The 259222-nt window shown below is 38.3% G+C and overlaps 2 protein-coding genes across 6 annotated transcripts; one reads left to right on the top strand and one right to left on the bottom strand.

Annotated features, from left to right (window-relative positions):
• Window positions 1-1954: 1954 nt before the first annotated feature.
• On the bottom strand, window positions 1955-20042 carry a1cf (apobec1 complementation factor). Of its 5 annotated transcripts, none has more exons than XM_066664463.1 (12): window positions 19948-20042; window positions 16689-16832; window positions 13724-13858; window positions 13194-13324; window positions 11084-11322; window positions 9749-9913; window positions 9281-9378; window positions 8137-8416; window positions 6290-6507; window positions 6033-6169; window positions 4553-4710; window positions 1955-3898 (listed from the first exon to the last, which is right to left on the bottom strand). In XM_066664463.1, the coding sequence occupies exons 2-12, from the start codon at window positions 16785-16787 to the stop codon at window positions 3747-3749; spliced, it is 1812 nt and encodes a 603-aa protein (XP_066520560.1). In that variant the 5' UTR covers window positions 16788-16832; window positions 19948-20042; the 3' UTR covers window positions 1955-3746. The 5 variants fall into 5 exon arrangements, with proteins under 5 accessions (XP_066520560.1, XP_066520562.1, XP_066520561.1 ...); XM_066664465.1 differs by having other exon boundaries at window positions 6290-6483; XM_066664464.1 differs by lacking the exon at window positions 19948-20042 and adding an exon at window positions 19867-19885.
• Window positions 20043-56241: 36199 nt separating this feature from the next.
• Window positions 56242-255097, top strand: prkg1b (protein kinase cGMP-dependent 1b). Its single transcript, XM_066664373.1, has 18 exons — window positions 56242-56760; window positions 85708-85874; window positions 115294-115407; window positions 175093-175198; window positions 179436-179499; window positions 198108-198185; window positions 203580-203674; window positions 219751-219816; window positions 226709-226783; window positions 247404-247500; window positions 248618-248757; window positions 249684-249773; window positions 249861-250002; window positions 250723-250886; window positions 251253-251375; window positions 251496-251558; window positions 251660-251726; window positions 252517-255097. Exons 1-18 carry the CDS (start codon window positions 56453-56455, stop codon window positions 252613-252615), a joined length of 2058 nt encoding a protein of 685 aa, XP_066520470.1. The 5' UTR covers window positions 56242-56452; the 3' UTR covers window positions 252616-255097.
• Window positions 255098-259222: the final 4125 nt, after the last annotated feature.

The following is a 259222-nucleotide window of genomic DNA, read 5'->3' as shown; positions in this document are numbered from 1 at the left end:
CCCACAACCTCCAGGCCCCTGGAGCTGTGTGACTGCGGCACTACCTGCTGCGCCACCGTGCCGCTCTATATTGGTTTAAATGTCCACTGGAATTCAAAACATTGTAATTCGTACAATCGAATTATTGTAAGTGACCTGTATTATACACTGAACATAGAATAAAATTTTCCATTTTATTAGCTCCACTCAGACCCGGATCATCAAATTATAGGCCCATGGACACAGATGTGTAATTGTCCCCCAAGTAGCTCTTTTTAGTGATGGTTTTATTTTTGTGGAAAATTGTTAATTGTGACTGCACTTTACTTTCTCTCAGACGTAACATTGTTTATTAAAGGTCATTCAGTACAGTTTAACTAGGAGGGACTTTGACTCCATTGGCTGCAGCACTAAATAATGCGCAGCTAACTCTGATTGGCTAAATAAGTGATGCCCAATGAGAAGTGCTCTCTTCTATGGCTGACAGAGAGCTACGGAGCTTCATCGTCTTAACATTTTCACCTCAGGGGTTAATGTAAAAAGACCCAGGGCTATAGCCCGGTATAGCCAGAACCTATAGTGCGTTATTTACTAGTTCCGACCCTGCAATGTGATTGGCTGAGAGATGTTCCACGAGTGCCAATATTACACGATAATGGCATTCTGACTGAAGATCGGGTATCACTCCGCAAAATACGTGTAACCTAGCAACAACGCCAGCGCTATGCCAGGAGTTTTTCACCCAACGGGGAACCAGTTTATTTTCCTCTCCCGCACCTTATTTTGAACATAGTAAAGAGTTATGGCGCAGTGCTTTCTGTTTTGCAAACAAAAGTAAATCGGAAAAAACAATAAATCGCTATTTCTATGTGGTTTCTGTGACTGTGTTTAACTCAAGTCAAGGTGCGTCTTTTTTTCTCCGCTGCTCTCGTTCACCAGTTCAAACAGAGAGAACTCGGCATCGTTGAGCTACTGTCTCAGACTTCACATCTACAAGGTGGACCAACGATGTAGGTGTATCTAACAGAGTGGACAGTGAGTGGATACAGTGTTTAAAACTCAAGCTACACTGCTGTGTGTCATCCACTTGTAACAGCACAACATTTGCTAACACATTAGTCACTGCAGCGCTGAGAAGGATCCACTACAGAAATCACCCCTGCTCTGTGATGGTCCTGTGGGGATAGGTGTTCTTAATCCAGAGATCCAGATATATGCAGTGGATATACAGTATTCTTACGTATCTTAGCTACTTAACTGCTTACGTATCTCAAAGACACACCGATTGTAAAGTGTATTGTGTTGTGCTGGTACAAGTGGATCAGACACAGCAGGGCCATTACCTTAAACACACATTTCCCTTCAGCACACAGTTGCCCCTAGCACTATGTTCTCTTCAACTTTCTGTTTCCTCTAACACTCAGTTCCCTCTGTTACTCTATGTTCCCTCTAACATTGTGTTCCATTAATAACTTCCACTTAACCCTCTGTTCCCCCGCTCTCTGTTTTTTCTAACTCTCAATTCCCTTTTACACCTATTGAATACGAAAAGCCGTAGCCATCATTTGACATGGTTATAAACAATATTTAAAATACCTGGTTAAGTAACAGTACTGATAACATAAACTATATAAATAAAAACAGAAACATTTTAGCTAAACAAAATTGTTCTACTAAGATTAAATAATTTATTTGTTGAATAAAGCTGAGATTAAGTTAAGAAGAGGAAGGCCAGAGAATTATAAGTAATATTAGAGATTAAATAAAAGGTCATTATTATAATACATGTACTGATTTCAATGTGGGATTTTAAAACATTTTCAATACCAAATATTTAGATAACTTTAGTCACTCAAATCATATCATCTAATGAATGCCACAATCAGAATGTAAATATTCTAAGTTTTACATGGTTTTATGGTTTGAGTTTTACATGGTTTTATGGTTTTATACAACTGTAATTTGTGATTGTGATATGTGATTTTTTTTCATAATATATACATTAAGAGAGAGAAAGCTTCAGATTTGAAATTAATTTATTGATTCCAGATGAAACATTAAAATTATCCCATTCTCCCTTTCATTTACCCAGCACACTGATGTTTGGAGCTGAAATATCTCCAAGTCACACCCTCTTAATTTATTAATGCCAATCACTGAGACAGACGATTTGCAACATCTTAAAACAACGTCATTCAATTAACGTTGGAGTTCTGGTACAAAAATAAGTTCTAAGTGCTATGCACACTTTAATACTGTCACTGCTTAGGCATCTCCATGTTTGACAAAACTGAGTTATGAGAGTCCTCTCATTCATCATTCATCAAAGTTTGAGGTGGGATGTTTAAAGATTGTTGTAGGTAGCAAGCCTGGAACTGTCATTTATAAACATAATAATAAAAGGAGAAAACTTAATAACTCAATGTCTAAAAAATGTCACACTTTAAAAAACAAAAAAAGCAAAAACAAAAATGGACAGACTAACTAAACAGCTTATGTCTACTTCTTCACCTTACCTTAAACATTCCTGATATTTTGTTTGTTAAAGTAAATACTGGAATAAAACTAGCACAAACTTTAAATATAGAAGAAATAAGAAAGCTATTTAGACTACTGTGTACTGATGATTTGGTTAAAGACCAGAGCTTTGGTTCATTTAAAGGCAGCCTTAATAAAAAACATAAAACTACGTATTCCACACACAAAAAAGAAGAGGACAAATATTTGGCAACATAAAACTTCACTAAGACAGTAATCTAAGGATCTCTAGAGAGGCCAGGGGAAAGATAGAAATCTATTTTGAGGGAACTTTTTGCCATTCTTGTGCATTTGTTGGGCAAATGAATTTTTATAATTGCATAATTGCATTTCAGTTAGGTATTTTAATAGTTTGTACTAAAACAATAATGCATTAAATAAAGATTGTATGCACACAAATGAAAGTAAAAAATATATATTTATAAAAAAAGAAACAATGGAAACAAATTAAGGAATTTTTCCAATAAAATAAAATAATGTGCATACTGGTAAATAAAATGAGAGAATTACTTCATGTTTATGGGAACACATTTATAATAAGTTCATAAAAATGGCATGTTTCCTCAAAATAGATTTTCAGAAATCCATAGTGATCAAGGTAACCTAAAATTCACAGGAAGTTTTTTTTAAACCCTCTGTACAGGACATGGAGGACTTGGCCGTAATGTAGATGGACTCATCAAGTGGTGGAATGGATGTTATGTGGTTAAATGTGGTTATTATATATTTAATCTGTGTTCTTAACATCCATCAGATTGTCCATTCCTGAGTGAAGTCAAAAACAAAACTCATTCCATGATGCTGGGAAATCAGCTAATAAAAGCTGAATGGTAATATAGACATCTGAACCATTAAATCAATGTTTCTTCAGGCCAAGTCAGACATATTTCAGAAATGAATGTTGCGGACATTAAAAAAAATGAATGAATACATCTTAAACCACAATATATCTAACATTTCTCTTTATCAGTGTTTTTGTAAGAATATTCTGAGATTCACCATTTTATAGATTTTTTTTACTTGTTTTAAGTAATTTTATCCAGAAAATGTGTCTTATTCCAGGGTCAAATCATTTTGCAATTTTGGAGCATGTTAGCTGCATTATATTAAGAAACAAGTCAAATGATCTGCCAGTGGAACATGACATATACAAGATAAAATCATGTAGCACATGCAAAAACATCTAAAAATAGGTTGAATAATCATATTTTGAAGTGTGGAGATGGATTTTAGAACACGCCATAGCCATCACCACGGGTTGCCACAGCGAATGCAGGATATCCCTCATAGGTGGTGTACGCTGTCAGATCCTGCCCCAGAGACACAGTCTGTTTGAGCTGTGAAGCAGCAACTGTAGCAGCTGTGTTGGCTATTGCGTAACCTGGAGCAGCATGGGAGAGATATGACATTGTTAAATACAGGTATCATACAGTTGTAAAACTGATAATTAAATTTTGAGTTTGTAGAATATATATGTATGAGGATATATTTATACATTTATACATCCTCAGTTAATCCTCAGCTAATTTTATTTTCTGCCAGGCAGTACAATACAGATCCAGACCCAAAACTGTCCCCTAGTCTTTTTCTCAATCTCATCATAGCAGCAAACATGTCCAACTATATCTGTCTAAACCTTAAGCTTCTGTATTATTACATATTTTGTCTTTGCTTTTACATTTTTACAACAATATGTATGAAAATGATAATTTATTGTTTCTGCAATAAAGAATCAACTAACATTGTAGACCCTGAAATATCTAGTTATGCTCCATAGAGTAGGTCCCCTATATGGGGCAGGCAGGTTTTTTTTTAATATTTATTTATTTATTTATTTTGTTTCTCCTCTCTGATACCTTCAGGACACTACACATTTCTTTAAAAGAAAAATAATTGCAGAAAATGATAAGATTTTCTTAAATCCTATTCTAATTGCCCATTACTATTATTGGTTCAAGCAGAAAGACCCTACTCTGGAAATGTTATGCATTTCTATTAATAAAATTGTAATAAGTGTCTTACAGACCTTACATACCTGGAAATGCTGCAGCGGCAGCAGCGGCGGCGGCTGCAGCGGCAGCCGAAGCATCAGTGCCCTCTGTCTGCAGACCCAGAATTTGCAGTGTATGCTCCGCGGCATGGACTTTAGCTTCATCCACAGCTGTACACAGCTTAGCTGGGGTAAACGGGTGTCTGTGGAGTGCAAAATGAGAAAGAAAAAAATTTATGTTAATGTTGAAGCTATATACAATGAACGATCACTGGATTAGGAACACCTACTCTGTATCTACACTCACTTTCCATTTTATTAGCTTCACTGACCATACAGGAGCACTCTAAGACTACACATCACTAAGGCTGGACGAAATGGTCAAAATGTATAATCACAATATAATTTTGGTCGATATAATTTCAATCTAAATAAGAACCATAAAAAAGCTACCGAAAAACTGACAAGAAAAAATGAGATCATAATCAAACATAAATCTCTGTATAAATCTCTGTAAATCAAATTTGATACAATCCTAAAAGAATGCTAGTTAATGCTAGTTCTTGATTCTTATCATTTGTTATGATTAACTGTACTATTACCTAACCATTTAGTAAGGCTAATTACTGTCTTAGGTTTCATGAATTATGTACTCTTATTGTATTAATATATTAAAACTAATATTAAAAGTGCAAAGAACCAAAGGCAGTGTCCTGTAATGAACGTCAATCACAGACGTGCTGTAAACAATGTATACTGAAATTCTAATTTTTTTTTAATTCATATCACTTTTTTCTATTGTGATAAAACATTTTATGTTGTGATATATATTGATTCTGAATAATTGTCCAACCCTAACATTCATTCATTCATTCATTCATTGTCTGAAACCGCTTATCCAGTTCAGGGTCGCGGTGGGTCTGGAACCTACCAGGAATCACACCACACTCCTCACAGACAGTCACCCGGAGGAAACCCACGGACACAGGGAGAACACACCACACTCCTCACAGACAGTCACCCGGAGGAAACCCACGGACAACACACCACACTCCTCACAGACAGTCACCCGGAGGAAACCCACACAGACACAGCGAGAACACACCACACTCCTCACAGACAGTCACCCGAAGGAAACCCACGCAGACACAAGGAGAACACACCACACTCCTCACACACAGTCACCTGGAGTAAACCCACGCAGACACAGGGAGAACACACCACACTCCTCACAGACAGTCACCCGGAGCGGGAATCGAACTGACAGGTCCCTGGAGCTGTGTGACTGCTACACTACATGCTGCACCACCATGCCACCCAGCCCTATCATTAACCCACCAAATTATACCTTCTATGCAGTGGTCCCATTTGGGTATTGACAATTGTTGAACGTAAAGCGGTACTATCAAATGATGCACAGAAATAAATGTAGTATCTGTAACTGCAGTATTTTATATAGAACTGCATAGTGCTTAATTACGTTTAGTGGGTTAATAAATATTTGATGTAGGTGCATTAACCGTACATGTTGGGATACTGGGTTGCCAGAGCAGGGATGGTGATTTTGTAAAGAAACAGTTGCCTTTGATCTGGTCCAATGGCAGAGTGAAGCTGGTAAACTGGCTGTCCCCAATTATTCTTCTGACAAATATCCTCCAAAATCTGCAAAACATAAAGAATTAGATTTCTAAACTGGGGTCTACCCAAAAGAAAAAAAACCCAAAAGGCTGTAGAAAAACACTGTTGGTGTGTGATTGTAGAATTATGTGTACAGAAGTGTACCTGTGGAGAGTGTTTAATGCCCTGGGGCTTTAAGGTCACAGGGTTCATAGGCGTGAGCTCCATGCCGGGCAGAAGATCGTAGAGTTTGTCCTCAGGGCATTTGTCTGTCTTTAACTGGTAGGTGGCACAGCCTCTGCCCACCCCCGCATAGGCGAGGTACCCTCTGCCACCTAGACCTCGCACCCCTGCCGCCCCTACAGGCACATTCATGTAAATTTCTAGGAATGCAAGAAGGCATTAAACCAAATCAAATCACCAGAAATCACCTGGGTTTCAATCAAGATTCAGAGAAAATCTTTCCAAGCCAGCACACTACAGGCTCTGTTCTGATTTTCAGATCAAGTGCCTCTGATTTTCCAGTTCATTGCATTTGGATTTGAAGAAAATGGTAGGAAAATGATAGCCCAATTTCCAGCTTTGATTGAGAATATATTACATGACTGTACTATGCAGGCATGGAGAACAGTTTCATAAAGTACTGCCAGAAATATTTAAAACAATTATCCTGTGCCTAATGTGTTCAAAAGCATTTATTACAATGTGTTTATTATGTTAAAAAAATAGTATTTAGCTTTCATTGGGCCTATGTGAGGATTTTGCTTCCTTGTTTTCAGTGTTTTACAAAGATAATGTCAGACTTTCTCCCTGATACAAATGTAGTTGATGAACCATAACAAGTTTGAGATTTAAGGTTTGATTCTTTAGTTTTGCACCGGAGAGGACTGATGAACAAATGAATTGCTCTAAATTTCTCGTTAAAAACTCATGAGACGTTAAAGTGATTTTCCTGAAGCTTTTCCATAGGAAAAATATCAGAAAAAAGGAGGCATCAGACACTTGTTGTGTCCAGAAGTGAAACATATCCTTGGTACTGATAGTAAATGCATTATATCTGTCTGTAGTTTAGCTGCAGATATACATGATTGTCATTATCACAGCAAATTTGAGCACATTGTGAGAATTTAATGAGATAACAAGGGGATACAAGACATTCCTGGATTCTTTTTCTCAAGAAAAATATTTTAGGAAGCAGAAGGCACAACCTTAGACTTAAGCTAAAGTCTTTGCTGTCCTCTCTGATTTCAGCTTTTTCCAGCAAATGTTAAAGAGAAACTACACAGATATTAAAGAGAAACTACACATATTAATGAGAAACTACACAGATATTAAGGAAACTACAGAGATAAGGTGAAAATAGAGTATAGAAATATTAAAAAGAAACTGTTGAGATATGAAGGAGAAACTACAGACATATTAATGAAAGGAAACTGAGATATACATTGAGAATTATTGAGATATTATGGAGAAAATAGAGATATTATTTAGAAACCACTAAGATATTGATGAAAAACTACACCAGTATTAAGGAGAAACCACTGTAATATTAAGAGACAACTACAAAAATAAGCAGAAAATAGAGTATAGAGATATTAAGGAGAACCTATTGAGGTATTAATGAGAAATATGTAGAAACCATTAAAATATTAATGAGAGAATAGAGATTTTTATGAGGAACTACAGAAATATTAAGGAGAAACTATTAAAATATTAAGGAGAAATGTCACAGATTTAAATTTAAAACCAATAAGACATTATCGAGAAACACGAGCTAAACACGAGGAGGGTCTATAGATATACTATGGACAAACTACTGAGATAATAAGAAGAATGTATAGGGAAGTTAAATATCTCTTTATTTTATTATTCTTTTACAACGTGTGTAGCTTCAGTGCAAAAGAAAAGAAGCAAAGTCACCTATTGATTTAGAAAATGACACAGAAAATGAACACAAATGACTGATTAATGAGAACCGATTTAGCATTATTAGAGGTGATGACGACACCCACCTCTGATGGAAGGTGAACGGATCACCCCCCTCGTCCCCATGTGAGCCTTGGCCTGGGGGAAGCGAAACTGGCTGGGGAGAGCTGTGTAAGCATGGGGGGCATAGAACACAGGGGCACCTAGGTATGCGGTCGAGGGGTCATACATCTGCCCCAGGGTGTAGGTGTAGTCCCCTTGCAGAATGGCAGCACCACGCCCACCAGTGCCCCGTGTGTAACGCACATAACTGTCCTTATCCACAGGCTTAGCTAGTGTCACTTCTATAGGAGATCCATCAACAACCTGTAGAGGCAAAGTCATTGTTTATTTTATGGTTAATATAGTGCAATACTGTTAAAACCTGGGATGATTTGTCATATTAATAATTGTTTTGCTGTCCTCAGTAGACACTAGAAAGTACTTTAAATATTTCATGTCCATTATATACAGGGTGTACTGTATATATACTGTGTATGTAGGCCTATGTGTATCTGCCGAGTGGGGCAAATGTTTGCCCATTTCACCAGCTGTTTATAAATGTAAGTACTTAGCCGCTCTGGATGAGAGTGCCTGCTAAATGCTATAAAAATAAAGGTAAATGTAAGTCAAACATACTATCATTAACATTGATTCAGGACGAATCTTTCAGCCATACATTAGTGCTGACTGCAAAAACTGCAAACATTATAACCCCCTAAATGGACGAAGTAAGGACAAAATGATGGTAAAGATAACATATATAATACTCTCCGTAAATACAAACCCCATTTCTTGAAATGCTGGGACACTGTTAAAATTAAAATGTATTTATGTGCAAATCATTTAAACCCGATATTTAATTTTAATTTCATTCATTTATTATGTGTAACCGCTTATCCACGACCTTTAGGTCCATGGAGCTGCGTGACTGCGATGCTGCCTGTTCCGCCACCGTGCCTACCTTAATTTTAAATTAATTTAAAATATAGAAACAAGGACAGTATTTTTTTTTAATAAAAAATGATAAATATTATTTTTGTGCTATATTCAATTAAGTATAGGATTTTAATGATTTGTTCATATTGAAATTTGTTTTTAATTTACATTATGCACAGGGCCCCAACTAGTTTTTTATTAATTGGAAATGGGGCTTGTTTGTGAAACAAAATTATATAAAATAATTTTCACCTTTCCATTCAGTGCCTTCATGGCTGCGATGGCATCCTCTCTTTGATTGAAGTGAACGAAGGCATAGTCCCTTATTTTCTTTACTCTTTCTACTGCACCTGTGAGGTTATTACATGCATTTTTAAATGCCTTACAATGCCTCGAATTTGATGAAACTCTTCATGCTACATAGAGTGGGGGTGGCCATGTTTATTATTATGATGATTATTAAGTTAGTTCAGAATCTCTGGCTACATCCAGGCCACTAGGTGTCAGTATGCGTAATAATGTATAGGTGTTAGTTTTATTACATAAAGAACAATCACTGGAGAAAATGACTGGATACTTCTGAGTCTGAGTTCACTCATGAAAACTGAATGAACCCTAAAAGTTGTACGTCACACACCATTCCAAATGTACGTTATATACTGCTGAACATACGTAAATGAGATGTGTATTTTATTGATCGCTAGCGGTTATATGGAGTACCGGGTTTGATGGCATTGAACTCCTTCTCTATGGTCTCTTCCGCTGTGGCAAGCATTAGGTTCCTCACATATAGGATCTTCACGGTGGCCATTGTGTCCTCATCCACTTCCACCTCTGGCTCTGCCCAATCCACAGCAATGGCGTGACCCCACAGCTGAATTCGACCTGCACAGACACAGAGGGTCTCTCTATGCCTCAAAAAGTACTACACTACTTTCAAATGGAATCACTGACAAGCTATTAATATACATACATATGTCATTATACACAGAATATTAACTTAGGAAATTCGAACATTTAAAAGTCAATTTACAATGAGGTTTAACAGGTTTAAATCCTGTAATAATTATTATTAGGTGTAAAAATTGTTTTTGTGTGTAATGTATAATTAGAGTAGTTTGAAAATGCAATAAAATGCATTTGATATGACTTCCATCACAGAAAAAGTGCTGCAAAAGCATTTGCATAAACTTTTCCTTTACCCGAAAGCATGTGTGACTCTTAGTTTAGATGATTTTAAAATGGAGATTTCAGTGTTAGCGATCGTGAACGTAACATATTAATACACAATTTGCCATTTGAATGCAATGAAGAGTTACCATAAAATTACAATTTTTTTAAATTATGAATTATAGGATGCAAAGCAAATGCTTTAAAAACTATTTGTACACTGAATTTGAACACCTGAACAACAATATTTCTCACTGCTGGACAAAACCTTCATTTCCATGTTTATTCCCCAGAATATTTTGATTCCTTTAAATTTGTCAGAATTTCACGACAATCAGATTTTTTAAAAAATAGTCCAAATTGATTTAAAATAAATATCTGTATTTGTTTAGATTGTATATCATCGCTGTCCAGTAAACACATTTCCCAATTTTTGTCCACTTTTGGTTTACTACATTTGAAAACAGCAGCTGTCCATTACATTGTGTTACTTTTTTCCTTCTTCTGTAAAGTTAATATTTTAGAGATATGTTTTTCTTTGGACAGTGAGTATATGATTTAAATTTATTGTAAAATTATCATTTTATTTCTAACAGCAATGATGGACCAAAAAATGAATCTATTGTAACTACCAGCTCATTATCAGTTATCTCCTCAAGGTTGATCAAATATGAAGCATACTGCATACTAATTTCACTGTAAATTCGTCATTGGTTCTATAACGTTTTCTCTGAATCTTTAACAAATTATGACAAATTAAGACAAGATATATTAGCTGAATAAAGAATGTTTACTTGTATTGGAATGTATTACACAATATTTAGTTACATTTATTTGTAATTCCACAACATAACTAAGTTTGTTTTCATATACATTCTTCTTTACCTGGCAGCAGCTTTCTCCTGGCCATGGCAGCAGCTCTGTGACTCTCGTACTCTACAAAAGCAAAGCCTCTGTTTTTGCTCTTGTCTGCAGCACTGGGGTAAACAATTACATCCACCACTCCATCAGTCACCTTTTTCATCTCAGCCAGGATCTCCTCCTTCTTCTTGGTTTTGGGGATGCCCCCCACAAAGAGGCGACAATTGTCCACACTGGCGCACACACCCAGGAGACGACCATTCCTAAAACAACATCACAGTTTAGTCAGTGCTACAGTTTAGTCTGAAGTTTCAAATCACTGCTAAAAACACTTATTTTTCTACATTTTACTCCCAGTAACTTATTCCTCAGGGTATTTATTTTTATTTTTATTTCCCTCTATGTAAAATGTCCTTGGGTTTGGGAAAGGCACTATATAAGTTGAAACTGTTTTAATATAACACTGAGGTATCATAACATAGTAACATTAATAATATTTTAATATTGAAACTTTGTGATCATTCAATAACCCTAACTAATTTAATAAGATTATTTTTTTATTATTACACATAGAATAAAATAACTTCATCAAAACTCTAACAGAAGTCTTTAAAATAATAATGTGGTGAAACTAACTCTTATAACATATTGCCAGTAATAGGATATTATTATCTAATCAATAAAAATATTACTTCAAGGGCTGTTGCACTGATTGACCAATTATTAATTAAGAATGTTAACTTTCCCCACCACCCACCACCCACAAAGGGCCCTGACTCCTAGTTTGAGACGACCTTCATGTAGTCCATCTGCTGATGCATGACTTTCCTGATTTGTCTTGGTTTTCTTCTAACTAGTTCTTCTTGGTTTAATCATTTTTAAGGTTTCAATTCACTAAATCTGTTTGGATATATCTAAAAATTACACATAGTAAAATTGTTTGAAATTGGTACACTTAAAAAAAAATCTGATTTTACATGACATGGCCTGTTAACATGTCTCTGTAATGTTATAGGGTATGTTATGGTCTTTGTTAACATAGTAAAAGAGGTGTGAGGGGGCAAATACTGTCTAACCAAGCGATTAAAAATAAAGTAAATTTGAGAACTATGGGCCTAGCCTATTAGTGGCCAGTTTCTAACCACAGAACAGTTCATGGCAGGATATTTCTGGGAGGTGGCCCCCTGTAAGTCACAGTAGTGACTTCAGTAGTGTCCTGTAGCAAGGCTGAGTTTGATAAACTCATTGTAGCAGCACACATGCATTAAAATATTTGATAAACAATATTGCTAGGCACTGATTTCTAATGTAATTTTATATTGTGATATTTTTTATCCTATTGATAGAACATGGTAAAACAACAATGTGCTTGAACACTGCTGTGCATATATATATATATATATATATATATATATATATATATATATATATATATATATGTATATGTATATATTTAACAGTGCAGGTGTTCATAAAATGGCCACTGAGTGGAAGAATAAGGTGTAGAATGCTAAATGAGAGAATTATGAGTGTATTAATGTCACGGTATGCATTCGGGGAGGCAGAGGTAAATGCAGGCAGGATACTTTATTATAATGAAAAGAACATAAAGGAAACAAAAGAATACAACTAGAAAACAGGTAATCAACAGACAGAAAAACTTAAAGACAAAACACTAAACATTAACCTGACCAGACCTACACAGAAAGACCCAGAAAATTATACCGAAAGCTAAAGCTAAAGCTAATCACAGAGCTAATGCTAAACCTTAACACAGATATAATGCTAAACTGACATACTTAGAGACATTGACAGAGATACTCAGAGAGAACTAGACACAGAGATACAAAGAAACAGGGGGACGTGGCGTGACAGTGATACCGAGACACATGGATATATGGAACGCAAATGGTTGACAAATATTGAGACTCAATACAGGGCTTATAATCTAGAGGACAATACAAAACACCTGGGAACAACAATCACAAGAGGGGACACTGATGAGGGGGTGGAGTTAAGGCAGCACTAGGGCGGAGACATGAACAATAATAAACAGAGCCATGTACTAAGTAAGCACATAGTGGAAAAAACAGACAGGACCGGACCAGTGCGTGACAATTTAATATTGTCTTACCTGATTTCATAATTATTGAGTTGCTTCATGGCAATTTTGGCTTCTTGTTTGTTGCTGAATGTAACAAAAGCATAACCTCGATTGTTACCATTGAAATCCATCATCATCCGCACTTCATATATTTTGCCAAACTGTGGAAAGACAAAGAAAAATATTAAGTTCAGGATATGCCAGATCTCCTTGCTTTTCTTATATAAAGGCTTTTGTTTATGTAGTGCTTACAACTCTCTAATGTATGAAAAGTAATGGCATAATAGTTTATTTAATTACATAGTTATGTAATAAATTACATTAACATTTAGATCATATTCTCTGATTAATTTCAACTTTTTCCTTTTGTTTCAATGACAAGAGTTTGACCAAAATATAAACTCATGTTTATCATGAATCAAATCACACTAATGTGCACTTCTCCTTACAAATGCTGTTGTGATATTGTTTCAAATCTTAGAATGTATACTTTCTTACAATGGAGGGGAAATTATATCAAATTACAACATGTTTGTGTTATTGCAGAATTGTGTTCTTACTTTTTCACAGAGAGGTACCAGCTCATCCTCAAAGAGGTCTCGAGGCAGCTTGCCCACAAAAATTTCACTGCCTCTCTCTGGGGGTGGGCCTTCCCAGCTAGGAGGTGGACCCCCGTATCTCCGCTGGCCATTCTCCTGTAGGACAGGACAAAAGGATATGGCAAATTCATAGGGGTCAAGTGATAAAATCTCTAATATACTCTCACTGGCCACTTCATTAACTCTCTTGGAATTAAAGGTTTAATGAAGAGGTGTACAGTTACATATTCAGTCACCTGTTGTCATGAACAATTTATCAGCCAAAGTTCATCCAGTTAATCTTTTGTCAATTTCTGACTACAGATCTCATATATTTCAGATATGCTTAGAGAGATGGAGCCATTCTCTTTTGTAAGTAAATTTTATAGTGCACTATTGTCACTGCTAGAATGGTTCTGTGGTCTTGTATATAAGCTCCCTGTGTTAGTGTTGTCTTTGGTGGACATATCCTCCATATGCTCTTGTGCTTCAGTTTGTTTCATGTGTTTCAAGTTCCTGGTGTTCTCGGTGTGTGTTCTGTTTAAATTTCTTCTCTTTGCTCTTGATGCTCATGTCTCAGTTCTTTTTATATGTTCTCTCTGTTAACCATTACCTCTGCGTGTTAGCCCTAGCTCTGCATGTTAACCTTAGCTCTGTATCTTAGTCCTAGCTCTGTGTGTTTAGTCTCAGTTTTCTGTTTATCTTTATAGCCCTGTGTTAGTTCCCATGTTTAACTGTCTTGTTAGATTTTAGTTTAATATGACCCAATTTTGTTCATTCCAGTGTTTGTTTGTTTGTTAGCATTTAGCCCTCTCCTAGTTTTGTCCTGTTTGGTCAGTCCGTTATTTGTCCGAGCTATTCTCTGTGAAATTCTACAGTTTCTTGTTGTTGACCTGTTTATTATTTCAGTTTAGTTATTTAGCCTAGTTCTCGTTCTCTAGCTGTGTTTATTTCTTAGTTCTTCCTAGTCTTGTTTGGTTTTCTTCTGTTTTAAATAAATTCTGTATTAGTTTGCATTTTCGCCTGACTCCATACCATCCACCCACTGTTAGCTACATTGGCACCATTTTCTTTATTAAGAAGCCTTGTAGAACTATCATTGTTAAGAGTCTAGGGCAGTGCTATAGCAAGGAAATAGTTTTAGAATGGGATAAAATAATGGAAAAAAAAAAAAAATAGTAGTCTGTAAAACTCTAAATATTTTATTATAAGCAAATGCCATAGCAGTATAGTAAGTAGTAAAAGTGGTGGTAGTACTCAAGATTTGTCAGAATGTCAGTGAATCTTCCCGCATCTTATCAGTTAAAAAAAATTGCAATTAAAGAAAACATTAATAGCCATCTGGAATTTTTCATAAGTGTCTACTTGATGGATAATCCTTTTTACATTTTTTTAAATTTGTATTTTTTTAAAACTCTTAATGGGCTACACTCTCTAAAAGATTGTATCTAAGAAAGTGGCCAGTAAGTGGAGATGATAACATACCCACTCTTTTTTTTATTCTAAGGATGGAATGATAGAAGATACTTTAGAAGAACACAGCACTTTTATAGATTGCTTTACACTTCCACTATCATCTATCAGCACAGGCTCAATTCTACTCAAAATCTTGAGTCTTTACTAATCTACTATCTGGATTTCATGCATATAAAGTATTTAAATCTCATGCATAAGAAGTCAATATATGACCACAATATATGACCACAAATTCCATCCCTACCCCTATTCATTTCCAAAAGTTCTTAAGCTGTAGCTTGTGCGCATCGCTTTGGATATACAGTGTTAGCAGTATGTGAAATGCAAGATAGCCATAGATGCAAAAACTGAATCATCTCACTGGTCAAGGACAGATGTTGAGAGCGATGTACATTTCTCACCACAGGGTGGTACTGTGGCATAACACTCTCAAATCTATTTTCTCAATATTAGGGTTCCAAAAAGAGTTCTCTGGAGCAGTGCCTTAAAAAAGACTTTTTTTTTTTTGCTTTCAGTTCTTCCTCAGTATTTTTTGTTTTTTGAAAAAGATGTGTAAGCATGAATTAACATTATTTAAAGATTCTCTACCTTAACTGAAACATTTGAACATCTACATGCAGTCTAATAATTACAGTGCCTCATAAGAAACATAACTGCTAGATCTATATCCTTAAATATTATCTATATATAATACATATCCCTTAAGGGAACACTAGGTATGATTTGGTTGTTTTGCTCCTAGGCGCCCCCTACAGTTGCACAGTGTAAGTCACATTTACAGCACTGTTCTGTAATCAAGACTGAGTGGGGAGGGACAAGGGTGGTTTCATACCCTCCCCCAAAAGTTACATAGTGCATTTTTTGTAGTGCTGAGCTTGAGGTAGCAACAACAGGGCTCTGTTTTCTTAATTACAATGTGTGAATGTTGTGATGTGAAGCATCACAACAATTTAAATAATAATCTTAAAGTAAAAATATTACCTAGTGTCCTGTTAATAAGCCTCATAGCTGACAGTAAACTACACTGGCCTCTAATGTAAATGTATATAAGCTGAATAACTGACATATTCCTTAATAAGGCTGATAACTGAAATCTTTATAAACCCTATAACTGATATAAAGGTAGAAAGACATTAATAAAGACTTGGTAAAACTGACTGATTGAACTGACTTGTTTCAAATGCATACACACGTCTCGCGTGACTGAAAGAGATTACATCAACACAGTTACTGTAGTTCGTTTTAATGACTTCCAGCCAGACCTGTGCATATATTTTATTCCTGGGGAGCCAATGCATGTATTTGAATAAAGTATATTCAAAGCAACATATTTTTCAGTGTAGAAAAGATCCTGAATTTAAAATCCAGAGCCTTAATATTTCTATAAAAATGCTTCTATATCTGTCTCCTGTCCAACTCCCTCTCTCAGGTTGTTATGCAGGGCATGCTGGGTATCACTGGCGGCTCCTACCTGGTGTAATTGATATCCTGTGCGCTGGATGAGAGAGCGCAGAGCAGCCTCTTTCTGTGTGCCAGTCAGTCCATCCCCGCATTTTTGATTGGTTTCCATTGTGAGTGATTATCAGCAATAAATCAGCAGAATTAGGGGTGCTCACTGAAATTAAATCAAAGTTCAAACACAACATGAACGACTTGGCTATTCGTTGCTGAACAGCAGTGGGTAGAATAGATTAAAGGAACACAAAGTAAGCTTTGTTATTTTTGCTCCTGGGCTCCCTCTACAGTTGCACAATGGAATTCATATTTACAGCACTGTCCTGAATTCAAGGGAAGGGGGAGGGATTGGAGTGATTGCCTATCCTAATCCAAAAGTTACATAGTGCCATTCTTCCTAGTATATGTCAGTGAAGCATCACAATGATTTTAAAGTTGTAATAAAAATGCCCCTTTAAATCCTTGCACAAATAAATATTAAATATATTCTTATTTGTGTAAAATGATGTAACAGTAAAAATATATCAGGTCAAGTGAAGATTATGTAATGTAAGAAATATAAATTGCATAAATGTTTACTCCAACTAATATGAATTAGTAAAAAATATTGTTTAATATACTCAGGAAAATAAGATCTATTCACATCTAACTTATTACTATCCACCTCTTGCTTGTCAGCACAAATCAATTCCCTTACACGCACATCCTATGTTGAATGATTGTGGAATTATTTATTATTTTATAGGAGAGTTTTACTTTTACCAGTCAACGTTCACTTTCAGTCATCATTCACTGCAATTCATGTTGGGAACCCTCTCCCTGTTTGAGATTCATGAAGAAAAAATGCTTCTCTCTCTCTCTCTCTCTCTCTCTCTCTCTCACTGACATTTCTCTCAGCTCCAGGTCAAGGACCACTGTGTAATTATTAACTGGGGTGATCCAGAGGAGTAGACGACTATACTAAAAAGGAAGTGTTCCCAATAGTTTAAATGTGCACTTAAAGATACAACAATGGTTTTGTTCCCTAAAATGTAAAGTTTTCACCACCTTTACTGTTACACTGAGAACAAGAGTATATCTGTAGCAGTTTGTAGAAGATATATATATATATGCTGTCCATTTAAAAACATGTATCCCCATTTTTGTCAATGTTATTACATAAATTGTAATTACATTTTATTATAAGTTCATTACATCATTAGTTCTTCACATAGTGTGACCAATAGACATGCTCCAAAGTCACTTGGAATAAAACCATTTTACATTAAATTCCATTGAACGTTAAGATGATTTTTTTTTCCTTCTCCTATAAAGTTGTTATTTTTAGAGATAACTGTTTTTAATTGGACAGCGATAGAGCTATATATAAGGTAATAAATCAATATAATTTAAAAAATATAATTGAAATTTAATATGGTGACATTTGGTTCTCTTACTAGAGTGTAACCACTGAGGGCCCCCCCAGGGTGTGGTGGTGAGGGGCACCACTGCAGTGGCAGATATGGACCTTTGATTATAATCTGAGAATGAATGAAGGAAATTCAAGCTAATGTCACCTCAAAATATCTTTGAAATAGCTGATAATAGTTCTCACTCAGCATCTCATCTGAGGATGATGAGGCTGTTTTGTAACAAGCTTGATTGAATCACACATAGCCTTTAAAAAAAAGCTCTACCAGAAGCCTCTAAACCCTTCAAAATAATCAATGGAGTGACTGTCTTTGTCTCTTTCAAGCTCTACTTGATCAAAGGGGGCACATGAAAACAAAGCCACTCTCCTGCAGAACAGGGGTCAAGGGCAACGATTCTGTGCTTCGTCTTCAAAGGCACTTAAGCACTGGTCTTCAATCACGACAGGGGTGATGATCTCACTCCTATTGTCTTCTGCTGTAAGTGTGTCTCAGTATGGACACACACTGGTCTAAAAGACTCTTCTGTGCCACCTTGCCAAGGCACATGCAAGCTCGTGCTTTGGTGGTCCAGTGACATGAGCTTTAACACTGTAGGAGCTGCTCAGCCCAATACAACGTGACAAGCGAAAGATAACCTTTCAGCTGGTTTAGAATCCTCTCAGGCATTTATTGGCAGGAGAAGTGGGTCCTTTCGATGCCCATAGCAGCCTGTCAAACAGCAAGGCGGTTGCCAGATTTTGGCTTGCACATATTTGAGTAGAAAACAGCTACACTCTCCAAGCCCCATGGTGAAAATGAAAGGATTTTATCATTGATGACTCAGGGTGAAGCAAACCATTAGCGTAAGCTTTCTCCCAGTCAGTAAATGCACTAGATGTTTTTCAGTGCCCCAGATGAAGGGAATCGAGAAAAAAAGCCTATAGCATTGATCACATTCTGTTGATGGAAAGAAACACAGGCAAACATCTGAGATAATAGAGAAAGCCATTTCTGCAGCTAGCCCTCACAGAGGCTGCAATAATACAGTAAGAGAAAGCTCCATTAGTTAGCTCTCCACACCAGCCTGGTTACTGTTTGCATAAACAAGATAACTAGACGGCGGCTTATCTTGCTCGGATCAGTACTTGCTTTTTGGGGCTTTGTTGACCAAAGCTTGAATACACACTGAACTGAAGGCCACTGCGTTGGCCTGCACTGCCAGACAAGGCTCTATTAGTGTGGGTAACAACTACATTCTGAAGAAAGTGAGTTACAGGTTAATTTGGTCCAATTTCAAGGAACTTAAATTCACTCCTAATGTTATGCATAACAACATTTTGATGTTTCCAGCCTGTGGTCAGGTAATGTATTTTACACTGCCATTAACCCTGCAGTTATATAGGTTACAGTAGTAAACTACAGCCACTGTCAATAATTATAACCTTAAATATGTATGTAATATATATTGTAACTTTGCAGTTATGTAGATGATGACTATACCTCCAAGTAGCAGTTCACTATGAAGCGCCATGGTGCTTTATCAGCTGAAACTAGGCAAATAGGCACCGTATAGTGTGTGCTCAGCAGCATCAGTGTCATAAAGAGTAGATAGGGAGGAACTGTATTTCTTCTGCAAAGTTTGTTTTCAAATCCTATTTATTGTTGTTAGCACAGTTGACTCCCTATGCTAACTATGCTAACTAGGAATCATACTGGGGTTGACCAATTCTAGCATATCCCAGATGGGGGACCAAAAAGAAAAGTAAACAACCCACACAAAAACCCAGCAGCTTAGACACAAACCTGAACCATCAGGATGAACAGCTTTCCAAACTACCTCAGCCAAATGCACCCAAACTGGGAGAGTAAAATAAGGGAGCTTACCTGAGCAATTTCAGAGATCACCTCCCGGAAGACTCAAACCTTCATTCTGGTGAACTGGGCAACGTGTCACTGGGGTGATTCTGTAATCACATCATATCAAACTCCAAAGGTTCACTGTCCTGGAGCTGCTTTACAAGCTGGGCGGGTTAAAGTTTAACCAGCCCTATCTCTCTGCCTCTCTCTCTCTCTCTCTCTCTCTCTCTGCCCAAGCAAAGCACTTTGACCAGGAACAGCAAGCAAGCTATCTTGGTGCCTCCAGGTAGCAGTCCTAGGGGCCTGTGGTCTTCTGAGAAACACATTTGGACCATTTGGAACATTGGCAGCACCTCTCTGGATGTGTTATGAAATGGTTTGGCTGACAACATGCAAAGAAAGTCCCCCAAAAATAGTCCCTATACAGCTATACACTGAATGTTCACTGGATTAGGAACACCTACCTACCTCAGTTCTACTTACTACACAGGTGCACTTTGTAGTTCTACAATTACAGACTGTAGTCCACCTGTTTCTCTGCATACTTTCTAATTCCCATTTTACCCTGCTCTTTAATGGTCAGCACCATCAATGCTCCTTTGTACAGTGGAGCTGGTCAAATGAAGGCTGAGTGTAGAAACAAGGTAGGTGTTTTCCTAATCCAGGTATCGTTCAGTATTTAATGAATAACACAGCCTTCCTCGCAATTAAGCTAAAGATTACATTTCACTTTTGTTTTGTTAACAACACATGTCATTAATATATTGCTGTACTCATAACTGTACACATACAATTATGAAAATGAAGAAATTATCCGGAAATGATCCCAATGTAGGGTATTTCTTGAGCTAATGTGATCTTCTTTATTTGCTGGCTGATATGAGTCTGAGGCTAGTCATTGACCAGGTAAACACACTACTGCTGATGTCGTGTTATGTTTGCCATCTCGCTGGCTTGTTTGTTTGAGGTAGATATGGGCCAAGGGTAGCCAGGTCCTCTTCTTTGGGGGCAAGGCACCCTATTGTGTGCCGTTAGACAATGGAAGAGTGTGTTCAACATTGCCCAAATTATTTGATTGTTTAAAATGAACATAAAATGTATTAGCTTTGTTAGTGCACTACATCATTAGAACAAGTAGGAATGATACCATTACAATGTTGGTGCACCAAACAAGCAGGACAAGACAAGCTGAGCAGCTCTGTCATGGTCTAGTTTTAAATGAGCGCTGGTGTATTTCAGCCAATGTTTTAACAAAAATGACACCAAAGACATTTAAAAAGACCAAACAGTTGAAACGATCATGTATTCTGCTTCAGTTTGTCCATACTCTTATTATACTATTTTACCTCATGAATGTGTTATATCATCCAGAACGGGCAGTTACAGTTTTGAAATGAGTGAAAACTAAATTAAATTAATTAAAATTTTGTTGCGCATTCTTGTGTGATTCATTACACTTCACTTAAAAACCCAAAGCAAAACTCATGGATTATTGAGGTTCGTTTGTTCGTTCATTCATTAATTTCTGAAACTCTTTAATTCTCTTGAGGGCTGCGGTGGGTCTATATGATTTTGACAAGACTCCAATTTGTACACCAATATATAATTTTTTGCCTTGGCTTTGCAGAATTAAACTGAAGTAAGTGTGTAATCTCACAATAAATAGTTCCCCATTCCTGCTTCTAGAATAATCTTTTGACTTGTATTTCTGGAACTGTACAGTGATAACTGCCAACATTCGAATTTACTGCGCAAACATTCTAGGCACCTGAGAAAATGAGACATAATATAAAAATAAGCAATTATCTGAGCAGTAAGTAACTATATATAGGTTTAACCCTTTCCAAACCTCTCTTTGTGGCAGTCCAGTATTATCTGAGGTTATAATACAAAATTTAGTTTTACCTGTTAATAAATACTTCATTATGTTAAATCAAGCATGCTGTTGATCATGGAGAATATATGTGAACAAATATTCCCGGAGGAAACCAACACGGACACAGGGAGAACACACCACACTCCTCACAGACAGTCACCCGGAGCAGGACTTGAACCCACAACCTCCAGGTCCCTGACTGTGATACTTCCTGCTGCGCCACCATGCCGCCCTTATTGAGAAGATAAACTATTTTATTAATTAAAATATTAATAATAAAAACTGCGACTCTGAAATTGTGTAAGCAGAAAAGAAGAAGAAGAAGAAGATGATGATAATAATGATAATAATAAAAATCTTGGGGCAGCACGGTGGCAAAACAGGTAGTGTCAAAGTCACTGACTGTCTGTTACAAGTTTGGTGTGTTCTCCACGTGTCTGCATGGGATTCCTCTGGGTGCTCCGGTTTCATCCCGTGGCCCAAAAAAATAACATGCTGGCAGGTGGATTGGTGACTCAAAATTGTCCATAGGTGTGAGTGAATGTGTGTGTGTGTGTGTGTGTGTGTATGTGTTGCCCAGTGAATGACTGGCGCCCTCTACAGGGTGTGGCCCCGCCATGCGCCCAGTAATTCCGGGTAGTCTCACCAACCCACAGCAACCCTGAATTAAGTAAGTGGTTACAGATAATGAATAAATGAATGAATGAATGAAAAATAATCTTAGGTGTGTAAGGCTTTTGCACAATACTGAATAGTAGGGAATGTTAGGTCAGTAGGCCATGGTTTTAGTGTTTTTTTTTGTTTTAATGCATCCTTCAAGTCAGGAGGAGCCATTACATTTGTTTGTTATTTGAATTGTGGAAAAACATCAAATAGATCAAAATATACAGTCCAATGTTTCCCCTGGGACCAGGTCTTAAAACCACTGATCTTAGCCTATTGATAGAAACTGTCATACCCAGTTTCACGAGTGGTCAGAAGTAAATCGCAGATGCAGTTTATTTGATACAATAAGCCTTTCCGAGCTCTGATCAAAGGAAAGAGTCTAAACAGAAGTCAAGAGACCCGGGCTGAGCTATAATGACTGTGTACAGTATCTAACGGAATGTCAGTGAAGATCTTTGCCTGCATTTCAGAGTAATGGACCATGACAACAGTTACTGCAGTGTAGATAAAAGAAGTGATCACTTAGTTTGGATTGCAGCACCCCTGTGTAGTGGAGTAGATCACTTAGAAAACTGGGGAAGAGATGATGTTACAAAGGGCATTGGTTTTATTGAGATTACACTCAGAGCTTTTTATATGCAAATGGGACAGAACAGAGACAGCTCGAAGCTTGGAATTATAACGTGACTCAAGAACAGCAGCACTGGTTGTTGCAGGTATGGCACACTGTATGTTCAATAGTATTCTATTAGTGATTGTGATTTATCTACTTTAAAGTGCCCAACAAGGTCTTCACCCCACCCAATGGCAAGTATAGTCTTTGGAGCAGCAGGAATGTGTTCTCTGGAGTGGTGGAGCTCCTTTCAATACCTGTGAGATGGGTTGATTGAGAGGTGATTGCCCTAATGGCGCCTTTCGATTGCATGAAACCTACTCTCGACTGTTGGCTCTACTTGCTTTTTGGGACCTTGTACCTGGTTTGTTTGTCACTTGCACAGGTCCTCCCTGAAATGTAACCAGTGACGCCATATTTAACAGGAACTGCAGGCTTTGGAAACCACAAAAAACTGTGGTGGTAACGTTAAGTGCTGTTTACTCATTGTGTATCTGCATATTGTTATAATTTTTTGAGACTGAACACAGCCCCACCAATCATTAGCTCACAAAGATATGTTTTTTAAAATGTTTTTTTTTTCATCTAACTCTTGCTGGAACACTTGCTATTGCTGGACCTCTCCAACAGACCAAAATATTTTTCAGATGCAATCGAGGTTAAAACAAATGTGGTCTCGAATGCAACATGGAGATTTTTACATACACTTTGCTGATTGTGCGTTTCTCTACCATAGAAGCTCATTTGTAACTCAGGTTGTTTACAAATTCAACTTGATTCCACTGAAATTCCACTTTAAGTGATCTGAAACAGCATAAATAAGTAAATATTACCCACCTATGGAATCAGAATAGAGCAATCCTCATCATCTTTTTCATACTTTTCAATGTTTAAGGGTCATTTCAGTCATTTCATGAGCAAAGAGAGAGTAAGCCGAGCATATCATATCCGAGCCCTTTTATTTATTTATTTTTTTTATTTTTTTTTATCTTTTTAAAACATCACCTCTCTGGCCAATCAATACTCTTCAAGGTCTACATGACATGTTTAGTCCCTGTTTGACTCGCTTAGAACCATGAATGAGCAGGAACTAAAAAGATGACCATGTCCTAAAATTAGGCACCAAATTTGCCAATTTGTAGAGTCAAGCCGAGTTGAGTAGGTACCATGCCGTGGAAAAGCTCCATTATACTCTTATAGCGGAATGGAATCACATCTTGCATAAAGGTTTCCTAGAAGAGCAGAAGCTGCTTGTGCAGCAAAGAGTGAACACATTCCTGATTATAACCCTAAATTTGAGAAGTAATATCTACAAACACATATTGTATGTCAATACTTGATTCTGAAAATTGATTTTGTTAAAATCAAAGAGATCATTCATGGAGTAGAATTTCTGAAGCATTTAACTGACTGACCACAGAGTCATGATAAACAAACATAGTCAATCTAGTACACACAGACACACACACACACACCAACAGGCTTTAAATAATCCCATCTGAATGAAGCCCCATGTGTTGTTATCTGTGCGTTGTGTTATGTAACGTTTTCTGAATTAATCAGGCATTCCTTATGGAGTTTAGATTATATCTGGCTGACAGAGTGTCCACTGTTTCCTGCTTCTGCTCTTCTAGATGAGCTCTTTTAGTACTGACAAACACATTAGGTAAGCTTTTACTAGACAGTGTTTTCTGACTGAAATGCAAGCTTACCCATTCATAAAAAAGCACTTCAGGAAATATTGCTTTGTGACCTCACAAAAGCAGTACATTCATATATGTATATATATAATATATTTTTTAATTCATTCATTTATTGTCTGTAAGCGCTTCTCCAGTTCAGGATCGCGGTGGGTCCGGAGACCTACCCAAAATCACTGGGTGCAAAGTGGGAACACACCCTGGAGGGGGCGCCAGTCCTTCATGTTATTATGAAACCCAATGTCACAATTTATATATTATGTAGTAAAAAAAATATTAAGTCATAAAAAATACATAATGTCTTTGCTGTGATGTCCCCATTCTGTTGGTAATAGCAATACCGTCTGGACACCAGCATAATTGAGCCGTTAACTAGTTTGAGAAGCTGACCAATCCTGTTTTAGAATGAGGTTAGTGAGGTTAGGACCCACCCCCCCCCCCCCCCAATTAGCATATTGTTGCAGTTGAAATAGAGAAAAAAATAAATAAATGCAGAAATGTGGAAATACAGAAATACATTCAAAACAGTTAATTATGCTCACACTAACAAATTACTGTAAATTTACAGTGGGTTTAGATAATATTTCAAATGTAAATAAACAGTAATGTGTTAGGTAACAATATAATAATAATAATAATAATAATAATATAATAAAATAATAATAATAATATATATATATATATATATATATATATATATATATATAACTGTAATTTACCAGCACAACATTCAGTCAGTCCATGGAATGCCAAGAAATGTTTATTGTTTTAATTAACAGAAGAAAAATTAATCTTCAGAAAAAATAATCTTCCATTGTTCATAAGATGGGCGGCACGGTGGCGCAGCAGGTAGTGTCACAGGCACACAGCTCCAGGGACCTGGAGGTTGTGGGTTCGATTCCCGCTCCGGGTGACTGTCTGTGAGGAGCTGTGTGTGTTCTCCCCGTGTCTGCGTGGGTTTCCTCCGGTTGCTCTGGTTTCCTCCCACGGTCCAAAATAATAGTACCTCTATGGTGTTTACTAAGTTGTAATAGAAGCCCACTAAATAGTATCTAGTGCTTAAGTATCTGGTGCACACCAGTTATTTTCATAGCAAAACACTACACTTCTACTTTCAAAACAGCTGTGAAGTAGTATAAACATTTCAGAACACAGAATTGCACTGAGATGCACCGAGGTGGTATCTGCACCTTTGAGTTCCTTACAAAGGATCCTCCACTGATAAACATAAAGCTTGAAGTTATATTGCTTGTAATTCAGTAATCACAAATGGCAATGGCCTTCACTATTTTACCACTTCATATCGTAAAGGAAATTCCGTGTTCTCTTGTATCTGATTCAGTCTACGCTTTATCTGAACTGTCCTAGGCCTCACTTGGGATCATAACCTGACTGTTAGGTGAAGTGTCAGTTGTTGAGATATGGAGACTGATTAGAGTCTTATTGTAAAATAAGTAGGTTGTAAATGCTTGTCACTGCAAAGTGTTTGATTGATTTCTGCATGACTTGAATGTGTCTTGCCTGACCTTTAAAGCTATACATTGTATTTGGATGTGTTCCAAGTCTAGATACTGTTAAGTCTGCTCAAGACTTCCAAATATGATAATATAAAATATGATTATATAAATATGATGGCCTACCGCAACCCTGAACTGGATAAGCGGTTACAGAATGAATGAATGAATGAATAATAAAATGAATTCAGTTACTTCAGGTAGACTCCTGACTCAGAATGAATGTTTAAAGAACTGAATAAATAAACTAAAGAATTAGAGAATTAATTAATTAATTCACATTGTTTCTATTCTGTTTCTGACCCATTGAGACAGTTACAGCTGAACTTAGAGTGGAACATAGAATTACAATTAGTTTAGCGTAATAACTCAGTTCTTCAGAACAATGAGAGTAATTAATGTTTGGGGTAAAAGCACAAATCTGCAATAATTTGTTGATTCCTCTTTCAGGTAAAACACAGATCTGTACTAGGGTTCAAGTCCCTGCACGAGTAAAACATAAGTCAGTAAGATGACTGATTACTTGCGTTTGATTCCTTTGTAAAACAAAGATCATTGAGAATTAATGTCATCATCTGATGGCAATGATTCTCTTTGTACACCCTACTGTACCTGGCCATTTAAAGGCAGCAGAGGTCAGAAACAACCCAGACAGGGAGCATATATCGGTCCACTGGCATAAAAAGGCGGTCACACCACTGACTGTAGAGCACTGCTGGTCCACCATCGGACCACTCAGATTACTGTCCTGTACAGGATATAACTCATTTATAATCTCCTCACACAGATTTTACATTCACAGAGACTTTTATTCTGGAAAACAAACTAATACAAATATGACCAACAACTATGAGAGATATAATAATGAGTATAAGCCTGATATAAAATGATTAAATGATAAAAATGTTGACACTGTGCTGATTAAAATTATTTACTAATCTTATTTATAAACAATAACAAAAAAACCTAATGAAGGAAAAAAATGTAAATTGAACTGTGAATGGAAAAGTGATAAAATGTGGCATTTTGTTTAAAATTCTGTTTTAATCACCAGAAAACGCTCTGAAAAAACCCTTGTACCCAAGTGTCCAACTTTGCCCTCAGTGGGACAACAGTGGTCCGCCGTCTCCTTGCTCTCAGGGAAAGTAGAATCAAATTAAATATTAATTTACTGTAATACCATGTAATTGCAGCTAGTGTTGCACGGTATGCCGATACTAGAAAAGTATCTCAAAACTTTGTCATTAAAAACGGTACAGAAACTCATATAATGAGTACCGGTACATTAAGAAGCAGTGTTTTAAAATAAGAGCAGTATTTCCAACGAGTGCCACAGGGGGGGCGGTGTGCGCCCGCAGTGCCCTGCTCAATGATTTTGCCGCTTGTTTTAACGACATTTCAGACCTTCTAGCAAGTTTTTTTAAAACAAAACAAATAAAAACCAGGGACTTTCTGTACAAGCCTTCGCTATTTTATATAGTAGAGAAACGCTGGTAGCACAACTCGTTAGAACACCGGGACTGACCGTGAGCAGCTCCGGGAGACACAGCTCCCTCCACGCGGCTCGTCTGCTCCAGAGATGGATATTATTAATTAATCCGAATTATTCCGAGATTTTTCTCAAAATTATTTAGAGAATATTCTCAGAATCCTATTTTTTTTTTCAATGCCTTGGCCCTAAAACCCTGTCATAGAAAGTACATTAGTTTTCCTGATGTTTTAGGATTTTGCCATGGTGTCATTTCAGTCGAGAGACATTTAGGCAGGTATCATATCAAAATCATAGTTTTCGTATCGTGACAACACTAACTGCAGCAGAACTGCCCCTCTGGTTATGGAACAATTGGCTAAAATAGTAGCAAACATGATACAGCTGTAATTACTGCATAGTTTTTAGTTACAGCTATAAAATCAGCACATAAAGGAAACGTCCTAGGATTGTGGGGAAATGCAGTACTCTCTGGTTGTTTTCATTCAGAAGGTCCACATCTTTTAAGGTGGAATTGTGTGTTTGAGGGAGACTGACTGCTGACTGGTGTTTGTAAATGTCTGAAGTTTATCTTGTCTGTAAGTTTTTATTCACGGTTTGAACTACAGAAACTCTTTTGTAACTCGTGTTGTTTTTAGTTTTGTAGCAATTTTGGTAACGCATTTAGCTGTCTCGGGCGGCACGGTGGCGCAGCAGGTAGTGTCGCAGTCACACAGGAACCTGGAGGTTGTGGGTTCGATTCCCGCTCCGGGTGACTGTCTGTGAGGAGTTGGTGTGTTCTCCCCGTGTCCGCGTGGGTTTCCTCCGGGTGCTCCGGTTTCCTCCCACAGTCCAAAAACACACGTTGCAGGTGGATTGGCGACTCGAAAGTGTCCGTAGGTGTGAGTGTGTGTCTGTGTTGCCCTGTGAAGGACTGGCGTCCCCTCCAGGGTGTATTCCCGCCTTGCGCCCGATGATTCCAGGTAGGCTCTGGACCCCCCGCGACCCTAAAATTGGATAAGCGGTTATAGATAATGGATGGATGGATTTAGCTGTCTCCTGAGTTTGGAGACATTTTCACTTTAAGTGATCAGAAACAGCAAAAATATGTCCACATTACCCATCTTTGTGTTTTCAACATTTGAGTTCTCTCCATTGTCTAAAAGGCTCCAAATGCCTCTGCCATGAACAGAGAGAGAGAGAGAAAGCCTAGTAGAGGCTGAGACAGATTTTTTTTTTACTCAGACACTGGGCATTCATAAATACATTAGACCAGTTTCGATCACGAAGCTAGCAAATGGTGAGTAATTTTATAAAAAAGTGTTACTTTTATATTTAACTGAAAACTTTACCATTCATTCATTCATTGCCTGTAACCGCTAATCCAGTTCAGGGCCACGGTGTGTCTGAAGCGTACTCAGAATCACTGGGAGCAAGGTGGGATCAAACCCGGGAGGGGTCACACATTCTCTCACACATTTACTTACACATATGGACACTTTTGAGTCGCCAATCCACCTACCACTGCGAGGTTTTGGACCGTGGGAGGAAACTGGAGCACCCGGAGGAAACCCATGCAGACGCAGGGAGAACACACCACACTCCTCACAGACAGTCACCCGGAGGAAACCCACACAGACACAGGGAGAACACACCACACTCCTCTCAGACAGTCAATCGGAGTGGGTCTCAAACCCACAACTTCTAGGTCCCTGGAGCTGTGTGACTGCGACACTACCTGCTGCGCCACCGTGCCGCCCGAAATCTTTACCAACCCGTCAAAATTAATCTTTTCTGATTAATTTTTACGATTGGTCCTGAAGAGTTTATCACATTACATTCTGATTGTCTCCTTTGTATTGTGCTTTATTAAAAAAAATTGGTCTTAAACATATATTCTCTTTAAATAAACAAACAAACAACAACAACCTATTAGCAAAGGACCTTGAACAGAAAAAAAACAAATAAACAAAAATACCTTTACACATTCAGCACAAAAACTGAAGTGTGTCCAAATCTATTTTTCATTTTTCATATTAATGGGGATGAGGATAATGTAAATTATTTTACTCTCTAATAGTAGGATTTATATTAATACCCTTTAAAAATATTGGGAAAAGAACAGTTTTGTCAGTATTTTTTCTCAAGTACATATTATAGTTGCAACAAACCATTAAGAAATTGCAATTCAATGCTAAATAAAAATATATTGATATATAGACAGACACCGTCTTTCATCCTGGACCATCTACGGATTCTTTCTCAATGATTAAAAAAAACATTCCAGTGGTCATCCTTTTTAGGCTTGTTTGCTGCAGTCTCAGTCAGCGAAGAATATTAATGTGTCAGAAAGGAGAATGCTAGGCTTTCATGCAGTGTATATTGATTGGATGAGGCTCAATGATAAGGCAGCTTTCCTCTCTCTCTTTCTCTTTCTCTCTCTCTGTCTCAGTCTGTCTCTGAATGTGTGCACTGCCCTATCCACTCCAACCACTGAATTTGAGGTAAACATGTTTTTCAGAGCCTACATTTATAACCTAGAGACAAGTGCAAAACTGCCAAATCTCAGTGTGCTAGCTTGATAAACAAAAATATTATGTTTCTGCTGAACTTTATGGAAACCTTACAGTTATTAAGAAAAGCAATGTTTGGATTTGACCACATATAAGATTCTGGCTTTTTTATGTGTGCATTTTAAAACAAAGTCTGAAGAGAATAAATTTTACTTTTCTTTGTAAAATTACAAATAATTTAAACAGTAAGTTTTCAACCTGTCTTTATTGGGATGCTGTCATGGATGATGCAGTCCATTACACATGACTGGTGATTCATATAAACACTAATGATCAATTGCTGAGTATGATTTTTATAATGGTCTGTGGTGGGACTGTTGGATTGTGATGGGGTGGAGGACCCAAGTACACAATGGATAATTGGGGAGCCAGCAAGTGGGGAAGTAGGGTGAAGTGAAAGTTTTTTTATATTATTTATATTACATTTATTATATTTATGTATAGTATAATGCACACTCAGCATCTATGTAACGTGCAGAATTTGGCCTGGCATTGTCTTGCTGAAAAAAACCATGGACTCCCCATAAAAAAATGTGGACTTGATGATAGCACGTTACTCCAAAATCCAAACATAAACCTCCACATTGATAGATTCAGGCCTATTGAAGTCACTCATGCAGTGAATACTGATGTTGCCCCAAAAACTATGACATATGTTGGATTTTAAACATTTTACTGATAGCATTCTGGATAGTTCCTTTAATCTCTGGCACAGAGAACTCGACATCTATTTTTCTGCTACATGGGCTTGTGATGAAAGCACTTTTTTCCTGACTGTGTTGTGACAACAGTTTTCCAAAGCACCCCTGAGCCCATGTGTGTATTTACCATAGTAACATACTGGTTTCTCATGCAATGCCATCTGAAGGCTTGAAGGACATACCAATTTAACAGTTGCAGTATTCCTGTATCTGGCCCTGCACTACACACACTCAGATTTCTGGTGATTTCTTGAATATTACATTGGGACATGTTCTTTATGAACTATTTGAAAATTATATTGTGAAGTATGTCACACAGTGGTGAACCATGACCCATCTTTGCCTTTGTTGGATGATCCTTTTGTATGGAGAGAGATTAGTCTCAAAATACTTTACAAATGCGTAAATGTTAATCCACAAATTAAACACAGGTCACAAATATGTTTCACTGTTCACAAATGAACTCATCCCAATCTGTGTCTCACAGTCTGCAATTTGTACAAATACAGTTACATTCATAAACACATGTTTTTGGTTTTCATAGATATATCACAATTTTATGCGACAATAAATGCATTTGTTTAAATTTACATTGAATATATTTGTAAAGTCGAAATCTCAAATTTAAAATTTATTTGTAAATGGTTGAATCTTCATTTGTGTATCGAGTCACTCACATGTTTTCCGTGACGTGCATTTGTTCATTTCCTCTCGCGCGATTTAGAATTTTGAGACTTTCTTTTCGCATTTCACCTGCTCCAAATACAAATGCAGCCTGATCCACGAATGTGACCAGCTGGCGAACAAGCCGCTAGGTGGCACTATTGTTTTATGACATGGGGCCAACTTAAATAGAGAAGCATTTGCGCAACATTTAATGTAGAAGTTCGAACAAAATGCCGCTGAAATCAGCTTCATATCACAGTTAGGAGCGGGGGATCACCGGGGAATACTTTTGAAGGTGCCCTAAATTTAACGACATAAAAATCCAGCGGAATTTCCCTAATTTCGCTGCAGACTAGGGTTGTCAAATAAAATACGTTAAAATCATCCCGAATTTGAACACTAAACGTCGTGTTGCGTATTGGACTGATACGATGTATTTTCTATTTTCAAGATTGGATTGTTAAAACGGGTGATTTGTTTCTAACAGATGCTCTTCCTCAGCCGGGGGGCAGGGCAGATACCCCACGCAGATACCTCCGCAACAGAATATGCGATTCTCATTGGGCATCACTTTTATTTAGCCAATCAGCAGCCAGAGTTGGCTGTCTATCATTTACTGCGGCAGCCAATGGAGTCATAGTCCCGCCTACAGAGGGTTGTTTAGCTGCAGCCCTGAGAGTAACAGGTTAGTCCTGAAACACAGGGGAAACAACAGCGCCACCTAGCGGTGGCTTTTTCTGCTGCTGGCCACATTTGTGGATCACGCTTCATTTGTATTTGGAGCGGGTGAAATGCGAAAGGAAAGTCTCAAAATCCAAAAACCCGCGAGAGGAAATGAACAAATGCATGTCACGTAAAACACGTGAGTGACTTGATCCACAAACAAAGATTCTACAATTTACAAATAAATTTTAAATTTGAGACTTCGACTTTACAAATATATTCAATGTAAATTTAAACAAATGCTTTTATCATCGCATAAAATTGTGATATATCTATGAAAACCAAAAACATGTATTTATGAATGTAACTGTATTTGTACAAACTACAGACTGTGCGACACAGATTGGGATGTATTCATTTGTAAATAGTGAAACATATTTGTGACTTGTGTTTAATTTGTGGATTAACATTTACGCATTTGTAAAGTATTTTGAGACTAATCTCTCTCCATACTTTTGCTTATGTCCCAACTTTGTTACAGACATCAATTCAAAATTTGTTTAATTTTTACAAAATACAATCAAGTTTCAGTCAAATTAAAAAAAAACTTTTCTTTGTAACTCCGTCTGCTGAATAAAGATGTTTTCACCAACTCCGGATTCTTGTTTTTTTTATTGAATATTACACATAATCCCAACATTTTCATTAATATATTTAGCAGTAAAAAAAAAGGAATAGAAAGATGTGTGCGTGCATATGAATGTTCATTGTGTAGATTATTCAACAGATAGCAGTATTTTCCCTCTAAAATCTACTCAGCGTTGTTATTTAACCCAGAATCGCTCAGGTCCATTATTAGAGTATAATAGTTTCTCAAATTCAAAAGTCCAAAAACATGGGCAAATCATCAAATGAAGATTAAAAAGCAACAAATAACAATCAACAGGCATCACTCAGCTGCACCTTTCTTTTTTGTGGTGTGATTCATTAAGCATTTGCACTTTGAGGGCATGTTATGCAAAATCCAAGACAGTTTTCAAATCTCTCCTTCCCCCCACATTTCTTTATCTCTTCCTCTGAGAAATTAGACAGTTATGCAAACTCTCCTGGCTGTCTGCCCTAGAGGACAGTTCCCTCTCTTTAGTCTCTCTTTTCTAACAGAGAATAAGATCCCTTCTGACAGTTTCTTACTGCTGTGTTGAAATAGTACAATACAAGTGTCTTGACCTTTTCATCTGCACACTCAGAGAAAGGAAAAAGTGAGAGAGAAACTTGGGTAGAGTGAGGAAGAGAGAATGAAAGAGGGGCAAGGGACATATACAGTGAGAGAGAGAATCTATACAATAATCATTCACACAAGAACTGTTTGGAGTGGTTGGTTTACATTGTGTTGCAGCAAGTGCTCGAGGAGTTTGGGCTACTGGGCCCATCTGGAGCGCTGCCCTTGTGATGTATGTCTACCCTGTCAGGCAGGAATCTGTGTTGAAAAGCTGTCCCAGTCAAGTAGCTGAAATGTCACATGGGTTCATTTGAAACCCATTCCAAATAAATATATGCTACCAGTCACATGTATTATAGCATTCCTCACCACAGATGTTTCCTGAGCAGTGATGTTCCAGTGCATTTTCTGTTGGTGCGGTTTAATTAATGTATTTATTGATTGGTGTTTTCATTGTAGACTTTAGATTTTAGTTCTCAATAAGTGTCCAAGTGTTTGTCAGTGTTGTGCCTTGTTTATAATTGAATATTGTACACTACTGCACTAATATTTACTAAATCACTACCAATATTTTATTTGAATTTTAAATATATTTATATGCTAAAATATAATACATTTCAAATATATTTATGTGCTTAGTGTAGTATAAGCCATATAATTTACAAGTGTTGTAATTTAAAATTTGTATATTGTTGTGTTACTTTATATGTCAGGGAGACGCGAAGGGCGGACTGATGGAGACGGACGCACATGCTACAACAAAGATACTTTATTAACGAAAGAACAAAACAAACACAAACGAACTTGAGGGTAAACACGAACCGAGGAACTGGAAACAAAACGACAAGGAAATGGAAAAACACGAAACAACACGACTTGAAACAGGAACACCACAAAACAACACGACTGGGAACATAGCAAAACAATACAAATGACCGATGACAGGAAGTGACAAAAGGGGACTTTACTAAACACAGACGAGACGCACCTGAGACAGATAATGAGAGGGCAGGGTAACAAATGAGACACAGACGAGGAGGCGGAACAAAGGCGGGACATGGGAGGAGACATGGACAACAACAAACAGACAGAGCCATGTGCTAAGCGAGCACATGGCGGGGAAAACAAACAAGATTGGGCCAGGATGTGACATTATGTTACTGTTTATTTTATTTTATTTTATTTTTGTTGATTTTTCTGTTTGCTCATTTGTATTAGTGACTTTTATTTGATTTTTAAAATAATTTCACCACAGTTGATTGTGTGTTTTTAGAGTGTAGTCAGGCAGAAGAGAAAAATATACTTCAACTGAATTAGTGTGGTGAAAATGACACAAGACTAGTATATTGTCGCTGTCCAATGAAAAACATATATTTCCATTTATCTATCAAATTTTAAGTTTACTACATCATTTGAATTTTTAATGCAGCTGCTGTCCTTCATGTTGTGTAAAATTTCATGATGAATGGACCAATAGAAAGGCTCCAAGATTACTTGGAGTAAAGTCCTGTTTACATTGACTTCCATGAAAATTACATTTTATTTGATTTAGTATAATTAGTGCTCCCAAAATAAAATAAGTGCAAAAATATTTCAGCACAAGTTAAAGGTGCACTATCCAAGAGTTTAAATATTTCTATATCATTAAAGGACTCATTTGAATGTAAAGGTGTGGTGGAGTTAATGCCCCATGTGCAGGGAAAGAAGCCACACACTGCTCTATTTTGTTGTCCTCATAGCCTTGTTTTCACCCCCAGGATTACAGATAGCCTCTCGAAAATACAGCCCTCCCCATGTTTGTTTTACCCTCAGCTATGAGACAGGCACCGCCTGCAAAGCTTTCTCTAAGAAAAGTAGGGGATTCCACTACTGACCATTCAGAACAACACAACAATTCACAGGTTCCTCTGCTGAAGAAAAAATGTGTTCTTTCACAACATATCCACTAACTCAGAACCAGCCAAGATAAGAATCAACATTAGACTGACTTCTCAGATACTGAGAACACAAGATTCTGCTGAAAGGCTCCTACAGGACTCTGAACTCCAGGACATTCTCCTGGAAGTGCTGTTCTGGTCCCTGCTGATGTGGGGTAATGGCACACTGGGAAATACTGCTTTCTCTTCTCCTTTGTCAGGAAAATTCCACCTTAAAAGCTACTGTAAATTAAACTTCTGAAGTTACTAAAGTCACTCTGTGCTGTTTCCACTTAGGATGTCTAGTTACATTCAGGGTGTTTTATTTTAGTTTTTTTACTTTTAGTTCACTGGCATCATTTAAGGTGGAGCGGAAAATTCGAATGAGAAACTGACTGCTGCAAAGAGAGAGTTTACTGCCGCTTGCCTCACCATGCTTTTTCTCATGCTCCACACCAGAAGGGTATCACAGAGTTGCTGTTTATGTTTGGCTCTGAGATGCTAGAGTGAAATCTGTTGGCAAAATCTCTGATAGTACCCCTTTAAGTATACTTTTATAAATTTTCACAAGAGGTAAGTGTGGTTCAGTCAAAAAAAGAGCTGATGCAATAGAAAACCAGGTTCCCTGGTTGAAAGATTATGAACTTCTACTACCCCAGTTTTTTCATATATACTAGTGTTTGCAAGTGCATACCACTTTGTTGTTTGTGGGTTTGTTGCTGTTGTATATCAGACAAATGGTGCATCCTGTAAATATGGGCTATTCTTGGCCATGTTATAAGACAAAACATGCTACTCTCTGAGAATAGGCACAAGTTTGACATGAAAAATGATTCTACCCATTACTAGCCTCATCTATCAAAATGCATCCCACGATCTTTGCAACATACTTTGCCATCAGCATCCTGACTAGTAAGCTGGGAGAATTCCTGGGAGAAGCAGTCAGGCATGTGGAATATCCTGCATGTGGAGCAAGCATATGAGAGAGGCGCTGAAAATGCATGCTTGATCCCCTGATAATTACAGCAAGTGCAGAAGTAATGTATGACACTGGGGAGAGAACAAAGTGAAGGAGAGGGAGAACGAGAGAGAGAGAGAGAGAGAATAGGTCTAAAAATAAACACCTTTTCATCACCTGAGTGTCTTTGAAAGTCTGCAAATAACAACACAATAGAGACATCACTGTTAAAATATCAGGGATGTGCTCAGGACGTTCTAGGCCAGTAACAGTAACCAATACTTAAATACAATCACACACAACACGCCATATTTAAAGGTCACTGAACTTAACGATGCTTTTAACACCAAATGCAGACTTAATAGCCTGTTGAAGAGTAGTCATACTCCAATAATCCATTTCAGCATAACAGATAATGTTGTAACGTCACAGAGAAATGGACAAAAACCAAAGACTGTCCTCAGCATTGTATGATTAATTTGTTCTGGGTGTGGGTGTGTAGTTTGTAGCAGTAAGTCAATAAAGCTAAATTTGGAAGGCTTTATTTATATTTTAAAATAAAATAATTTTACTACAGCTATATCATGGTAAATTAGGGCAATGCTATTTTTACATGTTACAGGTGTCATATTGTTATTATAGTAATTACAGTGGATTCCTATATGATCTATCTTTATGGCCAAGAGTATCTGTATGTCTCAGTAGGTCTCAATATTCAAAAGTAGGTCAATCAATAGGTCTCAGTAGGACAGTGTTGCCTGTTCTTTACCATGGGCCTACTAACCACTGTATTTTTATTATTTTCGTTTCTCTGGTTTTCTTTCTCCTGTCTCTCTCATGCTTTTAGATGTCCTGCTGCTCTCCAGGTGTTGCCCTGATCCAGCCCCTGACCCTGTGTGTCCTGTACAAGATCCTGGCCTTGTCTCATCTACACTATCATGCTTGGCCATGCTATTTTATCTCAAATTAATTTGCACCTACTTTTAACTCACACAGAATCACTGATCACCTTCTCCTTCCTCAGACACATGCATCACTAATATACTACATTCACATTCCTATAACCCATTCATCTGTCATCAGTTCACCATTACTTCTGTTCTGTTCTTTGTTGTGTCTCTGGTGTCGACCCGAGGAGGATGGGTTTCCCGTATGAGTCTTGGTTCCTTCCAAGGTTTCTTCCTCGTGTGCTGAGGGAGTTTTTCCTTGCCACTGTTGCCCCTGGCTCGCTCATAGGAGGCTTGGACCCGGATCTCTGTAAAGCTGCTTTGTGACAAATTTTTGTTGTGAAAAGCGCTATATAAATAAAATTTGATTGATTGATTGAATATGCAGTAGACATCAGAAATGTCACCCTTGTGAAAAACAGGGTGTAAAATACTCAAAAATGTTTTTCAGACACTGCTTCTAATTTATGAAATCAGCCAGTGGCACAGTTAGACATGTTTTAGGGGACTATAGCCATCCCATAATATATGGAATCGGCCAGTATTTGGACACTAAAAGACATGTTCCATATTGAAATATAATACATTCGCTGTACATACCTGGCTAAAATGAAATCAAAGTCAGGCTTTCAGATCAGACATGAGAGAGAGAGAGAGAGAGAGAGAGAGAGAGAGAGAGAGAGAGAGAGAAGGCAACCTCAGACCCATTTCACTCAGAAAAGCTTTGAGCTTGAAATGGCCCAAACAGTAAATATATTGTATTAATGAACGTTAGCTAGCTAACATGCTATATTTGTGGTCATGCATATAAAGGTGAAAGCACATTCAGTAAAGCAGTATTGTTTAGTATAACATGATGAAATTAACCTTGGCCCAGCAACTAACTTGTAACATGCAGAATATTAGTTCCAGAAGCAGCCACAGACCTTGAGGAAGGAAGAGCAGACACCTCTTACTTTTCTGATGCAGCAGAACATACAAGACAAGGTGAGTGTGATTAAGAGGTGTTTTAGGTCGCAAGAAACCATTTGTTGATGAGTTCAGTAAAATTACATTAAATATATTTAAATAAATTCAATGTTACAGTGTAATACCAAGATAAATAACTTATATGACTTTGTCTATTTATGCCCTGCACCTGTTGCCGTGGCTGCAAGCTTAGCGCTTATTTCTAAATCTCTAGCGAAATATCTGAATTCAGCTGCTGTATATGGATTAAAAGGAGAATTAAAAGCAGAATTAATTAATTACATTTTGAAATTAAATATTTTTAGGTGATTTATTTTATTGCTGTTTAAATGTGCATTTAATATTAATATTCTAATCTTCTGAGATAATGACTTTTGGATTTTCATTGGCTGTAAGCCATAATCATCAACATTAAAAGAAATAACCGCTTGAAACAGATCACTAAAAGAATCTAAATAGTATGAGTTTCAATTCTTGAATTGAATTACTGAAACAAATTACCCCCGTGGGTTTCCTCCGCTTTCCTCCCACGTTGGTAGGTAGATTGGTGACTCAAAAGTGTCCGTAGGTGTGAGTGTGTGAGAGAATGTGTGAGTGTGTGTTGCCCTGTGGAGGAATGGCACTGGGCTGTGGAGTAGTGAAATAGTGTTCTCTGGAATAATGGAGACCCATTCATTATTTTTCTGGAAAAGTATGTTTGTTTTATAGCTGTAGCTGGAATTAAATAGAATTAAATCTTCACTGCAATGTTCCTCTGCTCAGCCTTCCAAGAAGACCAGAGCATGTTTATCAGGAATCACTGATAAATACTAAATGAATCCCCAAAACAGATTTATTGTTATTTATTTTTAATTAGAGCTGTATGACATGGCGTCACTGTCTCCTGCCCAGCTTTCCTTGTCTGTACTGAGTGCCCATGACCATTTAAGCTAATGACTCACTTATACATTTGTCCAATAACTCAAGATTTCTTCAAAAACATCTCCCTTCCCCCATATGCATACACACACATGCACACACTCAGAAACAGCTTGTCCTTTCAACAGCATTCAACACAAGCTAATGACCCTCTCCCTCCTCCCTGTTCATCTAGATGGCTTTAGCTGTGCAGGCGCATGAGATAAACATTTATCGATCTTGCAACATCCTGTCTTCGCATTAGAGACACTCTACGCTTTCGACAGGAGAAATTGTATGCATTACAGGAAGGCTGGTGACTAATGTCTGCCAGAGATCCAGTGAAATCTGAGCCCCCCCGGAGAGAGCCGGATGGTGCACGCACACACACACTTTCATTAGATGTGAGAGACAAGCCACACTCAGTTTTTGTGAATTGCAGTATGTTTGTCTCCATATGAATCAAAGCCAGACTGAACAGGAGTCAAGGTGACCTGCCCAATCAAGTGCAATCATCCAATGTGATAAGGTCACATCTCCATTACAGCCAGGTACCAGGTGATAATTACAATTTTCAACAATACGTACATCTATTTATCGGCTTGAAAATAGAAAGAATGAAGCAATGGTTACTGCTGCGCGTGTGCAATATCACTACTCAAAATGGTTCTGGAGGACATTGAGGCAGAAGGAACGTAGTTGGTTACCTGCCAACCGGTGGGATGTATGTAACTGGTTAAAAGGGATTGGTTGGATATTTTTTGGTAACACTTTAAATTACTGCCTACTAATTACTGGTTAAGTACAGAGTAAGTACCTGTTAAGTAAACCATAAGATAAAGTAAGTACTGACGGGCATGATACTACAAATATGTGGTTATTACTGGGTATTTTACAATTCATTTAATCATTTCCTCATTAGTCAGCTATGTACATATAATGCCTCAGTACATACATTCTAAACAGTGTTAAATATCTCAGAAGTATGTGATGATGATTACTGTTGTAAATCACATGTCCTGACCCTAATTAGTACAAAGCACCATGAAACTCTGCTAGAGCCTGTAATGAAAGTAGCCGACCATGTCCCTCTCTGTAGGTGCACTATAAATAATTTTAAAGGATCTATAAGTACATTCAGAACTACAGTGAATTGAAAAGAGTAGCTAAATTTCTTATTTATAAAAAATGACTGTAATAGTCATTTGCATAAACTGTCATACTTTTTTGTAATCTATAAATATGATGAGAAGTACAATGGATTCGGAAGGTAGTCACATGACTTATTTGTAAAGTGTTTGTAAGATATGAGTACTAACCACATTGTTCTAGTATCCTACCCTTTACTTACTCTGTACTTACATTGTCTTACACCTTACTTAACAGGTATTTACTCTGTACTTATGGTAATAAATAAGGTATGCCTTATTTGTATGATGTACCCAGTAATATTTCTAGTATCATGCCCTTAGTTACTTAGTATTTTTTACTTAGTATTTTTTACTTACTTAGTATTTTTTTTTAATCTTATGACTTACTTAACAGGTACTTACTCTGTACTTACCCAGTAATTAGAGGGCTGTAAGTTAAAGTGCTCCTGATTTTTTAAAAATTCCGTGCCACATACCAGTAAAGCTCCTTGTAGAAACAAACCGTCAGCCAGAAATGTCTCTGGAAGAATAGATAGTACATTCTTATAATGATTCTCCTACAAATGGTTGTATATATAGAGATATATAGAGATTTTTTGTATTGTGATGTGACGTTTCTATGAGGCACTTCTATTATTACGATTAAAGAAAGATAGAAAGAAAGAAAAGATTAAAGAAAGATTAAGAAATAGAACAATTTTCTTAAATAAAGATCCCTTTTAGAGCACTATTTTTTAGGTCTCAAAATTTGTTGAAAGTGTTATGAAAATCTCAGTATTTTATTTCACGTGAATGGAGGAAACTCACTGCCTCAGAGGAAGCTGCAGAATGTTATAATGCTCTGCTGCCTCTAAGGCAGATTCTGAAGGTGTACATTCCTGCTCACTTTAGTTATGACTACTGCCTCTGAAAGAGGTAAAGGATATTATACAATAATGCAAAGAGTAGTTTGGTGTGTTCTCCCTGTGTCTGCGTGGGTCTCTTCCAGGTGACTGTCTGTGAGGAGCGTGGGGTGTTCTCCCCGTGTCCACATGGGTTTCCTCCAGGTGCACACATTGGTAGGTGGATTGGCTGCTCTAAAGTGTCCGTACGTGTGAATGAATATGTGTCGCCCTGCTAAGGACTGGCGCTTCCCCTCCAGACTCCGGACCAACCGCAACCCTGGATAAGCAGTTACAGACAATGAATTCATTAAATGATATAAATAAATGTTAATATAGAACATGGCACAATTATGTTCCATTTTATATGGAAGGTACTGAATATTGAGGTACCACCAGAGTTTTTTCTGACAATGTATAACTGAGCATTGGTGTCAGAAATGGGTGCATTTTAAAGCAGCAAAATTTGCTAATAAGAATGTAGGGTCTGAACAGGCTGCAACCCTGAAATGGACAAGTGGAAAAGATGATGATGATGATGATGATGATGATGGTCTGAATAGGTTTGGACATATAGTGTGCATCACACTGAAAGGGCAATCTGGTAACATCCTGGGTGATTTGCACCCATGCCTCAGGCTTCAGGTCACACTGTTTTTGGGCAGTCTAATGGAACATGGAGGGGAATTTTTTTTTTCCATATTCCAGACCAGTGGCTTTGTAAAGATTAACTCTAGTTACTGTTGGAAGGCCATCAGGCGCTCATATGAGCCCTCAGTATTCAGTGTATGAAATATTATATGTTAACAGTTTGGTAAAATGACTTTAAAATGTCAGCTTATTAAGTAATCATCCAATTGTTCGCACAGTCATTGTGGGCTACCATCAAATATACAGAAATGGTAAATTATACAGTAATATAGCCAGGACTTTTATTTGTCCGCCTGAAAAATCACAATTGTGTGTTGTAGCAGACATTGGTGATAAGGTTAGAATAATAAGCTGCCACATCTTCTTGGCTTAAGCTACGTGATTCTGACACTTTTAAATATCTCATCACTGAACTGTCATGAAATAGTGGCTGTTCAGTAAAACAAAGAATGGGATAGAATGGGATTTGCTGTATAAGGCAATTATCCATGGGTCATGACTATTTATTTTGGTTACCTAATGAATATGTTGTATTTCTTGGGAAGTCATATATGTGTGAGGTTGTTAGGTTCTAGGAATGGCCATCCATGGATTGCTTCAACCAGGGAGTATCTATTCCAATGGTTTGCAGTCTGGCACTGTGTCAGAAACTGCCATATTGTACATTGTGCGCCATTTTTGGGGCTGCCATTTAGTAAATTCTTTTTTTTTTTTTTTTTTTTTACCAACAAACGATATCCAGGGCACTTGATAATCCCACAGTGCATTGCAGTAAGTATTGTACAACTAATGGATGGAGAGAGGCAGAAAACTCAATAAGGAAGGGAGAGAGTGAACTGGAAGCTCAAGGTATGTGATGAGACAATGGGAAACGTGAATTTAATTTATTATCTATATTTATACAAGTATATCTTGTATATGTCTCTTATAAAACATTAATGATAGCTTACTCACCTTATGATCTTGATCTTTGATTGTTGTCTGTAAAGAGTTTATATGTTCTCCCCATATCTGAGAATTGGTTTGATGCTCCATGAGCCTGAACATGATGAAGCAGTTACAGAGGATGAATGAATGAACGAATTATATCACTGGATGTGAAACACCTACATTGTTTCTAAATTTATTGTCATTTTTTTCAACTCCTCTGTCCATACAGGAGCACTCTAGTACACTTGTTTCTCTTTATACATTCTTATCACCTGTTCACACAGGAGTCCACACCAGCTGAAAACAGCATCCTGTGGGCAGTGTCCTGTGTCCACTGATGAAGGACTAGAGAACGACCAACACAAACTGTGCAGCAACAGATGAGCTACTGTCTCTGACTTCACCATTTCAGAGTAGACCAGCAGTGTAGGAGTGTCTGATAAAATGGATATCGAGTGGACACAATGTTTACCATAATACAGCAACTACAGGTTATGCGGAGCAATTGAAATGATCAATGAATGTAGAAACAAGGTCATTTTAAAGTGTTTGGGAAAAGGGAAATCATTCACTGAAATGTAAAAAAATGACAGTATTCAGATAGTTTTTGATTTTAATTGTGTGCATTGGAGAGAAAATACCACATACTGTTTTTTTCTTTAAGTGCAACAGTGACCTCTTTTGTGTCTAATACTGAAAGTGTCAGAGACCATACCTGCTCTGTGGGGGTCCTGACCATTGCAGAGCAGGGGGAAATGGGGATAAGAGAGTGTGCAGAGAAACAGATGGACTACTGTCTGCAATTGTATAACTACAACGCATTCCTGTATGGTCAGTGCAGCTGATAAAAGTGACAGTGATTGTAGATACAAGGTTGGTGTTCCTAATCAAGTAATGATTCAGTATATAGCCATATTCAAAATAATAAGAAATGTCCCCAAGTCTTCCAACCAGATTCTGTCTTTTGAATGAAGTTAACACCCCCTGCTCAAGTCTAATACTCTCCCAGCTTTAACCATATCAAAGGCTTGATAACCTTATCAGTGAGATGATGAGTTGAATCAGGAGAGGAAAAGGGCTAAAATGTGTTAATCCAGAACATTGGGAAAATGCTCTTCTGGACCTTCAGTCTCAGCATGGCTCTCCAAGAGCTGGGTCGAATTACATGGAAGAACTACGTCACCAGTCATAATCATATGGTAATGTAGTCTATTTCAGGGCACAGATAGTGAGCTTTTTAGAATATTTTTTGTACATTTCCCCATCCCTGGATCTTGCATGGTGAAACTGATTGCTAACTTCTTGCTTGTATGTGACCCACGTCTCTGGTGGGTGGGAGAGAGAGAGTGTAGGAGAAGGAGAGAGGGATGTTGAGGGGAGGGAAGAGGAGGGTTGGGGGGTGGCCAGCCGGCTTCTGAATGAAACGCGAGCATTAGCAAGTTCAAGGGCGGGATGAACACTAACGTTATTAGTTTCCACGTTTAACTCCCTTAAACCTGAAAGCCTAAAAATAGTGCGACTTCTCATCCCGCATTTTTTCGTGGGAGAGCGAGGCTCCAAAGTTCTGTACCTCTCTCCCCCACACACAAAAAAAGCCATGAGCGCCCAGGAGGACGACCTCGCTAAGGTTCTCCTGCTAAAGGAGGAGAGAATCCGGGAGATGGAGATGAGGCTCGCCGAGAAGGAGGACGAGATCGCTGAGCTGAAAAGGAAGCTACACAAATGTCAGTCGGTTCTCCCCAGCGCTTCTATGATGGGACCCAGGACGAGGAGGGCTCAGGGCATTTCTGCGGAGCCTCAGCCCTTCACTTCCTTTCACCAACTGACCAGCGAGGCGCTTCGGAAACACGCCAAGTCGGACAGGCAAGTCCCTACTGGGCTTTGTGTGTTGTTTGCAGCCAAGAAAAATAGGTCTGATGTAAAGACATTACTAGAACTCCGGTTTCGAGCGTTTTAACGGCAAAACGCTGAGGATGACGTCAGAAAAATCCAGTCAGGAGCGCAGAGCCGTTTCGTACACACTTCAGCCCGCACGCGCAAGTAACTTCAGCAGAGGTGAAGTGTAATGGCAGGTGTTTGTGTGGAGAGTTTTTATAGCTCTGGGGTAAATTGACGATCTTTTGTCACAAATTAGAGCACATGAGGTATACACACGTCTGATTTTAATCTCTATTTATAGCCAGGCTCTTTTTCGTTCGAGTTTTAAGTAACCTAAATTGTCCATGGAGCTGCACTAACCATACACTCTGCAGTCCTAGGGCTGGGCGATATATTTTGTCGTAGATGTGGGTGAGTTGACAAATACACACCGGCCAGCCGTAACATTAAAGTAACATTAGGTAGTATATTTACCTTAAATTTACAGCTTCAAAATCATTGTGATGCCTCACTGACCTGTACTAGGGAGAATAGGTAACGTTATTATTTGTGTTGTGGGTTATTTTCAGTGCTGCGGTTACACTGACGTGGTAGTGGCATATTAAAGTGTGCGGCACTAATGGGAATGGATCAGGCACAGCAGTGCTTCTGGAGTTTTTCCAATACCTCTTTGTCACAGAGAACAGTCAACCTACACAAAATATCCAGCCAGCAGCATCCTGTGGGCACAGTCCTTTGACTGCTAATGAAGCACTAGAGGGTGACTAACAGTAACATGAGCTACTGTCTGACTTTTCATCCACAAGGTGGACCAACAAGGTATGTGAGTCTAAAAGAGTGAACACTGTGTTAGAAAAAATCCAGCAGAGCTACTTTGTCTGATCCACTCATACCAGTACCAGTGCTCAAGCCATCTAGACATTTTCAGTACCAAAATAATTCCTTAAAGAGAGAGTAATTAATCATAATGTGGCCTGGTGGTGCAACAGGTAGAGTCGCTATTGCATAGCTCCAGGTTTCTGGGGTTGTAGGTTGAAATCCCACCTCCAGTCACTGTCTGTGCGGACTGTGATGTGTTCTCCCAGTGTCTGTATAGGTTTCCTCCGAGTGCTCCAACAGTACCTCCAACAGTCCATAAACACATGCTGGTAGATGGATTGGCTGTTCAAAATTATTCATGGTGTGACTGGGTGAATGTGTTGAGGCCTGTGATTGACTGCTTCTCCAATCCAGGGTGTGATTTTGCCTGGCACCCAATGATTTCAGGTAGGCTATAGAACCACTCCCCTCAACAGGAGAAGGTGTTTAAGGATTAAAAAAATGTATGAATGATTGAATCATTGATCACGTTTTTAAATTAATGGAAGACAAAATATTTTATAACATATTTTTACTGTACTTAGAGTAGTATACCCCTTTAATTTTCCCCTCAATTTCTGCAAATAATTCCAGCAAAACTAATGCCAGATGCATTCTAATGCTGCAAATAATTATCACATTTACAGCTACTTACAACTATTTAACTATTACAGCAATTGATAAGCATTCACAACATCCTATTGTTTATTTATTTCCATAAATTACTGCAGTAGCAGGTGTATTGAGTCAAGTGACTGTAAACCTCAGTCACATTTAAAGCCACCTAATATACAAAAGAATTTCTTAAAAGCTCTCAGATTGCAGATGGATGCTCTTTTAGATCTGAAAGCAGTCTTTGTCCACTCCTGACTCCTGCCCTTTTCCCATTACCCCCTCGACACACACACACACACACTCCTGGATCCTAACCCTGCTGAATATTTAATGATGACTCTTAAATATTTAATGTTAGAAGGACTTGCTACCGTATTTAGGGTGCATTCAGACATGAAAATGATGATGTTTTACAGTAGACTTATTTTCAGTTGAACTTTTCATTAATGTGTATATCATTATTTATTACTTTATTTATCATTATGCTTAATATAGCTTTCCCATTTTATCATGCTTACCAAAGCTGATTTTACTATGGGATTATTGGAATACATAGTCATATCAGAATTTTATGACAATGACCTTCTTCCATATTCACTGACCCCTGTTATAGTTCCATTGACCCTATACACAAAATATGTAGAGCAACAGAGAGACTGTAGTCTGTAATTGTAGAACTACAAGTGCTCTTTTATGGCTAGTAGAGCTAAGAGAACAGAAACAAGGAAGTGGTCATAACATTTTGATATGTCTGTGTATAAGAAAGTTGTTTCTTTGTATATGTGGTGAAAAAAATGCAGATCACGTTTTGTCAGTCAAGGTTTCTCATACCTGTCTGTTTCTTTTCTTATTTCTCCCACTAGATGTCACTAAAATGTTACAATTTTGAAGATGTATGTACAAATAAAACATTTTCATATTTCAATGAATGATCACAGGGTTAGGATCTCCTACCTTGTATCTACACTCATTGTCCATTTTATCAGCTCCACTGACCATTCAAGGGCACCTTGTAGTTCTACAATTACAGACTGTTGTTCCTCTGTATACTTTCTATTGCCCACTTCACCCTGCTCTTCAATGGTCAGGACCACCACAGAGCAGGTATGATGGGTGGTCAATAATTCTCTTTGTTGCTGTGACACTGATGTGTTGGTGATGTGTTAGAGTGTGTTGCGCTGGTCTGAGTGGATCTGACACAGCAGTGCTGCTTGAGTTTTTAAACACTGTGTCTGTTCACTGTCCACACTGTTAGACACACCTACCTCGTTGGTCCACCTTGTAGATGTAAAGTCAGTAAAAGTAACTGATCTGTTGATGCACAGTTGTGTTGGTCATCCTCTAATCCTTCATTAGTGACACTGAGGGCTTTAACCACTCTAGCAGCACTGCTGTGTCTGATCCACTCATACCAGCTCAACACACAATAACACACCACCTCTATGTCAGTGTCACTGCAGTGCTGAGGATGATCCACCACCAAAACCATACCTGCTCTATGGTGCTCCTGTGGGGGTCCTGCCCATTGAAGGACAGGATGGTAGGAGGCTAACCAATTATGCAGAGCAATAAATGGACTAGTGTCTGTAAATGTGTAATTACAAAGTCCTAATATTTGGTGACATGATTGTGCTTCAAGTTTTGAAACAGAGTGGTGGTTTTAATTTTGGTCGCAGAAACTGACTTTTATCAGTGTTTACATTTGGCTTCTTAATGTTCAGTGCAGTTTTCACTAAAGCCAAAACATGTCCAAGCAAAAGACACAGCGTTTTTCTTTGGTACTAGTTGCTCGGTTGACCTCCGTGCTTAGGTTCTCCTCCATGTTGCTTCCATGTGGCAGACTGAATGGGACAGAATCACATGACTACAGTCGCAGTAGTGTGGTTTAATGGGGGGAGTACATGAGCACACAGCGATGGGTATATTATCAGAATTAACAACAACAACAACAACAAAATGATGATCCAAATGAAAAGCAACATCATACCAATATACTGCCATATGCAGAGATTTCTGCTTGGCCATTAATTCTGGGACTTTTCTGCCCAGAAAGTCCTACTTAAGCAGCCTACCTTAAGCAACATTGGTTTAGTAATAAACTGTCAGTATAAGCAGTGTCATTTTATGAGTAAACACATCCCGGCCAGTAAAGAAACGAGCTAAGAGCTTCTATTTAAATACACAACACCGTGCTTTTGACAGACGCTCCCTCCCACTCCTGGCCCTGCATGTTCTAATTTAGATCTCCCTATATAATCAACAAGCTCCTTGAAAAACACTTGAGCATGGAAAGTGTGTTATCTTGCTCGGACAGATAAAAGGCTCCTGTGCTGCCCCATGGCCTGCGCCCCCGCGTGGCTCACGCACTACTGGCCCTCCCTTCATTAGCATTGCATCTCTTACACATTCCTCACTTTGATGTGCGAGTGTGTCTTGTAAGTCTTCCGCAAAGCTGACAGAGTCCCTTAATTGGGCCTGTTCTCTGTGATGAATGGGAGGGGTTCAAATTTGCCTCTAGTAGAGCGCTGATGGAAATTAGATAAAGGGACTGGGTAGGTACTGAGAATTTAAAATGTCGAAAAATGCTTTCTTTAAGTCTCTATATTAGACTAATCCATAGTAATCGATAAATCTTTATTTAACTGAATTGAAAGCAGTGTATTTATCCACTTATTACATTGTGGAGTTATCGGGTTGTACTCTGATCTGACCTCAAGAGGGAGCCTTTTAACCACATTTTTCACACGTTGAGTCATTATTTGATGCAGCCAGTTTGGAGAAAGAAAGAGAGAGAAAAAAGAAAACGTGTGTGTGTGTTTGTGTGTGTTACATTACCCCCATTCAAAGGTTTATTTGTCAAACTATACCATGCTATTGAGCTATGAAACTAATTACCCAAAAGTATTTATATACATTTATCCACTGTTCGTTCATTCATTCATTTTCAGTAACCATTTCATCCTGTTAACGGTTGTGTTGGGTCCGCAGCCTACCTGGAACCATTGGGCATCCTGAACTTGGTGCCAGTCCATTACAAGGCACAATACACTCACCCTTTCATTCACATATATGGACACTTGTGCATAACCAATTCACCTTACTACATTACGTAATTTATACATTCACTTCCTGTAACTGCTTCATCTTGTTCCGACATGGAATCATTAGGCACAAGGCACTAACACATCCTGGACCAGGCGCCAGTCTATAACAGGGCACCGTAGACTCACCCAGTCACTCACACTCACACCTATGGACACTTAGCTAATTCACGAACTGCTTCGTTCTGTTCAGGGTTATATTGGGTCTGGAGCCTAACACATCACAGGGTATTATACGCTCACCCTTTCATTCACACAGTCAGTTTTAAATAGCCAAACGACCTACCAGCAAATGTTGGTCAAATTGTTGTAAGAAACCAGAGCACCCAGAAGAAACCCAAGCAGACAGGGCGAGAACACACCAACCTCCTCACAGACAATGACCCGAGGAGGGGATTGAGCCCACAGCCCCAACTCATAGTTGTTTACTGTCTCCTTGCTTCAGTACACTTTTCCATTAAACACAAGTGTCCCTGCGCTGTAAGTCAAAGAACTCTTATTCCTGGGCTGTATGTTAGAAGATGCAATTGAACTCTATGACAAACCAGCAAGTATATGACATTATAATCAACCCTGACCAGAAAGTCAAGTATCCAACTGTATTGGTGTACCACAGTGTAGGCTGTAATCACATCAGTATGAGATACATTGGTAAAAGTTAAAGGATGCATAAGACTGGGATTGAAATGCACTGTGAAACCTAAAGTAATTAACTGGATTGAATGATTCTAACGTAAAATATATTGAAATGTTACACTGAAATTAACGAATGAACTATTTTCAATGATTTATTTATTTATTTACTTACTTACTTACTTACTTACTTACTTACTGAGTTTGTGAAACTGTAACGTATTGATTTATCAGACTCCTTTTTGTGTTTTAATTTAAAATAGCTGTACATGATAGGAGGCCTGGTGCCGATTCCAGGGTGTATTCCAGCCTTGCGGCCAGTGATTCTGACCCTGAACTGGATAAATGTTTACAGACAATGAATGAATGTATGAATGAATGACTAAATATGATAGATTTAATTGAATTTTAACTTTAAGTTACGAGTTTGTGCAGTATGACCTCCAAAGTTGTATAACCAGTGCAGGCAATTTCCAAACAAGATGGCGGATGTAAACATTATATTTAACTTTTTTTTTTTTGTTAAAATAATTTATTTTAAGTTCTTGTTTTGAATTGAGTTGTATCAAATATTAATTGAAGTTGTAGACACTTAAGAAATAAATATTAATTCTTGTGATATTAGAGTTTATGAACTTAAAATATTAACTGATTTTCTGAATTATATATATTTTTGTGCTTAATTACTCTGGTTTACAACATGGTTTCTTCTCATTCCATTAAACATTACTCCATCTTTTGGGCATCCTGGTGTGTTTGTAGTCTGTATCATCCTCGCACAGAGCCTTTTGGTGGGTAATTAGGACTCCTTGCCTGTTCAGAGTTGTGCTGGTATTGTTGAGTACTTTGATCAATGATGATTAGACAAGGACCTGTCCATGTGTTAAAAGGTCTCATGTTCATGGTCTTAATTGGCCCTTAAAAAGCCCACCAACAGATGAATTGTATAATGCCACATGTCTGTACATGCTATGGTGTGTTATGCATGGACCTGGAGAAACCTGGAGATCTTTTTTTCATGTGGGGCTTTATAGGTTGATGATAAATAGGTGGGGCTTGAGGTGGAACAAAACATCAGGAGAATGTTTACTAAATTGTTTTAAGTTCATGATGTGGGCTTTGGAAAGCCAAGAATGTTAGTCTTTCTTGACTAATTGAGTGCTTATGTCTGACATAAGTGACTTATATAGGTAACTATGTGACTCTGTAGAACAGCATGGTGGTGCAACAGGTAGTGTCCCTCTCACACAGCTCCACAACTCTGTGTGGGTTTCCTCCCACAGTCCAAAACTCACATGCTGGTAGGTGGATTGACTCAAAAGTGTCCATAGGTGTGAGTGTGTAAGTGACTGTGTGTTGCACTGTGAAGGACTGACTCCCCCTCCAGTGTTTTTTCCTGCCTTGTGCCCATTCATTTCAGGTAGGTTATGGACCCAATAGGACCCTGATATGGATAAGCAGTTACAGACAATGAATGGGTGAGATGATTCTGTAGTGTGCGATTAAATTACACAACACATTTGGAGCTGTATAAAAGAAGAGAAATTAAAGCAACTATAAAACATTTGTTTACAACAGTGGTTTTCAGACTGGTAAATTATGATCAATGAAAAATAAAATCCGACATTAGTCAGTGTACATTTGTTTTATTTTGTATTTTTCCAATATGGTAGATTTTAAAAGAAAAACAAATGACAAATGTATTTTTAGAGAGAAATTATATTAAATAACAAACAAACAAATTTTTCGTTCTTTTGCACAGTAATTTTGATTTTTTGGAGACTACCAGCACACAAACTGTGAAACAAGACAACCGTTCTGATTTTGCTTCTCTTTTGATGTCAGATACAGAGAAACTTTAGAATTATTTTGCCCCTACTTCTGAATATCTCAATTTACTGGGCTGGGCTGGGGTGAGAGTTCACAGATGGGGTTAAATCATGGAAAACAGACAAGATATGCGCAAAAAATAAGAGAACTTAGCAGAAATTGTAAAAGGGAGTGGGAGAAGAACCAGAACTGGGAAAAACTGAGAGGTCAATATTCAAACTTTGGAAATCACACACGTGCTATGAAACTTTCTCTGTGTCTCGCTTGATGCTGATGCTTGCTTAGAGGTGAGCTGTGTGTGTCTCATTATCATTTAAAGGAACAGGGACAATAAAAATGTTTGCATCTTGCGTTTTGTGTCATCACATAAACAGATGTGTGTGTGTGTGTGTGTGTGTGTGTGTGTGAGAGAGAGAGAAATGGAAAGTTGTATGCAATGTCTTTCTATTGTTGGTCAGTAGAAAACTATGTGGTCAGCAATGGAGCTATAATTGGCAGTCCATTTCATGTAGCTGCTTCATTTACATGATATGTGTATGTAATTATTCAACTAGATGCTTCAGCTCTTCCAGTGATGAGAACTAAAAGCAGCATCACTGTGCCAGAGCAGACAACCAGATGTAGCACTGAATAATTGAGCAACAAATGCTTTGGTTTCTGTAAGATATTCAGATAATAATCAGCACTGCATGTTTTGATCAAACACCACTGGAAACCACATGCAATTCAATCAGTGACTGTTAACATGAATTCTATTGGAATGTCATGGATTTAGTTAACATCAGTAAGAAGACAACCCTGTAAAACCCCCTTTCCGAAAAGTTGGGACATAGTGTAAAATGCAATTAAAGAGTGAGTGATTTGTTCATTTTCCTGAACATATATATAACATTTACATAACTCTCCAACTTTTGTAAATATAAGCAATTTTGAGCTTGATGCCTGCAACACACTCCAAAGTTTTGAAAGGTACAAAATAAGAGTTATAATTTTATGAAATATTCAAGTTACACCATTTTGAAACATCCAAGAAATGCTATCTGCAAGTCTGATATGCAAGGAGAAAGCCATAAAACAGTTCTAAGCAGAAATGCTTCTCGGGGCCCAAACTCATTTCAGATGGTCCAAAAGAGAGTGGAAATGTGCTGTGGTCAGATGAGTCCATTTTTCAGCATCTGTGTCCACAGCATGGGTCACTTGCATATGTGAGAAGGTATTCTTAAGGGAGAGGCTCAGTCAAATTCAGTTAAAGGGGATGTCAACGATTGTGGTGACACAGTTCTCTCTGGTTTGTTTATGTTCAGAAGCTCTGTGTCTTTTATGGTTGAGCGGTATTTTTGTTGTTTGTACGTGGCTAAAATTGAACTTGGCTGTAAGTTTTTAGAAGGACTGGCACCCCCTCCAGGGTGTGTTCCCACCGTGTGTCCAATGATTCTAGGTAGGCTCCAGATCCACCTCGACCCTGAACTGGATAAGCGGTTACAGATAATGAATGAATGTACGTTTTTATTCACCACAGAATTTCAGGAACAGAAACAGCAGGACACAGTCCCTTACTGGGGTGACTACAAGACATTGATGCTGGAAGCATCAATCAATTTGGCATAATGTATATTTTTTCATGTTTTTACTATTTTATTACTATTTATTTATTACTATAATATTTAGAATTATTACTATTATTACAATCAAATATAATATCTTCTGTAAATAATACATTGAACAGTGGGATTTCCAATGATACATTGCGATTGATATTTTAACTGGTGTTCAGAACCGGTTTTATTTACCGCCTTTTCCTGAAAAACCACGCCCTCCACTTCCAAGACTGGCGGTTTTACATGTGAGCCTGAACTCCTGACCAATCAGAACACAGCGGAGGTGGGGCTTGTCAGACGCTAACTCAGAAACAAACGAGAAAACCCACCGCAACTGAGCTCTAACTTGTAGCTGTTAATAAGTGCCTGGTCTTTGCTTCGTCTGCTTTCTCTCATTCCTATTTTAGGGAATAAAGCATAAAATATAATCATACTTTTAATTAGATTCTTAAGTTTATATTGTAGTGTGTTTGTATGTTAGAAAATACCACATTGTTTCCATCCATCTAGATGCTTGTTTTTTCTCCCCAGTTACCTTGAACAATTCTAAATAATTGTTTCTTGTTCTCTAAAATACTGAGGAAAACAGACAATTTAAAGGAAATTGAAACTATAAGGGAGTGGGGAGATGTTAAACAAATTTCTTTGACACTGAATGTGAAATGTATGGAAGTTGTAACGGCACAGTGTAAACACTAAATGGTGTAGATATTTATAATACATTTAGTTGTTTAGGATTTTGTGTAATTTCTACATTTAACATAAACGGGCACTGCATAAAGAGTTTGGGAAAGACTGCATTAAATCAGAACTGCTGCTGTACATTGAAATAGGTGATGGATGGGTGAGGAAAGAAGGAAGGAAATAAAAGGAGCTTCAGATGAAACTCAGGGGAATAAAGGCTTCATTCTGATAGATGCAACATACGGTACTATGAGATTCCAATTACTGCAGGCATTACAGAGCTTAGTGCAGTCATAATAGTATGGAAAATACACTATACAGTTGAATTCAGCATTCACTGAGTGATGGCCCTGGATCCTGTTTCTGGAGGATATCTTTTGAAACGTGATATTTAATATCTGACTGTTCATACAGAATATTTTACAGAATCAAAAGAATTAATCACTTTTTAATAGAGCAGGGAGATATGGTCAAAAATGTTACCACAATACAATTTTCTATGTTGATTTATCACAATAAAATATTTGTAACACTGTTATAGTATAATACACCAACTGTTCATTAGTATACGATATTATTCATTCATTCTTTATCTGTAACCGCTTATCCAGTTCAGGGTCGCGGTGGGTCCAGAGCCTACCTGGAATCATTGGGCGCAAGGCGGGAATACACCCTGGAGGGGGCGCCAGTCCTTCACAGGGCAACACACACACTCACACATTCACTCACACCTACGGACACTTTTGAGTCGCCAATCCACCTACCAACGTGTGTTTTTGGTCTGTGGGAGGAAACCGGAGCACCCGGAGGAAACCCACGCAGACACAGGGAGAACACACCACAAACCTCACAGACAGTCACCCGGAGGAAACCCACACAGACACAAAGAGTACACACCACACTCCTCACAGACAGTCACCCGGAGGAAACCCACACAGACATAGAGAGAACACACCACACTCCTCACAGACAGTCACCCGGAGGAAACCCACTCAGACACAGAGAGAACACACAACACTCCTCACCGACAGTCACCCGGAGGAAACCCATGTAGACACAGAGAGAACACACCATACTCCTCACAGACAGTCACCCGGAGGAAACCCACGCAGACACAGAGAGAACACACAACACTCCTCACCGACAGTCACCCGGAGGAAACCCACGTAGACACAGAGATAACACACAACACTCCTCACAGACAGTCACCCGGAGCGGGAATTGAACAAAAACAACCTCCAGGTCCCTGGAGCTGTGTGACTGCGACACTACCTGCTGCCGCCACCGTGCTGCCCCATACGATATTAATTAATATTTATTTTGTTGTAATTATCAGAACATATTGTACATGTACATAATGTACATAGTATGCAAATTACTAAAATCCACAAGGAACTGTGTATATCGTACTGCTTACTGTCCCCAGATAATGAAAACTCACTCCTAACATCATTTTCCTATTGGTATCAGGTTTCATGAAAATATTCTTAGGTCCTTACCACCCCAAGCAATAAAGAAGAAGGCTTACTGTAAATTAACATGCAGATGTAGTATACCCCAAACCTTGAGAGAACAGGGGGCTATCATATTTTTAATTAAAATACTTCTAATTAATACATTTGCAATAGCCTTGTTTACATCTTCACGTTCCAATGGTCTCCCAGGTTCATTTACCATAATAGCAGGAGTATATGCGCAGGCTATGGGGGTGCTATCAGGGAATAGAAACGTTTATTGACCTCTGTTATCCTCTAACTCTATTTCATCTTTTAATCATTCAAACTCTGCATGGTACAGAGATTAACAGAAGCACTCTTTGTCCAAATGTATCCAGACACCCATTATCTATATCCCGAAATAACTAAATATTTTTGGCATTACTTGAACCGCAAAAATGGGAATAACAACAAAAACTACAACAACGGGTTTACTTCATATCAGCTGCCGAGAAAGGCATTTTAACAGGTGTTCATGACAGGGTTAATTTCCCACCCGTTTTGCGTAAAGCACCGCCCTCCCTCTTCAGGATTGGCTGTTGTGAGTGTGGGCAGGACTTTCTGGCCAATCCGATCGCACTAAAGGCGGGGCTTGTCTGAACCTTGGTGGGGAAAGAAAGGCAAAACCCACCGCGTTTTAGCTCCGTAGCGTGTTCCTCCAGAGCAGAGGCGAAGTGGCTGGGCATGTTGGTACCATCCGCGCTGGACTGCGAAACACTCCGCTCTCCCACCGCGATGAGGTGCGCCCGGTGCCTTTCTCGCGTCGTGTCCGGTCGCTGGCTCTTCCCTCAGTCGCCTTGAACCGGGGTGCTCGCTTAGGTAGAGCCGTTTTCCATAAAACGATACCGCGAACGCTGAAGTTGAACGCGAAGTGGAGGCGATGGGCACTCTGCGCGATCTCCAGTACGCGCTCCAGGAGAAGATCGAGGAGCTGAGACAGAGAGACGCGCTCATCGACGAGCTGGAGCTAGAGCTCGACCAGAAGGACGAGCTCATTCAGAAGCTGCAGAATGAACTGGACAAGTATCGCTCCGTGATCCGACCGGCCACGCAACAGGTTCACAAGCCCGCCAGCGCGCTCCACGAGCAGCAGAGGACCAAGAGGCAGGCCATCTCCGCCGAGCCCACTGCCCTGGACATCCAGGACTTAAGTCACGTTACGCTTCCTTTCTACCCAAAGAGCCCAGAGTAGGTTTTCTCACCGCACGTGTGTTTTTGCTGTTTGTGTTTTTCTACAGTGTAGTTCCACTGATTTCCAGACGGGTCTTACTTTGGGCTCACAGTCCTAGACAAAATTGTAAATACTTCTGCTCAAATAATAAGTTTAGTTGATTTTCTGAGTGAAAACAGTGAAAAAAAAACCCCAGCTACACATATATTATTTATCAATTATGTGTAACACAAAAAATGATTCTCCACAACTTTTACACCTTCTAAAAATTCTAGATGGAGCTCCATCATTCCAGAGAATGCAGTTGCACCGATCCACAGCCCAAAGCTGGTGGACTTTATACCCCTCTAGCTCAGACCTAGACCTGAGGTTCTCAAGAGAGTCACCTGTGTCAACAATGAGTCGAGTGCAGAGGTGTCTGGACATTTGTGGGTATATACTGTGTTGATTCAGTTGTAAAATTACTTTGAACTATCACTGGATTAGGAACACCTACCTTCTACACTCACTGTCCATTTTATCAGCGCCACTGACCATACAGGAGCACTTTGTTGTTCTACAATTCGAATCTCTGCATGTATTCTTATTATTCTTATGGACAGGACTCAAAAAGCAGGTGTGATTTGCGTGGTGGGTCATTCTGAGCTTCAGTGACACTGATGTGGTGGCGGTGTGTTAGTGTGTGTTGTGTTGGGGCAAGTGGATCAGACACAGCAATGCTACTGGAGTTCTTAAACAGTGTCCACTCACTGTCCGCTCTGTTAGACGCATCTACCCTGTTGGTCCACCTTGTCAATGTAAAGTCAGAGAGGGTAGTTCATCGGTTGCTGTTGGTCATCTTATAGTCCTTCTTCAGTGGTTACAGGATGCTGTTGGTTGGAAGTTTTTGATTGGTGAACAATGCTCTGTCCAGCAGTGCCATTGAGAGCTTTACAACTCAAGCAGCCCTGTTGTGTCTGATCCACTCATACAGACACTACACACATTAACCACTCAACAGTGTCACTTCAGTGCTGAGAATGATCCGCCATCCAAATCATACCTGCTCTATGGTGGTATTGTGTGGGTCCTGACCATTGAAGAACAGTGTGAAATCAGGATTAGGTATTAGGTGGGATTAGGTGGGATACAGTCTGTAAATGTAGAACTACAAAGTGCTCCTGTACGGTCAGAGGAGCTGATAAAATGGACAACTAGTGTAAATACAAGTTAGGTGTTTCTAATCCAGTGATCGCTCAGTGTATACATTATTACATTTACGGCTTATCAAAGGTGTTTTTAGAGAGTGGCATAGCACTAGAGTCAGGTTACATCATTTGTTTGCATATCACAGATACTTTTCCTGGAGTGGTCTCTGGAATGCCATTTGGACAGTAATAGCTTTGTTTATCCACTGCCACTTTCAGACATGTCAGGTACTGAGCACAGAGCTCAGACACTACCAAGTCTGGAACTTGTTGCTTCTGCGTGTCCATGCTGGTAGCTATAATCTGTGCCAGAGTAAATGTTCAAATCCAGGGCTCGGTGCTTGGATCATAATCATTATGTTATATTACATTACACTCATGGCCAAAATGTTTGTCAAGACCAACATTCCTGACTTTTCTTCTTACGTGGTAATCCAGTCCTGGATTTTAGAGCATTTCTGGGAGATTTCGATGACATTTAGCCAAGAATTCATTAGAGAGGTCATGTACTAGTGCTGGATCATTAGTTCTGCATGACAAGAACATTGGATGGAGCGTCATCACTCCAGATGAAGCAGATTCACTGTTCCACAGCCCAGTGCTTAGGAGATTTAATACTCCTAGCCCACACTTGGCATTGGACATGGTGATTTTGCTTTTGAGTGTTCTATTTCATTTCAAGCTTTTCTGTGGAGATTGTGGTGTGTGCACAACCGAAGGTCTTTGTCCATAGTGAATGCATTTTAAAGTAGATGAATTCGCACTTAAGAGGTGTATTTCCTGTCATAGTGTATGATAATATAAGTCCAGTGAAATGATTTTCTACTTTTGTCTACATATTTTTAGTCCTTTTTGATGTTGTATATAGAATTTATTTCCTCAAAATAAATTCTTCCTTAATCCTGGCCTTCCAGGGTTCTTTGACTTTGTGGCAATTGGAAGGAAGCTTTTCTTTCCTTGGAGCATTTGACCTATTAACCCGTCTGCTCTGTCTTCTTCCTTCAATAAACCCATCTCTCTCTCTCTCTCTCTCTCTCTCTCTCTCTCTCTCTCTCTCTCACAAACATGCACATACACACACACATCAAACACACACATACATACACACACACACACACACACACACACACACCTGTTTGACTTAAAGGAACACTAGGTACAAACCGGATTCCAAAAAAGTTGGGACACTAAACAAATTGTGAATAAAAACTGAATGCAATGATGTGGAGATGGCAAATGTCAATATTTTATTCGTAATAGAACATAGATGACAGATCAAAAGTTTAATCTGAGTAAATGTAACATTTTAAAGGAAAAATATGTTGACTCACAATTTCATGGCGTCAACAAGTCCCAAAAAGTTGGGACAAGGCCATTTTTTACCACTGTGTGGCATCCCCCCTTCTTCTTACAACACTCAGACGTCTGGGGACAGAGGAGACCAGTTTCTCAAGTTTAGAAATAGGAATGCTCTCCCATTCATGTCTAATACAGGCCTCTAACTGTTCAATCGTCTTGGGCCTTCTTTGTCGCACCTTCCTTTTTATGATGCGCCAAATGTTCTCTACAGGTGAAAGATCTCGACTGCAGGCTGCCATTTCAGTCCCCGGATCCTTCTCCTACGTAGCCATGATGTTGTGATTGCTGCAGAATGTGGTCTGGCATTATCTTGTTGAAAAACTCAGGGTCTTCTCTGAAAGAGATGACGTCTAGATGGGAGCATATGTTGTTCTAGAACCTGAGCATAGTTCTCTGCATTAATGGTGCCTTTCCAGATATGCAAGCTGCCCATGCCACAAGCACTCATGCAACCCCATACCATCAGTGATGCAGGCTTCTGAACGGAGCGTTGATAACAACTTGGGTTATCCTTGTCCTCTCTGGTCCGGATGACATGGCGTCCCAGTGTTCTATAAAGAACTTCAAATCGTGACTCATCTGACCACAGAACAGTCTTCCATTTTGCCACACTCCATTTTAAAAGACCCCTGGCCCAGTGCAAACGTCTGAGCTTGTGGAGCTTGCTTAGAAATGGCTTCCTCTTTGCACTGTAGAGTTTCAGCTGGCAACGGCGGATGGCACGGTGGATTGTGTTCACTGACAATGCTTTCTGGAAGTATTCCTGAGCCCATTCTGTTATTTCTTTGACAGTGGCATTCCTGTTTGAGGTGCAGTGATGTTTAAGGGCCCGGAGATCACGAGCATCCAGTAGAGTTTTACGGCCTTGACCCTTACGCACAGCAATTGTTCCAGATTCTCTGAACCTTTTGATGATGTTATGCACGGTTGATGATGATAACTTAAAAGTCTTTGCTATTTTACGCTGGGTAACACCATTCTGGTATTGCTGCACTATCTTTCTGCGCAACAATGGTGGAATTGGTGACCCTCTTACCATCTTGGCTTCAGAGAGACACTGACACTCTGAGAAGCTCTTTTTATACCCAATCATGTTGTCAATTGACCTAATTAGTGTTAATTGGTCTTCCAGCTGTTCGTTATATGCTCAATTTCCTTTTTCCAGCCACCTATTGCTACTTGTCCCAACTTTTTTGGGATTTGTTGACACTGTGAAATTTTGAATCAACGTATTTTTCCTTTAAAATGTTACATTTACTCAGATTAAACTTTTGATCTGTCATCTATGTTCTATTACAAATAAAATATTGACATTTACCATCTCCACATCATTGCATTCAGTTTCTATTCACAATTTGTTTAGTGTCCCAACTTTTTTGGAATCCGGTTTGTAGTATGTTTACCTTCAATTACAGTTTCAAAATCAGTGTGATGTTCCACTGACCTGTAATAGGTGGAATAGGGCCTTTGTCGTTTCTAATCTGGGCTCAGCACTGCAGAAACTACAATATGTAACTTTTGAAGGAGGGTAGGGAACAACCCCCTCCCTCCCCTTTGATGTTAGGGCAGTGCTGTAAATATGAAATACATTCTGTAAATGTAGGGGGAGCCCTGGAGGAAAAAACTGCCAAATATTTTAATTTGTGATCTTTTAATGTAATTTCTTTCTATGTGAAACAGGCTTTTTACATAGGAAACAACTGTGGGTGGGACATGATGCATTCACTGAGAGTTGTTTGGTTCGTGAAGAACCCATATTCCAAGCATATGTAAGCTGGATTTGAGTCAGTTTTTAATAGATTGCTCTGCTAACACCAGAAGTAAAAATAAAAATACAGACCAGAAGCAAAAGTAAAGTAGTTCTCATTCAAATACTGACTTTGAGTGTAAGGAAGGGATGTGTGTGTGTGTGTGTGAAGCATTAACATCAGCTGATTTCCCAGAGCGTGGGAGAAAACATGCAAATTCAGACTGATATAGGACAAACCATTTCATTGATTATTTTAGAAACAGTCTAAAAACAGGATAAACAGCTGGAACAGCAACCGAGAGAATAGGTGAACACTAGGGTTTTCTCTCAAAATTAGGTGTAGGAGTCAGGAGGGAGAAAAACTACGATAAAATACTATTAGTTAATTGAATTTTCCAGCTGTTCAAATTGATGTAGTCAAGTGTCTGAAGGCATTTAAAGAAAAAAATCACTGCATTCGAATCAATGAATTTAGGGGGAAAACATTCTCTCAACCACAACAGTTTGTGAATTGTGCATGTGTGTGTGTGGGACTTTGTTCTTTACCAGTGTCTACACATATTCTGAAATACTACCAGCGCAACTTCTATTTCTATCCTATTTCAAGCTATTTTTATTAAAAAGAAAAGCCTATATTTAAACTCTGTCTACCATGTCCTATTAAAAGATGTACAGCAAGAGTTAGAACATCTTACAGTATTTCTACTTTTGATGCATCACCATGATGAGCATTGAACACCCACCGTTTGTTGTGGATTAAGAGACCAGTTCCATGGCTGTGTGGAATACTCAGTGATAAAGCAACCTCATGTTAAGTGGGATCTAAGTCCAATCACCCCACGTTAACTTTTGTCTGACAACTGGTCGTCGGTGTTCATTCATTTATTCATTGTCTTGACGGCTTATCCAATTCAGGGTTGCGGTGGGTCTGGAGCCTACCCGGGAAAGTAGCTGAATTCACACTTAATGTAAATCCCCTACCTGGGATCATTGGGTGCAAGGCAGGAACACACCCTGGAGGGGGCGCCAGTCCTTCACAGGGCGCCATACAAACATTCACTCACATACTCACAGTTATGGACGCTTTTGAGTCGCCATTCCATCTACCAACGTGTTTTTTTGGACCGTGGGAGGGAACCAGAGCACCCGGAAGAAACCCACACGGACACGAGAACACACCAAGCTCCTCACAGATGGTCAACCGGAGCGGGACTTGAACCCACAACCTCCAGGTCCCTGGAGCTGTGTGACTGTGACACTACCTGCTGCGCTAAGCATAGTGCCAGTCTAGTTCTGTGGTGGAATTAAATGCTTAAAGGAGAAATCTGTAAGATATTTACTGTACTTTGTCATACAATGTCCAAGGTGTGCTCATAGATTAAGGAACCAGCAAAGCTAAAACACTGCTGATTCTCATAGCATTGCTGAAGCAGTATATTCTCTTTGAGAAGTGGAGCTCATGTGATCCCGCCCTCTGACCAAACCCACCACTGCCAGGTCTACAAATATAGTGTCTTGCAGCCAGCAAATGACTGCAAATGAAGCGAAAGTGAACAGAGTTCATGTTATATTTTACCAGACCCAAAAAGCCCCACTGCCCTTCTAAAAATCTCCATGACCAGAGACCGAGTAAAATGAGAGGAGATATTGGCCTTGTGTTTGATAAGTGGAGGCAGTTTAGAAACAGCAACACTACAGAACAGAACCAGAGCTGGCTAATTTTCTCTTGAACAGGAAACAGAAAATCATTTCTGAAAAAAATGTATAGAAGTGCAGATGCCTATGTGAAATGGGAAATAAGAAGTGTTTCAAAAGGAGTTTTGTTGATAAAACCTAGCACTAGCTTTAGCTTTGCATAGATGTGTAAGGTGGAAATGAGTATTCCTTAAGAAGCTGGAAAATAATACAAATAAGACTCTTAAACAGGTGGAACTAAATGCTTGAATATGAAAAGTATGAATAAGAAGCAAGGATCTGCTTCCTAAAATGACCTTTATGGTTGAAGGGAAAATAACACCAGCCTTGTCTAGTATACATTCTTAATGTTGTTTGGACACTACACTCTTGTAAATGCAGGGAAAACGGTGGCAGCTCTTTCCATTTTTGCCTTTCACTTAAGTAGGTGAATGTTTAGTGACATTACATACATTGGTTTGTGTAACTTAATTTGGAATAACAGTTGCTTCAAAACGTTTCAAATGCTATAGCGCTAGCTTCGGCTCTTAAGGTGGAACAGAGAATTCAAGAAGCTGGCAATTAACGGCAATAAAACTTGTAAATGGACACATGTAAGATGGAACGAAATGTTAGACTACAAAAATTGTGAATAAGAAGTTCTGCCTCCTAAATGACATTTATGGTGGAAGGGAAAATCGATAAGACTTGGATTTAGACAATAAAGGCTTGTAAATGCAGGGAAATAGTGGCCGCTTCACATTTTTTGTCTTTTCCTTGCATAGGGTATGTGGTGGTTTCCTACTCTCCTCCAAAAGTTACATAGTGCAGTTTCTGCAGTGCCTAGCCTGGCGTATCAATGACATTCCCTATTACAGGCCAGAGGAGAATCACAGTGATTTTGAAGCTGTAATTTTAAGTTAAAAATACTATCTAGTGTTCTTTTAATGATTAAAAATAATTACTGATTTTAGGTTGAATTAAAAGTAGACTCATGGTTATTTTTAATTTTCTAGCTTATATGATACCCTGTGGGTTACTGTAACTACATCTGTCAAGCTATCGGGTGCAGTTATATGTAGACAGTTTTGCTGTAAAATAATTAAAAAATATATCATTGTATGTCCTATATTTATAACCCATTGTTTTGTCTACATTGGTCCTAAGAATGGTATTCATTAAAATATATCAGTATTTAGTCATTTATTTTTAACTGAAGGCAAAAATCACTTTATATTAGGAAGACTGAGTGTGTTTGTGTGTTTGTATGTGTGTGTCTTCAGGTGTGAACTGATAACACAGAAGCCTTTGTGTTCCTAATCCTCCAATACAATATATCAGTGTTTGTAGAGAGTTGTTGCATGCCAAGCGATTATCTATCTTTGAAACTATTTTTGAAAACATGTGGGCTGGAAAAAATGAGAATTTATTCTTTGGCTAGTGTCACAGCATCAGGTTACTATGCCTAAAGCTACAATAGGAACCGTAGCAGAGACGATTGTTTTGCAGCTTATCAAGGCTCCTCAGGGGATGGTCTCAGATGCAGGATGCGCACAAGAACCTAACATTGTGTTTACTCTGTTTCATTTTGGCATTGACAGATCCACTGTTAAGTGCCCTTTCACTAACCTTCTTCTCTGCAGTGTGACATTGAAGTATGAGAAACAACACGTGTAGTGGCTTATACTCTGCTGTGACACAGTTTCTAAAAGGGAGAAAAAAGAAACAAAACAAAACAAAACACTCTTCTCTTTCTTGTGTTCTCATCTCTTTACTTTCTCATGTACACTCAATGACAAAAAATATAATGCATTCAGATTACTGCAAAACTCAACATGCGGTTATGTCTCAGACCGATATGGAAATGATTACAGGTGTGGTCTGATTAGATACCATATCTCGCTACAAGAACATGTAAACTGTTTTCCCTGCTGTCCTATCTCATCTTGTATCCAAGCTAGAGGTGGCCCAGCAGGGTATTAGAACCACCTTTCAATTATAAAGTTTTCCCAAATAATCATATCCATTCAATTTAATGTTGTAATCACTTACCTATATCATCAGTACCTTCACACGTATCACGTTTCATTTGATTCTAACAACTCATTTATGGTAATTTTTTTTAAAGAAGAGAAATTTTCTCTTACTGGCTGATGACTGACTCCTAATGTTGAAACGTGCATGCTCACATTCCAGTTCGTGAACTAAACTTGAAACCGTTTTGTGTGTTTCCATCGACATAAACTGTTTAGAGAACAAGAAAAATTTGTTCCCAGTTGGATCCAAAGAATAGTAGGTTTTTCAGCATGAACCGTGGCTGAATAAGGAAATAAGAAAAATCACACTCCTTTTGTGTGTGTTTCTGTGGCTGTGTTTGGCGCGTTGACCAGAGCCTCAGCTCTGCGTTGGTTAGTTCACAAGCTCAGCAGGACGGCTTAAACCTCAGCAATATTTACACATGTATTATATCTCACAGAGAGAGGAGGACTGCTGAATTAATCTTTTTTCACATGAGTAAGTGTATTTGCCTGAAATATCTTAGAGGGAAGTGGTGGGGAGACATTTTGTGGTGTTAGTGTGTTTATAAAACTCCATATATCTGCCCATGCCTCCTTAAACTTCACATGCTTTAACCTGTGACATTGAATAAATAAGTAATTGTGATTCTTAAAATCAAAAATGTTTTTGGTCTACTTTGTTCTTTGGTGTCCGTGTGGGTTTCCTCCGGGTGCTCCGGTTTCCTCCCACAGTCCAAAAACACACGTTGCAGGTGGATTGGCAACTCGAAAGTGTCCATAGGTATGAGTGTGTGAGTGAATGTGTGTGTGTCTGTGTTGCCCTGTGAAGGACTGGTGTCCCCTCCAGGGTGTATTCCCGCCTTGTGCCCGATGATTCCAGGTAGGCTCTGGACCCCCTGCGACCCTAAAAATTGGATAAGCGGTTACAGATAATGGATGGAAGGATGTTCTTTGGTGGTAGATCATCTAGTATTTATTTTTAAACAAAATGAACAAGAAAAACACTGACGCTGGTGTTATATATTATGAACAAAACTTTGTGCTCCTTTTTTTATTTCTGCATTTATCAGTCCTGCCCTCTATATTTCCTGTACAACACAATCACACAATGGCTGTATGGCTAATGGCGGTCCAGCAAATCTTTATTGTGATCTTGTGGTTTTTTTTTGTGTCAATGAGTATAAAGTCTGGCCCCTTTTCCACTGCAGGGCCCAGTGGTTCTGAGCACTGATGGTAGCCATTCTGGTATTCCATACACAGACACAGATTCCACACATGGTCTTACACAGTTACCGTGCAGGTTCAGCACAGAATGCTTACGAACCGAACTGAGCCTGGTTTTGTCAGCATGGTTAGCTAACCTCACTCAGGGCCACACAATGTTTTTACAGTTGCAACCTCTATTTTTATTTTTAAATATATAATTTATTTGTAGCTATATATTTTCTCAATATTATAAATATATATATATATATATATATATATATATATATATATATATATATATATATATATATATATATATATATATATATATATATACACATATTATGGCAAGCCAAAAAGGAAATATTTAATGAACTTTGATATATATAGAATGAACTTTGATATATATAGAATGAACGCTGATATATATAGAATGAACATTGATATATATAGAATGAACGTTGATATATATAGAATAAAAGTTGATATATATAGAATGAACTTTGATATATATAGAATGAAAGTTGATATATATAGAATGAACATTGATATATATAGAATGAACTTTGATATATATAGAATGAACGCTGATATATATAGAATGAACGCTGATATATATAGAATGAACGCTGATATATATAAAATGAAAGCTGATATATATAGAATGAACTTTGATATATATAGAATGAAAACTGATATATATAGAATGAACTTTGATATATATAGAATGAACACTGATATATATATAATGAACGCTGATATATATAGAATGAACTTTGATATATATAGAATGAACTTTGATATATATAGAATGAATGCTGATATATATAGAATGAACACTGATATATATAGAATGAACTTTGATATATATAGAATGAACTTTGATATATATAGAATGAACACTGATATATATAGAATGAACTTTGATATATATAGAATGAACACTGATATATATAGAATGAACTTTGATATATATAGAATGAACATTGATATATATAGAATGAACACTGATATATATAGAATGAACTTTGATATATATAGAATGAACGCTGATATATATAGAATGAACTTTGATATATATAGAATGAACTTTGATATATATAGAATGAAAACTGATATATATAGAATGAACTTTGATAAATATAGAATGAACGCTGATATATATAGAATGAACGCTGATATATATAGAATGAACTTTGATATATATAGAATGAACACTGATATATATAGAATGAAAGCTGACATACAGGGGTTGGACAATGAAACTAAAACACCTGGTTTTAGACAACAATAATGTATTAGTGTGGTGTAGGGCCTCCTTTTGTGGCCAATACAGCAGCAATTTGTCTTGAGAAAGTCCTGCACAGTGGTCAGAGGGATTTTAAGCCATTCTTCTTGCAGGATAGTGGCCAGGTCACTACGTGATGCTGGTGGAGGAAAACGTTTCCTGACTCGCTCCTCCAAAACACCCCAAAGTGGCTCAATAATATTTATATCTGGTGACTGTGCAGGCTATGGGAGATGTTCAACTTCACTTTCGTGTTCATCAAACCAATCTTTCACCAGTTTTGCTGTGTGTATTGGTGCATTGTCGTCCTGATACACGGAATCGCCTTCAGGATACAATGTTTGAACCATTGAATGCACATGATCCTCCAGAATGGTTCGGAAGTCCTTGGCCATGATCATTCTATATATATCAGCGTTCATTCTATATCCCCCATACTCAAATAGCGGCCTCCTGGCCTTTTTAGGCCCATTGGGCATCTATTTCTGGCACGAGAGCTGTTTTGAAAAGTTTTTTTTTATTATGATTTTTTTTTCCAATCGCGCTGTCCGCTCTTATTTTGAAATCGCACACCGCGAGGCTGGTGATTGCCTCCATGGCAACAATAAACAGATAGCAGTAAAGCCTTAGGAAAAGAGACAGTCAAAGTTCATTCTATATATATCAAAGTTCATTCTATATATATCAGTGTTCATTCTATATATATCAGCGTTCATTCTATATATATCAAAGTTCATTCTATATATATCAAAGTTCATTCTATATATATCAAAGTTCATTCTATATATATCAGTGTTCATTCTATATATATCAAAGTTCATTCTATATATATCAAAGTTCATTCTATATATATCAGTGTTCATTCTATATATATCAAAGTTCATTCTATATATATCAGTGTTCATTCTATATATATCAAAGTTCATTCTATATATATCAGTGTTCATTCTATATATATCAGCGTTCATTCTATATATATCAAAGTTCATTCTATATATATCAGCGTTCATTCTATATATATCAACTTTCATTCTATATATATCAGCGTTCATTCTATATATATCAGTGTTCATTCTATATATATCAACTTTCATTCTATATATATCAACTTTCATTCTATATATATCAAAGTTCATTCTATATATATCAACTTTCATTCTATATATATCAAAGTTCATTCTATATATATCAGTGTTCATTCCATATATATCAAAGTTCATTGTATATATATCAAAGTTCATTCTATATATATCAATGTTCATTCTATATATATCAAAGTTCATTCTATATATATCAGTGTTCATTCTATATATATCAAAGTTCATTCTATATATATCAGTGTTCATTCTATATATATCAGCGTTCATTCTATATATATCAAAGTTCATTCTATATATATCAGTGTTCATTCTATATATATCAGCGTTCATTCTATATATATCAGTGTTCATTCTATATATATCAAAGTTCATTCTATATATATCAGTGTTCATTCTATATATATCAGCGTTCATTCTATATATATCAAAGTTCATTCTATATATATCAGTGTTCATTCTATATATATCAGTGTTCATTCTATATATATCAAAGTTCATTCTATATATATCAGTGTTCATTCTATATATATCAGTGTTCATTCTATATATATCAAAGTTCATTCTATATATATCAGTGTTCATTCTATATATATCAGCGTTCATTCTATATATATCAAAGTTCATTCTATATATATCAGCGTTCATTCTATATATATCAACTTTCATTCTATATATATCAGCGTTCATTGTATATATATCAAAGTTCATTCTATATATATCAATGTTCATTCTATATATATCAACTTTCATTCTATATATATCAAAGTTCATTCTATATATATCAACTTTCATTCTATATATATCAAAGTTCATTCTATATATATCAACTTTCATTCTATATATATCAGCGTTCATTGTATATATATCAAAGTTCATTCTATATATATCAATGTTCATTCTATATATATCAAAGTTCATTATATATATATCAAAGTTCATTCTATATATATCAGCGTTCATTCTATATATATCAAAGTTCATTCTATATATATATCAAAGTTCATTCTATATATATCAGCGTTCATTCTATATATATCAGCGTTCATTCTATATATATCAGTGTTCATTCTATATATATCAAAGTTCATTCTATATATATCAGTGTTCATTCTATATATATCAAAGTTCATTGTATATATATCAACTTTCTTTCTATATATATCAGCGTTCATTCTATATATATCAGCGTTCATTCTATATATATCAAAGTTCATTCTATATATATCAGCGTTCATTCTATATATATCAAAGTTCATTCTATATATATCAAAGTTCATTGTATATATATCAACTTTCATTCTATATATATCAGCGTTCATTCTATATATATCAAAGTTCATTCTATATATCAGCGTTCATTCTATATATATCAAAGTTCATTCTATATATATATCAAAGTTCATTCTATATATATCAGCGTTCATTCTATATATATCAAAGTTCATTCTATATATATCAACTTTCATTCTATATATATCAATGTTCATTCTATATATATCAATGTTCATTCTATATATATCAGCGTTCATTCTATATATATCAGTGTTCATTCTATATATATCAAAGTTCATTCTATATATATCAACTTTCATACTATATATATCAGCGTTCATTCTATATATATCAGTGTTCATTCTATATATATCGATGTTCATTCTATATATATCAGCGTTCATTCTATATATATCAGTGTTCATTCTATATATATCAAAGTTCATTCTATATATATCAGTGTTCATTCTATATATATCAAAGTTCATTCTATATATATCAACTTTCATTCTATATATATCAATGTTCATTCTATATATATCAGCGTTCATTCTATATATATCAGTGTTCATTCTATATATATCAAAGTTCATTCTATATATATCAACTTTCATACTATATATATCAGCGTTCATTCTATATATATCAGTGTTCATTCTATATATATCAATGTTCATTCTATATATATCAGCGTTCATTCTATATATATCAGTGTTCATTCTATATATATCAAAGTTCATTCTATATATATCAGTGTTCATTCTATATATATCAAAGTTCATTGTATATATATCAACTTTCTTTCTATATATATCAGCGTTCATTCTATATATATCAATGTTCATTCTATATATATCAGCGTTCATTCTATATATATCAGTGTTCATTCTATATATATCAAAGTTCATTCTATATATATCAGTGTTCATTCTATATATATCAAAGTTCATTGTATATATATCAACTTTCTTTCTATATATATCAGCGTTCATTCTATATATATCAGTTTTCATTCTATATATATCAAAGTTCATTCTATATATATCAGCGTTCATTCTATATATATCAAAGTTCATTCTATATATATCAAAGTTCATTGTATATATATCAACTTTCATTCTATATATATCAGCGTTCATTCTATATATATCAAAGTTCATTAAATATTTCCTGTTTGGCTTGCCATACATAATATATATATATATATATATATATATATATATATATATATATATATATATATATATAATATTGAGAAAATTTATAGCTACAAATACATTATATATTTAAAAAAAAATATATATATTTATAATATTTCTCCATTGGCTAAATATCCTGCAAGCGTCCGCAGGTTTGTTTGCGGTATTGAATGGTATGGAAAGCACTTAAGAAGCTTTTGGCCCTGCAGTGGGAAAGAGGTCTCTGACTCTGGGTTTTGCTACACTACAACCTTTTGAGAGAGTGTCTTGGGCCTTGGCACCCTCTTGGATAAAACCTATCGAGTGCACCATGTGATCTACAGAGTTTTCTGTGGTAAATGTAGACAATTTTGCAAAATTCTTAGTAAAATTTCCATTTAAGAATGGCATAGACAGAAATACTCCAGTGTCTATTTGAACGCTGCCTTCTTAACTGCATCACTATTCTGAAAACATAGCGGCTGATGTAGAAATGTAACCGTGAAAAAGTCTCATCATGTTATATTCTACATAAATGGTAAGGAAATAAAAGAGCAGTACTGCTCTCTAAAGCGCAGCATTGAGATGCATGAAAAAGACACTCTAGCTTGGAAAATATTCAATTGCACACTCAAATAGAACTTTTCCTCAGTGTGTTTGTTGTATATCCTTGACATTGAAACAACATTGAAATCACAGGAAAACACTCTGCTTCTCCCACCCAGGTGGAATCCATGAGGGTAACTCATTGATAAAGTACAGCAAAAAAGTGTGTGTGGCCTGGATGTACTACTGTTTTATTATAAACACACTCTCACTGCCTATAAACACACCCTCAGTGCCTTTAGTTAGGAAGCAAATATGTACCATATTCTGTTGTTTTTATACCTTTAAGTTTAGTTAAAATAACGCTAGTGGGCGATGGCACATCAGGTAGTGTTGAGATCACACATCTCCAGGGTCCTGGGGTTGGGGGTTCGAGCCTCACTCCATGTGACTGACTATAAGGAGTTTGGTGTGTTCTCCCTGTGTCTGTGTGGGTTTCGTCTGGGTGCTCTGGTAGGTGAACTGGCTACTCAAAAGTGTCCATAGGTGTGAGTGAGTATGTGTCACCCTGTGATGGACTGGCACCTTTCCAGGGTATGATCCCACCTTGCGCCCAGTGATTCGGGGTAGGCCCACTACTGAACCATCCTGAACTGGATAAGTGGTTACAGGCAATGAATGAATGAACGAATTAAGGAACACTAGATAAGATTTGCTATGTTTTTGCTTCTGGGCTCCCCCTAGAATTGCAGAATGTAATTCACTTTTATAGCATTATCTCGGAATCAAAGGCAAGGGCAAATGAGGGAGGGGGGAGCGGTTCCTACCCTCCCCCAAAGGTTACATAATGCAGTTTCTGCAGTGCTGAGCCTGGAGTATCAATGACAGAGGTTTTGTTCACCGTTAAAGGTCTATAAAGAATCACAAGGATTTGAAGCAGTGAATTTAAGGTAAAAATAATACCTAGTGTTCCCTTAAGCACTGTCCATCCATCCATCCGTTTTCCACCACTTATCCGAGTCTGGGTCACGGGGGAAGCAGTCCGAGTAAAGAAACCCAGACCTCCCTCTCCCCAGCCACTGCCTCCAGCTCCTCTGGGGGTATACAGAGGCGTTCCCAGGCCAGTCAAGACATGTAGTCTCTCCAGAGTGTTCTTGGTCTGCCCGGGGCCTCCTCCCCGTTGGACATGCCCGGACCACCTCACCAGGAAGGCGTCCAGGAGGCATCAGGACCAGATGCCCGAACCACATCAGCTGGCTCCTATCGGCGTGGAGGAGCAGCGGCTCCACTCCGAGTCCCTCCCAGATGTCCGAGCTCCTAACCCTTAAGCACTGATTTCATGCAAATCATTAAACCTATTTATTTGTATTGCTCCTTTCGTATATAACTGCAGCTCCTTCTGGAAAAAGATAATGTAATAAAGTCTATAAGGTTCACAATTAGACCCTAAGACCATTGTTATTACTTTTATTAAATGTAGAAAACAGTTAAGTCTTATGAACTACAATGACCTTATGCTTAAAGAGAATGACTTGTCTTGAGTCATTGCGAACAGATAATGAACCTTCTATCTGTCTCTGTCCAAGGCCCCTGTAAAGGGTTTCTTGCTTCTTTTTTTTTTTTTTTCGGAATGTATCCATCCCAGAGAGCATACTTTCTCCTTTTAAGGCAGTGGCTCTGAGCTGGACCTACCAGGCCTTGCGCACATAAATCTTTTTTAAACAAAAGAGTGAAGGGGTGGCTAAGAAATACACTATAAACTACGGCCTGTGAAGAGACCGGACAGCCAACCAACGGCGGAACGGCTGCACGGAGTGTCCTGTCCGACAGTAGATGCCAGATTGTCTGAGGGTTATTCAGCTTGGCCTAACAAATCCAGACTCCATCTGGCTAAATATCACATCAGCATTCCTGCAAGCAGACAGCCATGATTCTCTAATGATGACCCCTCATATCAAAGACTCGGATTCAGTCTGAGGAATCTGACTAGAGGTGACATTTCATTTGCTTTGGACACGGTCTTCCCCTTCAATGCAATGATGGACAGCCTTGTTTGAGGATGGTTTGGAAACGCAAGCCAGCATTTGTGGTTTCCAAACTCAAAAGAGAAAATTTGGCTCTCTGCAATGGCGGCCTTTCTGATCTCACTAATGAAGAACAGGACCAAAAGGAGCCTTTGGTCTCTACAAAAGCTTAATTGTGCCAGTGTATCAATTACCAGAGCTGGTCTGTATGTTTATTGAGAACTGCTCCATGGTCGCATGTGCTTGAAATGTTTCCTCTTGATTGAAGAGTGGCTGAAGGGCCAATTTAGATCATACAGCTCATCTTTGCAGCAGAACAAATGGACCTAGCGAGTGAAATCATACTAATCATACTCTAATTAATAGATTTAATGCTTCTCATTTTGAGATCGTTATAAGAATATTATAATATGATTTAAAGCAACACTAGGTTGTATTTTTACCTTAAAATTACAGCTATGGAATTATTGGGATACTTCACTGTAATAGGGAGAAAAAAAGCCTCTGTCGCTGCTACTCCAAGCTCAGCACTGAAGAAACTGCACTATGTAACATTTGGAGTAGGCTAGGAGTTGTATAATATATAATATTCTTCTGTTATCCCCCAGTAGAACACAGTAGAACCTGCAGCAGATAAGCTCATCATGGCTCGTCAGTCTCTTTCTTTCTTTCTTTCTTTCTTTCTTTCTTTCTTTCTTTCTTTCTTTCTTTCTCTCTCATACACACACACACACACACACACACACACATACACACACACACACACACATACACACATATACACATACAGGATTCTGAACACGCTCTGCTAATGTAAACAGAGCTGTGTGGCTCAAACACAACCACACCAACAACCGAGTTTTCAAAAATCTCCACCTTGTAGAGCTTTTTCAAAAACCTGTTGTCAGTGACCAACAACTGCATTTTTGTGTGAACAGGAGCCCCACACAGTAAAGGAAATGATGTCTATATAGTACTCCAGTGAAGATATAGGTTCGGATCTGGCCCTTCTCTCCATTTGATTTTAATGGGTGTGGAGGTAATATTCCAAACTGAAAACAAATTGATTTTTACCTATTTTTATCAGTGATTCAAGTGTTGAGTCAATATTTGGGAATTTTTGGACAGGGGAGACACACAAGACCAATGTCGAAAGAGTCAGTTACTCGCCTGGGCACAGAGTGGCTCCATAAATCACACGCAAGCACTTATTCAGGTCAGTCTTGTTTAGTATGTGGCCCAAGTTTTGAGTGTAATCTCACCAAGACAATGGTGATGAATGATTTATGGACGTGTGGTTAGCCATTCAAAATACGCCGTGGTCTGTGTGACTGATTTTTTTTTGATTTGTGTGACGTTCTGTTCTCCATTCACCATAGCACACAGAGTAAAAGGGAATTAATACATTAAGTTGTATTGGGAGGTTTTTATACTGAGGTTAACATGGCATGTCAGTATACTTGCAAGAAATTCCCAGCATATTGAGGCCCATTCCATATGGATATGGATATTTTGTCTGGGTTTTGGCCTTCCGTTAGAGGTAGGGTATTTTGGCGATAGCGATATACTTGGCGATATGACTAAACGCTGAAAAGTACTATTTTAATTTCAAGAACACATTATAGCAACAAAATACATTTTATATTAATATGAATTATATTAAATTAAGAATATATTTAATTTCTTATTTAAATTATATTTAATAATATTTTACTTTATTACAAATCTAACAATTTCAAAAATTTTGAAGAAACAGCAAATAAATGTGTAAACATATGCTTATTTTGTTAACGACTGTAACTTTCCAAGACTCTGACATTGTATAATATATATATATATATATATACACAGGGGTTGGAAAATGAAACTGAAACACCTGGTTTTAGACCACAATGATTTATTAGTATGGTGTAGGACCTGCTTTTGCGGCCAATACAGCATCTCTTGGGAATGACATATACAAGTCCTGCACAGTGGTCAGAGGGATTTTAAGCCATTCTTCTTGCAGGATAGTGGCCAGGTCACTACGTGATGCTGGTGGAGGAAAACATTTCCTGACTCACTCCTCCAAAACACCCCAAAGTGGCTCAATAATATTTAGATCTGGTGACTCAAACCAATCTTTCACCAGTCTTGCTGTGTGTATTGGTGCATTGTCGTCCTAATACACGGCACCGCCTTCAGGACACAATGTTTGAACCATTGGATGCACATGGTCCTCCAGAATGGTTCGGTAGTCCTTGGCAGTGACACGCCCATCTAGCACAAGTATTGGGCCAAGGGAATGCCATGATATGGCAGCCCAAACCATCACTGATCCACCTCCATGCTTCACTCTGTGCATGCAACAGTCTGGGTGGTACGCTTCTTTGGGGCTTTTCCACACCGTAACTCTCCTGGATGTGGGGAAAACAGTAAAGGTGGACTCATCAGAGAGCAATACATGATTCACATTGTCCACAGCCCAAGATTTGTGCTCCTTGCACCATTGAAACCGACGTTTGGCATTGGCATGAGTGACCAAAGGTTTGGCTATAGCAGCCCGGCCGTGTATATTGACCCTGTGGAGCTCCCGACGGACAGTTCTGGTGGAAACAGGAGAGTTGAGGTGCACATTTAATTCTGCGGTGATTTGGGCAGCTGTGGTTCTATGTTTTTTGGATACAATCCGGGTTAGCACCCGAACATCCCTTTCAGACAGCTTCCTTTTGCGTCCACAGTTAATCCTGTTGGATGTGTTTCGTCCTTTTTGGTGGTATGCTGACATTACCCTGGATACCGTGGCTCTTGATACATCACAGAGACTTGCTGTCTTGGTCACAGATACGCCAGCAAGACGTGCACCAACAATTTGTCCTCGTTTGAACTCTGGTATGTCACCCATAATGTTGTGTGCTTTGATATATTTTGAGCAAAATTGTGCTCTTACCCTCTGCTAATTGAACCTTCACACTCTGCTCTTACTGGTGCAATGTGCAATTAATGAAGATTGGCCACCAGGCTGCTCCAATTTAGCCATTAAACCTCCCACACTAAAATGACAGTGTTTCAGTTTCATTGTCCAGCCCCTATATATATATATATATATATATATATATATAATATTGATATTTTTTTCCAAACCACCTCCACATGACTGAAGTCACAGGACAAAAGTCCTCTTTTGGAGCAATTTCTTTGAACGCAGAGCAAAGTTCCACCGTACCCTAAATTCATAGGAGGAGTTGTTGTGTTCTCCCCATGTCTGCGTGGGTGTCCTCCGGGTGCTCCGGTTTCCTCCCACAGTCCAAAAAAAAATACGTTGGTAGGTGGATTGGCGACTCAAAATTGTCTGTAGGTGTGAGTGTGAGTGAATGTATGTGTGTGTCTGTGTTGCCCTGTGAAGGACTGGCGCCCCCTCCAGGGTGTATTCCTGCCTTGCGCCCAATGATTCCAGGTAGGCTCTGGACACACCGCGACCCTGAACTGGATAAGAGGTTACAGATAATGAATGAATGAATAAATTCATAGGGCATATGGAGTTGTTTGGGATTAAACCTCAGTGTTTCTCGCATGCTTCCTGTTGTTTTGATGTCTGTCTTTAAGAGGTACTATGGCCACCTCCTGGTCTGGCATGGCAAAGAAGCCGTTTCCCTATCAGGACAGGGATATGTTCAAAAAAGGAGGAAGGAATATCTCAGTTTTTGAAAATATCTATAATATATTTCAGGTCAGATTTCCATTTCGTCACAACATCATTGAACAGAAATACATGAGTACAATAAGCTCAGTAAATTGCAGTCTTAATGGCTTCTTCATTAAAAGCGTATCTCCATGTTATTACCTGTTGTGGCTCTTATGGCTGCTGCAGGCGAAGATAAGGTCATTAGGAGCAGCTCGTTAGAACTTTAGCACAAGCTGAGGCTCATCTAGGCCAGTTAACATACTTCATGACTGTTTCTAGTTACTAGCCTCAATGGTGTATAGTTCAGACTGAGGTCAGTAAAAGAAGAAGATATCATGTTGTTAATTATGCGGTTGTGGTAGTGGAACAAAATGCTGACACATGGCTTAGTCACTCTCAGCCGGCTAACACTTTTCCAGTCCACATCCACTGTTCAGCAGACAGTAGTGCACTGGATGAGAGAAGAAGCACATTAGAGGCTCCATGATTCATGAATCATATCCATGATTCATTAACTCTTAAAGTGTTCTTTAAATCATCATAAATGACTTTGGAGGCACCCCTTATGAGCAGTGAGTTCATCTTGTTCAAGGTTCATGCCTTAGTGATACAGGTTGTTAATTATTTATAATTAAATAATTAATTAATTGCGGTTTGAACAATTTTTTTAGAAACCCATGAGATGAAATGGGACACTAGAGCAGCTGCACAAGTCTAAGTTCAACATGCTCAATGCCAAGTGTGTGCTTGAGGTGTATAATTAATCTATTAATCAATCTTCTGAGATTAATCACAGTTAATTATGTCGTTCCTTAATAAGACTGAAGATTTTAATAGCTAATGGATATTTAAATGTTACAAAAAGTAATTGATAAAATTGCTAGCACTTCCGTGTATTTCTGGGAGGGAGATAAATATGTAGGGTTATATACATTACAAACTATAATTTACTATAATATCTTAGTGTAGTATTGGTGATTTATGGATTAGAGTCTTAAGTTGTGGAGTAAATGTTTCAGGGAGAGTTTTAGCATCAGACACGGAAGCTTTATTGGAGAAATTCAACCCAGCTGGTAGTTCAAACATGGAAAAAGGAGCTCTGTGTATTTTAGTGTGTGTCAGAGAGAGACAGGATAAGGAGGAGAAAGGGTCAGAATGAGATTTTGTTTTGATATTTAATACATATTACAGCATAAATAAAATGTAATCTCCCTTCTGGACTCAACAGTGGTGACATTTAATTTACATAACAAATAAAAATGTTAATAAGTCTCTAGACTCCAAAAAAGTGTGAAATAGGGGAGGAAGTTGTGGCCAAATTTTGTAAAACAATTAACTAAAAAATGTTAAAAAAATGAATTTATTCATTTATCGCCAGTAACCACTTATCCAGTTCAGGGTTGTGGTGGGTCCGGAGCCAACACACACTTCCAAAGCAGGAACACACACTGGAGGGGGCGCCAGTCCTTCACAGGGCTACACACACTCACACAATTACTCCTACAGACACATTTGAGCAGTCAATCCACCTACCAGCGTGTTTTTTGGGCCGTGGGAAACCAGAGCACCCGGAGGAAACCCACGCAGACACAGGGAGAACACACCACACTCCTCACAGACTGTCACCTGGAGCTGTGTGACAGTGACACTACCTGCTGCGTCATTGTGCTGCTCTGTTTAAAAATGAATGCATTAAATTCCCATGAGCTTTAATATGCATTAATGGATTATTGTCAGCACCACTATAAACACAAAGCACCATTATGGTAAGCAATATAACACTATATTTGTGTTCAAATTAAACCTTGGAAACCAACCAATATGTTGTAACAAAGTTTTAAAGACATTTAATGGAAACAAAAATGATAATAAAACAGAATACAAATATTTAATGTGACATATAATATGTGCAGGGGATGGCTACCACTGCTCCAAGTGTGTGTTCATTGCCCCTAGTACCTCTAGTGAGAGTGTGTGTGTGCGTGTTTGTGTGTGCAGAATTTCGTTTTCCTAACGGGGTCCTACTGAAATATTTGATATGCTTTGTCAAAATACCACAAGGATCAAAACCAAAGCAAAGATCTGACCCTGTCTGAACAGCCCTTTTCAGAACAACTCATTTCAGGGCATATTCTTTTAAATGATAATGAGGCACACAGCTGAACCAGTAAAAAAGTGATCAGAAACATGACACACATTAGTTCTATTTTAAACTGTTTCCTTTCTTCTTCTCCTTCTTTTTCACTTATTCCTCATAGTTCTCTCATTTCTCTGCTCTCACTTTTGCTCAAATGTCCAATTTTGCCACTATGGTGTGTTTTACACCATTTACACATTTTGAACTCATTTCCAAGTCTAATATGTCTACTTGTTATCTAGACCCAATTCCCACATCCTTACTAAAGGCTTGTTTGCCTTCAATCATTTCCATCATAAGTAGAATTATTAACTCTTCTTTGACCACAGGTGTATTTCCCCAGTCATTGAAAGTTGGCCATAATCCGGACAAATCTGAATAAACCTGGTCTAGACCCTTCTGATTTAAATAACGATCGAACAATTTCAAATTTACCATTCATTTCCAAAATCCTTGAAAAGGTGGTTGCAGATCAACACCAGCTTTACCTTCATAATAATAATCTCTTTGAAAGATTTCAATCTAGTTTCCGCCCTAAACACTGCACAGAAACTGCACTGGTTAAGATAACCAATAACCTCCTCAGAGCAGCTGATTCTGGCCTACTTTCTATTTTTATTCTCCTTGACCTCAGTGCTGCTTTTGACACCATATCCCATCAGCTCCTCATAGATCATCTGACTACCATTGGGGTCTGTGGTACTGTGTATCAGTGGTTTGTCTCCTACCTTGCTGACAAGACACACTTTGTACAGATCCAGACTCACAGGTTAGAGTGTTCCACAGTCTGTAATGGAGTTCCACAGGGTTCAGTGTTGGGACCACTCTTGTTCAACATTTATCTTCTTCTGTTTGGAAATATTTTTCGGCATTATGGCATTCATTTTAATTACTATGCGGAAGACACTTAGCTGTATGTATCCACTAAGCCAACTTCTAGTATTCTTCCGGTCACTTTCACTGCACATCTCTGTGATGTACATAAATGGATGAAAACTAATTACATAAAACTCAGTAGCAGTAAAACTGAGGTACTTCTTATTGGAGCTAAGACTGCGCTTTCAAAAAATAATATTAGTTCTCTTTCCATTGACGAGGATATCATAAGTGTCCACCGATGTTAAGAGCTTTGGTGTTATCTTAGACAGTACCCTTTCTTTTTCCACCCACATAAATAATGTCTCCTGGATTGCTTTTCCACCTGTGAAATACCGCCAGACTACGGCCCATCTTCTCACAGCACTCTACAGAAGTCTTAGTCACAGATTGACTACTGCAGTGCAATTCTGGCGGCATTCCCAACAAACTCATTCAAAGACTCCAATATATCCAGAACTCAGCAGCACAGATAATCACATGCACCGAGTCCACTGAGCATGTTACACCTCTGCTTATCCAACTGCACTGGCTCCCAGTATCACAATGGATCAATTTTAAAATTTTACAACTGACATTCAAGGCACTTTATTATCTATCCCCAGATTATTTCACAGACCTCCTTCAGTTGTACACACTTTCCCGCTCTTTGCGATCTTCCTCAGCAGGCTTTCTCGCAGAACCAACAATTAATCTTAACACAATGGGTGCCAGGGCCTTCTCCTATGTTGCACCCAAACTCTGGAACACTCATATTCGAGCATTGCCTTCCATTGCAGAATTCAAAAATGCTGTGAAAGCCCAGCTTTTTAAACAGGCCTATTCACTTTAACACATTTTATACCTTTGTTTTATGCTTGTGTGCTGTGATCATCAGTTTGTTGTAGGTGTAATAACTTACTGTATGTTAAAGTAAGGTGACCTTGTGTGTCATGAAAGGCACCAACAAATAAAAGGTATTATTATTATTATTATTATTATTATTTAACTCCACCTTCAGTCACATACACATTAATATTTACAATGTAAAGTGTTATTAAAATGTAAAACTGTCTTCTTTTTTAACATGATTACAGAATATCATTAATGTTGAATATCAAATCATATTGCTCATATTATCAGTTTTTATTATCACAATTTTTAGCCCCCAGAAACCCGTATCAGTCAGGTCCTGCTTTTGACGTATTGCTATTGTAGATTCTGCTTAGGCAAATTAGGTGAAGCAAGGGGCAAACAGGTTAAATTTTCAAGTGGCTCAAAGTCACCTCTGCACCCAGTCCATCCAGCATTTATCAATATGCAGAGCTTCTGTACTCTGCTTGAGGTTTGCTCAAGCGCATGTGCCATTTCCAGGCCCCAGAGAACATCATAATTCTTCATCATTGAGGGAAAGTGGTTTCTCTCAAGCAGACGGAGCTTCTCTCACTTGCGCTATTGGCATAATAACGTAATTAAAGTCAACCGGAGCATGGACGGAAATGAGCGTCTTCTGAAATGCACCTCTAAAGGGCGTTTCATTGACGCAGTCGCAAGGCCACCTAATGCATAACAGAAAACATAGTTTCTAAGATTCTGTTTCATAAGAGATTCTTAGAAATAATGTTTTAAAAGATGTGCAAACTACACCAGAACTACTACGGAAAAAAATTATAATACAATAACAAAGAGCGGTCTAAAATCTTAATTGTCAAAGGCAATGTATATCATAATTCATGAAATTCTCTTGTATATATTCACATCACAGTGTTTTCTCTAGAATTTTTTTTTGCAAAGGTGGCAGGCTCCCTTAACAACCCCCTCCTCACACTCCCCCCGCCCCCAACCAGTGCAAAATTAATTAAAATGTGAAGAAGATTACACTACACAATACGTTTTACACACTATTTAGTTTCATAAATTCAGTTGCAAAGACTGCAGCCTTAGAGCAGTTAATCTTCTGTGTTTTCTTTTTAAAAAAGAGCTCCATGGTTCTATCATAGGGAAACTCTGCCAGAGGTGGCATGTTTAGGCTCTGTATCATACACGCTGCCAGATGGTCCCCCTGTAGCCTGTTTCTCAGTTGTTTCAACCTAAAAGTTGAAACAACAACAAAAATGTTGTTGATTAACGGGTTTACACACTCATGTGTGTGTGTGTGTGTGTGTGTGTGTGTGTGTATATATTGTGTGTGTATATATATATATATATATATATATATATATATTTTTTTTTTTTTTGCCCTAAAGAAAAAATGCTTAAAGTCTGGCTGTGGATGGATAAAAAAAATTACATAATTTACTGTGAATAATCACACTTTTCTTTCTTAAGACTGAAGCTTTTAAATTGATTAAAATAAAAGAATCAGTTTAAGAACAATACAATCAACACATCACAAATACAATTCAATACTTTTTTTAATTGCAACAATATTCTATGATAAATTTTATGATAAAGTTAAAATACAAGTAATTTTTGGTCTGGGAAGGAATAAAACAAATACATGTGTAAGTTAGTGTAGTATGTATGACAAATTGGATAGCGGAATCTATTTTTTTTCTGTAATCCTTATCCTGGGTGCGGATGCAGGAACACACCCCCTGGAGTCCTTTGCAGGGTGACACACACTCACAGATTCACTCCTAGGGACACTTTTTGAGTTGCCAATCCACCTAACGTGTATTTGGACCTTGAGAGTAAACCGAAGCATCTGAAGGAAACCCACGCAGACACAGAGAGAACACACCACACTCCTCACAGACAGTCACCCGGAGTGGGGCTCGAACCCACAATCCCATTCCCAGGAGTTCTGAGACAGCAATGCTACCTGCTGTGCCACTGTGCCTCCTCAGGAATTTTTTTCTCTTTATTATAGTTATCTAAGTGTAATTTTGATGAATTTTGAATTTCTTAATTTCCTAAATAAATGTTGGGGTCAAAATTGGACATATTATTTATCCATGTTGAAAATGAACACATTAGTCTTGACAGCACTATTTTAAAACTTATATGTAGAATCTAAACCAGCTCCATTCATTAGGCAGCATGTGCCAAACCGAAAGTAACATTCTAAATGTTTTCAACTGTAAAACTGTCTGTGAGGAGTGTGGTGTGTTCTCTCTGTGTCTGCGTGGGTCTCCTCCGGGTGACTGTGAGGAGTTTTGTGTGTTCTCCCTGTGTCTGCGTGGGTTTCCTCCGGGTGACTGTTTTTGAGGATTGTGGTGTGATCTTCCTGTGTCTGCGTGGGTTTCCTCTGAGTGACTGTCTGTGAGGAGTGTGGTGTGTTCTCCCTGTGTCTGTGTGGGTTTCCTCTGGGTGACTGTCTGTGAGGATTGTGGTGTGTTCTCCCTGTGTCTGCGTGGGTTTCCTCTGGGTGCTCCGGTTTCCTCCCACAGCCCAAGAACACACATTGGTAGGTGGATTGACTACTCAAAAGTGACTCTAGGAATGAATGTGTGATGAATGTGTGAAGTCTAATATACTAAAATGCTTGTCTAAAAATGCTTGTACTAAATAGGTGCATATAGATAAAAACAGCACTTCCTGTATTCATCACTCTAAAATAAAAGCCCTATGCTTTTGGTTTCATGTAATTATTTAAATTCTGATTGGGCTGCGCCAAAAATTAGTAGCAGAAACACTGCATTGTCAGACTAAAGTGACACAAATTTTTGCACTAACGTGACTCAAATCTAATCTTTTCATGGCTTTATGGACATGTCAAATTCAATTTTCATCAGATCAGATGACATTTTTTAACGATCAGTCTCAGTGCAGCAGTTAAAGTGAGCGAGCTGTATTTTTTCTCCTTTTTTGTTCAAATCATGTACAGTCAGTGAGGTTTTTTGCAGTCGTCCTGAGCAGAAATTTTCAGGGCTATGTAGACAGGTCAAATACAGTTGTGTCAAAATAGATTTCAGTCATTTTGCTATGTGGTCTGAAATCGAAAACATATCAGATTTGTGGACATGCAATATGAATGAGAACAGCCAGATTGGAGTTGATGCATCGTTTTACTTTTACCCATTCACCTAGATCATGGGTCATCAATCTTATCCACAAAGGGCTGGGCTGCATCTGAAATCACATACTTCCATACTTCCACATCCCATGATTCCACTGGAGCTGCGCCGCTTACAAAGAAAAATGATCGAAAGGGGGGAGCCAGCTTTTTACAATTGTATGATAGAACAATTAAAAAAAAAATATTATGATTATGGACAACATTAAGTAAGTTTAAGAGTGACTGTGGAAAGCAACAAACCCATTTTACTTGTTGTTTAAAGTGGTATTAAGTTGCAAATTTTTCAAGCTGTTATAAGTGAAGGCTAGTAATACTTACATTTCTCCTGAGGTAAAGAATCAATGAATTCCTCATAGTGTGTCTTCTCTGAGCTACTGCACGATGGTGTCTCAGTGTGGAGTTGGAATCCATGGGAGGATAAAGTGTGGTGTGTTCTCCCTGTATCTGCGTGGGTTTCCTCCGGGTGACTGTCTGTGAGGAGTGTGGTGTGTTCTCCCTGTATCTGCGTGGGTTTCCTCCGGGTGACTGTCTGTGAGGAGTGTGGTGTGTTCTCCCTGTGTCCGTGTGGGTTTCCTTCGTGTGCTCCGGTTTCCTCCCACTGTCCAAAATCACATGTTGGTAGGTGATTTGACGACTCAAAAAGTGTCCATAGGTGTGAGTGTGTGAGTGAATGTGTGAGTGTGTCTTAACCTGAGCAGGGAAATGAACCCTATTCTTATGACTTGAAGGCAGTGGCTTTAACCATTACCCCAGCCACACATTAAAATGTCTGTTTTTACCCTCATTATTCTAAAGAACTGATATTATTATCTTGTGTTAGAAGCAGTAACCAAGAAATAAGTTTTACAGCTGTTTACATCTGTGAAACCATGTAGTTTCAGGATCATTTCAACCTCTATCTGTCTATACACCACATTGTCACTGGCTGTTTTTGAATAGAATAGGTCTGAAACGAAGCAGAAACAATGAACTAATATTTTCGTCAAATTCAGCAGAACTACTGGGACTACTGGGTCCTGGGGTTGTAGATTCGAGCTCTACTCTGGGTGACTATCTGTGAGGTGTTTCGTGTGTTCTCCCTGTGTTTGCGTGGGCTTCTTCTGTGTGCTCCGGTTACCTCCCACCGCCAGATGGATTGGCAACTCAAAAGTGTCACTAGGAGTGAATATGTGAAATGTGTCAAACTTCAAAAGAGTGGGCACAAGGTGGGAACACACCTTGTGCCCATTGCTTTCAGGGAGGCTCTGGACCCACCATGACCCTGAACTGGACAAGCGCTTACAGGCAATCAATCAATGAATGAATGAATAGTGGAGGCTAATCAAGCAGGGTGTACACGGCTGGTCCCTGGACAGAACTGATTTCCACAGCAATCACTTTTGACTACCAAGTGTAAACGAATGTGGTTAAAATGTATTCAGAATGCTATCCTCATACTAGTCCCATGAAAGAGCTTGGTATAAACAGGGTCTTTGAGCCTTTGAAAAAGTGTTGGCTTCTCTAAAAGAAGCTTTGAATTTTTTCAGAGAGACTGTTTTAATATCACTGAAGCACCATGGGAGTTGCTGCTTTTGTTCTTCTTTTCATAAAAGTGAACATTCTTCTTCTATCATCCATTTTCTTTCATGGTTTATGTCGTTAAACAAAAAACACCCTCCATTCTCTATGTCTGTCCCCATCTACAGATCCAAGGAGCTAATCAAAGAAGCCATTCTGGACAATGACTTCATGAAGAACCTGGAGCTGTCTCAAATTCAGGAGATAGTGGATTGCATGTACCCGGTGGAGTATGACAAAGAAAGCTGCATCATTAAAGAGGGGGATGTGGGGTCCCTTGTCTATGTTATGGAAGGTAAGCAGCTATATGTTCAATAGAGAAGGTACCGTGTGAATTAGTTTTGGGAACAGCATACAGCTGAGCAATATGGTCAGAAATGTTATTACAATAAAGTTGTTTATATCGATCAATCTCAATATTTATCACAAAATATAATTTTGTAACAGCGTTAAAGTTTTTAAAGAACATCCTTTAAAAACTTCAGACAGAATGCACCAAATAATCATTATTGTACCATATTTAAATTTATTATTATTAGAACATAAAATATAAACACATAGTATGCAAAGAATAACTCAGTTCCACAAAGACTACTAGAATGATGTAAATAATTTTGATGAGATAATGAAAAACTCACTTATATAATATAATATATATAATAATATAATTTTCTCACCATAAAAAGGTAATATGTTGTCAGTGTTTGTATCATGAAACACTACCAACACTACCATATTATTACCACCACAAGTGTTTAAAGAAGTTGAAATAGTAACAAGATGAGTAAAGATGATTAAACAACAAACCTTTGACCCATTTGAAGGCTTCTTACTTTGTGAAAACTAGATTGCTGGTTGCCTGATCTCGCGTGGCAAACAATGCTCTCACAAACGTATAAACAATGTTGAGTTAATAAAAATCCGCTGCTGCTCAGTTTGTGCTTGTTTCTGAGGCTGTGTTTGGTGTGACACCATGCACATTGGCCAGAGTATCAGTTCAGCGTTGGTTAGTTCACAAGCTCAGCAGGATGGCTCAAACCTCAGCCACATTTACACATGTATAATACCTCACACAGAAAGGAGGACTGCTGAATTTGATTTACTTCACGTGAGTGTGTGTATTTGCCTGAAAAATCGTAAAGGGAAGTGGTGGGGAGACATTTTGTGGTGTTAGTGTGTTTATAAAACTCCATATATCTGCCCACGCCTCCTTAAACTTCACATGCTTTAACCTGTTACATTGACTAAATAAGTAATTGTGATTCTTTAAATCAACAAAATGTTCTTGGTCTTCTTTGTCCTTTGGTGGTAGATCATCTAGTATTTATTTTTAAATAAAATTAACAAGAAAAACACTGATGCCGGTGTTATATATTATGAACAAAATGTTGTGCTCCTTTTATATTTCTGCATGTATTAGCCCTGCCCTCTATATTTTCTGTACAACACAATCACATAATAAAAATCACATGTAAACAAAGACATTGATATGAAGCACCAAAGCTTCTCCACACCTTCCAATGACAAGGGGATGTATTTTGGGCTTTCCTGTTTTCGAAATGCCAGAAAAAGCTCTGTGACTATGGTTATATGGATAATGGCGGTCCGGCTAAGCTAGGGTTGCCTTGTTTCTTTTTGTAATTGTATTGCTCAGAACTAAGAGGGACTAAAATCTAATTACCTCTCCACTGACTTCTTCCCCATGTCATATCATAGCACCCACCACCATGTCTCCTTCTGTCTTCTCTTCAACCTGTAGATTTAGATGCCTGTGTTGGATGGGGGTTGGGGGGCACACTTCTACATGCACATAACCAAGCTGTCCAGAACTCCAAGGTTAGGGCATTCCACCAACAGGGGGACAATGTGGATGCTAATAGTCAGGTGTTTTAAATTGATCATTTCTCTAGTGTGTTAATGAACAAACCTACTATAGACAGCAGAAAAGATCCCTCCTCCCAGGTTTATATCACATCAGTGGATGATGCCTTGGCCATCGGAGGCCAGGAACCCTAGAGACCATATATTGCCTTGTTCTCTGTGGGTTGGTAGTATTGCCCTCACTCTCACCTCATTACACGAGCCACAAGGTGTTTGTTAGCTGCACTAGGTGATTTAGGGTTCATCTCTAAACCCTGAATGTCACTGCTTTTCCTAATGATCTTCATCTTCTCCTTGATGACATGGCAACTGGTTTTGTGATGCCTGTCTAAAGACACAATAAGCTGCTTAAATATCTCTCAAAGCTTCTTCTAGTGGAGGATACACCATACTACCCAGGAAGTCTTTTAAAAAATTTGGAGTGACATCACTGTGTACACACCCAGAGAGTACACAAACACACTAATGTAACACATAATCACAAATATGCAGCAGATATATAATATAGTGAATATAAGCAGATGTTAAACTTTCACAACACAATTAAATGGACTGAATTGCTGTGCAACAGCTGCAATTGCCTCTGGAGTAGTTGGGGTGTACTTAACGCATGCATTGTGATAGGCTCAAATCATCAGTAGTCAACATCATATTTGAAAGAGATCAGCTGTAACGTTTCGCCAATTACTGCCCATCTCCTCTATTCCTCTGACTTCTTCCGAGGTAGGAGAGGAACAGTAGTAAAGGAGGGGAGGACAGTAGCAGTAGCAAGTTTCTGGAGCCACCCATAGACTCTTAGCCTTTTCCTCCATGTGCATTGAGCTCTCCAGTGGCATTGTGTTAGCAGCAGTTTGAAAGAAAATGTAAGGTCTTCAAGTGCTCCTAACCCTCTTGGTAGAAAAATAATGTAGTTTCTAGCTAAAACCTGTATTACCACTCAACAAACATTTTAAATTATTTAAATATAAATCTATTGTGGACTACATGAAATAAATGTTTTGAAGGTCTCTTAAATTATTGTTCAAATCTGAGAGGTGCGGACAAGAATTAATCGTACTCATGGCCTGCAAGGCATTCCCCTACTATGACTAGCACATTGATACTTTAAGCATATGTTTTGCTCTGGGATTTGTGAACTTATACATTATTCAGTGTTTTACAGATAGTGAGAACAGTTTATTCTCAGGTATTTGAGGAATTGTGAAAACAGAATTGTAGAAACTTACTTGAGTTACAGCTTTGGGAGGGTTCCGTTTTTTGCCAGAGGGGCAGTCTGCCCTTACTAAGATCCAAGAGAGGGGAGAAGAGGGAGAGAACTTGATGGGGGTGTTAAATCTCAGAGAGAATCAGAGAATTGGTGTGATGAGAGAAGTTTCAAACACAACCTCCATCTTAAATTTCAGTTATTATCCAGAAAATGTCATCACTAATAATGGAATTTATTCATTTATTTATTTATTTATTTTTATTTACTTGTTTGTGAAGAGAGAATCAAGAGCATAGCAGGCAGACTATCATACAATTGTGTTATATTGGCTTATCAATGTATGTATAGCGTACATGTCAAGGCAAAACCGTAGCAAACATGTCTCTCATTTTTTAAAATAATTTTTAAAATGATTTTACAGTTTAAAATTTTTAACGGCTGTATGGACCAGCAACAATTCCCCAAAAATTTCTTGAAAAAAAAAAGAAGTGTGTTCTAACTCCACTAATTCTTTTCAATTCTTCTTCAAACACAGCATTTCCATAGATAGAATGGAGTAAAAAAAAAAACTCAATGTGTTCATCTTATTTAAGTATTTATAGCAAAAGTGGAAAGTATTTCTGACATTTTATTTTAGAATATTCATCCTTGGACTCACCCTGATGCTTAGTATATTTATTCAAAATGCAAAACAAGCCTTTCTTATCAAACAGGTGCTAACATGACGTGGAAATCACACTTATACCCTGTTTAAAAAATAACAATCACAATGTGATCTAGGATGTGCAGAAGCAAAGTAAGCCGCTTGTCTTAATATAATTTCATTAGTTAATTGAACTCAGATCTCAGATGCAATAAAAAGACAAAAGTAATTCTAAGTAATTCTTTGTACTTGCCTTATTAGTATTCGGCTGTATTGTCTATGTTCGCTGAAGACCTGGAAAAGATCCTTGTGCTGATTTCAAAGTGCCTGTTTGGGTCCTGACCTGTCATCCTACTGGGTTTTGCTGCTGATTGCACACAAGCAAGACAGATCCCCTAATTTAAGCTCAGGTGAAGACTATGCAGGAGCTCGGCGGGTGAGTTTGAGGAGGTCTCCCACTATCATGGCCATCTAAAAGGATCGCCAGCTGGAATAGGAGAGAAATTGCTTCTTGCTGAGGCATTTCAGCCATCTGATAGGATTCACCTTGTGCACATCTACCCCACTGCTCTGGTATTCAGAGATAGAAAGAGTTCTGAAACTTGGGAGGAATAAATGAAGTAGATCTTGCTGTGGCAGTGGACGGGGTTCATTTAGGTCCACTGGGCTCCTTCTGCCTGCCTTTTTATAACAACCCCAGGGCGGTCACCTGTAGGGTTTATAGTGAAAACCTCTTTTAAAAAATACCTCACAGGCAACTCTGTACCTGCTCCTCAAACCTGTTCTATTGTTTGGCCACATAGGTCCCAACATCAAGTCACGACTGGCCTTGTGGACTCAACCCAAAAGGCGGATAATTTACAAACTCACCATGCATTGCAGCACTCAACTTGGGCTGTTTTTTGCACCCAGCCAATGCTCCTTAGCTGTGGACAGACAGGAAATATCATCCTGCTGTGCTTTTTGAGCCCACTCTTCTGTTGCCAAGTTCTAGCTTTGACACATTCAAGCAGCAGGATATACACTTACCTCCACTGTGTGTGGCATTAACAGGGCTTTTCAATTTACACAACCCCCTCCATATCTTGTGCCTGGCAGGGAGAGGGATGTGTGGGATGTGCTTTTTTGCCTATTGTCTGTGATTTCTTTTCCTCAATACTTTAGTATTTTTCTTTGCAAAATGATAAGTTCTGCAGCTAGGCATTTTAGAATTTTAGTGGCATTTGGAATTAGCAGGAGCTACACTTGCATGTTAATGATGTTTAGATTAATTAGGAAGATCATCAGATCATCATCGATGGGTTTCAGGTTTATTGGAGTTTGGAACTCTGTGTCACAACATGATTCTAAGCCGTTTCGATGGAGATGGAGGAGTGTGCATATTTTATTGGATTCTCTTTATAGGCAACAAAGATTGGAAATAACTAAACAAGTCCTGAAGTCCTTTAAAATGGCATCTTGCTGTCATGTACATGGTAAAAAGTCCTTATTTAAAGAAACTATGTTATATATTCATTCAGTACTTGAACTTTCAATGGTTTAAGTACAAACATTTCAAAGTATTAGGTTTAAATAAGTTTTAAAGTACTAACAGAATTAGTCATACATAATTAAACTATTCTCTTTCTCAGTTGTAATTTCATTCAACAAAAATAACCAAAAATTAAGTAGTTTAAAAATGGGAAGTGAGAAAAATTCATTAGTCACTTGGGGATGACATTGCATCCAAAAGTACATATGAGGTTTTTTAGACAATTTAAAGATAGTGACACTGATGTCAATGACTAAGAGCATAAAAATGCTTAACTTTTAGGTTACTATGCAACAGTAACCATAAGATGACAATCTGGTGGTTAAATAATATTATAACATTTGCTGTTTTTTTTTTCAGAATAGCAAAGTCCAATTCACAATCCATAGCAAAATAGATTTGAAACCAAAAGACTGCAGACCAAATAAAATCATTTAGCAATACATATGTCTAACCCTGAATATAGCTCTACACAACTGGTTGCAGTTGTAGGCCAACATACTACATTTCTGTCCAAACTCAGAGAAAGAGATTGAGAAGATAGAGAAAGAGAAGAGGAAACATAAGGGAAACAAGAAGAGGGCAGGTACATTTCCCCTTAGAAAAGATGTTGCCCAAACTGTAAATGTGCTATTAATAAAAGCTAGCTAGCTAACATGCTATACCTATATAAAGGACAAGCTGAAAGCAAAGAAAAGCAATTTCATTCAGTGCAGCAGTCATTTTTTAATATGAGACAGTGTTGCTGCTGTCATAACCCAACGAAGTTAACCTTAGCCTAGCAACTAACTCATAAAATGCACAATGTTAGTTCCAGAAGCAGCCACAGTCCCTGAGGAAGAAAGAACAGACAGCTCTTCCTTTTGTGATGCAGTGGAACATGGAGCCCATCAAAGTAGGTGGTTAACAGTTGGGGCTTTTGTTTTTATATTTTATTTATGATTAAATAATATATAATGTAAATTAGATGTTTCAGTATAATACACGGATAAATAGCTAATATTTGTTTATCTATATAAAATTTGTTTGTCTATTTATTGCACAACCCCACTCCACCATAATTGCCTGTTTTTATAAAGGTAAAAAAAGATAAATAAGACATATCGGCATTGCTCCAAACTTAGCCCCCATTCATAAATGTCTAGTGGTGTCTCTGAGTCAAATGGAATAATATAATTTTTAAATATCTGTATAACCTTCTAGCAACATCAGGGAACAAAATATCAAAGTTGATTATACACAGAGAGATGAAGAAGAATGTGGGATGGTGAGGGGGGTGGGGGTTTGTGTGGCTTTGAGAAACTAAGACATTCAATTTGAACCCAGCCATTTCCTGTGAAATAATGTCCAAAGCTTATGTGAATTATCCAATAATCCAAGCTTTAATAGGCACCTCTTGAATTCACATTGCTAACTTACATGATCTGAACAGGAAGAGGTCCTCTTCTTTTCCTTCCATCTGCCATGCTAATGAGGAAACTGGGCTATACTTAACCCGCATGAGACTTTTTAAATAGGCCAGCCTTAGAGTCGATGGATTTTCTCTTCTGAAAAGCACAGATGCGGTGGATCTGCCCTGGAAGTCTGCAAGTAACAGTTTAGCACTTCGCCTGCCAAACTGCCACAAACTGTCTTGCATGGCAGTAGTTGCATAGCAACCTCCTGAATGCTCATCCATGGTCATTTATTTACATATGCATTAACATATATCACTCCTCACCATTACAGACACAAACTGGGATGTCGGGTCTCTTTAGATTTTTTTTCATGTTTTAATTATGTTGTAAATAAACTTTGTTATGAGCTGGATTGGAGCAGAGCAAGTTACAGCAACACAAGATTACATAACTAGCCTATTTTCCTCAGTAAAGGTGGACCTGACAACATATTAGTATGTAAAGCTCAGGAAAACAGTGCCCAAGAAGAATGTCGGTTACTTGATTGAACATGATTTACAGGTGAGGGCCAGTATTACAGACAATTAATTGGTTTGTTCTTAATATTTGAGAATTAAGATTATGTTTTTTTTATTTCCCTGTTTGTATTACAGAAGAAAATAGTCACTGTCCAAAAACATAACAACCAACCAACCAAACGAATAAACCAAAAAATATATCACCATTTTTGTTGAGTTTTAGTTTACTACATCATTTTGAACATAGCAGCTGTGTTTTCATGATGACTGGACCAATAGAAATGCTTCAAAATTACTTGGGATAAATTATTTTTACAATGACTTCCAGTATAAGTTTTTTTTTTTCCTTCTCCTATAAAGTTAATATTTGGAGATATATGTTTTTATTTTGACACAAATGGCACCATTTAAATTTAGGAATTATAGCATATCTTTTTTACATTTTCTGAAGTTATGAAATTCTAAACTACACAGTTGAGGTCTATGATCATGTATAGTTTATAAGCAGTAAACAATATGTGCAGCAGAAATGTAAACATATAATCAAAATAACATTAAATATATTAGCCATATAGAAATGTAACTAGAAATCTAACAAAAATAATAATAGTAAAGTAGTATAAAAGAAAAAAAAATTTATATTTAAATATTCACATTCTAATAAAGGTACACTTGTCAAGCTGTATAAAGTTGTAATGAATAGTAATGGGAATAAATTGGGAGCGATGTAACTGAAATTTTGTATCTTGTCATGCTTTCTGAAAGTGGTAACATTTCGTTTTCAGTAGCTAAAAACCCTTAAATCTTTATAACAATGTTCCAACATGTAGCATAGGAACAAACTCTCTATTTGTAACCTTGAATTTAGAAGAAACCTTGGATGAGCAGATGTCAAACTTTTGTATGAATAGAAATAAATGTGATGCTAACTAAAGCTGTCATGGTGACTAAAGGAATACCATTTTAGTATTAGTGCCTTTGAGTTGGAACCACATGGTTAGCTTATCTAACAAGAATTGAAAGGTAACAAACAGTCTGTGATTAGCATGATGCAAATCGCTTGCCACAATCATTACACAGATGTCACGGTTGCAATGCAAAGAAATCCTTTAAGGACATGTCCATATGGTTGTGGATGTGGGATTTAGAATTGCCATCTTTTCTCTTCTTAAGTGAATGTTCTGCTAGCACATCACTGGAGCAACAATACATGAATCATCCATGATAACAGCTGAGACCATGCTATAATTTTTCTCTTTATCTGAATTACAAAAACACTTCTGTGACTGTGGTATCTATCAAACACTCTGAATCTCATAAGTGTTCATAATGTTCTGTTCCACAGATGCACCCTGCCATTTGTTGTATATTGATGGGGGTTGTTTTGTTGAGAAAGACAACTAAACCCAATTGTACAAAATACAGTGTGTGAAAATGAAAGGTGAGTCCATAAAAACGGTACACGCTCTTGAGACCCTGACTGATGCTGCTGTGTTTTGGTCATGGCAGGGCTAGCATGCATGACTGAATTTGGGAAAAAGATACTGCTGGTTTTCATTGCATCTCCTTCATCAAGAGACTGGGTTCAGCACTAGTTTGATTTAGCCAGTAGCTCTAGTTTTAGTGAGAAATATTGGAAGAACAAAAGCTTAGCCAGCTACGTTCCATGTGTCCTTTGTAATGGATCAAAAAGTGTTCACCTAAATTATCAGGGTTCTTAATGTAACCACAAAAATCAAAGAACAAAATCACCATTCTCACCTTCTCTAAACCACCCTGGTATGTGCATCTGTTATTTTAAAAGATAACGAGCTATTGATCCACCCAGATTTGGTGTGCAGCCATGAGAAGTGAGTGAGCAGAAGCTATTCTCTTTAGCCATTTTTGCTTTGTTTTATTTTTACTCCTCTCTTATTTTCACTCAGTATTCTTATTTCTTTGCAGTTGTTCTGTTTGATTTGCTCCTTTTGACCTTGTCTTTGTGTTCTCACATAAAGAAAGGTTCAGTGCTGTGACTGGATATACTCAGATGAGGATATGACATAGGAACCAGAGCAAAGACAGAATTGCAGTCTTGATCCCATGTTTCTTATTTAGCCAACAATAAACAGTTTTTTTATGATTTCTGGGTTAGTAGGCACAGGCACTCAAATTACATTACTCAAATATGGAATGAGTTAATACATTTTCTCAGGCTTTCCCTGACTCTTGCACACTCTAATATCATATGTGGTTATCATTCAGTTCCTAGTTGGTTTAATCAGTACTTCATCATGTGAAATCAAGTTTTTCAAGTTAATGGCATTTTTCAAGCGCTGACATTTTGAATAAAATCCATGTGATCAAGGAGAATATCTGGAAACAAACTTTGTTCTTCACACTTACTCAAAACACCTTTTACAAGAAAAAAGTCTTGTACTGACTTGTCTGATCCAATTGTATCATCGCAAGTGTTGTTTATAAGTTGATTATACTTTAATATCCCCCCTGCCCAGGCACAGTTAATATTAATATACATTATGAAACAGTGTTGGTTAATGTTCATTGTCCTTGTTAATAAAATAAATAAAAATGACTAGTTTTATCAGTGATCAGAACTTTTAGCCACTGAAAATCAGTTTTCATATTAATTGCAAAATTTTCACACTGAATTTTTGGGATGTTTTTGGGTTTCCTTTTTGTTTACTTGTATTAAATTGATTGTCACTGCTTTTTTGCACCTACTCAGATCACTTATATTCAATTGAAGCATTTCCATCTGTGTTGGTGGCCCGTGTTTGGCATGTGGTGTGAGTTAAATGTGGGAGTTGGAGAACGGCAGCTGAACTCCTGCTCCTGGAGCTGGGCCAACCCTCTGCCTCTCCGGCATGGGGGGGTTCTCACTTAATTGGTCGAGCCCACTGTGGTAGACCTCTCTCTTAAAGCTCAAGTGTCAATTAGATGGTCGTTGCCAACAGCAGGCCTCTCTAATACGCAGGCAGAATCCAAAAGCATAAAAATGTGTTACTTTTAAGTGAGAACTAACCTAAGCAGAGGATTTGATTGCGTCCGAGAGACTGGAGGGCCCACAGATTCAAGCCAGCTGAAACATTTCCAATGCCAATTATCACAGTGATCTGTAGCAGGCACAGTATTTGAATACAAGTTATGCATTGTCATTACCTGCTGAGAGATGGCATGGTGTCATGATAAATATGTTGCGTTTTGATGCCCACTTGTTTCAGTGAAATGTTTCCTTTGGCTTCTGAAAGGCACAAGAGGTTGCGCTAGTAAATTGCTTGTTGTTGAAAAGAGCACAGGTGTTTGGCACACCGCATACCAATAAGCTTCATGCAAATGTGCCGAAAACAGCCAGCATTGGGATGCCACTGCAGCAACGTACAATAAGTCTAATTACACACTTAATCACGATTTTCTGTCGAAAGCAATATCCTGCCATCATGGAGAGAGACAGATTAGTCAGATGGATTGTTTATTATGAAAACAATGGCACCAGTTATGCTCGTTATGCTGAGGAGCCAGAGCTCATCGCAAATTAATCACTTGATGCTGTAGTTGCGTGCTTCTGGATAAATGGGTAGAAAAAGCCTGGTGATGATATTCTGTTATACGTGTTGTCAGTGGGTTATGAATAAAGGGTCTCATTAGTGATTAGGGGGACCCATCAAAGTAATCTTTCATCTCTAAATGAATTCGAATGATTTGTTTCGCATCTCATTTGTAATCTTGTGCGCCAACTGTTGTTCTGACCACTTCAGAGTTGTGCTAATTATTACTTTGTGCTGGTAGATGAAGGAGGGTCATAGCTGGTAGTGGGAATCACAATATGATATATTGCCCACGATTACATGGGTATCATGATACTTTGATTCTCAATATATTTCAAAACATTCGTTTATGATACCGTTTCTCATTTTTCAATCATGGCATACTCTAAATGGATGCAGAAGTCACTCCAATATATATATATATATATATATAAAAAACAGCAGATAAATTGTATATTTATTAAAAATTGTCTGAGCTGCATGGTGGCGCAGCAGGTAGTGTTGCTGTCATACAGCTTCAGGGTCCCTGGGTTATGGGTTCTAGCCCCATTCCGGGTGACTGTCTGTGAGAAGAATGATGTGTTCTCCCTGTATCTGTGTGGGTTTCCTCCGGATGGCTGTCTGTGAGGAGTGTGGTGTGTTCTCCCAGTGTCTGTGTGGGTTTCCTCTGGGTGGCTGTCTGTGAGGAGTGTGGTGTGTTCTCCCTGTGTCTGCGTGGGTTTCCTCTGGGTGACTGTCTGTGTGCGACCCTGAACTGGATAAGCGCTTACAGACAATGAATGAATGAATGAATGAATGGAAATTTGCTTGAGTATAAAATGCACCATGTCCAATGCCATCGTTCTGATTATTTTTGATTATTATATTGTGATACTTTTCTCAAAATATTTTTATTTTCTTTAAATTTTCAGACTTTATTTTTAACTTATCCTGACTTTATTCTTGTATTTAAATTCATTATTGTATTTGAAGTATGACAGACTAAACAAGCTCATGGGGTGCAAACAATACCAGGGCCCACCCAGTCAGCCCCTGATAATTCACTGTGAGTTGGAGTTTGTGTGTGAGGGAGGCGAGGGGAGTGTGAGACACAAGAAATGCTGCCTTTGCTGTTGTGAAGCGCTTAAAGTGCTTCACCCCCCGATCGACAACTTAACTGGACACCTGCTTTTACCTACACTACTGGTTGAAATGCTGGGGAGCTGAAATTGTTCAGGCCAGTTATCAGTTAATTTCGGACATCATGAAGTCATTTTCATGATATTGTTTTTATACTTATGCCAGCGGCATCATAATATTGTTTTTATAATGAAGACAGACAGGACCTAAAGAAGACTCCTAAATAGGCAAAAAGCAGAATTAATGTGTTTATTAGTTTCAGTTTAATAGAATTTAACAACCAGAGGCTGGATTCACAGTCTTAAGTAACAAATTGTTTTTAAATGTAATTCTTTCTCTAAAATTCATACTTAAAATTTAAGATAAACAGTTTTTTTTTTTAAGAATTATATAACTTTTTACTTAATGTTTCACTGAACCCACAGTATTCCTAAAAATATATGTTCTTAACTATTTTCTTAACATTAAAAGCCTCACACTTGTTTTAGAAATGAGTAAGGTACAGGAATCCTCTAAAATGGTCAATTTAAGTAGATGAATTACTACCAATAACCAAGATTAAAAGTGGAGATAGTTCTTTAAATACTGTTGGTTTTTACAGTTGTTTAGGGAAAAAAATGGCAAATTTCAAGCTATGTTTTTTCTATTGGCTGTTCCCTCCACCTTCACTTCTAATTCTTGTTTATTTAAATTTTTGAACGCAAGCTTGAATCTTGTTTTTATCCTTTTATCCTTTGCTATCAGCTGCTAGGATTTAACTGAATAATATAAAATGGTACTATGTAATAATAGTTGGTTATTTTTTAAAAATGTGGATCATGGCAGTTATAAACTGTAAAATGCAGCATGAAAGACTTCATTGTAAATTGCCTACAGAAGAAAAAACACAAGGTAGATGTTCCTAATCCAGTGATCATTCAGTGTAGTATGAATTTATTATACATTTTACATTTATAATAACCATTATAATGTTTTTGGAGCTGGCCAGTAGAAGTCTACCATGACTGATGTAATACCACTGCAAACTGTCTGACTCTCTCTTGTTTTTGGAACACATTGACCAGACATTGTCCTTACAAAAACAGCAGATAAAGAAAAGAACATTTGTTTGACATCAGAACATCCGGATTATAAACCCGCTGCATCCTTTTTTTACTGTCATTGCACTGCCAGAGGGTCATAATTCCTTTTTGGTGTTTTGTTCTCACCGCTGTATGACAAGCCTTGGTGCTTCAGCTCCAGCTTGCGTTCTCTTAGCCGATCAGATAATGTGCAAATGGAGCCGCTGGGATTTGCTTCGCTGGTCATGTTTCAGCCCCCACAGTTTGAGAGGAAGTGAAGTCGTTATTCTGAAAAGCACACAAGTCATTCGCGTCAGGCAAAAAAGTAAAATACAACGAAACAAAACCAACGGATAAGAATAATGGATAGAGCTGTGAGGGGTTTGACTTAGTTTTGTTTAGACAATGTTATATGATTTTATGGAAATTCATTGCATAGCTAAAGTATCAAAGATAAAAAATTTTAAATATTTCCTTTTTCAGTTGGAAATATTTAATACTTAAGCTCTTAATACAAAAGAGTTTGATACCTGTCAGTATTCAGTGAGAAATGCAACAGCTCTCCATTAAAAAATAATTTAATACAATAATTAAAATAAAAATGTAATAAAATTAGGCTGCTTTGAAAGAAAAAAGAAAAAAACATTCATGGTCTCAAACCAGCTTTCCAGAAATGTATTTGCATATGTATAAGAGTCCGAATTTACTTCTGAAGAGCATGAGAAGAAATAAAAGAACTCATAAAAACAGAACCCAGAAAGGAAAACACAGACACACAAAGGATACCAAGACTAAACAGAGATTTCCGTCCTCTCCTGAGTCACACCCTGTAGAGCAGGGATGACAAATGTTGGATATATTTACAGTCAGTCCTGCTGTTGTAAGAGGTCTGCATTAATAGTGTTTTATATTCTTTACAAAACTATTGATGTGATGAATAGAAGAAAACAGTTAATTGTTCATACTTTTGACCATAAAGTACTCTGATCAGCACTGATAAGAGGAGTAAAGTGGGTGTTGTTACCTATTCAGGAATGATGTAGAGGTTGATCTTTGCTGGCTGCCAAAGATTGCAATCCATGTTGTTTTTTTTTTTGTTTTTTTTTGTTGTGCTGCTACTGAAGTTCACGCTGTTTTGATAGTAGCATAATTGCCCACTCTGGCCCCTAGTGGAGGGCCAGGGCATTTGTTCATAAAAATCACATGGAATAATCCAGACCTGGATATAAATAGATAGCCTTACAGACAGGTAGATTATATATATATAAATAAATAAATAGATAGATAGATAGATAGATAGACAGGCAGACAGACAGACAGACAGACAGACAGAAAGGATGACAGATGGCGTTACAGATAGAAAAACAGACAGACAGGCTTCCAGACAGACTGAAAGAGAGACAAAGTTACGGACAGTTATAGATAGATTACTATTGCTATTAAAGTTATTAAGAGTGATTAAAGTAATTGAGAATGTTACAGAGTATTAAACTGTAACTCTCACAGTGTTCATTTAACATTAATAGTGTTGATTTAACAACGGAGTTGTTAAATCTGCTGTGTAGGTAGATCGATCAAATTGACAGAGAGAGAGAGAGAGAGAGAGAGAGAGAGAGAGAGAGATATTTAGTGTCTGAACTTTGCTTCTTTGTAGTTTTTACATCTGAGATTTTTACCATTATTTTTCTTAAATACTATGGTAAAAAAATGAGATAATTTGCATTTATCAGTAATATCCCAATCTCATTTTTACACTATTATTTAACATAAAGACCCACTAAGAGGGTGATAGAAAAAGAATCATCTGTATGACATTTAAAAATTAATGATCATTTCAGCCTGAAAATGAATAATTTGAAGCACACTAATAAGGAGGTTCTGTGGGGGCTGATTTTTGTTCTTGTAGGTTTTTGTTATTTCCTTATCATTTAGCGGCATATGCTCCAAATACAAGTGGTTTTCCAAAACTTTCCTTTGATACAATGTGACATTGAAAGCTCATCTAAAACAATTCAAATCCATGTGATTTTAGCTCTGCCACAATTGTGTTTCATGATTTAGGTATTGCCTCAGCTGCCTCAGACGAGGGAATCCAGTGTAATGTGGTTATGCGTTGTAAAACCTAATTGCCTGCCTCTATGTTGTGAGCAGTGATAGTGATGACAACTGCTACTTACACTGCTGGAAGCAGAGCTTTCTTGCTCTACTCCTGCTGTTCTAGTCTGTATTCTTCAGCTTGTATTATGTATCACATCCTTTTGAATTATTGTGCAATTATTTGTCATTGTACAACGTACAATGAAATGTGTCTTCCGCATTTAACCCATCTGTGGCAGTGAACACACTAGTGCACTAGGGGCTGTGAACACACACCCAGAGCAGTGGGCAGCCATCCCCAGTGCCTGGGAAGCATTTGGGGGTTCAGTGCCTGGCTCAAGGGAATTTTAGCCATGGATGTTCCTGCTGGTCCTGGGGATCGAATCGTCTATGCACTATGATGAAGCTACCTAGATCCTTACATTTTTATTAGAATTAGCACTGGAATAGTTTCCTGAAGAAAAAAAAAATATTTCATTAAATTTTGATAAGCTTAGAACACCTGTTTTGTTCTCACCAGCAGTGTGGCCCAACGAAGTGGTCGTTGAGGAGAACTTTCGTTGCTATGGTTTCAGTGACGTAAAAAAAAAATCCTGGAGGTAAACTGTTTGTCTATAAATTCCATCCATGTGTAGGGCATCACTGTTGTGGCAACTGCATTTGTAATTGGAGATTCTTGCCGTCTTTCTACAGCAAATAAATAAATAAAAATATAATTGCACTCAGATACATATTTTCATTTTTAAACATGCAATGATTTAAGGACAAAATGTACACATCAATCATAATTCCTGAGTAGCATTTTTTTTTTTACCTAACCACCACTTGTAGGGAAAGCCATGAGTTTGTCCTCTACATGACAGATTTGGAGACCAAAAATGTCTCAGTCGATCAGCTACATTTGGGCTACGACTTGAAATGTGTAGGTTTTTTTAAAAAAATATAAAAGCAAAATAAGGCACCCCCTCCAGGGTGTATTCCCGCCTTGCGCCCAATGATTCCAGGTAGGCTCTGGACCACCGCGACTCTGAACGGGATAAGGGTTACAGATAATGAATAAATGAATGAAAATCAATATAAAATACTGGAATAGAGGAGTAGTTGGGGTATTAAGCCTTGTGATTGACAGTTGTGAACAGTAGCGAAAGGCACTGTGGGTGGGCTCGTTCCAGAGGCTAATCCAGCTTGAGGCCTCAGATGACACCTGTGTCTGGAGTGTGTCAGCTGCTTTGGGATTGGGTGTTATGGAAGCCAGGAGGTCAGTGAAGTGTGTTAAACCTGTCGGACAGTGTCAGCTCTCCCTCCAGCATGGATGCTGCCACAGGTCAGACCTGACACTGGGGTCTGGGCAGCCACAGGCCAGCTGGAGCTTCGATATATGGGAGTAGGTTCTTATCTCCTGCCTAGCTTTATGGGTTATGTTATGTTCTTATTCAGAGCTTAGTTTTATAGTGAGCATGTTAGACAGGTAGTAGATGAACGTAGTGTTTGGAGTCTTGCCCAAGGACTCTTATTGGTATAGCATTGTGTAGTGCAATGGTCACTAATCCGCTTGTTAAGTGTGACGCTACATGTGACGTTTCACCATTTCCGGGTTCAAGCATGCATTTGGTCCTGTGTCATTTATTTATAAGACGTTGTGTTTGTTGAATAAAGCAGTGTCTCAATTAATTGTGTGATCTCAGTTCTGGAGTTCAGAAAAAATAATACATTTAATGTAAATATAAGCCAATGTGTCTTTGGCAGCACTGTTTGCACAAAGAGATCCTGTATGGTCAGTGGAGCTGATACAAGGTAGGTGCATAACGTAGTGTCTTGCCATCTAAGCTCACAGCAGAACCCAAAGATTCAGTATAGAGTGATGATTTTCTTGCAGTCTTAGCAAGCTCAAACAGCTTGCTCCTGTCTTGAACTAAACCTCGGTCGGCCACAGGGTGAGCAGAGAAGTTATCCACCATGCTATGCTATCTGTACACAGGAGTGTTCCACTGGTCTTCACATCTAACACTCTTAACACTGCTTCCTTCCAGCAAACCATGGCATCATCATCAGTCTGACATAGTAGTCCAACTCCAAAATCCCAAATTCCCACCTAGATATTTTTTACATACACACACTAGCATTCAGGGGGTCAGGGTTGGGTTAAAATAATCCACATAATCCAGGATTTACTCTCATTATCCATCATGAGATCATCAGGTTGAAGCATTAGTGAATGAAAATTACCCACATTCTACTCTGTATCTGACTCAATAAATCAGTAGAAAAAGCACTGTCAACATGCTTCCATTTTTACAGAGATTAAAGGAACACTAATTAGTATTTGAAATTTAAATGTACCACTTCAAAATTATTATGGTGCTTCACTGACCTGTACTAGGGAGAAGAGAGCCTCTGTCTTTGCTGCACTGGGTTCAGCACAGCAAAAACCACTGTGTAACTTCTGGAGGAGTCACAAACATCTGGACGGTCCTCATATTTAGATATCTTACTAAATCCAATAATTTCAATATAAATCACAATCACAATATCTGTCACTAGAATCACAATTAGATCCTTACCTAGAACCACCGGGAATCTTGTCAGGAAGAAGTGGGTTAACTTTTAATTGTCTCAATTAAAATGATTGAATAACTTCTTTTTCTGCACTGAAGACACACACACACACACACACATATATATATATATATATAAATATATATATATATATATATATATATATATATATATATATATATATATATAATGTGTGTGTGTGTGTGCGTGTAAAAAATAGAATCAATATAGACAAAAATAATAATAATAAAGAATTCACTTCACAGCAGACAGCTTTGGGGCCATGTGGAATTAGAATATGTGAGAGAAGCCTATACTGAATGCCTTGGCCACATTTAGTTGTCTTTCATCTTTGTGTCTAAAGCAGATGACTTTCTGAGCCAGTTCACAGACACAAAAAAGCCGGCGCTGAATAACCTGAATAACCTTTTTTTTTTTCGGTGTGACATTAAATTTTGAATTTCAGGCTTATGCTGAAAAGAGGGTTTTGAAACGGAAGTGCTCTGATGGCAGTGTGCTATTTTTCTCGCAGTTATTCTCTTAATCGTACTGAAAGGATATGTGTCCTGGCCTAGAAGCATAGCGTCGTGACCATGACTTACAGTGTTACATGTGCGGATTCACATCCTGTTCTCTTGTTTCCCCTTAAAACGCTGTCGTCTTAATGCTGCACTGATAAAAGCTTCAAGAGGGTGTAAGTGTGTATATGGGATTGTGTGCATCCATGCACGTGTGTTTTGAAAATGAGGCTCATACTGTTTCTGCTTTGTGTTCAGGGGAGCCGAAATGGACTCTGGAGTTCACACAATGTCTCTCCATCGACCAAAGGCGTTACTCTGTGAACTCAACCAATGCTCAGCTTAAAGCCAGAGAAGCCACAGGGGAGGACCACAGGGGTCCACAAGAGACGCAGGGCCAACACTCAGATATGTCTTACAGTCATAGATATATCAGCTATGTCCCTCTGTCGTGGTCCACTGTGTTCTAATTCTTGAGTCTTGAGCTACTGTAGTCATCGTGCTGTGAAATCTTTATGTAATTGTGCAATTACTTCACTGCAGAAGTCAGAGACCACACTTTCACATATTTCCATTCAGAATGGCAATTAGGCACAATTTATTCCTTTCTTTCCCAGCAGGAAAAACAAACAAGAGCAAAGAGAATTTAGGCAAACCTAGTTTAGCTGGACCTCCATTAGCCACATAGCCATTGTCACAGAGGTGTTTCGGGCATAGATAATCTACCATCAAAGATCAAAGAAGTCTCTGTATTAATTACTAAAATGGCATATTTTTAAAAAATAATGTATTGGCAGTGTGTGACTTCAAGGTGAAACAAAAAGACTCTGAGAAACTATAGAAATGGGAAAGTGTCACTGATATGAGTAGAGTGAGCTGATGTACGTTTGCAGCTCTCCCACCAATGAGAAAATCTGCAGAAAAACATGTCCTTCTCATTCCTAAGGCAATTGATTTTTGGTGATTTGTTTGTGTTTTTTCAAAAGCTAATGAGCAAATGCTACGAATAGGGCAAATTATAAGAGCGAGGCTGTAGACTCTATAACCCAAATGGTCTCCCCTGCAGGTATCAAGTCTTACAGTTGAAAGGTTGTAAACATGCATTGTCTCCAGAACCCCTGCAATGATCAAGTCATAAATCCTACAAAGCAGGAAAGAACTGTTTCTCCTTTGCCATTCACATAGATTTAAACACATAAGATTAATAGAGATTAATAATGTATTTTCCTTGGAAGGAAAAGAAAATAAAAAAAAACATACTGATGAAATTTCCACCACACTTTTCAGCACCCCTATTTTATTATCATTAGGGGTAGGCGATATGGTAAAAATACATTATCATGATTTTTTATTTTTTCAGGATCACAATCTCAATTTTATCACAATTCTTTTTCATGCTGGTTTTTAACCTCTTAACACTACAGGTAATTTTTCCATTTTCCACCTGAAATTACATATCCAAATATTGAGGGGAAGAATAAAATAGAGGCAATTTTATGTAAGTAAAGTTATTGAAAAGCCTTTTCTGTATTTTTAATTAAATTGATATGAATCTTCAGGGGTCAAAATATGTTCAAAACAACAAAACATTTAAGGCACTTTTCTAAATTTAATTTAGAATCTTTTTGAAATCTTCCTTTGGAATCTTCAAAGACCCCAACCTCTCCGTAAGGAAAATTACTAAATGCAGAAAAAAACATTGTATTATCTAAGCTTAATGGCAGCATTTTAAATTTTATCTTCCTTGACAAACTAATTTCATGCACCTCTCTAAATGGCATTTACCCTCAGCCTTTTTGGTTGAGCATCGCCCCTGATTGGTCTACAGACTTGATTGACATGTCGTTAAAGCTTAGAGCCGGTATGCTTTGTGTGTTTGTGAATCGCTTGTGGGCTCTTTAGGCTTCCTGGTGCCACAGTTTATTAATTTATTATTCATTCATTCATTCATTCATTCATTCATTATCTGTAAGCGCTTATCCAGTTCAGGGTCGCTGTGGGTCCAGAGCCTACCTGGAATCATTGGGCGCAAGGCAGGAATACACCCTGGTTGGGGCGCTAGTCCTTCACAGGGCTTTATTTATTATTATTATTTTTATTATTATTTTTTTTTGCGAGTATGTATGGAATAACAAATTCATTTGGTTTTAATTCAGTAGTCATGCATTTTAGAGTACTGACCTACATTATCAGTGTTCTGAAAGTCTGCGCATTCGACTGATGTGTAATATGTACCCAGTACGTGAACAACTTATAAGAACTGCAGCGGACTGACAATCTCCCTGTGATGGTGTGTCGTGGACTTATCCTTCACAATCTGATATTGCACACCCTTATTTATCATGTATATGTGAACTGGCAAGAGCCAGTTGTGGCTTTGTTTCAGCTGATAGTTATTACTAATATGACTGACATATTCCTAAGAATTCTAAGATCTAAAATAAAAAGTGTTAAATAACATGGTCCACTGATGTGTCTGACTGCCTTTTCGTACAAGAAATCACAGATAGAGATAAGTACTTGTCTGACACTGAAAGTGACACCGTAATATTGTGAATGTGATCACTGGTCATTTATACCAGTAATGATCTGAATAAAAAACTAATTGCCTCTTGTGTTTGCTCACACATTGCCTCAAATGATCTCCAACCTGTCACAATACGTGTTGCTGTCTGAATACACACAGATGAGGCAGCCTCAGAGAGACAAAGGAATGGAGCAGGCTGATAATCATATCTGCATGATGAAAACCAGCCTCTTTGTGCTCAGTCCTACGCCTCATATCATCCCGTCTACCTTCAGAGATAAAGCTGTCAGGCGATGACGGAAATCTAATAAATGCACCGACAGAAGATAGAAGGTGGTGAGGGTGAGCAGTTTGATTGATCACTCTGGGCTCTCTTACCCTTCAACTGATAAACAGGTTTTTACACAGAGGAACCAAAACATTGACATCACTCACAGATCAACTGAGACTTTGACTTTGACAAGGCCCAAATCATCTAAACAGCAAGGCTTATTGGGGACCCCCACTCAGCAGTGAATAACTAGACTCGTTGAACAGAGGAGGGATATATAAATAGCCAGCAGCAGGACATTGTAGGGTGATGCAGAAAGGAGACACAGCCTAAGCCCTTCTGATCTGAACCAAGAGTAGGAGGACTGTGGCACAAGTCACTGAAGGTTTTAATGATAGTCGCAGAGGGAATGCGGCTAGTTAGAGTTACTATAAAAGAGTGTAGACACAGATTGAACACTGTGGGGAAACAAATCTACTATAATTATCATCATCCTCATCATCAAGGACTAATAATGTATAACCATTATCATATAAACAGAAATATATTTTTATATGACGACAAGTCTAAATGTTGTGACCAATGCTTTTAATCAGGTAGCAAAGTATTCCAGCATCTCCTTCACATGACTCTCTCTCCACCGTTCCTCAGTTTCCAGAGACAATGGTGCAGGAGACTCTTTCTGCTCCTCTTTCTGTACCTCTGCTCCCAGAGATGGAGCAGCAGTCAGTCCACATGGCAGATCACACTGATCAGAATGAGCTGCAAATGTGCAAACAGTGCTGCCAAAGACACGTGCTTCTTTTTACATTTAATTAATTTCTTTTAATGCGGCACGGTGGTGCAGCAGGTAGTGTCGTTGTCACACAGCTCCAGGGACCTGGAGGTTGTGGATTCGATTCCTGCTCCGGCTGACGGCCTGTGGGGAGTGTGGTGTGTTCTCTCTGTATCTGCGTGGGTTTCCTCCGGGTGACTGTCTGTGAGGAGTGTGGTGTGTTCTCCGTGTGTCTGCGTGGGCTTCCTCCGGGTGACTGTCTGTAAGGAGTGCGGTGTGTTCTCCCTGTGTCTGCGTGGGTTTCCTCCAGGTGCTCTGGTTTCCTCCCACGCTCCAAACACATGCGTTGGTAGGTGGACTGGCGACTCAAAAGTGTCCGTAGGTGTGAGTGTGTGAGTGAATGTGTGTGTGTGTGTCTGTGTTGCCCTGTGAAGGACTGGAGCCCTCTCCAGGGTGTATTCCCGCCTTGCGCTCAATGACTCCAGGTAGGCTCTGGACCCACCGCGACCCTGAACTGGATAAGCGCTTACAGATAATGTTTTTTTTTTATTTCTTTTAATGAACCCTTTAAACCAAGTTACTGAGATATTCAGCTTTATTCAAACCATAAACATGTCTTAAATGAATGTATGACACGGGACCAAAGGCATGACCCAGAAATGGCAAAACATCACGTGGTGTCACACTTAACACACGGATTAAAGCACAGGTCAGAAGCGGGTTTTATTAATAACAACAAAATACAACACCCCACTCCCCGAAACTCAGAAGCCCTAAATTAGTACATCTCTAGCATTTTGTAACTACGGCCTTACCACCATTAAAATGCCCTACATCAGATATGGATGTGTTGTGCAGAAGAACAAGGTCTGGTCAGAACAGTCAGATTATTTTATCAAATAGACGGAGGGGTGTTTGTGTGTGATAGAGAGTGTTTTGCTAAGGAAGTGATGGACCAGGTTCACTGTGGAAAGACAGGAGGGAGTGTAATGCTCTGGGCAATGTTCTTGCTGGAAAACTCTGTATCTAGGCTTTCATATTGACATCAATTTGCCATTTAACACCACCACAAACAGCATATGCTATAGTGATGCTTGAAAACCAAACAGTAACCATCTGTTTTGCATAAGACATCTTCACAGTAGACGACACAACCATTTGTTAAAGCTATATATTTAAATGTAAAATAAGGTTTTAAAATATTTTTATGTAACGTGTAATTGTAATTCTGAATTCAAACATTCTCATGCTCTTTTGTCATTTTATGGTAACTGTTGCCCAGTATTATGAATGATAAATGCCATTTCACTCAAAGGAAAATTAATGAGAAGTATTTATTTGTCATCGCATTTGTTATGAGTTTCAACAAGGAGAAGCATGTGCATTGATTTGTGCTGTTCTTGAGGATAATAATGTTCTGGAAAGTATGTGTGAGGTTGGTTTAGATGATTTAAAGATGGGGATTTTTATGTTTGTTATCATGAACATTGTGTATTTATACTTAACTGTTATCATCTTTTAAATAAAATGACAATTTTCATTTTTTTATAATATGCGACAATTACCATAAGATGAAAAAAGAGTGGAATAATGTTTGAGTTCTTAATAACAATTATAAGTTACACAAAAATGTTTTAAATTTTACCTGTGCATCTAATTGTTTGTAAGCTTCTGTACATTATATTTTTAAAAGCAGATCATTCTTGAATTAAATACAGTACAGTGGTCCCTCGCTACTTCTGGGTTCGCTTTTCGTGGACTCGCTGTTTCGCGGGTTTTTATAAATATTAATGTAATGTAATTAACGTATATAATTAATATATAGTATCGCTTGAAGCGCTACTTGCTGACGTGAGTTTGTAAACGACACATGATGGGTTGACTGGTGGAAAGCAACCACCCAGAGAATGCTGCTCTGTATCTCAGTCGTTCGCACTCAGCTACCCCTCTCCACTCTTAAAGTAGTGTACTTAATAGTGTACAACTACTAAAATAATGTATAAGTATTAAAATAAATATAGCGTCCCTACTTCGCAGATTTTCAAATTTGAATGTATTCATTAGCTATTAGCCATTTGAGTCCCAAGAAACACAACTGACCTTGCTCTTGTGTGAGTAAAATGTCTCTCCCTCTCCCCCATGCCACAGTGCAATACTTGTCAATGGGGGGTTTGTTTGCTGTCATAACAGTTTTGGACAGTTTTAGTGTTCTCCTCCAAGCATGTTTAGTTATGTTGAGTGAAGAATGTGCTAGCTGCAGCCTGATAGCATTGTATGATAAGAGCAGACCTAGCTCATGGATGAAATGTGCCCTGACCAAATTTGGGAGAAAAACTAAGCTAGATTTTGTTATGAATTTATAAGTAGAGTGAGAGTGTGTTTGGCAGTAGGAGTTTATCATGATTAAAGTTTGAATACAGAACACAGTACAGAAAAAAAGAAGTGTGTCAGATTTGGACTAATATATAAACATACCACTCAGCAGAATGCGAGCTGAACCAGAGACCCTACTTTAGCAGAGAGGCTAGTGGATACTGGGTCAGGTTTATGGCAGCCTGTTTGGATTAGCCCTGCTGATAGCATCATGGAAATGGCTGTGCTTTTTTTTTCATTCCCTGCTTGTTATATGGCCTCTTTATGGGTCAGCAGAGTTAACAGAGAAAGCCTTGCTAGAGTGCGTGATGCTTTTTGTTGTCCTGATAGACTGCATCTCAGTCAAGCAATAAAATGGCTGATGATTACTCGCCACTGGCCTAACCATTATACACTGGCCGAAGCGGTCACAACCTGACTTAAATGTCAGTGGTCTGTTTTTCCTGGACCAAACCCTCTCCAGTTTGGCTGAGAGTTTTTAATACATAAAATACCTTGTGCTTATACTGATTAACCCAGGGGATTCCTAGAGGTTTTTTTTTTTTTTTTTTTTTTTTTTTTTTTGGTATTAAGAATAAAAGGAACTCTAGGGAATATTTGGTATTTTTGCTCCTGGACTCCCCCTACAGTTGCTGAGTGTAATTCACTTTTATAGCACTGTCCTGATTTCATGCGGGAGTGAGTTACATAGCGCAGATTCTGCAATGCTGACCTCAAAGTGGCAACAACACAGGCTCTGTTCTCCTGATTACATGCCAGTGGAGCATCAGAATGATTGTGAAACTGTAATTTTAAGGTAAAAACACTACCTAGTGTTCCTTCAGTCACATGAAAAAATGACACATTCTAAGAATTATAGTCAATGTATTTAAATTCAAGAATTATTTTGTCTGTAAAATAGAATTGAACAGGCCTCCTCTCAAGCATATCAGGATGCCCAGCACTGGAGCCTCTCAGGACTTTGCACTGAAACCACCACTTAACCCCATGCTCTCTCTCACCAAGCATCACAGCAATAATGTCACTGTTTGCTGTTGATGCGACTGTTGCTGGTTTATTTCCAACAGTAGACAGAGATCCTATGGTAAGGAGGTAAGGCACCTGAAGTTCTGTTGTAAGTTTAACAATCTGTCTCTGAATGTCAGCAAGATAAAAGAGGTGGTTGTGGAGGCTCTGCACATCAGCTGATTGCCAGTGAAGATGGTGCCTGGCTTCAAAAACTGGGAGGAGGTACACGTCACAGATCCACTCTCCTAGTCCCTGAACACCTCCTCCTTAGTGATGAAAGCACAGCAGTGCTTCTACTTCTTAGGGAGACTGAAAAAGACCAGCATACACATGCTCATCCTTGACTGCTACTACAGAGGCATCGTAGAGAGCTTCCAAAATATTTTGACTCAGACAGGATAAGATTACTGCGTGTACCAAAGGCAAGATGGGATCAAGGACATCTTTGCCAAATAGTGTAAAATGGAGGCTGGCATCATGATGAAAGATCTCTCTCAATCTATGCACAGACATTTTGCACTTTTTGAAGAAGGATACAGGGCATCAAAGCAGAGTCTTCCAAACTCAGGGACCATTTCATTAAACATTTCATTGCCTGATTAATATAAACACTCAAACCTATTTAAAGCTGGTCTATTTATTACTCTTACAAAAAAAAGTATACATTAGGTTCAAATTACTAAGTAAGTTAAAGTATTTTTCCCAAGTACAGTTTATGTAGTAATTATAAAAGTTCTGGGCGATATGACCACAAATGAGTATCATGATTAATTTGACATTTTACCTTGATTACAATTAGCAAAAAAAATTTTTTTTTTAGTTTTGGTTTTTGTGTCAGTCCAGTGACAAACCTTGTACTGTAAATATGCTCAAATATTAAAACTGTGATGTTTTTTTCTAAACATTTTGTTCTTTTCGCTTACCAACTGACTGACTGATTCCTAAAAGGCGCATACGCGAGTCGGAATTGTTAATTCAGCCATATTTCACAGAGAGAACTTAAGGTGGCGCTACTACACCGTAGTTAGTTCAGCTATATTTCATATTCCAGTTCGTGAACTAAATTAGGAAAGGTTTGGTGCATTTCCACTGACATAAACTGGTTCGCAAACCAGAAAAATACGTTCCCAGAAGAACAATAGGTTCATCAGCGTGAACTGGGGCTGAATAATAAGAAATAAGACAGGAACATGCTCCATTTGTGTGTGTTTCTGGGACTGTGTTTGGTGCGGCACCACTCTGCAACATTTACACACATTATATCTTACAGAGAGAGGACTGCTGAATTTGTCTCATTTCACGTGAGTGTGTGTATTTGCCTGATAGGGAAGTGGTGGGGAGACATTTTGTAGCCTTGTTTATAAAACTCCATATATCTGCCCACTGCTCCTTAAACTTCACATGCTTTAACCTGTTACATTGAATAAATTAGTAATTGTAATTCTTTAAATAAAAAATATTCTTGGTATTCTTTGTTTGGTGGTTGATCATCTAGTATATATTTTTAAATAAAATAAACAACAAAAACACAGATGCTGGTGATATATATTATGAAAAGTCCTGTCATCCATTTTTTTCTGTCACATCACATAAAAAAACACATGTAAACAAAGATGAAGCACCAAAGCTTCCACTTCTGTGACAGTGGCTATATGGCTAGTGGAGGTCTGGCTAAACTAGTATATAGGTATACTTTACTACTTACTTATTTTGATCCCTCTTATAATTGTAATGGATTATAATATGAAATAAGCCTGTTACAATACTCCCAAACCAAACTGCTATTATGATGAAATCATACAAATTTCACCAAAACACTATTCTCAAGATTCATAAAGTGTGTATGAAAGAGATGGTGAATATCTGGCAACCCTTAGTGAAAAATCAGCCTTAAAATGTCCCTATCTGTTTACTTGATCCTAGCCATAACTCTTAACTGCAGAGCCCAGAAAGTTATAAAAGCAGGGTTTTGTGTTTGAGTAATGCTGTCACTCACAAAAAAGTTTTGTGCTCAGTGTTTAGTGTAGGTAATACATGCAAAATAGATTTTTGTACAGTGTGCATTGTCTGTATTTTTCATTATATATTTTTAAATTGTATGTCTTAACAATGGTCTGCTGCTCTCTGGCAATTTTTGTATTGTATTGTATGCTTTGTTTCTTACTGCACACATCTCCAGTGAAAGGGAATGCCAATAAAATTGACTTGGCTTTGAATTATTGTTATGTGGAGATGACCTGAAAGACATCCAGCTCTGATCTATGTTTATAAATCAATAAAATGCAAGCGTTTCTGCGTTGCTTCATTATATTGACATCTCATATCTGATACAGGGTTCACTGAGAGTCATTTTTACTCACTGTGATGCATCAATTTACCTCAGTGACCTCGCGAAGGCTACAAAGAGCAGGTTCTGCTGATTGTTCTGCTATATGGCCATATAAGTAGTTTAAAAATGTATGCAGTTCAGAAATAGAGCTGTATCGTTATATTAAGTGTGATTTTTTTTACATGGATTGCTCTCTGATTATTGTTAGATTTTGTTGACCTAGGTTTGTTTAGATTAAATCTTGTTAATTGTTATGATATAAGTATAAAAACAGTTCATTCTTTTTTTACTTTTCAAATACTAAGTTTCATTTATAATTTGAAAACACCAGCCTTTAAATCATCTGATAGTTTCATGATAAATGGATCAATTCAATTAATCTGAAACTGCTGTAATACACTGCGTTCACATTATAAAACCCCATTAATCAAATCCATTTTTTTGCCCAGCTCAGATTAGGCTTCTTGAGGATTAACATGTATGAATGTAAGTGAACTGTAGCTACAGTATCTGTCCGTGAAATGGTATGCAAGCACACAAAATGTTTATGCGTGTCTGACATTAATACATTTATATTCAGCTATCACCTACACTGCTCCTTTCCTAACATTCAGTGAATCATTATGTTGCAAATGAAGAAGTTTCACCTCATACACAGTACAGTACATAGGAAGCATGGAGCCATTTGGGATGCAGCCTGCATGTTGCTGTCAAAGCTGGCTTGTGAAAGCACTAGTCACATACAAAGAGGCAAAAAGACAAATATAATTTAGTTTGAATTTCCCATGTGTGTCCATGAATCGGATACAAACCCAATTCAAATCTGAATAAAAAAAAGATTGGATTTGATATGTTCACATATTATATGTCACATATTTAATAAAAATATAAAACAATCAGGTTTGAGTTTCTTCCACCTGTTAAAGGAAGTGTAAATATTTTTTGCCAGGCCACTTACAATAGTAAAACAAGGCCTGACTCTTGCTCCATAGCTGCAGATAGGAAAGCTAAAGCTCCATTTGGTTGAAGTCAGTGTTGTATGTGAGTTTGTGTTTGTATTTGCTACAAATATCATTGTAAAAAAGGAAGTAGCGTGAAGACATACAGTGGTATGAATGTGTTTGGTAAGCTCAGCTCTCCTGGAGCAAAATCCCCCACTCGTGACCGCATTCAAGATTCACTAAAATCTGTGTTAGCGTGGTGCTAAAAAACTCTATACTTATATATACATATATATACTTAATTCTATACTCCATATGTGGGTCTTAACAGAGTTTGAACAGAGCTTGTGACCATATACAGTACAATCTCTGCTAAAATAATTTGATCGACCCAGTATTGAAAATTGTTGTGGAAAAGAGGATGAAGCTGAGTCTTGCTATTTTTTATTTCTCTTGCTAGCGAAATCAATCTGTTCCTCCTTGAATGACCTTTGTTTTTAAGTAAGCTGTTACACTGCATAAATAAATAATTGTGATTATTTGAATCAATGAAACTTTGGTCTTCTCAGTGTTAGAAACATCTAGAATGAATTTTTAAATATAATGAAGATTCTGATAGATTCTGTAGACTGAAACTGATATTAAAAACGATGCATGTGTTATGAATGCATATAAATCCTGCTAATTTCTTAAATATGATTTGCCTTACTCATTCTTCAGCCACAGAATAATCATACAATTATAACTTTGTGATACATTTTTACCCATTTCTAAATTATTAGCCCTGCCCTACATTTCCCTGTACCACAGTATCACAAAATAAAACCACATGTAAAGAAGGATATTGATTTGAAGCACCAAAGCTTCTTAAGGACCTCTAATAATGCAGTAATTTATTTCGGACCCTACCTTCCCTTTGTGGAAAATCCTGAAAACACCTGTGTGATAAACGCTATGCAGCCGATGGCAGTCTGGCAAAGCTAGTCTTGCTTGGCTTCCTTCTGCTCTTAGGATACTCTTATCCTGATATATTTTTTAGAAGGACTTAATGAAATTATTTTAGTGATATTTCCATTAATGTATAAAACAAAGCTAAAAGCAGTAGGTGCTCCCTAAGCTGATGCAAGTTTTAAACAACGTGAACCTAATCTGACTGATCTTTTGTTCTGTGCCCTATTATATCTCAAAAATCCCACCTTTTCCAGCAGTGCCCCCTTTCAAACCCCAGAGCATGTGCTGGTGTCAGCTACACTAATGAGAGGAGACTTTTATTGGAATGCATTAGCCCAGCGTGGCCCGATCTGGAGAGAAACGCTGGCAGGCAGCAGGCTTCCATTTCCAGCCTGTCATGCTTGCTTTCATGGCTGGTGCGTCAGCAGGCGAGCTAAAGAATGTTCTCTGTGATTGCTTTCAGATGGCAAGGTGGAGGTGACCAAGGAGGGCATGAAGCTGTGCACCATGGGACCAGGCAAGGTGTTCGGAGAACTGGCCATTCTCTACAACTGCACCAGGACAGCCACTGTTCAGAGTGAGTGACCGGCATTCTTTTTCAGGTAGCCATAGGAAGATGGCTGGCCATTGTAAAATCCTGGCCTGGAACCTGGATCAAAGGTTCAGATTTTAAGATCTTTGCTCCAGATAAAAGCATCGGTCAAATGCCTAAAAAACGTATAATCATTATTAATTATTATTGTAATACAGTTAATACCCACAACTATCCTGACATTATAATTATGAATTAGTTCACCATTTGCTGAACAAGCAGCTTGTATTACCTCCAAGGGAATCATTGACCGACAGAATACAATGGTTTGCAGCAAGTATGCACTTCTGCCCAGTGCACTTGTGAGCTGGAGGGGCATAAAGTCCCCGTCATTGGACTCTAGAGCACTGCAAAGGTGTTTTTTCAAGTTATGGAGCTTGGTCTAATACATTTTAATGGACTGGAATGATGTTTGTGATCTGAGATAATCATCAGAATCAGTATCTTACATCAACAATGTGCTATAATGCAATATAATATAATACAATGCAGTATACAAAAATACATAATAATAATAATAATAATAATAATAATAATAAAACAATTTTAAAAATGTAAAAATGGACTCCATAAGTTAGTGTAAAGAGAGAGTGTTTGCGTGGGGGGTAAATTACCTACTGGTATTGTTAGATAATTTAATTTTTCCCATCCCTTGTACAATGTGAGATAGAATAAAAGTCAGCTGAAGATTACAGAAGTCAGAATTAATTTTTCGCAATGATGAGACTTAACTAATGTGGAGATTTCAGACATACTTTAAAGGTAATCCTGAATCAACGGTGGGAGGAAACTGGAGCACCCGGAGGAAACCCACGTGAACACGGGGAGAACACACCAACTCCTCACAGACAGTCACCCGAAGCGGGAATCGAACTCACAACCTGCTGCACCACTGTGCCGCCCTGTTTTGCAATAACGTTTTTGCTTATTGATCAAGTTTTATTTCATGGCTTTCAAATCAATCATATTACTTTATGTTTACTATATAGCATTTTTAGAGATATATTTTCCTAAGATTGCTAAGATTCTATTAGCTCAAATCCTATAGGTTTTTCAGTGGATATGATGAATATGTTGGAGACATTTGCATGAGTTTGCCATCTTATTAAGCTATCTTACTTCATTCAAAATATCTAGGAGTCTTGTGTTCATGTGCAAAGTGTATTCAAGGGTATAATATAATTATTGGACAGCTATTTTAAAATGTGTTATATACAGCTCAAAATCAACATTTTTGCAGCAGTTAAAATGCTTGAAAGATCTTGTTTACCCAATACTTTGTTTTCAAGACTGCAGTGGCATTTGCTGATAATTTGCCTGTGCCATTTATAACCTGGCATTTTTTTATATTGTAAGGCATTAGACAACTGATGATGTATATCAGGCTGGTTTGGTCACCCCAAAAAGGGACTTGAACCCTTCAGCCTAAGAACAGAATACTTACTGAGCTACCCAGGCTGTATTTACTTGCAGGTGGTAATGAAAGTCTTGTCTCCACCCATAAAAAAGTCAAATCAAATCTTGAATTACAGCCTGTTTCACTCAGAAAAATGCCACATGAAAGAAAAGAAATGTGTCCTCGTTTCCAATTCAGTTTGACAGCTAGGAGAAGATAACTGTTTGACTTTAAACAATACATACAAAAACACACACAAACACAGTGGAATCCCCTACAACTTCATGAATACAGTTGGCTGTCAGGAGTGAGTAACCATGGAAACGCACACATTTTCTTTTGCTATTCTTCGTCTAATGTAGCTAGGGCAGCTTCTCTCAAGAGTAACTAGTAACCGTGGAAACTCATGCACTCGCTCACTCACACACACACACACACACTCACCGACACATACATGCCCTTCACAACTCTGTCAGACACCTAATGAGATCTTTATGAAGACAGCGCCAAATTCCTAAGCACACCATGTCATTTCCTAAACACAACTGATTTTATTTCAAAAGGTGCCAAATTTATCCTAAGAAGACTGATAAATAATTCAGATATCTTCTCCTTCTATTGCTCTCCATGCTTCATCCTCTTAACTGGGGGACTGCCATGTTCACCCTGTAAATGTGAAAAGCTGATTTGCATGCATGTTAGCTGGGAGATAAAATTTGCCAGCATTGTTTAAGTCACTTATTAAAATTCACATTGCAGATTCAGCCACTCTTTACCCCAGACATAAACAGGCAGCGCTGTCTGTTCCAGGCTAAGATTAGAGGCGCTTTTGCTCAAAGTGAATTGTTTGATTTGTGCTATGCTCCTCTGCTTTTGTGTACTTATCTCAGATCAGTTATCTCCAATGTGCATGCGGCACTGATTAATGTAGATGAACAGTAGCACAGTAATGCTGAAAGCTTCAGTGTGCACATCAGTGGTGGTCTTCGTGTGCTAGTTTACAGTAAAAGTGGTCAATAAGGTGAAAGTAGATTGAAACTGAAAAACAATATGAATCAGCATATAGTTTGTTCCCCAAATATATACTGTGTTCACATATTCTTTTGAGTGGTAATGGCATTGGGGTTCTCACTATTGTTCTTCTGGCAGAATGTTCCAGTATCTTGTGTAAACTCTTCCCAGAAGAGAAGAGAAGAGAGAAACACAAGAAACCCTTCAGTAATAACATTTATTTCAGAAAATGTTGAGTGAGCAAATGTTTGAAAAATTCTGGATGTATTATATAGGGCAGAGGTCTTCACATCTGGACCTTGGATCCAGGCCGGGATTTTAAAATATCTGGCTGGTATGACTCTGTTGCTGCGTTACATTCAAACTCGAATGTCAAAATTTTCCAGATAGGAAAATAATTAATTTCAATGGTAACATCCCCCACATATTGGGTGTCTTATTCGGAAAGTCAGGTGAGCCTCACGAATCCCAAGTTCAGAATCCAAGATGGCTACCCGCACATCAACACTGTGTAAAAGCAGTAGTATCATACTCTGTATTACCACTTCTATGTATTTGTGTTAATTTAAATCGTACACAGAGTACTGTCCAACTGCTGTATGTGGATGGTTCAATGGTGTTTGGATGCATAAAATATTTGAGGTTATCAACTGGTATCACTAACAATGCTAACTGGGAGTGAGCTAAAAATAAAAACCTGTTTAAATGTTTACTTGTTTACAATGGGGTGGAAGAGTCTAATGGCTGTACAGCAAAATGAACCACTATCTGCCACATATTTGCAAATCTTTGCCTGTAACCCAATAGTTTAAATCGATAATGTGTTTATGAGAATCAATACAGTATTGCAAAGCATAATTTGTAATGTATGGATATTTACTTACACCACTAATTGTGTGTGACTCAGCATTGCATGTTTTGGTAGGTTACAGCATAATAAATCAGGTTTGTAGACTGTCTCAGGTTCATAGACATTAGGACAAAGACAGTGGCAACAATGTGTACATGATACATACTTAAGGTAAAATAGACACAATAAAATGGACACGTAAACCTCTGGGGTTGAAGAACGCGCCGGCGCATCAAATATGTCCATTCGTGATGTTTCTAGTAATGTCGATAGCGATAGCACAGCGTAGAAATACAGTTCAAACACTCTCTGAATGTGCAGAAACTGCTCTTTCGATTGCATATTATAGAGAAACTGTACTCAAGAGTTATAAGCCTATGTATAAGTGAGACAGGCCTCCTCTGTCTCTTGCCGTGTCTAACTGGTGGATTCGCTTGTTTTTAAGACTCTGATAAAACTATTTCAATTACCAAAACAATTCATCCACACGAGTAAAGAGATGTTTTCATAAGAAATATAAAGATTTTCTAAAATCGTATTTAAGTTTTTCAGGGTTAGAGACAGATTATCTCTTTATAAAATGCTCTAGGACACATGGGCCTCTCTTTATGAGAGAGCTGAGATTGTTCTGACAATTTTGATATAAAACATAAATAAAAAACTATTACTATTATAGTAATTGTTTTAGCTATTATAGTGTATTATTATCATGTTTAAATTTGTCACAAAAATGTGAAGAATCAACAAAGAAATTGTGGAATTGAAAATGTAACCTAAACTTTACAGTCCAAGGTTGTTCCTGGTGCAATTTCTTTTTCCGCAGGCCTATTCGCTTGGTGTCAGATTGTGCTAGGACAGAGAGATTATTCTTCCCTTTGGCTGTTTGGTCAAGTCTAAAACTTCACTGCCCTAACAGACGTCTACTTTGGCGTGATACACTATACTGTTAAAAGTTTGTCCAGGTTTGCACATTTCTTTCGAAATGCTGGGTGGTAATGGAGAATTGGTCCCTCCTTTGCTGCAGTAACACCCTCTACTCTTCTGGGAAGGCTTTGCACTCGTAATTGGAACACTTACTGGAACATCTTGTGGCTGAATGCCAACAGTAGTGAGGTGAGGTACTGATGCTTGGTGATTAGTTCTGGATCACAAACACCACTCCAGCTCATCTCAGAAATACTGGAAGAAGCTCCATTTCTCTAGGGAATAACGACACATTGTTGAACAGGCCAGTGCTTAAGGGCTTTATACCCCTCTCGCCCACAATGGACACTGGACATGGTGACTCTGGAGTGTATGTGTGTCTCTGGAGATTATACAAGCTTTGGTCACTTATTGACACCTGTGTCATCAAGGTAATAAAGTGTCTACCAACCTTTCTACATAGGTAGTTAGAAAACAAAAGTCAGTACAGGTATATTTGCGTACACCAGTTGGGGATGCTGGTCTTTCAAGGAGGGGAAGCTCAATTTCGGCCTACATCATAAAATGTGTTGGGTTTATTTATACGTAAATTCTACCCTCCGTTCCTTTTTAAGAAAATGATCTGTGACCCTGTCGTACCAACAAGGGGTCTGTTCCAGGGACTTGACTAGTGTCCTCTCAATGGCCAGCAGAGCTAGGCTGCTTAAACGGCCTTGGCTCATGTGAAGTGTGTCCGCCTGTGCTCCCACGGATCTTTACACCAAAGGATCGCTGATTCGCTCATTTCGCTGTCAATCAAAAAGGGATTCAGCCTCAGACAGATTATCCAATCATCATGCAGAAGCTGAGCGTCCGGGCCAGCCGAGGCCAGCTCACTGCCCCATAGACCCCCAGAGACGCTGAGCGTCCAATGGGCGGGACAAAGCCCAGCATTTATCCAATGACTCGTCTCGTTTCACATCTTTTTAATGTACGACCGCAGTAAAAGTAATATAATTTATTCCAGTGAGTTTAGTAGACTTAGTGTGTTTTTACACTTGTTAGCTTTGTTTTGATGAAAATGAACCCTGGTCTGATTACTTCGTTGGTGCAGATCATGTGTAAGCATGAACGCTACCTTTCAAACTGCCTACCAAACAATGGGACAGAGACTGTCTGAGCAGATGGATCTCAGTTCGTTTCAGGTGTGAACGCAATATGATCCAAAGGCATTAAAATTAACCCAAGACAGGACAAAAATTCAAATGATGTGACAGAGAATGTGCAGTGAGAGGACAGCATGTTGGTTTGTGTGGTGAAGGTATACACAACCCTTATAACTGCAAAAGTCCAGTGTAGTGCATTGTTCTGATGACTGGCTTGCAACATATATTCATTCATTCATTCATTATCTGTAACCCTTATCCAATTCAGGGTCACGGTGGGTCCAGAGCCTACCTGGAATCATTGGGCGCAAGGCAGGAATACACCCTGGAGGGGGCGCCACTCCTCACAGACAGTCACCTGGAGCGGGACTCGAACCCACAACCTCCAGGTCCCTGGAGCTGTGTGATTGCGACACTACCTGCTGCACCACTGTATACATAAATATCAAACATCATCATCATTATTATTATTATTATTATTATTATTATTATTATTATTATTATTATATTTGTGTATCTGAGTTTACTCAACGCAGAGTGTACACCATAGCCTGCTCAAGTGCACATCATCAGATTTTGGTGTTGGGTACATGTTTACGTGAGACCTACCCATTTCTTACAGCGTAGGTTTGACCCAAAAGCTTAAATTGGCCTGAAAATGTAACAATGTGCACTTGTATCATATAACTTGTCTTCAACCACAATAAAAAATCTGGAGCTAAAAATGTAATGTTATTTACGCTCTTAGAAATAAAGTTGCTACAAATGATTCTTTGAGCGGTGCCATAGAAGAACCACATTTGGTTCCATAAAGAACCATGTTTGCTAATATGTTTATATAAGTACAAATCTTAAGATGGAGTGAGGATATCTTTCCACACTTTTCTTTAAAATGTGTCCCCAGTGAGTCCACTTTCTTGTTTAAAAATAGTACACCAACACACATATCATTTCCTTTTTACTTCCTAAAGCCTACTGTAAACATGGCTTCTAAAGGGCTAGGAGCAGTGTATTATATGCTGTCAAATATGGGCAGAAACTGTCTCTAACAAGCAATGAAGCATCTGCTCTGCCACAGGAGAATGCTTTGCTTGGCAGTTGCTGTAATTTCTGTAGTCGTCAGCACTAGTGTCCAGTGAACTCTTTAGACATGAAAGAGAATCAGGACTGGTGGGGAGAATTGTGGCAGGATTTACACATGCAGAATAATATTCAGTCTTTCACAGAGGACATTAGACATCCAGCATCATTTGTGAAAGTGCAGCCACTGATCAGTCATCACCTGTAAGTCCGCCAGCAGATGCATTTGTGCTTTAGGAGAAATGTGGATGTGGAAGAGACATTCCATTTATACTTGGTCATGCTTCCTCTCTGACTGCCTGATGAGGGTTGAGTGATCTGAATATCTGGGTGTGTTTACACATGGGTTTTCATGCGATCAGGTGAAAGCTGAACTTAATCCAATCACTAACAAGTGAATGTTAATGCACTGTGTTAATAATCATAATCATAATCATAATCCAAGGACTAGGACCACAGGTCTAACGGGCTCAAAGCCAGTGTAGCCATTATTCATTCATTCATTGTCTGTAACCACTTATCCAGTTCAGTTTTGGAAGCCAGGAGAGCAAGACAGACACATTTCAAACCACTGGATTTGGAAACTGGAAAAAAGCTAATGAAAGATACAAAAAAACACCTGAAAAGTGGCATGTACATTTCTACATTATTACAGCTGAAAGGATATGAACAGTCACATAAAACTGGAAGTGTTGCATCTCAGATCAGTTGTCAGTATGTGAAAAGATTTGATTAAAACAGGCAGTATTTGAAGAATATTTGCGAGACTTTGTTTTTTTGTTGCTGAGCCGGCATGGCACTTCATAGTCACAATGAAATGAAGGAGGCAGAAAACCATGGTCATTTTTGGAGTTGATTGAATTAAGAGCTACCAAAAGTCTCTTAATTCACCGGCTATTCAAGAGATGACAGAGATCATTCAGCTATGTTCACAGCAAACACCAGAATGAACTAATAGCCATTATGTCCAGTCAAGTTAAAAACTACATTACACAGCAGGTGCGAGAAGCAAACGTTTTTGCCCTCATTGCAAGATATGTTGACAAAGATTTTACTGTGCATGGACTGACAGATGGTGAATCTTTGGCTCTGCTCTTAAAGAATGTTCTAGTGAGTCTTGAACTTGATATCCATAGGGTGACCAGATCTGAGATGATGGAAAAGAGGGGTGTGTGGACGACTACTGATATGCAGACTGACCAATTAAATGTTTACAGAGAAGGTTATCGACCAATAACGGTAGTTCTACAGTCAGACCGTGCAATCCAAAATTTTAGGCTACTTCACCACTCCCCCTTCTCACTCAAGCGAACCAAACGGAGTAGGGGAGGGCGGGAACTTCTCGAAGTTCTATGTAAGCTCTAGAAAAACAACATCCCGGACGTTTGTGAAGTTCCGTCTGGACATTTTTTTAAGTCTAAAAAGAGCACATGTCTGGGTAAAAGAGGACGCCTGGTCACCCTAGATATCCATAACCTGAGAGCTCAGTGCTATGATGGTTCGGCTAATATGCGGAGAGTTTACAGTGGTGTTGCTTCAAGGATTTTGTTTGAAAAATCTTTAGCAATGTACATACATTGCCATTCGCATGTCTATTACCTCTGCATTGTGGTTATATGCTGTAGCATTATAGCTGTAAAACCCATGTAAGCCAATGCTTTTTCACTCTATAACTGCACTGAGGGCTCGGCTAAATGACCCACTATATTTGAGTCAATGCTGGACCAGAGCGACAGCTTTTTTGGAAAAGCTGCAACACTATATTATCAATATTTTCTTTCTATATACTAAATATCATTTGATAAATGGAAGTTTTTACTTCAGATAAATGTCAGCCATATTATATATAAACTACTTTATTGTAATGTTGGCTGAGATCTCTTGGATCCCCATGATGAAATTCGCCCATTCTCACACCTATGGGCACTTTTGAGTCACCAATCCACCTGCCAATGTGTGTTTTTGGACCGTGGGAGAAAACCCACGCTGACACTGGGAGAACACACCAAACTCCTCAAAGATCAGGTTCCTGGAGCTGTGTGACTGTGACACTAACTGCTGCGCCACCGCGCCGCCCCAATGCAGCCATCAGTTCCTTTCATAAATAAATATATAAATAAATAGAATCTGTCTTCTGCTGTTTTCATTCATTGTGTTCATTCTGATTTTTTATACTCTTCCTTTTCCCCTTTGTTTAGTTTCTCTTCTTGTTTATTCTCTACCTTGTGTATCTCTATCACCTATTTATTCATTTGTCTCTCCATTCCTATTTTCTATATTCCATATTCTTTTATTCTCTTTTTCAAATTCTCATTCTCTCTATCCATTTTTTGCCCCCTATTCTTGATCTGCCTGTCTTGATCGTCATGTATCTCTTGCCTTCTCTCTGTCCTGCTTTCTCCATCTTTCTGTCTCCGTTCCCTCAACCTTCTCTTTCCGAAGCTATTTATCTCCCTTCTTACTCCGTTTCCTTCCTTTTTTGTCCATCTCTCTCCCTCTGTGTATTTCCCCTTTCCTCTTTCTCCATGTCTGCATATCTATCTTTCCTCTCTCTCTCTCTCTCTCTCTCTCTCTCTCTCTCTCTCTCTCTCTCTCTCTCTCTCTCTCTCTCTCTTTCTCTCTATGATCAATCACACATTTATCTCCTGCTTGCACTGCCTTCTTTTTTTGCTTTTCTGTGCAATCCCTATGATTTCTCTGACTAAATTTTAATTATGTTTTAAAAAGTGCTCAAAACACTGTCAAAACATATCCACTGTATATAAATTCACCCATGGTAACAGATCACAAATCACTAAAGAGAGGCTTAAATGAAGAGAGAGAAAATTATAGTGAGGGGGACAGAGAGAGAGAGAGAGAGAGAGAGAGAGAGAGAGAGAGAGAATGCAATGGAATTGGGGGAGTGAGAGCACAAATGGAAGAGAGGGTTGGACGAGAGAGAGAGAGAGAGAGAGAGAGAGAGAGAGAGAGAGAGAGAGAGAGAGAGAGAGAGAGAGAGAGAGAGCAAGAGAATGAGAGAGTGTCAGAAAGAGCATGGAAATGAGACAATAATAGTTAACGGGAGGTAATTAGAGTAAATGTGAAAGTGATGGAAAGTGAGGGGAATTGGGTAAGAGTATACGAGAGAGAGGGAGAGGGGGTGTGGGGGGACAATGGGAGACAGGGAAGATGGGTGGGGAAGCTTGCAGGGACTTTGTTTTGCAATATTATTTTCCAGGTGATTTCTGGGGCGTACCATTTCCATAGCGAGTGAAGCTTTTTAGAAACACACAAACAAACACTCTGTGGCGCCCTTTAGATGAGTGCACAATGAATCATCTGCAGGAGATGTGCCCTCATCATCTGAGAGGTGCTATGATAACCTATATGAGTGGTAAACAGAGCGTAAACTTTATGCTGCTTATGAAAACTTTAATACACTGCAAGAATAATGTATTTTTAAGTGAAAATATGTTAAATCTAGACAAAAATTTATTTATATCTATTTATTATGTTTTACTTTTAAATTGTATATTTATATATATATATGATTTTCCCCAAAATTTATATTATATCTCAAGATAATAATAATAATAATAATACTTTTTTAAAAATTATTATTTTGAGTTTATACATTAAACAAAAGGGTGAAAATGGATGACAAATTATGCAGAGATTAATTACAGTCTGTAATTGGAGATCTACAAGTTCCACGTGTAGTGGCCAATGGAGCTGATAAATGATGAAGACTGAAGACTTAAGTGCATTGTTCATGTTTTTAATCCAAAACTCTTAAGAAATTTCCTAGAATGTTTCCTCATCATTTGCTAATTCTCTGGTCTGTTTGCACCCATGGAAAAATGTCCATTGTTTGTACATAAGAATAAAAAATTGTACTGTGCTGTAAATAAGAAAATAAGTGCCTCAGTCTGAAATGTCTCAGGAATTCTCTCCCTTCGTGGCCCACACAGTTACGGCTGAGAAATGGTATATGGAGGTATTTGGATATTGGAGAGAATTCTGAATGTTGAAAATTATGAAAACAGATGAGGATATTGCTCTATTCCTGCTTCATAGGTGGGTAATAGTGACTTATTTTTGCTGTTACAGTTACTTAAAGAAGGAACAGATTCCACATTTTGGAGGATCGCTAACTGATGAAAGTGCGGTAAAAATAAAAAGCTTGAGTTACAAATGAGATTATGTGGTAATTAAAACAGTGAAAAGAAACTTACAGACAAGTTAAACTTCAACCACGATTAAGCTACACTCAGTTTCTTACTTAAACATATGTTCCAGCTTCTGAACACAAAGGGAAGGAGGGGTTTGTTTTGCTGTGAGAACAGTAGTTCTCCAGAATTGCAGATATTGCCTTTATTTTACAATACAAAATCACAATCTGTGCGATTGAAGTGAACACAGAATGCCTTGAATTTACTACAAAGGTCCTAAAGGTAGTGTTGCCATTTCAGCTTTGACAGCCAGCAATAAAGCGCTTTGTAATCAACTTGACACCAAAAGCACATGGTACTTGTCATTCACACACATAACATATCACTATGACTGACTTTTCTCCAGGAAGCAGGCCCAAGGCTCGAGTTAATGCTGAGTTAATGCCCTTGTCCAATTAAAAACATGTATTTCCCAAAATAGTAAGTTTACAAGAGAAGGAATAAACCTTTCTAACTTGTGAGTCAATGTAGAAAGATATTATTCCAAGTAATTTTGGAGCATTCATCATGAATTCACCAGAGCCTACCCAGAATCATTGGGTGCAAGGCGGGAACACCAGTCCTTCACAGGGTAAAACACATGCACACATTCACTCACACCTACGAACACTTTTTTGAGGAAACCCACACGGACACAGGGAAAACACCAAACCAAACTCCTCACAGACAATCACCTGTCAACCCACAAATTCCAGGTCCCTGGGGCTGTGTGACTGCAACATTACCTGCTGTGTCACCTTGCCGCCCACAACAGTAGCAGCAAAATATTATTATACCTCAGTTTGTTCTGACCTGGCAATGTAATTGGCTGAGAGATATTCCATAATGGCACTCTGTCTGAAGCTCTTTGTGTATTACTCCATAAAATAAATGTAACCTTGCAATGATGCCAGTGCTTACAAGACAATGGGGTACCTAGACTTTTCAACTAATGTGGAACGGTTTCCTTTCACGGAACTAATTTTGAACAGAGTAAAGAGGTATGTTGGAGTAGATCCATTATCTGTTTTCTGAGTTGAAAACAAAAGAAAATCACAAGGAAATTAAAAACAGGAGAATGCTAAGTCTGCGAGTGGAAGCATGCCTTTTATAGTTCTCTGCCGCCGTCATTCACCAGCTCTGCAGGATGGCTCTGGAGCCACACTTAAAATACTCACTTTTAACTTAAAGAAAATTTAGCACAATTTACACATGCATGATATATCACTATCATCTGAACCTGCTGTAAACAACGGTTAAACTATGACATTTTATTGATACTATCTCATGCTCTGGTGTTGTCCTGATTTAGGTTTAGAGCAGCTCTGAATATAACGCAGCCTTGGTTCCCATCAAATCTGGTGTACATTTGGACTGACTTGCTGGAGAGAACCAAAGTTCAGAAACCCTGAACAGACCCTGTTAAAGAAGCAGATTTCATCGAAAAATGCAAAAAGGAATGTGTGACGAAATGAATCTTTTTTATCTCACAGAAGGTCTTCTTCATCTTAAAACCATAAAACCACAATAAATGGTGACAACGAACTCTGGTATAATCACAGTAATACACTCATTTGTGATATAATGTGGGATATTGCCACCAGTCCAAAGTTTGGAAGCATCTTCTCATTAGTCTTTGGTGGAATAGGGCTACTCACTGTATAGCTCACATGTACTCACATGTAACAGCCCCTACCTCTGCACAACCCTAGTTATGGTCTCACATACATTAAGAAGGTGAGCTGTTCACTGAGCCTCATGAAGCTGCTTGAAAGAACACGGAGAGTGTGCAAAGCTGTCATAAAAGCAAAAGGTGGCTACTTGGAAGAAACTAAAGTATAAAGTATATAAAAAAATATTTTGGTTTGTTTAACACTTTTTCGTTTACTACATTATTCCATGTGGTCCTTCATTGTTTTAATGATAATTTACAATGTAGAAAAAAATAAATAACAAAGAAAAACCATTGAATGAGATATCGTCCAAATTTTCACTGGTACTCTACATTCACAATATGTGGATGTGGCCCAAAACAAAAGAGGCATGTCCAAACATTTGACTGGTACTCTATATATAGTAATGTTTATATAGTGTATGAGTATATAACACTGTGGATGTTTTAGACAATCCGTTTTTGCTCGTATTAAACATAACCTCATTCATATAGGAGACCCACTTTGTTACATTTTGACGGCAAAATGATTTATTGCCTCTTTAAATATTTAATGCCATGTCTGTATTGCCTTATGAATTTATTATGATGTGTCGTGAATGTGTATTTAGTTTCATAAAGACATAGAATTAATGGAGAGTGTTATTTCTCGCTTTTATGTCAGGCTATGTGCTTGTCTTTAAGAGTTCCTACACATTCTGAGCAGCTCCTAACGGTAGGGTGCTAAGTCTGTTGACATTTGCAAACCTCCATAGGCACCTGACCAGCTTGACATCTTATTTGTTCAAGGGCATTCATGACATGAGGAAAAGACCTTCAAGACTGAGATATTCAACAGTGACCCAGTATTGTTTAAACCCACCTACCACCTGCTGATCAGTGGAAAACAGAAGAATGCCCATTTAGAGAAAGGTTAATTACTGAAAGAAAGGTCATATTTGCAATAATGCTGGTTCTGTTTAGCAGTAAAATTGTTTGAGTGAGGAGTTCAGAGCACTTTTACTGTGTATTTTAGCTGTTGTGATAATCCCTGCATGTTTTACACTTGCACTTTACATGTGGCAGTCTCAGTATTGCACACTACAGTTCTACAATTTACATACTGTTCACTTTCCTTAGTTATATTGTACAATTATATCTGTATGTATTTTAACATTTTATGTTTATATCAAGACGGCACAGCGGTGCGGCAGGTAGTGTCACAGTCACACAGCTCCAGGGACCTGGAGGTTGTGGGTTCAACTCCGCTCTGGTGACTGTCTGTGAGGAGTTTAGTGTGTTCTCCCTGTGTCCGCATGGGTTTCCTCCCACTGCCCAAAAAAAAAAAAAACACTTGGTAGGTGGAATGGTTGGTTGGTCAAGACATAGCCTGATAGATGGGCCCCTCACTTGTTACATGCTGGGGTGTTCAGATAAAAGGGTTACTGCGAACTGCACAAAGCCTCATTATTAACTGTACCCAGTTAATTTTAAAAGACTGAACATGAAGGTGATAAATGCTCTTAATTAATACAGTTCTTTCATGAAATCATCCTTTATAGCTGTTAAATTACTTTGTCTAAAGAAAATAGAGTCTGTGAGACAAGAATATTGACTTTTTATTACAGCTGCATCAGGATCCTTTTGAGATCTTAAACAGTGTTATTCAGATTCCAAACCCAACCTGTTTGAGTGTTGGATGCCTGTCTAGACTCTGGACAAAAAAATAAAATAAAATAATGCAAGCTGCTCAGATATCAGTAAATTGAGCAGAATATGAAATTATCCACATGTTAATATCTCAACTGAGATGTTTTTCATGCATATTGCCCATAGCACATCTGGTCATCTGTTCCAGTTTTGTACCATTTACATGTGCGAAATGTAGTGGACTGTATCTACAACTGATGGAAAAGATCCAGTAGTCTTGAGTGATTTGTTAGAGTGGATAGAGAGAAAGAGAGAGAGAGAGAGAGAGAGAGGGCATGACTTTCTCGACCTATGCTTGATCGTTAACTAGAGCTGTACCTACCCCTCAGTGTCCCACCTGTTTCTCCTTTGCCTTTGATTTCCACCCCTCCACTCATTAAAGGCATTAGCAGGTGAAGTTGAAATACAGAGAGGGAAATGCTGCCATGCGTTCATGCATTAAGTGCTGCGAGTGGCTTGTTGCCATAGAGACTTGCGCATTCTGAAATTCTCAAGGGACAAGAAAACCCTCCCCACTCCTACTCTCTAGTTTGGGCCCTGCCCCTCCACGGTAAAAAGCTAGTATGGTAAATGGTACTTTGTGAATACCACAGTTTTTTTAAAACGTACCTGTCATTTAAGGGTGCAAGGCAATTTATGAGGGAACTGACTGTTTTCTGGGAATAAGGGAAAGTGCTTCCACTGCAATTTTGTTATGTTTTATCTTTGTACCTTTTAACCTGATAATATTTGGGTTGTTGGAGGTATTCTGGGCTGGCGTTTGTGAACTCTGGCTTCTGTAATTCTGCTTTTTTTTCCCAATTTCCCCAGCCACAAGCGTTTACGGCTGTGTATTTGTGATAGTAATACTGAATGCCATTTTTGCAATGATTGATGTTCTAGTTTGAAAGCCAATGCTCTTCCTAATACCTTATAATTGCAGGAGTCTCTGAAGCCTGGGCACTAATTCAGAGTGATTTGGGATCACAAGCCGCTGTGAGGGGTATTGCATGCACACATTGGCAATAGTCTCTTCTTCTTTGATTCTCAGGGTTTAGTCTCATGGGTGCACACAAGACATGTAGGAGAGAACTTATTAAACTGCTTGATTACAACAGAGTCCGCCACTAATTCGTAGGGGTCTCACAGTATCAGGGTATTAAGGCAGTAAATAACAAAACCATATAAGGTGAACGAAACAAAGGTAAAATTACTGTGAAATATGAGCATCAATATTTGTAGATGCATTTTAATCACTGTTTTGCCCTGGCATTTTCCATTCACTTTAGTTTACAATGTGAGTAGAGGTGATGTGCCACTCTGTTACCTGTGTTCATGGTATGTAGTTCCCTGTGGTGTGTTCTTTCAGAAATTTTTTTGTGAAAGAATTGTATTTTAGAAGCAGTTTTTGCCTGGAAGCGATTTTCATTCAAAAGCCATGAAAAACGGCAGTGGTCCCCGTCTCTCAGTTTGTCTTTCTGCTAGAATTCTGACAAAAATTTCCCTTAGACTGGGGTTTCTGACACGGTTGGTCGACCCATATGCCTGTACTCTTTTATACACCTGCAAATTCAGATCCTTCTTTTACACAATAGCCTTATCCCACCTAAATGTAATCACACCTTTTAGCCTCATTAACATTTTCAGTTTCAGCAGCTATTGCATTTATTTTTATCGGATTCACAACAGCAGCTTTTAACTTAAAAGAAGTTTATATGCTTCTTGGGCTGATTGCAGATGAAAGTTTCCATTGAAAGCTGAACGTGCAACAAGGAAAACTGATCTGTGAGAACTGGGGTGCGGAGCCGTCTTCAGTCCAAAAAAATTAAAAATGACACACGGATTCACGATGAGTAAACAGCACCTAACTTTACCTCATCATTGTTGTGGTTTTCAAAGCCAGAGATCCCTGTTTGAGACGGGGTTTTGCGACGTCACCGGCTCCATTTTGCAGAGGAACCCTGCCAGCAGAAAATCGACAAGCTTTAAGCAAGCCGAGCCAAGCTGTGTCCATGCGGTGGAAAAGGACCGTTTAACACTAGAAGTGCTGCCCCTCCTTGACTTAGGTATCAGTTTAATCAGATTAATCTGTTTAGGCCTATTTAATTGATCTCGGCCTATAATTTTAATGACAGTATTTTACAACAATTTATATAAAACATGCACATTTTTAAAAAATGTAAAAATTCAAAGTTCCCTTCAAAGTCCTTTCTTTAGGACTACACCCCTGTTTAGCTGCAGCTAAATAGGCTGAGATCCACTGATTTGAGGAAATATATTTTGTCAATATGCAGAAATTTTATTTTAAATGTTATTTTAATTGGTACTTTGGAAACATCAGTTGTGAAGGTACTGCCCAATCACATACTACAACTAACTTTGAACTGTTACACAAAACATCCTAATAATCATAAGGTTATTAATTACAGAACTGCTTTTCCCTTTAGAAGCTTAAATGCATGTTTTTTTCAACAACTTTAACTACATTTATATGTAATTACAACCTTACTGTGCTGTCTGGCACAGCACTACCCCTACTTTGAGCTCTGCTTTTGGAGGTTGTAGTTCTGAATGTTTTTGAAATGTCAACCTCTAATAAGCCCACGTTCCCTTACACAATAAGACCAAAATTACGCAGACTTGTCCCCAGATGTTCTTGTTAAGAGAACACCAGACATGCTGTCTCTCAGATCACCTCAGCATTGGGCTCTTCCCTGCTCGGCTGTTGGGCAACTTCTTTTTTTTTTTTTTCAACATTTTCCTTCTGTTCAGATGTTTTTTCTTTTAATGAGACATCCTGCTTTTCTCCCAGTTTGGCTATTATGGAGCGTGTCTCCATATTTTACTGTGAGTCAGAAGCACATTAGCCAGACATTTCCTAATGAAGCAGACCACTATCGCACAGGCCTCTTGGGTAAAATGTTTTGACTGGCCTGTGTTTTTCTAGTAAATCATTGCTAAGAATATTTAAATGAGCCTCATTAAATTGAAGTGATTAAAAGTATATCTAGACCAATAATTGTTGAATTAGGGCTTTAAAATGCTTGGCTTCTTATCAAAATAATGTCTACCAAGCCTTCTAAAATCAACTGACTGATCAACCCTGTCCAAAAAAAGATGGTGGTTTATTTCAGTGGAAAGATAAACCCAATTTCTTAGTCTTACGTCACAGAATGTGATGAAAAATACATTGAGTTTGTGGGTCCAATCCATGCCTTAGGTGACTTTCTGTGAGAGGTTTGGCAATGACTTAATGGTTAGGGAAGTGTGCTTTGAGATTAGAAGGTTACTGGTTCAATTCCCAGAACCAGCAGGAAAATTTGTGGGTTGGTGGGAATCAGAGAACAGCATTGGACCGTATCTCAAAATCAGGACGGTATTTCATATTTCATGATACTTTACTGTGTCTGTCTAGTCAATACCCTGCCAGATATGCTCATGTATGTGCATTTAAGAGAGCCAGTGGTAGGGGTGCACTGTAGGAGCTCACCAACTAGTGATGTCACATGCTGAAAATGGGTGGGAAACAAAAAAACACAAGCCCAGTGGACTGCCATTGAAGACTCTTCACTGAACTTTGTGCTCACACATATGAGGATGTATCCTCTAAATGTGTGTGATTTGAGTTTCAGTTCACTGGAACACGGTCTGTTAGCTCGCATATCTAAGCCTAGCTGGTCAGCTATGGTTCCAAACACAGCAGAACATATCTCATTTATTTCTTCATGTTAGTTCAGCACAAGTCACTCACTCAGACTTTTAGTCAAAATAGCAGTTGCACTGAGTTGTTGTCAGATTGATGGTTTAACATTGATTGATTGATTAAATAATAAACCCCTCCACCTCTGTAATACTGTATAATATGTTAAAATTTCTGCTGTGTGGATGCTTTTCACAGTTTCAACAGAGAACAGTTTCTGGGATTAAATTTCTCTGTGGTGAAAACTAATTTAAAGTGTCAGCGATGCTCAGCAGACACACACACAAATAGCGGTGTAAACACACACAGAGCAGTTTAAATGACAGAAAGATACTGTCAACCACCACAGTGCAGGAGCCCTTCTTATATAAAACACATGAAACTAGATATAGAGTAATTCAGCATCTGAATTTAATACTGAAACACAATATTAAACCTTTACAGACACTCGCTCAAACTCTCTCTCTTTCTCTCGCTCATTCAGAGGTGCTTTATGCCGCTCTCTCCCTTGCTCTTCAAAACAAACCCAGTGCTGCAGTAATTAGCTGCCCTCTAGAAACAACTCATGTGGAACCAGCAGTAAATCTTTGATAAAAATATAAAATAACTACTAACAACTAACATACTTCAAAGATAACATTAAAAAGTAAAGAAATGTACAAATGCTGAAGAGGAAAAGGCATGTCCTATGACAACCTACTAATTATCGGTTATCGTATTGTCCCAAAAAAATTCAAAATTGATAACACAAATACACGGACACACCTGACTGCTACTGACTTTCTGACGAGTTAATCAAGTTACATATGCACATTTTTACTGTTTAGCATTAACTTTAGGAGAAAACAGGTCAAATCTCCAGATCATTAAAGCCGTAACAGGGGAGAGACTGAATTATAGCTATCAGATACAGCATGTTTTATCAGCCAGACCTTATAAAATATGAAATATGAAATGCTCTGATTATTTATCAAGTCTATATTACTTCTGGTTGGTAAAATGTGGTGCTTGCATTTAGTAATGTTAAAAAAACACAGTTAAAAAGTAAACTCATCAGTTTCTATCATTATCATGAGTTTTCTTGTGTAAACATTGCATTAATACAGTTAAATTAAGTTCCTGCTGAGCTTTTGAACTAACCAACGCCAAGCTGAAGCTCTGGCCAAAGCTTATGGTGTCATGCCAGATACAAACCTAATGTTTTCTTGTCTTATTTCCTATTATTTATTTATATGAAACTTTGTAAATGTAGTTCACAAACTGGAACCGTTCTGGGTCCTTGCTGGTGGAAAAGCGCCATGTAAAATATGGCTAAACTAACAACAGACTGTGTAGTAGCACCACCTTAAGCTGTGAAATAACGTTCCTACTCGCACATGCGCATGTCAAGTTTAGGAGTCTGTCAGTCAGTAAGAGAACATGCCTCTTCTAAATCGGCTCAGCAGGCGGTCCGGCAAATATGGATATTGCCCATCCCTACAATCCACCCTCAATCCATTGCTCCCTCAATTCACGGCTGAGATACTCTCAAGCAAGGCACTTAACAGCTAACTGCCCCCAGGCAATGAGGATGGCTGTCAGCAACTGTGAGTTTGGTTCACAGCCGCTAGTGCACTAATGTGTGTGTGCGTGTGTTTATGTGAGTGTTCACTGCCACGAATGGGTTAAATGTCCAAGACAGATACTTTCTGTTGTATGTAGTACAATGACAAACAATAGTGTTTGTGACACCATTGTACTTACACACAATGCATGAAGGATTTACAGTTATCAAAAATACACCATCACGACAGGAATGTTTTAAAAGGACTTTGAGAATCATCTGCAAATGTAAGTGAATTAAGAAGAAATAGGTGGAATTAATAACAGGAATGTAATTTTGAAGAACTCCAAATAATGTCACTTCACAGGAATCCAAGGAATGTCATACATCTCCTGAACGTTATAAAGTTCATTCCAGTGTTTTATTTTTAATTGATTTCCAGCTTGAGAAAAGTAATTCAGGAGAAAAGTAATTCAGGTCCCGTTTGTGATTGCAACCACCTGTTTTCTAATGTGACAAATGAAGTCACAGATCACGGTTGTTGTAGGCTGAAGCAAACAGGGACACAACATGCAGTGCAACAAGGCTTCCACTCTCAGCACAGGTGCCTATTTTTTTAGCCAGAAAACCCCCATGCAGCTTGAGACTCAGACACAGGGGCTGTGTCCTGTTTGATTAAGGTGAGCTTCTCTTGATCCTGGCTCTCCACAATCACCGGACAGAAAAGGAAAGCTTCCATGCTTCCTCCCTCCTGACATAGCTTTTTTTTTTTTTTTTTTTTCGGTCTGGCTTGACTGGGTGGGTGTGAAATGTCTTTTCTTTTCTTTTAGCTGTCAGAGAAGACAAAAATATACCACATCACAATGTGAAGACCCTGAAGGTGGCATCAGGCAGCATGGCCTTACTGACATTGCAAAGCAATTTTTTTCTTTTTTTCTTTTACTCATAGAATGATTCCAGACTTTCACCATGGACTAACTTCCTTTTCAAATTCTCCACAGCAGACATCAAGGGTAACTATTGAGCAGGATGACATTTTTTTTTTTGTCCCTGCAAGTCTGTCTCGTTTATCTGCTCTAGTAACTCCTGCTCTGTTTGGTGGGGTAAATCCACGGCTCGCTTTGTGGAACAGTGAGCTGATTATACGCAGGTGGCATTTACCCCAGTGTGACAGATGAACTCTGTGCTCTGTAGCCCTTCAGAGGTCTGGTCGCTCTTTTATTAGGTATGTGTAACGGTGTGGGTTCTGACTGTGCTCAGGTAATTACACCTTCTGTTTTCTGTTGCTTGTCACTGAGTGCCGGCAGCTGCTTGTCTGCTCCCCTGTGACTCCAATATGCTGGATGTATTACAATGCACTTGTGCATATGGGTATGCATAGTTGGGCTTGACTGATAAGCAATTTGGCTGATAATATTGGCTGATTTGTGACCCATGGTGTTGCTATTGGTATCGACTCATAATAGCAGTGATAACACATAAAACATTGTAAAAGGTCATAGCAAAATATGCTAAATGTATATGGCCCCAGCCCTTAACATGATAACAGCAGATAATAACACAAATAAAATGAAGTGAACATTTGAGGGGGAAAAAAAAAGAATAGGTTGTTTGCAGATGGCATCATGTCATTGCGTGAAGTATAGATGGAGGGCAGGAAGTTATTTCATAAACTTGGGTCTCTGAGACGCTCTAATAAAGCCTGGGTTTTGTGTTGTTTTTGGTCGCTCAAAACCATTTCAACAGGTAAATCACAAGGAACACCAATCAAGTACGAAAAGCTGTTCGTCTTGAGGGAAAAAATTGCAAAAATTTGATGTAAAAACGGCTTAGGATCCTCTGCCTGGAGCCAGGAAGAGACTGAAGTAGCTTCCTGTTTAGAAGCTGCTTGTTTGAATGTAGTTCTGTTTCTTGTAGATGTTTTAAATCTATCACCAGAGCACAGACCAACACACCTACACAACTGTGTAAAACACAATACTCATTTCTCATAACCGCATGAGGCTGAAAACAGCTTTTAATTCACCAGTGTCCTGTTTAACCTTAAGTTGCGCAGCAGATACCATGTTCCTGCCTCACCATTTAAGATGGAATAGAAAGCTAACTTGGTTGTGCAATCTATGAGTATTTTATTTCTCTCAGGTCTGTGGGTACAGTCATTATCCACTGGTGATGAACATAAAACCTAAAGTTACCTTAAGTAAACAAGCAGCATTAATAAAAAGGTTTTTTTATTATTTAAATTAGTAAGCTTTGCCTTTACGGAGGAAGAATTGGGAAAGGGCCAAGTATATCTGTAGCCTTAGTTAGCTTGTTCTAGGACACATCAGTCACGTCCTTCCAGGGGATCAAACCGTTGACCTTCCGATCACAAGGCCACTGCTGCCCCCGCGTTAATGCATAGCAATGCTTCATGAGTTGTTTGCTATTTCTGAGTGTCTTTCAACAGGTTAAACACTTATGGAGATCCAAGCTCATGTGGCAAGGTTCTATTATGTCATCTCTGTGCTTGAAAAACCGCAGAAAGGTTTTCTTCCCTAGATAGCAATAATGTAAATATTCCCAGTCAGAGCCTGGCTGTGAGGACATACATGTGAAAAAACAAAGGAAAACAATCCTACAGGGCCTGTAGCTATGGGATGAAATGAGGATGGAGGAGTTTAGCATGAGCTAGGCAGTGGTTTTGAAGAGCTCAGTGAAGTGTGAGCCTCTCAGAATCACACAAAGACAGGTGGCTCTCACTGGGATGAGCGTCATACACCTTTCGCATCAGTCGTCGAGTTAGAGAGGGATCCTGTGCATGCATTCAGCGGCATGTGCCCTATTTTGTATTCCACTCAAACACTCATACACTCCACATTCCTCAGACGCTACCCACGTCATGGAGAGAACTCTTCAGTAAACTGGTTCTTATGTTTATTAGCTCTGCTAGCAAACTTTTATTGCTTTGAGCAATGCAGTTACTTTCAACCAGGTCACATAAATCAAGCAGCTGGGTATTTGGGAAATGTGGACCATGATAAATAGGCACCTGCTATCATAGTCTCTAATGGTCTGTATTCTCTACTTGCATAGAAGTTAAGATTCTCTTCATTTTGGAGACTGTGTTCATAAATTACGTTCCAGCACATTAGCTACAAATGGGGTCCATTAGCATGGCATGTGCAGTTATGCGACTTCATCATTGGAGAATACTTTAATGTTTCTTCCATTTAGTTTTAGCTTTTCATTTAAAAAATATGAAACCTTTTATACATAAATTAAAAAGTGTCCCTTTTAAAATAATATTTCTCATACACTGTTGAAAGTAAACAATGGACAGGAATATCCATATATATATAGAAAACCTCAACCTTAAATGAGGCAGTAGTTTTGTCCAGGCACCTGTAACTGCTTCACTGTTTAAGGTGTAACGAAAACCTCAAATATGCCGGTGTTACTGTGATTGTGTGATTATCGTGGCAGCATTTAAGTTGGAACTGAAACTTTGAAGAACTTCACTAAGCACTTGGTAACTATGTCATTTTTTTAAGGTGGCATGGAATAATAAGCTCTGCCCTAATTACAGAATTAAGCATAAGAATGTGTTGCATTGTATCTGAGAATATAATAGTGTCAGGATTCTTAATGGGATAAAAATAAAATAAAAGTGTGCTATTATTTGTTATTTAAACAACTTGTATCCCATAACTTTTATCTGACGTTTCATCTGGTTGGCCAGTGAAAAAAAACCCAAAAACCCCAAAAAAACTCAATAACCCACTTCATATTTTATAGTAATTCAACTTAGATTTAAGTTTTAATCTTTATATATGTGTATATATAGTTGTTATTGTTGCCTACTATTAAAAATGAGAATATAAATTTTATATTTAAATAAAAGGACAAAATAATAAGTATTAATACGCTACATCCACAAAGGCTAACATAGTAAACACAATCTTTAAATCATTCATTCATTGTCTGTAACCGCTTATCCGACTCGTCTCCTGTCTCCTTCTCGGGCTAGAGTACGCTGGCGTCGCTCTGTTGACTGCCGCTTCTCCCCGTATGTTTTGTTTTGTTTGTTCCCCGTTCCTGCTGACTTTGTGGATTCCCGGTTGTAATCTTCGCGGTTATTCGACTGTCTTCCCCAACACTGCGGATTCAGGCCGGCTTGCACCGAGGCTGTCCTGCCCTAGCTCTGTGGATTCCCGGCCGGTTAGCTTTGCTGCTGTCCTGCCCTAATCTGCGGTTTTCGGCTGCTGTTCCAGTTAGCTTCGCCGCTGTCCTGCTCCAACTTTGCGGATTTCGACTGCTGTTCCGGCTGGCTTCGCTGTTGTCCTGCTCCAACTTTTCGGATCCCGGCTACTGTCCCGCTTAGCTTCGTTACTGCCCTGCCCCAAATCTGTGGTTCCTGCCTACAGTGTCTGCTAGCACTGCGGCTATGCAATTACTTTGCTCCAACCCATTGACAATGCACCTGCTATCTGCTATGACTCTATTACTGGCTATTCCACTTTTTCCCATCCTTGATTGCCCCCACATGAACCCAGACCCCCTGTTCAACTCACTGTTTGTTAGTTATACGGCTGATGAACTACGTAAATATAGGTATTCTCACTGTCTTTCCAAACATTCTGCTGTTGCTGCCTGCAGAGCTGGTATACTCAAACGGCGACGCTATCTTCACCGTGGCTCAAGGCTAAATCGCAATAAATCTGTACACTATACCAATGGTAGTAACATTTGCTCTTTCTGGACACTGTCTCGCTCACCTTCTCTTTCTACAAAACGTTTTTCTAATCTGTCTAATTTACGCCCTCTTACCCCTGTTCCCCCTAGTTCCTCGTTTGCCCTCCTTAATGTCCGCTCACTCACTAACAAATCTTATCTGTTGCAAGAATTAATATTGGACAATTCACTTGATCTCCTTTTCCTAACAGAAACATGGCAACAACCAGGTGATTACTATTCTCTCAACCAAGCAACCCCACCCAACTTTAATTATGTGCAAAAACCACGTTCCTCAGGTCGTGGGGGCGGTCTGGCAGTGATCTTTAAAAACAATCTCAGAATTACTGAACTTGTTTTCTCATCACCATCATCTTTTGAGTATCTTGCAGTCAAAACACCTGGCTCTATTACCGTACTCCTCATCTATCGCCCTCCCAAATCTAATTCATCCTTTTTCTCTGAACTATCTGAGCTACTCACTCTCGCTAACTCTTCTTCTTCTCGACTGTTGCTACTTGGTGACTTCAATATACATGTTAACACTCCTGACAACAAGTTAGTGACTGATTTTTTAGCTCTCCTTGACTGCTTTTCCTTCACTCAACATGTAGATTTTCCTACTCATGACAAAGGTCACACACTTGACCTAGTCTGTTCTTCTTCTGTCCTGGTTCACAACCTTCATCCTCTCCTGTTTCCACTCTCTGACCATAAGCTCCTTCTATTCTCTGTCCCTATGAATGTAGCTCATCAATCTGTTAAAAGACTTATCTCTTTCCGTAATATTAAATCTGTTGATCCCTGTTCCTTCGCTCAGTCCATCAATATGAGCTTTCCTGTTCTCACTGCTCCATCCTCTCCTGAGGTACATGCCATAATGCTTAACTCTGCTCTTTCCGCGTCCCTCAACGCTTCTGCTCCTGCGAAAACCAAATTGGTCTCTTTCACCACTTCTGCTCCCTGGTTCACCACTGAGCTGCGCGCTATGAAACAAGCCGGACGTCAGCTTGAAAGGCTGTACAAAAAAACCAAATTAACGGTGCATGCTGATGCTTATCTGCAACACATGCGCAAATACAGAGATTCCTTACACACCACCAAGTCTAGGTATCTCTCAGGTCTTATTAATAGGCCTAATGCTCTTTACAACAATCTCTAAACTTTTCAAAGCCCCTGGCAGCAACATGACACCCTCCTCTGAACTCTGCAACTCCTTCTTACACTTCTTTGAAGATAAAATTTCCAATATTAATAACTCTCTTACGATTATCTCATCTAAATCCACCTTTCCTTCCTCACTGTCTCCACAGCCCTCAGTCTGTTCTATATCCACGCCCTGTTTTTCTGATTTCAGCCCGGTTACTCCTTCTCTTATCAGTGATATCATTACCCATTCTAAAAGTACCACCTGCTCTCTTGATACCCTCCCTACCTCACTAACGAAAGCCTGCATGACTGCTTTGGTCCCTCATCTAACCTCTATTATTAACCATTCACTGTTTTCTGGCTATGTCCCCTCAGTTTACAAATTAGCTGCAGTTACACCTATCCTTAAAAAACCTGGTCTTGACCCAGCAAATCTAAATAATTTCCGTCCGATTTCAAATCTTCCATTTTTTTCTAAAATCCTTGAGCGTGTCGTAGCCACCCAGCTGACAACATATCTAGAATCCAATAACCTCCTCGACTCATTTCAGTCTGGTTTTCGCCCTCACCATAGTACCGAAACTGCCTTGGTCAAAGTTATCAATGATCTGCTGGTGGCTGCAGATACGGGAGCTCTAAGTATTCTGGTCCTCCTTGACTTAAGTTCTGCCTTTGACACAGTAAATCATGCCATCCTCCTCTCAAGACTGCGTGAGCTGGGTGTCACTGGTTCTGCCCTTGACTGGTTTAGATCTTACCTAACAGATCGAAAACAATTTGTCACACTTTCTGGACATAGTTCAACCATCTCATCCATCTCACAAGGGGTCCCACAAGGCTCTGTCCTTGGCCCATTACTGTTTATTGTCTATGTACTTCCCCTCGGCCATATTATCCGTCATTTCAATCTTGATTTTCACTGTTATGCTGATGACACACAGATTTACCTCCGGACCAATTCTTTCAACAACCCACCACTCTCCAAATTGGAACTTTGTCTCTCAAAAATCAGGCACTGGATGACACAAAATTCACTAATGCTTAATAGTAATAAAACTGACCTAATCCTCATTGGCTCCAAATCTACTCTCAATAAAACTGGCTCCCTCTCACTCTCAATTGATGATGTCACCCTGTCCCCCTCCACTGTGGTCCGAAATCTTGGTGTCACCCTCGACTCTACGCTCACGTTTCATTCCCATGTTAGTTCCGTCATAAAAACCTCATTCTTCCACCTTCGCAACATTGCTAAAATCCGTCCTTCTCTTTCCCAGTCTGCCTCTGAACGCCTCATCCATGCATTCATCTCCAGCCGTCTTGACTATTGTAACTCTCTTCTTTCTGGCATTAGCTCCTCACTACTACATAAACTCCAAATGGTCCAGAACTCTGCTGCCCGTCTCCTCACCCACACCCGGTCCCACCACCACATCACCCCAGTTCTCCACAACCTCCACTGGCTTCCTGTTAAATATCGTATTCAGTTCAAAATCCTCCTTCTAACATACAAAGCTCTCAATAACCAAGCTCCCTCTTACTTATCGGACCTTCTTCAACCATACACACCTAATCGCATTCTCAGATCTTCCTCAGCCAGTTTACTCACCATTCCCCCTTCTAAGCTGCGTAGTCTTGGAGATCGAGCCTTCTCCAGACATGCCCCCCGCCTCTGGAACTCCCTTCCTCCAGAAATTCAACAGTCAACATCTCTATCACTATTTAAATCCAAACTTAAAACACACCTGTTTGCGGCTGCATTTAATCCCTCTGTTTCTGATTAGCCCTTGTTTTTTTTGTTTTTTTTTTTTGTTCCTGTTTTGTATCATTGTATGTTATGTAGTGTTATGGATGTGATTGTCTTTATGTGTTCATCATCTGATTGTAACAGCGTCTTTGGGTTACTGAAAAGCGCTTTAAAAATTCCATTTATTATTATTATTATTATTATCCAGTTCAGGGTCACGGTGGGTCCAGAGCCTACCTTGAATCATTGGGCACAAGGCAGGAATACACCCTGGAGGGGGCGCCAGTCCTTCACAGGGCAACACACACTCGCACATTCACACCTAGGGACACGTTTGAGTCACCAATCCACCTACTAACATGTGTTTTTGGACCGTGGGAGGAAACCGGAGCACCCGGAGGAAGCCCACGCAGACACAGAGAGAACAGACAGTCACCTAGAGGAAACCCATGCGGACACGGGGCGGGAATTGAACCCACAACCTCCTGGTCCCTCGAGCTGTGTGACTGCGACACTACCTGCTGCGCCACTGTGCCGCCCAACCTTTAAATCATCTTTCTTTTGTATATTATCCCAACAACTGAACAATTTGACACACATGCTTTGCAGTCAACAATAATTAAAAAAAAAAAAAAAAAAAAAAAAAAAAAAAATATATATATATATATATATATATATATATATATATATATATATATATATATAATGGGTTGAATTAATGTTTATTCTCTCTGAAGTCAGCCCATTCTAATGAGGAAAACACACTGTGCTCTTCTCGTCTTTGCTTAAGTCATTTGATGCATTACATAACAGCTGAAAATTGTTTACTTTGAAGATACAGCAAATGAATGGTTCTTGTTTCATTTGATACATATTATACACTTTGGAAACACTTTTTATCAAAATGAGCAACAGCTTGCTTTCTTCTTTTCCTTTTCCAAAGCTGTGTAATATTTTCTTTCTTTCCATTTGGTTAATACTAATGTTTTGAAGTATAACAGCTCTGTACAGACTCATTTTAGTTGTGGACTGCTGTGAAGGTTTTAAGGCAAGTCTGCTTCCAAGCTCTTTTTATTTTACTACATAATAGTTTATCTACAAGCATATACATTAAAAACATGGCCTGTAAGCACAGTTATGGGTTGAAAAAAATCAAAGAGAGAAAGGATGAAGAGCACCTCTATTCTAGTAATGCAAGAGAACACCATTAGTCATGAGTGCTCAATCAGAGCAGAGCGGCTTATAGACACATAGGTTGGAGCTAAACGTGTGTTATTCATCAGGTGGTACGTCGACCACATTCATAAATATTCCTGTTTGATTAAAATACATTTGTATTAACAGTCAAATATATGGATACTAAAGCAGCGTTTTAAATTTTGTTATGTTTGAATGTTTCCACATTCAGATTAAGCAGAAATATTAGTTATTAGTTAGAGGTGAGTAGAAATTAGTACATCTGTTAAGTAAAATAGTAATTCATTTGTTTAAATTACTTCCTAATATAGTCATGTTTAATTTCATTCTGTTTTTTGGTGTGGTGTGCTTCTTATTCATTGGGTCAGGCCACTGATTTAGGTGTTTTAGATTTTTATTTCTTCAAATTACACCAGTAATTACATTTTCATTGCATGGCCACACAGCTCCAGGGACCTGGAGGTTGTGTGTTCGAGTCCCGCTCCGGGTGACTGTCTGTGAGGAGTTGGTGTGTTCTCTCTGTGTCTGTGTGGGTTTCCTCCGGGTGACTATCTGTGAGGAGTGTGGTGTGTTCTCTCTGTGTCTGCGTGGGTTTTCTCCGCGTGACTGTCTGTGAGGTGTGTGGTGTGTTCTCTCTGTGTCTGTGTGGGTTTCCTCCGGGTGACTGTCTGTGAGGAGAGTGGTGTGTTCTCCCTGTGTCTGCGTTGGTTTCCATCGGGTGACTGTCTGTGACGAGTGTGGTGTGTTCTTCCTGTGTCCGTGTGGGTTTCCTCCGGGTGACTGTCTGTGAGGAGTGTGGTATGTTCTCCCTGTGTCTGCGTGGGTTTCCTCCAGGTGACTGTCTGTGAGGAGTGTGGTGTGTTCTCTCTGTGTCTGTGTGGGTTTCCTCCGGGTGACTATCTGTGAGGAGTGTGGTGTGTTCTCTCTGTGTCTGCGTGGGTTTCCTCCGGGTGACTGTCTGTGAGGCGTTGGTGTGTTCTCTCTGTGTCTGTGTGGGTTTCCTCCGGGTGACTATCTGTGAGGAGTGTGGTGTGTTCTCTCTGTCTGCGTGGGTTTCCTCCGCGTGACTGTCTGTGAGGTGTGTGGTGTGTTCTCTCTGTGTCTGTGTGGGTTTCCTCCGGGTGACTGTCTGTGAGGAGTGTGGTGTGTTCTCTCTGTGTCTGTGTGGGTTTCTTCTGGGTGACTGTCTGTGAGGAGTGTGGTGTGTTCTCTCTGTGTCTGTGTGGGTTTCCTCCGGGTGACTGTCTGTGAGGAGAGTGGTGTGTTCTCCCTGTGTCTGCGTTGGTTTCCATCGGGTGACTGTCTGTGACGAGTGTGGTGTGTTCTTCCTGTGTCCGCGTGGGTTTCCTCCGGGTGACTGTCTGTGAGGAGTGTGGTATGTTCTCCCTGTGTCTGCGTGGGTTTCCTCCAGGTGACTGTCTGTGAGGAGTGTGGTGTGTTCTCTCTGTGTCTGTGTGGGTTTCCTCCGGGTGACTATCTGTGAGGAGTGTGGTGTGTTCTCTCTGTGTCTGCGTGGGTTTCCTCCGGGTGACTGTCTGTGAGGCGTTGGTGTGTTCTCTCTGTGTCTGTGTGGGTTTCCTCCGGGTGACTATCTGTGAGGAGTGTGGTGTGTTCTCTCTGTGTCTGCGTGGGTTTCCTCCGCGTGACTGTCTGTGAGGTGTGTGGTGTGTTCTCTCTGTGTCTGTGTGGGTTTCCTCCGGGTGACTGTCTGTGAGGAGTGTGGTGTGTTCTCTCTGTGTCTGTGTGGGTTTCTTCTGGGTGACTGTCTGTGAGGAGTGTGGTGTGTTCTCTCTGTGTCTGTGTGGGTTTCCTCCGGGTGACTGTCTGTGAGGAGTGTGGTGTGTTCTCCCTGTGTCTGCGTTGGTTTCCATCGGGTGACTGTCTGTGACGAGTGTGGTGTGTTCTTCCTGTGTCCGCGTGGGTTTCCTCCGGGTGACTGTCTGTGAGGAGTGTGGTATGTTCTCCCTGTGTCTGCGTGGGTTTCCTCCAGGTGACTGTCTGTGAGGAGTGTGGTGTGTTCTCCGTGTCTGTGTGGGTTTCCTCCGTGTGCTCCGGTTTCCTCCCACGGTCCAAAAACACACGTTGGGAGGTGGATTTGCAACTCAAAAGTGTCCATAGGTGTGAGTGAATGTGTGTGTGTCGCCTTGTAAAGGACAGGCGCCCCCTCCATGTGTGTTTCCGTCTTGCACCCAGTGATTCCGGGTAGGCTCAGGACCCACTGCGACCCTGAATTGGATAAGCGGTTTCAGACAACGAAGGAATGGATGCATGGTTGCTTCTGGTGTGTTATCAGGGTTTTTGTTTTGTTATGGGTTTTACTTTGGTTTACTCTTGCGTCAATCATATGCATTTGTTGATTGACAAACCATTTACTGAGAGGATTTTAATTAAAATAAGATCTGCTCTGAAAAAAAAAAACATTTTGGTAGGTTCACCATATTTTGTTTTTCAAAAAGACGGGACACACAAGTGTAGTAATTTACAAAGATTAATAAATGTGAATAGACATCAACTTTAAAAATGTAAAACATTAAAGCATATAACTTCAAATTAGAAGGTTTCAAAATGTATTAAGGACCTACATTCAGTCATGTTTGTCAAAATCTCTCACTGTGTTTCTACACAGGTAAACAGCACAGGACAATGTCCAGCTTTTATGCTAGTGTTTGCATGGAGCCTGCTGTGGCTGTTACTATTGCAGGGGTCTTTTGAGGTCTTAACTTCTCCCAATGTCATCACTGGGATTCCAGCAGTGCCCTATGTTGCTGAATGTTTGCTTGCAGCTCACAATTTGTATGCTCATGTGTTTACCCCCATGTTTGACGCCCTAACAGTTTCTGCTCTTTTGAGGAGTCTTGGACATAGCTGTGAGAATTTAATTGCATCTGTCCCTGAGAGTTTTTACTCATGTCAGAAGATTAGTTCTGGATCACAGATGCCACAGCAGCTTATCTTAAATGTATTGGATGGTCCTCCATCACTCCAGAGAATGCAGCTTTACTGCTCTACAGATTTGATGCAGCTGCTCCATCCCATATTATTGATCAGTTTTTTTTTTTTAAATAAAACTGGTATTAAATGCTAAGTGTTAGCCTTTAAAAATATATTTGTTGGTACTCTTCTGGCTCACATCAGTGGTAGAAAAATAAGTTGAAGTTTTTGATGGCAAAAATTGCACAAGTGGTGCTAGAAATGTTTTGTGAAACTTATCTCAAGTACATACTTTCAATATTCATTTCCATCATGTCCTTCTGGGCTTCCGTAGTAGCTGGAAGCAAGGAGCAATAATACCAAATCTTGCCTAGTGTTCCTTTAAGGCAGAATAGTGTTGACATACAATCATACATAAAATATTCTTTGAAAAAGCCTGAAAGCAATATTCAATATTTTACATAAAGTCACCATCTGTTTTTCTCTGTTTAACATTGTCTTTGCACTCTAACATAAACCTATATCCGGTGCTATCATTGGACAGACTCAGGTGAGGGGGGTGGTACATTTCTAAAACCTTATAATTTGACACCTGAAACATCCAAGCAAAATCACAATGGCTTGTTTTATTCCAGTTTTCTGATTAGCATGTTTCAAAGAAAACTGAAACAAATTAATGAAATACAAATGAATGTCTGTGGCATAAGGCATTTCCCACATTTAGAGTAGTAGCCTAAGAACACCTCTCTGAGCCCTGGGATTTTTAACTTTGGAAACTACCTGCTGCCATCTTTACAGGTGTTGCTGTGGTGTATGCGAAGTTCACAGAAGCACATCAGCTCTCATAAAAATAAATCAATATATTTTTCCATGTCCTGAGTATGTAGGTCAAAAGGCAAAAGGTCTGTGATTGGATATGTGTGATCCATTTCTAGCTTTCAGGCTTGCTGTGGATAGTCCTGACATCTGCACACGCAACCCACACGCACAGAAGCTCTGAGTTCACATGTGTGTTTAAATCTCCATTAGTTGCGCTCCCCGTGGGAGTCATGATTTACACCTCCGCCTGGCTGGAGAGGAGACGTTCTGCCTTGCATCTTTGGGCCTTTGGAATGTCTCTTTATTTGCTTAGTTTTTGGCACCATATGCCCTCAAGGCTCGCTCAGTTGTACTATGGATATTTCAGTGAAGTGTTATTATCTTATTAGACTAATTACAATGTGAGCGTAGCAGCAGGAATTGACTAATTTGATGATTTCTGGGTCGAGGCGTATCCCGGCAGGCTTCCCTTGTGTTTGCGGTTTTGTTTGTTTGTTTTTTTTTAAATGCCTTTCGCGAGCCTATCAAATTGCGCCAGTTGTAAACAGAAACAAAAACCCTAAACTCCCGTCGCAAGTGGTTGCCATGGCGACACGTGGGCCGTGTTGTTGTGGCACAAGCGACGAAAGATGAAAGCCTCTGGTTTCCTCTATTTGACTGGATGGAGATTGAACTCACATTGATTATAACACATTGTCACACACTCTCTCCTTCTTACACACCCAGCACCCACATTTCTGCTGCGGATTTGATCAGTTTAATGATAAAAGCAGCGGACCTGGAACCTGTCGACAGAGTCTCGTCCTGGCCGCAGGTGCTTGGCAGAAATCAGGCGAGTGAAAAGGCATCGTTTGACAGCTGGAATGCTTGAATCATGAGGGGAGCGGAGACGCTTTTTCCAAAACACTGACTGAACTGTGGCTGGGGGTGGTGGATGTTATGGGGGGTTGGTGGGTGGTGGGGTATGTTGTTGCCATGGAAATACCAGAGGTTTTTGGGGGGAAAGCAGCAGCTGTGTTGGGTGTATTGTGAATTCGGATGGGAGACGATCTTGCCCCTCAGAGCAAAGATGCTTTATGAGCTTCTCTGTGTCTGCTGCCACCCCCCCCCCCCCCCCCCCAGCCCTTTCTTAAGGTTACCTAGTAACAGGGCACACTGATCTAATCAGGAGAAAGTGCTTTAAATCTATACAGCAATAAGCTGTGAAGGTATGCTGAAACATAGAGTTTGCTTTACAATGAAATACATTCTTTAACTTTAATTTTTTAGTGTATTTCACACATCCAACCTAAACTAAACTAATCACATGTGAATTTTAACTCCACTGCCCAAGCGCAGATGGGCACGGGTTCCCCTTTTCAGTCTTTTGCTGCTTCATATTTTAGGGATATTTTCTTCTTTTTGAGTCATTTTTCCTCTCATTAGTTATTTCTCATACTTTTACAGCATATTTTTTCATTTGATTTTTCTTCTGAAGACCTTTTGAATTTTTGTTTCTTATTTTCCTCCTATTCTGTTTGTTAAGTTTTCCTATCACTGTATATAAAGTGCATAAGGCTCATGTTAACACACCAACACATTCAGAGGGCAGTGGTAGAAACTGTTTTTTTTTTCTTTGTTTGTTTGTTTGTTAATTGATTTTTCCTTTTTAATTAGATTATAGATAAACCAGAGGTGATGTGACTTATATTAAAATGTATGCCAGACTGTTTGTAAGGCTAAATAAAACTGTTTACAAATAAGTATTGATATGATTAAAGAACAAGAGCAGATTAATTGAAAGGAAATATATAATATTGAAATAGTTACACGTTGTTCCATTTAAATTTAGGATTCTTTGGGGATTTTGGAATTTTTGTGACCCCAAAATATCAGAGGTTGTCAAAGCATGGCCCTGATGTCACTTCTACTGCATGAATACACCCATTAACCATAACCACTGTTTCTGCATTCAGTGTCCATTCTTTAAGCCCCACTGACCATACAGGAGCACATTGTAGTTCTACAATTACAGACTGATGTTCATCTGTTGCCCTGCATGATTTGTTTGCCCTTCGTCACACTGTACTTCAACCACAGAGTTGGTATGATTTGGGAGGTGGATCATTCTCAGTACTGCAGGGACACGGATGTAGTTGTGGTGGTGGTGTTAGTGTGTGTGGAGCTGTTAAGAGTGGATCAGACACAGCAGGGCTGCTGGAGTTTTAAAACCCTTTGTCACTGCTGGATTGAGAATAATCTGCCAACCAAAAATATTCTGCATCCCCCTGATAAAGGACTAGACACACAAAGGATGACTGACACAACAGATGAGCTACTGTCTCAGACTTTATACAGTATATTGCCAAAATTATTCACTCACCCATCCAAATCACTGAATTTGGGTATTCCAATCACTTATAAAACCGAGCACCTAGGCATGCACATTGCTTCTATACACACATTCGTGAAAGAATGGGTCGCTCTCTGGAGCTCAGTTTATTCCAGTGTGGTACCGTAATAGGATGCCACCTGTGCAACAAAGCCCGTCGTAAAATTTCCTCACTACTAAATCGTAAACAGAGTCCACTGTCAGTGGTATTATAATAAAGTGGAAGTGATTGGGAACAACAGCAACTCGTCCACAAAGTGATAGTCCACATAAAATGACAGAGTGTGGTCAGTGGATGCAGAGGCGCAAAGTGTGCAGAGGTCAGCAACACTATCAGTGTCACTGCAGTGGTGAGAATGGGCCACCAGCCAATTAATATCCACTGTGTGATGGTCCTCAATATCGAGCAACAGGCTGAAAGGGGGCAAAGAAAGATGAGAGATTATTTCCATTGAGAAGTAATGAATGGGCAGAGGCAGAATTGTCCCCACTTGTCAGAAGAGTCTCTCTGCACTCAAAACACCACTGTGTCTTTCTGAGTTCACACACTGCTAAATATATCATACATTTGGTGGCTGCAAGTACTGCAGGGACACAGTGAATGTGGTTTACATTTCGCAAAGGAAATCCTCTGTGGAGCATGTAGAGACTTCCAAGATGAAGTTAAATTTAGAGAGAAAGAACAAGAACAACTAGAATAAATCACAAATACCTCTACCACAGGTTATTTTCTGTACACAGAACTAAAGGTTATGTCCATAAAATTTAATGCCTCAGGACTGCTGAAATTTAATACAGAGATTTGTTTTCATAGACTCTGTTTTTATTAATTTTATAATTTTTCATTATTTACTTCTTGTCTTTGACAATAAATCATACAGTAATTCCCCTCCAAGTTACTGGTTTCTTTGGCAGGAAAATTGTTTTAAAAAGGACATATTATAACAAATACACTTCTGACATCAAGAGCAGAGACTTTAGAACTGTTCTGCATGTCTGAGTATCTCCAATCCCTTATAGAGTTTTCATAATTAACATTCCTGCAAGTTTGACATATGAAAATGTCCACATAGCTCAATGCATTCAAAATATCTTTCGTTACACGCTGTGTAAAGCCCACTTGGTGAGGGTGGGCCTGCTCCTCGGAGCTTGTTTAACCAAGAGAGCAGCTGAAAACACTGTGCACATGTTCAGTGGGCTCTCATTGGGGAACGCTGAGAGGCCTATAAGAAATGAAAAATTTACACACATTAAAAGGTTAAAGTTATTTACCGTTTTGGAATTGATACAAATACATGCGATAAACACATTGAGGCTCTATATGGGTAATTGGATGATCCACACATATTCAGATATTATAAAAAAACAGCTATTCCTCGCTTCACTTGAAAATATGCTCATCCAAACAAATAAATGTTTATATTATACAGTCAGTCCACTAGGGGGCCACAGTACCTCTTATAGAAGAAATCAAAACACCTTGAAACATGAGAAATCAGAGGTTCAATCCCAAATCACCCCATACTCTGTATGAAGTGCACTACGCAAGTCATGAAATCTTACTGAATACTGAAATTTGATCTAATCTAGAGGTATTTAAATTTAAGCCAGAAAGGGGCTTGCTGTGTGATGTCAGTGTTTTCCAAAATCTCAGTTTGGCCAAAATCTTCATCTTTGAGAGCATTTCTAAATACTAACTTCAGTGAATTAAGCACATTTTTGTGCAGTCGGGAAGCCAAAATGCAGACAAAAACTTTAACTGGGGTGTACTATGTATCCAGTACCTTGAAACATGTCACTGTAGCATGAAGTGAATCCTATACCTTTTGTGTGTAGTTTCAATCAGTCACTGCCCATACAGAATTTATTGTGCCTCACCAGGCTTTAATGCCAGAGAGAGCCCTGGAGAAGAAAGGGAACTAAGTGCAGTGTACAGTGAGTGAAAAGTGTCTGTGAACAATGAACAGATGCTGAAACTGATCATTTTGAACAGGGCTGTTTACACAGGGTGAGATTATTTTGGTGATTGGTCTTTGTGGTATTTTAACCAAAACATGTTCCAGATGTTCTTTAAGACTTCAGGGAACTGTGTTAACTTGTGGAAAAGGGGTATAATATGTCCTTCTTAAGATTTAATGCTGGCCAAACAACATATGTTCTTAGTTTACTATTCAAAAAGAGAAATATGTGTTCTCTCTCTATTCTTCACAGTTAGGGGAAAAATAAAAGATTAATATATAAAGATGTGGAATTTTTTATTGAGACCTTTACTATAAGAGCTCTTATTATGAAAGTAAATTCAGACAGAAATGAGTATATTCTATATGCATAATATGTTCAGTATAACAGCTGTCCTTTCAGAGTTGTTTTTTTTTTCATTTGGAGGCAAAAATTAATTAAGGAAGGCCCACAAAATTATATTTTCACATTGCATAATTTATAAACATCAGCTGCCATTTTACCGTCTGCTCAGTTTTTATGTTGAGTTAATATTTCAGGATAAGTGATATAAACACTTTTGTATGTACGGTGCTGTTCAGTATCTTTTGTTTATCCTTAAAGTTAGTCACATGCCTAATTTGGAATAGAAATTTTCACAGAAATTCTCAGTAAGCACTTGCAGTTCCAGTTCTGGATTAGTTTTGCCTGTAATTTTAAACTAAAGTAGTTTATGTTTTAGCTTTTAAGCTTTCATTATTGTAGCAATCTGTTGACCCTCTAATGGCTGAAAGAGCAATATGGTTGCATAAGATAATTACCTGTATGAACACGACTACTAGCTGTAATCTTTGTACCACCTTAATGTTTCAGTGAACATGCTTTGTTTCACATTCACATTTCACAAATGTGAATGTGAAAAAAATGGTGGCATTCTTTTTTCCAAAATACCACAAGCCCTGTTCAGAATGAGCAGTTTCAGCATCTGTTTCTTTTAAATAGTAATCAGCCTTAGCTTATTTTCTTTTTCTTCATTCACATTTTCTCCTTATTTCAGCAGTACACTTATTTCTCCTCCCTCGTTTTGTGTTTTCTCCTTTTTACCTCATCTTGTAATCTCACAATCTATCTAAAGTTTTCTCAAAGTATTCAACAGTGCCAGCCATCAACACAAAATAAGAATGTCTCATTTTATCCCATGTTTTCAGACTTAAGCGCAACACAAAACATTGATGGGGTTGTTTTAAATTACAATGAGTGTGTTTGTAGATCCAGATCACTGAATTAATGTGCTAATGCTCTCAAAATGTAATTATTTTCATATGTCTCTTTAACCTGAAATCCCAGTTTTGGTGTTTAAATATTGGAAGACAATCAAATAGAGAAATGAAGAGGCTTGGTTTGGTGTAAATCTGGAAAATAATGTCTGAAGAGAGGTGCTAATACAGAGACAAAACCGTTAAACACTGGGTGTCACGGCTGGGCAGGACAGACAAGGGAGGCAGACGTACGCGCAAGGAATTTTATTAACAAAGACAGAATCAAAATAAACACGGGTAATACAGACAGAATGAAGACAAGACTTAACTAAACCAATCTGAACAAGGACAGACAGGAAACAACCGTGAACTGGGGTAGATACATGTAAACACAGAGACACACAGAAGAACCGATAAGGGAGCACTGAAACAAAGGGACTATATATACACAGAGCATTGACAAGGGACACCTGGGGCTGATAACGAGACAGCGGGACTACAAAGGAGCCACTGACAAGAGGGCGGAGCTAAGGCGGGACTAGGGCAGATACAAGAACGACAAACAAAGCCATGTGCTAAATGAGCACATGGTGAGGAAAACAAACACAGGACGTGACAACTCGGAAACTCTGAATGTACCTTCTGAGTAGACATCTGTGCCTGCCTCTCTTCTGTATCCTCATATAAACAGGATTTGTCTGCTATTTCAATTATTATAAAGCACTCTCAAATGAAAGGAATGATGGCAGTTGATTCTCAAGATAATTGAAGTTGTGCGTCAGTCAGCGAATGCAGAGACATTGTAATGCATAAAGAAAATTATAATGTAACTGTGAAATTCATCAAAAGTGGATAATGTCAACTATTCATTCAATTCCCAGTGAAGGATGGTAAACATTTTAGGAGCAATTATTACCATTCAGCTGAACTTGGACAACAGTAAGTATTTGCTGCCATGTAATTAACAATGTCTCATACTTTATTAAACCAAATGTAGGTTATAGTATTTTATTATTTATTTTTTGATTTAGAGTTTGTTTAAATTACTTGTCCCACTGACACACTTCCCAGATGTCATCAATGCCCTTTGAAATATTTCTTAACTTCTTTGTGGCTTGCCCTCACAAGCCATGAGTGGATTAATTTACAGACTTGATACACATAATCCAAACAAGCAGCCGGACCAACATTTATCATATTCTGACAAAACATCAGTGAGTAATCCTGCTCAAAATTTGGAAATCCCAATTATAATGATACAATTTATAATTTTTTAGACCCATATATCGCAAGAGTAAACTTATTTTCTCTATCAATACCAGTATCTCTAAAGTCTGGCAGAGCATCATTGAGTAATCCAGCTCCAAACCCACGAAAAATACACTCAAACTTTCTAGGTTTAGTTTCTAGGCTTCATATGTCAAACGAGGGTAAACAGACATGATCCACATATAAGAGCAGTACGCATGACTGACATTCTCCCTCCAAACTCATAGAACTTCTGAGTTGAATGAGCTTCTCTAAACATTTTTGTATTTCCAGCATAGACCATTTAGTCCAGTGGTGTTCAGGAAACGGAAACTAAAATCCTGTTAGCTTTTGCAGCAGTCTGTCGTAACTTTAAAACCACTGACAGGCAAAATGAATATCATTGAAAGAACGTCATTACAATGGCACCTGGCAAGTGGATGGACATATCCTGCAGTTAGTAGAGACTGTCAGTTCTTAAAGTTTGCAGGGAAAATGGGCCAGCAAAAGGATCTGAACGACTTTGACAAGGGCCAAGTTTTATGGCTAGATGACATAGTCAGAGCAACTCAAAACTGGCAAGTCTTGCATGGTGTCCCTGGTATACAGTGTGCCAATGAAGCAGAAACAGTGAACCAGAGACAGAGTCATTTGGGACCAAAGCTCACTGAAACACATGGGGAATGAAGGCTATCTCATGTGGCCCAATCCCACTGAAAAGCTACTCTACCACAAATGTCTACAAAAAAAGTTAATGCTGTCTGTAATAAAAATGCATCACATCTGATCTGAAGAAAACAGACCCTTTGTGGTTGCTCATTTTAATGGCAAACTTTACAAGAACATGTCATTCCACCACACACACAGACACACACACACACACACACACACACACACACACACACTCACATACACTGAGTGTGTTTACATGCAATTAATAATCCAATAACGGCACAAAATCAGATTTGTGAGTAATCTGATCAAAGCGTTTACATACACTTGGATAATCAGATGATGTGAAAACTCTGAATCTGATTTCTGTTTTGCAACAGCCAATAATGTCACAGTAAAACCCCTCCTGCTGTAACTTTCTGTAAATATAGACCCACTTCACCTGCAAATGTGGATCATCTTTTTTATGATTTCTAACATTATGCAGCACTTCTTTTTTCACAGCTTTCTCTACACTGCTGCTGAGACTGGGAGGAGATTTTTTTCTTAAAACAAATGACTGTTCTTGTACGCAGTGTGTGTCCCTCAGTGACAGACAGAAACCCAAGCTGCTGGATGCGTGTTCGTGGTAACGACTGGGGGGGACGAGTGATACTTAATGAACTTTCAGATAGAGAATGCTGAGAAATCCAAAAGAAATCGGGGTATGGGTACTGAGCTAAAATCCAGCTTTTCTTAATCTGATTTCCAGACCTTAAAGCTGCAGAAATTCAAATTAAGAGCAGATTATTAAGTGCATGTAAACACACTAGGGTAAATTTGTGACTGAAACTGGCTGTACTTGTTTAGAAGAATAAATTTTTACCCAGTGTCTGCATCTTTGAATTAACAAAAGCGAAATGAAAAATGTAAGATATTTTAATTTCATGATTTATGGCTGTTATCAGTAATTATCAGTATTTTTGACAGTTCCCAGACCTACTGGATACTTTCTAATTATATACAGGTGAAGTGAGTTTTTATGTCCTTAACTGGGTACAGGTCCTTCACAGAAAAAAAAAATCAGCGTCTAATCCATTTTACAGGATGAGGCATCTATTTGCTGTGCAGAAGACTGCTCTTGAGTGATAGCTTTCATGAATATTTGGTTCGTCTTTGCTCTTTTAATTGAAAAACAGCAACCATCTATGGCAGCGGCTGTTTTGATTCGGTCCCATTTGGAGGAAGATGCTCTGAATAATGGACTCTGAATGCTTTCTCAATGGCTGTGTCACGTAAATTGAAGCTTCCTTCTCACTGAGCCATGCCTTCTGTATACGCACAGAGACAGGACAGCTTTGATAGATGGTCTCTGTATTTGGCAATTTCTTCTTTCTGAACTTAAAATGAATCTCACTTTCTCTGAGGTGCTTCTGTATTGGACCTTATCTCTCCAACAAACCTCTGTCTTCTTTTAGGAGAATCTTTCAAATGTCTTGACTTTTTATTGAAATTATAAAGGTGTTTTTCATTTTCACTTGAAAGCATACTTCAGTGCTAAAGACTCCATTGACAACAAAGTTGTCACAATGCACAGATGTGTAAATAAAAACTAAGAAAGCCATGAAATAATAATAGTTTTGCTACAGTTCATGTGTTCCAATATATTTGATTCCAGTGTATACAGAAAAGCTGATGCCCAATTGCACCTTAAATACTGTGGGCAAGCCTGCTGTGTTTAGCATAAAACAAATTAAAATGATTCTACAAGGACAATATTGTGAGCTATAATGAATCTTATTCTCACATTTTTAAGGATTGCAATTTAATAGTGAGGGCTAGAAAATCTTGTCAGTTTTATTATTTAAAGCAACACTAGGTAGTATTTCTACCATAAAATTATAGCTTCAAAGTCATTGTGATGCTTCACTGAAATGTTGTAATGTAAATAATGCACCTATCATGGGTACTCTGTGCTAAGCTCTGCAGGAACCACACTTTGATCTTTTAGGAGGAGGTTAGGAAACCACCACCACACCCTTCCCATTCACATTGACTTCAAGACAATTTTGTAAATATTAATAAAATGTAATCTACCTTCTGAACCCAACAGTAGCAACCCTGTTTACATAACTAACATGTAAAAGTGACAACACTTCACTAGACTCTGTAAAAAGAATGAAATATGGCAGGAGGTTGTGTCAAAATTTGGTGAAATGATTGGTTAGTGTTAAAAAAAGGTAAATTCCCTTGTGTGTTAATTTGCGATAACGTGTTAATTATGACAAACACTTTTTTTATCTTCATGTTTCTATTCTATTATCCTTACATTTTTGCAATTACAATACTTCATTTTAGCAGCATTTATTTGTTCTTGTTGGTATTTTTATTTTTCAATTTTTTTGGGGGGAGTAAAAGTAAACTTTCTTGTTCATCAGTTTTTGGGTCTTTGTTTGTCTCAAAACAATAAAAACTCCACAATGAAACTGTGGTATAATTGCCATACACTCAAGGTGGTCCTATACCTGACAAATTGGCTCTTCTGTGCTGATCTGCTCAGCTTCGTGCCCATTACTACAGCAGGGCCATTGGCAGCATCTCCCGGTACAGCACTGTTATTGCGTAAGTGCCCACTTGACACCTTCCAGACAAGAGCGAACTTGTGGCATTGTTATATCTGGGAGACTGTCACTGTCTTCTTTTGGACACTTCTTCCATTCTTATGACCTTGACGCAGACAGAATGTCTCAATCATTTCACGGGCTTGTCACTGTCATTGATTCACGAAACATCAGTGTGCACTCAAATATCTCTGTGATCTCAGCTTCACACAGCCCAGTCGAAGACGACTGGTGGATAGAAACCTCAGGTTGTTGAAACTTTATCCTCTTTATCTCATGTCCTATCTAATCCAAATGACGGAAAGGCAATCTCTGTGCCAAGGATTCTTTCCGTAATTTGTTTTACTTTGCCATGAATAGCATTAAAGCAGCTAATCAATAATAGGATGAGGCTTGATTTAAGTTGACTGATTGTTCTCTCTGTTCCCAGGGTGCTTTCCTACTATTTCACATGCTCTTTCATTGGCTCCCTTATTGCCTCACAGTTTGCAGCACATGACTTTGATTGAGAGTTGATGTAGCTGGCTTTCCTTGTATTGTCACTGCTTCATACTCTTTTTTTGCTTCTGAAACTGGGGTATACTATCTTGAGCAAGACTCCTAACACTATATAAGCCTACAAGTGTAACATAATTAAAACTCTGGCTCTGGATAAGAGGGTCTGCCAAACGTCATAAATGGAAGTAATAGCCTCTAGTTTTCTGGGAAAGCCTTACACTAGATGAATATTGCTGTGAAGATTGCAATGTGGTCAACCAATCAGAAAGAGATTAGAGGCCAATTAGTGCATAGTGACTTTTTGGGTCATGGCTCATCTGCAGCTTTTCTGGTGTCCCATTCTCTTGGTCGCTGTTTTTATATAATGCGCAGATTTTAAGGTCCCCTAACTTCAGGCTCCTAGAGATGTCGTTGTATGTGGAAGATCGAACTACTAATACCTGGAAACTGTGCAATGGGATTTATAGATTGAGAAGAGGTGGTACAGTGCAGTGAATTTCTCATTTGATGTTTGGAAAATGGGTCACAAACAGATGCTAATGATCAGTAGTAAAGCAAGTAAAGGAAGTATGAAGCTGAATTTACAGGTGTATGGAAGCATATGGAAATTTGGGTGGACAACCAATCGTAAAAATCCCACAGTACAGAATATTCCCATCAGAATTATGGCTGAAAGATGCAACTCATGAACAGGGACCACCAGCAAGTTTCCAGGCAAGAATTTTTAATAATGCAAATCATAGCTGTGGAGGTATTACACAATATTAGGTACTTTTTCTGTCAATGGTGACTAGTGCTTTTCTTCAACAGCAAGGAATGCATCTTATGTGTACTTTACACCAAACGACTATTCAAGCGATTTTTGCAGACAAATTTCCAATAATATCACAAGTCTTGCTCAAGTTGCAGCACACTCATTAAAAGTCTAGTGTATGACTAGCAGTAAAGAAGCCAGGGGTGTCTATTATATTTATTTAAAAAAAACAAAACAAAAACAAAACGACATATATACCGTAATTTAAGGATGCTAGCTGCTCAGTAAACAGATTTAGGATTTTATTGTTGGAAAACAGCTGCTTTGCAGTGGCTCCATGCCAGCTGCATTATTGCCTGAGTAAACATGTTTATCATTTGGGAGTTAGTCATTATAGCTTTGAGGAGACTCGTAATTGCAGGGAAATTGAATTCCCGCAGTGGATGGAAAGTTTTTGGGATAATGTTGATTAATAGCCAGTGACTCAAGAGACTACAGAGGCATAGCTGTTGAGGAAGACACCAGAGAAAGCACCACAGAATGGACAAACAACGTAATACCAAACAACTGACAGATTAAGATTGCTTTCCTGTGTCCTGTCCCATACACCAGGATGAATAGTTGGCCATAACTAATGGTGAAATAAACGTGTTAATGCTAATATTAAAGGGTTCATTTGCATGATATTGTGTTTGATTTCTTGCAGTTGGGATGTGACCCAATATTAGGCTATGTGACTTTCAATGCATTTGAAAGCAGTTGAAAATACAGCAGGGTCTTCACATCAACAAAGGGGGCATCTATGATTGTGGGGAAACAATGTGCTCTCTGGGTTGTTTATGTTCAGAAGCTCAGCATCTTTCAAGATGGAAAGCTGTGTCTGAGGAGAAATCAGCTGTCCTTGTATGTTGCTAAACTTTCACTTGTCTGTAAGTTCTTATTCACTGTTGGAATTACCACAGAAACCAATTTGTAACTCCAGTTGTTTAGTTTAGTTGCAAATTACATTAATGCAGTTAGCCGCATTAATAAAATAAGTCAATATTACCCACTTATGGAGCAGGAATAGAGCAATATCCTCATCTCGGTTCATGCTTTTCAATGTTTGGGGTCCGGTTGTCTAAAGACCTGCAGATGCCTTTTCTCTGCCATGAGCAAAGAGAAAGCCTAGCATACTGGATCGAGACACATTGTTTTAGTTTCGTACACTGGGGCTTCATAAACATTTTATACCTGTTTCAAGCATACAATCAAACTGGAGATCAGCAAATGGTGAGGAAATATCCTCAGAATTTTATAACAAAGCGTCTTTTGATTAAAATTGTTAATGTATCCTTTAGGGCCAAGGGACTTGAGTTACTTGAGTTGATATTTACCTGGAAAATGCACTAGCACCATTAAGGAAAGCTCACAGCAAACAGTTCAGTCTGTTATTTTCCAGTACAGTCTGTCATGCTCAGTGTCTGCCCCAAGGATGCCCCTCATGTTTCAGTCAAATAATCAGACGAATATTAATAGAGAGTAAGTCAGACACAATCTTTTTTCATTGTTAAGGCCAACTTTATTGGAAATCTATTTCTTGGACATACTTGCTTTTGAAAAAAATTATTTCCAAGCTGTTTTTTGGTAGAATAATTATTAATACAAGCATAAGCTACACTTAGATACAATCTAGCGATTGTGTCTTCCTGGATTTATGTATACTTTATGGAAGTTATATATAATGATATTTATTATGAAAGGATTCTTATGGAAGGATGCTTATTCATCAGTTCTAATAAGTGGATGTAATAAATCCAACACTGAAGTGAAAGTCGTAATGTATGGAGAATTAAGTCATAGCTATTTTGAGATTACTGTTGTAGTATTTTGAGAATAAAGTCATAACATTTAGCTCACAGAGTGATTGAACTATCAGTCTCTAGAGATGTCACAAGAACCAATACTTTGGTACCAAGTCGATATCAAAATTCTGAAAATGATATGTTTCTTGTGTTCTGTGGTACCAGAGGGAACGAAGGCGTCACAGATCTCCCAGACCACATGAGGTCACCATAATAAGCATTCATGCTAATAAGCAGAGACAGCTAAAACAACAACATCAACACGTGGAATGGCATCAGCAGGAGAAGCAACAGGTCCACTGCGACTGGTTGGAAAAAATGTTACGTATGGAAATATTTAGCGTTTCTGTCTGACGACCAAACAATACTGCTGTGTCACAAAGCATGAAGAGCCCAGAAGCAACACACACACAAAGCATACCAGCGCTTACCTTATTTGTGTAATGAGTACCAGTAAAAGGTTTACAAAAATACAGAACATTCAAAGAACAATAAAAATATAATCCCCATGTAGCTTAGGCTCTCAGTGTTGCAATGCCATGTCAATTAAGTCTGTATCCAGTCAGGGTCCAAGTTATGGCGAGGCACAACCAAGGAGGAGGTACAAACATAAACCCATACTTCAGCAGAGCGCATTCGGTTTCAGCTCCTAACGGACCAATGCGGCACAAGAGACAACTCAAACGGTTTTATATGGCAGCCATAAGCTCAACAAACAATAATCAAGACAACACGTGTTTGCAAAGCTTAGATTTCTTCAACTAGCTGCCTTTCTCCCAAAGAGACCATTTAAATACAGGAGGGGTTGGAGAGAGGTTGCCTTGTTCTACAGCCAATCAGGGTGAAATGCCCACCTTCCAACACATCTGGCATTTAAAAACCCACAAATTATTAACTAAATTGCACTTCTTTTTTTTTTGTTTGTTGAAAAAATAATTTTCAAATAAAAGCATTTATGTTGACTTGCATTTGTTTCATTGGAAGATTTTTTTGTTGTGGTATCTAGAATTGTGAAATATTAGTGGTATTGGTACTGACTTATACATTTCTAGAATTGTGACATCTCTACCAGTCTCCAAAGTCCAACAGTAAAAACACATGACCATTATAACCTGTGTATATGTTATAATGTGTTCATTAGCGTTACAGTGTTTTTATTTGTTTTCATACCCGTTTTATTTCACATCTTAATACCAGGATAACCGTAGATTTCCTCTACATTATTGTAATTTATATCCTTCATAACATTTAAGACACCTTCTTTTGACCGGTCAGTTTTTGTTTGTGATTAAACATCAGTAAAAAATGAATAAAGAAGTCTTAGAATCAAGAGGCAAGTTTCCCTGTGCCTCACACACGCTCTACCAGAAAGTGCAATGTAGATGCACAAAAGGAATGAGAATCCTTTGGGTGGGACAGAGTATTTATACATTCACAAAATATTATGGCTTTACTCTCGAAAGCTTGTGTTTATTTTTTTTAATAAGTGGCCCTAACATGCCTTTATATGTGTATGCCCTAAATGCATTATATTGCTATATGTAGTATTTTATCATTATGATTTTTTAGCAGTTGAACTTCCTGACAACAACCCTGAAAAGCAGCGGGATTTGCCCTCAATCACACATGTCCCATGTCCCTGACTAATACTAGACTACTAGTGTTCTGTTGAAAAATTGTTATATTCTAATCCTGACATTAACACCCTTCATAAATTACAACAAAACCATCACATATACTGCAGTAATCAAACTCACATCGCACAGGTACAACCTTTTGACATCTGAAAAACAACATATTGCTCTTTTTTTTTTTTACTTCAGCACTATAAGTGTGTTTAAGCTACGGACAGATACAGAGTTGAGCAATACACAGATTGCTTGACCCCATCCTCTGCTTTTGGCTCTCTTTAGAACCACCGGCCCATGTGCTGATTATTCTTCTTTTTGTTCATTCACTCTTGAAACGCATGCAGTTTTGCTCCTGGGCTCCCCCTACAGTCTTATAGCACTTCATTATAACTTATTACAGGTCACTGAAAAATGGTGTTAGTTAAAATGAGGTATACTAGTGAAGCTGATTTGAAGTCAGATCTCTAATCATTTTTTATACTGAGTCAGAAGTGGTACGGTGCAAAAGTCATAAAAACAATTTAAATCTGTGCTTGCATTTGTGCAATTCTGAGGAATAAGTGCCCGCATGTTTTTGCCCTTGGTTGAAATGTTATCTGTATTATTCTACCAAATAGTCTCGCTGCCTTGGAATGTTTATGGCTAGATATAATTTGCTCTTGCTGCTCTCTTCTCAAAAGCTTTCCAGAATAATACAAAAACATCAATGTTGTTTTTGTTCAGACAGTGCTGAGAAGGATACTTTCCTTCCTATATAATGATGTGCTTTAGTGTTTCTTTGAGAACTGGAGCTGAGTTTTGGCATTTTCGCTTCTGGCTGCAGTCATTTGGGTCAGTTTTTCCCATTCTGTGAATGTTCACATGACATCTAATTAATTACATAGCAGATGGAGTGTGTGCAGAGAAGGGTGACACCGGAGCCATGTCCGTTGAAGTTTGGCTTTAAAATTGCTTCTTGTTCATGTTGCTCTTTTGCTTGGTGACACTGGAACTTGTATTGGCTTTCTGAATTAAATGGTGATTAAGTTAAACTGAATGTAAAGTAGAAAGTAATTGGCATGATATTAAAATTACATTGAAACTGCCAAGAGACCTACTGATCCTGTCTCTTTGTCCAGTGTGAGATAATGAGCAAACTGTACTGGGCAACACGGCCTCCAGGGAACCAGACATCCAGCTCATCATCTTCATTCATTATTTGTTTCATCTTTACATTTTCTGTGGAAATGTATTGTTGGTTATTCTTGAAATGAGTAACGCTGCTACCTTCATAACACTGATATAACAGAAGGCTGTAATAGCTAGAAAAGCTTCAAACAAACCAACAAGCATTTTACTCTGCGCTATGACAGATTTGTGTGGGTTCTTTCATGGATGATGTTCATAATCCAAACAAAGCAAACACTGTATATTTATTCAGAAATAATACAAGCCAATATTTAAGTACAGCACCTCTGTTTTTTGTTTTGAAATACGTTTGAATTAGCACTGTCAAACAAATTAAATAGTCAGTTTCCACCTATCACATTACTTTGTTTAGTTGATTGATATAAATCCCATCTGTGTACTTTGTGAAATTTAAGCCAGAATTATTATTTTTTTTTTTATGAAAAAAAGCAGTGCATTTTTTTAACTATTTTTGCAGACAATATGTGATTTACCGGGCGGCACAGCAGGTAGTGTCGCAGTCACACAGCTCCAGGGGCCTGGAGGTTGTGGGTTCGATTCCCGCTGCAGGTGACTGTCTGTGAGAAGTTTGGTGTGTTCCCCCCCGTGTCCGCGTGGGTTTCCTCCGGGTGCTCCGGTTTCCTCCCACAGTTCAAAAACATACGTTGGTAGGTGGATTGGCGACTCAAAAGTGTCCGTAGGTGTGAGTGAATGTGTGTGTGTGTCTGTGTTGCCCTGTGAACCCATACACCCTCCAGGGTGTATTCCTGCCTTGTGCCCAATGATTCCAGGTAGGCTCTGGACCCCCCGCGACCCTGAATTGGATAAGCAGTTACAGATAATGAATGAATGAATGTGATTTACCAGAAAGTACTAACAACTTTCGATCATTCAGAATGAACTTGAATGGAAAATGAAACATGGGGAAAATATGAACATAAAAATAAAGCCAGGGTTGCACTACATTGCTCTTGGCCCAATTTTAACCCTGATTTCCAGTTGGGCCGAGTTGCTAGTTGGCTGTAGTCTGCAGACTGTTGGAGTTGTCAGTTGGAGGAAAGTCCTGTAATATGCGAAGGGCTCTGACTCTGACGCATTACTAACATTATTGTTTTTGACCTGATATTGGACGTTATTGCATAGTGTAAAATGAGTCCTGTCAACATCCAATGAAAACAGAGCACAGAAGTAAACACAGGAAGTACAGGAAACCAGCAGCGTGTCCATTCCTGCAGTTGTTTTCTACAATGGAGGTCAGATTAAACAGTGCTAGATGCATGTCCCCAAATAACCAGTATTATTGGTAGCAGAAAGAACACAGTGAGCAACAGAACAAGTCGTTAAAGCCTTAATTTTCCGTTCCACCACAAATAAACTTCTTTCAGATTATTTCTAATTTTCTGTTGCTTTTGGTAGTTTAATCAGCCATACGTCTGAGACTGCTGTTTACAGCTGCACCAATATTGATGTAACTGCTAATAAATAAACATTTATTATATTTCAATAAAGACTATCCAATACAGACTAGATGTACCTGTATTTGTAGATACTTCTGCTCATCAGTGACTTCAGCTATTTTAAGGTGCACCCATGGACACAGGCATGCAACATGGGTTAGAGGGGTATAAAATTCCCCAGCATTGGACTATGGAGAACTCCGGAGTGATGGAGCTCTATACGATACCTTTCAATGACTTTTGTGATCCAGAACTAATGAACCACCACTGTTTCTTTCTTTCTTCAGATAACACTCATTAATCCAGCATCCCGCCCCCCATCCCCCAACCTCCCAGTTGTCTCATACTTAGCAACTGTGTCCAACATTGAGTTTGCCATACGCAGTCAGTGGGCTGGACTCAAGTCACATTGCTGTCAGTGGTCAGAGCAGTGAGAAGAAAACAGTATTGTGACAGAATCAATAAGCTCAGCTAAGGGCCTGATGGATCTGTTGACCGCCTCCCTGGGCTCAAGCGACCTACTAATTGCTTGCCCATTACTTTTGTTGGAGGTGGTGATGGTCCAGGTTGGTGATTAACCTCTGGCCTGTCCAGTGTAAAAGAAAAGTAGAAAACACTTGGGAGATTCCAATCCTCCTATGGTTTCTGTAGAAGCCTGAGCTCTTGATTACACTGAAGCAAGGCTGTAGTTACAATACATGTATTGGGGGTATGATTCAGATATTCTCAAAACGTGACCCCCAATATACTGATGTGAAAATGAAAAAAAAAATTAACTTAAAAGGTGAAGCCAATCGGCATACTGCCTATTCACTAACCAGTCAGAATGCTTGACTGAATAATCAATCAGGGAGCAAACGATTCCAGCACCTTATGAGTCAATTGTTTTTTGTCAGTGACGTGAATTTTGCCCATGGTGTGCACCATTATTGCTGTATAGTCACAATAAAGAGTGAAGAACATACATTTTTATGAACATAGAACAAAAAGTAAGGACATTTGTGTTTGGTAGATTATTTCTTTGTTGTAACAACGCTTCTTGGCAATTAAAAAAAAATTCTCTTTTAAATGGTGCCACATTTGTAAGGATCATGTATGTATTCGTGGGATGAGCAGAGGAGCTGAGTTTGTGGGTTGTGCCCATGAAAAATTTGCCTAATCCTTTCTGCCAATGCCAAACAACTTATTTAGTTTGATGGCATGGGGCAACATCTCCCTCACTGGAAAAAATGAGGCTTGTCATCATTGGAGGCAAACTCAATGCAGAGAGATATCAAGATGAAATTATGCAACCAGTGGCAAATCCATATCTCCACAGTCTGGGACCGAACTGTATTCTCCAAGATGACAACCCTCGCCTCCACATAGCGGGCTTTATCAGAGACTACCTCCAGAATTTGGGAGTGGAGAGGATGGAATGACCTGCCAGCTTGTTGACTAACTTGCGACCAAGGCTGGTTGAAGAATGGGATGCCATCCTAAAGCAGTGTGTGACCAGGCTAGTGACCAGCATGAAGAGGAGGTGCCAAGCTATTGTGGATGTGTATGGTTCTTCCACACGCTACTGAGGCTCCTGTTTGGTAAATGAATATATTGTTAAATAGTTTCTTCAAACTTAAATCATCCAGTTCACCAAACATCAAATGAATCAATAGCAGAATAAGCTTTTGGCATTGGCAGAGAGGATTTGGCATATTTTTCATGGGCGCAGCCCACGTTCTCAGTTCTACTGCTCAGTTCAGATCTGCCGGAGTCATTAGCCACACTCTGGAAATGTTCACATTTTCTGCTTTACAAACACCAAACAGTTCAAAATTATTTCCATCCCTTTACATTTCTCCGAGTAAACGACTGCCCACCTGTCTGTCTGGACACTGATGGATGACTGTCGAAATCCTCCTCCATGCTTCAGACCAGCTGCCCACGCTCCAGCAACCACCAAGTGCCTTGAAGCTGCCCCTACACTGAAGTTCTCATGGACTACTAACTATTATTACCAGTAGATTGACCAGAGGAGGATAGGTCACCCCTTGTGAGCCTTGGTTCCTCCCAAGGTTTCTTCCTCAGCTTAGGGAGTTTTTCCTTGCCACTGTCGCCCCTGGCTTGCTCACTTGAGGGTTTTTACATTTTTGTTTTACATTTCATTTCAAGTCTTTGTCTTACTGGAATTCTGTAAAGCTGCTTTGTGACAACATCAGTTGTAAAAAGCACTATACAAATAAATTGGATTTGAATTTGATTTGATACTGCTCGTCCCACAAATGCATATTCCTTACAAATGTGGCACCATTTAAAAGGGAAATTAACTTCTTTCATTGGCAAGAAGCATTGTTACAACAAAGAAATAATATACCACAACACAATACAAAATTTCCTTACTTTTTGTGCTATGTTTATATATTTAGGTAGCAATGAGAGCATTAAAATTGGAGAAGTATGAGCAAAGTGAGGGGATTCTTCGCAACGTCAAACCCAGCAAAGATAGCAAGGTTACTTGCATAAATTTCCAGATTTATTTAGATTTATAACAATATTGCTCTGGATGACATAACCATAAGTTCATGGCTACAGCTTTGCATTGAAGGAGGAGTCAGCTAGTGTTTTCAAGGAATGTTCAAGGTTTCATTCTGGTACAGTAAACATATGATATATATTCTATGTACTGTGAGCAGTCATAGTGTTTCATGCAAAAGCATGTAATCTCATAGGCCAGTCTCAGCACGGTGGTGCAAGATGTAGAGTCCCTGCAACACACTTCCAGAGTGTGTTCCTATGGTTGTGGGTTCAATACCTACCTTGGGTGCCTATCTCAGAGGAATTTGGTGTGTTCTCTCTGCATCTCTGTGGGTTTCCTCCACATGCTCCAGTTTCCTTCTGCAATCCAAAAACACATTTTGGCAGGTGGATTGGCTGTGTGAAATTTCCCATAGGTGTGTGTGTGACTGGGTGATTCTGTGATACCCGGTGATTGACGTCCTGTCCAGGGTGTGCTCCAGTCTTCTGCCCAATGACTTCAGGTAGTCTCCAGACCCCATTGCAATCCTGAATATGATGAAGTGGTTACAGAAGATGGATGAATGAATGACTAACCATAGGTTGAAATGTCATCATAGTGTTTTTCAAATAACGTGCTGTATATTTACAGTACAGAATATGCATAAATATAGTAGAATTTGTATAATATTCAAATGTGGTCCTGTGGTCTCCTGTGGCAATGTGAAATTTATGTAAAAATAAGAGTGCCGGTCAATACCAATTTCATTTTATTCCTTTGATCAATATTCCTGTCTCCTGTTATGCCTGCTATCTGAATAACAGATTTGTACAGGAAGGGTTCTTGCAATTTTGCGCCACAATTATAAAAAATAAGAGCAACCAGATCAAAAGATGCTCACATGGTAATGATGATGCATGTAAAATGTTTGTAAAATTGATTAGCTCTTAATGATGCTGACTCTGAAGGATAAGGAGAGTGCAGCATTCTTATTAAAGACTATGTGATATTTGCTTTCCTTGGTGTATTCTTGGCTTCTCGAATTTGGTGCAGTGTGGTACAAATGAGGATATGTTCTCATTTTGAATGTTGGTGTCATATATGGCAGATTTGTTTCTATTAAAATGAACCCCGTTGTTGTGATTCTGTTCATTACAACAGCTACATGCTGTCCATAGTGGTGGACTTGGGTGGACCAAAGAGGCAAACCAAGTTCCACTGTTCTTGCATTTGAATACGAAATAGACTAAAGATATAAACACACCAAACAGAATATGTATTCTTCTTTGCTTTAGTTTTTGAAAATTATATATTCCTGATGCTGTTCGGTGTTCTCTCACCCAAGAGCTCTGATCCAGTAATTTTAATTTTAGGTTTAAGAAGACGCTAATATGCAGTCCCTAAGGTAACATGGTTGTTTTCAGTAAGGCATGGCCACAATATAGTATACTGTATATATATATATATATATACACAATATAGTATACTGATATACACATATCAACTAGGGCTGCGTCATATCGTATTATTCGCAATAATATGGTCATAATTTATAACATGATAAAAAAAGAATCAATATCATGATAGTAGTGAATATTCTGAATTCTTTACATAATGGCGTCATGCAGTTACCCATTATAAGTGAGTCAGTTAGGCACAGTGAAGTACAGTGGAAAGTGGAAAAACATTTATTGTATTGCAACAGTCTGTTCTTAAAATGAATAATAGTATTTTTCAGGGTTTTATTCATATAGTCAAGAATATCGTTATTGAATATATAATATTGTGATTTTATTTTAGGGCCATATCGCCGACCCATAATGTCAACATCTTCTCATGTGGTTTACACCAACTTGAGGCTATATTTACAGTGATTTTACTTTACTTCAAGTTGTAGGTGCATGCACAGGTTCTCAGGGCTTATTGCTCTAGAATATCAGGTAAAATAAGATACACACAGAACCCACAAGCTTAAATTAGGGCAGAAAACTATATGGCTTAAATTTGGTGGATGTTACCACAATTATTGATGGCAAATATATAAATCTGTTATAAAATTGGGCCACTCAACTGTCTCTTTTCTGTACAGCTTTCGATTAGATGTCTGATGTATCTTCTCAGACACACTAAGGAAACATGAACTAAAATACAACAATGGACCATTTTCTGTTTTGTTCCCACGAGAGGGAAAAAAACTATAACAATAGACTCAGTTCTTTATTTCATGCTATTGAAGCATCTTTTTTCTTTTTTTAAAGATTCTGTTGATTGGTAGAGGAAGGCAATAAAGACAAAATAAAGTCTGAAAATGTTTTTGGTTTTCAATGCAAACTTCATTACAAAGACAACATAACTTTTTTTTTATTAGAACACATGGAACACAAAGACATTTTTTATCTGCACATTAACAAACACTTGCTTCATAATAGCTGTGTTTTGAATGATGATGTGTGTCTTTGTTAAACTTAGCACTACTGGTTGGTTTTATCTCTTCCAACCTAGCATCCATACAACAATTCCAAGCATCAATACAACAAAATTATAACGTGACTTAAATTGTGTATCTGGAATATTCAAGATTTATGGTATGTTTAAAGTTTGTTCTTTTTTCCACCCTTACTCTTGCAGTTTTTTGTTCTTTCAGGAGTTTTTTCCTTTTATGTTTCTCAGTGGTTCTCTTGCTTTAAAGGCAAGGTGGAACCTTTAAAACTGACTTTAACTTGATGTGGCTGAAATTTCACTTGTCTGTACGTTTTTATTCATGGCTTGATACCACAGAAACTCATTTGTAACTCAAGCTGTTTTATAGCACTTTCAGTGTGTGTTTACTTTTATGCAGTTTGTGGTCTTCCAAATTTGGAGTCCACCTTAAGTTATCTGTAAAATGTAGATCAATATTACCCACTTTTGGTGCAGAAATAAAACAACATCCTCACCTCTTTTCATGCTTTTCAATATTCAGAGCCCTCTTTACATTTCAAATGCCTCCAGGTGCCATTTCTCAGCAGTTGCTCAGCTAGTGATGCACAGAGAAAATCCCAGAGGCAATTCTAACAAGAACTTTAGTTTGCTTATCCATTTACAGAGGAAGGCTGCCTATGAGCTACAATTTTTTCCAAGGTGTTAACAGATCAGAGAGCTAGCAAATGGCAAGGAATCATACTTTGAATTTTAAAAAGTGTTTTGAAATAAAATTGTAAACATAGTTTTTTAATGGAATTTCTCTATTTGAGTTTTATTTCATTTTACTGTTGACTCTTTTAGTGATTATCATCAATGGCAGATTGATGGGACCTGGAGGTTGTGGGTTCAAGTCCTGCTTCGGGTGACTGTCTGTGAGAAGTGTGGTATGTTCTCCCTGTGTCTGTGTGGGTTTCCTCTGGGTGACTGTCTGTGAGGAGTGTGGTGTGTTCTCCCTGTGTCTGTGTGGGTTTCCTCTGGGTGACTGTCTGTGAGGAGTGTGGTGTGTTCTCCCTGTGTCTGCGTGGGTTTTCTCCGGGTGACTGACTGTGAGGAGTGTGGTGTGTTCACCCTGTGTCTGCTTGGGTTTCCTCCGGGTGATGTTCTGTGAGGAGTGTGGTGTGTTCTCCCTGTGTCTGTTTGGGTTTCCTTCAGGTGACTGTCTCTGAGGAGTGTGGTGTGTTCTCCCTGTGTCTGAATGGGTTTCCTCCGGGTGACGGTCTGTGAGGAGTGTGGTGTGTTCTCCCTGTGTCCGCATGGGTTTCCTCTGGGTGACTGTCTGTGAGGAGTTTAGTGTGTTCTCCCTGTGTTCGCATGGGTTTCCTCTGGGTGACTGTCTGTGAGGAGTGTGGTGTGTTCTCCCTGTGTCTGCATGGGTTTCCTCCGGGTGATGTTCTGTGAGGAGTGTGGTGTGTTCTCCCTGTGTCTGCGTGGGTTTCCTCCGGGTGACATCTGTAAAGTATGTTTGTTGGTATCTGACATTGGTATTGACTGAAGGCTATATGCTATTCAGAAACGGGCTGTTACAGTTAAACTCTTCTCAATTATGATATTTATCATCTCTGAAATGTTGAAATGAGATCAATAAACAGTTACCAGTTGGGGTCTTTTTTACAGGCTTGATCTTCTCTGAAGTGAGCTCTGAAACACTTTAGTGACAACATTTTCCACAATGCAGTCCTGAATCCTTGCTGTCTATGCCATGTAGTAGTTTTTGAACAAATAAATGAAGTGGAAAAAGATGCTCGTGCAAGCTGAAAACTTTAACTTGCTAGAACTGAAGACGTTAAGCTTTTCAATATTACACTGTGTTGATGAATGGAGCCATGGTGACATGGGACTTTAAAGTGACTTTTAAAATGATGAATCATTTTATCTTGTCCTTTTTAGATAAATCGAAGGAATGTTTGAAGTTGATTTAACATTTTCTTTGTACACACTACACATAACTTTTTAATCAAATACTTTTTTATGGTCTTCTATCAGAAAGAAATGGCTTTGCCTTTTGGTTATTGAATGATGAAAAATGTTAAATCTGTCTTAGCCCCCCTCCTGATCAGACATTCATGAGTGGACAACATATGTTATGAGCAGAATTTATATTCCATCAAAATAAGGTCTATTAAAGCCAAGTGTATACCCGCAATACTTTGTTTCATGTTTCTGGTGTTTTGACACAGCTTGAAAGCATCAGTTTGAACTTAAAACTGAGATTACTGGCCTTGCGATGAGAATTCAAAAGAAACATTAATTTATTTTGTAACTCAAGGCGATATAAAATGTCCTTTCCTCATGCTGAAAATCAGCTTAAGTCCATTCACAATACTGAAGATGGTTGAATCAAGCTGGCTGACTAATGTCCTGCTAGGAATCTGAGGAGCAATCATATTTTTGCTGATGTGTAGGGAATAAATTAAACTCCTTTAAAACATTTCTGCACTTCATACGTTGTAATCAAATTTCTTTTAATTAATGCTATACTGAAGCTAATGATTTTGCATCATCTTGATTTCTCTTTTGTGTGAGAATGACAAAGTTGACGTAGTGAGACAGATTGACTCAGTACTCTGGATCTAAGTGTTTCATAAGACCTTTTTGTACTAACCTTTAAATGACTGGATGATTTCAGCTGTCACTAAATTTGTGCTGTATTTTCTAAGGCATCTCATTAATCAGAGGTAAGGTAAAGCTGAGAAAGATAAAATCCTCCACCAGATTAATCTTGTCTCCTAATACTATCAGAACAATCTCCAGGATCCAGAGTTTGGACATAAGCTCTTAGACCTTGTTCTACATGCAGTATTTGAGCTACTGTGCTCACTAAATTGAAATACAAAGTTTAGATATTGGTTGAGCAGCCATAACTGGAAACAACAAAACAAAACAATCACATCTAGAATTGGCCTGAATAGAATTTTACAGACCTGGCATCTCCAGACAAATATCATTATCACTATTCCTAACAAAGTTAAATAGTGTCCACTGATGTGAAGCACTGAATAGTGCCTATTTTGGAACATTTTTTTGTTAAACAAATATAAGTGAGTATGCATGTGATTGAGTGAGTTAGTAAGTAGTGCTGGGCAATATGTCCACAAACCAATATCATGATTCAATTTACTTAGTATTAATATTTTACCTTGATCACGAGTAATGAACGATTGTTGTGTTTTTGTGCTCATATTTCACTAATAGGGCTTGTACTGTAAATATGCAGTATTCATTTATTCAATGTCTGTAACTGCTTATCCAGTTCAGTATTTTTTTGTTTTGTTTTGCTTTGTTTTTTTGCTGGGAGCTTGTCAGTCTTTTTTGAGCCATGTACTGTTCATATATTTTTTTAGTGTATTATTAGTATGAATTGTAATTCTCTGTTTGAAACTGTGTGAAATACAGGGACAAACATTTTGAGTTGAAGGAGGAATAAAAAGAGAATTTTATCAGAACTCCATTATGGAAATGATGTGTCAAACATATTGAAGACAGTTTTTAAGTATTACTCTAAAAAGTCTTCTTTCACTCACTTGCTTTTCGCCTCATGGCCAAGCTTCGTTCCCTGAAAACTAGCGACCCGTGTCCCATGGCCTGCTCTTGCTGTTGCCCTGTGGCCAGTGCTCCGTGTCTCAGCCAGAGGGAATGACTCAGAAATGTGGCTTCTTTCAACCTTAAGAAACACATTTTATGTGGCACAGCTTTAATGATGGACCTACAGAAAATGATGAGAGGTCCAGAAAGAGAGACATTCTCCAATGAGCTGAATTGGATATCAAACAGAAAACTCACATACATTTTCAGTGGAAGGGTTCTTGTCCATGCTTAAGTATTTAACTTAAGTAAAGCCAGGTGTTTTACAGTTATTGTCCTACACTTTCCATGCACAGTCAGAACTGCCTTGAGGCTGGGTCTAATTTGGATCCAGTGTAGAAAAAAGTCACTATTAATATAACTGTTTGGAAATGTCAGTGTGCCACATTTTCTCCTTAAACCATGCTACTGCATTGATTAGAACTTTTTAGTCAGGAGTAATAATCATCTTACCCTTAATCTTCATACCTGATATATCACACCACTTATCTATATAACTTGCAATATTGTGGATTTATTCATTCATTATCTGTAACCCTTATCCAGTGCAGGGTCGCAGTGGGTCCAGAGCCTACATGGAATCATTGGGCGCAAGGCACACTCACACCTACCAATCCACCTACCAAAGTGTGTTTTTGGACTGTGGGAGGAAACTGGAGACACAGAGAGAACACACCACACTCCTCACAGACAATCACCCGGAGGAAACCCACACAGACACAGAGAGAACACCCCACAGTCTTCACAGACAGTCACCTGGAGCGCGAATCGAACCCACAACCTCCAGGTCCCTGGAGTTGTGTGACTACGACACTAACCTGCTGCACCACCGTGCCGCCCATATTTTTTATTTAGTTTCACAATAATGTTATCTCATGGGAGTGAATATCACTCCTATTTAATCTGTTTTCTGCTGGTAGTCACTCTTAAGCTGCAGGAGTGGTTTATAAAGAGAAACCTATATAGTATTTCTCATGTAAAAGAGCTGTCACATCATGAGCATACAACAGGGACTTGACTGGTTTTCATCTAAATATAGTTTGGTAAATAATTAAATCCAAAAGAACATCTGAGTGGCCTATTAATAATGCTGCAGAGAGGCTATTTCATGTCTGTGTCACACCAGACAAATCCGCTGAAATTCCTGTGCCTCGGCTAACATCCCAGACATTGAAATGCATTATTCCAAATCTGAATGAATTACAACAGCCATCAATGGGTGATTGGGATTTCAGGTGTGATAAAGTGAGAGATCAGGAGACTTTGAATATGTGTAGTCTGACTCTTACTCTTGATTTTGATTCAAGAGGGTATTATCAAGGTAAACAGTTGTATAAGTGATGCTGAAACCTTGAGGAACAAGTCTATTGTAGGGACTATATGACAGTAGTGTTGAGTATATTTTAATTATAGCACTAATACTGGCAGTTTTTTGGTAGGTGCCTGAATCAGTATGAAAATTCTGCCAGTGCAATGCCAAAAAAATATTAAATTCAATAATAATAGAATCATAATTAATATTAAAAGATTGTGTCATGAAATAAAACATACCTTTGTTTGTAACTATATATGTTTATGTTTTGGTCTTCAAGCCACCACAAACCACATACACAAAGTTTAGAAAAGAATTGTACAAGAGGTTTACAAAAGTATTAGATGTACAAATAAGATTTAAAGCATGTTTATGTAACATAGAATTGCAATTCAAAATTCAAACTCAAATTCAAATGTTCATCACTGCGTGCGTTATGGGTTATGGCTAGATTTTTAAAAAAGAAAATGACATTTGTCATATGGCAACAATGTAACAGTTACCACAAAATGACAAAAGAGTGGAAAATTATACAATAAAAACTTCAAAACTTTTTGGTACACATAATACATATAAAAAAATTATGTAAGATATTACTTTTCTTCAGTTCATTCAGGCTAATGTTTGTTATTTGAATCTGTTCCTCAGCTCTAACCAATGTGAAGTTATGGGCCATCGACCGGCAGTGTTTCCAGACCATCATGATGAGGACAGGACTCATCAAGCACGCTGAGTACATGGAGTTCCTGAAGAGGTGGGCATCTATCTTATCTCATGCTTTTTCTATTTTCTTGTGGGCAAACTGTCAACATGCACCAGTAGAGATGCAGTTGTTTTTCTGAGTTTAAAACTGTGAAAAACCTACTGAGAAGCTGTGCATTTTGTTTTGGTTGGAAATGATGTTTAATATTAGGTTTAATAATCTGAAAGCAGTTGAGCATGATGCAAATGACAACCTGTTATTGTGTATGACAGTGGTGCATTGGTTTGATTTCAGTCTGTATCCAATTTTAAGCGGAAACATACACAATTTGAATTGACAGTGGAGGATTTGTGATTATTGGTGGTGGTTTGGGCACATTCATTCTGCCCATCTGAGCTTAATTCATTCTCATGCACTCAGCGAGAAAATGCATATAGATCTGGACTACTAGTTACTTATGAATGATGTAGAACGTGGTTCAGATTTCACCCCAAGGCAGAAGGCATTCACGAATTAATTTTTTATGTTGTATAGCTTGTGCGCTTTGAAGAATAATAAAAAAATTCCAAGAGCTTTCAATGAAGTTTTGAAATACTGTATCAAAAATAACTTTGTATTATAGCTAAGCAGCAAAAGTCTAAGTCAATATTGTAGCTTGACATCTAGTTCTGAGTTTCTAAAAACATCAGTCCTACTGATACATTCATATAGCCTTTTTGTAGACACTCAAAGTGCTTTATATTTTATAGATTATTAGGGAGTTGCCTCAACCAACATCAATGTGCATACATGGAGGTTATGACCGTAGTCAACCTACGCAAGTATACTTGCCACACATCAGCTATGTGATACAGGCAAAGGTACAAGGCAGGAAACACAAATTGGACAGGGTGCCCATCTGTCACAGGGCATCAGACACTCAACCTGCTGGCAATTATGAATAACCAATCCACCTACAAGCATGATGTTTTGGAGTTTAGGATTTTGGAAAATGGAGCACAGAGTGGAACCCCATTTTTCACAATGACCCAAGGAGATTGAATCCAGGACCTCAAGACCCTGGATGTGTGTACCAGCAACATTACCTGCAGTGCCTCTCCCATTACAAACAAACAGACTTAAATTGGACTTGCCTGAATAGAATTTTAGAGGCTTGAATAACCTAAGTGTATATTCAAGATGGTGTTGTCAATATTACACTTGAAAAGGAAATAATATATGCAATAATCACTCTTGTCTGCATTAAGTCTGCTGAAAACCCAATGCTTGCAGAATTTATTTTCCTCAGCGAGCACTCGAGGACAGCATAGCGCATGGAATGAACAAGTCTGCCATTTTGCAACATGGCATAAGGACTTAGGAGTATACATAATTGGATTTGTGTCCATAGTTTTTCATAACTTAAATCACTAGTTTGATATTGCTGTGCTTTGTTGCATATAATCAATATGGAGGACAGATGACGACACTTGCATTTAAACACTTTACATTAGCTCCAGGATATTTGTTTGATTTCCTGAGAGGATTTGCTCGAACCATCTGATGAAAAGAATCAATTCACCTTTCTGTGAGGTGAAAATGAACCAGCTGAATTGGGCAAATCAATGCTTTTTTATTGGACAGTTAAAGGACCAGCTGAAGAATTTGGATCAAACTACTTATATATGAACAACATTTATATGTAGCAAATTGGCACAGCAGGTATACGGATATAAATTCAGAGGTATGAATCTTTGTCCACATTTAACAGCCCTATATTTAATTAATTTAATACAAATTTTCAGCTTATCTGAGTCAGCTAAATCATTTAGCTAATCAAAACAATCATTCAGCATATCAAAACCTCCATAATCATCATCATTCATTACACAGTTCCAAACTTTTTGTATGCTATTTTTCCAACTTTGTGACAACATTTTGGTGAACACCCTTTCCTCTTCCAGCTGGACTGTGCCCCTGTGCACAAAGCAAGGACAGGGTTTGGAGAATCCAGTGAAAAATGTTGTCAATCAGAATGTCGACCCTTCCGTCTTCCAGAAGTTACATAGTGTAGTTTCTACAGAGCTGAGACCAGAGTAGCAACGATACAGGCTGTATTCTCCCAGTCACAGCTCATTTGAGCATCACAGTGATTTTGAAGCTGTGATTTTAAAGTAAAAATATTACGTGGTGTGCCTTTAAGATATGCAAAATTCCATAAATATATTATGAATATAGAACACCCCCTTGCCTACTGTTTTTACCGTGATTGGCATTGCACTTGAAATGAAAAAGTGATGAGGGAAAAAGTCCACCCACACTTCAACCTGAGGCATTCTTCCTGCTCTTCTGAGAACAATCTCAATTTAGATCCTTCTCCATCGTGACATTGAGAGGCAAGGGATGGCTGTATATTTTCACTATTGTTTATTTTCCCTCGATCACTGTGACACCAGCCTGCTCTTGAATCCTTGTCTGCATCATCTTGTGTAACAGACAAAACAAGCAGAATCTGTGGTTCATTCGAGTTGGCTTGTTTAAACATTCTTGTAAAACATAATAGGGTTGGCCCAAATAACACTGTAAGGCTTTTGAAGAATTGAAGGTGGTTACTGAACGAGTATTCCAATATACATCCTAAACACTGACTTAGATTATATCAATTAGATTTGTATTGCATAATTCATTTAATATAATTAAATTAATTGTTTTATGTAGTTTTATTTGTTTCTTTTGTAACAAAGGCATTACCTAGTGTACAATACTGACACAGGACTATTTTTGCGATATGATTTGCGAGTCCACCCAGAATCTTTGGTTGCATGGCAGGAATACACACTGGACACTGTGCCAGTATATCACAGGGCACCAAACACACACAATCCCGTATACACTCACAATTTTGAGCAAATTCACATAGCCAACCCATCTACCAACATGTGTTTTTGGACTGTGGGAGAAAAACCTCCAGCACTAGAGAGGCACTGCAGCTAATCTCAGTGCCACACAGCTCCAGGGTTTCGAGGGTTTGGGCTCAAACCCTTTGTTTTTACCATGTCTGTATGGGTTTCCTCCGGGTGATCAGGTTTCCTGCCAAAGTTAAAGAAAAAGACACATGCTGGTAGATGGATTTCAAGAGTGTACACAGGGGTGAGTATGTGATGCCCTGTGAAGGATTGGAGCTATCCCCAGGTTGTGTTTCTGCCTTGCACCAATGTTTCTGTGTAAGCTCTGCACCCATTGCAGCTCTGAACAGGAAAAATCATTCATTCATGGTCTGTAAGCGCTTATCCAGTTCAGGGTCACGGTGGGTCCAGAGCCTACCCGGAATCACTGGGCGTAAGGCGGGATCACACCTTGGAGGGGCCACCAGTCCTTCACAGGGCGACACACTTAGGGACACTTTTTGAGTCCCTAATCCACCTACCAAAATGTGTTTTTGGACCATGGAAGGAAACCCGAGCACCCGAAGAGCACCCGAAGGAAACCCACGCGGACACTGGGAGAACACATCAAACACCTCACAGACAGCCACCCAGAGCGGGACTCGAACACTACCTGCGACACTACCTGCTGCACCACCGTGCCGCTCTGAGAAAATAATTTTGGTCATGAAATAATTGGAGTAGAATTCACAGTTTCATGATCTGTGCAGTGTCCTATGTGAGGAATAAGGAGACACTTGAGATTATCTTCATAGACAGATACTCCCTACATTTTCCCAGACTAACAAGAGCATTAAATGTTCTCAATTGATTGTCATTTAACAGTAAGGTTTTACATTCTATATCTAAATACAAAAACATAAATAAATGAATGAATAAATAAAATAAATAGCTTTTTTAAGATTGTAGCTACTGTTACTTGGAAGTGACATGACTTTACTATTTTTGTATCAGTTCCCCCGTTCAGCAGTGGTTGTTTTGTCCTGGTTTGAGATTTTCTTTTGTTCTATTTTATTTATTTATTTATTTTAAATAAACTAGCAGCTCTGAAAAAAGGAAAGAAATTATTATAGCTAGTGGTATTGAATCCCTATCGGGTGTAAAAAATAATAAAAGACCTCTTAATAAAACACCAGGAAGCAAAGAACAAACAAAATGGACAAATTCTTGGACATACATCAAAATACAAGTAGGTCTGTCTTAGAAGGGAGCTGGGTTGAGATTGGATGCTTGGGTCTGTGTGTCTTTGATGCTGAATATTACAATGCTGTTAGCAGACTGCCAAGAGCAACATTTTCCATTGGCTGACCTCAGTGGGCTTCAAATAACCCAAACCTGCTTTCTGATTTCTCTTTTTTTTTCAGTGTTCCAACATTCCAAAACCTTCCAGAAGAAATACTCAGCAAACTGGCAGATGTGCTGGAAGAGGTAGGTTTTGAAAGTTCTTCAACAGTTAGCAGAAGCAAAGCAATATTCATTTTCTTGTAAAACAGTGTATTACCTTATGATCTTAATTCCTTTTACATGGATTAGGGTTATAAAAAAACGTTTAACTTAGGATGGATTTATACATCTGTGAAAATGCAGATAAATATATGTGTATTGTGATATAGATACACAGTGGGGAAAATAAGTATTTGATGTACTGCTGATTTTGTAAGTTTTTCCACCTACAAAGAATGGAGATTTTTATCGTAGGTACACTTTATCATAGGCACGCTGTGAGAGAGAGTCTTAAAAAAATAAACATAAAGTCACATTGTATGATTTTTAAATAATTTGCATTTTACTGCATGAAATAAGTATTTAATACCATAGAAAAACAAAACTGGAGTCTGGAGACTGGCTAGGCCACTCCTTAGTAGCACTGGCAGTGTGTTAATGGTCATTGTCATGCTGGAAGACCCAGCCATGACCCATCTTCAATGTTCTTACTAAGAGAAGGAAGTTGTAGGCCAACATCTTGCGATACATGATCCCATCCATCCTCCTTTCAATACAGGGCAGTCGTCTTGTCCCCTTTGCAGAAAAGCAGTTGGGATGATGTTCTTGGGGTTGTATTCATTGTTCTTCTTCCTTCAAACATGACGAGTGGAGTTGATACCAAAAAGCTCTATTTTTGTCTCACATGACCACATGACCTTCTCCCATGCCTCCTCTGTATCATCCAGATGGTCAGTGGTGAACTTCAAACTGGCCTGGACATTTGCTGGTGTGAGCAGGGGGACCTTGCATGCCCTACAGGATTTTAATCCATGACGGTGTAGTTTGAGACTGTGGTCCCAGCTCTCTCCAGGTCATTGACCAGGTCCTCCTGTGTAGTTCTGGGCAGATTCCTTTCTCAGAATCATCTTTACCCCACAAGGTGAGATCTTGCAAGGAGCCCCAAACAGAAGAAGATTGCCAGTCATCTTGTGTTTCTTCCATTTTCTAATAATTGCACCAACAGTTGTTACCTTCTCACCAAGCTGCTGCCTATTGTCCTGTAGCCCATCCCAGCCTTGTGCAGGTCTACAATTTTGTCCCTGGTGTCCTTAGACAGGTCTTGGTCCTGGGCATGGTGGAGAGGTTGGAGTGTGATTGTTTGAGTGTGTGGACAGGTATTTTTTTATACAGACCTCTTCATTCTTTGTAAGTGGGAAAACTTGCAAAATTGGCAGTGTATCAAATACTTATTTTCCCCACTGTAGATATACAACTTCAAAATCTCAAAGGTGTAGCTACATGAGGTAAGAAGCAGTGGCTGGCTTCACATGACCTGCCTTTACCATCATAGCTTGGTAACAATGTGTGTGATTGGAGAAACCTCAGCTAACACATGGTAGAGACTAAAATTGGAGAGAAAATATGAAAGGTAAATTTAAAAAATACATAAATATGCATCTATGAAGCCCTGTGAAGGACTGGCGTCCCCTCCAGGGTGTATTCCCGCCTTGCGCCCGATGATTCCAGGTAGGCTCTGGACCCCCCGCGACCCTAAATTGGATAAGCGGTTACAGATAATGGATGGATGGATGGATGCATCTATGAAATATGGCTCTCTAGTAGCATGGGGGAAAAGGGATGACACCCTTTTCTTTGACCATAAGTGCAAAATTAAACACAGCAGAGCAATGGCATTGTAAGTGCAGCAGTACAAAAATTTATATCTTTACAATTTTACAAAACAGTGAAGTTAGTTTCCATGACTTGGAGAGAAATAGCAAAATCATAAACATTTTCCCTTTGTTAAACTTGTATTCTCCACTAAGCCCATGTTGACTTCCACTGAAAATGGGCCAGAGGCTCTTCTGTCCTTTTCTTTGGAAATTATTATCTTTCTGTAACTGTATGACACAGATGCTATTTATCTTCCAGATAAATAACATTAAAGCTATTTGTTCAGTCTTTAAAATTCATTCTTGTTCCTTCTAATTAAATTTTGTAGTGCATTTATAGTCAGTGGAGATTTATATTAGTCTATATCTCGAAGATGTGATTGATACATTTGGCAAAACCTTAATATGGAATCATCTGCTGTCTGCTCTGTACCGTTCTGAGCCCTCTTGGTGCCTGGGAGGTGCATTCATCTCCGAAAAAGCTTTAAAAGATGTGTAGTGCAGTGTGTTTCCAGTCCATTAAGAACTGACTGTGAGCAATTGAAGCAATTTCCCTGCCTGTTCCCTGTGACCAACCACATCATTCCGCATGTGACCACTAGTTTTCCTATTTCATCAATTGTAAGATGTATATTGCCCTTATTTTGTCTCTAATATGTTGGTATTTTCTGTAAATATATATTGCGATGAAGTTGAGGTGCCAAAATGTGTTTTTTCCAGTGGTAACTAAGCTGACTCATGCTGTCAAAATCAAAGCCGGTAGTGTCACTGGAGCCTGAAGAGTTAGGGGAAGATGATACTGAATGCTCCAATCATGGCTTTTTTGGGAACAGCTTCTATTTCAGGATGCTGAACTCTGCATACTCTCACACTGAGAAATAGTTTGTGATGGGATTGTTGGCTTTCAACACAGACAAGAAAGATATGCATTCATGTAAAATCATATTTAATTAAAACTTATTCTTTCTCTGCTTAGCTATGGCACATCCACAACCACAAGCAGAGACAGACCACCCTATATGCTCACTACACACCCTGCAAATTAACGAAGCCTCCTCTTGTCAAGTTAGGGAAAGTTATTGTATCATTAGAAGTGAAACTATACTTCAGAATATATAGAAAGGGAAATAAAAGACTCCAGGAAACTGAGCTGTGGGAACAACAGGAAGAGGTTGTATTGTTAATAAATAATAGTCTATAAACATAGCCGTAGGAATATATTTAAAAGTTGTGTGCTATGCGTAGACACAGCTGCTCTCCATGACCTTAAAAGCAGTGCTACAGTATCATGAACCTAACTTTTAAGCAGAAAAGTGAAACATGAACATGTACCGATGTTTTATACTGTCTGATACTCGTTTAAACTTCCGCAAACACACCAGTACACTCAAAATGTCCTTATTGTGCAATTCCACATTAAAAAATGATGTAGTTACAATCAAGTGCTAAGCTGAGTTCTTCCGCAATATTCACACAATCACACTAAAACTGGCATATTTGACGTTTTCTTTACACCTTTAATAGTGAACCATTTGCAGGTGCCCAGATAAAACTACTAAACAGTTTAAGGTGGAGAATAAACAGCTACATTTGCTTCTTTTTCTTATGTTCCAAGTTAAGTGTTTCAGATGTTACAGAATTAGCTGTAAAAAAAAAAAAAGAAAAAAGAAAAAATACTAGTTGATAGAATACTAGTGGAGAGTCAAGTGCAACTGTCAAAAAATGGTCACATTTTGCCTCACAGTGTTCAGGTAGCAGGGCCCCTTATAAAAATTTTGCTTAGGGCCCCAGGAAAGACTGGACCGGCTGTGCCCAAAACCCAAATCCCTTCATGGAAGATTAAATGTCAGAGCCCTAATCCAACCATAATCTAACACATCTGATCCAGTTAATCAATAGTTTTGTGAACACACAGATGAGCTGGCTCAGGTGTGGAATTAAACTCTCCAAGGGAGGAGCTCACCAGAACGCTGATAATCACTCCAGTGCCTTTAGGGCTTTTTCTTTTTTCATATATTTCGGCTTTGTCAGTCCATTGTGAGACAATTCTGTTTTTATCTGTTCTTGACTGATTTTGACTGGTGTGTTCTCCACTTGTTGTCATGACAAACCTGTGGCTGCAGAACAGTCAGAAGAAGAATGTTACAAGCTTTTGTTATTCACTCAGTTTTTGCCCGTTTCAATAGCACTATAGACAGATGAAGCAAAAGAAAAAGAACTAATTAAGACTGCATATTATGTCGGTTTTGGTGGGTGTTACATGTCAAAGTAATGTCCATTTGAACTTCCTGAGCCATTATTTCCCAGCAAAAGGCTAGAATATAACACTACCTCAACTGAATTGTTTCTACAATGCACATGGTACAACACTTACACAGATTAATTCCACACACCTACTCATTCATCCACTGGGAAAGAATTCAAGGCTCATCAGGTCAGGCCATACATCCAAGGTCCAGTTCTGATGCTCACAGGTCCACTGAAGGAGAGCTAAATAGTAGGTAGGTTTTAGAGTCTGTGGATAGGGGTCAGCTTGGTCATTCTCTCAATTGTCATTAGCCCCACACACAGCAGGAGGTTGTGTCACATTCCTTCTGTAACCCTCATTAAAAATTTAACATGGTTACTTGTTTCGTTGTGCTCCATTGGGAAATTAGCTTTCAGCAATAAGATGAAACTTTCTTAGGATATTCTCAGACTTTTTAAACTAGAGTTTTGTTATTTGTCAGATTAAAGTTTGTGTCTGAGTTTGCAAAGGAGTGAAAACAGTTTGATTAAGATCCTTCTGAAAAATCTGCTCAGTTTTGGGTTCAGTTATGAGTGTCAATTGGTAAACAGGAAAGACAATTGGCTAAGAAAATATCTAGAAGCAATTAATCAACCATTAATAAACCATTCTAATGTTGGCCTTTGAGATTTGGTTTTATATGTCCTGTTACTTTTGGCAACATTAGAGAAGCAAGCCATCTGTTCAATAACAAGGATTATTGCTAATTACTGCAGGAATAACTGCACTAAGAGGAATAACTGCACTATGCAACATTAATAAATAATTATCATGTATTTTTACATTTAATTAATTAGCAATGTCTTTATTAAATGCAGTGTTGTTTCATTCAATGCGGAGAGTACCGCACAAAATAAACTTCTCCTGTCAGCGTGAATGGCTAAACACATCTACTGAGTTCATTAAAATAGGTTTTCTTAAGCGATATTCTTAGTATATTGGCAGGGACATATAAAACAGAAAAAAAAAAATGTTGGCAGATTCGGCATTCATTCATTCATTTTCTGTAATCGCTTATCGAGTTCAGGGTCGCGGTGGGTCCAGAGCCTACCTGGAATCATTGGGCGCAAGGCAGGAACACACCCTGGAGGAACACACATTCACTCACACACTCACACCTACAGACACTTTTGAGTCGCCAATCCACCTACCAGCGTGTGTTTTTGAGCGTGGGAGGAAACCAGAGCACCCGGAGGAAACCCATACGGACACAGGGAGAACACACCACACTCCTCACAGACAGTCACCCAGAGTGGGACTCGAACCCACAACCTCCAGGTCCCTGGAGCTGTGTGATTTGGCATAATTAATGTAAAATGTCTCATATAGAATCTATATTTCAGAGGGAATGAAGGAAAGACAAGCAGATAGAACCTGAAGCTTAATGCAGCAGTGAAATGCAAAACTTTAGACATCATCACGTATATTAATAAAATAAGGAGATACTGAAAAGACTTTACAAATTTACAAATTTACAAGCACAGGTTTTACTCAATGTGAGTCTCAAAATAAGAAATGGTTTTACTTTGGGTTAGTTTTTTTGCAAGGCTCAGTTTAGGATTTTAGGACTGCTTATTCTGTATAGAGAGGAGAGCAATACTAGGGAAATACAGAAAACATTTATTAGACTTTTGTAAGATATTCTTAAGAAATCATTTGTGCATTTACAATGTGAGCCTGAGGAGCCAGATGAACTTAATTAGAAAGAAAACTCTGATTTAAGCTTTAACACATGGTTGATTCTTGGTTTATTGCATTTCTCAACAGGTTTTGCACATAACGTAATTCCTGCAATCATTTTGTTTGATATGTCCTGTGATTATAACTCCCCTTCCCTAGAGAAAACACAGAATCGATACTTTTCCATTCAGGCCAGAAACAAAATTGCCCTTATTCTGCTCTCAAATAATCATTAGTTGAATATACCTTCATTTATTAAACGATCTCTAAACAAATTGCTACAAGCAGCCAGCTGCTAAAGGGCAATGTCTGGCATTTACAGTTTTGCAAGCACAGACAGATACCATAGAAAGGGTTTTAAAGAGCTTGTCTCTTCTGCACACATTGCTTGGAGCCTAGGGATTAATTTACATGAGGATTTTTGCTAAAACTAAAGTAAACAAGTCCAGTTCAAAGGAACAGGTTTATTAATAATGAAGATTCAATAGTGAAAGGGCATCACTTTCCCCATTTTCTCCAGAAGAAATTTGCCTTTCCAGATTTCCTTTCAGGAATTTGATGCATGTTTGTTTTTGGTTTATATATGGAGTAATATGCAAATATGGAGCCCTGGGGATTATTATTAATTATGATACTACCATTGGGATTAGCAGGTCTGCATTGTTTTTGTATTTTGAAAGAAATGTAACATTTTAACTTGCACACATTTATGACAAGTTTCACATTTATGACTGCTCTTCAATGGTGAGGACCCTCACAGGACCACCAGAGAGTGTGTTGTGCTCGAGTCCACTCACCGTCCACTTTGTTAAACACACCTACCTCAATGGTCCACCTTGTAGATGTGCAGTAAGAGACAGTAGCTCATCTGTTGCTGCACAGTTTGTGTTGGTTGTCTTCTAGTCTTTCATCGGTGGACACAGGACGCTGTCGGCTGGATATTTTTGGCTGGTGGACTATTCTCGGCCCAGCAGTAACACTGAGGGCTTTAAAACCTCTAGCAGCCCAGCTGTGTCTTATCCACTCATACCAGCCCAACATACACTAACAAATGAGCTATTGTTTCTGACTTTACAATGTACAAGGTGGACCCTTCAGGTAGGTGTGTCTAACAGAGTGCACAGTGAGTGGACACAGTGCTTAAAAACTCAAGCAGCCCTGCTGTGCCTGATCCACACATACAAGCACAACACTGGTTCCTGGTAGGTGCTTAATTTTGGCTGAAGTTTCAAAGCTAGCAACTGTTGTGTTCTAGTTAGTGGTTATGATATCCCAGCTGTTTGCTAGGTTTTTGCTAAGTGGTTGCATGGTTATCTTCGGCAGTAGCAAGGGTTTTATTAGGTTACTGCTGTGGTACCCCGGATTGTTGTTAGGGAGTTGCTGGAATGTGACAATTCTTGGCAAAGTGCTGTTAAGATACCTGAATTAAGTCCTTCATTGCTATTCAACAAATATTAGAAAATATTATAACTTTTTATGTATTCGATCTAAAAGATTTATACCAGCCCCACAATCAGAGCAGAAAGAACACTTCAGAATGGTACTGTGGAATAAATTAGTGGGTGGAAATGAATTAAAGAAATCAAACAAAATAAAGAATATTTTAAAGTAATAATTGGATAAATATTTTGATGCAGAAAATATTTAACTGAGAGTTTAAGTTTTCTCTCGTTTACTGAGGAACTGAAACAACACTGTCGGCAGGGGCTCATGAGGCAGTTCATAAAGTGGTGCCTAATGAGATAGCAGAACTTTGTCCAGGATTAATGACCTTTTCTGCCAAAAAAAAAAGAAAATCTTCTTTAATCAGTGCAAGAAAAGAAAGAGAAGGTTTCTTTTTAGACCTTGAAAGGGGCCTTCATATTTTCGATTCTCCCCAGCACCGTGCACTGAAGAGTACTCAGATCTAGATTCCCAACTATAAAAGTGAAAAATTAACTGCTTAATCTATTATATATTGAAAAAGATCATTGAAAATGAGAATGGCCTAAGAAGTAATTAAGGCTGAGTTATGATTCATGAGAGTTTCCAGTGCTGCTGCTGAATGAGTCACCTTGCATCTGGTGTCTCCTGTAATTGTGGACACTTCTCAGTCGACCTCTCTCTCTCTCTCTCTCTCTCTCTCTCTCTCTCTCTCTCTCTCTCTCTGAAAAATAATTTAAAAATTATTTTTTGTCGTCCTCTGTGAAGCAGAGGAGTAGAGTTTTTACATTTGAGTCTCAATACTTCTCAGAAGTTCTTACTTCACTTCTGGTGTGAGAGAGTTTCTCATTTTGAGCCTTGATTCTTTCAGTGTTTTCTCCTCTTCCTCTGGGAAATGATTTTCTTTTGAGCTTCCCCTTTTGAATCTTGGATGCTCTCAGTGGTTCTTCCCTTTGCCTTGAGGGAGATGTCTGGCTAGGAGCTGGATTTCTGAAATGTCTGTACACAACTGTACACAAACTCAAAGTGCACTGCATCTGTATCCTATCTTTGTTTGTCTCCTCCCTTCTCTTTCTGTCTTTCTATTTATTTATCTGTCTGTCTGTTTCTCTAACTCATGTGTAGCCTGTCCTCATAACACTTGTTCAATATATCTCTGCTGGTCTCTAGATATGGAACTGAATAATGTTTTTTGATTCAGTTAAGTTTCTTTATAAAATAGTTCAACACATCACTATTTGATTGAATTATTGGAGAACGGACACAAACACATCAAGCTCCTCACAAATAGTCACCCGGAGCAGGCGGCACAGGGACCTGGAGGTTGTGGGTTCAGGTCCTACTCCGGGTGACTGACTGTGAGGAAAAAAAAAAGGTGTGTTCTCCCAGTGTCCATGTGGGTTTCCTCTGGGTGCTCCAGTTTCCTCCCACAGTCCAAAAACACACATTGGTAGGTGGATTGGTGACTCAAAAGGTGTGAATGTGTGTGTATTCCTGCCTTGTCCTCAGTGATTCAGGGTAGTATTCGGACCCACCATGACTCTGAATTGGATAAGCGGTAACGGATAATAAATGAATTTTGTATTTTATTTTATATACTACAGCTGAGGGCAGCTGTCCAGAATGGTTTGATGATTGTCAGGTTATGTGGGTGTGTTTTATGAGGGGAATAACCCAATTCTGCAGGACACTGGTCCTCCAGGGCTTGAATTGTGAACCTCTAGGATACAGGGGTTATGCATAGTGCCTTTTTGTCTTAAAGAAAAAAAAAGGCAGAAAATATAATTTGCTATCCCTGTAAATAATTTATGCTGCACCTAAATTGTGTTTTTAGGAATTGTCTTGATTTTTAGTTTTGTTTCTTCTTTTTCATATTATTTTATATCAGTATCAGACTAATTGCAGTCACAAAACAGAGGCTGAAAAATCCATATTTATTCATTTCTCTTAGATTTGTTCTGTATACCATAGCGTATTTGGATCTAATTCCTTTGTCAGAGCTTGTGCATTTGAGTCATGCTTCATTGGAAGTTGGAGATAAACTAGAATAGTGTCTGATACAGGTGCACCGAATTGTGCTTCTAGGAACAGACTTCTGTCAGGTTGTCAAAAAGCAACAGGCAGACTCAAAGCATTAAACCCTTCTGAAATGACAGGACATGACCACTTTCAGCAGCCTAGTCAGATGTTTGACATTTCATTCGCATCACATCACATTGCTCAGACTCCACATTTTCTCTGCTGCTTTGAATGAAGCCTTTATTGCACTGTCTGCTTTTGCAATATGATCTTCAAGTACTTCACTTAAGAACCACTAAAAGCAAATTATGTACAGTGACAGAGTCATTCTTCAGAATCAGCGGCCATTCTAAAAAATAACAATCATCGACAAATCAGACCCATTCAGAAATGGAACAGGTGATACAATACAATGTACAGCACTTGGGTTTGAGACATGACTATTGCATAAGGACTGCTATAACTCTATAATAATCTGAAATACACTGGAAAGTAGTGCTGGGGACTAGCTGATTGAAGAATGCATGAAAATAATAATGAATATTTTTACATTTTTGTCCATACTCAAATATCTTTTGCCCAATACATGATTTTTTTTTCATTAAAGGTAGCCCAAATAAAGGGTAGATGGCAAAATAACAAAAATCCATCCATAGCCAACAAAATGTGTGTCCAATCCCACCCATCTGATAAAATTCTAAATGCGTGCAGGGGAGATTTTTGAGGTGTGAGAAAATGATCTCAGCCTTTAAGGTTATTGATCTCTGCTTAATGATAGATTTTGTGTAATCTAGGCTAATACTAAGCCATGATGCTTGCTAATTTGAGTCTTATTTAACCTGATTATTATTATTATATATATATATATTTTTGCCTATTTCTTTGTCATCAGAAATGTCATTAAATTACAGTAATCCCTTGCTACTTCGCGGTTCATCTTTCACGGATTCGCTACTTCGCGATTTTTAGTTCCAACTGAAAAACATTATAGAATGACTGTTTAATGCAAAGGGTGGGTTGTGAACAGTACAGGGAGGATTTTAAAAGTCCAAGTACTAATTAAATACATAAAAAATTATCTTTCCTCTACTTTGCAGAAATTTGTTTTTCGTAGGTGGTCTTGGAACGCATCCCCCGCATCAAAAATGAGGGGTCATTCTGTTAGCCAAAAAAGGATAAGTTTTCTTTAGCCAGGGCAATGTAAACATTCAGTTAGCAACTAAAAACCCAATCAAGGAACCTCAGCCAAGTACTTCAGCAAATGTACCATCTTTACTAATTTAGGCTGTTAGAAATTATTTCTCAAGTAAAGCAATAAAGCTGTAAACATACACTATATAGACAAAAGTATTTCGATACGTACACATTACACCTACAGAAGTGTTTATGATATCCCACCCTAAGGTCCTATCCACATGAATCTGGGTATTTTTAAAAACTAAGATTTTTTTTCAAACATATCCCCATCCAGATGAACAGTTGCATTACCATGCCAGTTCAGTAGGGGCCCATGGTACCTCTTTAAGAGACATCAAAACACCATCAAGCATGAGAGATTTAATCCAATACACAAGTCATGAAATTACTGAATCTAGATCTTAATAGTGCATTATTTATTCCTAATACTGCAATATTTATATTGATGTGTATGTGGGAAGCTGAAATCTAGTGGTATCTACATGTGTACTTTGTTGTTTTAAGGCTTCTGTACTTGAATATATAGGGAGTCAGAGCTATTTGAATTTTAGCCAGAAACAAGCTTGATGCATGATATCAGCTTTTCCACAAATATTAATTTTCCTCTTGCAAACGAGAACACTGACGGCGGCGTTTTACGAAATCTTCTTCTTGGAGGGTGTTTTCAACAAGCTCAAATTTCAGGAAACTAAAATGCTGTTTTTGTGTAGATGGGAGGCCAAAACTCTGACAAAATCCTTTGTTTTTAAAAAAATCCTTATCCATGTTGACAGGGTCTAAATCCATGGATATTAATATGAAGTTGGTCTCCTTTGCAGCTCTAGCAGTTTCCACTCTTCTGGGAAGGGCTTCTACAAGATTTTAGAGTGAGTCGATGGTGAATTAAGGACACCTGACGGTTATTGGTAATTCTTCAGGGCACAGGATCCAGCAGCCTCCAAACTCAATAAGATCTCTCTCTTATCCCAAATCCGTTTTAGAGGAGAACTTTGGTGAAGAAATTACAGGTCAAAGAGCTTAGTCCAGACACACACACAGGGAGAGAGAGTGTCCAGTCTCTAGATAAGCAGCATAAGCAGAAGGTACACTCTAGAACAGTGGTCACCAACCTTTTTATGCATAAGATCACCTTTTGAAATCGAAATGAAACACAATTTAAACAAATTAAAGATCTACCAGCATAATGCCAGGCTTGGGCTACTGAAGTAACAAAGCTGTATATGTTTCGATTGCCTTCAAAAACAGAAATTAAACTGTTTACTTACTTCATTAATGTACAGGTGAGTGTTGACTATGGTGGAACTCAGTGCCTGAGGCTGCACACAGTCTGCACTATGTGCTTGGGTGTTTTGAAAAGTTGTGCAACCTATCGAAACCCATCCTACTTGGCAGCTCTGCGCATGCTCAGTCCCATAATTTGGAATGTTTTTCATGATAAATATGTTCTCCTCTGGTGCGATATACAATCTTAGCTTACTGTTATTTGCTTCAGTGCTCCAAAGCTGTATATGCTGAATCAAATGTGAAAAAAAATGATAAATATATAATTACCTTATCTTTTTCCTCATATGGGGATTTAGACTGTGCATATATTCTGCATATACTTCTGTTGGGAGAATTCTCTGATATGCTTCTTTGAGTGTGTCCAAATATCTTACCTATTGTTTTATTTAGGCAGCTCTACTTATAAAATTACACTAAGGTAGCGCAACTCAAAATAACACCTGGGTATAGCAGCACTGTTGGTCAAAGATGCGAATTCACATGTCAAAATTCACTGACACAAACCCTGTGTGACAGTAGCTTTATATGTCCTTGCTTGACTAGCTAGCAAACCAATTGCATACAGTGCATCCACCAACCTCAGGAGGGTGGAGTGGAACACATTCTTCATCCAAGACATATTAGACAATCCACCGCTTCTTTTCCAACCGCCTCTAATGCTGTGGCTATCTGACTTGCACGACCTGCTTGATTTAAAGAGATTGTTTTCCATAGCAGAGAGGTGCTATATGTTTAAAAGTGTGTAGCTTTAAGCTTTAGATGCAGGGGAATGCAAGGCCAATTCTGCTCTTTAAAGCGCCTTTCCTGAATATTAGCAGCTCTATTCTCACATGCACAGACTTTACTCTGAGTCTTTACTACGGGACTAGCAGGATAAATTTCACCTAAAACCCAGGACGAATGTTTTGGGTGTTTGCGTTCACATATACAGCTCCTCTGGGTTTACATGCTTGTGTGAACGGGGTCTTAATTCTGAGCCTTGGATGGCTGAGGCATCACCTGGGATCAAACCAGCAATTTATTGGTGATTAAACCGCTGAACTACTTGGGAGCCTCCAATATCAATTTTATAATATCACCTGACATGTATCTAGTTTATTTTAGGGCCCTGAACACTAATAGATCTGGCATATACTCTATTTCAGGATATATGCATATAGTCGCAGTCCCAAAAGGAAAAATAAATCATATATGTCCAAAATAGTAACTTTATAGGAGAAGGAAAAATGAAAGTCAATGTAAAAAGAATGTATCCTAAGAAATTTTGGAGCATGTTTGTTGGTCCATTCATCATTAAATTTTCAAACAGTGGTAAACTAAAAGTCACCAAAATTGAGATAAATATTTTTTTTCTGGACTGCAATGATATTATAACCAAGTTTTAAATGCTATTTCTAACAAAACATTTTGCAAATTAAAATCAACGTTTTCCATTATTTCCTTTGCAAATGGTTAAAAAAATATTAGTTTAATAGCAGTGAATACACTCTACAATGTGAGGCACACAGGGTGAACAGGAAATGAGTGTTTGGTGTTTGAGTGGAATCACTCGCATCATTAGCCCAATCTATGATGGTGGACAGTAGGCTAAATTATGTAGTCAGTTATTTAGATTTTTTTTGTGGTCAATATATTGATTGTGGTGGATATAGTCAAAAGTGTCTGTAGGTGTGAGGGTGTGAGTGAATGTGTGAGTGTGTGTCGCCAATAAGTTAAAAATGTAAATATTGTAGCCTAGATATGAAATCAATTCGAAAATAATGATGCAGCTCATTAGAATTGATCTCATTCCTGTGAAACTGAGGCATAAACCCATCCCCCTACCATCTGTGCCCCTTCAATTCTATCAAATTCTTATTGTAGATTGAAAATGTTTGTTCCTAACTCTACTATATCCCCAACAATATTCTGTCTAGACCCAATTATAGCCAAACAAACATCTGTCCAAACCTGACAGAAGGCTGAAAAAAAATCTGTCAAGTGTACAACACCGTATGCAAAATTGTCTCATTAAAATCTGACATACTTTGAAACCTAAGAGTAGATAATCTGTTAATACTCCAATAAAAGGAGCTTTTCATCTAATTGAAACAGAAAATAGAAAGGATGCATTGCATCCGATGTCAAGCTAGATTCTGTTTCATATGCTGCTGGGTTTTGAGAACATTTGCCAAGACAGTTTATGTGTAAGTATTATCAATTAGCATTCAATTGGTGGTCAGGAAGATGGTGTCAAACTCCCTTAGTATTAAGTGGTATAAAGATTTCCAGGTCTTGGTTTGAAGTGTTGCTGCTTTTTAATAGATGATATCCTTGAAACACATGGGGAGAGGGAAATTACAACAAATTGCTCTGTCACGTTTAATAAATGAGGCAAAATGCTTGCTTATTTATAGAGCTTTGCAAAGACAACATCTACTAGGACACCAGAGAGTTGAAAGTATTTTCTGCATCAGTCTGAATTAGAACGTTTCACAATGTCACATGTGAAAATCGATTTTTCTTTCCCCCCCCGGCATGATAATTAGAACTCTTTTTCATGGTTCTGAGTGACCACTGAGATGCTTTATTTTGAGGTATTTCAGTCTTCTTGATCTCTCCTGATTAGCTCCCCACTCTGAAAATGTCCAGTTTTGATATCATACAGTAAGATCCATATATTGACTTCTAGTTTATTTTCATTTAGGAAAATCTGATGGGGTTTTAATTGTTTTTTTATTTTTTATCCCCCACTTAATGGTTTTTGCACAAGCAGTGTTTCCTTTGGGGTTTACAGAAATACAAGCGTACCAGGGAAACAGAAGACGACTGTTGAATGGCATTTAACCTTTGAGCCTGAGACTCTGCTCCTCTTTTTTTTTCTCCCTGTTAAACACTGCCTGATAAAAATGTGCCCCGTCTGAAAATAACATTGTGAGCCAAAGCAATTAAGTGCCCTAGCCTTGCGCCACAAATGTGTGATACAGGGCGCTGAGGTCGGCTTCTATAAACACACACACGTTCACGTCCTAGCCGCCCTTTGTCAAATAAATCAGACACAGAAAGAATGGTGAAGAGCAGTTTGCAGAGCAAATCCGAGAAAGTTTAGACTTAATCCCAAATACATGGACTGGAGTGCACCAGTGGGAGGGCATTCCCACACTGTTCTGGCCTGCTCGGAGCAGAGCAAGTCTGAAGGTCAGAATTTTCCATCTGATGTGTGAGTAGCGATTGTGCCAAATGAGGCAGGGAGGGGAGAGTGGGAGAGTTATTCAAGAAGATAGAATAATATCAAGTTCATTTCAAAAAATGTTATTGTAAGTACTTTTCAGCTGTTTCTTTTGGCTTGTTTTGTTAAGAAAATGGCAACAGATGTTTTCAAAAATGTCAAATTTTATATATATATATATATATATGATATAGACCTTGTAGAATTACACCTTCTGGTTCTAAGAGAAAGGTGAAAGAGGGACATTAATATCTTGAACAGAAGAGAAATGATTGATCTGTGGTAAGGAGGATAAGACAGTTGAGCCTGCCGCGCTACTATTCCACCAGCAGTCGCATTGGTTGGAGCACACCCTTTGCTGACCTCAACAGATGTGCCTCGGCCATGCTGAATAATGGAGGAGATGGAAGATGAAGCGAGCAGCTGATGCCAGTGATCTCCTTATAGGTTCCTATGCTCCAGAGGGAGGAATTTCACTCAGAGTGAAAGACATTTTTTTCCATTGTAAAACTGATTAAAAAGACAAATTGCCTTTTATTTTGGACTCATATAGTACCACAGCTGTAGTAGTAGCCATATTAGATATGATATCATTATTTCTTTCTTTGTTTTTACTTTGTTTAATCTCATGTGTAATAGCACGCAGAGACATATACGTAAACAATGGATGGAAGAGAGTGATGTGCCTCTTCTAGCTGGAAATACAGGCTCTATTCTGAGTATCAGTGTCAGCTAAAGATGACAGTATCAAGGTTCATTGTACTCTCTGTGCTGGCGACAAAGTGCTATGTAGCTTTAAAAACACTATGTTAAATTTGGTGTCGCCGCACGGCACAGTCTAACTTACAGAGCATGCCCCACTGAGTGGTGCAAAGCAGAGAGCTGTGACTAATGCATAGTGTCCCCCACCACCCAAACAACAAAAGCTGGACAATTAAATAGGTCAGGTCAATAAAGACTGTCTTTATTTTATATTTTATAAAAACAAGTATTTATGTTAAGTCAAGGAAGACTGTATTTTATTTTTTATAAGTACAATTAATTTTGTTAAGTTACATTGTTAAAATGCACTTCCAGTAAAGGCAGTATTGGCAAAACTGGTTGTCATTTTTCTGTTGAGGCAGTGGGGGGTGTTGTTGGCAGCTGCTGAATGTAACTAAAAATGTCTAACTTAGTTACTTTTAAAATCAAGTAATCAATAAAGTAACTAAGTTACCTTTTAAAGGAGTAATCAATAATCAGAAATCAGATTACTTTTTAAACTATGTCATCACTGGCGCCAAGCCACAAATACAGTTTTGGAGGATTCTCTGTAATTTATTCCTGAAACCTCACACATGAAGTGAATGATGATGATTATTCCATAAGGCCAGGGCATGTCCAGGTCAGGGATGTATTAGATGATAAGTCGATTTGTCGAATGCAGGAGAAACGTTCAAGTGTAAAGTCCTGAGACACTGACGAGGACTACATCATCATGCCCAGATGATTTGGTTCTAAACAGTGAGGCTTGTAGGGGTCTCCCAGTTAGCAGTGGTCAGAGGAGGAACAGAATGTGCAACAGGGGGATGGGTTCAAGGCTCCTCAATTCTAATGCATGATGGGTAATCCCATTTGGTCCGAAACTACCAGAAAGAACAACTTTGGTATGAGTCAAAGGTACTTTGAATGATGATTATGGGACAATGTGCCACACCCAGTCAGAGGGACCATGCTAACGCCTGTCAGACGTCAGAATCACCTACAAAGGGCTTTATTTTAATGGCTGGGTATATGTGAGGTGTTTATCTGGTGCATTGTGGGAAATAAAGAATATCACACGGCAAAGAATATGAGTCTCTGGCAATGTTCTGTTGGAAAATCCTGGGCTCATATGGACATCAGTTTGATATTTTTCACATATTACAGCATATTACATTTTTTATATTGGTTGTTTTTAAAGAAATACAAATAAAAGATTGGACTTCTGCATTGTGCTGTATGTTACATTTAAAAAGGGTCCTTTATTATTCCATAAAAGATGCAGCACACAGATTTAAGGGTCATTTTATGTCACAGTGACAGACATACCTTTACAATCACTTCAACCATCAGTTCCTTTGCTGGACTCGCATATTGTAAAAACAGGAAATTAAAGCACTGGGTTTGTGAACTGACACACAATATAGAAAATCTATATAAATATTATTTTCTTTTAAAGGTAGTCATTGGAAAATCCATGAAAGGCCTTATTAAGCACAGAAAAAACTATTAGTCCCGGTATTGGTCCATGGGTTTCTATAGGTCTTTTTCTTTAGAACCTCAGAGGATTTATTGTTTGTTCGTATCTATCCCGTGGTTTAAAAAAATCTTTACATTGTAACACAGGAAAATGGCACAAAAGATACAGATGGCATGTATGTTCAATAAATCAATCAGACCTTGAGCCACTGCTGCAGTGTTTTACATACTAATTGTGAAGATTTTTTTGAGGGTTTGAGGTCAGGCTCTTTGTTATAATAAAAGTGTTTTGTTTTTTTTATAGCTGTTGGGTGTACCAATGCTGAGATGCCATATTGACGCTAAGGAATCATTGGTTCTGTTTAAAGACAGTCTACTAATATGGCATGAATCATTTTTCCTTCCACTGTGAATGGACAGTGGGAAAAGACAAACAGTGGAATATTAGCATTGGCCCAAGACCAATTTTAAATAACATGACAAACCATGATTAATATACAACAGTCCTCTACACTGAAGTATCACTGGATTAGGAACAAATGGCAGATTGTATATGATCACGGATAAAGTGCCTCCAATTTGTGGTTACGCCACTGTTGCCTCATGTAATGTGTTGACCTGTTCACTACACAGCAGATGGCAAAATTAACCGGCTATACCGTGGACAAATTGTTGGAGCCTGGAGGTATGATGGTGCCAGTGTCACTGCAGCACTGAGAATAATCAATCCATCCAAATCATACCTGCTCATTGGTGGTCCTCTGAGGGTTCTGATCATTGAAAAGCAGGGTGAAAAGCGTAGCTGTTTCTAGTCCAGCTGTCATTTAGTGAGTGAGTGAGTGTGTGCAAATTGTGCGAAATTGGAGGGTGGGGTGCCAGAGTGGCGCAACAAGTAGCATCACTGTCACAAATCTCCAGGGTGCTGAGGTTGTGGGTTCAAACCCTGTGTTCTGGCCATGTCCGCATAGGTTTCCTCCAGGTTCTCCTGTGTCCTTCCACTGTCCAAATACAAACACCTTGGTAGGTTAATAGGCTACTCAAAAGTGTTCATAGGTGTGAGTGAATGTGTACATGTGAGTTGTGTGTGCATATATTATATTATATATAATTTGCTTTACGCCGCGACCCTGAAATGGAAAAGCGGAAAAGAAGATGTATGTAATTTGCTTTAATTCTTTGTGTGGTCATCCTTAATGTACTATATACCATATGTAGTAATAAGTAGTCATCACACTTGCTTTTATGCCTTTTCATAAATTTAAATACCATGCTTTGAAGTGTTCTATTCTTTGCCAGATTACTGCCATAAAATGGCTTGAAACTGTCTAGCAACTGTGGTTTTGTTAAGTTTAGTCAATGACTCTGCAGCAGGAGAATTGAAAAATGAAACACAGCAGAAAGCACTGCAGTAGGAGTGTGGATGTTATTTAACTTCTGATTGGACCAGCGTGAAGTGTTTATTTTATAGTGTCAAATCAAAATCAAACCCAAAATACAGGCACCAACATGTTTGAGGGTGTGTGTATGATAAATCATTGCCCCTCAAAGGCCATTACACCAGTGCTTGTGTGGTGTCTCCAGGCATCTAACAGTCTCTTTTTCTTTCATTTCTTTCATTCAGACTCACTACAATGATGGAGAATACATCATCAGACAGGGAGCAAGAGGTGACACTTTCTTCATCATCAGTAAAGGAAAGGTAAGCTGACTGTTAAAGTGAATGTTTAGTATTGTGCAAAAATGTCATAATTCCCTTTCATCCCTTTAATATCCAGCAACATGACAATTGAATGAGTTCCTTGTTCTTTTTTTTTTTTGCCTTTTATTACAACTTATATTATTTTCAAGAGAGTTGTTTTGCTAAAGTTCAGTCTTGGAAGTTGTTTTTTTAATTTCCTGCTTCTCATGATCCAAGTAATCCCAAGCACATCCAGTAATTGAGGTCTCTGCTCAGAGGTGGCCTTTTGCACAGTACTTTATTATCCTCCTGAGCTTCAGGGGAACTTAATATCTGCTCTTATCCTTGATCATATGTCCAATAATAACAGTTTCAAATATTCTATTTAGCAAAAAATGCACTCAAGGTTATGGCCCAGCATGAGGATACTGAGGATTTGAGCGAGCTGATGCTGGTGAAATGTCTTCTGATATAGTACATGGATACTGCAGCAAATATACTACTCTTTAGTTAGTATTTACATCTATTGAGACTATATACACCAATCAACCACAAGATTATGACCACCTCCTTGTTTCTATATTCATTGTCCATTCTCTCAGCTCCATTGGCAACGTAATTCTACAGTTACAGACTGGAGTTAATCTGTTGCTCTGTATACATAGTTTGCCCCCTTTCACCCTGTTATTCAATGGTCAGGACCACCACAGAGCAGGTATGATTTGGCTGGTTACATTCTTTGTTCATACATTAACACGTCACCACAACATCAGTGTCTCTGCAGCGCTGAAAATGATCCACCACCCAAGTTATACCTGCTCTGTGGTGGTCCTGTGGGTGTCCTGACCATTGAATAACAAGGTGAAAGGGGAAAGTAAAGTATACAAAGCAACAAATAGACAATAGTATGTTAATAAATATAATTCTACAGAATGCTCTTCTATGGTCAATGGAACTCAGAGAACGGAAACACGGAGGTGGTCATAACAGTATAGTTGATGTGTAATACAATATAAATAAGAAAGTATGTTTAAGTTTGTACATTAAAATAATAATATGACATGGTACAGGTTCAGGGAGTTGTTGCTAGGCTACAGGTACAGTCAGTTCTCTTTTTACACAAGAGTTATATTCAGGCCTGGATTGTCACATTATAGACTGCTGGGCACTAGTGTTGTCATGATACCAAAATTATGACTTTCAATACGATACCTGCCTAAATATCTCGATACTGATACTGAAACAATACTGTGGCAAAAACCTAAAACATCAGGAAAAGTAATGTACTTTTTCTACAAGCTGAGGGCGGTCGGCAAAATCGCTGGTTTCTGCCTTCGGCCCTGTCTCATTCATTCATAATTTTGTTTAATGTTTGAATAAAGCTAAAATCCTCAATCAATTATGAAATCTCAGTTCAGGAGTTCAGAAAAAGGGATAAATTCAACATAAAAGGAAGCAAATGTGTCTTTGGCAGCATTTTTTGCACATTCGCAGCTCATTCCGAACATTCTCTGGAGCAGAGAAGCTCTCCCACTCAAGGTCAGTCCCGGTGTTCTATTGAGTTGTGCTACCAGTGAATTTCTTCTATAAAAAGTAGTGAAGGTTTGTACAGAAAATCACAGGTGCTAGTTAGGGTTATTTGTTTTGTAAATAACTGACTAGACGGTCTGAAAAGTTGTTAAAAGTAGCATCAAAATCATTGAGGGCGGGAGAGGAGGCAAAGCACCGTGGGCACACACTGTCCCCTGTGGCACTCTTTGGAAATACAGCTCTTATTTTAAAACACTGCTTCTTAAAGCACCGGTATTCATTAAAAAGGGTATTGTACCGTTTGTAATGACAAAGTATTGAGATACTTTTCTAGTATCCATATACTGTGCAACACTAATGGGCACAAACATGTTGTGGGATATTTGTTTTTTGGTGTAGGTATTTTTGTTATGTTAATTTTAACAGAAAATTTTTCTACCAAATAATGAGTGGCTCTTACTGTCAGCAATATACATAAATTGTGACCAGATATCTTTTTACATGTACATATATATCTGTGACTTGCTCAGATTCAACAGCCATCAGTGACAGCCCTTATTTTTTATGTTGTCATTAATTTATTTTTACACGAAGATGCTTTGCCATCTGTGAGAATCAGTGCTCATCTTTGCAGTTTGTTGCAGGCAGTGTCAAAAAAATAATTAATTAATTATGGCTACAAATACACTGGGGAATACTGACTACAGTCCATGTTGTAGCAACAACTGCAGCATCTTATGGAGATATTTCTCCTGAATGCTCTGCATGAAACATCTGAGCTGGATTACTTAAAATCTGAATTATTAGCAGAGCCATGTTCATCAGCTCATTCATGAATATCAGACATGTTTTCAGAGTCTGTTTTCAGTAAAATCTTAAATGTGCCATTAATATTCTGACATATTCATTCTGGCATTTAACTGACTTGTCAGTCATAACATTGACTGTTTCTACTTTGAATCACTAAGTGATTTAAGGTGATCTGGAACTGTCCGATCAAATCATCAAATCTGGGTCCATCTTTTGTAACAAATTACTTGTCACTTTAAATTGGCTTAAGACACATTCCCCAATCTGAGCCATGTATCGCTACTACTGCCTCATTGGTCTGTTTTTCCTCTGTTTCAGACGTCATATATTATCTAATATATAAATCATCTAATTATGACCACTTCAGTGTTTTTACACTCACTGTGCATTCTCTGAGTTCAACTGACCATACAGGAGCACTTTGTTCTGGAGTTTATGTGTTCATTCATTCATTCATTATCTGTATCCGCTTATCCAATTCAGGGTCGCGGTGGGTCCAGAGCCTACCTGGAATCATTGGGCGCAAGGCGGGAATACACCCCAGACACACACACACACACATTTACTCACACACTCACACCTACGGACACTTTTGAAATCGCCAATCCACCTACCAATGTGTGAGCACCTGGAGGAAACCCACGCGGACACGAGGAGAACACACCAACTCCTCACAGACAGTCACCCGGAGCGGGAATCGAACCCACAACCTCCAGGCCCCTGGAGCTGTGTGACTGCAACACTACCTGCTGCACCACCATGCCGCCCGAGTTTATGTGTTGCTCTGTATAATATATTTTCCCAATTTTACACTATTCTTCAATGGTCAGGACCATCACAGGACCATCACAGAGCAGGTATAATTTGGGTGGTGGATGTTTCTCTAAGCTGCAGTAACACTGATATTGTTGTGTTACTCTAAGCTGCAGTAACACTGATATGGATATTTTTAATGTTTTTTTTTTTCGAACTTAACATCTCAGTTTTTAAAAACTTTGATCAGATCTATGATCAGATCATATCAAAAGTCAAAAGATATATATATAAGATCTGCATAATGTCAAAGAAACTACCAGAATGGGAGGAATTGCCATCCATGCTGTTAACACCTACCAAAATGAGCAAATGTGCAGTGCAGGGTATGTAGTGCATTAGTGGATTTTCATTTTTCAGAGGAGCCTGCAGGCCATAATGACCAGTATGTTACCAGCATTATTGTAGACACAGGATTGACAGTCCTAAACGTCTAAGCCTGGACAGTGTGTGACATATCAGGAGTGGGGTCCTCTATAACTGAAGGAAGCTTGGCCAGTTGTAACTCTGCAGGGAAGACAGAAATCACATTCTCACACCTCTACCATATTAACTGCTCACATGTTGTACATACGACGGGCAGTATGTGCTGCTCATTCATTTCTGTCCAAACTTATTTATATGCCTATGTAAGAAAGGATAGAAAATTTCCAATTTCAAAAATTTCAGTAAGGTCTGTGTAGCAGATATTTCTGAGGCTAAATACAGAAATGTGGGTGTGAAACTTTCAGAAAAAAAAAAAAAAAAGTGGGGGACATGCTGTAACTCTGCAAAATATAATTATAAATAACTGACTAAAACAAAAACATTCTCTCTCTCTCTCTCTCACTCTCTCTCTCTTACTGTTATGCTGAAACATAATAATGATAAAATATAATCAAATCTAACTTCAAGATAGGTTGGAAATCACTTGAGATGGGGTGGGGGTGGGGGTGGGGGCTATTGGTGGATTATATTGAAAAAGATGGAGAATCCAGATAAAATTATTTTTCCTTATAAAAATATAATGTTGCTCTGAGTGATGTGGGAACAGTGATAATTTAGGGTCCATCTATCATCCATTTATCAGCATGGAAATTAGGCAGGAACTGAGAGGGACCAATGGTCACAAGGCCTTGCCTACATCACTGCACGCTTAGCAAACCTTATGGCAAAAAATGGTACAACACTGCATGCCACCTCACTAATTTTTGTATTTGGCATGTAATGTAATCTCTTTATTTTCTTTGTTAACAACCTACAGCAGAATTTCAAATTTGTGGATTACAACTAAATTAAAATATAATATAAGGTGACTCGACAGGCGCCCCCTCCAGGGTGTATTCCTGCCTTGTGCCCAATGATTCCAGGTAGGCTCTGGACCCACCGCAACCCTGAACTGGATAAGCGCTTACCGATAATGAATGAATGAATATAAGGTGACTGAGTGAAACTAATTTCTTAATTTAGCTCTATCCCTTGTTTTCAAGTGTTTCCTTGCCCCTTGGAAGTGAGTTCAAGCTGTGGTGATTTGAATGTTCCCCTACGAAATGGAACAACCATTCATACTACATACTACATTGTAAGAACACAAATAAGAGAAGTGCTTTAGCTGTGTTCTGCTGCCAGTCTTCAGTGCCATCAGAGAAGTGCTGCTGGATGTAGTTGTAGTTATATTTAGGACAACACTGGCCTTCAAAAGCATTCAACAATCCAATATTATCACTCACTCCTAACTCTGTGTGATATAAAACTGAATTCAGCTGCCTATTTAGTGGCTTTTTGTTCAAAACTTCCAGTTCCACCTTAAATGTTGCAGTATGCAGAATGTGATTGTTTCACCATTTAAGGTGGAAATTGAAGTTTACTAGTTAACTACAGAGATGTCAGCATACTAGAGATGTGTGATGCTTGTTATGAAGGAAAGGGACATAAAGAATTGAAACTAAATTAAACTAAGATAAAATAGTGGTTATCATAATTTTAAGGAGAAAATATTGCTGCCGTTCATAGCCCTTTGTTTGAAGTGTGCCCCTAAAAATCTCCTTTTCAAGGGGTAAATAGCCCTTCCCCTTGACCCTACTCCTCTTTCGCAACAATAATAAATATACCCCAGCTCTAGGCAAAATGGAGCATTAGGGCTAAGAAGTTGGACTAATCGGTGAAATGGGATTCACCCTATATGAGATTTTATTTCTGCTAAAAGCAGAAAATAGATCAAAATTACCTGTGGTTAATAGCCTTTAATAACAAACTAACTTTGAATTAATCTTGTCATGGCAGGTGAATGTTACCCGGGAAGATTCACCCAATGACACTCCTGTTTACCTCCGTGCCTTGGGAAAAGGGGACTGGTTTGGGGAGAAAGCCCTTCAAGGGTAAGTACAAATGCATGGAATAACCCTTGTTTTCATGTGACAGAAATGACACACATAGTTTTCTTACTTTAGTGTTCTTCATCAAAATCATCTTTCACTGCGCAATTTACATTCCAATATTCATTGCTAAGAATGGTTAAAGTACTTTAATGTCTTACTTGATCCGCCCCAAATAATTAGGATGCATCAATTTGTGACTTGCAAGCGAATAAATCTTGTAAGTCTCATCACTTTCCTTCTTGCAAGGTGACTTCTCAAGAACGTTCTTCACAAGAAAACAAGTCCACTCTTTACATACTTTACTGTTGAGAACCAGCCTGTGATTGTTTTGCGTAAAACTGCAATTAAGTGTGATTGTCAACACTCTGCAGAAACAGCTGCAAGGAACACCTGTGATTGGTCTGAAAGTCTAAGATTTGCATGATTTCTACTCTCAAAACACACAGTGGAAATTTCGGTGACCTTTAAGAATGCCTATTTAAATAGGGCTGTAATTGTTCACTAAACACTTGACTGTGATTGAAATGAACTGCTTTAATTGTGGATTGCAATATTGATTGGTATACAATTCATTGTGTAAACATATCCCTCATAGGTATTGCTGCGTGACAACTGCATTGACCCATTCCCATGCTTAAAATGCACATTTTCCCGAGGACAACCATGAGCATCTATAATCCGTTCAATGGATTGTATGCCGAAGGTACAATCCTGATTGACTGTTAACTGAAGTAAATTAAATACTTGGATATTTGCTGAGACAGATTAAACACAGACGTTTACTAAAGGTCTCCACTACCCAGACAGACTGCAAAGCTGCTTTTACCTGCAGTTTTAATTAAAGCTCATTTCATTAGAATTTTCTAAGTGGTTTGAACAGAGGAGTAGGGGTCCACATTGTGAGATTTTTTCCCCCTCCAGCTTTGAGGGATTTTTGTCCTTGCCACTGTTGTCTTTATTTTTTATCTGGGGAACTGCTGTTATCTTGTTTGTTTACATTCAGAATCACTACATATTTTAATATGGAATGGTATGTCTGAGGAAAAAACGACTGTTGTTTATATGGGGCTGAAATGTAACTTGTTTGTAAGTATTTGTTAGGTGTTTTACTAATTCTAGTTTTTAGTTTTGTAGCACATTTGTTCTGTGTTTCCATTCATGCAGTTAACGTTCATAAACACATTACACCATTTTCCAGCATGCTAGGTTAAAGAACTAACAAATGGTGAAGGTTTTAATAGTATGAAATTTGCTTTTAAATTCTGACTTTCTGTAAAGCTGTGCTATTTGATACCTTCAGTCTGTGCAAAGCACCAAAGAAATAAAATTTACTTGACTACTCGTCTTAGCAAAAAAGCTGATTTTAAATATCCATGTTACAGGCAAAAAAAAAAAAAACCTGTAGAGCAGAAGTTGATAACCTAAGTCTTTAAATGGATTAGAAGCTGGCAGGAAACAGTGTCTGTCAGAGTTTGAGCGGAATCTGTGATGGCAGTGAGAGAAACTTAGAGTCACAGCTCTAGAAATGAAGCACTTATTGGAAAAGCGGCAGAGGCTAGTAGTGTCAGAACAGTCAGCCGCCTGTCCTTCCCCTCCATAACACACCTTCATAAAGCAGGTCTCTTATGAAACTCGGCTTCATGTTCACTACAGCTGGTACACAACTTCAGCAATGAGTGCTTCCATTATCTCAATATATGAAGAGGGTCATATGTAGGTGTACTCTACACTCCAGGACCACAGTTTTCTCATTTTCCAAATCATTATGAGACTGATCTGGATTGCAGGCAAACCAGTCAAGCACACACAATCTGTGTCTGTAAGTCCACATTGTTGTAGCACATACAGAATGAAGCCTGATATTGTCTTGCTGAAATAACCATGGACTTCCCAGGATAAGATATTTTGAAAGCAGTATGTGTCTCTCTAAGTATTTTCGCCTCCACATCAATGGTAATGAATAAAAACTGACCCCCTATACCATGAGAGATATTGGCTTTTGCACCCAAAAGCAGTCAACAATCCAATATGATTGCTCATTCCTAACTCTCTGTGATATAAAAAAAAAAACAATTCAGCTGCCTATTTAGTGGCTTTTAGTTCAGCCTTTCCAGTTCCACCTTAAATGTTGCAGTAGGTGCTAGAATGTGATTGTTTCTCCATTTAAGGTGGAAATGGAAGATCGCTAATAATAGTCTGGGTGGTCTTTTCCCTCATTAGCATGGAAAACATAATTTTTTTTTATGAAACAAACTGAAATATGAACTTCTCTGACCACAGCACACATTTCTACTGTCATTAGGACCATCTAAAATAATCTTCAGCCTGGGGAACCCATTAGCAGTTCAGTACAAATCTGATGTATGGTATTCTCCTTGCATAACAGGGTTTCAGGTTGCTTTTCTTGATGCAGTGACAGTCCCTGTCAAGTGAAGATCTACTTAGCCCATGGGGCCATATTTATCATTGTAGGATGACAGTTTCTTATGCAATGTGATCAGAGGGCTAAAAGTTTATGCTTATTCAGCATTGGTGTCTAACCTTACCCTATATGGACTGATATTTCTCTGGATTTTCTGTGTTAAATATGGTAGATGATAAAAGACGTTCATTCTGTGCAACCTTGCGTTGAAAAATGTTGTTTGAACCATCCGACAATTCTCTCAGGAAATTTGGCATAAAGTGATGAGCAATGACCTATTTTTGCTTGCAAAGACTGAACCTTTGGTTAATGCTCCTTTAACGCCTTTTATATTCACCAGCTCATAGTGTAATGCTTCAAAACAGTGTGTCATATATCTTCTATAAATATTTCAATCATATTTTGCCCCTGTTCCAACATTTTTGGAGTGCATTGCAGGCTATAACCAGTAGTACTAGGAGCACTAATAGCAGTAGTATATTGTCCCTCTTGCACAAAAATTTTCAACCTCTATTTATTGTTCTTTTTATCTTTTTCCATTCTTTGACCACTCCAGTCACCTTTTACAATGTGTTTACATTTTAGAATGAGTAGAACTATACATATGTCCAAAATTGTTGTTAAATGAACTCCTACTGAAAATTATGGACATATTATCATTCTATTGTAAACTTACCAAAGATCAGTGCTACATGCTACTTTATAGCAAAGGAAAACCAACTGTGTTGGGTCTTTGGGATCCAAATGCAAGTCTTAAGCCTTAGGACAGAATTTTGTCTTTGTCTTGTTGTTAGCTGGTTTTGTAATTAGGCCCCTAATAATAGCTTGCCCAGTTCAACTCAAGTTCATATAACAAAGCTTTCATTTTATGCAGAGTTTTAAAAAGGCAAAATAAACTTGAGAGGCTGTCTTTGGCTAACTCATCTGTTAATTAACTAGTCTATTATCTGCCACTTTAAATGACTGTAATGAACTTCAGGTAGATTTTGTTGACAGCTATGGTGGGGCCTAGCTTATGTGCTCTCTCAGTGAGTACAGTTAATCATATTGAGCTGTTTTTGTCACTTTTTTAAAGCCCATATTTATTAGATATAGAATATTTTATTTTCAGTATCAGTTTAAAACTTATTATTTTAAGCTGTATTGTATATTATGCCACAGTTTGCTGTGAAAGAACAGTACTGCCTGACTGTAGCAAAACTGACAAAGTTAAACATATACAGTTGGAAATTAAAAGTATATTGATCAGTTGTAAGTTAATCAGTTTTGTTTTTTTATGTTTTATCCACAAATTGAAATTTCATCTGTCTTTAGTAATGATGTTCGATACCACCGATTACCTTTCCGATCCGATAGTGACTAAAATTCATGCTGGTATAGATACCGATACTTTGTGCAAATACACCTAATGTGTCTGGTATATCTAAAAAAAAGTAGCGTATTTCAAATCATAGCTTTATAAAGAATAAAAGACATCAGAGTATTTCATCTATTTATTTATTTTAAACTCTTCAAACGTTATAAAATCACAGGGAAAAACATATGATGGGGCTATTCTGCACTGAATGCTTAATCTTATTTATATTCAACTATGTATGTAATCTATCCAAATAACCTACAAAATGGGTATACAAACACCTCCTGTTTTATAATACTGGGTGACTTGATTTGAAATTGACATGATATTTAATTAAATAAATAAATGCCACAATAATGGCATAGGTTTGTCAATACTTACATTTTAAAATATTTATTTAACAGTTAAAGGAAATTAGACTGATTGTAAATAAGAGTAGATATATTTTATAGATAAAATGTTATGTTTTAGCCATCTTTCCTAGTATATATTTTACAAAGTGCACCATGGCTGTTTTATGGCAATTGCTCTGTATAAATTAATCACACCTAGTCTATGTAATCCACTATGTAATCCATTAAATGATCAATTCTTTAGGAAATCTTACCTGAATGAATCTAGGCTTCTTTTTAGTCCGGAGCCTACCTGGAATCATTGGGCGCAAGGCAGGAACACACACTGGAGGGGGCGCCAATCCTTCAATGGATGACACACACACATTCACACACACCCAGGGACACATTTGATTCGCCAATCCACCATCCAACATGTGTTTTTGGACTGTGGGAGGAAACCCACGTGATCACGGGGAGAACACAACAAACTCTTCACAGACCTGTCACCCAGAGTGGCACTAAAGCTGTGTGACTCCGACACCACCTGCGGCGCCACCGTGCTGCCACAGTAATCTCAGTGATATACATTATCACTCCAAGCTGAACTCATGTAGCTATTTGTTTAAGGATGTGTTCATTTCATTAACTATTTTATAACCATATTTATTAATTTAGACAACTCCAACAGCAACAGTGCTTAGCGCAGCTTAAAGCTTCACATTTGTACCTGGACAGTGCCTGCCTGCAGCACTGAAGGACTCCACCAGAGATTCTCATTTGTGGTTTAACCTGTTGTGTTGACACATCATCACAAACCAGAGAGTAGAAATGGACAAATAAAATTAATTGAAAATGTGGTGTTAAGAGCTCAAGATCCTTTGAGGAGTATTTAATTGTTATAATACAATAGCTCAGGATGTCAATGCCTACATGAACTATGGAGGAGTTATTTAACCTATTTCATCTTCTATTACTACTGCCATTGTCAAAGACCTCCTCCGGAGAAAATTAAGTTTTTATTAATATTTCCATGTTTTGGGTATAACAGCTTTATCATGAGGGAAATAATCAGTCAGTGCCAACTGCAGTGTTCCAGGGTTTCTTAAATCATATACCTAAGCAACCAATATGGACCAATTGGGGATGGGGATTTCAAGCTGCAGACAAGTGGAAGAGGGGTAAGTGTATATAGAGATTTTAAAGTAAATCTTCCAGCTTCATGTGTTTGACACCACTGCTAATTTATGTCTTGTTTTAAGAGGTAGAGAACAACTGGATGCTGGTATTGTAGTAGTTTTATTTCAGAACAATCTCAGATATCTAATTTTGTTGGCTTTTTGCTAAACACGTTGTTTAAACTGCATATTATGCCAGTATTTTTTTTTTATAATAACAGCATTTTCTATATATTTTTGGTATGAAAATGCTGGTGGGGCCCAGTAAATTCTGTATGAGCAGTGTCTGAATGAACCTACACAGTATAGATATACAATGTATGCTTTGTCACACCTTGAAACTGCTCAAGTGATTAAATTAGATTAGATTAGATTCAATTAGCTGGATGATTACTTCTGGATCATAAATGCTTCACAAATGTGTATGAGTATTATTAGATGTAGCTTTATCACTCCAGAGAAAACAGTTCCACTGCTTCACAACCTACTACCAGGGGGCTTTATATGCTTCTAGTCCACCATTGACATTGAGCAGAGTGACCCATTCTTCTTTAAGTGCTTTTCTTTGGAGTTTATTTACAAAGTGCATTAGCAAAACATTGAGAAATCACAGCACCTGAATAAGTAATTAAGTGTCATCTACAAATTTGCTTACATAGAGTGTCACAAAACGTAATGTCCTGTCTACATAGAGAGTATTTTACATCATAGTGTGCGCACACCCAACATGTAGGCTGTTCCAGTTTTTGGATACCTTAAATATACCGCCTACTGAGATGCCTTAATCTGGCCAAATTTGAAGGCAGCATCAAACTGGTCCTCAGCCGCTAAGCCAATCCCATGGTGCAACGCAAGCACAACTCCCGTCTATTTCGCTCTTCTTCCAGAGCAGAAATAATTAAAATCGTGATAAAAACATGAAGAGCAGAATCCATCGTTCTGAAACATTGGTTGTGTCTGAAACGAGCAGAATGTTAATATAGCTAATATAGCAGCGTACTGAGGGAGGATTTGTGTCTGAAATTAATGCTTGTATAAACACTGCCTGCTTTGCCTGCTTTGCCTGCTTTGTGCTCCAAAATCTTCAAAGTAATTATTTTGGCGAATAGAGCCCCTCTCTACTTCATGAGGACAGAAATCGGTTAGCTGTCTCACTATGTTTTGGGACAGAGCTATAGTGTAGGTTAGATGAATGTAGATGGGCCAATATGTGTGACAGCAGATGCAGTAGGGACACCTAGTGGAATGCAGATGAGGTGGATTCAAGTGCTAGCAGCGACAACAAAGATCCAATTAATGCTGGATTTTTGCCCATCACTTTAATGCATCAGATTTGTATTTTGGTAAACACAGGTAATGAAAGCTTTTAGTGTTGTTTTAATCTACTCAATACGTCTTTGTGCAGTTTCACAACTGTATTGAGGTGCATCTACTCACTGATCCTGAAGCAGATTCCCGCAAATGCAGTGGCATCACACAAATGGGTGAACACAAATACACGCACACACACACAAACCCAACATGCAGGTAGAAACCATATACCCAGGATTAAGTCAGAGCCATTCTAAGCGAATGAAAGAGACACTGGGGTCACTGGTCATTGCAGGAGATTTTATTGATTCCTCAAGACATGGAATGAGTGGGCACACTGGGGACCTGGTGATGAAAGTAGTAGTGAGAGATAATATAGACCTTCTCTCTCCACTGTTGAGCACTAAAAAAAGACACTGGTCTTAATCCATCTTTTCATAAAGAAAGCCTTGATTTTTTTTTTCCAATTTGTCCTTCACTGCTTGGCCAGGTTCAGCTTTCTGAAAGCACTTCAAACAGCAGCAGTAGTTGGCTTTAAGCACAACCATTATATCAGATAAAGGATTCGCAGATTTATCTGTATCCTGTGAAGTAAGGAATACTGTCTTGAGACTTCCAAGCTGACAGTTACCATCTGCTCAGTATATGTTACAAAATTACAAGCCCAAGTGCCAAGCTTGAGCACAAAATCTCATCATCATAGACCATTTTTAATGCACCCAAGCCTAGATTTTATCAACAGATTCAGATTTTTCTTTGTAAATTTAGACAGAACGTATATATAACATGTGATTTACTAAACAGATTCCGGCACAGTACATAGACTATTCAAAATAGTTAATAAAATAAGGCTTAAAACATGAACTAAGGGGGAAAAAATAAATAAAATAATCAAAAATACAATACATTTATAAGAAATGTGCTCTATGAATATGTGTGCCTGGTCTTGCCTTGCAAAGCTATACTTGCAAGATGTCAATACAGAAATAGCATTTGTGGAAAGAACTGATGGAAAAATTTTTTTAGAAACCACGACACACATGTCAAACATCATTATTTGACACCCAGTGATTCTGGGTAGGCTCCGGACCCACCGCGACCCTGAACTGGATAAGCGGTTATAGACAAAAAATGAAGGAATTAAAATGCAGTTTTTTCTAACATTTTAAATGCCTCTTTATAAGTTCTACACAAACAATTCAAAATATTCTCCACAGTCACCACCACCTACTGATGATGAAGAATAAAATGCTTCCTTTGTTTGTATGAAACTTTTGTTTGTTTTTGTAAAACAAGTATTGTGTTCATTTTAAAAAACAGGTTTTGTTTTTGCATTTTAAAGTGGTTAGTAGTTACATTTTGTATTTGTAAACCATGCCCAGGCAAATTCAAAACCTTCTTTCCAAAATTTTGTTCAGTTTCTCAGACACTTCTGAATTTGGCCTAAGATAATAAGACAAGCCAGGCAGTTAGACTGATATCCAGAGAGACGTTTTACTTTACTTTCCAGTGATGTATGAAGCTTGTGAAGTTACAGGCCATTTACAAATCATTTACATTTAAAGCTTATTCTGTTTATTCTTACTTAACTGAAATAAATTGAGCTTGCAGTTAATGGGCTAAGTAATTGAATTTGTGCAATGCTAACCATCGTTCTGTCTTAGAATTGGCCTTGCTTCAATTTTAAGGTCCATAGTTTGTTGTCACTACTTTTGGAACCTGCAAAATATTTTTTTCCCATTGCTTTCCTTTACTTCTCCAAATTAAGTACTTCATCAAACTAGACACACTGCCACAGCATCTTAATCCCCATAACTCTAGAGTGTGTGGCGGTAGTCAACAAACTGTGAAAAAGGTGTGTATGTCTGTGTGTGTGTGTGTGTGTGTGTGTGTGTGGTGTGTGAGATGATGATGCTCTCCAAGTCTTGCATTACCTGCAAAGATCAAACGGCAGCAGAGTGCTGACAGCAGGTGCAGGAGAAGGCTAACGAAGGAGCTTGTCTGTGTTAGACAGCATATGGGTGACACATTTGTCAAGAATCCATGAGCCTGTCACAGTGTCAGTAGTGATGGAATGAAAAATGAAAAATAAGTGATTTTGACCTTCCAAAAGTTGTGTATCACCAAATCTTATAATATGACCACACGCTAACTTTAGCGTCATTTGGTGTTCATCAGTTTCTAATTGTACATTCACATGTAACAGTTAACCCCCTGGAGTCTGAGGGGTTTTCAGACACTCTGGTGTAGTCTGACATGCCTTGACTTTTTTACAAATTACACCTATCTCGAATTATTTTTACACAAAAGTCTTGAGTAAAAATGGGTGTGTTCTCCCCGTGTCCACGTGGGTTTCCTCCGGGTGCTCTGGTTTCCTGTCATAGTCCAAAAACACATGTTGATACGTGGATTGGCGCCTCAAAAAACTATCCATAGGTGTGTGTGAATGTGTGTGTGTTGCCCTGTGAGGACTGCCAGCCCCTCCAGCGCATATTCCTGCCTTGTGCCCAATGATTCAGGGTATGTATTCATTTGGTTACGTGGCAGTCCGCTATAAGTGAATAAATTTATTCTTTACAGGTACATTGATAGATGAATATGCTGCACCTATATCTATATCAGTTTAAGGCATATTACATTATGACTTCATTTTAGTGAGTGTGTGTGTCTGTGTTGCCCTGTGAAGGACTGGCGTCCCCTCCAGGGTGTATTCCCGCCTTGCGCCCGATGATTCCAGGTAGGCTCTGGACCCCCCGCGACCCTAAATTGGATAAGCGGTTACAGATAATGGATGGATGGATGGACTTCATTTTATTTATAAACAGCTAATGCAGTAAAAGCATCTTATACACCACAATAATAATGACTGAGGGCAGCATGGTAGGTTGTCGGCTCAAGCTCAGCCTTTCTCTCTGCGATGGACTAGTGCCCTGTCCAGGGTGTGTCCTGTCTTGCACCCAGTGATTCCTGGGTAGGCTCTGGACCCACTGACACCCTCAACTGGTTAAGTGCTTACAGACGGTGAATGAATTATTGAATTAATTAATAATCCACTGGATGTAATTTTACAATATTTAAGGAGACATATACCATTCTTTTTCCACAGGTTTACTCACTCTTCATCTTTTTATTGAATCTGCTGTATTTTCTGTTACATTTGGTACGTTCCACCTTGTTCACAAATCTGGCTTCGGGTATTGTGATGCTTTTTTACTGGCATACTGCCCACCCTTAGATGGGACATGAGACTTAAGCTGCCTTGAAGTGGTTTTTTAAGCTCATATTTCCAATTTATCATGTGACAGTGCCCTCTCATCGTTATGAGTTCATGAAATAATCAAAAATATGGGTGCCCTAAGAAATGAACCCTGCATTTTTGTTCACATTTTTTATACAGGAAACAGATCCAGGTTGTCTGTTTGTACATCAAATGGAAAGTTCTTATAACATCAGTCCTTCAACAATAAGCTAATGTAGCAGACTAAAGAACTGAAAGGGATACACTAACCGGACCCATTTGCTTGGCTTTGTTTCCAGCTCAAAATGGGCTTGCTTATGAAGTGTACACAAACATTAATATCAGTCAAATAAGAGAATCTCAGGAGAATTTCCAAATGTGAGTATTTGCTAATGACTTGTGCAATGTTTTCTGTCATGTCTCGGCAGTTACATCATAATCATGTCTACATTTCTGGTAATGATGAACTTTGAGGGCCATTTGTGTTTATAACTGGAAATTACAATACTCCAGATGCTTCCATTTTTTTTCCTTCTCCATATGCAGAGCCACTGTCTTGCTAAATATCGCTGTCTCTTTGATGTCTGTAAGCTCACTGCCAATGATGAGAAACAGTAATATGCTGGTTGATGTATTAGTTTTAGGTTGAAGAGGTGTTGCTCTCGCATTATGTGTGTTCTTGATCTCTGTTCCTTTGATCTTGCCTTTCACTCCCCATTTCTAATTAGCACACAATCTTAGGTGTTTGTTAGCGGCCTTAGTGTTTTAGCAAATCAATCAGGGCTCTTTTTTGTTGACAAGCTCAGGCTTTCATCTTAAACAATATTTTGAGAATCACACTCTGTCTAAATGGGTCTACTTAAGAGTTCCCCTGAAGAGCAGACATAACAATGCTTGTGATGTTGTGGATTAAAGGCTTCACACGCCTTTGATGTTAAACAGGTTTTTATGCAAAGTGAACCGTCATGTCCCTATTTAGTAAAAATATTTTACTGCATATTGATTCAATTGTCCACAACTATGGAGATCCTACACTCTGAGAAAAACTTGGGGGGGGGGGACCCTCAAAGATAGGGAACATACCTCCTTGCACATTCAGATAACTCCCATAGTGTATGAGCTACACTAAACATGTTTGTGTGTGTATGTATATCCATACAATTCAAGGAAACCAGACAAAATGAAAGAATTCTTGAATTATTTTTTAACCTGCATCTCACCAATTAGAAGGCATATTTAGATACATTTGGAAATATGGAGGCTAAGAGCAGTAAAAGGAGCAAACTGAATGGTCAGAGTTTCAGAAAGTGGTAGAAAACAATGAGAGAAATGAGTCAAGCAAACTGAAAAGCAAGGTCCATTACTTTGCCTGTCCACGGTCAGCATACTACACACCAGTCCTCAGACCAATCCATATGGAAAATATCAAAGCTGTTAATAAATAATAATGTAAAATAAATAAGAAAAAATACAGTAAAACAGAGGTTCAACAAGGTATAGCAGCAACTGGAGCCTGAAAGTGTCCAATAAAATCCTTCAGGGTACGAGAGGAAAGCATCACTGGAATTAACTGGCCCAATGCTAGTCCTTGAGCTTATTCAAAGCCCTGTAAATAGCTGGATCACTGAATAATAGAGCTGGACTAACAGCTGTATAGAAAATCCAAATAATAGTGACCTTTGGTACTCTCATTACAGATTTATATTCCTTCTTGCACATTCACATTGGTGATAAATCCCATAGTTATCCCAAAAGAGTTACAATAAGTATGTGTGTATGTATATCATTACAATTCAAGAAAACAATTCAGTATGGTGTCTAAACCTTTGATCATATAATGTATATTGATATTATATTAATTAAACCAAGCATGCCTGCAGTATTAGGTTTTCGCTTTCTCAGAATATCCTTTCTTAAAAGGTCTGAAAGTCCACTTGGAAATACCACTCAATGCTAGTGTGATGAGAGATGAAATGAGGCTGAATGTATGATGTAATGCTCCTTGTGGGTGATGTTGATCACACCATGTTAGGGAGAGGACTGACATTAGTTAAGTCTCCTCACAGGGAGTGATCTGTTCTCACACGTCTTCTGTGTAGGAACAACAGTATCCAAGGAGGAACCATCTTGAGGCAGTGGAACAGAAACGTGCCAATTTTTATGCCATTACAGGAAAGCAGGTCCCTATCCATCAGGATTTGTTGGTGAACATTGGTGCAATCTCTTGAAAGAGGCAAAGATTCACAGCTGTTCCCTCGTCTTCATATGTTGGAGGGCCATGTGCTGCTTTCAGGTTGTGGATGGAGCATATGCACCATCCACTCTCACTCTTTCCTGGGAATTCCCCTGTTCTTCAGACATCTGATAAACAACCTCAATTAGCTCGTGCCTAGTGTGCGCCTAACTATGCTGAATCTGTGAGCAGCACAAAAATGATAAAGCATCATTTGGGATTAGGTGCCATGCTCAAGATTACCATATAACAGAAAATGTCAAGGAGTGGGGTGTGGGTTTCCTCCGGGTGACTGTCTGAGAGGAGTGTGATGTGTTCTCCCTGTGTCTGCGTGGGTTTCCTCCAGGTGACTGTCTGTGAGGATTGTGGTGTGTTCTCCCTGTGTCTGCGTGGGTTTCCTCCGAGTGACTGTCTTTGAGGAGTGTGGTGTGTTCTCCCTGTGTCTCAAACCCAGAACCCCAGGACCATGGAGTTGTGTGACAGTGGCACTACCTGTTGCACCACCATGTTGTATCGGGCAGATATTGCTTTAAACTATCAATCTTTACTTTCAGAGTCTTTTTCCAAAGCCGTCCCTCTAAGCAGTGTCTCAGTTTATAGCAAAAGCAGTGGAAAAAGTAAACAGAGATAGTAAAGAGGAGTCCATTCCCAAAGATTTGATTCTTAAAACTCTTGAAGTCCACTCGATTTCGTTTTTGCGACAGTCATAAGAAATGACCTTTTAATTTGAAATTAACGAAAATATTTGATCTTTTGTCGGTGCGATCTATAGTAAAAGCCACTTTCAAGATACTGTTTGTCTACATGACTTATAATTAGCAACAACAGGCTGTGCTCCATTTAAATCAAGCCTTCAGAACTACTGAATCCAAAATTATATCAAGGGTCTGGTTTAATTTACCAAATCATTATTAACACAGATAACACAGATTGAGTAAATCATGCAAGCACTATCCATGTGTCTGTACAGTAAATTACTGACATTAGTCCATTCCAATAGAGCAGCTGCTCATAGACTAACACTTGCTTTCAACAAGTATTTAAAGGTAGCATGTGTTTGGTAACAGTGCAGCAACCAGCTGAGCATCGCATCACAAATGATGCATTACAAAAAGGACCAAGTGTACACTGTATTTCTGCTTTACTCTTTGCTTGATATGATTTTGTGTGTGTGTGTGTGTGTGTGTGTGTGTGTGTGTGTGTTCAAGTGTATTCTCTATAGAGGGTGTGTGAACTTATTTCCTGGTTGTTTGACTTTACACGCAACTGTATCTGTGGGTGTAACCTGCATGCCCACCTGGTCATGGTGCTTTGGTGCAGTGCAGCTGCTACAAACTGTCATCGAGAGCTGGAAGAAGGCCAGGGTTCCTCTGCACCCGTAATCTTCCCACACTCACAGCCACCTGTAGCACAGCTCTAGCCACAGTCCATTTCAGACTAGTAGGATCTCAACTGGCTGCTTCACTGAACCATGGGCCATTTCAAATCTCAGTACAACTCCATCAAATCTTCATCGGACAGCAGCCAGGAAAACTCCAGTGACACAGAGGGGAGCTATACACAGTAATTCTATAGTTAAAATAACTGTAACTGGTTTGCCTTGTGTGCAGTTGGAAAGTGCTTGGAGTGTTTATACTAATCCAGTAACATCATGTCATTTAACAATGTATTTGTTACATAAAGCATATTAGTGGATAGTGGATAGTGGAGATTATACAAAATGCACGTTGAAGTAGCTGAATTCACTAAGCAATGTCTCCACACTTTTTGGACATATTTTGTGTTGGTTTTAAGCCTGTTATATGTTGCTGTTCCCCAAGTCAATTTTATCCTGGATTGCAGAGCAGAACTACAGAACACAACACTCAAATTCCCTACAGGAATTACATGCCCCAGACCCTTTCCAAAAGCTTAAGCACACTTGACATGGAGTAATGGACATTCACAAATATTTAAAAGTATATCAGCCATGTAACAGACAGAGGAATGAAAGCTCATATTGATATATTTGGGTTATAGCCATTTATAACTGTATAACGTACCAAACTTACATAATACACAACTACATCAAACACTCAGACTTTCCCTGCCCTCAGAAAATAAATATAAGTGCAGATAACACCACCCAATGTAACTACTAATGAGCATGTTTAAAGCTGTTTCTGAAACGTTCAATTCTAGACAATGTCACGTTACATGAGGAGCTGCAGAAGGTTAATTACACAATTCTGTCAAATATTAAGTGCATCCCATGTGTTTGTCAGATGAAAGTGCATATAAAACAAATGAGGGCAATTATGAATTTCTATAGTGTTCATTTGTTCTTCTTTTCTCATCCATGGCAGAGTAAAGCCATGATAAAGCCAAAAATAAAATTTCTAATGTTGTGCCTCTACGAATGATTTGCAAGCAGAGGGGTTCAGCAGTGCCTACCTAAATTCTCTTTGCGCTCCAGTACAATATGTAGTGTAAAAATACCCGTTTTAAACACAGGGCATGTGAAACTGTTCTGTGATTCCTGTTATCAAAGTCAAACATATCCCTGCAGAACACACTGAATAAAGCTATGTTTCTAATTATTTAGTAATTTTTGTCACAGATCCATCCTCATCAGAGTGCACCCAGTGGTGCACCTTTCCTGAGCGCTGATAGATGTCGCTTGTCATCTCCCTTGTTTCTGTATTTAACCTCACTCTCACTAACACTCAGTTAAATTAGCATTTAGCTTAGAAATTAACATCTTCATGACAATGCATTTTTGCGTTCTCCATATTCTGCCTAATTCCGTTCCTCTGTATACTTTTTTGTTTGCGTTAGTTTGAAATGTTGCTCAGTTGTTTGAATCCTTTGGCTTTGTTTTCGACCACTATTCAATATTCTGTAATTTATTCTTATTTTCCATTTATTTTTCCAGTTTTGTAATGTTTTATCTGTTGTAATAACCTGTTCTTCTCAAGATTTGATATTTTTCTTAATTTAGATAATTATACTTTTAGTGAATTAATTGATTAATCAATAAATGGTGATTAACATACTGAATAATTGGTATTGTTAATGTTGTCATTTTGCCAAAACATGCGTTGTTATAACATAATTGATAGTGGGGCTAAAGTCAAACTCCTCGCATTGTGATAACACTTGTAAGAATGTAGATTAAGGTACTAAAGTCTTGAGAACACATTAAAACTCTATAAATTCTTATTTATTTATTTATTTATTTATTATTTTACAGAGTAAAAGAAAAAAAAGTAAATGAAGATAAGTTAAGGTCATGGTTTCAGGAGTTTAATTCGCTCTGCCACCATGAAATTCAAAGAAGGTCTTAGGTACTTCCTTTTCAGTTCCCACTTATATGTAGATAATATAATTTATTTAGAAAACTTGGTATTAAACAAGAAAGTTAAACATAGTAGAAGTGATCCTATGGTATTCTTAGTCACTTAGACCTTTTAATTTATACACACTGGAGGGGCTTTAGACATCTTTTGCATAAATTTGGCATATTAAAATAAACAGGCACTCAAAGCAGCTGTTCTGAATATGACAGCTTAAATGCAATGTCTACAATTGTAGGGAACTGCTGCTCTCTCGGGTTTGTTTACGTTTAGAAGCTCCTTGTCTTTTATGGCGGATTGGTATGTTTGAGGAAAAAAAAACAACAACTGTAGCTTGTCCCTGGCTGAAATTGAACTTGTCTACAAGTTTTTATTCACTGTGTGAATTACCACAGACACTTATTTATAACTCGAGCTGTTTACTTTTGTGGCACTTTCATTCTGCACTTCCATGCAGTTAGTGTGGTGCTTGATCTTTGTGGTATTTTGACCAAAGCATTTCACAGATATTTTCTTGATATTAGTATATGATACAAGTTTACATTAGTTTCAATGCTCTAATAAATTGCTTCCCACTATGTTCTATAACTCATGAATTAACCAGGAGTATCAGAAGAATTTGGCAGTGCTCAACATCTCAACATGTCTTTTTTTTTGTTTGTCTCCACAGAGAAGACATTAGAACAGCCAATGTCATCGCTGCTGATGCGGTCACCTGCCTGGTCATCGACAGAGAGTGAGTTTTTTCTTCTGTGTGCATTTGTGTGTGTCAGATTAAAGACCAATCTATTCATGCAACATTTTTGATTATGTCTAGCCTTTTTCACTTGTATTTTGTAAAACTAAAGACATGTGAAGTAACATTAAATTATGCTCTGACCAGAACAAAACAAATCAGAAAAATAATACTTTCCAGTTGTCAGTACATAGTGCAGTTTCTGCAGTGCTGAGCCTGAAGTAGTAATAACAGAGGCTCTGTTCTCCCTATTTCAGGTCAGTGGTGTATCACAATGATTTTAAAGCTGTAAATTAAGTGTAAAACACTACCTAGTATTCCTTTTAATAAACACCTCAAAAATTCTGGAAAATCTTTAAATTGTGAAGAGCCATTGTATTATTTAGCAACATAACTATTTTAGTGTTGTTGAGGTGTGGGTACTTTGAGGACTTGTACATTGTTATTAGAAAACAGATTATTTATTATTATTATTATTATTATTTGCAAAGTTCCTTTTCTCAAGTCAATTACTGCTCTTATAAATCGGAAGCAAGACCAAAGATTGAGTTTCTTCTTTTTCTCATATATGAAAGTTTAATGTTGTTTATCTGATGGAGACTGCAAGGTCTACACAGGTCTGCCAGGTAACTCTAATAAGTACACTATAGTATAATGACAGACTTGACTGATTATACTCTTCATTTCTATCAGTAGTTTTATCAGGGGAGGTTGGGTCCCCCTTGTTAGACTTGGTTACTCCTGAGGTTTCTTCCTCCAGCCTCGAGAGAGTTTTTCCTTGCCACTGTCACCTTTGGTTTGCCCACATGGGGCTTTCTGATTTGCGTTGCTACCTGTCCTTATACTAATTCTGTAAAACTGCTTTGTGAAATAATCAGTTGTAAAAAGCGCTGTATAAAGAAATTTTGATTGACCGATTGATTGATACCCAGTAAGATAGGTTAAAGGCGGAAGACACATTCCTTTGTACTATGTACAATGACAAATAGTTGAACGTTACATCATTATATTGTGCAGTAGTCATAACTCCCATGGTATTTTCATATATTGACTTAGAAATTAAATATATGGTCAGTGAAAAAAAACTGTTTGCTTGTGTCATTAATGTTCATCATGTTGTTACAATAACTTTACAGCTACCGAATTCATTCTTTTTCCTGTAAAGCATTTTTTAATGCAAGGTTCTGATCATAATTAAATATAAGTGGGTTTTTGATATTTCCACACTATAAACTTTAAGCATCTAGAGATTGTTTAAACTCCTCATTTACAAAAAGTTTTTTTAATGAACCATGTATTTAAAGGTTCCTGAGGTTTTTGTTGTTGTTGTTGTTGTTGTTTTTTTTTTTTTTTTTTTTTTTTTTACTTTGCCAGTGTATGCAAAAAGTTTTTAATGGCATCATCCTACACACACTCACGTAGTGTGAAAGCACACATGCTTGATTAGTGTACCCAGGCCAGGCCTCTAAAATAACAGGGAACAAAGCAAACGGCCTCGTTTGGAGCACCGCTGTGAGTGTGAAGGAACAGCAGCCTTGGGTGAAATACCTTGCACAGCATGCTTCATAGATTTTGGATCTCCATGGACACTGAAACTCCAGGGTGTCTGGATCTACCTTCTTCCAAGGCACTCCTAAAAATAGCAGCCCCCTACCAGATCTGACTCCCAAAGGAGCATGGCTCCACAGGGGGAAAAGGCCATTAAAGCAGGTCCATCAGTGGACCTGATAGGTTTATGACAGGGCCATTAAAAAATGCTTGTTTTGGCCAGCATGCTGTGTGCTGGCGCTTAGACTGTGAAGCAATTATGTGATTTGAGTCAAACTGGCCTGTGCCTCAAGTTTCATGTCTGAACTGTGGGAAGTATCAGATAAAGCAAGACAGCTTTTAACCTGTATGTGTCTACAGGACATAGTAGCCAGTATGAAATATGAATCAGTAATTTATGTGGCCAGCCCACATCTGGAGATTGTTTAAGGAAGCTGAATAAACCAGCTTGACATTTCCTGAATTCTAAAGCCCAGCGTGTTGGTGGCATAGTTAGGCTAGGAGGACAGTTTGCTGGGAAAAATAGGTCAGGTTCCATGCTGTCTGGCAATTTCCTTGGTGGATTTAAAGGAATAGTCCAGCAAAAAATCTAATGTACACATGACTTAGTTTCAGTGAAAAAAAAGGAATTAAATTGTGTTGTGTTCTCCCTGTGTCTGCGTGGGTTTCCTCCGGGTGACTGTCTGTGAGGAGTGTGGTGTGTTCTCCCTGTGTCTGCGTGGGTTTCCTCCGGGTGACTGTCTGTGAGGAGTGTGGTGTGTTCTCCCTGTGTCAGCGTGGGTTTCCTCCGGGTGACTATCTGTGAGGAGTGTGGTGTGTTCTCCCTGTGTCTGCGTGGGTTTCCTCCGGGTGACTGTCTGTGAGGAGTGTGGTGTGTTCTCCCTGTGTCTGCGTGGGTTTCCTCCGGGTGACTGTCTGTGAGGAGTATGGTGTGTTCTCCCTGTGTCTGCGTGGGTTTCCTCCGGGTGTCTGTGAGGAGTGTGGTGTGTTCTCCCTGTGTCCGCGTGGGTTTCATCCGGGTGCTCCGGTTTCCTCCCACAGTCCAAAGACCCATTGCTAGGTGGATTGGATTCAAAAAGTTTCCATAGGTGCGAGTGTTTGAGTGAATGTGTGAATGTGTGTCGCCCTTTGAAGGACTAACTGACTAGATAAGCGCTTACAGACAATGAATGAATGAATGAATGAATATTCAGACTTCATCAAATGGTTGAAACAACGTACCCAGTGGTTACTCTGTGGTTGCTCACTGTACTTAATCTTACAAGTAGGAACTGCTTAGAAATATGTATTGATTCTTAGGGAGATGTTACACTAAAGGTACTGGGAAAGAACACTGTTAAATATGGCATGATACACTGTAAGTGCAGGGAAATTACAATGTAAATATGGTTACACTCTAAAAATGATAAAGTGTTACCAATCAGACCTGTAAGTCTTGCAGTAGCTAATGCCGTTACCCTCAGATGCCTTAATCTACTCCTGATCCTTGCAACAATGGATTAACTCTATTAGTGGTTTGAGAAAGTGGTGAAGTTTTGTAGCATGCATACATTGCTAGATGCACTGTGTTTTTTATAATTGATATTCACATATATTTAGACAACCTTTATATTGATGGATTTAAGTTAAGTAAGATGGACTAATTGGATGTGGAATTCAACTATGAATACAGTGTGATATAATCTTCATTGAAAAGCATGAAATAGAATGGGACATTCTGGAGCAGCAGTGCATGAGCGTCACTATGCCCATTGGCATGTGATAGCTTGAGGTCAGTCCCATATTAATACTCTTCATTTGGATGAGGTTATGTCATGTTTGCAGCATTTGAGCTGTATGTTATTCCCCATAAGCTGTTTGTATGGGATATGGATTCATTAATCCATATTAATTAGTATGTACACTGTTAGAAAAACTTTTCACTGTGGTGGTACCCTCAGGGGTACATATTTAGTAGATTTATTTAGGAAAAATAATTATGACTTATTCTATATTAATTGTAGATTTAAATTTTGTGTTGACTTTTTCCCAGAGATGTCTTTTCACACCTATAGCATATAGTCAGAGATTTCCCACATAAGAGATGTCTCCCAGCTGGAAACGTTCTGTGAGCTTTAGGCATGATGTAATATCATGTAGTATTGCCATTTAAACTGTTCCTGTTTGCTCGTATATTTCCCACACTTTGTACTAGGGGGCTAGTAGTATAAATATCTGGGTAATGTCTGGTACAAATATTATGGACAGCTCCTACAGGTGAAGTCATTACCTTAGGTTATTGTGCATGTGTGAAAGCTGCTTAAGAGTTGTTTGATGAGAAATGATCCATTCTATGGCCATTGTAAAAACAAAATAGCCCCCAAAGAAAACATATTTTTCCAGAGTGGAAACTATTCTTCCATCATAACCTTCCAAATAATACACATGTAGTTTCACTGGTGCCTAAAATAAAACAAATAAATAAATAAATCCATATTTATTGTTCCTTTAACCATAGTGATATATGGAATTTATTTCCCCTAAATCTTTATTTCACATCAAACCAGTCTGAAATGAAGCATAAAGTTTTGCATTTTTAAAAATCTTATTACCCTTTGGTCCACCATAGTTATTGTTTGGGGATAAGATTCTATAAAACAACTATTGTTGTTTAAACATTTTCTTGTAATTTGAAAATACCACGGTGGTGCAGCAGGTCGTGTCACAGTCAACACAGCTCCTGGGGCCTGTAGGTTGTGGGTTCAAGTCCTGCTCCAGGTGACTGTATGTGAGGAGTGCGGTCTGTTCTCCCTGTGTCTGCGTGGGTTTCCTCCGGGTGCTTCCGTTTCCTCCCACAGTCCAAAAACACATGTTTGTAGGAGGATTGGTGACTCGAAAGTGTCTGTAGGTGTGAGTGAATGTGTGAGTATGTGTCGCCCTGTGAAGGAGTGGCGCCCCCTTCAGGGTGTGTGCCTTGGCCCTATGCCGAGTAATTCCGGGGTAGGCTCCGGACCCACCGTCACCCTGAACTGGATAAGCGCTTACAGACAATGAATGAATGAATATCTGTGTTAAAGGCCCATCAAGAGTGTACCATGTGTAAATCACTGTCATGATGCAAAACTGGAATAATAAAATATAATATTATTTCCTCTTGTGCTTCATGTAGTACAGATGGCAAACAGGAGAAAAGAAAATTCCCCGCCTGCAAATTTCTCAAATTATGACAAATGGCTCAATCAAGAAGGAAATGAAATTAAGAGCAATTTAAGTTCCCAGCGTGTCACACTCCTGAATACATTTCATCAGGGTTTTGCTTGCTCCATAATCTCCTTAATGATAAGTTGCTAACAGGTAATCTGTTTTAAGCACCTAAATTATTTTCAGTCATCATTATACTTGATTGTGGTGGTATTATTTTAAGTAAACATTTAACTTCATTAGGCTTTGTAAACAACTTAAAGTATGAATTAATAATTTAACTGAACAAAAGCAGTACAAAGCTACCTTAGAGAACGATAAAAAAAGAAAAAAATATTTTATTGTTTTTCTCTGATAGAGCACAGATTAGTTTCCAGCAGTATGCATGCACTGTGTGTGCTGTGCGGGTAGAGATATATTTGCCACAGCCAAATGGACTAACTCAATCCAGCCCCAGGCTACAGTGGGCTTTAATTGAGTGCAAGATGTCCCTCTAAAATAGGCCAGGCATGCCATCGCCCCCTGGCTGCAGAATATAAAGTGGCACATTTGACAAAGCTAATGGCAATGGAAATTGTTTCATCTGAAAATTTTGCCTATAACATTCCACTGAGAGATATTCTGAGAAATTTGCATATTTTTTCACACCACAGTTGGGGAATTACTAATTATGTTTACTAAAGTATGGATTTTTGTATAATCCCCATTTCCAGAAAAGTTGGGACATTTTGTAAAATGCAATAAAAACAAGAATGTTTGCTTTGTTCATTCTCTTTTTCCAAACTGCAAAAGTACAAATTGATCCAACTCACTGAATGGCTTGATTGTATTTTAAACATAAACTCATTTAACACCGGCAACACACTCCAAAAAGTATTTCCATGCTTACCACTGTGGTACATCAACTTTCCTTTTTAATTACACTGTTTAATCATTTGGGAACTGAGGATATCATTTGTTAAAGTTTTGCAAATGGACTTTTTGTGCATTCTTACTTGATACAAGAGTTCAGCTACTCAGCTGTTCATGGTCGCCTTGCTGACATAACCATGGACTTCCCAGGATAACACATAGTCTTGATGGCAGTTTATGTCCCAGAATGGAAAACACATCAATTTTGTTTTATAAAAAAAAGCTGAAACATGGAATTTTAACAGTCTTTTGGACCATCTGAGATAAGCTTGGGTCCAGAGAACTCATTAGTTATTCAGCATAGACTTATAGTGTGGCTTTCTCCTTGTATTTCATGCTGCATTTCTTGATGAAGTGGTGGACTGGGTTATCTAACAAGGGTTTTCCAAATTGCTCCCAAGCCCATTTGGCTATATTTATCACAGTATTGTGACAGTTTCTCATGCTGTGCAGTTTGAGGGCTCAAATTTCATGAATGTTCACAGTGTTTCCATACACAGATTTCTCCAGATTACCTCAATGTTTTAAAGTGTTTGATAAATCTCACCTGCTTATTATGTAATGATTAAAGATTGAAATGTATTTTGAATATTATGTAAATTTTACTCTTAATTTGCCTCTGTCACAATTATTTGGGGTGTATTGCAGGCATCAGATTCTAAATTTCCCAAATTAAAATAGGTATTCAGTGAACACACTGAGAAAAACAAGGATTAATGTATTGCAGATTCGTTTTTTTTTCCTTTCTTGTATTTTACAAAGTGTCTTGAATTTTCCCATCATTTCTGGACATGGGCTTGTAATTTCCTGAGATTTTTCTGAGTATATTAGAGAAATTAAAGTGCTTTTTCCCTCACTACATTTTTACCTTAAATGCTTTGTAGATGCTTAGGTGCTTTGGGGATTTAGCTTATTTTAGAACAAAATGGTCCAAAAACAGAGGACCAGACTGATACACAGTTCAGTTTCTTTGTTGATAGAGGCTGGATATTCTAAGATGTTTCATGCATTTCAACAAGTTAATCAGAGCCCAAGATATTTGGTGAGAACCTTGTGACCATACCTTTCCTGGAAGAAGGATTATATTACATACACCACTGATTGTAGCACTTCTCCAAACATCTAAAACTCTGTTATCAGTCTGTCTGTCTTGGGTTTGGTACATATATTAACTCTTCTGACTGAAAGAGTAAAGAAAACAGAATTTATCATGTGCTTGATGATTATAACTAACCTGTTTTAATTTTTTCAGTTCCTTCAAACATTTGATTGGAGGTCTGGATGACGTGTCAAACAAAGGCTATGATGACGCTGGAGCTAAAGCAAAGTAAGTTTCTTTCTCAGTATATGCATATGTATCATATGTACAAAGTCATTTGTAACTATATGTTTTCTTTACAGTATTTATAAATATGTACACACTCTGAGTTGCCATATTATTAGTTCTTGAAAGATTCACATTGCCTGCCAAATTTGTAAGATTCCACTCACAAACATAAGCAATGGAACACAAGAAGGATTGAACTTGTTAGGTAGAACAGGATCTTTTTTGTGATCCAAAATGTGATCATTTTTTGACAGTTGCACCTGACTCTCCACTAGTACTAATACTAGTAATAATACTGTGCTGCACAGTGCACGTCACATCCAAATATATTCTGCGGCTGTGTTCGTAGACTATAATTTATTAACAATCTAACCTCACATGTTTACCTCACTGCTGTTCCCGGAGCTCTGTCTTGTGGCCTTTTTTTTCCCACTTTCATATCTTGAAGTGTAGTTTCGCTTCATCTTCTGATGACACACTAACACACCCTAACTTGATGGGAATGGGATATGACGGAACCTACGCCAATTTGCTGGGCCCTACGCAGCGTGTGTAAGGAGCATATGTTGCCATCCAACTTTGATGCAGTATAACCTTTGGTGTTTTATTGCTTTTATACAACAGTTAAGCAAAAATAAGGAACAAAGTAAAGCCAAGTGTTCCTGTATGTTAGTACTGATATAGCTCAACAACATCATTTGCTTGCTTATTATTCAAATTAATTTGCTTCCATATTAAATGGTGCTGTAATTATACTGCATTTCATCTGAACTCGGATGTCTACATTTCTAAGAAGAGTTCTAAGCAGGACATTTCAAGTGAAATGCACCCACAAATCAGAAGTACTGGACAATCAGGGGATCCTGGCCAACCTAGTGTTCAAAATCCAAGATGGCTGCCCACACATCAGTGTCTAAATGCAGTTGTATTATACAATTTGTGAGTGCTTCTATCTATTTGTGTCTCATTAAATGAGTTGAACACACAGTAACTGTCCAGCTGCTGTCCTTAACAATGCTAACTGGGAACAAGCTAACAATGGGTAAAAGGATTGGCATAGTGTTTTCGGAATGTTTAACTGGAAAGTGGTCATTTCTTAGGAATTTAATGGAACACAGAATTATTCTGGCTTCACCACATGTATTATTTTGCTGTACCATTTAAAGGCAACGTTCATAATTGTAATAATAACAATAACGGTTCCTCACATTTTGAAATCTCTGTATTCTGTTTGTGCACTGGAAACCCATCTAACGTGTTTATGAAACCCTAGTGTCAGTAAACGAGTAAAAAAAAAGAAAAAAAAAAAAAAAGAAATGGGCTCAGTCAGACATGCTAGGCTCCACACTCTCACTGCTTACAACAAAAAAATGGCAAAGAGACTCCAAAGGTTGAAAATCATTAAAAGGGATTAGGATATTGTTTTAGCCCTGCTCCATATGTAGGCTTTGCTGTTTCAGAATATTTAGGTAGGAACCCACCCTAAATTCGGGAGAGCATTAACTGCATGAAATTAAAGTCCAAAAATGCAACAAAACTGAACAGCTCAAGTTATAAATTCGTTCCTATGTTAATTCAAACTGTGAATAAATAAAAAAAAGTTCAAATTCAGCCACGTACACACCACAGTCGTTTTTTTCCTGAGACATACCATTTCAACTTAAAGGGAATGTCTATGATTGAGAGGAATTGCAGTTCTAAGCTCAGTGTCTTTAAGGTGGAACGGAACATAAATCGGTTGTTTGTTTGTGGCTGAAATTTAACCTGTCTGTAAGGTTTTATTCATTGTTTGAATTACCACAGAAACTCATTAGTAACTTGGGTTTATAGTATTGTAGCACTTTCGGTAATGCAGTTTCTTCCGAGTTTGGAGACATTTCCACCTTAAGTGATCCAAAACAACAGAAATAAGACAATATTACCCTCCTATTAAGGAGTGATAGAGCAATCTTGCTTTTCAATGATTCATACTTTTCAATGTTTGGATTTCTCTCCAGTGTCTAAAACAACTCCAGATGCCTCGAGCAGAGAGAGAGTAAAAGACTAGCATTTACAGACATTGAGGTTTCGTAAACACATTAGACCAGTTTCAAGCACGCAAACAGACTAGAGAGCTAGCAAATAGTGAGGAAACATCTGAATTTTATTATTTTTTGATCACAAGATCTTTAAAAGATGCAGTTTCTGAACGTAAACAAACCAGAGAGAACTGCAGTCCCCGACAATCGTAGACATTCCCTTTAAAGTGGACATTTTTAATAAGAAGCCATCAGTAAAGAAACCAATATCAGCCTCATTTATGGTTGTTCGACCATCACATCTACTGACAAAAAATCATGTCTAACATCAGGTTTAGAATTTGATGTTGTCCTACATTCTCTCTTCTTCAGAATCTGACCAAACAGACCACAATAAAAGTTAGAGATGTAGTGCAAGTTATCTGCAGAGTCAAGTGAGTCGTGAATTGCCAAACAGTGCTCATTGCAATTATGCTTTAATATTTTTAATGATTCTAATGAAAACGTGTTATTATGGGATGTTATACATTATCATGCTGTTTTCAACAGCCTATGTTTAAATCAATTATATTGTTTATTTCCTGTAACATTGTAATATTTAGTGTACCTAACAAACTTCCAGCTTAGCACCACACACACACACACACACACACACACACACACGCACACACACATATAACTTTGTCTCATTCCAATATTATCAAGATCAGTTTTCTCTCCTGTAATTTTCTTTTAATTGGTTTGGCCATGTGGCATATGCTTTGGGTCCAGATCATGCTTGAATTAATTGGTCTGCATCTCTCATTGTATGTACATGTCTGCCTGCTTCTCTGACCTGCTTGTGGCTATAATTATTTTTGTTCATAGGTTTTAAGAAAGGAGCAACTCTATCTGACCGAGTAGTTATCGAAGCTCTTTCTGAAGCCTCTCTGTGGTTATTGAGAGAGGAGAAATTTTACCATTTTCCTTCAGTGTTGCTGACCACTGAATTCTCATTCAATTTCAAATTTATTGCTGACCAGAGTCATTATACACTAGCAAGTGAGTGATAATGGTAGTGAAATATAATAGTTTGGGGAGGGGTAAAAGATATAAAATATAGATATTGCACTCTTGCCGCCAACAATGTTGAATTGAATCATCTCAAATAGACTTTATATATAACACTGTATGAAAATACCGTTATCTATAAAAATGGACCAACTGCGACTGCTGCTCAGACCCACTGTGGGCCGAGGGTTTCAGTTGCACAGGGACACAACTGATATACTCTTCACAGAAAAGGAGTAAGTAAAGAAATAAGAGAAACCACACATAAGCATAAGGTCACCATGCACAATTGTAAGCTTGGACTACTGGGGTATTAAACCAACCCTCACAACTCAGTTCCCTGGAGTCACTGTGTTACATCTAGGATTTTCAGAAAGAGTTGGAGTGGTATTTGTAATCCAGTCAGATTACAGTAGCATTCCAGCATATGAAGTAAAGTCTTCCCAGTAGAGTACTGGTTCTTACTGCAGCAAATGTATTACAACTTCCCTATTAATACCCTGGATGAACAGGTGTTTATAAGCTTACAGATACACCGTGTATGTCTAAGCTTGGCAAGTGGAAGGACATTTGCTTGTATTAGAGCACCCCCTCATGGTTCCAGATTGTTATGTACTACCATTTGTCGACAGCACTTTCATTCACAACTCATAGTGCTGCTATTAAAACAAGTCTAGTCCATGTATATCACAATTTGAAAAAGTGTGACTGAAAAAATGTCTGTGAGGAGTTTGGTGTATCCTCTCCGTGTACGTGAGGAATACCTTCTGGTGCTTTGGTTTTCTCCCACAGTCCAAAAACACATGTTGGTAGGTGGATTGGTTATTTAAAAGTGTCCATAGTTGTGAATGTGTGAGTGTGATGCCATATGATGGAATGGAGCCCTGTCCAGGATGTGTCCCAGACTTGCACCAAATGTTTCCTGAAATTCAGGTCCCACCACATCCCTGAACCGGATAAATGGATTACAGAAAATTAATGAAATAATAAAATACTATGCATTTAAAAACAAAAGACATAAGTGTGTAAAATAGCTTAAATATATATTTACTTGAATAAACTAGAAATAATAAAATATCAGCTTAAAAATTACTTAAGCCCCGAAATCTGTGGTGTGAGCCACTCACAAAAAAAGTGCACCACAAACCAAAATTAAATCAATCACAGGAATGAAATCAGAACAAAATGTAGAAATAGCTGAAATTAATGAATGGGGGGAATGTGAAATTGGACTTGTGTAGAATTAAAAATATACTGTGAATGTATGAATATATTCATGGCAAATCTATCAATTCAATGCACATGATTAATGTTAACAAATTACCACCCACCTCTGGTTATAATCACTGTATATATGTTTGGAAGGATTATATATTACTATAAATAGTCATTTCTGTTGTGCCATGTGTGAGCCTGGTTTCCATGGCGTCTGGTCAGTGGTCTGATACAGGCTGTATATGTTTGGATCTTATTTAGCTCCTCGTGTCTCATTAACCAGTTCAGTGTTGTGGAGAGGACTCAAGTGATGCACTGAAAGAAATGAGCCTGTGTTAATGAGATATCCCATGCCCACAACGCCAGTGCAGACAACTATTTAACTAGCCCCCAGTGGTTGTGAGCACTGCTGACAAACTTCCAGTAGGTACATTAGTTACTAGGATACTGGAATGATGGCCTTTACTTTTTTAAAGGAGCCTTGTCGTTGAAATGCTGAATTTCTCTGCTATTTTAATGAAAGGATTTACTATAATAGGTAGTATTGTTGTTTAAAACATACCATTCTCGCCCCATATCATCTGGCCTGTATACCAAAAATAAGGAACATAGTTGTACTTTTTTTTTTATAATTGTAGATTTTAATTATAGGCCCAATTTATTCTTCAGGACTTTAAACTGATATAATATTATTTTATTTTATTTTATTTTATTTTTCACAGTACCATGACCCTGAAATGGATTAAGCAGTAAGATGATGATGATTTTACACAGTTCTATAAGGAAAGACTGCAAATATTCATCTTTCCTTATGGAGAAGAGAAGGTAGAGTACATTTAGGGAACACTACGGGACTTTATAACCTCTGTTGTACTTTTAAAGGTACAATTCGCTGTTTGTACCTTTAGTGAGAGTGTATATGCCCAGAAGTTGGTAGACAGCAAGGTCCCCTTTGAATCTTGTAATGTACTATGAAAGTTTTAGAATATAGCCGTAAGAATATGATGGCAGCCACAAAATAAGTAGTGAGGTTAGATACTTATTTATTCATTCATTATCTGTAACTGCTTATCCAGTTCTGAGTCGCGGTGGGCTTGGAGCCTACCCGGAATCACTGGGTGCAAGGCAGGAACACACCCTGGAGGGGTCGCCAGACCTTGACAGGTCAACACACACATCTACAGACACTTTTGAGTAGCCAATCTGCCTATGTGTTTTCGGATCGTGGGAGGAAAACGGAGCACACAGAGGAAACCCATGCAGACACAGGGAGAACACATCAAACTCCTCACAGTCACCCGGAATGGGACACAACGTCCAGGACCCTTGAGCTGTGTGACTGCGACACTACCTGCTGCGCCACTGTGCCACCTTTAATTTTTATTTTATTATTTACATATATGCATTTAATTGGGTGTACAAACCATTTTTATGTAATGAATGATTCTGATTAAAAATTCAAACATTCTCTCACAATTTACATTTATTGGTAACTGTAGCATAGCATAAAAAATGACAATTATATTGTATTCAACAAAAATTAACCTAAAAATAGCGGGCGAGCAAAGAGATCTATTGCATTAAAATAAAATGCACATGTTAATGGACATGAATAATAAGTGACTGTGAACAAAGCTTACTACATATTTATTTATTTTAATTTGTAATTTATAATACTACAAAATATTTGCAATACATGACAAATGAGTGAGAGAATGTTTGAATTTTTTATTACAATTAGATTACACTTAAATGCTTTATAACTTATGTGTACAGAGCCCACAGCTTTAGAGATACAGTTCCTGCTCTGCTTTGCCAGGACAGCAAATGGTACACACTGTCCTGGGCCCCTTTAAACTGGGGAGATACCTTATACTGTACTCTGCTCTATAACTGCCAAGGGTTTACCGCTACAAGTGTGTCTAATTGGGGTGGGGTGGGGGTAGAAGACCATGTCTGATTTTGTTTTTGTACCTATTTAAAGGGTTGTTGATGAGCAGAGGAGGCCCACGTATAAAGGAATTTATTCATTCATATATTTATTTATTTATTTAGCATATTTTTGTATGTTGAGCAAAAGCTTTATACTGTGGATTACTCTGTATATCAGCTTTTATGTTTAGTGTGAAACCACATATACGAAACATTGATTGTTACGCAGTAATTTTAAGGTAAAAATATTATGTAGTGTTCCTTTATGTATTAAATATAATTTTTAAACATGCCTTCATAGACCGCAGGTATACATTTAAATAGAAGCTCTTAAATGTTGTGCTGTTTCTTATTGTCAGGAAGAATACATCACTGTACCTTTCCAAAAACATTATGCATTTTTCTATAGTTTTAGCCAAAACTGCTTTAGCCTCTAATTCTAGGATTCAGAGTCAGATATGTGACCAACTACAAAGCAAATGATCCGCAAAAATTAACTTTTTTGAAAATATGAATATGGCATCTGAATACGTTCTAAAGTTCTGAGAACCAAAACACTAAATTAATAACCAATAAACGACATATTGTAATTGAGCAAACTGTATATTAATGTACACTACTGTAATGTAATGTATTACTGTATATAATATTGAGTGATATAAAAACAGGGTTGTAAACAGAATATTTCTGTATATAATCATCTATTTTGAGTTTAATATTCTTGAAGAATCCGTTTTTGCTTTCATTCCACTTCTTTTCAGTTGCGCTTCACTCTGTGTCGCCTCCAGAAGTTTCTCGCATTTGACTTTTTAAGGGGTCGGGATCTAGACAGTCATTGACTGCTGAAGTTAAGCCCTGTCCACCCCCAGGCCATTCTGCACACCTGCTACATCAGCAAGAGTGCACCAATCTTACCCTGATTGGAAAATGGCCAACTGGCAAACACAGGTAAGCCATATCAACTATTTTTAATGATTATGTCTTTTAGTAATGCACAGTTCGTCATAGAGTCTTAGATTCGTTTTCCAACCAGGTCAAGATTGGCGTGCTCTCGCTGATGTAACGAGTCATTTCCCATTAGAAATGACTCAAAGCTTCTATAACGAACTACATCACTAAAAGACATAATCGGTTAAAACAGTCAAAAGTCAAAAGCAAGAAATTCTGGATGTCATTTATTAGTTATGGATTTTGTTTTTTTTTGTTCTAAGAACTTTAGAACCTATTTTGATGCTATATATGAACAATTAAATTGTAACTGAGTAAAAAGTAGTTTGCTTTACTTTGTAATACACTTGAGTGTGACTGAAATGTCACAGTATTTAAAATAATATTAATAATAAAAAAATTAAATACATATCAATATTTGCATATGATATAAATGATCCAAACTTTATTGAAAAAAAATGACACAAACAGCATTTTTGAAGCAAATATGTAAGAAGGAATATATTTGTAAACTAAAGCTGGATAAACATTGGAGGGGTCATTCCTGCAGTTGGAATGTTGTTTCTTCTGGGAATTGCAGCACATGAGCAGCATCTATATGCAGCTGCAGATGACACCTCCAGAAGTCAGCAACTAATCTTTACCTGTCATGTGATCAACTGCTCTGATTTGTGATTGGCTGGCCACAAGCACACTGTGCAGGGGCAGAAACAGTGAGTTTTAGGGCAGTGAACAATATGCAGGAATGACATGCTAGATATGCACTACATGTCTACAAGTTTCATCCCTCCTGATAAGTGAATTCAGATCCTTTATGCTGCACTCACTGGGGTTATTTTTGTTCACTTGTAAATACACAACATTAATCAGACTTTCCATAGAAAAATTGACAGAATTAGGGCTCTCTAGAGCAGCTGCACATGAGAGTTAAATTCATTATGCCCAATGCTAAGTATGGGCTAGAGGGGAAAGCCTATTTTTACCTTTCATTTCAGTATAAAGAGAAGAGCAAGAGTGCACAAACGTTTGGCCATAAAATGTACCCAAAAAGGAAATAAATATTATTTAAAACAAATCTCAGTGAAATTAAATATTTATCAGAATTTAAAAAGGCTTGTTATTCATATAGTTGCTGACAATATCTGCACTGCGTAGTATGAGATGCATCCACTGACAGCAGAAACCCAATCTTACTGAGATGATTATGTAAGCTGCTTATTTTTGTTCTTGACTTTCACACACAAAGGCCAACTGACCAGCCTGTCCTTGAGCACTTCACAGTAAATGTCATGCTTTATACTTGAGCTGTCTACATGTATAATTGTTAATCTATGTACAAATGTCAGCGTTTGAATATTGGAACGGAACAGGAAAAACAGGCTAGTCTAAGAATCTAAGTGATATTAACCAGGGCCAGATTGTGATGGCTAGACAACTGGGGTGTTCCCAGTATGCAGTTCTTGATATTAATAGTGTCAATCAATTAAAAGTGTTAATCACATACTACATTCTTGGGGTGTCACAATTCATTTATTCATTCATCCATTATCTGTAACCGCTTATCCAATTCAGGGTCACGGTGGGTCCAGAGCCTACCTGGAATCATTGGGCGCAAGGCAGGAATACACCCTGGAGGGGGCGGGTGTCACAATACACACAGTAATTGTTTTCGATACAGGGTTTCGATATGATAAGAGCTGTGAATTTTAAAGAACATTCTGAGCCATTTGTCAACCCACATAAATTAATGATTTGCTGCCGTCTGCAGAGCAGATCATAGTTCTGAAACCTGCTGTAGTTTCATGTGACATCTAGTGGCACGGTGTGTAATAGGAATGCTGTTTCACTATGATGATGCCGAAGAAGTGTTTAGAGATACTGAGGAAACGTCATTCTATGTGTTTGATTAGCCTGTTGAACGATCAGCTGGATGTGAAATGGCTGGCAGAGAGAGCAAGACTGGGCTAGATCTAGTGTTGCCAACCGTCCCGTAAAATACGTAATCGTCCTGTATTTGGACACTAAAAAAGATTCGTTTTGGTTTGAATCAATAAAGGACATGTTTTGTTCTGTATTTTTTAGGTCACACTCTAATGCCGATGGTTTGAATCAGAAACACACTGCCCTTTTTCAGCCAAAGCGAGGGGCAGATACTCCACAGCTCCTAAACAGAGAACACGCTTCTCATTTGTCATCACCATTATTTAGCCAATCAGCAGTCAATGGAGTTACAGTCCCTCTTACAGGGGGTTGTTTTTGTTTTGCTGCGGCACTAAGAGCAGCAGGGCAATGCTGAAAACTAGGAATTTAAACCTCTGCCTTTAGATAGAATTTATGTTAGCACCATGTCCCCATTTGTTTTTATATTTTTATTTTTCTATGAAAATTTTTTTTGGTACCAGCCATAGTTTCTATATATACTGTTGTGTTTGTATAGGCTGCTTTGACTTCTACTTTAAAAAAATAAAAGGGAAATTAAAACCCTGTTCTTTCTCCATGTTGTATTGAAAATCGTATCGTATCGTGGAGCAAAAACAGCAATATGTATCATATTGTGAAATTTGTGTATTGTTGCACCCCCACTACAAACCGGATTCCAAAAAAGTTGGGACACTAAACAAATTGTGAATAAAAACTGAATGCAATGATGTGGAGATGGTAAATGTCAATATTTTATTCGTAATAGAACATAGATGACAGATCAAAAATTTTATCTGAGTAAATGTAACATTTTAAAGGAAAAATATGTTGATTCAAAATTTCACAGTGTCAACAAATCCCAAAAAAGTTGGGACAAGTAGCAATAAGTGGCTGGAAAATGGAAATTGAGCATATAACGAACAGCTGGAAGACCAATTAACACGAATTAGGTCAATTGACAATATGATTGGGTATAAAAAGAGCTTCTCAGAGTGTCAGTGTCTCTCTGAAGCCAAGATGATAAGAGGATCACCAATTCCACCATTGTTGCGCAGAAAGATAGTGCAGCAATACCAGAATGGTGTTACCCAGCGTAAAAGAGCAAAGACTTTTAAGTTATCATCATCAACCGTGCATAACATCATCAAAAGATTCAGAGAATCTGGAACAATTGCTGTGCGTAAGGGTCAAGGCCGTAAAACTCTACTGGATGCTCGTGATCTCCGGGCCCTTAAACGTCACAGCACCTCAAACAGGAATGCCACTGTGAAGGAAATAACAGAATGGGCTCAGGAATACTTCCAGAAAGCATTGTCAGTGAACACAATCCACTGTGCCATCAGCCGTTGCCAGCTGAAACTCTACAGTGCAAAGAGGAAGCCATTTCTAAGCAAGCTTCACAAGCTCAGACGTTTGCACTGGGCCAGGGGTCTTTTAAAATGGAGTGTGGCAAAATGGAAGACTGTTCTGTGGTCAGACGAGTCATGATTTGAAGTTCTTTATGGAACACTGTGACGCCATGTCATCCGGACCAGAGAGGACAAGGATAACCCAAGTTGTTATCAACGCTCCGTTCAGAAGCCTGCATCACTGATGATATGGGGTTGCATGAGTGCTTGTGACATGGGCAGCTTGCATGTCTGGAAAGGCACCATTAATGCAGAGAACTGTGTTCAGGTTCTAGAACAACATATGCTCCCATCTAGACGTTATCTCTTTCAGGGAAGACCCTACATCTTTCAACAAGATAATGCCAGACCACATTCTGCAGCAATCACAACATCATGGCTACGTAGGAGAAGGATCCGGGTACTGAAATGGCAGCCTGCAGTCCAGATCTTTCACCTATAGAGAACATTTGGCGCATCATAAATAGGAAGGTGCGACAAAAAAGGCCCAAGACAATTGAACAGTTAGACGCCTGTTTATGGGAAGGACATCAAATTAAATGTGCGTTGTTTATGACAAACAGATCAGAGGAAACCATCCTTTTTTCATTATTATAACATTTCAGAGTAGCTTTTATGGTATTTGAATTAGAATCTCTTAATTTGCTGAGTAAAATATCAAAGAGACAGACAACAATAAACACAACGAAGCTCAGACACAAGCTTTCATTAAGGAAAATCCAGCATGCAGCTCACAGCACAGAAATAAAACACCTCCATATTACGGCTTCATAAGAGATTAATTTGTGGATTATGCAAGGCAATAGAAAAAAGAAGCTGGTTCTGTGTGTGTGTGTGTGTCAAGGCTGTTGAATTAGCATGAATGGAAGTGACGTGTCCCCACCAATATCCAGTGATTATATAAATCACGTTCTCTACACGAGCCCTACTTCCCCGTAACACCTATGGCCAGTGTGATTGGCTCTGCCCTTCCCTGCTGTCACGTAAGTCTCTGTAGTTTGATTGTTAGCAGCCCCAAAACTGAAAGGAAAACTTTCTAGTTATAAGCAAATATTACTGTGCAAGACGCAGGTGCATCGTGGGTGACACATGGGCATCAAAAGTGAGTGAAGATGGCAGTAAAGTAAAGAAGAAAGTGGACATAAGGAGCTATTTTTTTAAAGAAATGTTCAAGTCAATTAAAGTCAAGTTCGGTAATGAAATGTGTTCATCATAATAACAGCAGGCTAAAATCATCTATAGCTATGAATAACATGGTTTGAAAAATTAATAAGCTTATTGATAATAAGCAATAACGAAATTGAAAAACAGGGCGGCACGGTGGCGCAGCAGGTAGTGTCGCAGTCACACAGCTCCAGGGACCTGGAGGTTGTGGGTTCGATTCCCGCTCCGGGTGACTGTCTGTGAGGAGTTGGTGTGTTCTCCCCGTGTCCACGTGGGTTTCCTCCGGGTGCTCCGGTTTCCTCCCACAGTCCAAAAACACACGTTGCAGGTGGATTGGCGACTCAAAAGTGTCCGTGGGTGTGAGTGTGTGAGTGAATGTGTGTGTGTCTGTGTGCCCTCCAGGGTGTATTCCCGCCTTGCGCCTGATGATTCCAGGTGGGCTCTGGACCCCCCGCGACCCTAAATTGGATAAGCGGTTACAGATAATGGATGGATGGATGGAAATTGTAAAACATAATGTAAATAATAGTAAAAAAAATCAGAAACAATAAAATCAAACTGGGCGAAAACTAAACAAAAAAATTCAAACAATTGGAAGACCCCAATTGTTACTCTCTGGTTGCTTGCTGTACATCAATCCTAGTTCAAGTAGGAACCCTTCAGTAATATCTGCTGGTTCTTACCCAGTAAACAAGGAAGGTCCCTGGACGTTCAAAATAGGTCTGAAAATATTCAGTCCATCAAGGACATATCTTAAACGTCAATGGACATCCAAAATCCATCTTAATAAGTCAATTAAGTGATGACCAATTAATAATGTCAGTGGACGTTCAAAATGCCTTTTAAACAAGTCAGTTATTTCAGGATCAATTAAAAATGTGAGTTGACGTCTTTTCAATGTATGTGTTTGGACTTCTTTTTAACCTTAAGAAAACCTTGATTAGATGGCAGTGATTACGTTATTTCAACGTTGAATCCTTGGCTAAATGTTTACTGGATGGAGTAACTGGTATGGAGAAGTTACACTTTAAATGCTGGGAAAGTACAATCTAAACGTGGTATGTTACATTGTAAATACAAAATAAAATACAATTAAGTATAGGGAAAGTATACTCAAAAATGTGGACTATAAAGTAGTGTTACCAAATTTATACTCGATTATTATAAGGCCTGACAAACATTCAAGAAATAAATAGAATAGAAATGCATTTTGTAATTCAGTATCATTTCTTTCCCGTGCTGTGCACGTTGAAACAAGCTTCACTTTGGAAGTTAAACATTATGTAAATCATGTGATTTAAATACATCATTGTCTAATAGCTCTTCAATTGTATAAATAAAAATAATGTAAAATATATGAAAATGTCTCTGGGTTTAGATAATTTTAGCATTTAGCACATATTTCTTTCCTTCGAGTTTTCTTCATTTTTATTTGCATTACCACCGTTTTTGTTCTTTAATTTAAACAAAAGCTACACTTAGCAAATGGCTAAACTTATCTACGGAATAAGAGAAGCATGCAGACTGCAAAACTGAAATTGGTGGCAGGTCAGTATCACTGTTAGGCCTTTAGGTTCCAGAGACCTGCTGATCAGCTCTAAAAACAGACCAAGTACAATTTCCATTTATGGACAAAATATTATCTTTGAAACAAGAATACACATACAGCTTCAGATTAATTTACACCATGTTCCACTTACCCCAAATCAGCCAAGATATATTTGGTTACAACTTTTTTTTATTCCAAATCAGCATACACAGATCAACCATAAAATTATGTCCACCTCCTTGTTTAAACACTCATGGTCCATTCTCTCAGCTCCACTGACCAGATAGGAGCATTTTGTTGTTCTACAATGTTTGTTCCCTTTCCCCCCGTTCTTCAATGGTCAGGAACTCCACATGATGGTGGTATGCTAGTGTGTTTTGCACTGGTAAGAGTGGATCAGACACAGCAGTGCCACTGGATGTGGTTTAAGCAAGCTGAGGGATGTGCAGTACAGTAGATCACTAGATTACCATAACAGTAATTTTACTTGAATAAGGATAGTTTACGATACTCTACAACTGATTACCCAACATGTAATGGATGGTATAAATAATACACAATACCTAATACATAATACAACATCCACTTCAATTCCTCTGTGAAGGCTGGCAAGATAATAGGACATTGCTGTGAGAAAGCCATGGGGACATTGTGCACTGAGGTTGTGATGTACGATTAGTTTTCTGGATCACAAACACCAATCCAGCTCATCCAAAAGGTATGCCCACAATTGGCATTTGGGTGTCGTGTCTTTATTTACATCTGTTTCAGAGTATTTTTCATGATTTCATGATTTTCTATGGATATTTAACAATCTGTGAATGCAGTACTGAAGTTTTATATCCACAGTAGTGGCACTCTAATTGTGTAGTTATAAGTTATGTCTGCAAAACTGGTCTATTTTTATTTTATTTTTAGAAATACTCCTGAATCAAGGAGGGTAAAATCCAGAGGCAAAAACAGATAGAAACAAAGCCAGAATTCTGTACACATGAAGAAAAAATAGATAAAATTCTCCTCATTATGGCTATTCTTTGCATCATTAGACTCCTAAAACACAACTACGATATCTGAGCTTCCTTAAAGTCCCGAGAGCCGCTGTGAGCACATTTTTTTCACCTTAAAGGTCATAATAATATTAAATTGACATCTCTTCTCATTTTATTTATTTCAAAAAGCTTAATCCCATTTCCCAAAGAGGAGGAACAACCAAGGGTTCAGTGATATTTCTGTGATAAGGCTAGGTGCTATCTGGAGATTTTGGTTTGATAATTTGTGGTACTTGGTCTAAAAGGTTTGAGAAGTTGTGTTATGATTTCTAAGTGTTATTACTAAATGGTTTTGAAATTCAATATTTCAGTAAATCTGACATTAACATTTCAATTAGCTGCAATAGAATTTGTGATTTATTTGTGTTTTTGTAATATTTGAAAAAATATATATTAATTTTGCTACATCAACTTCAGATGTATGTGGAACATTAATTTGTTTAAAAAAAAGACCACTCCTTTTACTGCATTTAAGTGTTCACATTAATGTAGTATTTTGTATTAGACTCGGATCTCAGTCTGAATTTTTGTCTGAAACTTCCATTGTACCATAGTGGAAAATCAGCCAAGGTTACAGCATGAGTAACAAGCAATTAGATGTATACACACAAAAATACACACTAAGTGAATATGACTGAGCTAAATACAAACTGACAAGATCAAAACCAGCATGTGCTGACCTAGGCTTTGAGTAGCCCTCTCAGGTCAGTGGAATATAATCATGTCAAACGCTGCATTGTTGTAGGACACCTGGCCAGGCTGCCTGTACTATGATGTTTTCTGTCTTTTTTTTTTTGCACATTGTTCCAGCTTGAGGTCAAACCCAAGCACTCGGCTAGGCTTAGCTAATCACTGACCCCTGAGACAACTGGCTTCGCAGAGAATGGAGTTCAGACTTAAGGCTTATTTTTACAGCTGCATCCTCAGACTTGGACGCATTGGCTTGAGGCAAAAGATGTAAGGCTGTTTGGGAGTCATAGAAATCCTTAGGGAAAATCTGCCATTCAAGTCGGATGGCTGAATGGAAAATTTAATCCCACTTACCTAACATCCAGGAATATGACTAAGAATTAAAATTGGTAAAGTATTTACAAAATTATTTATAATTGGTTAAACTGGGATTTTCCTGCATGTTTAATATTAACCCAGTTTAAAAACTATATAGACTTCAGGAATTGGGTAAATATTATCAAGTCATTCTTGCTATCTGTAGCAGTGGAAAAAGACTCTTGGCTTGTGCTAGGCTAAAGGCTAACCAAAGATACTCTCCATTTCATATCTCATGGCAGCCTCAGACTACAAGTGATCAGAGCTTCAACTGTCAATTTTTTTCATTTTCTAATATATATTAAAATATTATTTATAATTTAACTAATTTAATTAATTTCAGAAGCTGACTTTTTATTTGATGTATTCATTCCACCTTCTAGAGCTTGCACATTTAAGGTGGAATGTCAAAAATGAAAGCAAACTCATTTACTAAAATACAATTTGGAACAGCAGAAACGAGTAAGTGTAAGCATGTTTTTAAAAAATCCTGCCAAGAAATGTTGGTGCTGGTGCGAGTGGATCAGACACAGCAGTGCTGCTGGAGTTTTTAAAGCCCTCAGTGTCACTGCTGGATCGAGAATAGTCCACCAACAAAAATATCTAACCAATGGTGTCCTGTGTGCAATATCCTGTGTCCACTGATGAATGGCTAGAAGACAACCAACATGAACAGCAACAGAATGAGAAAGTTTCTGACTTTACATCTACAATGTGGACCAATGAGGTAGGTATGTAAGAGTGGACAGTGAGTGGACACCATGTTTAAAAACTCCAGCAGCACTGCTGTGTCTGATCCACCCATACCCAGTGCAACATAGAACACACTAACACACCACCACCACATCAGTGTCACTGCAGCACTGAGATTGGTCCACTACCCACATACCTGCTCTGTGGTGGTCCTGTTGGGGTATTGACCACTGAAGAACAAGGTTAAAGTGGGGAAATAAAGTATACAGAACAACAGATGTACTGTAAGCTGTACTTATAAAACAATGTTGTATGGTCAGTGGGTGTAGAAACAGAGGTGATCAAACTAGCATGATTGATCCGTGTGTATCATCAATATATCAAAAATGTTAGCTGTCTTGCAAACTTCACTGTAAGTGAATGGTATGTGTAGTCTAAAGCTTCTCCAGAAGTCATATCACTCAGCGTTTTGGACTTGTTTACTGCTGTGTTAAAATGTGCCCGGTGTGGACAGATGCTCATACAGGCTTCTATAGCATTGCTAGAGCAGTGGAAAAACACAGTGGCTGGCCACACGACACCAGTCATCGGCAGCTCTTCTCAGAACCCTTGCCTTTTACATATCAGCTGTCATCAAGTCTCAAACCCAACCATGTGACGCCAGGTCCTCTTCCCTCTTTTGGGCCTCAGAGCTTCCCCATGCAAGCTGACACCTTTCAGGGGGACGTGGCTATAACCATGGAGACATAAACAATCAAAAGGGAATGCAAAATGATGTGAGGAATTTCTTCATCGATACATAAATAGACATATATGTTTAGCTTGTGAAAACGTTTATATGAAAGGTCAGGTTTATCATGTTATTTTTATTTTTTTTTAGAAAATTGCCCATAAATGAAAGCTTTAGGTGGCGTCTGTCTGACACCACTTGACATGTCTTATATGCGGGCTCAGGAAAAATAAATAACGTATTTTAGGGGTACTTATTTTCTTGAATGTTACACAATACTTTATGCATTTTTTCAGACACTAGATTAAGTACTTAATATCAGCCGAACAAATCTGTTGTATCTCGAATCAGAGAATGTGTTTTTGCTCTTTGGAGAGGCATTTTTACTTTCAGACTGGCTATAAACACTGCTGATTAATCCCACGACCACACTATTGAGAATTGTTCTTGCTATTTTGTTGAATGAAGCTTTTAAATTGTCAAATTCCAACTTATAATGTGCATGCCCAAGGCCTGACAGAAAAGCTTAATGCTCAGGTTAGCCAGAGTTGTCTCATCTGAGATATTATTGTAAAGAGATATAGCATTATAGGTATAGTTAAGATGTAGTGGTATAAGTGTTCCTATAAAGAATATGTAAATAACAGTGATTCTTTGTGAAACCTAGGTCTTTTCAATGTTAGAAAAATCTAGAATTAAGTTTTAATTAATTACTTAGTAACAAAAAATTGATACTACAAATTATGTATGTGAAATTAATACATTAAAATACCTTAAAATTAAATGCCTTTCCAATGTTACATACACTAAAACAATCACACAAAAAAAAATGTTACATTACATTCTTCATTTCACAGAATTATTACATTTATCACAGAATTAAAAAACACATGCAAACAGACGTTGATTTGAAGTGCCTACGATTGTCAAGGGCCTCAAATAAGGAGAGTATGTATTTTTGACTCTACCTTTCCATTGTTGAAATGCCAGAAGACACCTGTATGACCAACGCTATGCAGCCAGTCGTGGTCTGACAAAACTAGGCTTTTTTTTTTTCTTTTTTTTTTTTTTTTCTTTGATCAGAGAACATAATACCAGCTTGTCAAGGTAGACCTATGAGTTCTACGAGCATTGACTTTGACAGACATGAAAGTGGATTTCCACAGCAGAGTTTGGAACTTTGGCTGTTTTGTCGTTCAACTCAAGTGGCAACTACAGCAATGACAATGACACTGACAGGGGAAAAGGGCCTGTCTGCCACAGAATGGACTTGTTCTAAAGTATTCACTCAGGCAGGGCTCTCTCTGATTTGTTTTCTATAACATGTGTCAAGGTGTCTGTCAGAAAATCTGACAGAGCGTGCTGCCCTTTGAATGAAATGTGGTATTTGTCCCGGTCAAGCATGAGGCAATTTTGCTGATGTAGCATCTTTGCTAGGTCAGATAGTGGCTGGGCTCAACTCCATGCTCATAAATGACATATGAGATCTTTTACAACTCTCCTTCTCTGTATAACCAACCTAAAGTGTAAAGCCAGGAGGCCCAAAGGGAATTCTGCTGAAATACCAACAGTATTAGCAGTCACTATCTGAAATGGGGTCCCTTGGTCTACAGGTCCACTCAACAGAGCAGTGAAATTAGGCAGGAAGCTGCTGAATAAGTGGTAAAGAAACAGACTCCAGTGGTCAGCAGGCCCAGCTGTTAGCATGCTGGAAAGAGGCTCATTCCCTCGACATCAGTAGAAGCATTTGCAGCCACAAACCACCGCAAAGCCAACAGGCTCAGCAGTAGTGAGACAGCTTCAAATGTCCAGCAGGCCCAGCTATTAACAGCATTGATAGCAAGCAGCCAATGGAAAAACATTGATGAGAAAATAGTAGCACATAAGGAGTGTGGCTATTTACTACATAAATACCAATTCAAAAATAAACAGCACTTTTCCACTGCATAATACCTACTCAACTGGGAAAGGCTCTACTTTGCTTTTCCTTTGTGCTAATTTGGTTGTTGGCATCTGGAACCGGATACTTTTTAGTACCAGTTCCAAGCGAATCGTGTAGGGATCAATATGACATACAAACCTTGCAGAGCGCTGATTGGCCAGAGAGACCTGTCAATCACAGTGAAACGCAAACATCCAGCACAAACTAGGTGCTTGTAAAATCTTCAATCTACAGTACTGATCACATTTGTTTTTATCTGACTTACAACAGCAGCCCAAAATCACACCATAATCTTTTATAGAGGTTCAAACACTCCTTGGAATTTTGGCAGATGAAAACTCCAGTGAGCACCAGGAACGAAAAAAAATCTGCTAATCTGTCTGAACTGATTCACTGTGCTGTGTTCTGTCCCAAAAACAAAAACAATAAATTAATACACGATGAGTAAATATTCCTTAATTTTTCTGGCAATGCTGTTGTGGTTTCCAAAGATCCTATTAGAGACAGTGTTTTGTGTCATTTCATTTGTGTCATTTATTATGAAGCATTATAATTTAGGATTAAACATGGAAAGCTTTAAAATACACACTTAAAAGAAGGACTCTGTGGTCCTTCATGGGGGTTTTAGTACAAAATAAATGTGTTTCTTTAGATCTTAGTTCTTTTTAGCACCTTTTATAAAAGGGTTCTGTATGTCACCAGAAATGGTTTCTGCATTATAACAAGCTTGACATTGTAGAAGTAATTTTTGGTGCATTATAGAACCCTTTTATAGCATATTTTCCAGGATGCAAAGATATCTTAATGTAAATGTTCATTGATCTATATAGAACGATTTTCTTTACTAAAGAACCATTGAAGGACCATCATTTTTAAGAATGTAGAGAGAAGGGCTAGGAGAAACCGCAATGTGAAAGCGGAAGTGTTGAAATATGGTCAGGATCAGACACATACTTCTAGAGCTTCTACTTTCATGCTATAACTGAAGGACACTCTTTGAAGGGCATCTACTTTTGTATACTTAAAATGGCACACAGCCTGTTAAGCTCTGCAGATAATAGATGAGTCAGACGAGTCCTTTTCCTCAAAGGGAAAGTGAACTTTAATGCAGCAATGATGAGTGACACTAGTTGTTGGCAGGTGTGAAAGGCATGCTAACTGGGAGTACCTCGACCCATGTTCACAGGCTAAAAATATTGTAGGGATAATCGGGTAGGCTGTACCAGTGGAAGCTTCAGCACGCGGGGGACACACTGGGAGCGCGTTTTGCCACAGTGACTGACTTTTAAGCAGCAGTGCTGGTCCCACCATTCTTCTGCTATCCCAGCATTCAGAGAACTGATCTTACTGAATCTCTAGCAGTGCCAGATTCCTATCTTAGAGGGATCTATCTGAATTCTGCTTCTGCCTTTGCTTTGACTCTGGCTTCTTTCACACATGCAAAACAAGGATTTCTACATAGGTTGCTGTTTTGCATCATTTTATGATTGCTCAACCTCAAGTAGATCCAGAGAGACAGAATAGTCAGACACTAAAGCTTGATGCAGGGAGACTCGGGGTACCTGGACAACTCCAATTTTCTCCACACTTGGCTAACACTCCGGGGCAACACTGGAAATGTAAACTGGAAATGGCGCCTTGACTCTAACTTTGAAAACGGCCTGTTGTTAGCACTCTGTCGAACGTGTTCGTGAAAGAAGAGATCAGGGCTTTTTCTTGTGCAAGTCAGTTTCTGCAATATTGCGGTTCATTTGGCTGTGCTGCATTATTTGGTTTGGTTCAACCAAGAGGAAGGCAAAATGCGTGAGCTTCTTCCTGTCCCGGTGCGGGATCGGAAAGAACGGGGGCGAATCAACAGCCTCCCTGCCTCCATTCCTGCTCCTTTCACATTCCCTGTGACATACACTGTTCACACTTCTAAGAAGTTTCCCTTTTTTCACTTCAAAAAATGCAGATACGAGGCAGAGAATGCCTTCTTCTCCAACCTGAAGCTGACAGACTTCAACATCATCGACACTTTGGGAGTCGGAGGATTCGGACGAGTTGAGCTGGTAGGATGGCTGAATGTCAGATCACAATTCACATGCATGTCTCAGATTTTTCTATAACAATCTTGTGGGGGTTTTTTATGATAAATCTTGTAATATGCTCTAGAATCCTTCTCTACCAATAGAAGTGGAAAATTAAACAATAAACAATGAATGTTTTTGGTGGCATTATTTTGTATTTTGTTCTTTAATTTAACTGAATGAGTCCTGCAACCTAAAAAAAATCATTTTTTTAAAGCGTAAAATGTCTTTCTGTTGTGTCAGAATGGTTGCATTTACATGGCCTGCATAGTACAGCGTTAGTGTAATAGTCAGGTCTAAAAATGTAGCAGCTCTATTCAGGGTAACTTTCCACTACTATTATAAAGTGTTAATAGGGTGGTTGTGTAACCAAAGAAGAGTTCATCAAAATATCTTAAAGCATACAACTTTTCTCTTTGGTGTCAAGATACTTACATCTAATATTAAATATATCAGACAAGCTTGATTTCTTCAAATAGGACAATTGTTTAACATTTACCAAATCAAATAATGTACCCAAACATCATACAAGAGATCATACTGCACAAAAATTATTTATGCTAGACATTTCTAAAGGAGGCAACACTGTTTGGGAAAAGCAGTGTTTGCTTGCCACTACTAAGTGTATGTACTAGATTGTAAACTCCCCCAGTACTTACGTTTAAAATAGTGAGACAGTATGTCATAGAGAACGAGGGCATAGAGCATGTTGCAATGTCTTCCAGCGGGGTTTCGTTTCATTCTGATGTAAGGAAAAGCCCAGTAGTCTGGCCTAAAGTGGAATCCCCATGTGCCCGACCTATTTTAGGTCCCCCAGTAGCAGCACATGAAAAACAAGTGGCGTTTAGCCAGGGTACATCATGTTAGCATGTAGCACTATCCGTTTGCTCGATAGCTTTTGGGGGTCAAATGACCCCTGACATGTTAGTGCTCCCTCTAATACGCAATGTGAAAAATCTTTCCGACAATCTATATTCAGCATGCCATGAATAGACCATGACTCATATTCTATAAGGAAGCACTGGCCCCTGAAAAAGGAAGAAAAAAAAATGAAACATGTATGCCCTCTTCTAGCAACTTTTCTTGGTTTCACCCATAGGTTCAGCTCAAAAGTGAGGAGACCAAAACCTTCGCCATGAAGATTCTGAAAAAGCGTCACATTGTGGACACGAGGCAACAGGAGCACATCCGCTCTGAGAAACAGATCATGCAAGAGGCCCATTCAGAATTCATAGTGAGGTAGAAACCAGTGGGCTACGATCCAACTGCCATTCATGCATGATATTATTACTGACTAATGTCTTTTAATATTTTTCGTGATGGTGGCTACATTTGGAAAAATTAGCTGTTATTTACATCGTGTGAATGAAATGAAGTATGAAAGAAACACTGAGGTTTAATTCCAAATCACACCATACTCCCCTGTGTAGTGCACTAGATCTTAGTATTGCATCATATTTTTCTAATACAACCTATCCATATGTGGAAATTTAGTGCTATCTGCTTGTATATCTAATAGTTTGTATGTTATTTAATTCACTACATAGGGCATGAAGAGCTATTTGAATTGTCAGCTTTTTCGAAAAGCTCTGCTTTGCACTTAAACATGACACCACTGACAACTGTGTTTTCAGAAATCTCCACCTTGAAGAATGCTTTAGAAAACCTGTTTTCAGTGACCTAAATGCTGTTATCTGGCGGATGGGAAGCCAAAGCACAGACATAAAGCTCAAATTTGTAAAAATATCTGGATATATGTCGACATGGCCTTAGGAATTGAGTTGCACATGCAGTTTGTGTTATGTTAAAAGAAATGCACTCTCCAGTAGATTGCGACACTCTAGAGCAGCTGAAAGCACATACTAGAGGGGTTAAAATCCCCAAGCATTGGGCTGTGAAGTGGAACTGTGTTCACTGGAGTGAAGGAGTTCCATCTACAAGCTTTGAGATGAGTTTGTGATTCTGAACTGATCTTCCAACAATAGTACCTGACTTTATTATGCTATCATGGCTGAATGCCATCAAATTCTCACAGGAATATTCCAGCATATTCCTATATTGCTAAGCTAGTTGATGTACGTGCTAACTGACCTCATTTTCTTCTTATTAGCAGTGTTGTCATTCTTGGATGAACAGTTCCTTATCAACACTGTCTTTTGATTTAGATTGTACAGGACATTCAAGGACAGCAAGTACCTGTATATGTTAATGGAAGCTTGCTTGGGAGGAGAGCTGTGGACCATTCTTAGAGACAGGTAACAATACTGCTACATGACTAACAGAGAGGTGTTGTTTGAAATTGATTGTCAGATTCTGACATATTTCCTGATGTTTCCCTTCAGAGGCTCTTTTGAAGACTCCACAACACGGTTTTACACAGCATGCGTGGTGGAAGCCTTTGCTTACTTGCATTCCAAAGGCATAATCTATCGGGATCTAAAGCCAGAAAACCTTATTCTTGATCAAAGAGGCTATGCCAAACTGGTGAGAAAGCATCTGTTCTTAAAAACAGCTTTATAGTCCAGGGGCATCATTAGACCCAATGTAGACCAGAAAATTGTTGCTGTGCACCACTAAAAACTATAAATAAAACAATAACTTAACTATCCAGGATTGCTAAGCAGAACCTCAGAACACACTACACAAATTCACTACAAGAACTACATTTCCCATAATGCCCTAGTGTCTTTCCAAACACTTCAATAGCTAATGCTATCAGTCAGACCCAGCTTACGCTAATAGTGGAACTGATACATATATCTAACTATGGCAGCAAATTAACCGTATAACTTAGCAAAAACACGTTACACCACTAAAACAAAGTCCCTAATTAAGTTATTAAAGGCAGCAGTTACATTAGCACAGGCTTTATAAATGCTAGCTCCTAAAAGGAGCATTGATAACACAAGCTTCTAAACAGAGAATTTTTTTATTCTGTTTTTCATTCTGTTTTTATTTCTTCAAAATGGGCACAAAAAATGTTATTCATCCATTTTTTTTGTTATTCAGCCAAGTTTTAATTGGGTCTTTCATGGCAGAGTCACTGTGTTAAATAAATATATCTATTTACCCGATTTTTTACTAGTGCATATCAGAAAGCAGAGAGGTACTGCTGTGCCCCTCTATATTCAGTCTAGAAATGCCCTTGGCCTTAAATATGTAGGGAAGTGTCTTGTCTGATCCCACTTGTTAATTTATTTCCAGGTGGACTTTGGTTTCGCAAAGAAGATCGGATTTGGGAAGAAGACATGGACTTTCTGTGGAACGCCAGAATATGTAGCCCCAGAGATTATTCTCAACAAAGGCCATGACATCTCAGCAGACTACTGGTCATTGGGTATCCTCATGTACGAACTCCTGACGGGCAGGTAAAATTCATTTGTATATGGTGTGAAATAACAAATCATAATTGTCCAAAGGAAGACATGCATCTCCAAAATAGTAACTTTAAAGAAGAAGGAAAATACCTTGTTATTTTTCAGTGGAAGACAATGTAAAAAGATTTTATTGCAAGTCATTTTGGAGCATTTATATTGATCCATTCGTCATGGAAGTTTTACACAGTGTGAAGGATGCTGGGTTCAAGTGATGAGATAAATTCAAAATCCACAAAAATGGAGATACATGTTTTTCTTTGGATGACAAATGTATTTTAAATAAAATCTTAAGAGCTGCTAAAAACAGAAGAGTTACACTGGGTTACCAGTTAATTGAAGGAGTCCCTTTGCTTCCAGCCCACCATTCTCAGGACCTGATCCCATGAAGACATACAACATCATTTTGAGAGGTATTGATATGATAGAATTTCCCAAGAAGATCACCAAAAATGCTGCCAATCTAATAAAGAAGCTATGCAGGTGAGTTTTCTGGAAAGTAATGTGCTGCCAGTGTACTATGCCCACTCTGCCTGCAGTGGTCCTGTCAATCAGCCAACAGTGGGTAATTATTATCCTAAATGTTCTAAATGTTTCATGTAGGGACAATCCCTCTGAGAGACTGGGTAACTTGAAAAATGGGGTGAAGGATATCCAAAAGCACAAGTGAGTAATGAGTTGAAATGAATTGATACTGTATGTTTTCTTTACTTGCAAATTTACTGCTAAGCTGGGAGTCATCCTGATCTCTTGTCTCTGTACCACAGATGGTTTGAAGGCTTTAACTGGGAGGGGCTGCGTAAAGGAACTCTCACGCCACCAATTATCCCAGATGTAAGTTTGTATTGTGTAGTCTGCATTAAATGTAAAAGAAAATTCTAAGCGTATTATGTAAATTAAGATTGAAGGGTTTATTATCATATGCACACAGAAAATGTCAGTTACAGTGCAACATTCAACAATATATATGCTTTGTCCATTTTGCACATTGCTGTTTATGTAATGCCGGGGTTAATCTACATGACTTTCAGCCCTATTTTAACCCCTAGTTGGCTCAAGACATTTGATACTGCTCTATACACGTTCCCAAATTATCTGTAGAAGAAATAACACAGTGGGCCACAGAACAACCCATTACAGCCTTTATTCCATCTTTATTCTAATTTTTTAGTCCAACTTAACCTACATTATGGAGAGTGCTATTGCTGTACTTTTTTTCACACTTGATTTATGAGCATTATTTTATAACATTCTGTAGCTTCCTCCAAGGCAGCGAGTTACATTATGCTCCATTCAATTAAAACAAAATACTGAGATTTTTGCAGCACTTAAGCACCAACTAATAACGAAACAGAACTAAACCTACAGTAACAAAAATTAAACATATGTTGCACAATTATTCTTCTAGATCCATTTCTGTCAATCACAGCAAGCAAACACGAGTGTCCTGTCTGTTGGCTGGTAACCAATAACATACACCCAAGGCAGCTCTGCCTCCAAAAAGGGCAGACATGGGACATACTCAGTCTGCTCCAGCTTTAAACGTCATGTAGTGTATCCAAGACTTTAATCATTCACTCACAACGTATAGTTCCCTAACACTAATTTCTCACCCCTCCCCTAGGTGTCATCCGCCACCGACACCAGTAATTTTGACAGTTTCCCTGAGGACAACGAGGACCCGCCGCCTGATGATAACTCGGGCTGGGACGCTGATTTCTAAACCACGCAAAGTGCCCATGAAGTGATCAGCCCGTAATGATTGTATATCATGACCTTAAGGACACAGCTGTGTTTAAGTGACTGTTGCTTGAGAAGGTGGGATTTTAAAATAATAATAATAATAATATTGAAAGAAAAAAAAAAAGGAACAGTCCACCTCTGAGTCACCGTGATGCCTTCCCCAACGCTGCTCCCCCTCCTGCAGCAGCATTGGGACATCCCAGCTCCCTGCAGCACTCCACAAGTACCATAACTGTCAAAGCCCATTTTGCTCTTGTGTGCTAAGCCCTGGGCCTCTTCACACAGGCCTGGAGGCAGACTGTGATAGCTTCATTCAATTTAACATTATTTCTCTTCATTCATAGTGTCCTTACAGTGCATTTACATTGCAGTGAAACAAAATAATTATCTCAACAGCTACTCAACACTTTGTGGACATGCCACTGTAACTAAATCTTTTGTTCCACACACAAGGTTAGTTTGTGCTTTGATTGAATATTGTGAAAAATATGCTCAGTAATTTCTCCACCATCTTCCAACAACACTGATGTATTGTGAAGTCACAGTACTGTAAGTAAACATTTCTCCACTCATTCTACACTCATTGACAAAAAACAAATTATGCATCAAGATTTAGTTAGAATCAAATGAAATTTTATCTGTGTGAATGAAATTGTGAAATATATAATGATATTATTAATGGAAAAAAATGAACTGAAAAAAGGCCCTAGTACCCTTTTGGGACGCCTCTAATCTGAAAGTTCCCTTGGACATGAAGCATGAAAGTCCAGTATGGCATCCTGCAGCTCATTTGCCCACAGATGCTGCAGCTGGGCCTGTAGATCCTGCACACTCATAGGTTGCCCCAGCTGATCTCATGAATGCTCAAATGGAGATAAATCTAGTGACCTGGCAGGCCACAGAAAAATTGTTACAGTCTGGTGAAGACATTCTTGGGAAACCCTTGCTGTGTGTGGGTGACCATTCTGCTGACTATGAAATGTGTTTGGCATCATTTTTCTGTAGAATATGAATATTAACATGAGCAGCCAGGTAGCATATTCAAAGACCATAGCTAAGCCTGAAGCTGGGACATCTTGAATCTTCTATCTCATTGTCCAGTGAGTGATTGACATGCCTGTGAGTGAATGTCCCAGTCATGAGTCAGAAAATGTGATGTTCGAGTCCTATCAGTCAGTAAGTTAGGTAATTTAGGACTCTTGACTCAAGTCATTCATCTGAAACTCAAGTCCTCACATCTGCAACTTTGACTATCTGATTGGCTGCCGACCAATGACATGCTCATTTGCATTCACTAAGCCTACCACCTGTCTCCACAGATATTGAATGAGAGGAGAAAAGAAAATCCTTTCGTTGTGCTGCAATGTTAATGCACCTTTACACTTCCATTTCATTTGCCTTTCATTGATAGCACAAGCAGTGTTATCAGCTAGTGCATGGATTGCACTTAAAGAAGGGAGTACTTGGAGGACACTTTTTTCTGGTGTTTTTCATAAAGTATGAATGTTAGCATATATTTGAATTTTCATTTGTTACCTCTGTAGTAATATATGTGTATGTGAATATATGGTTATTACTTTGGAAATATGAAATCACACATACTATATTTGGATATACACAGAGGTACCGTGCATGATATCGTTGCATGGACTTGAGGTCTTTGCAAAGACAGTGAAATGCCTTTCCTTGTTAATGCCTCACCTGTTTATTGTATTTTAATTCACAGCATTAGTGCTAATAATGCATTCATTCGTTCATCCACTCATTCAATTTTATTCTGTGTTAGAGTTAGGCAGCATGTGCCTGTAGGTTTCTCACCACCAGGTGGCAGGCTGTGATAAGTTCAAGTGACAAACAAACAGCAGAAATACAAGTGTCCCAGTATGAAGAGAGCAGTCACAACACACAGATAAAAGATCAACAAAGAACATCATCATGTACATGACGCCATGCTGCTATATGATTCTCCCCTGTCATTTTCAAAGCACGAGCTCTCAACCTTTCACATTAAACAGGCCCCAGTCGACCATGCATCCAAATGATGACTGAAGGCTGACGATGGCTTGAACAGAAACTACTGTGCTGGAAAAAAAACAAATTATGGATTTTTATTTATTGTAGGACCAGAGGTAAATATTTATGTACATATTCAGTGCTAATATTTTGTGATACTTGTAGACCAGACAGAAATCTTTTATTGTCAGAGTAAACCCAGCGATATTATTTAATTTGTTTGGAATATGTTTTATCTGTATGGTATTTTGTAGAATCTGTTTTTGTCTCCTTTTCCAATAACTCCATGATGGAGTTGGTGAGATGGTGTGCTTGTAATTTTTTTTCTTTAATTTTTGGCGTAATTGGAAGTGCCTTAACTCAATGGCATTCAATGTAGACCCTCACATGTTTGTTTTGATGCTGCATGACTAGGTCAAACACCTCAAGAAATGTAATCCTTTCTCGTTTGTGGCTTTTTTAAGGTTTTAAGTGATTTATATGCCTTTTTCTTACAATAAAAGCATCAATCAAACAATGCTCTGGTCCACATTTCTAGTGTTCTCTCCATGCTCCCTCATGTAAGACAAGATCCACTAGGTTCCAAACGCATAATGACCCCACAGAGATCAGTAAGCTTTGGCTTTCTTTAGCTGTGAGAAAACACTGCCTCATATCAGCTGGTGATAATGGTTTGTAAACACCTCTATTCCCAACCCATTACAACACAGATAAACTTGCAAAACTGCCGCCCTTCACCAAACACAGACTCATAGACATCTAAAGGCATGGTCACAGGGGGTACAGATGACATTAATGACCCTCAAGTAACAGAGCTATGGCTGTGAGTCTCAAATCTGTGTGAATGGGACTTAGTTAATGACTTAAATGTATGAATTTTATAGTTTGCCTTACAAATCTATGAAGGCTTGTATAATATCTGGATGTTAGATTGTTTTAGAAATATTTAAAGAGGACATATTATGAAAATATTAATCACATTTTCAGTGCATTTGCACATTCGTTTTTGCAATCTGGAGCCTACCAACCCACACACTGTGAAACATGACAACCCAGTCAAGGATAAAAATGAGTCATTCTGATTTGCACCCCTATCTCCATCAAGTGCAGAGATTTCAGAATTGTCTAGTGTCCTTCTCTGTGTTATTTTAAATCCCACAGCTGCTCCAAAATGTATGTGAGTGTGCAAAAAATAAGTTAAACAGTGAGCATGGAGAAACAAGAGTACTCTACAAAAATGGCAAAAACAAGAACAGAGAAGGAAATACATTTTTTAAAAAGTGGCTAAGAATGAGAGCTCCTCTATATTCTTTTTCTCTGCTGTGCATTTCCATTGTGGTAAATTGTGGCTCATTCTGATTTAAAGGAATAGATGCTGAAACTGCTCGTTCTGAACAGGGCTGTTTAGACAGGGGAGAACACTAAGCATGTCCCAAACATTTCATTAAAACCTCAGAACTTTTTTAACATGCAGTTTTAACCATTAAAGGTGGTTTAATATATAACTCCTGTAAAAATGCTAGAAATATTTCAAAGTAATGCCCTTCACCCTTCAGCCTCTGACCAAAATTTGACACTTAAAAATAAAGGTTCTAAAAAATAGGTTCTTTGAGCGATGCCATAGAACCATTTCTGTTAATATGTTTAAAAGGGTAAAGAATCTGATGGTCTGATGATGGAGTGAGGGATTTTTAAGCTTTTAAAATGTTCTCCACAGTCACATTTTTTACAGGAGAAGAAGCAACAACATCTTTGTTCATCCCCTTAGGGAAACTGCTTCCCTGTATTTGACCCACCCGTGGTAGTGGACATAAACACAAACTAGTGAGCGAATCTTCACAAACACTAGGGGCAGTGAACACACACAAAACCGGACCAGGGCGCTGCCAACCACCTCAGTGCCAGGGTAGCAGTTTGGGGGTTATGTGCCTTGCTCAAGGGCGCTTCAGCCGTTAATGAATTAAACCGGCGACCCTCCAGCCTCAAGCTCACCTCTCTAACCTCAAGGCCACTGCCGCCCTGAAAAAAGATGGTTCTTTATGGAAGCAAAAGTGCTTCTTTTGTTGCACTGCTCAAAGAAACTTTTGTGGTACCTTTATTTTTAGAGGTACAGCGTTAGGAGACTTGCCCAAAGATATTATTGATATAGTGTGGTTGACAGGGATGGGAAAAGTTCCTCTCCCATGAATTCCTTTTGCCTTCTTTTAAAACATGTGTCTACACTATAAACACTGAACGATCACTGGATTAGAAACACCTACCTTGTATCTACACTCAGAGCCCACTGAAGGACACTGATGCTTCTGGACCATCATTACAGAACCTAGAGGAATATATCACTTCCTAATGACTTTTTGGGAATTATGAAGAAAGAATTACAAATGAAAGATAATTGAAACTAGTCATTTAGACTGTGTTACTCTAAGGCACCCTTCTAATTCTCAGGTTACTTTAAGGTTCACCTATTGCTGGAAGTGAGTATTAATAGTCATTAGCAGCATATACTATACTGTCAAAAGTATTCACTCACCCACCCAAATCATTAAATGCAGGTGTTGCAAGCACTTTCATTGCCACAGGTGTATAAAAACAAGCACATAGGCATGCAGACTGCTTCTACAAATATTTATGAAAGAATAGGTTGCTCTCTGGAGCTCAGTGAATTCCAGCATAGTACCATGATAGGATGCCACCTGTGCAAGTCCAGTCATGAAATTTCCTCACTACTAAATATTCCACAGTCTAATTTCAGCAGTATTGTAAGAAAGTGGAAGCTATTGGAAATGACAGCAACTCAGCTCAATCACTGCAGAACTCCAAACTTCATGTGGCCTTCAGATTAGCTCAAGAACTAGTGCATAGAGAGCTTCATGGAATAAGCTTCCATGGCCAAGCTGCTGTATCCAAGACTTACATCACCAATTATAATGCACAGGATCGGATGCAGTGGTGTAAAACATTGCCACTGGATTCCAGGGCTGTGGAAACTTGTTCTCGGTAGTGAAGAACCATGCCTCTCCACCTGGTGATCCGATGGACGAACTGGGTTTGGGGGTTACCAGGAGAAAAGTACTTTTCTGACTGCAATGTTGAAATGAACTCTTGTTGAAAGCCATCCCAGAAGAGTTGAAGCTGTTATAGCTGCCAAGGTGGGCCAACATCATACACAAGTTCATATGAGTGTGAAGGTAGATGTGCGAATACTTTTGACAATAGAGTGTATGTTCAGATATACTGCCAAAATGCAACTGATTTAACATTAATTTAAACCACTGCAGCAATAAATCTTAATTATATCTAAAAAATAAAAAAATGTGGGTTTATCTACACATTTAAACCTCAATCCTTGATGGTTACTGCTTTTACACTAGTGAGGGCAGGTGCTGATGTGGGATGATAAGTGGAGCCCAAAAGCCAGTAAGTCAAAGGGATAAGACCAAGGCCAATTTAGTCTCACTGCTCCAAAATCCAAATGTTTGAAAGCTTTATACTTATTCATGTATATTTATAACTATACACGAACAGCTAAAAATGGAACTGAAGAAAAAAATATGTATTTTTTATCCAATATATATCCCACCACTGACATCATGAATTAATTATTTAATTAATTACAATGCCAAGGGTCATTAATTACAATGACCCTTATGAGTTAATTAATTAGGGTATTACTTGAAAAAACACCGTGTTGAAGTTGCCAGATTATAATTACTTATTTAAATAGTAATTTTACAGGACAACACCTACTTAAACAGCTACTTAACTTCTAATGGAAGTCAATGTGAAATGCATTCCAACTATTTTTTAGTGCATTTTTATTAGTTTATTCATCAAAAAAATACAAAATTTCACAAGAGGTGAAGGACAGCTGTGTTCAAATGAATAATTCTAACACATTTAAAAGTGGGTCTATCACCATTAGAAAACAATTCCTCTGCTAGATAAGTCCAACTATACACCCCTTCCGTTTTCTGAAACATTTTTAAGCTATTTTCATGACTTTTGTCTTTTAGTTATAACTAGAATTAGTGAGAGGTATGTAAAATTTTCAAATCAATTAATCATTCAAGTAATATCAGTGTACAGGCATTTAAGGTACAACGTCTGTAAGAACAATTCTTTACTCGTGGTTTATAAACAAAAACGTATCTAAATGACTTATTTGGGGAGGGAGGAAGGTGTTATAAGGCCGGGTTTTAATTACTGGGAGAGAGTTGTAAACCCACCCTCATCTCCACTGGATACTGAAGTCTGATTAATCCCTGTTTGATGTGTCCCTTCATCAAAGGCCTCGCTTTTACACCACTGCAGCGTTGGGATTGTACAGTTAAAACAAAGCCAGAGAGACAGAAAGAATGGCGCAGAATGCGGCCAATTCACGTTTAATGAAGTGTATTGAACGTTTGTCCTGTAGTCGCCTATTGGAATCAGCCTCCGCCAACAACTTCAAAGCTCAGCGCAGAGTATTCTGGCTGCCGGGTCACTTTGAAACTGTTAAATCATTAACGGATTTCACGCTCAAAAAGCTCGGATCTGAAGAACCGACCGCAGCCAACACTGGATGAGGAGAATAC

Source organism: Hoplias malabaricus, chromosome 3 (assembly GCF_029633855.1).
Source record: "Hoplias malabaricus isolate fHopMal1 chromosome 3, fHopMal1.hap1, whole genome shotgun sequence".
NCBI lineage: Eukaryota > Metazoa > Chordata > Actinopteri > Characiformes > Erythrinidae > Hoplias > Hoplias malabaricus.
Note: the sequence above shows the minus strand (reverse complement) of the source record. Positions and strands in the feature narration are given on the sequence as shown.

Excerpts from the sequence above, each read along its gene's own strand:
- a1cf (XM_066664463.1), bottom strand. The coding sequence starts at position 16,787 with ATGGAAACCAATCAAAAATGCGGGGATGGACTGACTGGCACACAGAAA. Across the intron at positions 13,859-16,688 it reads CAGGATATCAATTACACCAG|GAGAATGGCCAGCGGAGATA; the intron begins GTAGGAGCCGCC and ends CCTGTCCTACAG. Across the intron at positions 11,323-13,193 it reads CTCAATAATTATGAAATCAG|GAATGGTCGTCTCCTGGGTG; the intron begins GTAAGACAATAT and ends ATGTTGTTTTAG.
- prkg1b (XM_066664373.1), top strand. The coding sequence starts at position 56,453 with ATGGGCACTCTGCGCGATCTCCAGTACGCGCTCCAGGAGAAGATCGAG. Across the intron at positions 179,500-198,107 it reads TGGCAGATGTGCTGGAAGAG|ACTCACTACAATGATGGAGA; the intron begins GTAGGTTTTGAA and ends TCTTTCATTCAG. Across the intron at positions 249,774-249,860 it reads TGGACCATTCTTAGAGACAG|AGGCTCTTTTGAAGACTCCA; the intron begins GTAACAATACTG and ends GTTTCCCTTCAG.